Source organism: Coregonus clupeaformis, chromosome 20 (assembly GCF_020615455.1).
Source record: "Coregonus clupeaformis isolate EN_2021a chromosome 20, ASM2061545v1, whole genome shotgun sequence".
NCBI lineage: Eukaryota > Metazoa > Chordata > Actinopteri > Salmoniformes > Salmonidae > Coregonus > Coregonus clupeaformis.
Window position 1 is genome coordinate 42828991 of NC_059211.1, and position 278449 is coordinate 43107439.

Sequence of the window (278449 nt, forward strand, 5' to 3'; positions counted from 1 at the left end):
TGGTCTTCCTCGGTCTACCGGCTCTTTTGACATAATTGAGTTCACCGGTTGTTTTTTTCTTGTTAATGATGAACCAAACTGTTGACTTGGGCATGGCCAGGGGTTTTTGCAATGTTCCTGATTGATTGATTTTCATTTCTGAGCCTTATGACGGCCAGCTTCATTTGCATCGACACTGCTGTCTTCCTCATGTTGTCACACCACAACAACAACCTCCAAAGGCAATAGCAAAGTCTAGAATCAATGCTATTCATCAACAGCTCTCCTGCATTCACTAACGACACAAATGAATACACCTGCCTAACGACACACATCTGTGAAGCCAATTTAACAAATACTTGTAGTACCTTAAAATGGGGGGACCATGTATAAAAGGTGCTATCATTTCTAAACAGTTCATCCGATATATATGAAAATACCCTCAAATTAAAGCTGACAGTCTGCACTTCACCCTCATTGTCATTGTATCCTTTCAAACTCAAAGTGCTAGAGTACAGAACCAAAATAACAAAAAAATTGTCACTGTCCAATGAATTATGGAGCTCACTGTATCAGGAACCAAGCCACCTGCCCTGGCAACTGAGAACATAATAATAATAATAATAATATGCCATTTAGCAGACGCTTTTATCCAAAGCGACTTACAGTCACGCGTGCATACATTTTTGTGTATGGGTGGTCCCGGGGATCGAACCCACTACCTTGGCGTTTCAAGCGCCGTGCTCTACCAGCTGAGCTACAGAGGACCACATGTTCTGTATTGTTGCCGAAGATGGGAGGCAAGAAGTGATGCTTCTGAGAAGCATTATTCTCTTTCAGTATCTCTCTTACTATGACTCTCTATCACCCAATTTCTGGTGATTTCACTCTCGTCTCAGCATCCGTAATATAATGCTGAAACTAAATTACAATGGTCGTGTATTTGAACAGCAAGCCTGTGGAGGACCTTGTCCTGTGAAAGTAAATCAATATTTGTTGACCCTTTTGGAGTTCATTGTATGAACCAAATAAAAAATAACATACTGTGAAATGTAGAGCACCATTTGAAAAAAAGTATATTCTGATGACCTAATAAAAAGGTTCAGTGACATTAAACAACAAAAAACAGGCCATCACCACTGCACTGACACATTTGTTCCACAATGCAGTTCTACATGTATACCTGAGACACTATACACTAATTCAAGCCAACCCACATGTTGTATATGTGGATGTGGGCTCAAGTGAAGATGGGGTGTAGGTATATCCTTACAGGTGGAGTGTCAGGTGGCAGATGAGCATGTAAAGGAGCACACACAGGTTCAGCTCTAATGCACTTGTATACAGGTACTTGCGCAAAAAGTAGAATCCTTGTTACTCTCCATTTTTCAGGCTGGACCTACAAAAGAGATTCATTTAGTTACATGATTATTCTCTCAAAACGTCACATTATATTTAAAAACATATGTTGGCAGCTGTAATTCATAGAGAAACACTTCATTGGAAAAGAAGCAGGCCTAAAAGTTTGCATAGTCCAGGATGTGTAGACTAAAGGGTAAATAGCAAAACTCCTGGGAGAGGCCGCCCAATAAAAGAAGTAGCTAACCATGGGACGCCTCGGTTGTCAAGGAGTGTTGGAAACATTCCATGGAGCCCTCACAGCGTGGTGATACTTGTGTTGCAGGCAATTCATGACCTTTTGCTTTAACGTCTGAGATCGTCGACTCTATGATTTGGTTTTCTCTGCATGCTTGCTCTCAGAGGGACCAATATTCGATCATATTTGACATGTAATGTACTGGATTGAAGTAATTTATCCAACGTGTTCAGATCAACGTGTTCTTGGACGCAGCATTTCTACAAGAAAGCAACAAGAATGCAAGGATTATTTACAAACAGGCAGAATCTGTCGAGAACGCGCGACTATTTGTGAAAGATTAACAAGTGGGCTGTCCCTTCCATCGTTGTCAAAGCAACCTACACTGACTGACAGACAAACCACCCGAAGACAGACAGTTGAAGGATTTGTAAAAGTTTTTGTAAACTTATTTGGTCAGCTAATGTTTGTAATTGAATGAAAGCCTACTATTCCAGTGGGCTATTCCACAAAATAATACGCTCTGGGTATAATGGCGACTTCTACAGGCGCTGCACATGAGGCATCTGTCAGATGTGGAGTTTGGGCAGGTAGAGAACATTGGACTAACATTAAAGTTGGACGTGAAAAGAGAAATGGACCTGGGGTTCAGCAATGGTCTGACGGATCTAAATATGAAGGAGAATTTGTGAATGATTTGAAGCACGGCACAGGAGTCTTCACCTGGACAAATGGAGAGGTAGCTATTGTTGTTTGAATAGAATCATTTATTGACAGTCATGAAATAGCCCCGTGGGAGGGGGTCATACAATCCTGGCTGGCCAACATTAGGCTACTTTTGTTACAAGTCGCTGTTTATAGCACGTATTGTTACAAATGTCGCAAGTAGTTAAATTATTATTTTTGTAAGACATTTTCACTATTACAGGGTCCACAGCCTATGTCATAGAGTTATTTCTATCATTTTATTCTGTAGTTTTATGATGGCTCATTCTACAAAGATTATCGTCATGGAAATGGGACGTATTCCTGGCCAGCAGGCTTCAAATTTGTTGGAAAGTTTTATTTGAACCGAAAGGAGGGCTATGGCATTCAGACCTTCCCAGATGGCACCACTTTTCAGGTAAGACAGGAGTATGAGTGTCACCTGATGCCAATATCCTATGACATGTTCTGACCTTGAGGATCTGAGTAGCATTACCATACTTACACCTGACTTCTGATTTAACCTGACCCCTACAGGGGTTGTACCATGCAGACGAGCGCTTTGGGCCAGGTGTGGTGACATACCCAGATGGACGTCAGGACGTGGGTCTGTGGCACCGGGAGAGGCTGCTGAGGCTGTGCACTGCCCTGGAGGGGGGCTTCACTCTCCATGCATTCCCAGAACACATGGCTCGGATCAACTGCAAGAAGGAGCCTAAGACCCAGTCCCAGAGCTCAGCCAAGGGGCCAGAGACCAAGGCCAAGCCTGGCACCAGGAAGGTTGGCATGGACCCACTTCTCTCTCCTTACCATGAGCTACTGCAGGACGAACGCTTTATCCTGCCCCCAGACATGGACCGCTACTCCACAGACTCGGACCACCTGCCTGTGCCCTGGGGGCTGCGTAAGGAGCTGGACCTGCAATTCTTTGGCGAGCACTGTGACAACCCAGACACTAACCCTGATGTCTCTGCAGCTTTACCACTGCAGCAGCGCATGCAGGCTCACATCCATAGGCACAGGTGAACACAAACGCAGGCCAAATATATTATACAGATGGCTGAAAGCAAATAAGCTTCTTACAGGTAGACTCAAAACTGTTTATTTTGTGTCCTGCTTACCACAGTGGCCTGTCTGTTGTTGTCCCTTCATGCTGCAGGTTTGAGGTGGAGGCCCTGGATTGGGACGTGGAGGCTGTTCTGTCTGAGAACCGGGAGAGGTTTGGTCCTAAGGGATCTCTGGAGCTCAACTCAGAGGGCCTCATCCAGGAGGCCTCGCTGGGTGACCCGCAGAGTGTCTATCGTATCCTACGGGATGGTAAGATACACCCTGACGTTGGCGATGCCCGAGGACACACAGCACTCATTGCAGCTACGGTAAGGCACTGACATTGTATCACAAAGGCATGGGAGACTCCAACACAGATATGAATATGAATGGATAATATTGATGTTGTGTGCACAGGAATTACTTGTTTGGATTTCTTTACAGGTCAACTGCCATAATGATGTGATCCACCTGCTCCTGGACAGCGGAGCAGATGTGAATAATCTCAACTGTGAGGGCATGTCTGCTCTGGCTGTTTGTAATGTCCTGTACTACCCAATCCAGTCACTCCATGAGACAGTTGCAGAGAAGGTCCCACAAAAGACCCACCCAAAATCACAGGTCTGTGAGGCACCAAAACATTTGACATGACTTTCTTTGGACAGTTCTTTGCTCTAAAATGTCAGCTCTTTATTGTTTTTCTTCATTATATTTATTTGTCACTCTTATGTGAAACAGGCTGTCAAAGCCCGGTCCCCATCAGTGAACAGTCCTCAGAGCAGCATAGTGGAAGCCACCAAAAACAGAGCCCAGACCACCAAACAGGCTGACCAGCCCAACCAGGCTGACGACACTGCTCCAAAGGACCACACCAACCAGGCTGATAACGAGGCTACGGACCCTGCCCAGTGTAATGACAGTCAAGTGTCCCTTTACAATGGCCAGGGTTATTGTCAGGAAGAGGCTGACCAGGACGAGGATGAACAGTACCTCCAGGACTGCAGTGACCAGGCTGCCCTGGACCTAGACCGCATGGACATGACGGCGGTGAGGGAGAGGTGCTCCATCCAGGTGCTGGATGGGAACATCCCACTGGGCTCTGTCCCCTGGCATGAGAAGGGTGGCTCTGATGGTCTGACCCAGCAGCAGGAGGAGGGAGAGGCAGGATCAGAGGAGGACCGGAGGAGGGAGAGGAGAGGCAGCCTTATGGTTGACCCAGCATTTGACTCAACCCGCTCCCTGGCCAGCTTCCACATCCATGTCACAGAGGAGGTCATGCAGAAGACGGCCGAGGCCCTAAGCCGATCGGGCCTGGTACCACCTGCTGACACCCAGGAGACCGTCCGCAAGATGGCCCTCATGAAGACAGAGTGAGTCTGGAACAACCAGGGCTCTGTGCTCATAGGAAACATTGTGGGTTAATTTTAGAGAGGCCGTCCTTACTCACATAAATTTGAATTTATCTCATAGCATGTGCAACGTAAAAACTGCAAACCATGGAGAAAATACTTAAATGGAATCATCCTCTAAATAAAACCAAGGCAATACCACAACCAAATGGGATGTGCTGATTGACATAATGTTAGGGTGGAGGTGATTAACCCCCATCTCTTTGTGTAGGCACAGGGGAAGGTGGACCACCATAAAGCTGCTACTGGACAGGGGAGCAGACCCTAACGCCTCCAGTGTGCCCATGCCTGTCCTCTTCCTGGCCATCAAGGCAGGCCACATTCAGGCTGTCAGGCGTCTGCTGGAGTGTGGAGCACGCACTGATATGTGCCTGCCTTCAGAAGTGGGCTATCTCTCACCTTATTTTTTCTCTTTCTCACTCAGCCCCACTAACAAAACACATGGCTTTCTCCTAGCTGAGTGTAGTTTACTACACAGAGTTGATGTTTCAATATGACTGTGGTTGCTGAAATGGCTTAGTGATGACAGAAGGCGAGGGTGGTTGGTTGGTCTATTCCAGTGATTAGTTACAGTCATACAGTATATCTCCTCTCATCTCATATGTTCCAGCAAAAGGGTTTCTACCCCCTGCACATTGCTGCAGCTCTCCCCGGGGCAGAGGGCCCCAAGATCACTGAGCTGTTGCTGCATGCCGTGGCAGATCCCGACGTCACCGCCCAAGACGCCTACGAGGTGTTTAAGCTGGACAAGGTCAGCAGAGTAAGAGAGGGTTTTCTGTTGTTGCCTGAGACTTGCCTCATCTTCATGGTTCATAACTGACATGTTTCCTTTTTTATATTTTTTATATATACACACGAACAACACACACGCATGCACGTGCACACACACACATACCAACCACCCAGAATCCTGTGGAGCCCCAAGCTGGTTTTGGGAATAAGACTTCCACGTCGTCCGGCCCCCCGTCTCAGTTCTACATGGCCCCCAGTGTGCCCCCAGAAGAGGGGGGCAGGACTCCTCTGCACATGGCCTGCCAGAGAGACAAGGACTACACTGTGAGTATTGCCACTAGTCTTCAGAGTGTAAAGTTATGACTTCGTGTATGAGTATTGTGCATGTGTGTGATATTGTATGTGTGTGTATGCTGTGTGTGTATTTCAGAATGCTAGGGAGGTTGTGTCACTGCTCCTCTCCCACAAGGCAAGCACCAATCTCCTGTGGAGTGGCCACTCTCCCCTCTCTCTGGCTATCGCTAGCGGCAACGACTTGGTAAGGGCTTCAGTTCTCTCTTAGACAGGCCAAGACTGAAATACGACACCCTACGCATTCGCATTTGGCAAAACACACTTATTACTGTAAATACTTCTTAGAGGGAGTTTAAAATAAGTGTGTTACCACTCTACTCCTCCTCTCCACCTCCCCTAGTCCCCATATGGGGCGGCAGGTAGCTTAGTGGGTAAGAGCGTTGTGCCAGTAACCGAAAGGTCGCTGGTTCTAATCCCCGAGCCGACTAGGTGAAAAATCTGTCGATGTGCCCTTGAGCAAGGCACTTAACCCTAATTGCTCCTGTAAGTCGCTCTGGATAAGAGCGTCTGCTAAATGACATAAATAAAATAAAAATAAATAAAATAAAATATGTATTCATTCTGAACTTGGCCTAGGGTTTTCTTCCATCTCGCCATTACTGTTCAGTGAGCTTTCCTGCTGTGTTTTACACCCACCACTTAATGGAGAATGGCTCTATCATTATTTCCCGTGCATTTCACCTCTCCTCCCCTCTCCTTCCCCCCATCATCCCTCAGTAGCCATTGAGTACATGAATACCCTGTTATAATATGTGAGGAGTAAATCTTAACTAGCTCCTTTCATGGCACAATGTGAAATGTCTGCTCTGTTACATTCATTCTGTCCCTTCATTCGGTCACAGACCGAGGGGTTTTGAATCAGAAACACGTTTTTTCTCCAACAAAGGGAAACAGATTTTAATTTGCTGTATGAATGGCGTGCTAAACCTACAAGGATTATGGGAAGGAGGGAGGCTGCCTACTTAAGCTGGATGGGAGGGAGCACATCCTTAAGAGGAGTTGGAGGTGCTGCTGGGGACATGAAAGGCTTCTGGTGAAACACACAGTCAGGCTGAGATGATGATGGATGGGGGAGGGGGAGGGGTGGATGTGTGAGTCAACAGCAACCCAGATAGGCATTTAGTGGTGCAGGAGTCTTAACAATCCCATATACAGTCGTGGTCAAAAGTTTTGACAATGACACAAATATTAATTTTCACAAAGTCTGCTGTCTCAGTTTTTATGATGGAAATTTGCATATACTCCAGAATGTTATGAAGAGTGATCAGATGAATTGCAATTAATTGCAAAGTCCCTCTTTGCCATGAAAATGAACTTAATCCCCAAAAAATATTTCCACTGCATTTCAGACTTGCCACAAAAGGACCAGCTGACATCATGTCAGTGATTCTCTCGTTAACACAGGTGAGAGTGTTGACAAGGACAAGGCTGGAGATCACTCTGTCATGCTGATTGAGCTAGAATAACAGACTGGAAGCTTTAAAAGGAGGGTGGTGCTTGAAATCATTGTTCTTCCTCTGTTAACCATGGTTACCTGCAAGGAAACACGTGCCGTCATCATTGCTTTGCACAAAAAGGGCTTCACAGGCAAGGATATTGCTGCTAGTAAGATTGCACCTAAATCAACCATTTATCGGATCATCAAGAACTTCAAGGAGAGAGGTTCAATTGTTGTGAAGAAGGCTTCAGGGCGCCCAAGAAAGTCCAGCAAGCGCCAGGACCGTCTCCTAAAGTTGATTCAGCTGCGGGATCGGGGCACCACCAGTGCAGAGCTTGCTCAGGAATGGCAGCAGGCAGGTGTGAGTGCATCTGCACGCACAGTGAGGCGAAGACTTTTGGAGGATGGCCTGGTGTCAAGAAGGGCAGCGAGGAAGCCACTTCTTTCCAGGAAAAACATCAGGGACAGACTGATATTGTGCAAAAGGTACAGGGATTGGACTGCTGGGGACTGGGGTAAAGTCATTTTCTCTGATGAATCCCCTTTCCGATTGTTTGGGGCATCCGGAAAACACCTTGTCCGGAGGAGATAAGGTGAGCGCTACCATCAGTCCTGTGTCATGCCAACAGTAAAGCATCCTGAGACCATTCATGTGCGGGGTTGCTTCTCAGCCAAGGGAGTGGGCTCACTCACAATTTTGCCTAAGAACACAGCCATGAATAAAGAATGGTACCAACATATCCTCCGATAGCAACTACTCCCAACTATCCAAGAACAGTTTGGTGACGAACAATGCCCTTTCCAGCATGATGGAACACCTTGCCATAAGGCAAAAGTGATAACTAAGTGGCTCGGGGAACAAAACATCGACATTTTGGGTCCATGGCCAGGAAACTCCCCAGACCTTAATCCCATTGAGAACTTGTGGTCAATCCTCAAGAGGCGGGTGGACAAACAAAACCCCACATTTTTTGTTGTTTTGGCTCTGAACCCCAGCACTTTGGATTTGAAATGATACAATGACTACCCCCCAAGAGTTTAGTATTTGGTCCCATATTCCTAGCACGCAATGATTACTTCAAGCTTGTGACTCTACAAACTTGTTGGATGTATTTACTGTTTGTTTTGGTTGTGTTTCAGATTATTTTGTGCCCAATAGAAATTAATGGTAAATAATACTTTTGGTCCCCTAAAATGAAGGGACTATGTACAAAAAGTGCTGTAATTTCTAAACGGTTCACCAGATATGATTGAAAATACCCTCAAATTAAACAGTCTGCACTTTAACCTCATAGTCATTGTATCATTTCAAAGTGCTGAAGTACAGAGCCAAAACAACAAAAATCAGGTCACTGTCCCAATACTTTTGGAGCTCACTGTAACTGTACAGGACTGAAGCCTTGTCTTTCCCTCTTGCGTTGACCTCCTTTTTCTAATGAATGTCCCGTTAGGCTGTTGATGAGCTGCTGGCTGGGGGTGCTGACCCCAACCTCCCCCTGACCCGCCGGGTTGGCAGTGCCCTCTGTGCCATGACCAATATCAGCTACGACTGTGCGGCTCACCTCCGCAACAGAACCAAGCTGGTAAGCACATCCAGGAGGCTGCATCCATACACACTATACTGCTTCTTCTCCTCACTAAATGCAGCACATCAGGAATGTCTTTGTGTTGTTTTACTAGCTGGAGAAACTGATGAAGGCTGGTGCCAACATACTGATGCCAGTGGTGGTTGGCGAGGGCCGCAGGTGTGCTGTGGGCACCGCTGTGGACTACGCCCACTATGCATTTCACCAGGTTCAGTACCAACACAACTGTACAATACTTCAAACCTTATACTCAGAAACAGACATTCTGTAGACTTCAACTTCCATGCAAATCCTGCAGTAGTTACCTGGTGTTATTAAAGTAGAAGTGCTGGTGCCTCCCCTCATGCCCCAGGACTGGCGCATCGCCCACACCCCGTACCACGCCCTGAACCAGAGGGAGAGAGAGGCATACAATGCCCGCAGACAGATCCTCAGCGTGATGGGAGACCTACTGCGCCAGGCAGCCATCAGGATGGAGAGACAGCGTGGAGAGAGGGAGCAGGGCCTGGGCATCAGCAGTACGTGTGTGTTTGTGTTCATGTGTATGAGAGTGTGTCACTGTGAATGCGTATGTGTGAGTACATCTGTGATGTACATCTGTGATGTACTCACACATACGCACGCATACGCATTCACCGTGCATGTAATGTATGTGTGTCTGTGGCAGGTGTTAGTCCCACAGAGAAGTTTGTGTACACTGGAGCAGGATCCACTCCTCCCTGGAACAAGGCAGCCAGAGCGGTTCTCCCTGAGGAACAGGACAGCACAGAGTCCCTCCCTCAGCAGATAGAACAGCAGCAGAGGGCTGAGAAGAGGTACTAGCATCCCCAACTACAACACACACACACACACACACACACACACACTAACACACTGACACAGTTACTGTTACCATTCAAATTCAATTGACTAATTTCTTTTAAAAATTACTATCTTTCCTCTCATTCCAGACGGGGAAGTAAGGCAGTGATTGTCAGGTGAACTATACTTTCATTTATTCAACTGCTGTCTCAGACGTCTGCTAACACTTACCAGGGTTTCACACGTGTTCTAGTAAAGTAGGCTACTGTATGAGTTGAGACTAGGAAACGACACATTTAAAGCTATAAGAGTTTTAGTCACCAGATGGCAGCAAAGTCATTGTTATGGCATGTACATGAAACTCACAATGTGATATTTATACATGCATATCTATGTGGTGTTTTCAGGAAGCCCCTGTTTAAATACTGCTACCAGTGTGGCCGTTCTGTGGGTGTGGTCCTGATCGCCTGCAGCCGCTGCCACGAGGTGTTCTACTGTAGCAAGACGTGCAAGATGAAGGCTTGGAACGACCGCCACAAGGATGAGTGTGTCCGTGTGCCAGGTCGGAAGGAAAACACCACCTCCCCCAAACCCATCCCCAATCACCTTCTCACACAGCATGCCAACACCCTTAACTAACTGATCAATCCCTGTGTGTAATTTGTTAAACACAAGTTCATATGAAGTTATACCCCAACATCCAAACTTCAGCTTTTCCCTGTTTTGTAGCACATTTGATTAAACTAATCTGCATTCCTAATCCTCAAGTGATTGGTGAGTATGTCAAAGAGCCCATAGTCTGCTTAATAGACACATTGTTTCACAATATTCATGTAATATACAGTATACATTGAGTGTATAAAACATTAAGAACACCTGCTCTTTCCATGACAGACTGACCAGTGAAAGCTATGATCCCTTATTGATGTCACTTGTTAAATCCGCTTCAATTAATCAATCAATGAAGGGGAGGAGAGAGTTGAAGAAGGATTTTTAAGCCTTGAGACAATTCAGACATGGATTGTGTATGTGTGCCATTCAGAGGGTGAATGGGCAAAACAAAATATTTAAGTGCATTTTAACAGGGTATTTTAGTAGGTGCCAGGCTCGGGGCGCATCGATTTGTGTCAGGAACTGCAACGCTGCTGGGTTTTTCACGATCAACAGTTTCCCGTGTGTATCAAGAATGGTCCACCACCCAAAGGACATCCAGCCAACTTGACACAACTGTGGGAAGCATTGGAGTCAACCTGGACCAGCATCCCTGTGGAATGCTTTCGACACCTTGTAGAGTCCGTGCCCCGACAAATTGAGGCTGTTCTGAGGGCCAAACTCAATATTGGGAAGGTGTCCTTAATGTTTTGTACACTCAGTGTAATGGAAGTGCATGGTTTGGTCCTGCAGTCATTCACTTGCACATACTGTACTACAGTGGTTCTGAACCCATACGTTTCACAATTGTGTTGTAGCCCTGAACTAACTCACCGGATTACCTAGTCAAGGGTCACGTTCCCCTGCTCAGACGTTGCATGCATCAACTAATGGTTGCATGCCACATCATCAACTGTGTTATCGACTGACAGATTGCTAAAACACGATAAGCTGATACCTAAAATACCTATCCAGGCGTTGTAAGATCTGGCATGCATCAGCAACGCCTGGGCACAGGAATGCACCCAATGGCTTGATGATTAGTTGACAATTTGAATCAGGTGTGCTAGGTCTGGAATATATCAAATACATGGAACGGCTGGGGGTCCCCAAGGAGAGGTTTGACAACCCCTGCTGTACTGTACAGCAGGTTTCGCCATGCCTTTATTACTTATTGCCACTAGGTGGCACTGATACTACACAGATTGACTGAACCTGTTAACATGGCATTGATACTGAGAAGTGACTATTTGAGCTTAAAAATGAGAAATAAGACCTAGGCACAGATGGGTCATGCAGTGAGCTTGTGTCCTATGTGGATTCTTTATAGGAGTCACCCATAGTGAAAATACTCTACTAATTCAGGAGAGAAAAGGACAGCCAAGCACAGTCAAGAGTAAGGCCATGCAGTAAAACCGATATAAATATTTTTAAAAAATAATATATATAGCAAACAACAGTGTGAGTGATGAGTATGTATGAAGATGTTTGCTATATATCTTGGAGTGTGAAAAAACATTTGTGAGGGTGAAATTAGATGATCGATTTTTACTTCTGCTTTTAGGAATTCTATGTTGACACACTACACTATAGTTTAAGTGTATTAAAGACAGTGACCTAGTACAGAGTATGTGATGATGCTGCTGTTGCTGTGACACCAGTGTTTGCAGAATCCCAAAATAACCCCACCAAGGCATCGCTGATAGAGCAGATGAAGGTCCATCTGAAGCTTGACAGGTTAAAGGAGAAGCTGGCAAGAGGGTTACTACAGGGTAGGATTACAGTAAGATAAGGCACCATATTCACTACAGAACATTATCTCAAAGTACTGAATAGAAAAGTGAAAGTCTCTGATGTGATAAGGATATTGTCTGTCAGTCACGACCCATTAGATAGAGAGATTGGGACTAAGCATGGCTCTGTGTTTGTGTCCGCAGCTAAACCCAAAGACCCAAACAACTCTGTGAGGAAGGCCAAAAGCAACGAGGGCTCTCAGGATCCAGCCGCTCAGAGACGATATTTAGGAGCCGGGGCCAAAACCAAGATGGGCCAGCTCAACCTGGCCCAGAAGCTCTCAGAGAGCCAATATGAAAACCTGAAAGAGAACTACAGCTTCATCTGACAGCTACACATAGACAGATTCTGTTATATTAAAGTACTTTGGGAATGGAATATATTCTCTAGAAACATGAATGGAGGAGTGTGGTGAGTGGTAACTTGGTTTCATGTGAAACTGTGTGCCAGATGATTTGACAGACATGATAATGTGCAGTAAGATAAAATGATGACAGTCAAACAGCGTAATCATTGTATGGACAGCATCCCAGTACCTTTGACTCTGTTACCAGAAGAAGCAGTTAAAAAGAACAGTCAGTCTCAGTCGGCATCTTTAAAATGGCATCACGTTTATAATAGCTGACACAATTCATGGGGGAAAACAACGACAGCATGTTGACATATTTTCACCTCGGCATTGTTGCTCAATCACAAGAAAACCTCAAAGGGGGATTTTTTATTTATTTTTATCACCTAGGCACATTTTCAAATTGGAACATTTTACTTATGCCTCCCACTGTACTGTAGGACAATCAAGTGTGTCCACCAAATAGTTGGGGCCCCTGATTTTCTTTTCATCCCTGACACATAAAACCACATTCATACCACACACACACATTTGATGTAATCAACCAGCCTGTATCTGTATCCAAATCAATCAGCACTTCAACATGGCGCTTCTCTCCCATTGATTTTTCCATATGAGGATTCTTTGTGCGTTGAGAGAGGGCCTGCTCATCGATTTCTCAGCGTTCATTGGGCCCGGGAACTGAGCTGAGCAGTCCAGTGTTGGGTTTGTTAGCACAAATGTTTTAAATGAAGAGCTATAAGAACCTGCAGGTAACGGGGAATGGGCTTCTTATTCAGCTTCCCACCTCAATTAATGTAAGGGGGAAATTAAGAGCAAATTATCTCACCAAATCTGCAGGCTACTGTAAGTGCCAGGGTACCATATGAAAAGCAGGTGAAGGAAGAGACATGCAGCCTCATGGGCCTGGAAGTGTTGAAGGACAGACCAGGGGCAGTGCAAATTTAGGGAATGGTGATCAAGACTGGAAAGCAGCAATCATGCTCTGTCTTCTGTTTATGTTTCTTTTAGCTCGGTTTTCAGTGTTTCTCTCCTGGGAAATCAGAAGCTGGATTCACACAGTCTTAAAACATTCATTCTACATGCATCCATTCATGCTGTACCTCTATATGACGTCAGTCACACACACAGTTTTACACAAAGTCTAAGACAGGCACTCACACACTTACATACCGTACACCAATACATTGACATATACACTGTATCACCAGATCATCTCCATTCTAGCATCCACGTACTGTCTGGATGTCTCTCCCCCAACAATTTAACATTGAATCCCCATTGGCCATACATACACAATGTGCCACTACATCAGATTTATTCTCTGCTATGACAGACTGTAACTGTACACACACAGACACTTTGAAACGGTCCTCCTGTGTGTGACGGAGGGAACATGAGCCAGCTCCAACAACAATGCACTCACATTACTGACTGCACCTTCATTACAATGTCACTGTGCTCCCTGGAACATTCTAGCAATGTTTGGAGAACGTGTGACAGCGTTTTAGTCAAGGCATTCCCACTCCACATCCAGCTGTAGTCAACTGTGCATATGGTGGGTGGGGAAGGTTCAAACCCCTAAGTTTGGGTTAGTGATAATAGATTACATGATATCACAAGATAGGAAATATGTACAAAAAGGTGCACCTTTCCTTTTTTTGACAGGTCACTAGGATGTGTCGATATACTAACCAACGTCTATGCTTGAAATTCTTCTTGTGATTTGTATGTGGGCTTGTTTTGGAGTGTGTATATTCTATGAGTGTTGCTGGCTAAGTGAGCTGTGCGTCACCTGACTGCTAACAGAATGGTGGCTTTTAGAATTTTTAAGACCAGATTGATCAAATAAAATATTAGGCACAGAAAGACTTACAGGCCTAGTATGACGGAAGCGGCTTTCTACAGCCCTTCAATAGAGAAGGGGTAGATTGTTATACTGTACCACTTGCTTTCACAGACACTTCATATCTAGTATCTTATTTTGATCACTCTGTTATCACAGATAATTTCCCTGTGCAGCAGGAAATGCAAAACTTGTCATGTATTTGAGTTTTTAAAAGGCTTCTAAAGTTTGTAATTTCCACTTTAAAATGTCAGACTTGATTTGCCCTAACAAAAATATTCAACCCCTACAAAAATGTATATTAATTATAATACACATAACAATTCACATTTCCTGTTGCTGCAAGATTATTTTCCTTTTGTGAGAAGGTCAAATTAAGATATGACATAGATATGTCATTGCTGCAGTGTTAATTAATGTGCTATTGATGCAATGGTTTTACAATAAGCCATTATTTTTATGTAATAGATACTTGAGAGATCCACATTCCCTTGTCACTGTGATTGAGATTTTAAAAAAATGAATGTGTTGGATGAGCATACTGTAGATACGCACCAAACCGGCATTCACAGTGTTCTCACAACATCACTGTAAAGTTATTGGCATTGTTAGAACATTGCAACAAGGTCACATTGACTTTACATTAGAATGGCATATTCACTAAGAAGCTTGTGCCATCCAAACATCACATGTGAACCATCCTTGTTCACCACCCAAGCATAGAAACAATAAAAAGAAGCCAAAGACCAGCTCTACTTGCCATATTAAAAAATATATAAACAAGCAAATAAAACAAGGAATATTAATGTTCTTTGTTTTTTTCTCATCAAAATAAAAGGTAGTCCATTTATTCAATGACAATCCTTTCCTATTTGGCAAAGTTACCCACCCATCCCCCTTTTTCCGCTCTTCTGTTCCATCTCAGAGCCCTATCCAAACACAGTCTCAATTGGATGCACCACCTGTTCATTATCGCCTGAGCAGCAGTGTGGCCAATGAGAGCAGGGGGAGGAGGATGGAGGGGTGAGTCTGGGTTCCTGTGCCCTTCACCTTCTTGTTCTCAGGAGGATTGTAGTATCTGGTGCTGTCTGTTTTGGGCACAATGACACGAGGTCCGCTACTGGCACACGACTCGCCTGTACACATTCCACTTCCTGAACCACTGACATCATCACCTGGGGACAAGGGAAAGGCATTGGTTAATTGAAATGAGGATATCAGTGAGTCCAAGCTGTTCAAGATGTTTCTGCTACACTCCCAACTCTAACCTATACATCCAATCCCCCCCATCCCCAAACCCAATACCCCATACTCTCTAACCCTGTCTACTGCACTCTAAGCCCTTCCTCCTCCCCCGCCCGTCACTCACTGGCATCCTGGAAGTCCACGTCGTTGCCGTTGAGGGCGTTCCTCAGCCGGTTGGTCATGATCTTCAGCTGCATGATCTGCTGCCGGATAGTCATGTCTGGCTTGGTGATGTCGATTTCCACCTCTGGGTTATTGATCTGGCTGGCCAGGCCGTCACCCATCACCTCAGGAAGATACCTGGACACAGAACACATCAATACTTCACTTAGCAGGCAACACGGTTGGATTTCTATGGTACTACATTGCATTAGGATGACAAAGCTCTTGGACTAGGCCTTTATTTGAATGTGGCTTTGGACCATTAAGGAGATGTATGTCAAGTAGAATTTTGTGGGTGTAAGGTTTTATATTTATTTTCTTAGTTCACCTTGTGTTCTTGAACGTAGATCTGTTTCTTTGTGTTCTTGAACGTAGCCCTGTTTCTTTGTGTTCTTAAACGTAGCCCTGTCTTTCATTTTGGTTCATTTATTTCACCTGTGTTAGTTACTCACCAGGTCTCATCAGCTCCTTATTTAGTTCAGGTCATTCTGTTTGTGCCTTGTGAGGTATTGTTTGTTTTGACTCTACTAAGCTGTTTCCTAGCTCGTTTGTGAGACCCAGTTATAGCCTTCAGTCCTAGTTTTGTTTCACCTGCTTGTTTGCCTACCTGTGTATGACCATTGCCTGCCTGTGACCACAATTCCTGCCTTCTGCGAAGGTGAAATAAACACCTGCTGCGCTCTGCGCGTGAATCTACACCTTTTTCTCCCTGAGTATTCATTACAGTGGGTTATGTTTTTACGGCTGGACGAATCCATTTTCCTTCAGGGATTTAGTCTATCGATTTCACCAGTTATTGATTTGTCAACCTTTTTATGTGTATCTATCTCAGTCTCTCCTCATCTTCTCTATTGTATATTCATCTAGGGTCCCCTCTCTTCCACTGGACTATATTGCTGTGGTCACAGTATTGGGTGGGAAATCCTACACTCATACAGTATATACTGTATATATTCAGGTAACTGACAAAATAAAGGAAACACCAACATAAAGTGTCTTAATAGAGTGTTGGGCCACCACAAGCCAGAACAGCTTCAATGCACCTTGGCATAGATTCTACAAGTCTCTGGAACTCTGTTGGAGGGATGCGACACAATTCTTCCATGAGAAATGGCATCATTTGGTGTTTTGTTGATGGTGGTGGAGAACACTGTCCCAGGCACCGCTCCAGAATCTCCCATAAGTGTTAAATTGGGTTGAGATCTGGTGACTGAGACGGCCATGGTATATGGATTACATAGTTTTTATGCTCAATAAACCATTCAGTGACCACTCGTGCCATGTGGATGGGGGCATTGTCATCCTACGGGCATACAGTAGCTTTGGTAGCCAAAATAATGGCCTGCCTAGCGTGATGGGATGTTAATTGCTTAATTAACTCAGGAACCACACCTTTGTGGAAGCACCTGCTTTCAATATACTTTGTATCCCTCATTTACTCAAGTGTTTCCATTATTTTGGCAGTTGCCTGTAGCTTGAATAGCTATACTTGATGCCGGTTAACCTATCTGTAAATTACGCATATCACTTTCTGCTTACGGCTGAGCTAGCGATACAGCAAACTGAGCCCTACATGCATTATTAATGGCCCATTGCCTTGGAGTTGCATTTTTATGTCATGACCTGTCACAAATTTCAATATTTCAGCATCTCTAACTACGTTTCCATCAATGATTTACAGTGTCTTCATAGTATTCATACCTCTTGACTTATTCCACATTTTGTTGTTAAAGCCTGAATTCAAAATGTATTAAATATATTTTTTTTACGCACAATATCTACACAAAATACCCCATAATGACAAAGTGAAAACATGTTTTTAGAAATGTTTGCAAATTTATTGAAAATGAAATACAGTAATATCTCATTTACATAAGTATTCACAATCCTGAGTCAATACTTTGTTGAAGAACGTTTAGCGGCAATTACAGCTGTGAGTCTTTTTGGGTAACTCTCTAAGAGCTTTGCACACCTGGATTGTACAATATTTGCCCATTATTCTTTAAGAAATTCTTCAAGCTCTGTCAAGTTGATAGTTGATCATTGCTAGACAGACATTTTTAAGACTTGCCATAGATTTTCAAGCCGATTTAAGTCAAAACTGTAACTAGGCCACTCAGGACATTCAATGCCGTCTTGGTAAGCAACAGTGTAGATTTGGCCTTGTGTTTTACGTTATTATCCTGCTGAAAGTTGAATTCATCTCCCAGTGTCTGTTGAAAAGCAGACTGAAGCAGGTTTTCCTCTTGGATTTTTCCTGTGCTTATAGCTATATTCTGTTTTATCCAACAACAACAAAAATCCATAGTCCTTGCCGATGACAAGCATGCCCATAACATGATGCAGCCACCACAATGCTTGAAAACATGAAAAGTGGTACTCAGTGATGTGTGGATTTGCCCAAAAACATAATGCTTTGTATTCAGGACAAAAAGTTTGTTTCTTTGCCACATTTTTTGCAGTATTACTTAAGTGCCTTGTTGCAAACAGGATGCATATTTTGGGATATTTTTATTCGGTACAGTCTTCCTTCTTTTCACTCTGTCATTTAGGTTAGTATTGTGGAGTAACTACAATGTTGTTGACCCATCCTCAGTATTCTCATATCACACAACCATCAGTTGAAGAACAAGCAAATGTATAACCCCTGCAAAATTCAAAGATGGGCTGTACAGAGTATGTGTGCATATGCATATGGCAGGTGTTCTGCAGTGATGTCAAACATTTTTGCTGTACATTGATGTCTTGAAGATTTATAAGAAATTAGGACTTGTGTAAACCGCAGGGCTTTAATCGAGAATGTGGGCATACTATAGGCTATATGTATGGCGGGTGTTCTGCAGTGAAGACTAAAATGCTTTGAATTAATCAGCACCTTGGAGAACGCAGTCCATTTCACCACCATAGATATTAGGATACTTGGCTGTTTACTCTGTCTGCTGCGCTGCTACGTTGTTTGTCACTATTTTTCTCATGCGTTCCGGTACCACAAGAGCCCCCTGGATAACCCCCTCTCGTGCTCACTATGTGTTCCCGATGTACAAATTAAGCACTGCATACCGTATCACGACAGGTGTGATGGAAGCAGGACTTTGCTGTACAATTTGATAAATGCCTACAGATAATTTCTAAATTGTAATTTCTTCGTTCGACATGGTGGGTTATTTTTGTGTCAGTAAAATTTATTATGCGAGAAATGGCGTTGTGTCTTGTCAGATATTACTGCTCTGTTGGAGCTAGGTACACAAGCCTTTCTCTACACCTGGAGCTAGGTACACAAGCATTTCTCTACACCTGCAATAACATCTGCTAAATATGTGTATGCGACCAACACATTTTGATTTTATTTGAAATATTGATATAATAACCTTCATATAGAGGTAAACTTGGAGTTAAGCGATGACAGGGTGTGTGGTCCACCCGCTACAACTCGGGAAACCATGCAGTTTATTAGGCTACAGATGAAATAAGTTATGATGAACTTAACAGGGTGGTGAAATGGTCCTTTCCAATAAATATCGAGGGTCTTATTCTGGTGACATGAGGATCGATGCTTGGCTGCTGTTTGACAAATAAAAAATATTCTCACTGTTATCATCATGTAGACTAGCCTACCTGCACAGCCTACGAGCTGTTGGCTAGAGCGCACGTGCCAAGACCAGAGAAGGCACATTTGCTATTTAACGAAACCGCTTTTCTGAAAAAAACGATCGGTAGAGTTGAAAATATGATGGAAACATATTGAACATTATATTTTTTATTCGGTACATGAAAACTTAAGCGAAAAAGTACATTTTGTGTGCACTACGTCGTCACGCAATTATTTTTATCCACAACAAGTCAGTTTGGTGGAAACACACCGCTGGTGGGGAAAATGCACATATTTTCTTTATGTGGATTTTAGAATATTTGCATGAAAATCTGTTGCCAATTGGATGTAAACCTAGCTACACACACACACATTTATGCATACAAACTCATGCACACTCACACTTTTATATCAGCGTCCAATACTGCTTGAAACACTAACACAAACAGGCCATTAACCCACAAGTACATACATTTTTTATGACGTAGTCTGTCACATATTTCAGAGTCAATGGCCCACCATAAATCAAATTGCCCAATCTCAGTCCAATAAGGGAGGAGTTGTGGCACTGCAGAAAGGGAGGTAAATTGCTCAATAATCTATTTAGTTTAATAGCATGAAAGGGGGTGAGGGGAGGGGGGAGGCCATTTCTGAGTGAGATACAGAGGGTCTTGGAGGATTCACTAACGAGAGTGTTACATGACAATAGGCAGTGTTGTGTCTGTGCACTGTCTGCTGCTGTGTGAATGGTTAGCATGTTCATCCTGATTCTAAAGGGCATCTCAGGGTTACCTGAGCAATTCACATCCAACACAGTACAGATGTTCGCAGACAGGTGAGGAGGAATAGTATACTATGGTTAGGGGGTGATATTCTACAAATTACTGTTGACAATGTGTCAGTAACAGTCTGTCTCTGCCAGACAGCTAAAATAATGGACAGGTGCTCCTCATACCTGGCCTTGGTCATGCCATTCCAGCACTTGTCAACAGCTGCTCCTGCTGCCACTTTACTATTGCACAGAGCAGCTGGCAGTTGGACCCAGTACTGCTGCATCTCCCTCAGCTTACTGGACACATCAGATATCTAGGAGAGATAAGACATAGTTAGAATACTCAGCACACACACACACACACACAAGACAGAGAGGACATCCTGCAGTTCTAATGACACACACCTGCATCTCCAGTCGGACCCCTGCAGCGGGGCTGGGTTTGTACTCCATTGCGGTGCTGTCAGGGTTCACTCTGGTCTTTCTCTCCTCAGACCCTGAGCTCTGTGTGCCTGCCACCCTGGGGATCCCACAGGCCTGGAACACCTACCACCAAACACACAATGAAACCCACACCTTTAGACACAAATATAAGACTGAAGGGAATGGGTAATTAGTGGGAGTGAGAGTGAGAAGGTTTAGTCAGGGTTTGGTACTGGTTGAACTGACCTTGCTGGTGAAGACCTCTGTGTTCTCCTGCATGTAGAGGATGGCCTCTGAGATGCGGAGGGGGAGGGAGTAGATGACCACGTCCACACTGGGGTCAGCACTGAAGCTAGACGCCACCTGCAGCATGGTGTCTGGACAATAGAGACAGGGAAGAGAAACAAGGAGAAAGACTGTGAGAGTGTGTGCTTATTTGCAGTGTGTGTGTGTGTGTGTGTTGTGTGTGTGTGTGTGTGTGTTATGTGTGTGCGGGCGTCTGTGAGTGCACGTGTTTCTCTCACCGACGAGGCTCTGCCACTCTGTGTCCAGGTCGGCCTGGTTGGCGAGGCAGCCCTTCATGACGTTTCGGCAGTAGTTGGCACAGGGCTTGACGGAGGCCAAGCCTCTACAGTGGGGGCAGTACACAAGCTTCATCATGGCACGGATACACTCTGGGCTCAGAGGAACCTGGAGGGGCACACCCATCATCATCATCATCAGCAGCAGCTTTATCATCAATATCATCATCATCATCAAGGAGCTTTGCATCTTTTCAACTTTGAGGAGTAATGAGACACAGTGAGTTGCAATGGCAAGTTAGAACGATGTTGTAAAGAAATGCCTTTTCAAAATTCTGTTTTCACTCAGTCATGGTGGCTGGCACCAGAGTGGAGTAGACTAAAGAGTTGTTCCTTGCTACTGCTCAGGTGTCTGTGTCTATCAAGTCAACTGTGCATGGCTGTGCTCCAGCGATAGGGGCCGTTACACCTGTCAGTGCAGAGCCAGATGAAAAGCCCAGTAAAATTCACACACAGTGACATCTTCCCTCCCCTGATGCACTCACTAGTACCCTGCAGCACTGCCATTCTCTACACAGGTCTCTGAATGCATACACAATCTCCAATACAGAGACAGAATTTCACCTTGTTTCCCTCATTGCATGTACACTACATTACCAAAAGTATGTGGACACCTGCTCGTCGAACATCTCATTCCAAAATCATGGGCATTATTATGTTGGACCCCCCCCCCCCACACACACACACACACCCCTTTGCTGCTATAACAGCCTCCACTCTTCTGGGAAGGCTTTCCACTAGATGTTGGAACATTACTGCAGGGACTTTCTTCCATTCAGCCACAAGAGCATTAGTGAGGTCGGGCACTGATGTTGGACGATTAGGCCTGGCTCGCAATCGGCGTTCCAATTCATCACAAAGGTGTTCGATGGGGTTGAGGTCAGGGCTCTGTGAAGGCCAGTCAAGTTCTTCCACACCGATCTCAACAAACCATTTCTGTATGGACCTCGCTTTGTGCATGGGGGCATTGTCATGCTGAAACAGGAAAGGGCCTTTCCCAAACTGTTGCCACAAAGTTGGAAGCACAGAATTGTCTAGAATGTCATTGTATGCTGCAGTGTTAAGTTTACCCTTCACTGGAACTAAGGGGCCTAGCCCAAACCATGAAAAACAGCCCCAGACCATTATTCCTCCTCCACCAAACTTTACAGTTGGCACTATGCATTGGGGCAGGTAGCGTTCTCCTGGCGTCCGCCAAACCCAGATTTGTTCGTCGGACTGCCAGATGGTGAAGCGTGATTCATCACTCCAGAGAACGCGTTCCACTGCTCCAGAGTCCAATGGCGGCGAGCTTTACACCACTCCAGCCGACGCTTGGCATTGCGCATGTTGATCTTAGGCTTGTATGCGGCTGCTCGGCCATGGAAACCCATTTCATCCTCTGTAACTTTCTCACTCATCATTATTCACAATTCATTCAGGATTATCCGTAATCATGGTAGCATCCACATGAATGTAGAAGTGTTAAAAAATATATTATATTCTTATTTATAATAAAAGTGACTCCAAAATGACGCAATACATTGTTCACCATTTCTATTGGGTACAAAATAATCTGAAACACAACCAAAACTAACTGCAAATGCATCCAACACGTTTGTAGAGTCACAATCTTGATGTAGTCATTGCATGCTAAGAATATGAGACCAAATACTAAACTTTTGACTACTTTATTTTTAAGAATCTTTAGGGGTGTCAATAATTTTGACTCCTACCGTTTTGAGAAAAAAAAGATAACTTGTTAAACAAAATCCCTTTCTCTGAGCAATTCCATTAGTATAAAATAATTGTAACGATCCCGGCAGTCTGAGTCGGGTCCTGTCTGTGTACTAGTTTTTCCGCTCGTGATCTCCAGTTTCCCGAGGGTTCTGGAACGCTCCCTGCCTGGTTGCCGGGCAACGTTGCTAGGCGGGAGCTCTCTTGATTTCCGCACCTGCATCCCATCAGCAATCTGCACACCTGGTCCTGATCATCACCCTTCTTAGGCTCTGGCCTAACATCCATTCCCTGCCGGATCGTTAGCCATGAACAGTATGTTTATCAGCGGATCAGTCTTAGAGCTTAGAGCATTAGTTTTGTTGTTTTGCACCTTGGTTGCTTGTTGTATGCTTACCTCCGTTTTGTTCTCCCTGCAGTCACTCGTCCGGAACCTTCACCCAACCTCTGCCTGATGGTCGGCGGCTGCCGAGCCATCATTGGACCAACTACTGCACCCTCAACAACTCATCCACGCCGCCCGCTCTGTTCCCTGGATTATTCAGCAGCACTCGTGGATCAGTTAAATAAACACTCACCTTTGACACCACTTACCTTGTCCTGGTCTGCTTCTGGGTTCTGGCTTAGTAAACCGTGACAATAATATAATTTCAACAACAAAAAAATTAGCTCAGTATTTGAATTACTGGGTGTCAATAATTTCGGGCCCCACTGTATATGTGTGGTTATAATATGTATTATGATCATGATTATCATGTATTGATTATGATTATGTAGTGTGCATTGTGCAACATGAAACAGCAACAATACCATGCAGCTAATGCATAAGAGTGGTTCGGTAGGGGATAGATAAATGGATATGTAGGTGTAGATGTTTTCTAAAGGATGCTAACTGTTAGAAGAGTTGGCTATCATTTCCAATAATAATCACGCACTATTAAAGCATTCGGAGGAGGACCATGTAATTTTCCCAGAATGCAGCTTCAAATGTAGCTTCTTAAAAGGATAAGTGCGAGCTTATGCTGTCTAGAGTTTGAGACCATTAAGAACTTTACAAGGAGACTGATCAGATAACATGATTAAAGCGGCGTCATTACAACCGTTCCTTGTATTAACAGACTTCACAGGAACTCATCAACAGGGCTTAATGTAAACAGACAGACAGCTTCCTAATACGTCCGAATGTCACCGATTGATTGTGACATCCCACAGTGTGAGATCTCCTACAGTGTGACAACAGGAGGGGGAGTGGAGCAGAGCGGAGCGGCCAGTTAATGGTGCTGCTAAATTAAGATCAGTGACAGGACAGACGCCCATGATGCCATACTGTTACATCAGCCACTGTCACTGGCAGTAACAACAGTAATCAACCATAGCTCAAAGGGATTCTTCCATCCACATGCTCTCGCTCTTGCTCCCTCTTTCTCTCTCTCTCTTTCTTTCTCTCTCTCTCTCTCTCTCTCTCTCTCTCTCTCTCTCTCTCTCTCTCTCTCTCAGATTCTCTCTCTCAGATTCTCACACACACTCACTTTCATCTATCTCTCTATACCTCCTCTTCTCCACTTCTATCTCCCTCTCCCTGTGTTCTATTTAAAAGTGGTAAAGCTGGTGGTATCGTGCTGTAAATAAAGTCTGTATTTAAATGGGCCAGACTCCGGCCTCTTTGTGCCAACATAAAGAGCGGTTTGAAATGGTGGTTCTTTTTAGGAAGAAGGGAGCGAGAGCCCACTGGATTCCTGCACGTGGCTATTGCCCTCTCTGGTGTTTGTGTAAATAGCTTGTGTATGTTCGATAAGGAACGCACAAATACACATTGATCCACTAAAAGACACAACAGATTACACATTAGATATGTGTAGGCTTAAAGTACTTTCATAATAATGTTACATTTAAATTAACATAAAACCTAAACGTTTCTCAAAGGCTCTTTCCTCTCTCCAAGAGTGTGCCAGGAATCACCTTTTGTGATTCTCTATACCACTAAAAGCATCATAAAAGTTGGCATATTAAACAGGCACTGGGCTTGTTCCACTGCTACCATCCAAAGAGACAGAGACATGTCCCAGTGGTGCCTTACTTTCATCCATTAAAGGCTAAATGTAGACTGACCAAGTAATCAGCCAGTAGACAGTGGCTGTAGTACAGTGGTTGTTAAGCTAGCCTAGCTACATTTTTCATCTGCCCCTCAGACACCCTGTTGCTGGGGAAATGCACAGCAGCCCTTTACCCATCCCTACTGAGACAAGCCCCTACTGAGACACACCCCTACTGAGACACGCCCCTACTGAAACACACCTCTACTGAGGCACACCCCTACTGAGACACGCCCCTACTGAGACACACCTCTACTGAGGCACACCCCTACTGAAACACACCTCTACTGAGGCACACCCCTACTGAAACACACCTCTACTGAGGCACACCCCTACTGAGACACACCCCTACTGAGGCACACCCCTACTGAGACACGCCCCTACTGAGACACACCCTTAATGTGCTTTATATATGTACAGTATGCATATGTTTTCACCAGGGTAACCAAGGTTAAACACACTGTTGGGGGTGAAAATTACACAGTCTACCCAGGATATTTTCTTTCTGTGACAGATTTATGCAAGGAACTTACTCTGTGATTTACATAACAATCCCAATTTCAACTTGTTGAGAGCGTTATGGGTGTGTGCAGGGTGTTTAATGGTTAACGGTGTGGCAGATGTGAGGTGGTAATATCAGGTATAAAAAGCACAGCCATATTTATCAGAGGTAGCAACACGTGAAACAGCACATCTCTACTATAACAGTACCTGGGAGACTTTGCGGACCACCTCCCCACTGAAGGTCAGGCCCTGGACGAATGGCCGTGCCGCCACGAAGGCCCTGGTGACCTTGGGCTTGAGGTCACGGGGGACGTCCCCAAAAGGCCGCAGGGTCTCCGTCTGCTTGGCCACACACTCCAGGTAGTCGTCAGTGAGGGTGTACTGCGGGAGGACGGAGGCCTTGAACAGGCGCTCCAGCAGCCGTGCCCAGAACTCGTTGAGCGTCTCCTCCAGGTTGACAGCGGAACCGCGGTAGTAGCGACGCAGGTCAGCATACAGGTCCTGGAACACAGGGGTGTTCTTGGAGTAGAGGGAGCCCAGCGTGGCCAGGAAGGACTCTTGGAGGGAACGCTCTGAGCTGTTCAGGAGGTCTGTGAAGTACGCTGAGGAGAGAGGAGAGAGAGAGACGAGGAGTCAAATACAGGAATAGTCCGTTTTAACTATTGGACAGGTGCAGCACTTATCAATTCCTTTGCCACAGACCACTTAACACAGGGCCTGGGGAGCCTAGAGTGAGAGGAGAGACATTCCTTTACTTGCGCAAAAAACAAGAAGTGACTTTGGAACTTTGGAGGCGACCGACCAATCAAACACTGAGATGAGAAAAGAGATAGGTGATCAATAGCAGATAGATGGTTGACTGCTACAGCCCTCTGGTCTATTCTAAAGTGCCTAAAGGGTTCTCAGGCTCATTCACATTGATGGTTACCTGCATTCATAAACACTTCCCCCTCTTCCCCTCACTCTCTATCCCTAACTCACATTCTCTCCTTTCCTTTTTGTCTTTACCCCTCTTCCTCTCTTGCTCTCTTTTCATCGGTTTGGTTTCCAGCTGCCAGCTGCCAGCTGCAAGCCAAAACATAATTTGCTCCATCACCACCTGTCTGTCAGGAGAAACAGCACCTTCTGGGCCTCGGTACCTGTCTACTATCCCGCCCTGTGCCGCCCCTCTCCACCCACGTACCTCTCACTCTCATTCTCTCAAATAAAAAATGGAGACTGCAGTTAGTCAGTTCTACTGTACAGTATGTTGGCGATTCAAAGCATTGTGTGACATCCAACCCCAAAAACCAAGCTTAGCCTTCCCAGTGTTTGTTTCATCAGTGCTGCTGGCCTCTGCCTAAAACTCTATTGCCCACAGAGTGAACACAGGCTCAGAGGAAGTACAGCTAAATGGCCACTACTTGAAGTACAGTAGATCCCATAGAATGTGAGTATATCACCAACAAACACACAGATATACACTACCGGTCAAAAGTTTTAGAACACCTACTCATTCAAGGTTTTTTTTTATTTTTACTATTTTCTACATTGTAGAATAATAGTGAATACATCAAAACTATGAAATAACACATATGGAATCATGTAGTAACCCAAAAAGTGTTAAACAAAAAAATATACATTTGAGATTTGAGATTCTTCAAATAGCCACCCTTTGCCTTGATGACAGCTTTGTACACTTTTGGCATTCTCTCAACCAGCTTCATGAGTTAGTCACCTGGAATGCATTTCAATTAACAGGTGTGCCTTCTTAAAAGTTAATTTATGGGGGGTGTGGGGGGGTATACAGAAGATAGCCCTATTTGGTAAAAGACCAAGTCCATATTATGGCAAGAATAGCTCAAATAATAGAATTCAAGGCACACTTAACCAGCATGGCTACCACAGCATTCTCCAGCGATACGCCATCCCATCTGGTTTGGGCTTAGTGGGACTATCATTTGTTTTTCACACCTCCAGGCTGTGTAAGGGCTATTTTCCCAAGAAGGAGAGTGATGGAGTGCTGCATCAGATGACCTGGCCTCCACAATCCCGCGACCTCAACCAAATTGAGATGATTTGGGATGAGTCGGACCGCAGAGTGAAGGAAAAGCAGCTAACAAGTGCTCAGCATATGTGGGAACTCCTTCAAGACTGTTGGAAAAGCATTCCAGGTGAAGCTGGTTGAGAGAATGCCAAGAGTGTGCAAAGCTGTCATCAAGGTTCCATATGTGTTATTTCATAGTTTTGATGTCTTCACTATTATTCTACTATGTAGAAAATAGTAAAAATAAAGAAAAACCCTTGAATGAGTAGGGGTCCTAAAACTTTTGACCGGTAGTGTACAGTAGGTAGTACTGTAATATCAGCACCCAGAACCAAACCAGGCTGTCACGAGATTAGCTAGACTGTAAAGTACAGATCCAACTGTCCTCCCATTTGGCACCCAGACGCATGATTGATTTGTGTTCTCCAAAAACCAAACTCACTACCCACTGGGCAAAAACTGGTTGAATCAAAAGTTGTTTCCACGTCATTTCAACCAAAAAAATCAAAGTGATGGCGTTGAATCAACGTGGAAAACTGATTGGGTTTGCAAAAACTCATCAACGTAAGGGAATTTCTTCATTTTTTCCCTCCACTTTGATCCTAAATCCAATGACATGGTGAAATGTTTTGTTGATTTCAGGTTGAATTCATGTTAGTTGAGAACTCAACCAAATGTAAATCAAAACTAGATGTTGAAATTATGACTGTACCCAGTGGGTAAGCTCTTCGTGCTACGTAAATAAACAAATAAATGGGAGTGTGGGAATGAGCAGATCGATTTGGCCCAATGTGACATACAAGGAGGAGTGTTCTAGCATGCGTGACAAACTATAGACACTGTGAGAACCTGGGAACTCAACTGTAGAACTGTAGAGCACTGTCTCAACTGCAGTTCAGTTAACAGCACTTTGCGGGTAAAGTGAGAGGAAGAGAGAAAAACTAAAACAACAAGGGACTATGCCATTGTCCTATATACCTCCTTATTGAGCCTTGCAATAAAGCAGCGGATATTGAGAGTTACAGTGTCAGGGGGAATGTAATAAAACTCTGTCACCTCCCATTCTGCTGACACAATGACTGGGCTGCTGCCTGCTGCCTGCTGCCTGCTGCTGGAGCTGACCCCTGTAGCGAGAGGGTTAGGGAGGGCAGACTGCCTCTGACTCTCCCTCTAATCTGAGGTTTTGAATGCTGGAGACAGGGGGAGGGCCTGGGCCGGGGCCGGGCCTGTGAGTGCTGCTGCTGCTGTGGAGAAGCAGTAAAAACCTGCATTTAGCTGAGTGAGTCCAGGGCCCACGCCCGGCAACCCTAAACACAACCAGATGGCCATGCAGCTCTTACCACCACTCCTCTCTGCGTCCTTCTGTTCCTTCTGTTTCTACTGCTTCTACTGCTGCTCTGTTTCTACTGCTACTACTGCTGCTCTGTTTCTACTGCTACTACTGCTGCTCTGTTTCTACTGCTTCTACTGCTGCTCTGTTTCTACTGCTACTACTGCTGCTCTGTTTCTACTGCTTCTACTGCTGCTCTGTTTCTACTTCTACTACTGCTGCTCTGTTTCTACTGCTACTACTGCTGCTCTGTTTCTACTGCTTCTACTGCTGCTCTGTTTCTACTGCTCCTACTGCTGCTCTGTTTCTACTGCTACTACTGCTGCTCTGTTTCTACTGCTACTACTGCTACTACTGCTACCTACTGCTCCTGTACATCCTCTGTAGTCTACTGAAGACACAGCTGCAATCATACCAAATGGACTTGAAACAACACCTGCACACTTCCATTTCCTCCCCTCTCTATCGCTGCTTCATGAAGCTGTAGCTCTATGGTTCCTCTTTGATGGATTGCTTCATCTTCATCAACATCTGACTTCCCTCTGTCTCTGTGGCTGTAACCTCCTGATGTTGAGGGAGAGGAGGGGGCAGGGGTTGTGTATTCAGCTGGACTAGCTCTATACCAGCATTTCCCAAACTCGTTTCCCAAACTCGGTCCTCGGGACCCCAAGGGGTGCACGTTTTGGTTTTTGCCCTAGCACTACACAGCTGATTCAAATAATCAAAGCTTGATGATTAGTTGATTATTTGAATCAGCTGTGTAGTGCTAGGGCAAAAACCAAAACATGCACCCCTTGGGGTCCCGAGGACCGAGTTTAGAAAACCCTGTTCTGCCAGCCCAGCCCCAGCGTGCGATGGTGTCCATGTTGTTGTGTGGCCCACACCTTCCTCCTGTTGCTAAGCTAGACTAACTCTGCCAAGGTGTGTGTTACACATATCAGTCACACTGATTTCATCTCACTCCACAAATCAGAGCAGCCCAGCCGTCCAGGAAGTATAGAAAGCAGGAGAAAAAGGTACTGTCTAACTCATACCCCTCTCTTTCTTTCTTTCTCCATATCGCCCTCCACTAGATTTAGGTCATTTAGCAGACGCTCTTATCCAGAGCGACTTACAAGAGCAATTAGGGTTAAGTGCCTTGCTCAAGGGAACATCGACATATTTTTCACCTAGTCGGCTCGGGGATTAGAACCAGCGACCTTTCGGTTACTGGCACAACGCTCTTAACCACTAAGCTACCTGCCGCCCCAGTACCCACTACCTCTAATCAATCCATCATTCCCTTCTCTCCCTCTGTCTGTTTTTCTCTCTGTCCCTCTTTCTTCTCTCTCTTCCACTACTTACCCGCTTCACCCTCCTCTTTCTCTGCCCTTTTCTCCCTCTCTCTCTCATTACTCTGATGTGTGGTGATGTGACGCTTCTGGCAGCCACTCTCCTCATTGGGTCAAATGCTCATTAGCAGGGCCAGCATCCCGGCCTGTGGAGGTGGATGGAGTGGAGGAGGGGGCAGCTTATCACATTTCACCCCTCCCTCCTCCCCACATCCCCACCATGGTGTCTGCAAGGTTCCATGACTCATTACCACAGCCAATCATAAATCATAAGTCTCCCAGCGGCCCGCCTTCTCCTCTCCTTTCTGTGTCTACCTCTGTCTCTGCCACTCTGATGACAGCTAGGGCTCATCAAGACAGGAACTATGACTGCATGCCATCATCCCCTGTTTTAATCTTATGTTAATCAGACGGATGGATGGAGGTCCAGATTACTTTGTGGGAGATTTAATTTCCAGAGCAAACATCCATGTTTCAGGCATCATCAGCTGCTGTCATCGGGGTACAATATCCTCCAGCTCCATAATGTTACTGTAGCTGGAGCCTCAGGACTATATAAATAGAGTTTATTAGTGATGGGTCAAAGATTGCAGTAATGTCTTCAAAATTCTCAGAACAAGTCAAGGACACTATCAAGGTCATCCAGTTCTTGAAAAAATTGCACACAACTACAGACTTGATGCTGGTGTCAAGACAGGGAGCGCTTAAGAAATGTCAGGAGGTATCAGCATTTTGACAAAAACACACAATTCCCAATGTCTAGTGACCTCCTTTACCTTTCAGGCTGACAGCTCAGTGTGTCTTTCTGATGTGTGGACATTTATTTGGTTTGTTTATTTATCTGAGAGCACGTCAACACTTGCCCTATCCTCTCGTTAAACAACTGAATCACAAACAGAGTAGATGCCCATGTTCATTTTATGAGTGTTTGTGTGTATTGTGTGTATTGTGTATTGTGTGTATTGTGTGCATTGTGTGTGTTGTGTGTGTTGTGTGTGTATTGTATGTATATTGTGTGTATTGTGTGTATTGTGTGTATTGTGTGTATTGTGTGTATTGTGTGTTGTGTGTATTGTGTGTGTTGTGTGTATTGTGTGTATTGTGTGTGTTCTGTGTATTGTGTGTATTGTGTGTGTTCTGTGTATTGTGTGTAAGTGGGTGCGTGCGTGCGTCTGTGCGTGTATTGTCAGTATAGATGAGAGTATGAGTTCTCTGTGGCTACTCACTGTCGAAGCTCCTGTAATGTGCGTTGAGGGAGGCCTGTAGCGAGCGTCCTGACTCTCTGACCAGCCCCTCAAACTCCCTGCGACTGAGGTTAAACAGGGTCTCCTCCATGGCACTGGTACAGCAGGTGTACCCCTGGGGACAGATCCGCAGGTGCTCACCTAGGGAGAAGACAGAGGAGAGGACATGTTTAGGGTTTTATTCACTTAATACCAAAGAGTCGATTTTAGTGAGGCTCTAAGAGCGTTAGGCCAGTAACCGAAAGGTTGCTGGTTGGAATCCACGAGCCGACTAGGTAAAAAATCTGTTGATGTGCCCTTGCGCAGGGCGCTTAACCCTAATTGTTCCTTTAAGTCGCTCTGGATAAGAGCGTCTGCTAAATGACTAACATGTAAATGTAATACAAACTATCTTTCCATACATTTATTTGGTTCTGTCTGTATTTTGTTTGTTCATTCAGCAACAGCACAAATATCTGATGAACTGAAAATGGTCCATAATGGATTGCTACTGGTCTCTGTAACCTGTGGAGTAATCAATCTCTTAATAACCTATGGAGTAATCAATCTCTTAAGGATCTAAAAATAGCTGTGCAGGCTCCTCTGCTTCCCCAGAACCCACAGTAATAAGAGCGAGAGGATGATATTTCATTGTTACCACCAATTGCACAGATCACTTTAGGGTAATTTGTTAACAGAATGTGTAATTTAGCCTATTAAAACACAAAAACAATGTTTCAAGTGAGAATTAGGCTGGTCTGATGCCGAAAAAGAAAGGACATTTTTGCCTACGCCTATATTTTATCTTATTTTTTGCAAAAGAAGTGGTGTGTAGTTCCAGTAGTTAGCTACACCACTACATGGCAAAAAAAGTAATTAACTACTGAAAACACTACCTAGATTTGAATTTAGTTCAACTATCACTTAGCTACTGCAATATGTAGTTAAATTACTAGTTGAACTATATGTAGTTCACTACTCCCCAACACTGGAAAACTACACTGGAGAATGGGTCATTCCAGACACATATAAACAACCAGATGACACATATAAAAAAACACATTAACCTAAATGAACACTGTTTGTTACAGATCTGCATAAAGATGCAAAACACACCGAAATCTTTGCGGTGCGGCATGTGAACATTGCTGGAAGTGATAGCACAGCAGTGGAACACACACACACACACATCCATATGGAAAATAGTTATGAAAATCAAATAAGAGTTTTTACATTTATATGTCAGTGGTGTATTTGTATATGTGTTAACTTATATGCCTTATATGACATACACAATTTCATTTCCTACAAAGACATGGTATGACATATTTCAGACAAAATATATGAATTATATGAGCCATCTATGAATATTATAAGAAAAGTGTATGTTCTGAGAATGTAACCTCTACAAATGAAATGCTTTCCTTATAGGTTTCACATTGTTTTTTATAAGTCAACATATAAAAAACATGACAATTACTATAAGAAAAATACAATATTTGTATATACATTTTAATTTCTGAGTTTCCATGGTTAAGGCTGGGAAGCGCCTCCTACTGGACAGTTGATTTACCTACAGCTACACCTTTGGTCTCCTATCCAGGGTTTTAGCCAAGTCAAGCCCTGCATAGCTTTGGTATTTGTCACTGACTACTACCAGTGGTGGAAAAAGTACCCCATTTTCATACTTAAGTAAAAGTAAAGATACCTTAATAGAAAATGACTCAAGTAAAAGTGAAAGTCACCCAGTAAAATACTACTTGAGTAAAAGTCTAAAGTATTTGGTTTTAAATATACTTAAGTATCAAAAGTAAATGTAATTGCTAAAATATACTTAAGTATCAAAAGTAAAAGTAAAAGTATAAATCATTTGAAATTCCTTATATTAAGCAAACCAGACGGCATCATTTTCTTGTATTTTATTTATGTACGGATAGCCAGGGGCACACTCCAACACTCAGACATAATTTACAAACGAAGCATGTGTTTAGTGAGTCCACCAGATAAGAGGCTGTAGGGATGACCAAGGATGTTCTTTTGATAATTGTGTGAATTAGACCATTTTATTGTCCTGCTAAACATTCAAAATGTAATGAGTACTTTTGGGTGTCAGGGAAAATGTATGGAGTAAAAAGTACATAATTTTCTTTACGAATGTAGTGAAGTAAAAGTAAAAGTTGTCAAAAATATAAATAGTAAAGTAAAGAACAGATACCCCAAAAAAATTACTTAAGTAGAACTTTCAAGTATTTTCACTTTACACCACTGACTACTACCAATGTGCTATTGCGAGATTGATTGATGAGAGATCTCCCCCTCCCCTCCTCCCCCTCCCCTCCTCCCCCTCTCCTCCTCCTGTCCTCCTCTTCTCTCCCCCTCCTCCTCCTCCCCTCCTGCTATTCCCCTCCCCTCCCCTCCTCCCCCTCTCCTCCTGTCCTCCTCCTCTCCTCCTCCCCCTCCACCCCCTCTCCTCCTCCTCCTCCTCCTACTCCTCCTCCTCCACTTCTCTCCTCCTCCTCCTCCTCTCCTCCTGTCCTCCTCCTCCTCCCCCCTCCTCCTCCTCCTCCTCCTCTCCTCCTCCTCTCCTCCTCCCCCTCCTCCACCCCCTCATCCTCCTCCACCTCCTCCCCTCCTCTTCTCTCCCCACCTCCTTCTTCTCCTCCCTCCCCCCTCCCCTCCTCCTCCTGTCCTCCTCCCCCTCTCCTCCTCATCTCCTCTTCCTCTTCTTCTCTCCTCTCCTCCTCCTCTCCCCCTCCTCCTCCTGTCCTCATCATCCCCCCTCCTCCTCCTCTCCTCCTCCTCCCCCTCTCCTCCTCCCCCTCTGCTTTCCCCCTTCCTTCGCCTACTCCCCCTGCTCCTCCTCATGGCAGACTTTGCTTCTTTTTTCAATAAGTGTCACATTGCATGCGTCAATGACGTCAGACAGTGGTTTGCAAGTGCTTTGAAATGTGTATGTCCCATGTACTGTATGTGAGACCTTAGAAGGCTTAGCTTACATGTCTCTTGTAAGTTTTTTATATAATACGTACAACATTTCTGTTATGTCTAAATGTTAACCACCCATATAAGTCAGATATTACAAGAATCTTCTATGAAGTGTATTTGCTGCCATATGTATTACTGACATGTTCCAGGTAGAACATATAACAATGTTGTTAAATTATTCTACTGTATATATTTTCACACACACACACACACACACACACACACACACACACACACACACACACACACACACACACACACGCAGAAGAGAGAAAGAGCCAGACAGTTTAGAATGCAGTCTGCAGTCCCAGTCCCCAAGCAGGCGGGGGTGAGCCTGAGGAGGGGGTTAGGCGTAGGGGGGATGGGGGTGAGTGGTCTACCTGCCTGCCGACGGCAGTGAGCCCCCCAGCCCTCTATGCCACTTCACAAACAGGTTCTCTGCTAAAGCCCTGCCTCTGCCTGGCCCTGGCTGTCTGTCCAGGGAACTGGAGCGAGAGATGCTATCGCATCCATGCATCTTTTATGAATCCTGACTACAGCAGGAGGGAAAAGTGCAGAGAAATTTCTATTCACTTTTTATTTATTTCCTCACATCTTTTATCTTAAAATTCAAGAGAAGGGAAATAGGATCTGTGTGCCAGGAAGCTCACTAGTTGTGTGGTAGTCAAGCAGTGGTCTGTCTGTTTTCCTGTAGTCTTTTGCACAGCATGTGGCATTGTGGCAGGAGTATTTCCAATGAGGAGTATTTGCAATCCTTTATATCAAATCAAACAACTTTGAGAGGACATGAAAAGGGATGATTGAGCCTGATCGTGAACATGCTGTATAAAGCGATGAGAAGGGTAGAACTCTGTTAATTTGACAGCCATTTTTACTGTGCATTCTCCTATCGTAAACTCCTTCCTCGTGCCTCTCTCATGTCTCAAAGTGTTAAAATCTCTTTACTTTGAAACAGCGCTTAGCTTCTGAAGCGAGACTTCAAACAGGTTGTGCTGAGGTGATTTGATATGCAGCGCAAAGTGTGAACCAATAAAAACACAATGGAGGGATACTAGTAGAAATTATATTGTGTGTCTCACTGGTAGGCCTAAAAAGGCTTAAATCCCATTAAACATCTCATCTTGTGGCCAGCTCCTGAGTGCTCGTCCATTTTAGTCAGAGAGCAGGGGGAAGGCGTGTGGCCTGCATTTCAATGACTGCTGACAGCGAACAAGGAGAGACAAGACTGATAAATCCGATTTGTGGTGTGCACACACATTCATACAAGCCAGGAACACAGACACACACACGCCTGAGCACCCAGACACACACACACACCTCCCTCCCTAATCCATAGACATGCAAAGACAGACACACAGAATAACAACTAGCAAGTCATCATCAGTATGCAGATATGATCACATCTCCCATTGGACAAGTAAGACAGCAAGGTCCCTGAGACCTACGCCTACATTATGTAGATCTCTTAGAATGCTATATATGTAACATTCAGCACTCCGTATATAGAAGCTCTATGCCTATCTATGTATTATCTGTGATGGGTATGATTGAAAATGGGCATGTAGTTCCTAGCTATAGTGGCTAGTGGGCTATTGTCCTGTTTGCTGCTCAGTGTTCGACAGACAGACAGACAGACAGACCTGGTCTGGCTCTGGCTGGCTGTGTGAGGGAGCAGGTGCGGGGAGAGAGTCCTGCCCACTTATAGCGTTTATTCAAGAGGCAGATTACTGCTGAGGGAGATGAGGGGTGGCCAAGCTTGCCCCCTGTGTCACACTAATCGAATCAAAGCCCATTCATAGCCAATTAGAGCTCTGCCAGCAACAGTCAAAGGCACAACACACACATAATACAGGCTAATACAATCTGCAAGACTTCCACAGAAAATGTACCTAGCAAATCTAGATTGGACAGCCGTTGAAAGAGAATGTTGACTTTGACTATTTGTCCATGAACCTGCACTCTCCATCCCATATCACATCTATCTCTATTGGCTGTCGTTTCTGCAACCAGAAATGAATGTCTGGACAGACGATTGTGGCCAGCCTACAAATGTCTGTTGGTGACAAACTACCTAAATGGAACCATGCAAAAGAGATTGAAAAGAAACCCATTCCAGATGCTTGGAAAGGGCAATAAAAGGCTTGAAAATACTTCCAGAATGTCTAACCTTAACTAACTGGAAACTTTGGTTAGAAGAGGCAAAAACATCCAAATGGAGGATTTGCCGTTCCACTTTAATATATTTAATTGTGTTTGGTTTAACCACTGATCTGTGGATGGAGGAAACACATTTCCACCACAGACAGAGATGTTTGTTGTCACTAGACTGTGAAGTATGTTTACTACAGTAAAGGGGCTTAACAACGTTCCAGCGTTGCTTCGTAATGGAAACTGGGTATCCTGCAGGAGCTATAAAGTTAATTCACTTACAGTGACAAACACATATACTGCAGCTATTAGGGGTGGATCACAGTCCCATATAGGCTGTTTGTTCCATATGGGTGCATTGGATGTACTGTTACAGTACATAATGACAATGAACACAATGATATAGGTTTCTCTGCACCCTATCATACTGTAGCAGGGATAATGAATGATGCTCAGTCACTCTGCATCTGTCTCTACCAGGCTGCTCCTTCTCTCTCTCCATCTACAGACACTACAGTGCCTTGCAAAAGTATTCATCCCCCTTGGCGTTTTTCCTACTTTGTTGCATTACAACCTGTAATTGAAATTGATTTTTATTTGGATTTCATGTAATGGACATACACAAAATAGTCCAAATTGGTGAAGTGAAATTAAAAAAATAACTTGTTTCAAAAGTGGTGCGTGCATATGTATTCACCCCCTTTGCTATGAAGCACCTAAATAAGATCTGGTGCAACCAATTACTGTCAAAAGTCACATAATTAGTTAAATAAAGTCCACCTGTGTGTCACATGATCTGTCACATGATCTCAGTATATATACACCTGTTCTGAAAGGCCCCAGAGTCTGCAACACCACTAATCAAGGGGCACCACCAAGCAAGCGGCACCATGAAGACCAAGGAGCTCTCCAAACAGGTCAGGGACAAAGTTGTGGAGAAGTACAGATCAGGGTTGGGTTATAAAAAAATATCAAAAACTTTGAACATCCCACGGAGCACCATTAAATCCATTATTAAAAAATTGAAAGAATATGGCACCACAACAAACCTGCCAAGAGAGGGCCGCCCACCAAAACTCACGGACCAGGCAAGGAGGGCATTAATCAGAGAGGCAAAAAAGAGACCAAAGATAACCCTGAAGGAGCTGCAAAGCTCCACAGCGGAGATTGAAGTATCTGTCCATAGGACCACTTTAAGCAGTACACTCCACAGAGCTGGGCTTTACAGAAGTGTGGCCAGAAAAAAAACATTGCTTGAAGAAAAAAATAAGCAAACACGTTTGGTGTTCGCCAAAAGGCATGTGGGAGACTCCCCAAACATATGGAAGAAGGTACTCTGGTCAGATGAGAGTAAAATTGAGCCATCAAGGAAAACGCTATGTCTGGCGCAAACCCAACACCTCTCATCACCCCGAGAACACCATCCCCACAGTGAAGCATGGTGGTGGCAGCATCATGCTGTGGGGATGTTTTTCATCGGCAGGGACTGGGAAACTGGTCAGAATTGAAGGAATGATGGATGGCGCTAAATACAGGGAAATTCTGGAGGGAAACCTGTTTCAGTCTTCCAGAGATTTGAGGTTCACCTTCCAGCAGGACAATGACCCTAAGCATACTGCTAAAGCAACACTTGAGTGGTTTAAGGGGAAACATTTAAATATCTTGGAATGGCCTAGTCAAAGCCAAGACCTCAATCCATTTGAGAATCTGTGGTATGACTTAAAGATTGCTGTACACCAGCGGAATCCATCCAACTTGAAGGAGCTGGAGCAGTTTTGCCTTGAAGAATGGGCAAGAATCCCAGTGGCTAGTAATGCATGCGCAAGTTTTCAGTTTTTTTGTCTTATTTCTTGTTTGTTTCACAATAACAAATATTTTGCATCTTGAAAGTGGTAGGCATTTTGTGTAAATCAAATGATACAAACCCCCAAAAAATCCATTTTAATTCCAGGTTATAAGGCAACAAAATAGGAAAAATGCCAAGGGGGGTGAATACTTTCGCAAGCCACTGTACCAATGTGTTTAAGTTGACTTATTCTTTCTCTGTTGTCCCCCATCTTTCTTTCCATCTATTGCTCTCTGTGCACCGCAGTGTAAAAGGATCCAGTTTACAACAATGCACCACTTTACATTCCATTAACATTATTCACAACTGTATTTGAAATCCATCTGAGAATAGCAGATCTAGACCCATATCCACCGGTACATGCAGCTCATTCTACAGCCCACACATAGAAATTAGATTGGCTCAAACACCGCATGAATGAATCCATTTAAACCACTGCATTTTCCAATCCATCTGATGTGACTCATTTCATAGATAATGTCAATGAGATTGTTGAGCATGTATCTGGGATGTGGGCCAGTGTTTTAACATGGCAGCCCCTCTTTCCCCTGCCTCCCCACATCTCCACCCACCAGCCACACCGTCACTCCAATTACTCCCTGCCTACAGTTTAATCTGCAAAAGGAAATGGGAGTCATTTCTAAATGCTGTATAATTTTACGGGCACCTTGGCTCTGGGAGGGGCCATTCAGTGACGGTGTGTCCATTTTGGAAAGTGTGACATCACCACCGGGGCCGGGGCGCAGTGCGCTGTGTCTGACGGTGGAGGGGAACATGACAGACTGAATGGAATGGGGGGGTGACACTGCTCCTCAGCCAAGTGTTGACAGGGTAGATGCCGGGGCCGACTCAGTGAAAGGTCGCCAGACACGCCCGGTGCACTAACGCCAGCCGTCTGTATTCAGAGAAAGGCTGAGCCGTCACCTGATATTAGACACCTTTCTCAGCCATGTGCACAGAGACACACAGACGCGTGAGCACGAAGATACACAGACACAGAACAGACACACACACACAGGAAGTTTACACACAGCCTGCAGGCCACCACCCAAGGGTATTAAAGGTTAGAGAATGCAAAGCAACTGGTAAGGAATTATTTATACGTTACATTTTACAGTACAGCACAGAGGAAGAGAGCACCTAATCACTAATCTAGTTTGGCATGGTAACTAAGGATCTATGGATCATATTATCAGGCAAATGGTGTTAGTGCTGAACAGGAGCTTGAGCTTTTGTTTCAGGGCATGATGAACATACACTCTTAGAAAGAAAGGTGCTATCTACATAGCCGCTGGAAGTAGGGGTGCTGAGGGTGCTGCAGCACCCTCTAACAAAATGTTTACAAATATCTTTGGCAAAAAAAGTACAGCACTCCCCACCCCCAAACTACTTCCCGAAAATAGTTCTTCATGGAATGTTGATGTCAACAACGCCACAATGTTGAGACAGAGAGGAGAGTTCATTTACACTGACAATGAATTATGGGATGAAATTGAGATAATATTTGTCTGAGATTAAATATGTAAAGTGTCTGATATGGTGTAAAAATAGTTTGCTAATTTTTAGAATTAAACATTGGTAGTCTCTGTTACAAGCTTCTCAGAAATTACATTCACCTTTTTTAACTTGTAATTCGCATCACCACAGCCAATAATTTCTGCACGGGGAAAAACATAATCAGTTGAGCAACTATCACTAGTAGTCAGACAGCCTAATCTCTGTGCTAAAACCATGGCCTTTGAGTGCTTAATCCCTCTCTGGTCGACCATACATGAAAAACTCATTTAGTTATGGTCCGGATTTTGCATGTTAAAGTGGGCCATTACACTATTATTACCAGTCTGCAGTGACTGACAATGAGGATTTGGGATAATCTGATACACAAATGTATTTTCCTCTGATTCCTCAATGATCTATATTCAATGTTATTTATACATAAATTATTCAACATCTTATCCAATTTCAATATATAAATGTTTATGTGGTATCTATCTATCCTACAGTGGCTTGCGAAAGTATTCACCCCCCTTGGCATTTTTCCTATTTTGTTGCCTTACAACCTGGAATTAAAATGGATTTTTTGGGGGTTTGTATCATTTGATTTACACAAAATGCCTACCACTTTCAAGATGCAAAATATTTGTTATTGTGAAACAAACAAGAAATAAGACAAAAAAACTGAAAACTTGCGCATGCATTACTATTCACCTCCCCAAAGTCAATACTTTGTAGAGCCACCTTTTGCAGCAATTACAGCTGCAAATCTCATGGGGTATGTCTCTATAAGCTTGGCACATCTAGCCACTGGGATTCTTGCCCATTCTTCAAGGCAAAACTGCTCCAGCTCCTTCAAGTTGGATGGATTCTGCTGGTGTACAGCAGTCTTTAAGTCATACCACAGATTCTCAATTGGATTGAGGTCTTGGCTTTGACTAGGCCATTCCAATACATTTAAATGTTTCCCCTTAAATCACTCGATTGTTGCTTTAGCAGTATGCTTAGGGTCATTGTCCTGCTGGAAGGTGAACCTCAAATTTCTGGAAGACTGAAACAGGTTTCCCTCCAGAATTTCCCTGTATTTAGCGCCATCCATCATTCCTTCAATTCTGACCAGTTTCCCAGTCCCTACCGATGAAAAACATCCCCACAGCATGATGCTGCCACCACCATGCTTCACTGTGGGGATGGTGTTCTCGGGGTGATGAGAGGTGTTGGGTTTGCGCCAGACATAGCGTTTTCCTTGATGGCTCAATTTTACTCTCATCTGACCAGAGTACCTTCTTCCATATGTTTGGGGAGTCTCCCACATGCCTTTTGGCGAACACCAAACGTGTTTGCTTATTTTTTTCTTTAAGCAATGGTTTTTTTCTGGCCACTCTTCCGTAAAGCCCAGCTCTGTGGAGTGTACGGCTTAAAGTGGTCCTATGGACAGATACTTCAATTTCCACTGTGGAGCTTTGCAGCTCCTTCAGGGTTATCTTTGGTCTCTTTGTTGCCTCTCTGATTAACGCCCTCCTTGCCTGGTCCGTGAGTTTTGGTGGGCGGCCCTCTCTTGGCAGGTTTGTTGTGGTGCCATATTCTTTCCATTTATTTATAATGGATTTAATGGTGCTCCGTGGGATGTTCAAAGTTTTTGATATTTTTTTATAACCCAACCCTGATCTGTACTTCTCCACAACTTTGTCCCTGACCTGTTTGGAGAGCTCCTTGGTCTTCATGGTGCCGCTTGCTTGGTGGTGCCCCTTGATTAGTGGTGTTGCAGACTCTGGGGCCTTTCAGAACAGGTGTATATATACTGAGATCATGTGACACACAGGTGGACTTTATTTAACTAATTATGTGACTTTTGAAGGTAATCGGTTGTACCAGATCTTATTTAGGGGCTTCATAGCAAAGGGGGTGAATACATATGCATGCACCACTTTTCCGTTATTTATTTTTTAGAATTCTTTGAAACAAGTTATTTTTTTAATTTCACTTCACCAATTTGGACTATTTTGTGTATGTCCATTACATGAAATCCAAATAAAAATCCATTTAAATTACAGGTTGTAATGCAACAAAATAGGAAAAACGCCAAGGGGGTGAAAACTTTTGCAAGGCACTGTATATCTCCATCTGAAATCATCAATCATCTCTATAGCCTTGTATATGGGGCTTCTAGGCTTTTTCATAACATTTACATTTACGTCATTTAGCAGATGCTCTTATCCAGAGCGACTTACAGTTAGTGAGTGCATACATTTTTTATTTTTTTATTTTTTTCATACTGGCCCCCCATGGGAATCGAACCCACAACCCTGGCGTTGCAAACGCCATGCTCTACCAACTACATAACACACCAATGTGTCAGACACTTGGCTGGTAAACCAAACTATTCTTCATGGTTCCCCAATTAAATCTGTCCTGTTTTGCCATGCCTTTCTCTAACATACAAGGTAATAATTATTACAGTTAGACAGAGTACACAAAATGGTTAACAGTAGCCTAACAATCAGACATATGTACCATGACACACACACACCACAGATCAGATACAGATCTCAGGGCCTCCATAAAGTAGGTAACTAAAAGAGAGAGATGTGCCTGCCCATGACCTTTGACCCTGTTCTCTCCCTAAGCCCTTGTCTGAGGAACACAAAGACAATTTCAACTGAAGTGGTTCCTCTTCTTCTCCACTTGCCTCTAGGCCACAGCATAAATTTAGACATCCCAAGGGCTAATACATATACATTTATCCAGGAGTTAACTTTGATAGGATTTGCTCCTTCAGGCGGCCACAGTTAGAGGCGAGCACTGCAGTGAGAAATAACCTAAATAAATGATAGAATGTTGAGAATAAGTAAATATAATTTGTGTCCTGCAGGCTTCTGGGTAAAACACAGCAATTTGTTGGCTCTGCTGATTGCTGTCAATGCTCATCTGTATTCAGTCCTAGCCAACATTCCGCATGTTTATGCCTCCGGTGGGCACAAACCCACCAGTCAGTGATTCACTAAATCCACACCTTAAAAATGAAAGACTGTGAGGTAGAGGTCTTTACGGATCCGGACGGGTCTAGGTCGGATCTGATATGATTGTCACGGGTCTCGGGTGTGTGTAATTTAAACTGACTTGTCTGGAAGGGCCCATACAGATCCGAACGCGACTGCTGCAGTAGAAAGAGAGAGAGTAATTTTATAATATATGCTGCTCTAGCTTTTCACCAGAGTGGAGTGTGTAGCTTGTTGTTGTTGATGGCCAATTATAAGTCATCAAAGTGGCAATAGGCTACAGTCATAGAGCCTCCGTGTGTGGCAGAAGTTAGGCAATATCTAATCAATGGAAGATGGAATTAAAATTACGGAATTCAATGTAAAAGGAGAAGGATAGGCTACAACGACCAAGAGCAAACAGGTAGGCTGCTATTTAATATTCTGAATGGATTTGTTGTTATTTGTAACTGTAGAATGAGAACGCGCTTGCACTACAGCCTCAATTAGCCTAGCTAGCTAACGTTTGCTAGCTTAACTAGTTTCTCCCGGTTTGATGCAGTCAAGACAGGTACTACATAATCATATTTGATTATAAATAACCTAGCTATGGAAGCTATTAGTCTACTATAGCGTGAGTCGGCTTGGTTGGTTGCTGTCTCTCGTCTCTCCCTCCCTCCTCCCTACTCCCTGTGTCACTTGCTCACAATATGGCCCCTCCCCCGCCTGCTAGAGCAGCACCTCTTTCTCCCTCCTCTCGCGCTTTATCAGCTCCGGTTAATAAAGTAGTTTAAAAAATATATGTTCTGCTGCTTCCCTCACTCAGATCGGGTCTGGATCCGACCCGGTCTATACAGAATGGGTCTAGTTGTCCTCGGGTCCATTCGGAACGGGTCTTTATATTTAACATTTTTATTTATGCATATCGGTTCCGGGTGGGAAAGCCCCAGGTCCATTCCCTCTGTTAACTAACCAACATTCCTTCTTCTCATTCCTCCCTGTATTCTTCAAAGCCCTCCGTGTATCCCTGGGGCTCGGACTAAATACCACAGCGAGCCTGAACACAGTTCGAACCTGAACAGGTGCGCGGGGCGTGGTCCAAAATCCCCCTTGGTATTGGCGGGAAAACCACATCGTTGTGCTAGCCCATCTCATTTTGTGAAAGAGAGGCATTCAGACACAGAGCCGGAAAAATGGCAGGCTGGAAAGTTGTTTGAGCTCTGTTCAGCCTCCAGCCAAGTCTTCAAAGATAAATGGATGCGTCTGACTGGCAGCCAAACAAGCTATATAAAGCTAAATACAAACAATAGAATGAAGTTAGACTGAGATAGAAGGTGAGATAGCCTATCTTACTGTAGATCCTATCAACTTAGTTCTTTAACTTGTGCCTAAACAGGCATAAATAGCCATTTGCACTCCAAAAGGCAAGAACTAAGGTGATAATACTGCAGGTTAAAGGCAGGGCATTCTGCAATGGCTGCAGTTGACCAAAGCGATGGGATTAATACTTGATGTAAGTAGGCTAGGCTATATCCACATATGGCCATTTGAAAAGCTAGTGTTGAAACACAGAAAATTACAGATGGGTGTCTCATGGTCATAATCACACGGAGATAAGCGCCTTCGTTAAGTCTGACCTTGTTTTCAGATTTGGGGTCACAGGGGATCTGAGCTTTACAGAAACAATTGGTCTCAATTAAGCGGATCAGTGCATTTAACAAACACAACACAGACATAATACCCATCAACCTTATGAGCCACAGCGGATGGACACGGAGGATAAGCCCACCCAGTGTCAATGAGGGGTGAGCAAGTGCATGCAATACAAAGACACACACACTACCATGTCAATGTAAAAGAAGGCAACATGTCAAAGTTCCTCATGTTGAAATCAGCTAGAAATCCTTTACCTCATTGGCATTACAGTATGTTTGAATTGAATACAGGAGTTTTACTGTAATGGCTTGCTTTCTCTATTCAGTCAATTCTGATCTCTCTACTGTCTCAACCTTATCCATTGTGTTGGGTAATTTGTCATTTTTGTGATGGTATTAATGGAAAGAGGCACACAAAAAATGTCCCAATTCAGAGCACTTTTCCTCACAGCATCTCTTCTCCTTCTTTTTCTCCTAATTTCCCAACCTCCACATCCCCTCTAACCTTTCCTCTATTTCTGCCCCTGTCCATTATCACCTTTTTCCCTCCATCTCTCCACTCCACCTCTTCTCCCTATTTGCCAGTTGTGACATCCGCCTCATGCCTCCAGGTTGGTTGCCCCCTGCAGAGTCTGCTGGAGTTGAAAGTAAGCCACAGGAAGTATTTTGAATCTGCAGCACCTCACCTTAATTTTAAGCGCTGGTGCTCTTTGACCTGTGGGCTCATAAAGCCGTCGCACTCGCACAATAAACGGGATTGACGGTCACCCTGTGGCTCGCCTCTTTGTGTGCCACAAGAGACGACATCAAAGCAGGTCTGGTGTGCTCTATAAAATGCCAAAAAGTGCCATTTAATTTATTTCTTCAGTAGTTTTATATTCCCCCTCTTCCTTTGTAAATGAGCATGTTAGTCAAGTAAAGGTTTTTTATATCATGCTTGTTACAGACGGCATAATGAGGGGTGGGGGGACTGTGTATGTGTATGTGAGTTTCCAGCTCTACGGAACACTCTGAGTTTCCAGCTCTGCGGAACACTCTCTACCCTGCTCTTAAAAAAGCACCTGTATCTGATTAAGTATGCACATGGCCAGCCTCCGAATATATTTTTATTACCTTAGGAGAAAGAGGAAAGAGGGAGGAAAGAACGATAAACCTGTAATGGAGGTGTCTAATGAGGCCTCATGATCCTATTAGGGCTGGAGAATCAGTGGCTGCAGACGTGAGTTGTTTTCCCCTCTAAATCACTTCACATTAAGTAAGGACTCCTGAGAGCCCTGTGGTTTTCTATCATGTCTTTTCAAGCCTCCCGAAATGGTCTCTCTGACTTTAATAAAAGAGAAGAAACAGAGAAAACTAAGGGCTTGTATAAATGGTTGAATTGACCTGTGAAGGTGAGGTTAAAGATTCAAATTCAATATTCAGTGTCACTGGCCACATTAGCATGATGACGTGACCGGTGAAACTTTGCTTCTTGAAAGTCCAATACCTTGAACACTTTTTGGGACGGTACCAACAGTGGACTAATGAAGAAAATACCTAAATATCGTTTTTGAGTGGAGTTTCCCTTTAAGTGGCCTCCTTCTATGTAATATAGAAATCAACAAAACATTTAATGGGAGAAATTGGAAAGAGGGAAAAACATCACTTTGGGTGAACATTCCTGTGTGTGTGTGTGTGTGTGTGTGAGTGTGCCTGTGTGCGTGCATGCGTGTGTGTGTGTGTGTGTGTGTGTGTATGTGTGTGTATGCGCGTGTCTGTGTACACAGCAAGTTGAGGGTATAATAATGTAATTCTATGTAATTGTATCAAGCACTTAAAGCCATTTCTTAAGCAAGCTAGTATTTTATTCCTCATCCATCTCAGAGGCTGTAAATATAAGCAATTTATGTCATGCTGTGTGGTAATGGGTGTCTTCTAAGAAGCATTTTTATATAATTCTTCTTCGGGGTGTTGTATTCAGTTGGTTTGTCAATGAGCAGTTACATACTGGTGGTAAGAATGTTTACCAGAAAGCAGAACGAGTTTGCCAAGGCTTTAGATTACCAAATAAAAACATTGTTTTTCCCAATGTTATAGGGGAGGCGACTTCATGCTATGAAACAGTTGACAGTTAACTTGGGTAAGAGAGATAGTGACTGTCACGCTCGTCTAAGGAGGAGGACCAATGCGCAGCGTTGAAGGTGAACATATTTATATTTATTAGAGTATGATCACACGATCAAAATAACGGACGAAAACGTGATGTCTACGGTTGAACACAAACCAAATAAGAACAAGAAACCACACACAATGAATGCCTAACGGCTACCTAAGATGACTCCCAATCAGAGACAACGAGCTACAGCCCTCTCTGATTGGGAGCCACCTGGCCAACATAGAAATACAACGACTAGAACATAAACAAATGAACACCCTGGCTCAACATACGAGAGTCCCCAGAGCCAGGGCGTGACAGTACCCCCAAAGGCGCGGACTCGACCGCGCCAACCAAACACAACAGGGGAGGGACCGGGTGGGCACTCCGCCTCGGCGGCGGATCCGGCTCCGGACATGACCCCCACTCCTTCTCTAAACCCCCAAAGTACCCCTGATCCGGTCTGGCCCTGCTGACCGGAGCTGGACTGCACACTGGTGGAGCGGATAGCTTCAGCTCCGTAGTGGAGCAGTTGACCGGGACCTTACCAGGCACCGGTGACCCAGGCACGGGTTGTGCTGGACTGACGACGCACACCGTAGGCTTGGTGCGTGGAGCAGGGACAGGCCGGACTGGGCTGACGAAGCACACCACTGACTTGGTGCGGGGAGCAGAAACGGGCCGAGCCGGGCTGACGAAGCGCACCACTGACTTGGTGCGGGGAGCAGGAACGGGCCGAGCCGGGCTGACAAAGCGCACCACTGACTTGGTGCGGGGAGCAGGAACGGGCCGCGCCGGGCTGACGAAACGCACCACTGACTTGGTGCGGGGAGCAGGAGCGAGCCGGACCGGGCTGACGAAGCGCACCACTGACTTTGTGCGGGGAGCAGGAACGGGCCGAGCTGGGCTGACGAAGCGCACCACTGACTTGGTGCGGGGAGCAGGAACGGGCCGTGCCGGGCTGACGAGGCGCACCACTGACTTGGTGCGAGTGGCAGGAACAGGCCGGACCGTACTGGGAACACACACCACTGGCCCCACGTGGGGATCAGGAACAGGCCGGACCGGACTGGCAACACACGCCAGTACCTCTCGCCGTGCCTCTACATCCTCCATCCCCTCTTCGACCAGTGGCCCCCGTAACCTGGCGGCCTCCTCTGGCAACCCGCTGGGCCGCTCTATCGCGGCCTCCTGCTGGTCCGACGTCGTGAGCCCCCCCCCTAAAAAATTTCTGGGAGTCTCTCTTCCCCGTGGGCCAGGCCTCGATAATTCTCGCCCAACTCTCGCTCTTCTGCTTCCAATCTCCGCCATTCAGCTCCTCATTCGGCTTGACCCAGTCGAAGCTCTTCCTCCACTGTTGCCAAGTCCACCCACTCTGCTCCTCACTAGGCTGCTTGGTCCAGTTCTGGTGGTTTCTTCTGTCACGCTCGTCTAAGGAGGAGGACCAATGCGCAGCGTTGAAGGTGAACATATTTATATTTATTAGAGTATGATCACACGATCAAAACAACAGACGAAAACGTGATGTCTACGGTTGAACACAAACCAAATAAGAACAAGAAACCACACACAATGAATGCCTAACGGCTACCTAAGTATGACTCCCAATCAGAGACAACGAGCTACAGCCCTCTCTGATTGGGAGCCACCCTGGCCAACATAGAAATACAACGACTAGAACATAAACAAATGAACACCCTGGCTCAACATACGAGAGTCCCCAGAGCCAGGGCGTGACAGTGACCCACTACACCAGAGATGAATACAGATGACCAGCTACAGTATACCGGTATAACCCAACTGTGTGGGTCGAAATGATAGGAGAGAAACGTAACACTTTATTTGGATCATCCCCTACAAATGATGCGTGGATGTTAAAACTGTTAGCAAACTATCAGTTTCACATGTACCTGACAGAATAGCGGCAGAAGGATGAGAGGCCAAGTTACTTTGAAAATGTTCCCTCTCTGATCACAAGATCAAGACGCTTATTTGAGGGCATCACAACTGCACAGCAGCCAAGCTATATATTATCTGGACGGAATGACAGCTGTACAAAGACGTTCATGACATGCATTTCACTGATGATCTGATGCATTGTACTGTTGTAGATACTGTATTTCCAAAGTCACTAGTCTCAATGCAGTCTATTATTGTCCATGATAATGTGCAGTTAATGTGACATGTCCGATTTATAGTGAGCAGAGAAGAAAACATATAAATGCATCATGTTTTCTCCATATAAATGCATCATGATTGATTAATAAAAACTGAGAGATTCTATAAACAAGTGGTGGGTTACATAAACTCTGTCACAACAAACACGTGGGCATCAGGGCATGGCTAAATATTGATGAATATAATACAGTACATTGCAGTGTGAATAATCTGGATTTAAATGTGTTTGTACTGTATGTGTGCATGCTTGAGAGACAACGAGAAAAAGATGGACTAAATCCCACACTCTCACAAGGTCATGGAGACGGTCTTAAATTGCCATGCTCAATGCTCTTAAACACTGGATTACAGTTTTGGGATGTCTTAAAGACATCCTAATCCCTCCATAATAAGGCAGAGGAGGAAAACCCTTGGCAGGCCCAAGTGTGACCCACTACTGGTTGGTTGAGGGCACATTTTAGAGAGAGAGAGAGAGAGAGAGAGAGAGAGAGAGAGAGAGAGAGAGAGAGAGAGAGAGAGAGAGAGAGAGAGAGAGAGAGAGAGAGAGAGAGAGAGAGAGAGAGAGATGAGCATGTGTGCTGTGCAGTGAGTTAACATGTGAGTGATGGAGAAGAGAGAGGAGAAGTGTATATGAGAAGAAGTATGAAGTTGAGTGAGTGAAAGTAGGAGGTATTTAATCCCATAACACAGACTGGCACATGCTCGTCACAGCAAAACAGCTCTCACTAAAGTGGCATGAACTAGCCGACCAGCCAATATAAACTCTGGAATAGCTAAGCTTTCTACTGAAACATGGGTAATTATAGGTCTCTCTCAGAATACATCTTTGAGTCCAAACCCCAAACATGTAAACGCGGACTTCCCTTCACCAGTTTAGACTCAGCTAGAACACTGCTTCGTTTTCAAGAAAGCATAGCAACGGATGCTTATGAGTTATGCGTGTTTGTCTCACTATGTGGAAGTTTGTTTACTGTAAATTATGTTGTTGATCTTGTTGAAGTTTGTATGTGTCTGTGGGAGGGGGATAGAGACACCCACACAAATAAGGTGTAGTTCCATACTCTAAACCCTGCTCCCAGTGTGGGTTTAAGGTACCACAGATACACATGAACAACAACAGGACTGAACATTTACCCCATGCCAGGTGCCACACATGGTGTGCAACGCACCTAAAAGAGTCAATGAGATTGGAAGACAGGGTTTGGACCAACCCAGGAGTGCCTGAGACCAGCTAATTCTTCCACTCTGAAGCCTGTAAAGGGCTTATCCAATCAAGTGTACGAAGAGGAAGCTCTCAGTTAAGCAGTTTCACTGATTACATCTGTGGCTCGTGACCTCATGGTGAGGACGAAGGCCATCCTGTAGCCTCTGTGAGGACACTGCATGCTACACTGAGCAATGCTACCTAGCTAACCTCTCCCTCAGGCTATTTGGACTATAGCCTGTACCTGTAGACATGCATAAAGAAGCTTATCCTGTTACACCCTATTGTACTATACATTACCTGTTGATATCTCAAGGGCATACTGAACTTGGATAACTGTGAACCTATGCAAAGACATAAAACATAATCATTCCAGATTGTCATCTATGATGAGTGTCAGCTGTAAAGGCATTATCATCCTACTGTATTAAAGGTGCAATATGCAGAAATCGCTCCGCCATTTCCTGGTTGCTAAAATTGTAATAGTTAGCCTAATTTCAGTTTATGTGACAAAACAAGCAAGTATAGTGTACAGAATCATTGTACCATCTGTGAAATATATTTTCCATAAGCAAAAAATATTGTCTTTTGTATAAAACTGAAAGTAAAAGACACAAAAACAAAACTTAAGAATGAAAAGCATAGAAATACTGCACATAGAACAGATCTACTGTTTCTTAGACTTGCGTTCAATGAGAATGACATATCTATAACTCACATTTCTATGTGAATTGCAGATGTAACTGTTATGATCCATAAATTACATTTATAGATCTTATATTTCTAAATATGTGATTTCTGAGCTGCACAGCGGAAAGCATGGAAGCTGCATGAAATTCTTTATTACATACTTTTATAGACCATTAGCTCCTTCAACATTTGCCAGCCACTCACCGCCTCTTCAATTCAACCGCAAAGGAAAGCATGTGTATTTTATTGAGTCCCTAGCATGAAGCACAGATCATGTGGCTTCATTAATAAAACAGACTAGCACCAATCAAGAGGACCACATCAAAAATCAGCAGATGAACTTATTTTAGCTTCATTTGGAGAGCAGATGGATCCCATTGTCTTTGGACATGCAGAGACAGCGAAAGAGGAAGCAACACAGACTAATAATAGCATCCAAAATTACAGATGAAGAGAGAGGTAGGATGGAACGCAGGAGCAAGAGGGGAGCATGAAACTGGGAAGCAAGATTAGAGGAGGAACAAAGGAGTTGGAGAGGAAGGGAAAAGATAACGAGAGGGTGAGAGTAGGAAGAACAAAGAGAGAGAGGGGCAAGAAGAAACACTACTGGCAACGAAGAGAGAGGAAGTGAGGAGGAGACAGGGATGGGATCCAAGAAGAAGAGGAATATGGAGGGTTGGATGAAAATGAGACAGAGTGCAAGCTGCAAAGGCTGTCAAGGAGAGATGGAGAGTGCCGTCCTCCGTCCTGCTACCTTTAAAGTCCATAGCAGCGTCTCCTCCCCCCGGAGGACTTCATGAAAAATTTACAGCCAAAGGCTTTTAACAAGCCTGCCCTAAGCCCCTACCAAATACACACACATACCTCAAACACACAACACAGCCACTCCCAGTCCCAAACACACACACAACAGCATGCTTAACCCACAAATACAATCTATAAAACAACCTTGGCACCAGAACTAAGAGAAAGACACAAAACCAAAACACTAACTAAACACAGTCACGTGAATACACCCATAACAAGCATACTAATTCAAAAACTGCACAGCCCAAGTAAAAAAAAAAAAACTTTGGCTGTACTGATACACTGAGGGGTGATTCCCCCCCCCCCCTTTTTTTGCCCTCAGAACAGCCTCAATTTGTTGGGGTATGGACTCTACAAGGTGTCGAAAGCATTCAACAGGGATGCTGGCCCATGTTAACTCCAATGCTTCCCACAGTTGTGTCAAGTTGGCTGGATGTCCTTTGGGTGGTGGACCATTCTTGATACATACGGGAGACTGTTGAGCGTGAAATACCCAGCAGCGTTGCAGTTCTTGACACACTCAAACTGGTGCGCCTGGCACCTACTACCATACCCCGTTCAAAGACACTTAAATATTTTATCTTGCCGATTCACCCTCTGAATGGCACACATACACAATCCATGTCTCAATTGTCTCAAGGCTTAAAAATCCTTCTTTAACCTGTCTCCTCCCCTTCATCTACACTGATTGAAGTGGATTTAACAGGTGACCTCAATAAGGGATCATAGCTTTCACCTGGATTCACCTGGTCAGTCTATGTCACGTGTCAAACTTTTTGTTGGTGCATTGTCTGAAAGCATTCAAAATACACTGAAAACATCGAAATGACATAATCTATACAGCTAAAAACCACAATGCGATGACAAAACAAGTTGACTTTGAGGTTAAAGAAAGTATGTTTATCAATTTACCAGATTTTTCTAACCATTATTTGCAATATTCTTGTAATGCTTTTTGTAAAAATTAATCATGATTAATTTCAGAAAATCCTGCGATAAACTTGTTTGACAGCCCTAGTTGACATTAACCTTTTACTGCAGTTGGCTAAATCAGGGTCACGAAGAGTGTTTCTTGGTAGTCTTAAGCGAATCTACTTTGAAACAAAAGTATACACCTCACACACATGGCTATTGGCTTACAAAAAAGAAGACACCTTACCATGTCACATATGTAATGTAACAGTTGAAATGTTTTCAAGTTTGAGTTTGCATCCCAATATTACACTTAATATACAGTGGGGGAAAAAAGTATTTAGTCAGCCACCAATTGTGCAAGTTCTCCCACTTAAAAAGATGAGAGAGGCCTGTAGTTTTCATCATAGGTACACGTCAACTATGACAGACAAAATCCAGAAAATCACATTGTAGGATTTTTAATGAATTTATTAGCAAATTATGGTGGAAAATAAGTATTTGGTCAATAACAAAAGTTTCTCAATACTTTGTTATATACCCTTTGTTGGCAATGACACAGGTCAAACGTTTTCTGTAAGTCTTCACAAGGTTTTCACACACTGTTGCTGGTATTTTGGCCCATTCCTCCATGCAGATCTCCTCTAGAGCAGTGATGTTTTGGGGCTGTCGCGTAGATTTTCTATGGGGTTGAGATCTGGAGACTGGCTAGGCCACTCCAGGACCTTGAAATGCTTCTTACGAAGCCACTCATTCGTTGCCCGGGCGGTGTGTTTGGGATCATTGTCATGCTGAAAGACCCAGCCACGTTTCATCTTCAATGCCCTTGCTGATGGAAGGAGGTTTTCACTCAAAATCTCACGATACATGGCCCCATTCATTCTTTCCTTTACACGGATCAGTCGTCCTGGTCCCTTTGCAGAAAAACAGCCCCAAAGCATGATGTTTCCACCCCCATGCTTCACAGTAGGTATGGTGTTCTTTGGATGCAACTCAGCATTCTTTGTCCTCCAAACACGACGAGTTGAGTTTTTACCAAAAAGTTCTATTTTGGTTTCATCTGACCATATGACATTCTCCCAATCCTCTTCTGGATCATCCAAATGCACTCTAGCAAACTTCAGATGCGCCTGGACATGTACTGGCACTGCAGGATTTGAGTCCCTGGCGGCGTAGTGTGTTACTGATGGTAGGCTTTGTTACTTTGGTCCCAGCTCTCTGCAGGTCATTCACTCACCCCGTGTGGTTCTGGGATTTTTGCTCACCATTCTTGAGATCATTTTGACCCCACGGGGTGAGATCTTGCGTGGAGCCCCAGATCGAGGGAGATTATCAGTGGTCTTGTATGTCTTCCATTTCCTAATAATTGCTCCCACAGTTGATTTCTTCAAACCAAGCTGCTTACCTATTGCAGATTCAGTCTTCCCAGCCTGGTGCAGGTTTACAATTTTGTTTCTGGTTTCCTTTGACAGCTCTTTGGTCTTGGCCATAGTGGAGTTTGGAGTGTGACTGTTTGAGGTTGTGGACAGGTGTCTTTTATACTGATAACAAGTTCAAACAGGTGCCATTAATACAGGTAACGAGTGGAGGACAGAGGAGCCTCTTAAAGAAGGAGTTACAGGTCTGTGAGAGCCAGAAATCTTGCTTGTTTGTAGGTGACCAAATACTTATTTTCCACCATAATTTGCAAATAAATTCATTAAAAATCCTACTATGTGATTTTCTGGATTTTTTTTCTCAATTTGTCTGTCATAGTTGACGTGTACCTATGATGAAAATTACAGGCCTCTCTCATCTTTTTAAGTGGGAGAACATGCACAATTGGTGGCTGACTAAATACTTTTTTTCCCCACTGTACATGACAGAAGACTGAAATATAACAAAACTGTTTGACATAGAAACACCAGATTTTCAGCAGGTTTTTCCAAATAATGTTTATGAATTATGAAAAATAATAATAACATTCCTTCCATGAGGTCACTAGGTCCTTTGACTGCAGGAAAGTGTTGCGGACATGAGTCAGTCATGGTTGCTCATGGTCATGAGGAAGCCCCACCTGTGACTTCAAAATTAGTGTTTGCCGTCTTTGTCGAATGGTCATGACGTTGGCTTCTCCTGTTGGAGACCTGGATTCTAATCCAACCAGTTACAAAAGCACACATGTGAAACGTATAATATCACATGTGAAATGTTGGGAAACCACACGTGTCTGAGTTATGTGAAACTTCAGATGCGTCCAAAAACCACGTGTCTGTTTTTTCCACATTACATTTTTCACAAGTGATTAGTTCACGTGAAAATTGTACATGCTTTTTCGTGATTTTTTCATGTGTTATTTTGTAAGGGAGAGAGTAAAGAGGAGACAAAAACTAAGTAAACCATTGGAGACATTATTATTTATTAGGTTCCACAGATGTCCTACTTATCACTGAAATATTATTTATTCAAGCTCTGTCTGGAGTAAGAGTGTGAAGCAGCTGAGGAACTCATGAGACACCACGGGTGTTGGAGGAGAATGGTTCATTTAGGGCTATAATTTGCCAAATGAAAGCCATTAACATTCAGTACAAGGTGTCCTGCTCTCTCATGTTTCTCACAGTGGATGTGAAGGCAGACAGCGGCTCTGGGAGCATTTCGATGACTAGAGGGTTGCCATCTTGGCACTGACAGAGTACGATTGTCGATCCCTGTCACTTCCCTCTTCAATTCACTTCCCAGGCTTCACTCTCAATGCTAAACTAATCTGCCCGCAAATCTGGTGAGGAGAGAAACTCAATTAATATTGACAGAGCCCAAACGACAGGACTGTGGCCAAGTTTTCCTGTAAATTATTCAAAAACGTTGAAATTTGCCCAATTTCAGTGCAGCAATTGACTGCGATAAACACACATGGGGTACAGCGAATACTGATACGCAGGCGAAAGAGCACAGCCAAACAAGAGTAACTGCCAAACTTCAACTTAACCAAGAAGCACAAACAGAACCAGGCCTGAAGCCAAGCCAGCACCACCTCATGAGCACTGACAACACAACACTCTCGCAATGTTTATTTAATGCTCTGTATATATTACATAAGAGTTGAGGACCAACTAAAGGGAACCACAGGTATTAGATGCTTATGTGTTTATGGCCAGTAGTTCTCAGTAGCAGTGAAAAGCAGAGCCAGTATATAGACTGGTTGGTTGTTTAGCAACAAAACTGACAAGTGCGCAACTATGGGGCAAAACAGATAGGTTTGGCTTAGATTGTTGGCAACATGTAAACTATATTTTATCTCCAAATATTTATTGAAAACATTAATCGATTTTCACAATGAGCACTTGTATAACATTTAGCAGACCCTCTTATCCAGAAACAATTAGGATTAAGTGCCTTGCTCGAGGGCACAGTGGCAGATTTTTCACCTAGTCGGCTCAGGAATTCAAACCAGCAACCTTTCGGTTACTGGCCCAACACTCTTAACCGCTATGCTACCTGCCACCCCACTTGTTGGATCTCAAATCATCATTACAGTTGTTGGTTAGCTAGCTAGCAAATTTTTTGCCATATTAGCATTGACATTAAATAAGTCTAAACACCTAGAAACAAGACATGGTATCAAGAACAAGATAAACTTGCTGAAACAAGCCACCCACGATTCCCCACATGGCAGCTTCTTGTCATTGTTGCTAGCTATCTGACTGTCCAGAATCATAACAAAGCACGGCTTTCGGCCCCATCGATGCGCCCGCATAATTTTCGTGACGTTGTTGCCAACCCATCTATTTCTATGTGACTGAGGTGAAAAGCAGCTTTCATAGTTCTTCGTAAGAGCTCAGGGGCCTAAGAAGCTCCTCTCTTTATCACACCAGTGATTAAGTCTATTGATTTTCTCAGGGAAAAGTAGCTGCTGGGAGTCAGGCCAGGCTACAAGGCTGATCAGGTTTGTGTAGCAGTTGGGGAAGAGGTAACAAGTAACTGTAACAAGAATAGCTTTCAGATGTCTTCCTCAGTGAATGCAACTGAAGTAGATGAAAGTAAACAATGTAAAGAAACATCTAAAAACGTGGAACTGTCCGACCTTTTCATTATAATATCAGGTCTGTATCTGGAGTCTGACTTCAATGGTCGTCTGATGATTCATCGTGGTCTTAGGGAGGGAGGCAGCAGTCTGAAGGCCAACGCTGGAACACTTCCATATTTTATGTAGTTTATCTTGTGTTATTCATGTTTTATGAGTTCGTTTTCACATCAATGGCACAACATACAATATGCCCCGACGCAGGTGTGGCATGGATAAATCAGGTCATGGAGTCATTAACCTGCTTCTGTACAATGCGATGTCTGTCATATGAGTGCATGAGTGTATCCACAGTAAATGAGACGGGGAACCCATGTTCATGAATAAAATGTCCTCCCTGGAAGAGGTGTTACCTTTCAGTACGCTTTAAAGAGCGACTGAAAGCACCAATTCCGCATCTGTTTCTCCGTTGCTCATTAAGAAAAATTTGATTTCAGTCTTGGAAATGTGGTTCGATGTGACAGTTACTGATGTTTGTCCCCCATGAGACGCCATAGGAACAAAGCCAGTATTACTTCCTCAAAATAGTCAGAATGAATCTAAGATACGCATAGATTGCATTTAGATTACTGATACAGTGTTATTTGGGTTGTTAACTGGATTCGTTCTGACATTTGCGATTTTTTGTTTCTAGTTTTTGATTATTATTTGTGTACCTGTTTGACATTTTTTGCTGCACTGTTAGGAGCTAGTAACACAGGCATTTCGCTGCACCCGCTATAACATCTGCTAAACTGTGTAAGCGACCAATAAACTTTGTTTGAGATAACTCAATAAATCTGTCATTCTTTTTTTTTGTTTTTGCCGAGGAGGTTTCAGCCACACAATTTTACATCTAGCTAAGGTCTTTGGTGTAGTATTTCTCAAGTTAAAAAAAATTGACGTGTTTTCTTATGTAATCAAAGTCTGATCCACTCCGCTGCTGGACAGGTCTGTCTCACTGTCTGTGTGTTCGGCCATACCATTGGATAGACCGCAATCACCACAGCTGTTTATACCCTGTTAGTGGGCAAGTGGACATTGTCTAAATCAAAACCCAAACCTCAGGTAAGTCATGATGAACTCTTGTACACAAATCTCACAAAATTCTGTTGTTTTTGCATTATGATCAAAATTAACCTACTTGCACTTTTTAGTCAATTTTGGCACTGGAATAAATGTTTCTGACTAATATCGATGTCACATATGCCGTTTTCAATGAGAGAAGTTGGTTCTCAAGTTCAGTTCTGTTTTAAATGCACACACGCACATAGGGCTGTGACGGTCATGGAATTTTGGATGACGGTAATTCACCAGCCAAGTGACCGCTGTCACCGTAATAACCGTTCAAATAGCAAAAAAATATACAGTAGCCTATATATATATATATATATGTTTGTTTCTTTCCTCACATTTCCTCCTCTCCTCTGCTCCTGCATGTGCTGGAATTTAAACGGGTATCCCCATTCAAATCAATGATGGCATAATGGGTGGACTGGTGGCCATTGCGAGTGTACCAAAAGGAGCAAAGCAGCACGTAAAATATGTGCTAAAATATGGATCGGTACCCTAAACCCTAACCTTAACCCTTACCCTTACCCTTACCCTAACTCTTTCCTAACACAAACCCTTACCTTAACCATTTAAAATGTAAACTTAAATGGGATAGGGACATCCCAAGGATTCTGGATAGCATGGACCCTAAAATACTGTATGTGCTGTGATTGTTGATTCAACTCAACTGACATTACAAAAAAAGACATGCCATTGCATGAGCCACATCAGTTAACATAATTTGAATGAACATTCTATATCACTATGGAAATTATTATATCACAATACCAGGCAGCCATTGTGAGTGTACCCATAAGTATACCAGTGAAATTGCCTGAGTTAGAGGTTCCACGCACATTCTATTAATTATATTTCTGTGTGCTGCTGCTGCATTGTGGGGGGCATTGCCTAGGCAACCGAAGAATGGTTTGCTTGTTTCAGCAATGAGCAACAAAAGCCCCTTTCCACTGGCACTTAAAATTAGGACCAAATTCGAGCTGGCTCTAATGGAATTCTCAAATTCGAGCTAGGTCGAGGGAAACCCAGTCCAGCGCAGCCCAGTTTCACAACTGGTGCCCAGTGTTGCCAACTTAGCTACTTTGTCGCTATATTTAGCGAGTATTCAGACCCCTCTAGCGACACATTTTTTAAAAATCGACTAGCGACAAATCTAGCGACTTTTTCTGGTGTTATTGGAGACTTTTGGAGACTCTGACGTGAAAGCACGTATCATTCTTACTGCCGTGGGCCCCACCCCCGTCCCAAAGCACTCACAGGCGGCCCAGTCCTCATGCAGCAGTCCCTCTCAGCTGTAGTCAGAGCAGGAGATGTTCACCCCTCCGCGTCCAGACTGCAAATGAATCGTGCATGCGGGAAGCCGCCGCTGGCTGATCAAGCCCTGGCTTACATTCAGGGCGGGATGTAAATGTAAAATGTTCTTTGTCTAAAATAAATCACTGCATTTGACTCACACAGCCTCAGTCACTTACTCACCTTGTCCACTGTGTGTGTGCCTCTCTGTGACATAAGCTAAACATCTAGCTGGCTAGCTCATCATGTCTCAGTCTAAACTGAGAATACAAACTCTAAAATACAGAAAGGGGTGGGAATCAAACCCTGAACTCAAAGGCTGGTTGAAGTCGTTTATTGGAGATGATACACGGGCATACTGCCTGTATTGTAAGGCTGATTTCTACGCCAAACTCAGTGATGTAAAAAAACACATGACAACTCAAAAACATTCTCAAAAGGCTAAGCCTTATAACAGTTCCACCCAAAACAAGCTGCCATTTATGGTTAAAAAAATTGACTCTGCAAAAAAGGCTGAGGCCACCATGGCATTAGCAATCGCTGAACACTGTTCCATGCTGGCATGTGATCACATTGGAGAAGCATGTAGATCTGCTTTCTCAGACTCCACTGCTGCTACCCACTTCAAAATGCACAGGACAAAGTGCACAGAAATGATTAATGATGTTCTAGCACCATACTTTCTGAAAAAGTTGGTCGCAGATGTGGGTGACCAGCGTTTCAGCCTCCTCCTCAATGAGTCCACCGATGTAAGTGTTTCTAAGTACCTGGGGGTTGTGATAAGGTACTTTAGTGACACCAAGCAGACAATTGTATCAACATTTCTGGGGCTTGTTGAGTTGGAGGGAGGAGATGCCAAATCTATAGCCCGTGCTGTTGTGGCTTTCCTTCGAGAAGTGTTGTCTTAAAAAATAGAAACTCCTGGGGATATCGACTGACAATGCCTCTGTTATGACGGGGATTAACAATGGGGTCCATAAAGTGCTGAAGGAGGAGTATGGCCTCAAAGATCTGGTTCTTATTCGCTGTGTGTGCCACTCTCTGCAGCTTGCTGTAAGTAATGATTCCAATGACACCATCCCCCGTAGTGTGGAGTACTTGGTACGAGATACTTATAACTGGTTTTCAGTGTCTCCAAAGCGCAGGGAGGCCTACAAGGCCATATATGAGACCATCAACTGTGGGGAGAAACCTTTACAGATAACCAAGGTGTGTGCCACACGTTGGCTCTCCATTGAACACGCGGTTTCACGCATTTTGGACCAGTGGGAGGAGCTGTGGCTGCATTTCGCAGTCACCAAGTCCAGTGAACACTGCTACATGGCTGAGGTTTTATACTCCATGTACAGTGATCCTCAAAACCTATTGTATCTGACATTTTTGAAGTCAGTGCTGGGTGAGGTACAGTTGGCCATCAAGGCTTTTGAGGGAGAGCAAGTAAATCCTTGTAAGCTACTTGACAGCTTGGTTAGCCTGATCAAGTCTGTGAGCAGCAGGGTGCTGAATCCACTGGCAAATGTTGATGTACTCAAAGGGCCAATAGATGGATACATCAGTCCCAAACCGTACCTTGGTTACCTTTTTGAGTCAAAGGCAGCTGAGCTCCACCTTGCGCCTGAGGATGAAAACAATGTCCGAAAGTGGTGTGTAGCCTTCACCATCTCCCTCACTAATGAGTTGAGGGTGAGACTGCCAGACAACATCGAAGCATTGCAGTACATGTCAGTTTTCAATGTGGAGGAAACTCTAAAGCACAATAAGAGCCCTGGAGAAATATAAAAAATAGCCAAGCTCCTTGGCTACTCCCCTGCAGAGATAGACAAGATTGTCCAGCAATGGCGTGCCATCCATCTTAGTAAATGGTATGAGACAAAAACCACACTGGGCTTCTGGAGTGAGATTTGGAAGTTCAGGGATGCAGCTGATATCAACCCGTTTCAAGAACTTGCCATGGCTGCTGTGTCTATGTTGTCCTTGCCACACTTGAATGCTGAAGTCGAGAGAGTATTCAGCAAGATGAGTGTGGTAAAAAGCAAACATAGAAATCGGATGTCCTTGCAGACCCTTAACTCCATCCTGTACATTCAATATGGACTGAAGCTGTCTGGTGAGGCTTTCTATGAGCACCAGCTGCCTGATAATGTTTTGCAGCTTTTTGGCACATCAGCTGCTTACTCATTTAAGTCAGCTCCCTCAGATGCTGAACCTGCCATAGAGAGCCTTGACCAAAATGACGATGACCCACTCTTTCTGTGAGCCAGCACAGCCTGTGTGTGTGTGGAGGGGGTTCTGAAAAAAAAAAACAATTAACCTGAATTAGGGCCAGACTAGTTACCATCATTTTCTCACATTGCCATTGACAGTTTTTTCTATTGTCTCTTTTAGGACATTTAGATTGTTAATGTAGATTGTATACAAAAAATTTTTTCAAATGTTATGGTTAAAAATGTTCATGTTTTACTAAACAATTATTTTTTTATATATATATAAAAACTAAAAGCGAAGTAACTCCGCCAGTGTCTCTTTTGGGTCACTTTTGCCAGTCCCAAGCCCGGATAAAGGAGGAGGGTTGGAATTGTGACATAAAAAAAAACAAGAATCGACAGAAGAAAGTTATTTGTAGTTCTAAACATATTTAGGGTGTTTTTTACTCACTTTTTGTCTCTCCCACGACGTTATTCCTCTCTCCTACAGCATCCATCACAATTACATGCACATGGCCAATTATGCAAATTATGTGATGACGTCATTTAGCGACTTCAAGCGACTTTTAGGACAGCCAATAGCTACTTTCCTTACTGAGGAGTTGGCAACACTGTGTGCCAGCTCGATTAGAATTCGGGATGGTGACGCCGTTACTATGTAACCACCAAGCTGATCACTGCTGACACAACGTTTAGCTAGCTTTTTAAAAATATATACAGTGAGGGAAAAAAGTATTTGATCCCCTGCTGATTTTGTATGTTTGCCCACTGACAAAGAAATGATCAGTCTATAATTGTAATGGTAGGTTTATTTGAACAGTGAGAGACAGAATAACAACAACAAAATCCAGAAAAACGCATGTCAAAAATGTTATAAATTGATTTGCATTTTAATGAGGGAAATAAGTATTTCACCCCCTCTCAATCAGAAAGATTTCTGGCTCCCAGGTGTCTTTTATACAGGTAATGAGCTGAGATTAGGAGCACACTCTTAAAGGGAGTGCTCCTAATCTCAGTTTGTTACCTGTATAAAAGACACCTGTCCACAGAAGCAATCAATCAATCAGATTCCAATCTCTCCACCATGGCCAAGACCAAAGATCTCTCCAAGGATGTCAGGGACAAGATTGTAGACCTACACAAGGCTGGAATGGGCTACAAGACCATCGCCAAGCAGCTTGGTGAGAAGGTGACAACAGTTGGTGCGCTTATTCGCAAATGGAAGAAACACAAAATAACTGTCAATCTCCCTCGGCCTGGGGCTCCATGCAAGATCTCACCTCGTGGAGTTGCAATGATCATGAGAATGGTGAGGAATCAGCCCAGAACTACACGGGAGGATATTGTCAATGATCTCAAGGCAGCTGGGACCATAGTCACCAAGAAAACAATTGGTAACACACTACGCCATGAAGGACTGAAATCCTGCAGCGCCCGCAAGGTCCCCCTGCTCAAGAAAGCACATATACATGCCCGTCTGAAGTTTGCCAATGAACATCTGAATGATTCAGAGGAGAACTGGGTGAAAGTGTTGTGGTCAGATGAGACCAAAATAGAGCTCTTTGGCATCAACTCAACTCGCCGTGTTTGGAGGAGGAGGATTGCTGCCTATGACCCCAAGAACACCATCCCCACCATCAAACATGGAGGTGGAAACATTATGCTTTGGGGGTGTTTTTCTGCTAAGGGGACAGGACAACTTCACTGCATCAAAGGGACGATGGACGGGGCCATGTACTGTCAAATCTTGGGTGAGAACCTCCTTCCCTCAGCCAGGGTATTGAAAATGGGTCGTGGATGGGTATTCCAGCATGACAATGACCCAAAACACACGGCCAAGGCAACAAAGGAGTGGCTCAAGAAGAAGCACATTAAGGTCCTGGAGTGGCCTAGCCTGTGGAGGGAGCTGAAGGTTTGAGTTGCCAAATGTCAGCCTCGAAACCTTAATGACTTGGAGAAGATTTGCAAAGAGGAGTGGGACAAAATCCCTCCTGAGATGTGTGCAAACCTGGTGGCCAATTACAAGAAACATCTGACCTCTGTGATTGCCAACAAGGGTTTTGCCACCAAGTACTAAGTCATGTTTTGCAGAGGGGTCAAATACTTATTTCCCTCATTAAAATGCAAATCAATTTATAAAAATTTTGACATGCATTTTACTGGATTTTTTTGTTGTCATTCTGTCTCTCACTGTTCAAATAAACCTACCATTAAAATTATAGACTGATCATTTCTTTGTCAGTGGGCAAACGTACAAAATCAGCAGGGGATCAAATACTTTTTTCCCTCACTGTATATATATAATAATTTTAATATATATATATATATAAATAAATAAAATGTTTAGCTAGCTCATCTGGGCTTGTTGCTGTTAGCGTGCACATGGACAAGCAGTAACGTACTGCAGTAGTCAGACATGACAAGAATTACCACCATAGCTGGATCCTTCATTCATTTTTACACTACACAATCAACTTTTATGAGAACAGTCAGCACTCAAATACTAGCTACCTAACGTTAGCTAGCAAATCAGAGTTGAAACAAGCTAGCTAATGTGAGCTAGCAGGAATTTTTGCTGGCCAGGTCGTATTGAAAGCTAGCTAGCTACATCATATCAAACCTGTCATCTGGTTTGCTTGGTTAGCTAGCTATCTACTGTAGCTAATAACTAACTCCAGGGCAAGCAAGGTAAGAATTAAGCTAGCTAGCCAGCCTGTTATGCTAACAATGACGCTAACCGTTTAGCTGGCTAGCTAACGTCAGTAAGCTAAATATATGGCTCTGTCTGGCTGGCACTGACAGGAGTATGGGGTAACGTTAGTTACAGCGTGGTGAGGATGAAATAAATTATTCAATATCTTGCTAATTAGCAACATTAGCGAAGCCAGCTGCAGTCAAATATTGGCTACCTAGCAACATGACATAATTTCTCATTTCTGGAGGCAGTGGAAATGCAATTTGAGCTAGCCCACCAAGGCCCAGCCCAACCTGGGTTGACTTTAAAGTGCCATTGGAAACGGGGCTATAGTTTCATCAAGTTGTTAAGAGTCAATGTGTTCGGCCGAAACAGACCCAACCACACAAATGTCCGGCTGTCCTGTCTTCAGTCAGCTGTTGGTTCCACACAAACAAATGGTTATGAAGGTTATTTTATTTTCATGATGGTCTTTATCCATAACCGTCGGTTACACGGTTATACGTTAATTGTGCCAGCCCTACACACACACTCATATAGCTTCCACCTGAATGGAGGAAATAAGATCCTTTCTTTGTTAAGGGCAACAGTGAACAATGAGGGATTCTTGTCTGCTGGGTGTTGCTACAATCATCTCAGATTTTATTAAGACTAAATACATAGATAAGGCAAAAGTACACACAGCAAACTTAATTTACATTTTTCAAAACATAGATCAGTATCTACAGAACATATTTCCTTTTAACTAGCCCACTGTCACATACAGGGAAGGTGTAAAACGATTTCATGTTTCAATCTGGGCCTCTTAACTGAATGATATAGAAGCCCCAGGGCATGATGCTGATGTGGTGTTAAAGGGAGAATGGGAGCAATTAATGGCAGATATAAAGAATCACATCTCCTGGATGTTATGAAAAACGACAATCTATATCCATTCCTGAGCTGCGTCCGCTACTTTGTTTTGCAGATAAATAAAAGATGACAGACCCTGAATGATTCTCACTGGGCATATTCAATGTTTTCCCCTTGCTTTCAAAATGTCATTGAGCCTGAATGAAGTGACCTTCAAATTCCCTGCAGAGCCCACTGGCAATCTCCCCTCTACTACTCTCTTAGCTCTGTGTACATAATACACAGCCAACAGGAGACTCAGAAACCTATTGCAACTCTGCAATAATTGCAAAGGTGCGTGTGTGCCTGTGTGCATACGTGCATGCTTGTGTGCCCACATGCATGTGTACGTGCGTGCTTATGCATGTGTGTGTATGAGTTATTAGTTATGGAGGATGGTACAACAAAGCATCTACTATAAAGGGTGACTGCTTCAGAGGCTGACATTGGCCACTAATCACTGTAATAGAACATGTTGCATTGCGTGATACTGGATGTGAAGACTGGCAGCCCACCTCTTACACTGTTCTTTTGATGCCTCTTCATCTGCATGTCTGTTTTTCTCAGTTATCCATATAAATCACTATATATTTTAAAGGAAAATTTGGTTATGCTCATCAAGCCATGACATCACACCAGAACACAGTCAATATGTGATGACACCATGTTTGCTGACGGACTAACGTTCAGATGAGGCAGTTTAGAGGGAGGCCTCTAATGGAGCGGAGCATTAGGGAGAGAAGTCCAAAGGTTAAACATGAGACACACAGAGAATCTCACTGCCGATAGGTACTTATCACAGTGGGAGGCCATTCCTTCTCTTGCTAGAACAAAAGCTGTACCTGCTGCATGCCGACCCGGTAGCGACGAGCCTACCGTTTCTACTTGTAGAATCACAATGCTTGTCAGTGGCCAACAACTTGACTTTGAGCCAATCAGAGAGCACGAACCCCCACGTGGGGGAGTCAACAAAAAGAAAACAAAAAAATAGGGCATTTTCTCCATACATCCACGGATGAGCCAGTCACACTTCATATGCAATGTAGGCTATGGGATGGTAGCTAGCTATGTGCACAGACGCAATGCACAACACTAAATACTTCCTCCAAGCTAGCTAACCACTGTAGCTAGTATTGACATAATTAAATCATAATGGATTAGCTAGTTTCCATGAAACATCTCCCTATGTTAGCTGCTGAGTTAGTGCAGTGCTTAGCTAGCTAGCTATGTTGTGCTAACTAGCGAATATGCTAACGTTGGCTAGCTAGCTTAACATTTGGCTATGGGCTGGCACTGGCAGTGTGGGTTTATGGAGAGTGAATTAAATTGTTTCTTCGTCATCTTGCTAGGTAGTTATCTAGCTGTGGTCATCTGGCTAGTATCAACACAGGCTTTCTTCACTCTTAGAAAAAAACTTTTCTGGATAGAGCCAAAAAGGATTATCTGCTGGCTTCACATATGGCACCCCTTAATGTTCTATTTAGAACCAAAATTGGTTCCATATAGAACCCTATATGTATATAGGTGCCATTATGAAGCATGCAATAGAACCCTTTTTGGTTTTATCCAGAACCTTTTTTTCTAAGAATGTTCAAAAAAGCTACATTAGTGCAGCTAGCTTGGAATCTAGACAATAAGCAACACACGGACATGCATTGTCAAACAACGCTACTGCCACCTTCTGGTTTGGAGTATTTTAAGAAGGCTGAGTGCTGAAGACTTCCAAGGTCTTTGCTGTGTGAACATAAAATAGATTAACTGTTGACTCTGTTCAGAGGTGCCTCTTGGTTATACCATGCTTTATTTTATCCACGTGACTGAAAACAAGGGATGCGCTCTCAGGTAGGCCTACAAAATTATAATGGATGATGATGCTGATGATGCTGGGTTTTTTCTGTTTAATTCTCTTTGTGTACCACATCTAAAAGTACTATATTGATGCCAGGCCCAGCTGTATGTGAAGACAGCAGAGCACTTTGAGAAGCTCTTTTCAGATGAAATGTGCAACTTCGGGGCTTTAGCTGCACATGGAGAGTGTGCTTGTAGAGGTAGATACAGTAGCCTATTATCAGACCGCTCACTACCTTATTTCCCACAATCGTGTCTTGTGCTCATTATTTAACATGTTTACACTGGAAGCAAAAATTATACAAAATTGTATACAATTATTTAATGAAATAGTTGCTTGAAAAAGGTAACATTATGGCTACAAAATGCGCCGTTACTTACCAGATATCTCTGTCTGTGGCACCCCGTTGAGGGTGAAGCCTTTCCCGCTGTAGAACTGTCGGACATCCGAACAGCTCCGGGCTTTACTGCTCGCATTGTCCGCCGACAACGGGACAGCGGATAGAAAAAAGAATAGAAGAGCCTGTAGGAAATCCATACTGACAACCAAACAGCAAGGTGTAGATCCAAGAGAACGAGTCGAGGCAATTAAAAGAAGTCCTACAAAGCCTCGTATGGCATCCAACCGGTAGATAAAGCCTCCCTTGGCCGTGTATCTCGCTTTGGCGCCGAGGATACAGCTGCAAACACCAGCTGAGCAATCTGTCAGCGCTCCGGGTAGTCCTGTGAGGACGTGCAGTACTGGTGCACACTGTGACTGTCAAGATCAGCCAGTCCTCGCAGTGGTGAGTCTACTAGGCAGAACCGCTCACAAAGAGATATCAAATTAATTACTGTAACACGTGTAAACCAAATCCACCAATAAAACGTAGAAATTAAAGGCTCTGCTATTGTCAGTGAATATTCACAATAATCTTGGATTAAAGTGAATGCAATGGATCAGGTGAACTCCTCTACAAATAACGGAGATCTGTCAGGGAGAAAAGCCGAGAATTGTGAGCTGAGCACGTAGCACAGCCTGTAGGATTGGAGCGGATTGGAGACGCGTTGGGATACTCCGGCTGGTTTTACTGCGGAGCAGCTGTTTAGGTCCTGCCCCGCAGAGAACAGAGGGTGACACCACCTGCTGGCCAGTGCGCCTCTACCTGCAAGTGCAGCCCTTTTATATTAGGCATCCCAGCAATCTTTATTCAATAGCCAATAATATGTATCATTCCAGAAAAATCTCTGGAGATTTCGCGTTATGGAGATAATAATATGTCATTTAGCAGACGCTTTTATCCAAAGCCACTTACAGTCATGTGTGCATACATTTTTACGTATGGGTGGTCCCGGGGATCGAACCCACTACCCTGGCGTTACAAGCGCCATGCTCTACCAATTTAGCTACTCAAATGCCTTTACTATTGGCTCTTGAAGTCCACATCACCTAGGCTACTGGATGGGATAACATGACGACAATAGGACAATACTCTGTGTTCACCTGTATGAGTGCTGTGCATAATCAATATTTTATGCACAAATGCACACAAGACACAATGACAAGACCATAGGATCTCTATGGACAAGACCACAGGAGGTTGGTGGCACCTTAATTGGGGAGGACGGGCTTGTGGTAATGGCTGGAGCAGAAATAGGTGGAATGGTATCCAATACATCAAACACATGGTTTCCATGTTTGATGCCATTCCATTTGTTCCGTTCCAGCCATTATTATGAACTGTCCTCCCCTCAGCAGCCTCCACTGGACAAGACTCATAATTGCCTTGAACGAAGCTCTTCATTCATTCTCTACACATATTCCTACTGACATAGGCCTACTGTACTGTATACACTAATTTCCAAGCATATAATCTGATTATTTGCAGGGCACAAAGGTAGTCTACAGAAGCCTGAGAGAGGGGAGGTTTATCCATCACAGTGGGTGGGAGGTCTGACCAGCCACTAAGCTGTAGAAAGGCCACTGGCATGTGTGAGGTGAGTGTAATTACATGTACAGGGGACAAATTTAGTCTCTCACTAACAACACTGTAATCCCTGGTAGTAGCAGTAACAGTGTAGCCTCCCAGGATCTGTACTGGATTAACATGGTGTTGTGGGTTGGGACACGGCCCTTTGTTTATGCTGCATAACACCAAAAGTTGACTTTAAACGGACTTGCTGCTGTGGTTTTGATGTGCCTAGGAGTGTCTTTCTCTGCTCTCAGCTTTTATAAAAAAATGTCTCATGAAGAAACAGATCCTTCGTCACAAGATGATAGTCCTACTCATACTGAAAGTCGTAGTGGTTAAGTGCATTTCCTAATTTAACAAGCACATTTCGAGCCAAAAGCAAACCAAACTAAAACTAATTTCACACATTCTGCTGTACATGGTGTTCTATGCTGTCAGGCTGGTTCTTGTGGTTGACCAATATTCTAATCTAACACATGCACATCTCACACATCATGTTCAATAAACCGTTTGTTGCCAAGGACAGTTTGCATGTCAAAGATTTTTTAAATATTTTTTATAGATTATTCACAACAAGATATTACAGATGATAATCCAGAGCTATCCATAATAAACAGTCTGCTTTTCCATTTGATGGCATTTATTTGTCAAGACAAGATCATGACGTGCTAGTGAGGACTGTTGAGGTAGGCTAATGACATTAGTCATGACTGATTGGTTTGGAAGCAGAATGGTGAGAATGTAAGAATCTACTCTAACCTGAAAACAATACAGTGCCACTTTACTACACAGCAAATCCTGTTACATGTTGTTTATTACATTTAGTGTGTTCATTCTGATTTCGCATGTCATGGTAATTCAATTGTGGCCAGTGAATCTGACGTGACATTTGAAACAGCTGGTCACAGAGAGAGCAAACAGCGGTATATCCTAGAGTAGTCTACCTCATTTGTACACCTGTTCTCGATGAGTTGTAGTCCTGACCGTCAGAACATGTAGACAGAGGGAGCTGAACTACCAGCCAGCACATTCCCTTCCTTCACAACATTCCTCTCCCTCTCAGTCAGGCCTTTATCGAGCTGGAAGGTTCCAGGTCAATGGTGAGAGCAGGGACCATATCCACAAAGCGTCTCAGATTAGAAAATTGGTTTTAAAATTTCAGAGCTGCAACCTGGTCTCAGAGCATTTCATATTATTCTGTACGTAAATCCAAGACACTCCATTTAGTATGGGAGAACCGGGACGAAAGTAATACTTTTGGGGGTTTTCCTAATTACTCAGAGATCCATAGAGCTAAAGACACCATATTCTATGACAAATAATTTATAGTATATACAGTACCAGTCAAAAGTTTGGACACACCTACTCATTCCAAGGTTTTTCTTTATTTTTACTATTTTCTACATTGTATAATAGTAGTGAAGACATCAAAACTATGAAATAACACATATGGAATCATGTAGTAACCAAAAAAGTGTTACACAAATCAAAATACATTTTATATTTGAGTTTCTTCAAAGTAGCCACCCTTTGCCTAGCCACCCTTTGCCTTGATGACAGCTTTGCACACTCTTGGCATTCTCTCAACCAGCTTGTGTGAAACCCCCTGGAATGCATTTCAATTAACAGGTGTGCCTTCTTAAAAGTTAATTTGTGGAATTTCTTTCCTTCTTAATGCGTTTGAGCCAATCAGTTGTGTTGTGACAAGCTAAGGGTGGTATACAGAAGAAAGCCCTATTTGGTAAAAGACCAAGTCCATATTATGGCAAGAACAGCTCAAATAAGCAAAGAGAAATTACAGTCCATCATTACTTTAAGACATGAAGGTCAGTCAATTTGGAAAATTTCAAGAACTTTGAAAGTTTCTTCAAGTGCAGTCACAAAAACCATCAAGCGCTATGATGTAACTGGTTCTCATGAGGACCGGCACAGGAAAGGAAGACCCAGAGTTACCTCTGCTGCAGAGGATAAGTTCATTCGATTTACCAGACTCAGAAATTGCAGCGCAAATAAATGTTTCACAGAGTTCAAGTAACAGACACATCTCAACATCAACTGTTCAGGGGAGACTGCGTGAATCAGGCCTTCATGGTCAAATTGCTGCAAAGAAACCACTACTAAAGGACACCAATAATAAGAAGAGACTTTCTTGGGCCAAGAAACACGAGCAATGGACATGAGACCGGTGGAAATCTGTCTTTGCTCTGGAGTCCAAATTGGAGATTTTTGGTTCCAACCGCCGTGTCTTTGTGAGACGCAGAGTAGGTGAACGGAGGATCTCCGCATGTGTAGTTCTCGCCGTGAAACATGGAGGAGGATGTGTGATGGTGTGGGGGTGCTTTGCTGGGGACACTGTTGACACTGTTGGTGATTTTCATACTTTGCAGTATGAAAATGTATGCACTCACTAACTGTAAGTCACTCATTTAGCGTCTGCTAAATGACTAAAATGTAAATGTAAATGTATTTACAATTCAAGGTACACTTAATCATCATGGCTACCACCAAGATAGTGATGATGCTCATTGACGTTGTTGCAAATGACTGGGAATAACCAACACGATGAGACTGTGTAAGGGCTATTTTACCAAGAATGAGAGTGATGGAGTGCTGCATCAGATGACCTGGTCTCCACAATCCCCCGACCTCAACCAAATTGAGATGGTTTGGGATGAGTTGGACCGCAAAGTGAAGGAAAAGCAGCCAACAAGTGCTCAGCATATGTGGGAACTCCTTCAAGACTGTTGGAAAAGCATTCCAGGTGAAGCTGGTTGAGAGAATGCCAAAAGTGTGCAAAGCAGTCGTCAAGGCAAATCAATCAATCAATCAAATGTTATGTATAGAGCCCTTTTTACATCAGCAGATGTCACAAAGTGCTATACAGAAACCCAGCCTAAAACCCCAAACAGCAAGCAATGCAGATGTAGAAACACTGTGGCTAGGAAACACTTCCTAGAAAGGCAGAAACCTAGGAAGAAACCTAGAGAGGAAACAGGCTCTGAGGGGTGGCCAGTCCCCTTCTGGCTGTGCCAGGTGGAGATTATAACAGTACATGGCCATTAAGGCCAGATTTTTCTCCAAGATGTTCAAACGTTCATAGATGACCAGCAGGGTCAAATAATAATCACAGTGGTTGTAGAGGTTGCAACAGGTCAGTACATCAGGAGTAAATATCACTTGGCTTTTCATAGCCGGGCATTTAGAGGTTGAAATAGCAGGTGCGGTAGAGACAGTGTTATTTCATAGTTTTGATGTCTTCAGTATTATTCTACAATGAATAGGCGTGTCCAAACTTTTTACTGGTACTGTATGTCCTCCATCAAACGCAACTGTAATTTAATTTCTAGGGTAAATTAGTTTAAATGAAATAGACCGAGAACAAAACTACCGCAATGTTACTTTTGTACATGTCGGCAGGGACGGAAGTAACAGTTGGCGAGAACTGCACAATATCGCTCTTATCTCCATGTTTCTGGTTTGTAATGCTTGTACTATCAACCATAATTTCATGTTTGTGTCTATTTGAATAATTAATGCTATAGGTTCAACATCCATGAAAATAAACCATGCGTCAAAAATCGCAATGGTGCGCAACCACAATATTTTGGCTTACAATAGTTTACATTGTGTTACTTTCGTCCCACCTGTCTCTTCTGTCATTTCTGCCAGGCTAACACCCAAGCCTAGCTAGCATGATACTTGAAACCTATGCTGTCATTTAGTCACTAGATGGGTTAAGAAAATGACATATGTTTGGAACCTTAAACAACTAAACACAACTCTACATCCGAAAAACACTTCTGGGTCAGTTTTTTTACTTACATCGCTCAAAACCACATATTTATTTTTGCAGGGAGGTGGTCCTCCACATTAGGAACTTCACTACCTCATTCTAGCTTATGAGTTATCTGAGAAAATGGGCTTGTTACTTTCGCCCCGTGTTACTTTCGTCCCAGCCCTCCCCTATTATATGTTACGTTTCGTATGGTATGTAATCATTTGTGGATGTCATCATCCATTTCGTATGATATGTTATGAATTAAAATTTGTATGATATGTTATACATTTGCAAAATGTACAATATTTTACGAATATGCTAAATGTACAATTTGCAGAATGTATGATGTTGTCACGACCTCCGCCGAGGCTGCCTCCCCTCCTTGTTCGGGCAGGTTTCGACGTTCGTCGTCACCGGCTTACTAGCTACTGCCGATCCCATTCTCATCACTCCACTAGTCATGTCTTGTCTTGTCAATCACACACACCTGGTGCTCATTCCCCTAATTAGTATGTGTATAAGTGTTCCCTCTGTTCCCCTTGTCTTTGTGAGTGATTGTTTATTGTGAGAGCGAGTAGCTCGGTTGAGCGACTCTTCTATTTGTACTTGCCAAGGTGGAATATTTTCCCTTGTTATAGTTTTGTTTTCACGCTGGGAGCGTTTGATTTATGTAAACGGAATAAATGCTGGACTTTGGGGGTTTTACCTCCTGCGCCTGACTCCTTTATTCACACCTCGCCACAGATGTGTTACGAATTCCAATTTGTTGTGGTTAACATTAGCTAGGTGGTTAATGTTAGCTAGGCTAGAGGTTAGGGTTAAGGTTAGGGTTAGGGGAAGGGTTAGCTAAAAAGGTTAAGGTTAGGGTTAGGGGAAGGGTTAGCTAACATGCTAAGTAGTTACAAAGTAGCTAAAAAGTAGTTGAACATTTGCTAAGTAGCTCAATTGTCCGTGATGAGATTCAAACCCGCAACCTTTGTGTTGCTAGTCATTCGCGTTATACACCTATCCAACCGCCCTTCTTTTGTTTTTGACTTAAGTAACCTTCTGTTTTATGTAACCATACCAAACATTAATGAATTTCAGTGTCCAGGATTTACTTTTACTATGTTATGTCTAGTCTATGAGACCGGGCTGCAACAATAAATACATTTTACTCCTATGCTTATGGGTAAAAATAAAAACTATGCATGAAGCCTCTTTAGTCATAGGAGTCCACTATAGTCGGCAGATACTGTTTTTAGGACACCTCATGAGCTGTCCTAACCAGTTAAACCTCCCGAGTGGCGCAGTGGTCTAAGGCACTGCGCCACTCGGATCCAGGCTCTGTCGTAGCCGGGAGCGGGAGACCCATGGTCTTCCAGGGTAGGGGAGGGAATGGCCGGCAGGGATGTAGCTCAGTTGGTAGAGCATGGCATTTGCAACGCCAGGGTTGTGGGTTCGATTCCCACGGGGGGGCAGTATGAAAAAAGAATGTATGCACTAACTGTAAGTCGCTCTGGATAAGAGCGTCTGCTAAATGACTAAAATGTCAAAATAACAGTCTATAGGGGCATCATCTTTAGGGGGGATCCCCTTGGAGCGCAACATCACGTTAAAAAAAATGCCTACATTGGGCATGCCTATAAATTGGGCAATTGAAGGCATCTAGGGCTTATGTTAACTTTGATTGTGTTCGATAAATGATAGGCCTTTCAAACGTTGTATGCAACATTATCGGCAAGTGACTTGATTGATACCTACTGTGCCAAAGCGATTTAGAGTTGTTAAACTAGGGAGCGACGAGTGTGTTAATATAATGGTAATATCGTCAAAATTCCGCTGTTCAACAACCATCAGATTATTATTATTTTTTAAAGGTTTTCCATGCCAACATATTAGGCACTAATTAATAGTAGGCAAAGTGATCGTGTCATGCGCAAATGATATCAAAACATTTTATTATTGCAACATTTGACATTCACCATGGTTGTGTGAAACATGCTGTTGAGTTCACAGCTGCCTATGCCTCATCGCGTTGGTTATTCCACATCATTTGCAACAATGTCAATGAGCGTCTTCACTATCATCACGTCTTTCCTTTGTGGTACCTCAAATGGGCGCAGGGGAATAGCATATTGGGCTAGTTTTTCTGAAATTAAACTTATAATGTTTTATTTGTTGTTGACTAATCCATAAGAATTAGGGTTTTAAACAGTACACTTTCAGCACCAACTTCACTCCTATTCTTGGTCTAATTCGATATGAACCAGATTTATCAAGGAGTTTTAGGCTTCAGGGTCAAGGCCCATATCCACAAAACATCTCAGAAAAGGTCTTAGGAATGCATTTAAAACCTGTTTTAAGACAACAACAAAATCCCAGTTAGGAATGCATTTAAAACCTGTTTTAAGACAACAACAAAATCCCAGCTCAGAGTAGGTTTTAGGATGTTAAGGGTCAAGACACTGCCCAGACAAACTCTGAGCCAGGAGTAAAATCAACTCATAAATGTTTATCTCAGCTGGTAATCATGACAGTTTGGTTGCAGTTTGAGGTACTCAAAGGAAAGATAGTGATGACGCTCATTGACGTTGTTGCAAATGACTGGGAATAACCAACGCGATGAGACATCGCCAGCTGTAAACTCTATAGCACGCTTCAGAAAACCACTCTGAATGTTGCAATAATAAAACGTTTTGATGTAATTTTTGCCGGACAGGATCACTTTGCCTACTCTTAATTATTGCCTAATATGTTGGCATGCATAAACATTTTTTAACCAATTCTGATGGTTGTTAAAAGCGGTATTGTGACAATATTACCGTGATATCAACACACTCATCACTCCCGCGTTTAACTCTATATCGCTTGGGCACAGTAGGTATCAATCAAGTCACTTGCCGATAATGTTGCATACAACGTTTGAAAAGGCCTATCATTTTCATCTAACACAATCAAAGTTACCATAAGCCCTAGATGCTTTCAATTCCCCAATTTATAGGCATGACCACCACATAGAAATATCCTGATGTAGACTACCATTCAAAAGTTTGGGGTCACTTAGAAATGTCATTGTTTTCGAAAGAAAATACTTTTTTGTCCATTAAAATCACATCAAATTGATCGATTTGATTGATTTGATTTGATCGATTTGATTTGATTTTGAGATTGGTCGTCTTTCGATTTTTCACGTCCTTCAGAGCCAGAACCAGTGAATCAACTAGCTACCTGTCTACCATGGCGAAGCTCAGCAAAGAGAGCAAAGAGACCAAGCAGCGGCTGCAGACGGTGTTCCAGGCCGGACAGTTCGTCATCCGCTGGGGTTTCATCCCCACCGTGCTCTACCTGGGTTTCGCCCAAGGGGGTGATCCTGGTATGCCGGAGCCCCACAACCCTGACCCGGCAAATCACCTCCTCCCACCATGGTCATGTGACTCCCAGCTGTCACCATGGAAATGGACGCCAACTTTCCCTCACCAATTTCTATTTGGCCCATATATTATAGGATGGTTGGAACTTTCTTTGTCACTACACTCAGTTTGAGTCGGAGACCTGAAGCTCTGAACGCCCTCTCACACTGAAACACCAAATGGCATGATGGACATCTTATTCTTAAACTGCACTATTACTGCTGTGTGATGGACCGTTTCGCTCTCATTTAGTTTCCTCTCAGTTTGAAAACATGTAAAACCTTGTTGTCTTGTCATTTGGTCATGGATCTGTGTTTGTCTGTTTACTTTAAATGATCCTGTATAAAATGTCTGCCTGTTGGTTGGAAGTGGACCTGAGTTTGTCTATAAATCACCTTTGAGTGCGAATTATACCATGGAACCTCCTGTACATTTTTATGGGCCTAATAGTAGCCTAAAGACAACTAAACTGTGTAAAAACAAAAATATTTACTTTTTAATTTCGCATGAACACAACCAGTCATGATGTTTTCATCTTATTAACCAGGTTTCCATCCAACCTTTTTATGCGAGTAAAGTACATGTCGGATAAAAAGTGTCATGACTGGCCTGATGGAAACAACATTAGTCGGTCAACTTTCCAAATGTCGACAAAACAAAATACACTAGACAAGGTGGGATCGTTTTGTCGGTCAAATTAACTGTAAGTCGCTCTGGATAAGAGGGTCTGCTAAATGACTAAAATGTAAATGTAAATGTAAAATGTAATTAGAAATACAGTGTAGACATTGTTAATGTTGTAAATTGATTTTTAATGGAATATCTACATAGGCGTACAGAGGCCCATTATCAGCAACCATCAGTCCTGTGTTCCAATGGCACGTTGTGTTTGCTAATCCAAGTTTATCATTTTAAAAGGCTAATTGATCATTAGAAAACCCTTTTGCAATTATGTTAGCACAGCTGAAAACTGTTGTGCTGATTAAAGAAGCAATAAAACTGGCCGTCTTGAGACTAGTTGAGTATCTGGAGCATCAGCAATTGTGGGTTCGATTACAGGCTCAAAATGGCCAGAAACAAATCACTTTCTTCTGAAACTCGTCAGCCTATTCTTGTTCTGAGAAATGAAGGCTATTCCATGCGAGAAATTGCCAAGAAACTGAAGATTTCGTACAACGCTGTGTTCTACCCCCTTCACAGAACAGCGCAAACTGGCTCTAACCAGAATAGAAAGAGGAGTGGGAGGCCCCGGTGCACAACTGAGCAAGAGGACAAACACATTAGAGTGTCTAGTTTGAGAAACAGACGCCTCACAGGTCCTCAACTGGCAGCTTAATTAAATAGTACCCGCAAAACACCAGTCTCAACGTCAACAGTGAAGAGGCAACTCCGGGATGCTGACGTTCTAGGCAGAGTTGCAAAGAAAAAGCCATATCTCAGACTGGCCAATAAAAAGAAAAGATTAAGATGGGCAAAAGAACACAGACACTGGACAGAGGAAGATTGGAAAAAAGTGTTATGGACAGACGAATAGAAGTTTGAGGTGTTCGGATCACAAAGAAGAACATTTTTGAGACGCAGACCAAATGAAAAGATGCTGGAGGAGTGCTTGATGCCATCTGTCAAGCATGGTGGAGGCAATGTGATGGTCTGAGGGTGCTTTGGTGGTGATAAAGTGGGAGATTTGTACAGGGTAAAAGGGATCTTGAAGAAGGAAGGCTTTCATTCTATTTTGCAAAGCCATGCCATACCCTGTGGTCGGCGCTTGATTGGAGCCAATTTCCTCCTACAACAGGACAATGACCCAAAACACAGCTCCAAAGTATGCAATAACTATTTAGGGAAGAAGCAGTCAGCTGGTATTCTGTCTATAATGGAGTGGCCAGCACAGTCACCGGATCTCAACCCTATTGAGCTGTTGTGGGAGCAGTAGTGTAGATAATAGTGTAGGTTTGAACAGTAGTGTAGATAATTAAATAATCGTACGAAAAACATGTTTATTTTTTAGCCTAGTGGTTATAAGTATTTAGCCAATTCATGTGAAATAAGCCTAGTGAAATAATTGTTAAAAGTGCAAGAGATAAGGCCTACTGTTGCATGTACAGTTCCAGTCAAAAGTTTGGACATCCTTACTCATTCCAGGGTTTTTCTTTATTTTTACTATTTTCTACATTGTAGAATAATAGTGAAGACGTCAAACTATGAAATAACACATGGAATCATGTAGTAACCAAAAAAGTGTTAAACAAATCAAAATATATTTTATATTTGAGATTCTTCAAAGTAGCCACCATATGCCTTGATGACAGCTTTGCACACTCTTGGCATTCTCTCAACCAGCTTCATGAGGTAGTCACCTGGAATGCTTTTCCAACAGTCTTGAAGGAGTTCTCACATATGCTGAGCACTTGTTGGCTGCTTTTCCTTCACTCTGCGGTCAAACTCATCCCAAACCATCTCAATTGGGTTGAGGTCGGGTGATTGTGGAGGCCAGGTCATCTGATGCAGCACTCCATCACTCTCCTTCTTGGTCAAATAGCCCTTACACAGCCTGGAGGTGTGTTTTGGGTCATTGTCCTGTTGAAAAACAAATGATAGTCCCACTAAGCGCAAACCAGATGTGATGGCGTATCACTGCAGAATGCTGTGGTAGCCATGCTGGTTAAGTGTGCCTTGAATTCTAAATAAATCACTGACAGTGTCACCAGCAAAGCACCTCCACACCATCACACCTCCTCCTCCATGCTTCACGGTGGGAACCACACATGCAGAGATCATCCGTTCACCTACTCTGCGTCTCACAAAGACACGATGGTTGGAACCAAAAATCTCAAATTTGGACGCATCAGACCAAAGGACAGATTTCCACCGGTCTAATGTCCATTGCTCGTGTTTCTTGGTCCAAGTAAGTCTCTTCTTATTATTGGTGTCCTTAAGTAGCGGTTTCTTTGCAGCAATTTGACCATGAAGGCCTGATTCATGCAGTCTCCTCTGAACAGTTGATGTTGAGATGTGTCTGTTACATGAACTCTGTGAAGCATTTATTTGGGCTGCAATCTGAGGTGCATATAATTGTCAATTTCTGAGGCTGGTAACTCTAATGAACAATTTTTGTATTTTTAAATATATGAGTATTTATTTTTTTTATATATTTTTTGCAAATATATATATACATATAAATACTCTAATGAACTTATCCTCTGCAGCAGAGGTAACTCTAGATCTTCCTTTCCTGTGGCGGTCCTTATGAGAGCCAGTTTCATCATAGCGCTTGATGGTTTTTGCGACTGCACTTGAAGAAACGTTCAAAGTTCTTTACATTTTCCGTATTGACTGATCTTCACGTCTTAAAGTAATGATGGCCTGTTGTTTCTCTTTGCTTATTTGAGCTGTTCTTGCCATAATATGGACTTGGTCTTTTACCAAATAGGGCTATCATCTGTATACCACCCCTACCTTGTCATAACACAACTGATTGGCTCAAATGCATTAAGAAGGAAATAAATTCCACAAATTAACTTTTAAGAAGGCACACCTGTTAATTGAAATGCATTCCAGGTGACTACCTCATGAAGCTGGTTGAGATAATGCCAAGAGTGTGCAAAGCTGTCATCAAGGCAAAGGGTCGCTACTTTGAAGAATCTCAAATATAAAATATATTTTGATTTGTTTAACACTTTTTTGGTTACTACGTGATTCCATATGTGTTATTTCATAGTTTTGATGTCTTTAGTATTATTCTACAGTGTAGAAAATAGTAAAAATAAAGAAAAACCCTGGAATGAGTAGGTGTGTCCAATATTTTGACTGGTACTGTAGGTCTAGATTATTTATGGGTTGATCCTATCAAAACAGAAATATCAAAACATTATTTTAACAACTACCAAGCAATTTCATGTGGCGCAGGAACCACTGACTCGCTACATAAAATAAAAAAATCAACACCTATTGGTAGCAGGTGGTAGGCAGGTAGCCAACGGATAAGAGAATTGGCCAGAAACTGAAAGGTCGCTGGTTCGAATCCCTGAGCAGTCTACGTTTAAAAAAAAGTAATAATTCTGTTGATATGACCAAATACCTAACCCTAATTGCTCCTGTAAGTCACTCTGGATAAGAGTGTCTGATAAATGACTAAAATTTTGTTGTTTTTTTATGCTGTTAACTCTTAACTGGTTAGAACAGCTCATGAGGTGTCCTAAATATCTGTTAACTATAGCGGACCTGGTATCAAGGCATTTTGTATGATTCTGTATGTAAATCCGAGACACTCCATTTAGTATGAAGTGTTAGGTTTCGTATGTATTCATTTGTGGATGTCCATCACCCATTTCGTATGATATGTTACGTATTACAATTCGTATTATATTTACAAATTTGCAAACATACAATATATTACAAATTTGCTAAACGTATGATATGTAACAAATTTGCAAAACATATGATATGGTACAAATTCTAGCTAGGTGGCTAATGTTAGCTAGCTCGCTAACGTTAGCTAGGCTAGGGGTTAGGGTTAAGTTTAATAGTTAGGTTAAAGAGTTAAGGTTAGGGTTAGGGAAAGGGTTAGCTAAAAGGGTTAAGGTTAGGGTTAGCTAACATGCTAAATAGTTGCAAAGTAGCTAAAAAGTAGTAAGTAGTTGAAAAGTTGCTAATTAGCTAAAATTGTCTGTGATAAGATTCGAACTCACAACCTTTGGGTTGCTAGACGTTCACATTATACGTCAACCCATCCACCCCGGCCGAGCACCCTACTTTCGTTTTTGCCTTAAGTAACCATCTGTCTTATGTAACCACACGAAACGTAACATATAACACTAAATTATGTATCGTGTATTTACGTACAGAATAATACGAAATGCTCTGAGACCAGGTTAGAATCCCAGTAGTCTAGGAGATCTCCACCAAAGCCCTGTGCCCTCCTTACCATTTCTCCATGACAGATGACCTATCATGCTCTATTATCCCCCAGGGCAGGCTGCTAACCTCAGTCCATCCACTTAGCCCCTCATTGCTAAGACACCGAATTAACAACACACATTTGATGGATGAGCACCAATTGAACTGAATGAACAGGTTAACTGTGAGGCTTAACCCACTATGTACACATGCACAAACCCACACACTTATCCCAGGTTTAAGACTCCACACTGATGAAAGAGGGGGAAATAGAACGAAAGGTAAAAATAGACGGGATCAACACATCTACATGTGCTGTTTTGGCTATGTGTTTATGTGTGTGTCTGTGGCTCTGTGTGTGGTGCATTCCTGCAGCGTGGTGATGACAGTCTTGGGGCTGGAGGACAGGGCTCAGGTCAGGGGTGGCTGGGCTCAGCTGAGGAGTAGAGGGGGCTGGGTGGTAGAGAGGGCTACAGATCTCTGGGTCTGGCTCTCCGGATGGAATGTGAGAGGTCCTGGAATAGCTCTGTGCTCTGCTCTGTGCTGCTGGCCTGGCAGAGAGAGGCAGCTGGTCCACTAGCTCCGCTGATCCCCACCTCTCCCTAACTGGAGGAATCCCTGATATTAATGGAACATTATTAGAAGGCACCATGGGACTATAGCAGCATTACAAAGTGTAACCCGTCATGGGCCAAGCTAAATCCTATTCAATCTTTGTGATAGAAAACTGAATTCAATAGTCTAATGAAGTTGAGCCAAAATTATGTGGCCTGGCCTGGACCGGACAGTTGGTGCTTTTGGCCAAGCTCAAGGTCCAGCCATGGTGTCACATATGCTCTGGCACTTTGTTAATCTACTGTATGTAGAAATCTGATGTTAGGTTAACCTCTTGAGATGAAGCATTGGCATAAATCAATTCACTTTTTTTCTGTCTTTGCGTGTTTTCTATCAAACCATTTGTATGTCGGATTGGATTTCACCTTTAAATTTGGTGAATTTGATCAACTTGGGTACCTTGTAGACTTGTCAGACCACATTCAGTTATACTTCGACATAGTGGAAGCTTGTGAAACCAGCTTTCTGTCTGTCTCGCCTTGTGGTTGTGGGTTCTGCCTCACAGGTTACTTGATATTCAGTGAGAGATGTATCTATTATCCAGCAGGGCCTGTAAGGCACTGGTGGTGATTGGCACCAGCTTGTGGGGCTTGGCAGCAGCCCTTGCCAATCCAATCACAGTAATCCGGTGAAGGGCTAGAGGGCAATGAGCAGCGGCAGCCAGCCCAGACTAGCCCTGCCTAGCCCTGCCCTGCCTAGCCCTGCCTAGCCCTGCCCTGCCCTGCCCTGCCTATCCCTGCCCTGCCTAGCCATGCCTAGCCCTGCCTAGCCTAGCCCAGCTTAGCTCAAGAGGCACAGAGTGGCAGAAACAACATGGACATGCACTGTTTGGCAAAGCCATGCAGAATCCCCAGCACAGATCTGGAAATATACTGTAGAAAATCCTAATTTGAGAAGCGAATTTCCCCCAATACAAGATTCAACTTCCTTTATTAGTATTCATATCAACACCGCAAGCACACTGTCTCATAGCGGATGAGAAAATAATGTTCACAGCTTGACGGTTTGGCTATGCATGACTGGACCTGAAATAAAACATGTCCTTACCACACTAACAGTTTTCTCAGGAACAGCTTGGCTAAGTGCCTCGACAAACACTTTGAACAGTTTGAGGAAAACAAATCAGACTCTTTCATGCAAACTCACACAATCTCAGTCAGAAAATGCAAAGAGAGAAATGAGGAAGGACACAGTGTGGCAGGCACATCATGGTCAGTTTGACTGTTATATGTTTATTAAAATGTAAATGCGTGTCTACAAAGTCTCCATCCGTTTCAGACAAAGGGCCAGTCTAATATATCAGTCCTGTCATCACTCACCTGGCTCTGAACATTTACGGCCTTTTAAAGGGGTTGCAAAGATTAGCCTCACAAGCCGTCTGGCTCGCGAGCTTACATGAATGGTTCGCTACCACGGAATCAGCACAGAGGTAATCAGACTGGTAATTACGAGGCTAAAGCAAGATCACATCATATCAAAATGTCTGATTGGCCAATTAACATTGACATTCAAAGGAGTGGAGCAGCAATGATGAGGTACATTATTGGACCTGGCATTCAGAACTAACAACAGGTGAGCCACAGGGTGCATGGCTATCCAGTATAGCAGAATATTGGACATGTCGCTCACTCATGGGGTCTTTATTGAGTGTTCATGGGGTCTTTACTGAGCGGAAGGCTCTTTTTATATGCAGCTATTGTTTCCTTGCTAGGTAAAACACTTGGTTATCGGTAAACCTGACATTTCATGCAGGACGGAGGTATTTGCAGCATCCCTTTAAAGATGGAATCCGCAGTAGGGGAAACAGCACCACTGACCGCCCCACGGCTGTTGTTGTCGTTTTTCTTTTGTTGACGAAGCGGAGGGGAGGAGCGTTGCATAACCTGGTAAAAAAATGTCCAGTACATATTCTGCTGCAATGATGGTTGAGGAAAAAAACAGTGTTCGTTGTTTGCAGTAACTTCTTTGTTGTTATCGCAAACAGACGTGCCAGTTTCACCATTTAGGATTCCAGCTTTAAAGTGAGCCATTTCTGTACTAAGAAAATGAAACATTTAAACCAAAGACTAACATTGTGTGTGACTTCAAATATATACATTTATACACTTGCCATTATAATGGAGGTGATCTTTGTTAACTAGGATGTCAGTGTGTGGGAACATATGTTGAGGGTTTGGCTTGGGCCCATCAAAACACACGGGCAAAATAATTTGGTGAAGTTTATATAAAGGTATCCAAAAACCTATTATTCCTCTATTTCCACAGCAACAACTCCAATCAAGCCCTTGTTATCCTATCCTTATACAGTACAAACTGTGTATTTACATAAATATGTGTATTTACATTTGTCCAATAGATCAGTTCTAATACTGTACAAGCCATTATTATAAGATGTTACTATTAAAGTAAATTATATGGTAAAGAAACACACATGTAGACGTAAGTATAGGTAAATAAACACACACAAACAAACAAATACACATTAATACACAATCTAAGTCCCACATGGGACCAAATAAACATATACAGTGTGCTTGGTGACTATTGACAGAAGGAATAATCAAACGCAAACTAAGTAACAAACAGAGAGAGCCCAGAGAACATGGCGGTTGACTTTGGGTGTGGACAGGTGAGGAGAGATGATGTCTGTGTTGGGCCTGATTACATTCTTAAGTTCAGCACTGTTTATGAACTGTACTGTTCATGACCTAAACCTAGGGACCACAGGAGAACCAAGAGAATCACCAAGAGAGTAGTGGGACATATAGCTGAACACATCTGATGGTCAACCAACCAGGCAGTCCAGAGAACCAGAGAGGAGGAGGCAGTGAGGACAAAGCAGAGGTAAAGGCAGCAAGGGAGAGATAGAGAGAGAGAGAGAGAGAGATACTGTCAAATAGAGAAGAATGCAGACACATCCTACATTGCACAAACACAGCCATGCAGTCCGGCTCCCGCCAACTAACAGGGAGCAGCTGGGGAAAAGCCGCAGGTTGGCTGGCGAGCACCTCCACTTGTCCTCCTTCTCATCCTCCTCTTCCTGCTTTTCCTTCTTGTGAATGCTCCCCACCTCTCTCAAGTGCTCAGTGGGCGTGATGAGCGGAGGGGAGGGGGGTCTCAGAGTTGGTGTCATGGTAACCCCAAGGCAGACAGGAGGGAGATTGTGAGGATGATGGTGATAGCTTGGTGGTGTGTCGGGGTGTGGCCCGCAGCTCTCACAGCTACCTGTGGAGGGGGTTGAACGGTGGGGACCTGGCGTGGGGGCTCCCTGACTCCTGGGCTCTTCCCCAGAGGAACACCAGCAGTGGCCACGTCCACTCTCTCATTCTCATCTGTGGAGGGAGATACCAGATAGAGCTTTTACTGTCATGTCAAAGAGGTAGAAGGAGAACGAAAGAGAGGAGTGAAAGATTAAGACAGAGGGAGTGGGGTATCCTAACACACAGACATGCATGCACATACACACACAAACCTGTTCCAGGAGATCTACAAAACCTTAGATAATTTGAAACTCGCTACTGACAGATAATACACTCACAAAACAAGGAGAAAAAAATGAATGTTTACAGTACATTTGTGAGAAAAACTCTGTCAAAGATTAACCCTACTTGGTTTCATGAGTTCCGTGGGTTTTTCACCCCAGTTAACTGAGAGCTGGGGAGACTCAGCTTTGAATCAAGAGTGAGCTGTGGTGAGTAAATCACTGAGACAGTAGGGGGACTGATAGAGGTATATAGTGAATGTAATGACAGGTAACAACATGAACCTGACGACAGTTACAGTTAATGCCAGTTAATGATCCACAGACATACAAGCTCCTGTGTGAATGTATGTATAGTATGCAAAATCACACACATACATACAATGTAGTTAGATATTCATTTGCATAGGCATAGGCCTACTGCTTTTAGTCAAATGGCCGTCCACCAATACACATACAGTCGTGGTCAAAAGTTTTGAGAATGACACAAATACTAATTTTCACAAAGTCTGCTGCCTCAGTTTTGATGATGGCAATTTGCATATACTCCAGAATGTCATGAAGAGTGATCAGATTAATTGCAATTAATTGCAAAGTCCCTCTTTGCCATGAAAATGAGCTTAATCCCCAAAAAACATTTCCACTGCATTTCAGCCCTGCCACAAAAGGACCAGCTGCCATCATGTCAGTGATTCTCTCGTTAACACAGGTGAGAGTGTTGACGAGAACTAGGCTGGAGATCACTCTGTCATCCTGATTGAGTTAGAATAACACACTGGAATCTTTAAAAGGAGGGTGGTGCTTGAAATCATTGTTCTTCCTCTGTTAACCATGGTTACCTGCAAGGAAACACGTGCCGTCATCATTGCTTTGCACATAAAGGGCTTCGTAGGCAAGGATATTGCTACTATTAAGATTGCACCTAAATCAACCATTTATCGGATCATCAAGAACTTCAAGGAGAGAGGTTCAGTTGTTGTAAAGAAGGCGTCAGGGCGCCCAAGAAAGTCCAGCAAGTGCCAGAACCGTCTCCTAAAGTTGATTCAGCCACGGGATCGGGGCACCACCAGTGCAGAGCTTGCTCAGGAATGGCAGCAGGCAGGTGTGAGTGCATCTGCACGCACAGTGAGGCGAAGACTTTTGGAGGATGGCCTGGTGTCAAGAAGGGCAGCAAAGAAGCCACTTCTCTCCAGGAAAAACATCAGGGACAGACTGATATTCTGCAAAAGGTACAGGGATTGGACTGCTGAGGACTGGGGTAAAGTCATTTTCTCTGATGAATCCCCTTTCCGATTGTTTGGGGCATCCGGAAAACACCTTGTCCGGAGAAGACAAGGTGAGCGCTACCATCAGTCCTGTGTCATGCCAACAGTAAAGCATCCTGAGACAATTCATGTTATTATATTATATTATTATAATTCATTTGTGGGGTTGCTTCTCAGCCAAGGGAGTGGGCTCACTCACAAGTTTGCTTAAGAATGGTACCAACACATCCTCAGAGAGCAACTTCTCCCAACCATCCAAGAACAGTTTGGTGACGACCAATGCCTTTTCCAGCATGATGGCGCACCTTGCCATAAGGCAAAAGTGATAACTAAGTGGCTCGGGGAACAAAACATCGACATTTTGGGTCCATGGCAAGGAAACTCCCCAGACCTTAATCCCATTGAGAACTTGTGGTTGATCCTCAAGAGGCGGGTGGACAAACAAAAACCCACCTTCTGACAAACTCCAAGCATTGATTATGCAAGTTTGGGCTGCCATCAGTCAGGTTGTGGCCCAGAAGTTAATTGACAGCATGCCAGGGCAGATTGCAGAGGTCTTGAAAAAGAAGGGTCAACACTGCAAATATTGACTATTTGCATAAACAATGTATTTGTCAATAAAAGCCTTTGACACTTATGGAATGCTTGTAATTATACTTCAGTATACCATAGCAACATCTGACAAAAATATCTCATAACACTGAAGCAGCGAACTTTGTGAAGACCAATACTTGTGTCATTCTCAAAACTTTTGACCACGACTGTACATAGACACACACACACACACACACACACACACACACACACACACACACACACACACACACACACACACACACAGGTGTGCGTGAGTGTGAGGTAAGTTTTAATCAGTGTGTAGGTCCAGTGTATCTCCCTGCCCAGGTGAGGTCCTTAGTAGAAGCTGGCTGGAGGCTTGGTTTGTCCTCAGAGAGAGTTGTTGTTCCAGCAGATACACAGCATATGTCTGGAGAACACACTCCAGGGGCCCCTCTTCTGCTCAACAGCACTATGTGTGTGTGTGTGTGTGTGTATGTGTGTGTGTGTGTGGTGATGTACTGGTGTCTGCTGGCACGCATTTCACTCCCTGTCAAAACCTCTTCCTGCTCCCAGGAGTGTTGGCTGAGTTAAATGAGTGGATTAAGACAGTAAAGGCATCACAGACAGCCGAGGGGAGAAACAGAGCACAACAGACACACCCTCTCACAATGGCCATTGTGCTCACACTACAACAGACAAAGGAGCTCTTTATCTCATTGCAATGAGGTGAGATGTTTATGCTCATTACAAAAAAAACTGATTCATATCGGAGATGAACAAACAGCCCCGATAGGCCTATTGACTTTAGCAATTGTATTGGCAGGATGTGCACATCCCAATGTGTTTGCCTGGATGTTTACAGACATCTTGGTGAATGTAAATCTGTGCATGAGAAAAATCAGTCCTCAACAGATGATTTAATAGTGCCAGAATGTTTACCGTCTCTCTGCATCTGTCCTGGATTTCATGCTCTCTCAGTCACTGGCTGTGAGGAAACTTCTATTCTCTGGAAAGTCAGGCACATTCTTATTCTATCTGGTGCACTGGGACTAGCAGCACAAACACACTATTGTGTGTGTGTGTGTGTGTGTGTGTGTGTGTGTGTGTGTGTGTGTGTGTATGTGTGTGTTTAGAGGTCAGGAGTAATTGAGACAGTTTAGGGAGGAGGACATGACAGAGGATAGTGGTAGAGCAGTAGAGCTGGTGGTAATGGGGCACTAAGCCTCGTGTCTACTCCGTCTACATGCCCTACAGCACCACTGTCTCCTAGCAACGCAGGTTGACGTTTATTGTCATGAGTCTTGCCCTGGAGGCAGAACTGAGCGGTTTCCGCTAGATGGGCCAGCTGCAAAGTACAGAATTGTCTATATCGTAAAAATACATGAAAACAACAATTTGCTTTTTGGTCCTAATTTAAGGTTAGGGATATGCATTACAGTTAGCAGTGTGGTTAAGGTTAGGGTTAAGGTTAAGGTTAGGTATAAAATCAGATTTTATGACTTGAGTTGACTAGTGTCCACTCTCCAGTACGAGTCATCTTAATAAAAGCCAACCTGCCCTAGCAACAGCCCCAGAACATGTCACTCACTGGGGATAGAGTGGAGACAGTGATGAGCAATGCCCAGAGTCCCCTTGCTAATGAGCCCATTTAACCTTTCCAAAGAAGAGGTTAATGTGTGAGTGTGTGATTGTGTTTGTGTGAGTGTGTGATTATGTGTGTGTGTGTGTGTGTGTGTGTGTGTGTGTGTGTGTGTGTGTGTGTGACGTTGACATTTCCAGAAATCTTCAGTGCCGAGCACCATAGGGATAATATCAGAAATTGCTCTAAAAACGTCTGCATACAGTATGTGCACACGTCTGTGTGTCACACCCTGGCTCTGGGACTCTATTTGTTGAGCCAGGGTGTGTTTATTATATGTGTTTATTTCTATGTTGGGGGTTCTAGTTTGTTGATTTCTATGTTTGCCTGAGTGACTCCCAATCAGAGGCAACGAGTGTCAGCTGTTGGCTGGTTGTCTCTGATTGGGAGCCATATTTAAACTGTCTGTTTTCCCTTTGTGTTTGTGGGTTTTTGTTCCGTGTTCGGTCATTGATACCGTTGGACGTCACGAGTCGTTTCTTGTTTTGTATTGTGTTTAAACTTTAACTAATTAAAGTATGTTTGTTCATCACGCTGCGCCTTGGTCTGTTCCATATGACGATCGTGACAGAAAAACCCACCATGCAACGACCAAGCAGCGTGTCCAGGTGCAGCTCTTGGGCTGGACATGGGAGGAAGCGCCGGGAGAAGAGACGGTGGAGGCGCGCCGTAGAGCAACGGCGTGATCAGGGTCGTCGTCGGGCGGTCGAGAGGCAACCCCAGACATTTTTTAGGGGGGGGCACACGGCATGGACGACGGGGCTGACGGAGGCAAAAAAGGGGCGGATTCTTGAGGCCACCAGGTTACGGATACACCGCCCTGTACGTCCTGTGCGGATGCCTCACACAGAGTGTGTGAGGGTAGGCATTCAGCCAGGACGGGTTGTGGCCGCTCTTCACTCCAGGGCTCCTATCCGTCTCCACAGCCCGGTTCGGCCTGTCCCTGCTCCACGCACCAAGCCTACGGTGTGCGTCGCCAACCCAGTCCGGCCAGTCCCTGCTCCACGCACCAAGCCTACGGTGTGCGTCGCCAGCCCGGTCCGGCCTGTCCCTGCTCCACGCACCAAGCCTACGGTGTGCGTCGCCAGCCCAGTCCGGCCAGTCCCTGCTCCACGCACCAAGCCTACGGTGTGCGTCGACAGCCCAGCCCGGCCTGTCCCTGCTCCACGCACCAAGCCTACGGTGTGCATCGCCAGCCCAGTCCGGCCTGTCCCTGCTCCACGCACCAAGTATACTGTGCGCGTCGCCAGCCCGGCCCGGCCTGTTCCTGCCACTCGCACCAAGTATACGGTGCGCGTCGCCAGCCCGGCCCGGCCTGTTCCTGCCACTCGCACCAAGTATACGGTGCGCGTCGCCAGCCCGGCACGGCCTGTTCCTGCCACTCGCACCAAGTATACGGTGCGCGTCGCCAGCCCGGCCCGGCCTGTTCCTGCCACTCGCACCAAGTCCACGGTGCGCGTCGCCAGCCCGGCCCGGCCTGTTCCTGCCACTCGCACTCAAGCCAGGGGTGCGAGTCGTCAGCCTGGTAAGGACCGTCCCTCCTCCACGCACCAAGCCAGGGGTGCGAGTCGTCAGCCTGGTAAGGCCCGTCCCTCCTCCACGCACCAAGCCAGGGGGTGCGTCGTCAGCCTGGTAAGGCCCGTTCCTCCTCCACGCACCAAGCCAGGGGTGCGCGTCGTCAGTCCAGCACAACCCGTGCCTGGGTCACCGGTGCCTGGTAAGGTACCGGTCAACTGCTCCACTATGGAGCTGAAGCTAACCGCTCCTGCTAAGTCCAGTTCGGCTCCAGCCGGCGGGGCCAGACTGGACCAGGGCGCTATGGGGGAGTGTATTGGAGGGTGGTGGTCAAGGCCGGAGCCAGAACCGCCGCCGAGGAGGTATGCCCGCCCAGCCCTCCCCTGTTTTGTTTAGTTGAGGCGCGGTCGCAGTCCGCGCCTTTAGGGGGGGGTACTGTCACACCCTGGCTCTGGGACTCATTATGTTGAGCCAGGGTGTGTTCATTCTATGTGTGTATTTCTATGTTGGTAATTCTGTTGTGTTTAATTCTGTTTGCCTGAGTGACTCCCAATCAGAGGCAACGAGTGTCAGCTGTTGGCTGGTTGTCTCTGATTGGGAGCCATATTTAAACTGTATGTTTTTCCCTTTGGGTTTGTGGGTTTTTGTTCCGTGTTCGGTCATTGATACCGTTGGACGTCACGAGTCGTTTCTTGTTTTGTATTGTGTTTAAACTTTAACTAATTAAAGTATGTTTGTTCATCACGCTGCGCCTTGGTCTGTTCCATATGACGATCGTGACACTGTGTCTATGTGCATTTTTTTATTTCACCTTTATTTAACCAGGTAAGCCAGTTGAGAAGAAGTTCTCATTTACAACTGCGATCTGGCCAAGATAAAGCAAAGCAGTGCGATAAAAACAACAACAACACAGAGTTACACATGGGATAAAACAAAACATACAGTCAATAACACAATAGAAAATCTATATACAGTGTGTGCAAATGTAGTAAGTTATGGAGGTAAGGCAATAAATAGGCCATAGTGCAAAATAATTACAATTTAGTATTAACACTGGAGTGATAGATGTGCAGAAGAAGATGTGCAAATAGAGATACTGGGGTGCAAATGAGCAAAATAAATAACAATATGGGGATGAGGTAGTTGGGTGGGCTAATTACAGATAGGCTGTGTACAGGTGCAGTGATCAGTAAGCTGCTCTGACAACTGTTGCTTAAAGTTAGTGAGGGAGATAAGAGTCTCCAGCTTCAGAGATCTTTGCAGTTTGTTCCAGTCATTAGCAGCAGAGAACTGGAAGGAATGGTGGCCAAAGGAGGTGTTGGCTTTGGGGATGACCAGTGAGATATACCTGCTGGAGCGCATACTACGGGTGGGTGTTGCTATGGTGACCAATGAGCTAAGATAAGGCGGGGATTTGCCTAGCAGTGATTTATAGATGATCTGGAGCCAGTGGGTTTGGCGACGAATATGTAGTGAGGGCCAGCCAACGAGAGCGTACAGGTCACAATGGTGGGTAGTATATGGGGCTATGGTGACAAAACGGATGGCACTGTGATAGACTACATCCAATTTGCTGTGTAGAGTGTTGGAGGCTATTTCGTAAATGACATCGCCGAAGTCAAGGATCGGTAGGATAGTCAGTTTTACGAGGGCATGTTTGGCAGCATGAGTGAAGGAGGCTTTGTTGCGAAATAGGAAGCAGATTCTAGATTTAACTTTGGATTGGAGATGCTTAATGTGAGTCTGGAAGGAGAGTTTACGGTCTAACCAGACACCTAGGTATTTGTAGTTGTCCACATATTCTAAGTCAGACCCGCCGAGAGTAGTGATTCTAGTCAGGCAGGTGGGTGCAAGCAGCGTTCGATTGAAGAGCATGCATTTAGTTTTACTAGCGTTTAAGAGCAGTTGGAGGCTACAGAAGGAGTGTTGTATGGCATTGAAGCTCATTTGGAGGTTTGTTAACACAGTGTCCAATGAAGGGCCAGATGTATACAAAATGGTGTATATATGTATACAGTGAGTATGAGATGTGGCTTTGTGTGAAGTGTAAATGAGTGTGTTCACATTATGCATACACTACCAGTCAAAAGTTTGGACACACCTACTCATTCAAGGGTTTTTCTTTATTTTTCATTATTTTTTTCATTTTAGAATAATAGTGAAGACATCAAAACTATAAAACAACACATATGGAATCATGTAGTAACCAAAAAAGTGTTAAACAAATCAAAATATATTTGAGATTTGAGATTCTTCCAATAGCCATCCTTTGCCTTGATGACAGCTTTGCACACTCTTGGCATTCTCTCAACCAGCTTCATGAGGTAGTCACCTGGAATGCATTTCAATTAACAGGTGTGCCTTGTTAAAAGTTAATTTGTGGAATTTATTTTCTTCTTAATGCGTTTGAGCCAATCAGTTGTGTTGTGACAAGGTAGGGAGGTATACAGAAGATAGCCCTATTTGGTAAAAGACCAAGTCCATATTATGGCAAGAACAGCTCAAATAAGCAAAGAGAAACAACAGTCCGTCATTAATTTAAGACATGAAGGTCAGTCAATACGGAACATTTCAAGAACTTTGAAAGTTTCTTCAAGTGCAGTCTCAAAAACCATCAAGCGCTATGAAGAAACTGGCTCTCATGAGGACCGCCACAGGAATGGAAGACCCAGAGTTACCTCTGCTGCAGAGGATAAGTTCATTAGAGTTACCAGACTCAGAAATTGCAGCCCAAATAAATGCTTCACAGAGTTCAAGTCACAGACACATCTCAACATCAACTGTTCAGAGGGGACTGTGTGAATCAGACCTTCATGTTTGAATTGCTGCAAAGAAACCACTACTATAGGACACCAATAATAAGAAGAGACTTGCTTGGGCCAAGAAACACAAGCAATGGACATTAGACCGGTGGAAATGTGTCCTTTTGTCTGGAGTCCAAATTGGAGACTTTTGGTTCCAACCGCCGTGTCTTTGTGAGACGCGGTGTGGGTGAACGGATGATCTCCGCATGTGTAATTCCCATCGTAAAGTATGGAGGAGGAGGTGTTATGGTGTGGGGGTGCTTTGCTGGTGACACTGTCTGTGATTTATTTAGAATTCAAGGCACACTTAACCAGCGTGGCTACCACAGCATTCTCCAGCGATACGCCATCCCATCTGGTTTGGGCTTAGTGGGACTATCATTTGTTTTTCAACAGGACAATGACCCAACACACCTCCAGGCTGTGTAAGGTCTATTTTACCAAGAAGGAGAGTGATGGAGTGCTGCATCAGATAACCTGGCCTCCACAATCCCCCAACTGCAACCCAATTGAGATGGTTTGGGATGAGTCAGACGGCAGAGTGAAGGAAAAGCAGCCAACAAGTGCTCAGCATATGTGGGAACTCCTTCAAGACTGTTGGAAAAGCATTCCAGGTGAAGCTGGTTGAGAGAATGCAACGCTGTCATCAAGGCAAAGGGTGGCTATTTGAAGAATCTCAAATCTCAAATATATTTAGATTTGTTTAACACTTTTTTGGTTACTACATGATTCCATGTGTTATTTCATAGTTTTTATGTCTTCACTATTATTCTACAGTGTAGACAATAGTAAAAATAAAGAAAAACCCTTGAATGAGTAGGTGTGTCCAAACTTTTGGCTGGTACTGTATGTGAATGTGACATGCTGGGTCGTTCCACCAATTCGGTGCCTTTTGAGATGTGTAATTTGGTAAAAAGAAAACGTTGATTTCAGCAAATTTTAACATTCTGTCATAAAGAGCACATGTTCAACTTAATAAAAAACACATATCCCATCTCAAGAGGTTAAATACAAAAAAATTACTATAGTAAAAGGGTTGAATGTAACAGGGTTGACAATTTCATCTTAAATTAGCCATAAATCCCCCTGTGACAGGGGGAATGGAAGCTTTTTGTGTGCAACAGGGAGTTGCAATTTAATGCAAGCTTCACAAATGTTGCTTTATTGTTAAAACATTCTAGCCTGTTTATCTATGGGTAACAGGATTGACGTGTTATATACTCGACCCGCTCAGTTGTCCACCACAAAACACCAAAATATGGGTGTACTGTATTGGAATGAGTATGTCCCACTTACTATGAAAGGCTGTTCCAACACAGTGTGAAGCGGTAGTAGTGAGACACAATCAGTGACACTGCCAGGTTTGATCTATGCATCCTGTATGGTGCCCAGACTACGTGTCTGATAGAGACGTCAGCTCCTACAGATCTGGGCTGAGGAAAGAGTCCCTCAGCTCTGCCTGCTTTCAGCTTGAGCGTCGTGGCAGTGCGGAGGTTGGCGTATGCAAGGGGTTTGCTACGGGCGACAGCAGAGGCCCTCGAGCATGGTGAGGGGAAATAAATCACCCAGCCGGGAGACATCGCCGTGACAACCCAGAGGAATTTGCTCAGCGAGCGGAGCCAGACAGGGTGAAATATGGAGGAGATCTCAGACCCAGCTGCAGATGCCTGCCTCCCTGCCTGCCTCTGCCTCTTTGCCTCTGCCTGGCCACCATAATAATATGCCATTTAGCAGACGCTTTTATCCAAAGCGACTTACAGTCATGCGTGCATACATTTTTTTTGTGTATGGGTGGTCCCGGGGATCGAACCCACTACCTTGGCGTTACAAGCGCCGTGCTCTACCAGCTGAGCTACAGAGGACCATGGCGGTCAGAACACAAGACAACTTCCCGTCTGTGGGTGGGACATTATTAAGAAGTGACATCAGAAATGGGGAATTGAGAACTGAAAAAGGGATATATAAGAAGTGACACAGTGTTTGGCCAATGGTCAGAGTAGCAAGCTGTAACAATGCAGAAAAGAGGACTTGAGAGAAAGAGGAAGTTAGGTGAAAGGGACAGAGAAGACAGACTGAACTGAACAGAGTTGAAGACGAGAGAAAGAGACAGAGAGAGAGAGCTGAAACCAGAGAAGCTGTTCAAATACCGAAACATGACTATTACAGTCCACACCCTCCTCCTCCCTCCACCTCCCTCCTCCTCCTCCCACCCTAATATCTGTCCTGTCACTCATCATAAACTGAGATAGGCGACGGGCAGAAAGGGAGGGGCTACACTACAGCTGTGCCACCATCCCCATCATCCATATCCCTAGTCCTCCGCATATGACCCCCCCCAAGGCCAGAGGCATCAGGTCAGTCAGTCATTAGCCTGCTCCAACCCAGGGGAGGGGCCATCAAACCCCACTGTCAACACCCACACCACCACAGGAGGAGGAGAGGGGAGGGGTGGAGGGGAGGGAGGACGCCCCATTTTCTCACCTTCAGTGACAGCTAGTGGGGGAATTCACTCAGAACTGAGCTGTGTGACTGTATGCAGGACAGGTATGTCTGGGAGATGCCCCGTGATAACAGAGGATGCCGCATGTCAGGGGCAGAACATAGGCAGGATTCAGACTGGCTGAGGTGAGGTCACCTTAATTATAGTTTACCATGCTGATGCAGTCTGGCGGCCCTTTATGTGGAAAACCAGGAAAACACTAGTCTTATAATTATCCATACAGTACATACACATACCAGGACATAAGATATGGTCTAGGGTTTCACTGTGTGACACATACAAACAGTGGTCTGAGCTTCTGCCAGAGACCTGTCTGGTACCGGTAAGGGAGCATCCTTTGTGCCGTGTCTGAGACTGCTGATGGATTGAGGTGTGGACTGTGAAGGGATGAAAGATACAGTGTGCGAGAAGCAAGGGGTTTTCCATAGACTTGTTAGACAGACATAACTTGTCAACCACTCAACACATGGAATATTCAGATATGGCATTCCTGAGATTCTTGGATGCGGTACTAACACTCAGATTGCACATAGTGTACAGTCCTAGAAATTATCTCATTACATCCGCTATTCCCATCTACATAGTTGAGGCTGTACCAGAGATACACATAGTAGAAAATAAAACACACACACACGCGTGCGCAAATACACACACACAGACACACACACTGACATTTACTCACTGATTTGATGTGACCTTGAGTGGGGCTGGAAGGGGGCAGGGGGTTAAAAGTATCCCTGTATTTCCAGCTGAATCAGTAATGAGCATTTCATTACCTTGGCCAATATCCCCTAGAGAGGACTGGCTACACACAAAAAGACCTGAGGCAGAGACTGTACTGATTGTACACAGTTGGAATAGACTGGCGGACACTACTCTCTCAGCCTTTCAGTCTCTTTCTCTCTCTATCTGAAACAGTATATCTCTCTAGTGATCACACGGCTCTCAGTTTCACCAGGAAAACTACCTTGGAGGAGTTCGGGTGGCCATTTAAGATGGAAAAAGATCATGCTAAAGCTTACTCTTGTGTGATAGCACATTGACTTGTTTGAGTGTTCATGTATACTGTAGATGACATAGGCTAAGTATGGGTTGCTGCTGGGAAAGTAGTCTGTGGCTGAGAAGCATCTCCACTGATCATAGAAAATCTTAAAACCTACAGTAATACAGTAGTGCTTTCCCTGGTAATGATGATGATGTTGATGATCCACAGACTGAGATGGAGAAATCCATATTATCCCACGACACTGGATAAACCTTGCAATTTAACTGCAACTGACACACATTTCTCTTCACAGTCCAGGTGTAGACACACACACACACACAATGCTGATGTAAAGACGGTGTGGCAGAATTAAATAATGTAATGTTTTGTAGAGGTACATGCAAATACACTATCACTGTGTTAAATGTAGAGGCAGACAGTACATTACCCATCTTCCCTGACTGTCCTGTCAGTAGGGTTATAAATATTGTCAGCAACAATGTGATGGAGATTTGGCACAGAGGCCGACCTCTAATACACCAATTAATATCAATTACATCCTCCATCACACCTTCACTTCTATACCTATAACCAGTGTGACGTCACGAGAGGCTACACAGCTTTCAGCGGGATTGCTCAAGTAGTGCAAGGAGACCAGGTTCAAACAAAACAAGGATTTTATTATAGGTCTTGGGAAATTAACGAAAATATAACAAAATTCTGTTCTCTTGTGGCTCTTTAAGGGTTAACAGTTCAGGGATGTCTCTTCCACATCCAAAATCATAATTCTCACTCGCTCAGATAACTTTTCCCCAGCCTTACTGTAGTCCACGTTGCAGCTAGTGGCCAACCCAGCAAAAAAGTCCTTCCAAATGTCTCTCACGTATTTCCACAGGTGCATATATCCAAAGGTGAGTATTTCCCAAAGGTAAGTATCTCCAAATCCTTATATTCCTCATGGAAGTGGACGTGCAGCACTCTTGTCCTCCAGAGAGCCCAGGTTGGAGACTGTGTCTCTTCACCCCCCACACACTCCCTCAGTGTGTCTCTTCCCTTCCCAAACCTTCAGCTCATCAGCCCCTCATTTGTTTCAGCTGCGTGGGAAGATTGGCCATAGAGGGGTGGAGTTCCCGACCATACCAGCAGATGGAGCCATAGCTGTCTGGGTTTGCAGCCACCTCAGGGGGATGTAACGTCCCTCCAGGACACAGCCTCTCGTGACATCACACATCCCCCTCCTCGGGACCGACGTCCTCGTCGGGGTAAAGGCAGCGAAGAAGGCATCACGCCGGGAGAGGGCGTCCGCATTGCCGTGGTGCTTGCCAGCCTGCTCTCTCTTCAACTCCTCCACCTCTAGGACCAGGGACTCAGCCTCCTGTTGTCTCTCCTTGAGTTTCTTACTGAACGCATCAGCCTTGGTTTTAGCAGAGTTTAGCTTCTGTTGAGCAGCTTTCAGTTCCTTCTCTCTCTCTGCCTCCGCATTCTTCATCTTGTTCTCCAACACCTTGTACTTCTCCTCTGCCTTCTTCTGGACCTCCTTACTACTGCGCAGGGTCTCCTCACACTCCTCGATGGTCCTGCGCAGCCTCTCCAGCTCCTCCTGTTGCTTATGGAAGGAGCTCTGTTGGAGTTTAGCCTGGAGGATATCTAACTCTTCTGTCTTCATGTCTAACTGTTGCTTTAACAAACGATACCTCTCAGCGGTCCCCTTCAGACCAGACAGTTCTTTGTCCAGATTCTGTAGCTCCGTCTCTGTGTCGGTCTGGGCACCTGCCCTCCCTATCAGAGCCCGGGCGGGAGTGAGTAATTCGGAGGATTGCACCGGAGCCTTCCCAGGATGAGTCTTGCCTCTCCGTTTCCGAGGTACTCGGGTTATCCTCTCCTGAGACTCTCTCCAGAGTGGGTAAAAGGCTGGGCAGTCTCGTCCAATTAGGACAGGGACGGGGAGGGAATCAACCACCCCGCCGTCGTGTGTATGGTTCCCCGTGTGCTGGTCATTGTAAGTTCAGTAATGGGGTATTCTCTGGTGTCCCCATGGACACAGGAAACTGGGAGGACTTTCCCCGGGGTCAGACACGTTGGGCCCACCAAATCCTTACGCACCAGGGTGGCCCGGCTACCAGAATCCAGTAAGGCCTCCACATCATGGTGATTCACAGTTACCGGGCAGGTGGGGGGTCGATCTGGGCCGCCATCTACGACTCCCAAGAGCGAGGCAAAACGGTGTGTGGGTGCTGAGCTGGAGGACTCCGCAGTGGGCATAGGTTCATCGGCTGGTTTCCCACACTGCCAGGAGATATGTCCCATCTCCCCACACCGGTAACACTGTCGAGTTTCCCCCTCCTGGTGTACTCTTCTTGGACCCGCCTGGTTTCTGGCTCCCCCTGGAGCCGGGATAAGTCCTGACGTGGCTGGGTTCGAGACCTTGGGGTCCTTTGGACGGGTTCTTCCCATTTGTGGTGGGGCCGCCCTCCTGGGGTCTTTTCGGGAAGCATTCAGCATCTCCGCTGTGGCCTGGTACTTTTCCACCGCTTCCACGGTCAGATCAGCCGTGGTCAAGGCCTGTTGACTGATGAACCGTTTTGCCTCATAAGGCAGGGCGCGTAGGTAACGATCCACCACAACGGCCTCCACCACCGCCGCTGCTGTATTCCTCTGCGGATCCAGCCATTTCCTTGCGATTCGGACAAGTTCATGCATCTGCGCCCGAGGAGGTTGGTCTGGTTGGAAGGTCCAGCTGTGAAAGCGCTGGGCCATACCAAACTTTGTGAGTCCATATCTGCTGAGGATCTCAGACTTCAGGGCATCATAGTCAGTAACCTGGTCAGGGCCCAGGTCCCGGACAGCATTCAGCGATTCCCCGGTTAGAAAGGGGGCTAACAGACCAACCCACTGTTGCTTGGGCCAGGCTTCCCTAGTGGCCGTGGCCTCAAATGCATGCAGGTATGCCTCAATGTCATCGGTAGCTCCCATCTTAGATATAAAGTCACTTGCCTTTATTGGGCGGGTATTTTGGACCACCCTCTGTCTCTGCAACTGCAATTCCTCTGCCTTCAGAAGGTTGGCTTTCTTTTGCTCCTCCAAGAGAGCCACGTTTGCTTGCATCTGGGCTTGCTGGCCAGCAACAAGGGCTTTCAATATGTCCTCCATTTCAGTCGGCGGGGAGCCTACGGCCAACTTGGAAAACTGGGTGATCAAACCTTCGGTATCCTCCTCTGACATGCACTATTAACGCTTGAGCGTGCCCGTATTCTCCACCATCTGTGACGTCACGAGAGGCTACACAGCTTTCAGCGGGATTGCTCAAGTAGTGCAAGGAGACCAGGTTCAAACAAAACAAGGATTTTATTATAGGTCTTGGGAAATTAACGAAAATATAACAAAATTCTGTTCTCTTGTGGCTCTTTAAGGGTTAACAGTTCAGGGATGTCTCTTCCACATCCAAAATCATAATTCTCACTCGCTCAGATAACTTTTCCCCAGCCTTACTGTAGTCCACGTTGCAGCTAGTGGCCAACCCAGCAAAAAGTCCTTCCAAATGTCTCTCACGTATTTCCACAGGTGCATATATCCAAAGGTGAGTATTTCCCAAAGGTAAGTATCTCCAAATCCTTATATTCCTCATGGAAGTGGACGTGCAGCACTCTTGTCCTCCAGAGAGCCCAGGTTGGAGACTGTGTCTCTTCACACCCCACACACTCCCTCAGTGTGTCTCTTCCCTTCCCAAACCTTCAGCTCATCAGCCCCTCATTTGTTTCAGCTGCGTGGGAAGATTGGCCATAGAGGGGTGGAGTTCCCGACCATACCAGCAGATGGAGCCATAGCTGTCTGGGTTTGCAGCCACCTCAGGGGGATGTAACGTCCCTCCAGGACACAGCCTCTCGTGACATCACACCAGAAAAACATCAATCAAAACCAGGCTGCCAAGTGAGGTGTGTGTGTGTGTATCCCCCCTCCCCACTAGGTGAACACAGAAAGGTGTTTGACCTTAAAATGAGCCACTTGCCCTTCCCATGTCTGCCTATGCTTAGCTGAAGTTTAATTGGCTGAATAACAATGAACATTCATTCACGCAGCCCAGCAATGAATAGAGCCACACAACAAAAAACAGACAAAGGAAAATTGAAGCCACGTAACCTACAACCCCACTCATCCATACATACTGTATGGACCCAAACGCACAGTGCACGGTCAGAATCAAACTGTTTCTCTCTCCATCTTTCTCTCACACCACATCTGGCACACGCACATACACACACGCACACACACTGGCAGGGAAGGGTTGTGTTACACTGAGCTGCAGATTTCACCCTCAGCAACTACTTATCAGGCTCCGGAGCTGAACAATCGCATAGAGTTACAGATTGAGTATGGAATCAGAGGAAGGAGCCAGGAGCAAGACTCATATAGGGCTTTTTATTCTAGCCTCTAACCACAGCATCTCTTTATCAAACAAATGATAATCATTTCTCTCCTGATGATTCACCTTCATCAAGGTGAAACACTGGCCACTGGCTTCATTTACACAATCCTCCACTAGCTGTTGTGTAAACACCTTCAGTGCTCTATTCACCATACATTAATGGAAAAACTGAACTACTACAGTATACAATTATGATCAGAAAAGGCTGATGGGAGGAGCTATAGGAGGACGGGCTCATTGTAATGACTGGAATGGAATCAATGGAACGGAGTCAAACATGCTGTTTCCGCCTCCCGAGTGGCGCAGCGGTCTAAGGCACTGCATCACAGTGCTTGAAGTGTCACTACAGACCCGTGACCGGGAGACCCATGAGGCAGCGCACAATTGGCCCAGCGTCGTCCGGGTTAGGGGAGGGTTTGGCCGGCCGGGATTTCCTTGTCCCATCGCGCTCTAGCGACTCCTCATGGCGGGCCGGGCGCCTGCAAGCTGACTTCAGTCGCCAGCTGGACGGTGTTTCCTCCGACACATTGGTGCGGCTGGCTTCCGGGTTAAGCGAGCAGTGTGTCAGGAAGCAGTGCGGCTTCGCAGGGTCGTGTTTCGGAGGACGCATGGCTCTCGACCTTCGCCTCTCCCGAGTCCGTACGGGAGTTGCAGCAATGGGACAAGACTGTATTTTTTTTTAAAATACAAAATATTGCTGTTTCAATATACTGTATGTTTGATGTGTTTGATACCGTTCCAATAATTCCATTCCAGTGTTTACAATGAGTCCATCCTACTATAGCGCCTTCCACCAGCCTCCTCTGATTAAGATAATTCCCAGTTAAGAAAGGCCATATTCACCCACTCTTGCATCTCTAAAAACATGAATCTCAGCTAAAATCCTCACCACCAACCAATCTTCCACTCATATGTTGCACAAACAAATGTGTACATCAATTGATACAAATCCTTTTGCAATGTCTGTGTCAGTGTGTCTGTATGTCATATGTATCTATTCAGTGTGTGTGGGTAGAAGGCTCCATTCTAGATGAGTAGTAACAGTGAGAGAGAGCACAGTGAATCTCTAATTATTTAATGAGGGTTATTTCCCTCCCCTGGGGTGCCATAGACGATACATTACTGATACTGCACTCAAATTATACACTACGCCTAGCACATTAAACACAGCGACAAGCTGTTTACCAACACACACACACTCCTTTTAATTACAATCTCATGAAATTAGTACTATCCAAAGGCTTGTGAAAAAGCATGATATTGTCAGTCATCCGTCAGAAAGAGATACTGTATATGGTATATTGCCATACTGTAGCATAACTACTACTATACAAGTTCTATTGTGATCTGTCACTTGTACATGACATGTGGAACGTTTTCACATGCTCAACATCAAGTAACTGCAAACAGTTTATCCGTTGGAACAAGGTTTGGGGTTTAGGCCTCACCCAGGGATGAAGGAAAGCTCCAAGCTCATCTACTGTAGCCTACGTCCTACGTACAGTGGGGAGAACAAGTATTTGATACACTGCCGATTTTGCAGGTTTTCCTACTTACAAAGCATGTAGAGGTCTGTAATTTTGATCATAGGTACACTTCAACTGTGAGAGACAGAATCTAAAACAGAAATCCAGAAAATCACATTGTATGATTTTTAAGTAATTAATTTGCATTTTATTGCATGACATAAGTATTTGATCACCTGCCAACCAGTAAGAATTCCGGCTCTCACAGCCCTGTTAGTTTTTCTTTAAGAAGCCCTACTGTTCTCCACTCATTACCTGTATTAACTGCACCTGTTTGAACTCGTTACCTGTATAAAAGACACCTGTCCACACACTCAATCAAACAGACTCCAACCTCTCCACAATGGCCAAGACCAGAGAGCTGTGTAAGGACATCAGGGATAAAATTGTACACCTGCACAATACTGGGATGGGCTACAGGACAATAGGCAAGCAGCTTGGTGAGAAGGCAACAACTGTTGGCGCAATTATTAGAAAATGGAAGAAGTTCAAGATGACGGTCAATCACCCTCGGTCTGGGGCTCCATGCAAGATCTCACCTCGTGGGGCATCAATGATCATGAGGAAGGTGAGGGATCAGCCCAGAACTACACGGCAGGACCTGGTCAATGACCTAAAGAGAGCTGGGACCACAGTCTCAAAGAAAACCATTAGTAACACACTACGCCGTCATGGATTAAAATCCTGCAGCGCACGCAAGGTCCCCCTGCTCAAGCCAGCACATGTCCAGGCCCGTCTGAAGTTTGCCAATGACCATCTCGATGATCCAGAGGAGGAATGGGAGAAGGTCATGTGGTCTGATGAGACAAAAATAGAGCTTTTTGGTCTAAACTCCACTCGCCATGTTTGGAGGAAGAAGAAGGATGAGTACAACCCCAAGAACACCATCCCAACCGTGAAGCATGGAGGTGGAAACATCATTCTTTGGGGATGCTTTTCTGCAAAGGGGACAGGACGACTGCACCGTATTGAGGGGAGGATGGATGGGGCCATGTATCGCGAGATCTTGGCCAACAACCTCCTTCCCTCAGTAAGAGCATTGAAGATGGGTCGTGGCTGGGTCTTCCAGCATGACAACGACCAGAAACACACAGCCAGGGCAACTAAGGGAGTGGCTCCGTAAGAAGCATCTCAAGGTCCTGGAGTGGCCTAGCCAGTCTCCAGACCTGAACCCAATAGAAAATCTTTGGAGGGAGCTGAAAGTCCGTATTGCCCAGCGACAGCCCCGAAACCTGAAGGATCTGGAGAAGGTCTGTATGGAGGAGTGGGCCAAAATCCCTGCTGCAGTGTGTGCAAACCTGGTCAAGACCTACAGGAAACGTATGATCTCTGTAATTGCAAACAAAGGTTTCTGTACCAAATATTAAGTTCTGCTTTTCTGATGTATCAAATACTTACAGTGGGGAAAAAAAGTATTTAGTCAGCCACCAATTATGCAAGTTCTCCCACTTAAAAAGATGAGAGAGGCCTGTAATTTTCATCATAGGTACACGTCAACTATGACAGACAAAATGAGGAAAAAAATCCAGAAAATCACATTGTAGGATTTTTTATGAATTTATTTGCAAATTATGGTGGAAAATAAGTATTTGGTCAATAACAAAAGTTTCTCAATACTTTGTTATATACCCTTTGTTGGCAATGACACAGGTCAAACGTTTTCTGTAAGTCTTCACAAGGTTTTCACACACTGTTGCTGGTATTTTGGCCCATTCCTCCATGCAGATCTCCTCTAGAGCAGTGATGTTTTGGGGCTGTCGCTGGGCAACACGGACTTTCAACTCCCTCCAAAGATTTTCTATGGGGTTGAGATCTGGAGACTGGCTAGGCCACTCCAGGACCTTGAAATGCTTCTTACGAAGCCACTCCTTCGTTGCCCGGGCGGTGTGTTTGGGATCATTGTCATGCTGAAAGACCCAGCCACGTTTCATCTTCAATGCCCTTGCTGATGGAAGGAGGTTTTCACTCAAAATCTCACGATACATGGCCCCATTCATTCTTTCCTTTACACGGATCAGTCGTCCTGGTCCCTTTGCAGAAAAACAGCCCCAAAGCATGATGTTTCCACCCCCATGCTTCACAGTAGGTATGGTGTTCTTTGGATGCAACTCAGCATTCTTTGTCCTCCAAACACGACGAGTTGAGTTTTTACCAAAAAGTTATATTTTGGTTTCATCTGACCATATGACATTCTCCCAATCCTCTTCTGGATCATCCAAATGCACTCTAGCAAACTTCAGACGGGCCTGGACATGTACTGGCTTAAGCAGGGGGACACGTCTGGCACTGCAGGATTTGAGTCCCTGGCGACGTAGTGTGTTACTGATGGTAGGCTTTGTTACTTTGGTCCCAGCTCTCTGCAGGTCATTCACTAGGTCCCCCCGTGTGGTTCTGGGATTTTTGCTCACCGTTCTTGTGATCATTTTGACCCACGGGGTGAGATCTTGCGTGGAGCCCCAGATCGAGGGAGATTATCAGTGGTCTTGTATGTCTTCCATTTCCTAATAATTGCTCCCACAGTTGATTTCTTCAAACCAAGCTGCTTACCTATTGCAGATTCAGTCTTCCCAGCCTGGTGCAGGTCTACAATTTTGTTTCTGGTGTCCTTTGACAGCTCTTTGGTCTTGGCCATAGTGGAGTTTGGAGTGTGACTGTTTGAGGTTGTGGACAGGTGTCTTTATACTGATAACAAGTTCAAACAGGTGCCATTAATACAGGTAACGAGTGGAGGACAGAGGAGCCTCTTAAAGAAGAAGTTACAGGTCTGTGAGAGCCAAAAATCTTGCTTGCTTGTAGGTGACCAAATACTTATTTTCCACCATAATTTGCAAATAAATTCATAAAAAATCCTACAATGTGATTTTCTGGATTTCTTTTCTTCTCAATTTGTCTGTCATAGTTGACGTGTACCTATGATGAAAATTACAGGCCTCTCTTGTCTTTTTAAGTGGGAGAACTTGCACAATTGGTGGCTGACTAAATACTTTTTTTTCCCACTGTATGTCATGCAATAAAATGCAAATTAATTACTTAAAAATCATACAATGTGATTTTCTGGATTTTTGTTTTAGATTCCGTCTCTCACAGTTGAAGTGTACCTCTACATGCTTTGTAAGTAGGAAAACCTGCAAAATCAGCAGTGTATCAAATACTTGTTCTCCCCACTGTATGTCAGGAGCGCCAGTGCCATAGTTACCGAGAGGTAAATATATACCAGGCGGTGTCAGAGGAAGGCCCTAAAAATCGTCAAAGACTCCAGCCACCCAAATCATAGATTGTTCTCTCTGCTACCTCTGGTACCGATGCACCAAGTCTGGAACCAACAGGACCCTGAACAGCTTCTACCCCCAAGCTATAAGACTGCTAAATAGGTAGTTAAATAGTTCACCAATAGCTACCCGGAATATCTGCATTGACCCTTTTTGCACTAACTCTTTTGACTCATCACATACGCTGCTGTTACTGTTTATTATTTATCCTGTTGCCTAGTCACTTTACCCCTACGTATATGTGCATATCTACCTCAATTACCTTTTACCCCTGCACATCGACTCAGTAGTGGTACCCCGTGTATATAGCCAACTTATCATTACTCATTGTGTATTTATTCCTTGTGTTATTATTTTTCTATTTATTCCTTGTGTTATTATTTTCATATTTATTCCTCGTGTTATTCTTTTTAAATGTACCATTTTTTCTACTATTTCTCTACTTTTTTTCTCTGCATTTCACTGTTAGTCTACACCTGTTGTTTACGAATCATGTGACAAATAAACATTTTATTTTATTTGTAACGAGATGGTGTAGGAATTGCATAGGGATCAATCTAATACAAGGAAATGCCCTGTTAAACGCGGTCCCTTAATTGCAATGATAACGGCCCAGCACGCAATCCCTCATCACAACCTGATCAGCACCGCGACAGGCAGTAATGGTTGTTCTGTCACCGTGCCACATAAACAATGATCAGCCCAAGGATGGATTGAAGACACATCATAGTGAATAGAGGTAGAGAGTAACTGGTTTAAGGAAGGACTGATTGAATTATACAACAGGCTTGTTCACAATACATACATATAATTCAATCCAATCACAGTGAAGCTTCAGGGGCGCTTAGATCACAGTAACAATCATATTATAAGTACTGTTCATAAACACTGAAATCCAATGCAGATTTCATTGGAAGACAACAGAACCAGAGCTGCAGCCACTGTCCGGTCAGTATATTTACTCTGTGTTAAAACAGGACTAAAGGAGCCAGAGGAACACTGGTGTTGGCAGTGACAAACAGACCCAGTGCCACTGGCCTGAATGTGAATAGTGAGCACACAGCACTGGGCCAGGGGTCTGCTATGTTCTGCTCTGCCCAGCTCAGCTGCTCTCCATCTCTCCCCTGGGGCCAACTGGCCGACACAGCCACGGATATTATCAGCCAAGCACTTTCATTTCCCCTGGCCTTCCCCTTTATCCATGGGATCTGCCTGGAAGACCAGAGGGAGGGAGAGGGAGCACAAAATGGCTGCTGCTGCGCTCCCTAGCAGATGTATGCATTGCAACACACTGAGAGAAAGAGAAACTGGCTTTCTAAACCAGAACAATGCAGTCCAAACACACCCTTCAGTTGGACATGAGATACTGTTACTGTTTATTCTAAACTACAATTGATTGATTGATCTGCTTTGCCAAACGTGCCATGTGCATACAGTGTGCTGCTCACCAGGGGCGATGTTATAGGGAACCTCAGCTCTATGTACTGCATTCATGAAGGGGTTCAAATATGTCAACGACCATGCTTTGCGAACACACAAGGTGAGGCTTATATCTGACTGCTCTGATGTGTTTAGTCAAGCAGAGTTCATATGTTCCTCCTCCCATTAAAAATAACCACAGTTACAGTATGTGTAGTTATATTGTCCCTCACAGTGTCACTGAGGTAAGCAATGTCCCTCTGTAAATGAAAGATGTTTTCTGAAACATAGCTGGTAAAGACATTGGTTCAGGTACTGAGAGTCGTGACTGTTTAAGAATGGTTGACTATTTGCTTCCGTTTGTGTGCTCTTTGTTGTGTTGTCCTTGAACGAGACCCCGGAGACCGCGGACCACCTTGTATCCATAGCAATAGAGATTGTACCCGGAAAAACCCAGATCATTCCTCTCCCGGAGCGGTGCATTTTGGGAATTCTGGAGGGGAGGAAATGTTCAATTTCTCTGGGATGGTCATAATTATAGATGGTGGATAAATGAATATGTCTCACTCAGGCTGTTTACCATTTAAACAAATTTGTCAGTTCCGGTCTGCTTAACGGGGTGGCTCTCCCATAGGCACCAAAGCATTAGCATCTGGGTCTGGTCTGCTTAGTTCATTGACTGTATATGAACCAGAATAAATTTGGGAGTGGGATGTTTCGCTTCCTCTTCCGTCTCTGGTCCTAATTACATTAGCGGTATTGACATCGCAAAGGGCGGATCTGTCTCAGCAAAGGAACTCTGTTTAGAATCCTAAAAGATTCCAGAAGAAAAAGAGAAAGATTTCATCCCAGCCTCGGAGTGAAAGCCTCGTCCAAACAGACCAGGGGCTGGCTATCCAGCTCGACTCCAATCATTTTCTAAGTAAAGAAAACATTTCTTTGATGTTGAGAAAGCAGCAGAGTGTTCCCACTCCGCCTCAGACGGATCTAGTTAATGCATTCGAGCAGAGCTCACCACCAAGCAGCCTGCATCTGCATGCAACAGCCTGCATCCTACATCACAGATCAAAGACGTCAGTGTCTCTGAGAGATTAACAGTGGCCAAAGCCCCACAGAATAATGGCCTTGCCTGCCCTTCTGCCCACAACTACACTAGCATTAAGCCAACAGCAGAGTGGAACCACATTGTCATCAAACAACAGCCAAACACCACTGCAGATTCACCACGACCAAGCAATAACTCATCGTAGCACAACTATCATGACATCATGGGAGGACCAGGCCAACCTGACACAGGGTATTATTGTAGGATTAGGAGAAAACTGTTAATCTTGCTCAGAAAATAAAGATAGATACACTGTAGATAGACACAGAGAAAGATGCGATAGAGAATGAGAGACAAGAGAGAGAGAGAGAGAGAGAGAGAGAGAGAGAGAGAGAGAGAGAGAGAGAGAGAGAGAGAGAGAGAGAGAGAGATCTGTGATTCAATACTATCTAACATCCTGACACAGCGGAGCGTAGCTTTTCTGCATATCTCTCTTTGGGAATCATGGAAAGTAACTCAGTGACATAGGCTGAGTCATGATGCAGCTTTACGTATACATACATACAGCACATACCTACAGTATGCTGGGGTCGAATTAGCTCAAAACAGGATGGACGCAAACCTCAGTCGAAACCCCTTCTCTCAGTCTACCCTTTGTATCCCCCAAACCACCATATTGGACTACCAGTCTAGTCCTACCTGTACATCTGTTTCTACCATATTACCCTGTTCTCTATCTGTCTAACCATCAGTCTCTACTCTAGCTGACATGTATAACCTCCCATCCCCAGCCACCCCCAGTGTTATCTCACAGTGCCTCTCCCCTGTTCTCCTGTTCAGCTTCCGTGTGATCCCACAGCACAATCTGCTTCCCACAGCAGACGGAGAGATGGCGAGAGAGAGGAGAGAGAGGAGAGGCAAATGGGTAAATCCTCCTGAGCTCTCTCAGGATGCCCCTTCCGGCTCCATTCTGTGTGTCTGTGTGTGTGTGTGTGTGAAATGAGAGCAGAGAGAGGATGGCCTACATTAAGCTTCTGTAAGTGAACTTTAGGAGTGCTGACAGTATGGGGAAGAATGGACCGATTCTATCAATGCAAAACTCCATAGAGTCCCGGTCTCACATGCGTACACACGTACACACACACACACACCTTTACATGCTCACACACACATTCAGTGTGACAACAATTTGTGGGAATCTGTCGACAGCACGTACCAGCTGTATCCAAATCTAACCTTTGGCTTTGATGGAGTGCAGCAGAGTAAAGTAGTGAAACACAAGGCTCTTGCTTTCCAGCAGTCACACTTCACTAAGATACAACTCATTATGAAAATCAGCTTCCAGGGACTTAGCTATGGGAAATAAGCGTGATCAGTGCTCGCTGTGTGTTGTATGAGTCACATTAAGCCACAAACCATACTCATGAATTCTCATTTAATTCTTATTTAACGGTCATCATCACAGTTCATCTAATTTAAAGGTGAAACCTTTACCCTGCTTGTTCACTGCTTTCCCTGTTGAAGGGATTTGTAACCACTTGCAGAGATAACTATGTTCACTCCTCAGTGCTCTCACTAGACGTGTAGCATGCTGCATCAAACTCCCTTATCCTTCAAATGACATTGAACAGATTTCTTCTTCACCAAAAGGTAACAGTCGTTATAATAGAATATTATACTTCATCTAGCAATATTCTAGCTTCTCTCTCTATCTTTCCTGCGCTGTCGCTCTCCTTGCACTTTAAATGCCCCCTGGTTGAGCTGTGTTGTGGAGGAAGTTTTTACCGTCCTCTTCTGAAGAGCTCAGGCAGACTGCTGAAGCACAGCAATTACCAGCAGACAGACAAGTGTCATTTACCTGCTCCACAGATCTTAGAGCCACTGTCTGAACCAGGGATCAGTGCTTATCTCTCCTCTCTTCTCTCTCACTCCCTCTCTTCTCTCTCGCTCTCCTTGTTCTCTCTCGCTCTCTTTCTAATGATCTGAATAGAAGAGACTGGCTGAACGAGCAATTTGCAATCAGCTTCAAACCTTTTCACCTTTTGACACCTCTATTCTGGTGAAGTTGCTTTCGCAAAGCCAGCTCTTACAAAGAGAAAGTCAGTGTGTTTATGAGTCTGTGTACACAACAATTCATCCTTTGTATTGCAGTAGTGCTGGTGTACAGCAATGAGCCAGTTCTACCACAGAGCATACAATAACAATTCAACTTTAAGTAATTGAAAACAAAATGACGTCCACAAATCAAATCAATCAGTATCCTACACTGAGGTTAAACCCACACTTTTTTGTTGATGTGTTATTGCACTGTCAGCGGTTGACAGCCTGTTCTTCTGACCATTTGCATATAGCAGAAAATAACATCACAAGGGGAAGGTATAGATATGGATCCATCTGAGAGAGAGGAAAAGGCTGCTGACGCAACCACAACATACTGTATTGTAGAAGACTTGTGACACAGACAGGTTTCAACATTAGTCTCTGACATAAGCAGCAGTCTCATCTACAAGGAGTCTGATTGGCTGAGGTAGGAGAGAGTATGAGGAGGGAGAGGATAATCGATAGGCAGATGAGGAAAAGGAGGGGAGAGAGGAATTCAAAAGGAATGAAAGAGGGGGGTTCTGACTCACCGGTAAAGTCTTCATCTCCAGATCCTTGACATCCATCCTCATCGTCACACTCTCCGCTGGCCTCTCCTCTCGTCCCACTGCCCGTCTCCACCCACGCCCCCCAGTCTGTCGCCCAGCCCATCTGACCCTGCATCTCCTGCAACACACACACAGGTCAGAGGTCAATTGGGGTAATCCTATCTGAAAATAAGCCACATCAAATTCTGCACTGTTCCACTGTTCAAAACAAAACATGATTTAATGGACAGATGAATGCTAGAGCACATAATACATATTAGTCTATTTACACTATTGTAAACCAGTTAATATTTACATAGGACACATGTGCATATACATCAGTAATAAAATAGCCCTGTGTCAGTGAGTGTAGTACACCCCCTTCCCCCCCAAACAATGATGCGAAATCAAGAGGAAAAACACCAATGATAACATATCATCACATTAGTAGACACTAGACAGATCCAAGATTTTAGCTTTGATGTTCTCCCCGTTCCAGCATTATTACATCTGACTACAGGCATGTGATGAGCCAGTCTTCCGCAACAGAACATTGTGCTTGTCTGCATAATGGGATCTTGAGAACAACGCATTTGACACAAATGAATAAAGTATTGAAAATACACTTGTCCTCTGGGAATGGGAAGATTCACTTTTGCACACAACACAGATCAAATTTACAAAAACAAATGAGGGGTTTCGTGTTGAACAAAATGTGACGATAAACAACTATAGCCTAGTGTGCATTGTTCCAAATGTTGGTTCATCTGACAAGTGGGTAACACTTTACTTGACACTCAGTGTAATAATATGTCATAAATATGTTTAAAAAGCATCTAGACATTAGATCACATTTCTTTTAGACTAACATTTCATTTTCAACAGCGGAGATTTGTATAAAACTTGCTGTCTGTCTCTCCGACATTTGCAATTTATTATTATTATATTATTATTTGCAACTTTGTTTCAATATTCAAATTCGATCTCCTGCTGTCCCATAGTATTGAACGTGTCGGGAGTCGGGACGAGACAGAAAGGCAGGCAGCGTTTCTCAGCCAGTCGAAATCATGAATCAGCTGGCATCATTTTTATGGATATATACAAAGAAATGTAAATAGAAAAAAGGTGCAGCTAGTTTGCAGTCTTTCCAGCTTCAGTTTGAAGTGATTGTGTTAGCTGTGTCGTTGGCTAGCTCCTTTGAACAACAGTGTCCTGATGAGTGAGCACATTTTCTATGCCAGGCGAAATCAAGCCTCATTAGCTCATTGTTATGGATGTATCCAAATAAAGGTCTCTAGAAAACAGCTTAAACAAATGCAAACGCAGCTACTTTGCTGTTATTAGCCATAGTTGGCTAGCTAGCAAGCAAGGGATAAGAACGTTGCCAGCCAGTATGGCAATGGAAGATTTAGAACGAACGACTGAACATAGATACAGAACAAAAAGACTGAACGACTGGGTCATGTCTCTAGCAACCGAACCGATAGAACGAACGAGCCGGCTTGGGTAGCAACCCTAGATTTGTGTCGGGATATATCTTGTGGAAGGATGAAATAGTATGAATAAATTAATCAAATAACGTTTTTAATGAAAAGATGTCAATCATTATTTGAATATGTTGGTAATGCCATTGCATAAAAGTGATAATGCCCTCAAAGCCGATGTTTGGAGGATATATTGGCTGAGGAGTATTTCTGTCAATAATAAAGCCCTTTTGTGGGGAAAACCTAATTCTGATAGGTTAGGCCTGGCTCCCCAGTGGGTGGGCCTGGCTGCCAAGTGGGTGGGCCTATGCCCTCCAAGGCCCACCCATTGCTGCACCCCTGCCCAGTCATGTGAAAGCCATAGATTAGGACCTAATGAATTTATTTAAATTGACTGATTTCCTTATAAATCGTATAAATTGTTGCGTGTTGCGTTTATATTTTTGTTCAGTATATATTCTATAGCAAAAAGGGCTCACTATTGATGTTGCTGCCTCTGGGGCTGTTATTATAGGAGAAGAGCAGATGGGGCGACGATACAACACTTTTGGGGAGACGATACATTTACATTTACATTTACGTCATTTAGCAGACGCTCTTATCCAGAGCGACTTACAAATTGGTACATTCACCTTATAGCCAGTGGAATAACCACTTTACAATATGTTTTTATAATTGTTTTTTGGGGGGGGTGGGGTAAGGGGGGGTAGAATGATTACTTTATCATATCCCAGGTATTCCTTAAAGAGGTGGGGTTTCAAGTGTCTCCGGAAGGTGGTGAGTGACTCCGCTGTCCTGGCGTCGTGAGGGAGCTTGTTCCACCATTGGGGTGCCAGAGCAGCGAACAGTTTTGACTGGGCTGAGCGGGAACTGTGCTTCCGCAGAGGTAGGGGGGCCAGCAGGCCAGAGGTGGATGAACGCAATGCCCTCGTTTGGGTGTAGGGACTGATCAGAGCCTGAAGGTACGGAGGTGCCGTTCCCCTCACAGCTCTGTAGGCAAGCACCATGGTCTTGTAGCAGATGCGAGCTTCAACTGGAAGCCAGTGGAGTGTGCGGAGGAGCGGGGTGACATGAGAGAACTTGGGAAGGTTGAACACCAGACGGGCTGCGGCATTCTGGATGAGTTGTAGGGGTTTAATGGCACAGGCAGGGAGCCCAGCCAACAGCGAGTTGCAGTAATCCAGACGGGAGATGACAAGTGCCTGGATTAGGACCTGTGCCGCTTCCTGTGTAAGGCAGGGTCATACTCTCCGAATGTTGTAGAGCAGGAACCTACAGGATCGGGTCACCGCCTTGATGTTAGCAGAGAACGACAGGGTGTTGTCCAGGGTCACGCCAAGGCTCTTCGCACTCTGGGAGGAGGACACAACGGAGTTGTCAACCGTGATGGCGAGATCATGGAACGGGCAGTCCTTCCCCGGGAGGAAGAGCAGCTCCGTCTTGCCGAGGTTCAGCTTGAGGTGGTGATCCGTCATCCACACTGATATGTCTGCCAGACATGCAGAGATGCGATTCACCAACATACGATACAACACTTTTGCACTGCCCAAATGTGACTCACAGACTGGGGACTCCAATTTGATATGTTTTAAAACTAATGCTGTTAGTTCATTAGAAATAATAATTTGGATTCACATACTGTACATTAGGCTGATTTCATAAGAGTGCTTTGCATTTCCCATTGAGAGGATGGAACTGACAATGGTATACAGTCCACTAACTCAGGGTTTCCCAAACTCGTTCCTGGGGCCCCCCCTTGGTGAACGTTTTGGTTTTTGCTCTAGCACTACACAGCTGATTCAAATAATCAAAGCTTGATGATGAGTTGGTTATTTGAATCAGCTGTGTAGTCCTTAGGTATAAACCAAAACGTGCACCCAGGGGTGGCCCCAGGACAGAGTTTGGGAAACCCTGCACTATCTTACTGATTGATGATTACATCACACAGGTTAAGTGATTAGGAGCCAATTCATGTATCTCAAAGTATTCAAGTAGATTTATTTGTTTATTATTATTTGTCCTTCATTGTACCTGTTACGAACCCCGTGGCTCTAAACGTCTAGGGTGGATGGGACATGAGACCCGTAACATAAATTCATGCAAATTATAAGTGTGGCATGGAATAGTGAGAACAAATAAGACACAACTACCATGAACTACCGTCAAACACAAAGTGTTTATTACTAAACACACGGTAAAGGTTTGGGAAAAAAGGGGGCTGAGCAGGACCCAAGAAATGAAACAATAATGTAAAACCCCTAAACTGATCTAGCCTGCCTGAAGAACCGCTAGGCTACTGCTAGTCATACAAAAATACAGTGGGTGGTCCGCTCAGGTCTAACTGGTGTTTATAGACAGATTTCTTCCCTACGGGTAATGTACGCCCAAGGGCAACTAGCTTAAACCCCCCTTTTCCCAAACAACACACAAAACTACTAAACAGGGTACTCAGCAATTTAGTGCGTACACAACACACAGGACACCACCGTGTCCATACTCACATATGGCAAAAAGTCTCTCTCTCTTGCAACAAACACAAGTCTGGTTTTATACAATGGGCTGTGTGATTCAACAAACGAGTAACAGGTGGTGCTATTCACAGGAATGTTCACTGATTGGTCCAATCAGCAGACACCTCAACGACCACCAATCAGGAACATACAGGACACCTGTGATTAGGGCAGAAAGAGTAGAAACACACAAAAACACAGGATACCTGTATCCGTAACACTCCCACCCTTAAAAGAGCAAACCAAAATGGTTTGCGACACACTGTACCATCACAACACCCAAAATTCAATAACCCTCCTGCCGGGATAACAAAAAAAAACCTAGATCATTACACACGAGACAAAGCATCTGCCAACACATTATCTAACCCCCTTTTTGTGGCGGATCTCCAAATTATAATTTTGCACGACAAGTGCCCAACGCATAAGGCGTTGGTTCTGGTTGTACATCCGGTGGAGAAAAACTAAGGGATTATGGTCAGTATACACTACCACTGGTAATGCACTGGAACCAACATAAACTTCAAAGTACTGCAGAGCTAACAACAAAGCTAGAGCTTCTTGTTCAATGGTGGAATAGTTTGTCTGACATTTGTTAAATTTCCGTGAAAAATAACAGACAGGATGGTCCACTCCACTCTGGTCTTGCTGCAGTAGAACAGCACCAGCACCTCTGGCACTTGCATCTACCTCCAGTTTAAACGGCCGCTCAAAATCTGGCGCAGCAAGAACAGGAGTACTACACAAGAGTGCTTTAGCAGTGTTGAAAGCAGTACAACAATCTTCAGACCATACAAATTTTCTCGCCGGACTGAGCAAATCCGTTAATGGAGCAACTACCGCAGAGAAATTTTTACAGAAACTACGGTAGTAGCCAACCATCCCTAAAAAAACGGCGTAGCTCTCTTCTGGTGGTAGGTGCGGGAAATGCGTTTATAGCTGAGACCTTGGCATCTACAGGGCGCACCTGACCATGGCCGACCTGTTTACCCAGATAAGTAACAGTGGCCTTCCCAAACTCGCACTTTGCTAAGTTCAGGGTTAGAGAAGCGGTTGCTAGACGTTCACACACTACCCTTAGAGTGTTAACATGATCAGACCACTCAGTTGAATAAATGACCAGATCATCAAGGTAAGCACTACAATTAGGAACTCCAGCCAATACTGTGTTAACCAGGCGTTGGAAAGTGGCTGGTGCGTTCGCATCCCAAATGCCATGACAGCATATTGTAGGAAGTGATCTGGGGTCACAAAGGCAGAGATGTCGGAGGCACGTGGGGTTAACGGCACCTGCCAGTAACCTTTTAGAAGATCTAGTTTGGTTACATAAGTAGCAGCACCAACCGTATCAATACAGTCATCCAGTCTGGGTAACGGGAACGAGTCGGGCACTGTGACAGCATTGACTTTCCGATAGTCCGTACATAATCTGGATGTCCCATCAGGTTTAGGAACCAGAATGCACGGAGAACTCCAAGGACTTGAACTTGGCATAGCCAGGTTATTCTCCAGCAAATAACCGACCTCACCCCTCATTATCTTTCTCTTAGCGACGTTGACACGATAAGGATGTTGCTTGATAGGTGCAGCGTTTCCAACATTAATGTCATGTTCTAACACATTTGTACATGTAGGAACATCATTAAAAAGACATGGAAAGCTGTGTAACAGTCTCACAATATCATCTGACTGTCTGTCCGTTAAATGAATCAGGCTTGCCGGGAGAGACAACAGCATCTCTGAATTGGGCAATCTAGCACACTGCTGCTGAGTATTGCGCAACTCCAAACCATCTCCGTCCACATCATTAACATTACCTCCCACTACAGCCGTAGCAGCAACAGAGACAGCCGACTCGGCCAGTTTCTCTGGACTGTCTACTTGAGTGACGGGTCTGTTGTGGTATGTCTTCAACATGTTAACGTGGCACACACGAGATTGGCGTTTTCTATCAGGAGTCTGTATCACATAGTCAGTTTCAGTTAGTTTCTTTTCAATGACATAAGGACCAGAGAAACGTGCTGACAATGACGCTCCTGGCACAGGCAACAACACAAGAACTCGGTCACCTGGCTGCAGTGAACGAGAAACAGCCTGTGTGTCATAGTGTCGTTTCATCCGTTTCTGTGAGGAAGACAGCGCTTCCTTTGCTAGAGCACAGGCAGCATGTAGGCGCTCACGAAAGCGACTAACGTAGTCCAACACATTTTCTTTCACACACAACTCTTGTGACAAAAACTGATCCTTAAGGACTTTCATAGGTCCTCTCATGGTGTGTCCAAACACCAGTTCAGCTGGGCTGAACCCTAGGGATTCCTGTACTGTCTCACGGACAGCAAACAATACTAGAGGAACTCCCTCATCCCAATCTTTCTCAGATTCCAAGCAATATTTACGGAGCATAGACTTCACGGTCTGATGCCAACGTTCAAGCGCACCCTGAGACTCTGGGTGATATGCGCTTGACACACGGTGTGTAACTGACAAGGATTTTAACACTTGTTTGAAAAGTTTAGAAAGGAAATTCGTACCCTGATCAGTTTGTATCACCTTAGGTAATCCAAAAGTTGAGAAGAATTTGATCAACGCTTTACTCACCACCGGAGCAGTAATCCTTCGCAGAGGAATGGCCTCTGGGTACCTGGTGGCCACACACATAATTGTCAACATAAACTGGTTACCAGATTTTGTTTTCGGTAATGGTCCAACACAATCAACCATCACATGTTCGAATGGTTCACCTATGGCGGTATGGGACAAAGAGGCGCGGGGGAAATAACCTGGTTCGGTTTCCCAACTACTTGACAGGTGTGGCAAGTCCGACAGAACTGAGCCACATCTTGTTTTAAGCCAGGCCAAAAGAAATGTCGCAAAACTTCGATCATAAGTCTTGGTGACTCCCAGATGTCCGGACCACTGGTGATCATGAGCGAGGATAAAACATTTTGTCGAAAGGCTGTAGGAATCACTATTTGGTAAACAGCATTCCAATCTCCGCCAGCGTCAACATGGGATGTCCATTTACGCATGAGGAGATTACCATCAATGAAGTATGCCATGTTTTTCTTCTTTAGCTCCTCCTCTGAGACAACACTAGAAAAACATTTAGCCAGGCTAATGTCAACCTGTTGGTTAGCGATCAGCTGCTCACGAGTAACTGGTAACTGTATTGCCTCAGCAACAAGTTCCATTTCCTTCTTCCTTTCTCTGGGCTGTTGGTCAGACTGCACCAGCTTACCAGAGGTAGCACCCGAACTATCCTCTGGGTCACACTCTCTGAATAGAATCGTGTCTGACAAATCTACCACTTCACCCACTTGTCGTGCTTGAGCACGTGTGACAGCACAAGCGGGGAACACATCTGGATAACCCTGTGCCAGCTCCTCGGAGAGAGACTGGTCACTTTTATCCAATACCTCCAATATGGGTATTACCTTTCCTCCGGCAATATCGTTGCCCATTATAAAGGTCACCCCTTTTACTGGCAACATCGGACGATCGCCAACTCTGAACAATCCACTGACTAACTCAGAGTGTACGTTCACAAAGTGCAATGGCACTGGGACAAAACCCATTTCAATTCCTTGTACTAACACACTGGAACCACAATATGTATTATTAGACAAGGGTAACACATCAGCTAGTATGAACGACTGCGCCGCACCAGTATCTCTGAGGATTCTAACTGGACGCTGAGACGCTTCATCATCTGATATAGAAACAAACCCCTCAAAAATGAACGGTTCATAACTGTGATCTGGGACAGGGACTTTCAAACCACATTCACTATGAGGCTTCTGTCTTGATTCCGGCCTTACAACCGTACGAATCAGCCCAACACCCGTTGGCGGCCTGGCGTGCTGAGGCATCCCCGGTTTGCGTTTTAGCAGAAAGCAATCATTAACTATATGTCCCACCTTATGACAATAGAAACAGTGACGCACATCTTTTGGGCGTGCTGGATGTACTGCTGGTCGACTAGGACTAGAAGTTAGCAACTCCGCAGCCCTGCTCTCCGTACGAGCCGAAAACACGCTCTTATGCGTCAACACAAACTCGTCTGCCAATACAGACGCTTCCGACAGTGAGGATACTTTCTGTTCGTTCAGATAAACTACAATGCGTTCCGGTAAACAATTTTTAAACTCTTCTAACAAGATTAACCCCGTAGAGAGTTAAAATCAGTTACCTTACTAGCACTGTGCCATTTGTCAAACAGATTTCCTTTGTCTCTAGCAAACTCCACATAAGTCTGAGTAGGAGACTTTTTATGAGACCTAAATCTCTGTCGATATGCCTCAGGAACAAGCTCATAGGCACGAAGAACAGTAGCTTTGACCATCTCATAATTCAAACTGTCTTCAAGAGGTAGCGCTGCCAGAACCTCTTGGGCTTTACCTGTTAGCTTACACTGAAGTAATAGGCACCATACCTCGTCGGGCCATTTCAATGCTACCGCTATACGTTCAAAAACACTGAAATAGGAATCAACCTCTGACTCCCTGAACACAGGTACCAAGGTGATCTGCCTACTAATATCAAACGTAGCAGATGACACAGCTGGTGAGGATGGCTCACTAGCAGGCATAGTATTAGCAGAGACTAACCTCGCTGTTTCTGCCTCTAGTTCCATTTTACGCATCGCCAGTTCTTGATCAAGCCTACGCGTCTCCAGTTCTTGATCAAGCCTACGCGTCTCCAGTTCTTGATCAAGCCTACGCGTCTCCAGTTCCATCTTACGCGTCTCCTGTTCTGCCTTACGCGTCTCCTGTTCTGCCTCTAGCTCCATTTTACGCATCTCCAGCTTGTCTTGCCTGATTTGTGCCCGCTCTTCCGCCTCCATTTGGAGCCGTGTCGAGCGGACATCGATCCTGGCATCACTGTCAGTCAGTGGGGAGAGTGGGTCATAACGGGGCAATGTGGCTGGAGCCTTAGCCTCGTCCTCAGACACTGATGGGCTTACAGGAACAGCAACCACATCCCCTACAGGAGCAGCAGACTCAGGCGGCGGTAACTCAAGCACTCGCTCGTTTAACAATATCGCTAGCACTACTTCCCTAACTTCTGCTTTCACTAAACCCCTCGGTATGGGTACAGAAAAGTGGTCAGCCAAAGCCTGTAGATCCACTCTACGACAATTCTCAAAAATCTCCCACGTAGGGTTTTCCAAAAATGCTTCCAAATCAAAAGTAGCCATCCTACTAACTACACGAGCCGTCGACTACTGAACACACACAAAAAAAAACAGGTAGTTACAGCTGCTAAGCTCAACACTGAACCAGCCACTTACTAATTTGCACGAGTAGCATGGGATAGATCCCAGACGAGCCCCCACTTTATGTTACGAACCCCGTGGCTCTAAACGTCTAGGGTGGATGGGACATGAGACCCGTAACATAAATTCATGCAAATTATAAGTGTGGCATGGAATAGTGAGAACAAATAAGACACAACTACCATGAACTACCAGTCAAACACAAAGTGTTTATTACTAAACACACGGTAAAGGTTTGGGAAAAAGGGGCTGAGCAGGACCCAAGAAATGAAACAATAATGTAAAACCCCTAAACTGATCTAGCCTGCCTGAAGAACCGCTAGGCTACTGCTAGTCATACAAAAATACAGTGGGTGGTCCGCTCAGGTCTAACTGGTGTTTATAGACAGATTTCTTCCTACGGGTAATGTACGCCCAAGGGCAACTAGCTTAAACCCCCCTTTTTCCCAAACAACACACAAAACTACTAAACAGGGTACTCAGCAATTTAGTGCGTACACAACACACAGGACACCACCGTGTCCATACTCACATATGGCAAAAAGTCTCTCTCTCTTGCAACAAACACAAGTCTGGTTTTATACAATGGGCTGTGTGATTCAACAAACGAGTAACAGGTGGTGCTATTCACAGGAATGTTCACTGATTGGTCCAATCAGCAGACACCTCAACGACCACCAATCAGGAACATACAGGACACCTGTGATTAGGGCAGAAAGAGTAGAAACACACAAAAACACAGGATACCTGTATCCGTAACAGTACCAAATGAAACCCTGCTCCTCCCTGCCCCCTCCTCTGCCCCCTCCTATGCCCCCCAGAGTCCCACTACATGGAGACCCTGTGAGGTGCTATAAGCACATTAACCTTGCGTAATATCATTACATTTCCACAAATGAAAAGTCTAATTTAATAGCCATATTCATGAGTTCACGGAGAAAAGCAATTGGCTGCAGTTCACGTTGTGTGGAGAAATAGCTAGCTTGCGGATCATAAGGGCAAGAAGTGAAGGAGTTGAAAAAAGACAATTAAATGTCCCCGGCTGTGTCGTTGGCCTAATCAACTCAGAGGGCTCTCCTATTATCAATGGCATTAAACCAATTAAATGTTGTGTAAGAGAGGAACCATGGCAATGCAGCTGCGACTGATTGTCATCTACCTATGTGGCTACATGCATATTTTCCACTGACTGACATGTTCCAGGTGATTGTCTTTTATGAACAGTGCTTTTAATTGCACTGCTCTGTTGGAAATCACTCAAAATCTAAATGTGAGCATATTGTACTTTCTTGTAGAGTCCTTGAAAGGGTCTTGGAAACACAAAAGACTTGGATTAATAGCAAGACGGGGAAAAAAACACTGGATCTCCTCGGGCAGTCTGAACATCTATTCAACGAGCCACACAGTACCCCAGAGACAATGAAAAACCACATATACCAGCACGGTGACAGCTCAGATATCACTGTTCAAATAGTAGGCCACATCAGATAATTGATTCATTCTATACTATATGACACCACCTCCCGAGAAACACTTGTTCCATTGCAATGGTAGAGGCCTACAAATTCCTTATCCAATCACACCTAGCTTTACCCATTTATTATTCACTTTTCTATGACATGTATATTTCTCTTTGTCCCTATATTCATATTTTTTTCTCCAACTCTACCATTCTCCAGATCCTCCTCTGGTTGTATTCTAATGTTTAATTTACATTTTAGTCATTTAGCAGACGCTCTTAGCCAGAGCGACTTACAGTTAGTGAGTGCGTACATTTTCATACTGGTCCCCCGTGGGAATCGAACCCACAACCCTGGCGTTGCAACTGAGCTACACAGGACTAATGTGTCTCCTCTCAGATTAATATTGAATTATGCTAACTGGGACAACTGGTACTAGAACTAGACCTTGTAATGCCACATGTAGGATTCCCTGCTTAATTCATAGAGCAGGCAGGCATCCAGCGGTGGCCATGTTTAAACCATGTCTCTTGCACTGTGCCGTGTTCACAGAATCACAGCCGCATCAAACTTTCTAATTGCATGACAGCATCCCAATCCCACTCTCCTTGCCCTTAATTGTGCCCGTTGTGTATGTGTCTGTGTCTATGTCTGTGTGTGTGTGGGCTTGTATTACTATCCTTGTGGGTACCGGAAACCCCCGAAAGTCCCTACAAGGATAGTAAAACAAGGAAAATTCTCCCTCATGGAGAAATGTCCTATGTCCCCACGAGGACAAAGGTTATTTTATTCTTAGGGGTTAGGTTTAGGATTAGTTGTTAGGGAAAGTGTGTGTGTGTGTGAGAGAGAGAGAGAGAGAGAGAGAGAGAGAGAGAGAGAGAGAGAGAGAGAGAGAGAGAGAGAGAGAGAGAGAGAGAGAGAGAGAGAGAGAGAGAGAGAGAGAGAGAGAGCCTGCATGTGGGATTATACACATCTATATATTTGTGTTAGGAGAACATTAAGCCTTTGCAGTGCCATTCATTGACTTCCTGTGTCTGTGATTGCTTCTTAATGAGCTTTTTTGTAGGATGGATGTTCTTCATAAAGAACAGTGTTAGCTAATTGAAACCTCTGCTAGTCTTTTCATGAAGAATGACAGAAAAAGCTCTCTCTACAACCATCCTAGAGGGAGTCAAGAAACCTAGTGGTGGGGGCTTTTCTTATACCTTAATGTATTTATGTGAGCGTGTGTGGTGGCTCACTCTCCTATGGTGCTATTCAAGGCTCATGGGTCTCATGGGTATTGAAGTAACATTTAAACAGGCAAAAAATGACATATTGTCATGCACAGAAATACATCTATCTTATAAATCTTAATAACATTACTAAAAGCTGATATATAAATCATTTATGAGAAACTCTACAGGGCACGGGGAGCATGCACATTACTTGATCGTAGAAGATCAATCTAATGCATAAATGATCATATTAAAAAAAGAGAACTGTGTAAACGCATTGAGCCTCAACCTCATTTTGCCGAGGATGCTTTTCCATGATGCTAATTCCACATTATTAATTGACCGAACAACTGGGATAAACAGTCAAGAACGGATTACAACTGCATATTGTTTTCTGCTGTTTTGCTAAGCTCTCTCCTCTTTCTTTCTTTCTTTCTTTCTTTCTTTCTTTCTTTCTTTCTTTCTTTCTTTCTTTCTTTCTTTCTTTCTTTCTTTCTTTCTTTCTTTCTTTCTTTCTTTCTTTCTTTCTTTCTTTCTTTCTTTCTTTCTTTCTCTCATCCTTTCTTTCTCTCATCCTTTCTTTCTCTCATCCTTTCTTTCTCTCTCTCTGTCTTTTTCTCTACATGTTGTTATGTCAGGATCTTACGCTGTACTGTGATAGACACATTACTAGGCCAACATAATATTTTAAGACAGGTGTTGCAATGTTATGAAAACCCATAGTGTATTTCCTGTATTAGTCACAACTTTCTGGTCCAGACTGGGTCAAAAGGAAACCAAAGAAACGTCAGCCAGATCAGGCCTCAACCTCAACCTCATCAGAGAAGATACCCCAAAAAAAATTTACGCACGCATGACTGTAAGTCGCTTTGGATAAAAGCGTCTGCTAAATGGCATATAAATATAAAAAAAGATATCGCAGCAAATAAAGCCAGGCTTTCTGAAATCCAGTGAGGATTTTCTATTATTTCACAGCGGAGGAAGTTTGAAATGAACTCCAAAAAGGAAGATTAATGCCCTCCTCAGGAAATCGAATGAAATGATTATTTGGGGTTGAAGATTGGTGCAAAATCACACACTGGGAAAATCTTATCTCTTACATGTGAGATGTTAGTTATAGAGGTGAGCAGGGTCCCAGTCAGGGTTAGAAAAAGAAGCACACTGACAATATGGCTGTGAACGTTGTGAATGTTCTCTCTCCCCTTAGGTAGAGTGGCCATAAAACCCATGTAATCCTGTAAATCCCTGTTCTTTCTCACATTGAGCATTTAGCCACCCCAAAGTGCTTACATTGACTCCTCAGGTTTCTACTCCCCTCCCCACCTCTCTGATAGACTTTCCCAGCCTCTGGCTGCTTTGAACCGACAGGCTGCTCTGTTCGGGCCAGGCCCACAGAAACTAACTCAGCCACGTCTGCTTTTAATGGAGTAATAAGAGACAGAAGTGAAATGGCTCCCAGAGGGCCAGATGAGCTGTGTGCCTCTCTTCTCTCTACCCAATCCCCTACCAGAAACAGCTGGAACAATGGGCTGGCCACCAAGAATCCCTTTTTTAGCACTCCCCGCTAACAGCCGATATGATCGCTTATCGCATCAGGCTGGGGTGATAACAGGGGAAATCCTTACTCTCACACCAAGCATGGGAGACAATCTGATCTGATGGCTTTACAGGGCATACTCTGCTTCAAACTGGCTACAGATAACTTAATTTATATAAACAATGGTCTCAACCAGAAAATTGTAATTTTAAGAGTGAATAAAGTTGGCTAAAGATTAAAATATTAATCTGTATAACACTGTGTGACCCATTTTAGATTAAGATAAGTTATTTTGGGCACACACTGTTAGGACACTTCTAACAAAGCAAGACAACATAATAACTCCGTGAGACAGACCAGACAACAGTTAAAGAGAGAAAGGAAAACTGACTCAGCACAACAGGACTCAGCGGGCCTAGTAGCCGTTCAGCTCCACAAAGGTCAGAACAGAGTTCCTGGCAGCCCAGTCTGCACATAGCCTCTCAGGAGAGTCTGAGGGGAAAATTAGCTTTGGCTTCTCATTGAGGGAACGTTCAGGTTAAACAAATTTACATGACAAAAGACTGACTTCAATGCATCTCCTCTGAATCTGCTGACCTGTTGAATTGCTCCACCATTCCTGAGGTTGAAGACCTCAAAAAATACTCACTGTTAGTCTGTAAGTGTGTCTACCGGGGATGTGTGGAATGAATGAGGCAGCAGATTGAAGGACCCACCTCCAGTTCTAAGCACACACCTGGCATCTTATCTTGGCCTAAAGTGCCAGTAGCTAGCTAAAACATCATTATTTGAACTTGTAGACTTGGAGGTGTAGGGAGTGACAGAAGGCGATGGCCTGAAAACATATTATGAAACCGACATACTGCAACTCCTAGGCAATGTCTGTCCTCCCGTTGCCAGGGGCCAGATTTCCCCAGCTGTGAAATCGCTGGCACTTCCGTGGGCACCCAGCCATTAAGAGCACTGGGTTCGCATCTATCAGAGGGACAGGGCTGTTTGCTCAAGGCCTCCAAGACACCACCAATTACCACAAACACATACATCAGGGGAGGGGCGAGGAGGAGAGGAGGCTGGGGCCAGACAGGATTAGAATAGAACTGCCAGGATAAAACATACAGTACATTGTGTGACCCCTCCTTCCTGCCTCGCTGACCCCGCAGGCTCCTCCTCCATGATGCTTTGCATTGAGCTCGTTTATCTATGATGCATTAGTGGGTTATTTTATTCCATTCTCATAGTGAATGTCCCAGTGAACGCCTGTGATGGGTCCACCAGGACAGTTTATTCAGATTTGTCTGGCATGTCCACATGTCTGTGAGCCAGCTGTCTGGCTGTTCCTCTCTCTCAGGCCTCCAGGGACCCACGTCTGAATCCACTCCAATGGCGTGATTTGTACCGAACGCCAAGCAATAAAAAAAGACACATATATATTTTTAATAACACACAAATCTAGGCCATTTCCCACAACTGTTGGGAACAGCATCTAAGTGGAAAGGATGTGTCAGAATGGTATGTGACTGACATGTTGGTGTCATCAGTGGTCATGTTTACAGTCAGATGTCAAAGTGAAGCAGAAACAGTGTTAGTGAGACGTACCTGTTTGAACTGTTCTAGTTTGTCTCTAGCTGCCACTAGGATGGGGTCGATGCTGCGGACCTTAATCTCTGGGTTGTTTTTCTGGGCCTGAAGGCCGTTCCCCACAACACGGCCCACATAACTGAGGAGGGAAGAGAGAGGAGAGAGAATGGAGAGTTTAATACAAACAGTTCTGTAGCACAATGACTTGGGAATATTAATATATTGTTGATTAAAGTAACACATTAAAGTATTTGTGTGAGAGAGTGTACAGGTAATGACAGAGTAAACCTTTTCAATTTCGTGTTTGAATAGCCTAGCTCCCTAGCCATTCAGAACAATGGCAAATATTTCTGCTCAGCACCGTGGTCTGCATGTCGTGAGATCCGTCCACCCACCCCTGAACTTGCCTACACAGACAGCCATTCCCCTAGCCCAGGGCTCTCCAACCCTGGTCCTGGAGAGCTACTGTCTTGTAGATTTTCACTCCAACCCTAATTTAGCACACCTGATTCGAATAATTAGCTGGTTGATAAAGTGAATCAGGATAGTTACAACTGGGGTTGGAGTGAAAACATACATGATGGTAGCTCTCCAGGAACAGGGTTGGAGAGCCCTGCCCTAGCCTGATATAAAGAAATTAACTATGCCCCTTTTTAACATAAAACGTTCTCTCATCATAAGAACTGCTGGGCATATGATTCAGCCTCAGAGCCCAGCTCTTCCTTGAAGCTGGCCTGGAGTGATGAGTTGTGCTGTCTGACCCAGCCAGGCCGCCACTGGGATCAATGGCGTTTAGACGGCCTTCCTCACTGACATAAATGATTCATTAGGAAGTCAAACAGCTGGAGCGGGTTGGTGAAAAGAGGAGGCATGACTGCAAATCCAGGTATTGAGCGACCTCACAGCCAGTGAGAGAGGAGAGGAAAGGGCGGATGGCTGTTTATCAGGAATAATGAGAGGAGAGGAGGATAGGAGGATAGGAGGAGACCAGTAGCCTCCTCATTAGAACCCAGTGTCAGGGTAAACACATCAGATGTGTCAGAGGCAGACACACCACAGGACTCGGTAATGATACATTTGCATTTTTGTTATTCCACTAATTACAACGAAGAGGGGGTGAGATGAGACACAACAAAGGACACAGTGTCAACCATAGTGATCGAAGAGCCTGGGATGCCTCTCTCCATCTCTCTTATCCATTTCTCTCCTTCATGTATATTTGTCGTGCCACCTCTTCATCTCAGTAGAGGAGGGTCAGTGGTTGAGGTAATCGGAGGGTATTGTGATCAGTAGTTACAGTAAAATCCTTTGTATCTGCTTGTCTCAGCAATTCAGTTGATCAATAGGTCAAGTTAAAGATGAAATGTTAAATTGGTTAAGATACTGAAATAGATTGACCCTAGATTACCTATTGGAGTCCTATTGAAGGCCATCTGGGGTCAATCTCAAAAATCTATTGAGAAGCTTAAACATACAGTGCCTTGCAAAAGAATTCATCCCCCTTGGCGTTTTTCCAATTTTGTTGAATACAATGTAATTTAAATGGATTTTTATTTGGATTTCATGTAATGGACATACACAAAATAGTCCAAATTGGTGAAGTGAAATGAAAAGAAATTACTTAATGGTGCATAAATAACGGAAAAGTGGTGCACGCATATGTATTTACCCCCTTTGCTATGAAGCCCCTAAATTAGATATGGTGCAACCAATTACCTTCAGAAGTCACATAATTAGTTAAATAAAGTCCACCTGTGTGCAATCTAAGTGTCACATGATCTCAGTAAAGGGCATTGAAGATGAAACGTGGCTGGGTCTTTCAGCATGACAATGATCCAAAACACACCGCCCGGGCAACGAAGGAGTGGCTTCGTAAGAAGCATTTCAAGGTCCTGGAGTGGCCTAGCCAGTCTCCAGATCTCAACCCCATAGAGAATCTTTGGAGGGAGTTGAAAGTCCGTGTTGCCCAGCGACAGCCCCAAAACATCACTGCTCTAGAGGAGATCTGCATGGAGGAATGGGCCAAAATACCAGCAACAGTGTGTGAAAACCTTGTGAAGACTTATTTTCCACCATCATTTGCAAATAAATTAATTAAAAATCCTACAATGTGATTTTCTGGATTTTTTTTCCTCATTTTTTGTCTCATCGTGTACCTATGATGAAAATTACAGGCCTCTCTCATCTTTTTAAGTGGGAGAACTTGCACAATTGGTGGCTGACTAAATACTTTTTTCCCCCACTGTACACCTGTTCTGAAAGGCCCCAGAGTCTGCAACACCAATAAGCAAGGGGCACCACCAAGCAAGCGGCACCATGAAGACCAAGGAGCTCTCCAAACAGGTCAGGGACAAAGTTGTGGAGAAGTACAGATCAGGGTTTGGTTATAAAAAAAATATCAGAAACTTTGAACATCCCACGGAGCACCATTAAATCCATTATTAAAAAATTGAAAGAATATGGCACCACAACAAACCTGCCAAGAGAGGGCCGCCCACCAAAATTCACGGACCAGGCAAAGAGGGCATTAATCAGAGAGGCAACAAAGAGACCAAAGATAACCCTGAAGGAGATTGGAGTATCTGTCCATAGGACCACTTTAAGCCATACACTCCACAGAGCTGGGCTTTACGGAAGAGTGGCCAGAAAAAAGCCATTGCTTAAAGAAAAAAATAAGCAAACACGTTTGGTGTTCGCCAAAAGGCATGTGGGAGACTCCCCAAACATATGGAAGAAGGGTCAGATGAGACTAAAATTGAGCTTTTTGGCCATCAAGGAAAATGCTATGTCTGGCGCAAACCCAACAACTCTCAACACCATCCCCACAGTGAAGCATGGTGGTGGCAGCATCATGCTATGGGGATATTTTTCATCGGCAGGGACTGGGAAACTGGTCAGAATAAATACAGGGAAATTCTTGAGGGAAACCTGTTTCAATCTACCAGAGATTTGAGACTGGTACAGAGGTTCACCTTCCAGCAGGACAATGACCCTAAGCATACTGCTAAAGCAACACCCGAGTGGTTTAAGGGGAAACATTTAAATGTCTTGGAATGGCCTAGTCAAAGCCCAGACCTCAATCCAATTGAGAATCTGGGGTATGACTTAAAGACTGCTGTACACCAGCGGAACCCATACAACTTGAAGGAGCTGGAGCAGTTTTGCCTTGAAGAATGGGCAAAAATCCCAGTGGCTAGATGTGTGAAGTTTATAGAGATACACCCAAGAGACTTGTAGCTGTAATTGCTGCAAAAGGTGGCTCTACAAAGTCTTGACTTTGGTTGGGTGAATAGTTATGCACACTCAAGTTTTCTGTTTTTTTTGTCTTATTTCTTGTTTGTTTCACAATATAAAATATATTCAAAGTGGTAGGCATGTTGTGTAAATCAAATGATACAAACCTCCCTAAAAATCAATTTTAATTACAGGTTGTAAGGCAACAAAATAGGAAAAATGCCAAGGGGTGTGAATACTTTCGCAAGCCACTGTAGCTTTCAAAACCACAAGATAGAAATACTGACAGAGAAAGACAGAGAGAGACAGTGAGAGGGAGAGGGAGAGATAGACTAACTGACTAAGGTCAGGGGCAGACTGTGAAGATCTGATGCACCACAGAACAGGCTTTTTCCACAGAACAAATTGGAGCCTCTGCAGAGAGAGAGGTGGGTGGATGGATGGATAAGTAGGGCGAAGCAGCTCTGACAGAGCAGACCCTGGTCCCTAACTCCCTGAGCTACCCCAGTAAGTCTGGAGGAGAACACAGTCATCACCACAATCTCCAATCCCATAATATATAACACATAATACACACATACACACACACAAAATACACTCATACACAATCATGCTGGTATACACCCACCCACGCATGCATGCATACATGCACACACATTGGAGAGAGAGAGAGCCTGGAGCCACACATGGGATTTCCTTACTGGAGAGAACTATGGGACTAGGGAGCGTTGAGGAGGTAACAGAGATTCCACCTGCAGCTGCAGCCCCCAGACCACAAAAATGATGTATAACATAACCCCTGAATCACCTTTGACATGATACAGACACATGAACGTTCCAGAGAGATGATCCATTGGATTGTTGATCATCAAATGTGAGTGTGTTACATGAGAACCACTATTGTGAGGTCAATTCACCTCAACCACTGTAGAAAACAAATCGATTGCAGGGTGAACATTACAAGTGTGTTGCCAGGAAAGTGAAGGCACATCTTTCAAAAATATGTATTTTTCAATCTTGAGGTTCAGTATATAAAATACTGCTGTCACAACAGTGTTATCGGTGGATGGGTCTGAAGATATGTGTATATACAGTGGGGAGAACAAGTATTTGATACACTGCCGATTTTGCAGGTTTTCCTACTTACAAAGCATGTAGAGGTCTGTAATTTTTATCATAAATATACTTCAACTGTGAGAGACGGAATCTAAAACAAAAATCCCGAAAATCACATTGTATGATTTTTAAGTAATTAATTTGCATTTTATTGCATGACATAAGTATTTGATCACCTACCAACCAGTAAGAATTCCGGCTCTCACAGACCTGTTAGTTTTTCTTTAAGAAGCCCTCCTGTTCTCCACTCATTACCTGTATTAACTGCACCTGTTTGAACTCGTTACCTGTATAAAAGACACCTGTCCACACACTCAATCAAACAGACTCCAACCTCTCCACAATGGCCAAACTGAGAGCTGTGTAAGGACATCAGGGATAACATTGTAGACCTGCACAAGGCTGGGATGGGCTACAGGACAATAGGCAAGCAGCTTGGTGAGAAGGCAACAACTGTTGGCGCAATTGTTAGAAAATGGAAGAAGTTCAAGATGACGGTCAATCACCCTCGGTCTGGGGCTCCATGCAAGATCTCACCTCGTGGGGCATCAATGATCATGAGGAAGGTGAGGGATCAGCCCAGAACTACTCGGCAGGACCTGGTCAATGACCTGAAGAGAGCTGGGACCACAGTCTCAAAGAAAACCATTAGTAACACACTACGCCGTCATGGATTAAAATCCTGCAGCGCACGCAATGTCCCCCTGCTCAAGCCAGCGCATGTCCAGGCCCGTCTGAAGTTTGCCAATGACCATCTCGATGAGCCAGAGGAGGAATGGGAGAAGGTCATGTGGTCTGATGAGACAAAAATAGAGCTTTTTGGTCTAAACTCCACTCGCCGTGTTTGGAGGAAGAAGAAGGATGAGTACAACCCCAAGAACACCATCCCAACCGTGAAGCATGGAGGTGGAAACATCATTCTTTGGGGATGCTTTTCTGCAAAGGGGACAGGATGACTGCACCGTATTGAGGGGAGGATGGATGGGGCCATGTATCGCGAGATCTTGGCCAACAACCTCCTTCCCTCCGTAAGAGCATTGAAGATGGGTCGTGGCTGGGTCTTCCAGCATGACAATGACCCAAAACACACAGCCAGGGCAACTAAGGAGTGGCTCCGTAAAAAGCATCTCAAGGTCCTGGAGTGGCCTAGCCAGTCTCCAGACCTGAACCCAATAGAAAATCTTTGGAGGGAGCTGAAAGTCCGTATTGCCCAGCGACAGCCCCGAAACCTGAAGGATCTGTATGGAGGAGTAGGCCAAAATCCCTGCTGCAGTGTGTGCAAACCTGGTCAAGACCTACAGGAAACGTATGATCTCTGTAATTGCAAACAAAGGTTTCTGTACCAAATATTAAGTTCTGCTTTTCTGATGTATCAAATACTTATGTCATGCAATAAAATGCATATTAATTACTTAAAAATCATACAATGTGATTTTCTGGATTTTTGTTTTAGATTCCGTCTCTCACAGTTGACGTGTACCTATGATAAAAATTACAGACCTCTACATGCTTTGTAAGTAGGAAAACCTGCAAAATTGGCAGTGTATCAAATACTTGTTCTCCCCACTGTATATCTGCTATCCCTCAGGGCATCCAGCCTAGCCTCAGAGAATGACAATGAGAGAAACACTGGCAAAGCACACTAACATCATCAGCAACTCCGCATTAACACTGTCCCTGTAACCAGTTTAATGGTGCATGTTTGTGTGAGGTGGATCAAACTGGGGTAATCAGAAAGCACCACAGGAGTGGTGTGCCACATGTGACTGAATACTAATCTGAGCCAGCCTCCACACAGAACTCTAACCCCTGGCTCACTGGGTCTATCTGCTTACCTACTGCTGGAGAAATCATCTACAGTAGGCCAATCTGCTGCTTCAATAACAAGCTAGTTACAGGCAGGCAGCCACAGATAGCAGGTAGCACCAGTGACGTGTATTCATGGTAGCCAAGGGAAGTCAAGGTTCCCCCCAAAAATACAGATAAAATCATTTTTATTTAGTCTCTCTGTTTTATAGTTTTCCTTCAATTTGCAAGAGGCTGAATGTATCTCGCCGGAGAAAGCATCCAAGCGAGCGAAACAGCGCCCCTCTGTCTCTGTATGTGTAGGCCATCTATCTGATGCTGTCTGGTCAAAAGGAGTATGACATTGTTGGCACCCGTAGTGTTGAATGCAAGGGAAGCCAGCGAGCATTTGGCCTCCCTTGATTAACAAAAAGTATAAAATAATAGCCAATCAGCATTGAGCTACACTGAGTGAGCTAAACTGTGAATGGTCCTGGCGCAAAAAAATTAATAAAAGTGTCAAGGGAAGTGTGACGACCTTCCTACTCTGTCTGCCAAATTCTTTTGTCTTTGCTCTTGTTTTCCTTAATAGGATGTCAGTGGGCGGAGCTGGGAAGGTCATCAGCTAAATGGCACACACATTTTACGTAGACGCTCTTATCCAGAGCGACTTACAGGAGCAATTAGGGTTAAGTGCCTTGCTCAAGGGCACATCGACAGATTTTTCACCTAGTCGGCTCAGGGATTAGAACCAGCGACCTTTCGGTTACTGGTACAACGCTCTTAACCACTAAACTACCTGCCGCCCCACACCTGGGCTCGGGTGTGTCCCGGGGATAAATACACCTTTCCCCCATACATCAAGGAGACTCTTTTTTTTGTGTGGCATTTTGGGGCGTCTTTGTGTGCATTTGTTTTGGCACCTCTCGGCACCTCTCAACACCCCTCAATATCACCATCTATGCACGCATCCACTCACTTAAACTACTGACTACACACACCATTGTTACTTGGATATAGTTTACTTTATTTAATAAATATTTGTCATTTCTTTATCTCCGCGTTGTCACCCTCTTTGTTACGGGCTACGAGCCGGTTCGTAACAGAAGCCAGTTTGGATTTGGCTTCACTCCAATCACAACACACGGAGAGCAATACGTCTTTGACAGAAATGGAAGTTCAATATGTAGCTAGCCAGGCCTAATCGCCCAACTTCAGAGCCCGACCTCACTAATGCTCTTGTGGCTGAATGGAATCAAGTCCCCGCAGCAATGTTCCAAAATCTAGTGGAAGCCTTCCCAGAAGAGTGGAGGCTGTTATAGCAGCAAAGGGTGGACCAACTCCATAATGATTTTGGAATGAGATGTTTGACGCACAGGTGTCCATATACTGTTGGCTATGTAGTGTAGGTAGTAATATGGCATTTTGGGGGGGGCTTGGCATCCCAAGTGATTTTTACCCATCCACCGCTACTGGGTAGGACTACCACTGTTCATTTTGTTTGGGGGCATAATTAATTATATATCCAAGGCAGTATGATGACACACACATACAGCAGCTAAACCATGCATCATAGCCTGACCCAGAACCCAGTTAATGATGATTTATTCCAGTCACTGCTCAACATGGCCACAATACTTACCATAATGTTTAACCATTACGCTGTCATCGTATTTTTCTCTAGTCTCTATTTATCTTTAAGGGGCTGTGAATATTCATAGTCATTATGAGGGATTCATCAAATGGTCAATCAACTACAAAGACGACCACAGAGGGCCTCCATTAACTAGTTTCCAAAGCCAGGGGGAGTTGACGGGAAGATGTTCTCTGTTGTGGTTGCTGTGGGTGGTTGGGTGCTGACAATGGATCCATAGGTCTGTGAACGGGTACCAACTACACTGGGGGCACATGTGACTTTAATCAGGCTCTCTGATTGGTTCAACTCTATTCCAACACATCCTACCAATTGTTCTCATGCACACCATAGTAATTTGTAGGATCTCTGTGTGATGCACACTCACTGAATCACATTGGGAGGATCCTGAATATGATGCATGTGCCTGGACATGTACTCATTAAAAACCAATGATATTGACTATACTGAAGTATTGACCCACTGCACTAAAATCCAATACCACACATGGAGCACAATGACTATGCTAAACACATATAGTATACTGTAGTGAAAATGAGAATACTGAACAAAGCTTAGAGAGAGAGGCTGCTTTCTCACAGTAATTAGTGACCGAGTCAATCAGCCAGGGTCTGTTTGCATCTGGGTTGTTAACCAATCAAATGAATCAGCCCATAAAGAGACACAGAGACATGTTTACCCTAAAAAGCCAAGAGCTCCCCAAGACCAGCTGAGGTTCCCACACATATCTTCTCTCTCCTCTGAAAACTACGCACATACATTCTCTATGGTATATGTCCATCTGCAATTTATAATAATACATTATTCTCTTCCTAGATTATACACTAGGCTATACTTACTGTTATTTTACATTTTACATTTTAGTCATTTAGCAGACGCTCTTATCCAGAGCGACTTAGTGTTAGTGAGTGCATACATTTTCATACTCACTAGGCAACCCTAGCTTTTGTTCAATGTCCAAATAACTTGATTCGACTGATTATGTCAACTCCTGAACTTCGGACAGAGACCAAATCAGTTCAGTCTAGATCAAACATATTAGATCAGGTGATACCTCCCTGTAGGGGATGGATAGGAAAAGAGAGTGACACTCTGACCACTTGGCTTTGTGTTACGAAGAGTCTAACTCCAGCCTCTCTCCTGTTGGGCAAGGCCTTAAACTCGGTGACCCTCCAGCTCATGTGAACCTCCAGGCTATGAAGTAGAGCAGAGCGCTTGCTCAGTGAGTCAGCCTGGGCAAGAGAGCGAGAGAGAGAGAGGGCTGTACGTCTGCTCTGCTGAGGAAACACATAACCTAATAGAGCCGTAATGGAGGACTGGGCAGACACAGACCACAAAAACTGAGGCTGTCATACTGTGGCAGTTCAAAACGACTCACACGCCCTAAAAAACAAGACATTATTGTTCAAAGCTATGCGGAGCAAAACCGTACGGCTAAGAAGGACTGGGTGGAAATGATTAGCCTATATACCACATAGCATATCAAATTATACCGTTGCACATTCTGGGGTGTATGTGACTCAGCACTCAGCGCTGGCCACACAGTTCTGCTCCAGCTCCATGGCCTGGAGCCTCCGCTCTGGTCTGGTCTGGTCCTGTAGCCCAGCTGATGTGGCCTGACCCTGGTCTGGCGCGGCGTTGTGGTCAGAAGTGGGCTGACAGATAGAGACTCAGCTTGTGCTCTTTAGGTACATTCCTCTGATGTGAAACGCATTTGAAATGCAAACCAGCAACCCCAAAACCAGAGTGTGCCCAGGACTATGGAAGTCCACTGTGTGCTAGCCCCAAACACAAACAAATAGACTGTGGCCACGGTAACGGGACACATCCCAAAAGCCCCTCCACCGCCGAGGATCATGGGAGCCAGAGAGGGAGGCTTGGCTGAGTGCAATGCTGTGATGTGTAACGGTCCACACCACTCTCCCTCCCTCCCCTATGACAACTACCAGTAGAAATGTAGTATGCCTTCTATCTGTTTTTAGGCCAGTCAAATTTGCAATAACATAAACAGTCACAGACAGCAACATTGGGTAATAATTCACAGATAATAATCTGAGGTGCAAAATGTAATATATCTGAAAGGTCTACGGACAGGTGTGTCTGAGAACTAAGTGGATTTTCTATGTTTTCCACTGAAGGCCACAAATCCACAGACCATATTACTTTTATCCTGTTTCATTATCTGCTCCAGGCTCTTAGTGATGACACACAAATACATTGTACTGAATCTCTATCAACCCAACAGACGATAATTATCTCCCAATTATTACAGACAGCAATCTGATTTTAAAAAATGCCTGCCAATGTGCAATTACGAGCCACGCCAGTCGCAGTCCTAAATCAAGCTGGAATCCAGCAGAGTAATTAACATACTTCTCTGTCTCACTCAGGAGGATTCTTTTCCCAAACATATGAGAGAACAACAAGAGTCCATAACAAGGGTGTGATCCCTAGGCAGCCAGTCTGCTACATTGAGCAGTAAAACCAAGCCAAAGATGGATAGGTTAAGAGCTGTTAACCTTTCAGAGGTTGTTATTTTCTGTCAAAACATGAAACATTTTATTTTAGAGCATCGCCCTCTGAGGGAGTTTGTGACAGGGAGTTTGTGGCAACGCAGGCATGATGCAGCATGGGAGAAAAAAGGAGATTGATTAACTAGTAAAACAGGACTCTGTGTTGTCTGTGTTGGCTCTGGCCTGTGAGGCTTTCTGTGTTGCTGTTGTTGCTGTGTTCATGAAGCGCTTTGGTTCAGTGTTTAGTCTTGTTTTTCAATAGCTTGCATCTCATAGCAATAGTGTCTGTAACCTCTGGCGCTCAGAGACTGCGGTCTGGTCTCCAGGGTCAAATCAGCTCTGTGCTGCTGAACTCCAGGATCCAGATTCCCCTTACAGGAATGAGCAGCAGAGACAGGGCATGGGGACTCCCGAGTGGCTCAGCGGTCTAAGGCACTGAGGCGTCACTACAGACCCGGGTTCGAGCACAGGCTGTGTCGCAGCCGGCCGCGACCAGGAGACCCATGAGGCGGCGCACAATTGGCCCAGCGTCGTCCGGGTTAGGGGAGGGTTTGGCCGGCCGGGATGTCTTTGTCCCATTGCGCTCTAGCGACTCCTTGTGGCGGGCCGGGCGCATGCACACTGACTTCGGTCGCCAGTTGCACAGTGTTTCCTCTGACACATTGGTGCAGCTGGCTGCCGGGTTAAGCAAGCAGTGTGTCAAGAAACAGTGCGGCTTGGCAAGGTCGTGTTTCGGAGGGCGCATGGCTCGCGACCTTCGCCTCTCCCGAGTCCGTACGGGAGTTGCAGTGATGGGACAAGACTGTAACTACCAATTGGATATCACGAAAAAGGGGTAAAAAGTACCTTTTTTATATATATATATGAGACAGGGCATGGCATGGCATGATGCTACATCACATACCCACTCACTTCACCTGGCTAGTGTCGCTAGTTGATGGAAATGATCTGTTCTGAGAAACATCATTCAGGACACCAGTGTGGTTTTTACTTCCACAGTGCTGGACTGGACAGCATCACAATAATTGTACCCGCCAGCCAACGATTTACCACTTAAAACCAGGGCCACGATGAATCTGGCAATAACCTAGGTCTAGACCTCAGGCCAGTGAGGCAGCCAGGCACATAGCACATGTGGCCAGCTGCAGCTTCTGATTGGCCATGTGACCGGCAGCTGCCAGGAAGTGTCCTGCCCCTTAACAAGAGATCCATCAGTGGAATGCACAGCATAGCACAGACACATTATATGCCACTAAGTACCTGATTGGAGTTGACAGATCCCTCCATGTAATCACTAACTATCTTAAAACGCTAAACTCCAAGAGCCTCTGAAGTTCCCCCTTTTTAATGCTACTCCTACTCTTTTTATGGTCAAAGAGGAGAGTTAGATGAAAAAGCCACCGCTGAATTAGTCCTGTGATTCCTGTTTTATGAGGTTGTTAGGTAACACAAGACTCTGCGGTGCCAGAGGTGCCTGGGGCCATGGGGGGGCTGGAGGGTCAGAGTTCACCCCTGTACCTGACATCCCTGATGACAGGCGGCAGGCAGGCAAGTGGAACACCTGCATGTGCAGTGGGGAGCGGGGAGGCCCTGGCATTTACCATGTTCAAAATGCACCAACTTGACTCTGTCCATCAATCAAGAAACTGCTTGTTCATGAGGGAGTGAATGTGTATGTGGGTGGTATGTATGTGAGTGGGTAGAAAGGGGGGTTAACACTTTCACTTTAGCTTCTCTGACTAATGGCGTTCTCTTTAATTTCACTCATCCTCAGATGTCCATAATGATCTGAGTGTCACAGCTCATTTTGGTCATTAGTACTGGATACCATTAGCATACTAAGAAAACATAATTGGCATTTATTTTCTCCACCGCAGGGAAATTAACGAAGGACAATTTTTTCCCTGATCCAAGGGAGCGTCAGGGCTAAGCCTCAGTCTGTGTGACTGACTGGGTGATCTAAATAGAACAGAGGAGGCTGCTGAGGGGAGGACAGTCTTAATAATGGCTGGAATGGAGTAAATGGATACCATGTGTTTGGTGTGTTGGATACCATTCCATTGCAGCCATTATTATGAGCCGTCCTCCCCTCAGCAGCCTCCTCTGAAATAGATATGTATCTTCTTATGGACTACAACGAAGAACAAGACCATGTGTGCCTTGACCTGTTTCACCGGACGTGCTACCTTGTCCCGGACCTGCTGTTTCAAAAAGCTCCGCTGTGTCAGGATGTTAGATAATATTGAATCACAGGTGACTACTTCTCTCTCTCTCTCTCTCTCTCTCTCTCTCTCTCTCTCTCTCTCTCTCTCTCTCTCTCTCTCTCTCTCTCTCTCTCTCTCTCTTTCTCTCTCTCTCTGGACCTGCTGTCTCGACCTCTGAATGCTCGGTTTTGAAATTGGACGTTTGAACGTCTTGAATAAAGATCTGGCCTTAATGACCATGTACTCTTAAAATCTCCACCCAGCCTAGCCAAAAGAGGACTGGCCACCCCTTGGAGCCCGGTTCCTCTCTAGGTTTCTTCCTAGGTTCCTGCCTTCCTAGGGAGTTTTTCCAAGCCACTTTGCTGGGTATCTGTAGAGCACTTTTTTTTAATATATATTTTTATTTATTTAACCTTTATTTAACCAGGTAAGCCAGTTGAGAACAAGTTCTCATTTACAACTGCGACCTGGCCAAGATAAAGCAAAGCAGTGCGATAAAAACAACAACAACACAGAGTTACATATGGAATAAACAAAAACGTACAGTCAATAACACAATAGAAAATAGAAAATCTATATACAGTGTGTACAAATGTAGTAAGTTATAGAGGTAACTCGAGTGGCGCAGTGGTCTAAGGCACTGCATCGCTGTGCCACTAGAGATCCTGGTTCGAATCCAGGCTCTGTCGTAGCCGGCCGCGACCGGGAGACCCATGGGGCGGCGCACAATTGGCCCAGCGTCGTCCAGGGTAAGGGAGGGAATGGCCGGCAGGGATGTAGCTCAGTTGGTAGAGCATGGCATTTGCAACGCCAGGGTTGTGGGTTCGATTCCAGTATGAAAAAATAAAAAATAAATAAACATGTATGCACTCACTAACTGTAAGTCGTTCTGGATAAGAGCGTCTGCAAAATGACTAAAATTAAATGTAAAAAAAAATTTACATTTAAATTAAATTAAATAAATAGGCCATAGTGCAAAATAATTACAAGTTAGTATTAACACTGGAGTGATAGATGTGCAGAAGATACTGGTGTGCAAATGAGCAAAATAAATAACAATGTAAATAACAATATGGGGATGAGTTAGTTGGGTGGGCTAATTACAGTGTACAGGTACAGTGATCGGTAAGCTGCTCTGACAACTGATGCTTAAAGTTAATGAGGGAGATAAGTGTCTCCAGCTTCAAAGATTTTTGTAGTTCATTCCAGTCATTTGCAGCAGAGAACTGGAAGGAATGGCGGCCAAAGGAGGTGTTGGCTTTGGGGATGACCAGTGAGATATACCTGCTGGAGCGCATACTACGGGTGGGTGTTGCTATGGTGACCAATGAGCTAAGATAAGGCTGGGATTTGCCTAGAAGTGATTTATAGATGACCTGGAGCCAGTGGGTTTGTGACAACTGCTGATGTAAAAAGGGATTTATAAAAATAAACGTGATTGATTGATTTCTACTTACAGTCGCTAGTGAAAGTCTACACACCCCTTGCACAGTCTTCACATTTTGCTGCTTTAAAATGAAATCTCAAAACTGAATAAATTATATTTATTCTCCTACCAATCTACACAACCTACTCCACATCTACAAACTGAAAGAAAAATTATAGACAATTTTCCACAAAAAAATGTATTGATCACGTAAGTCCAGTGGCAAGCATAACCATAACATGATGCTGCCACCACAATACTTGAAAATACAGAGGATTTCATGCTACAGTATGTTGTATTGTATTGGATTTGACACAAGCCTGTAGTATTTAATTTAGGCCAAAAAGTGAATTTGCTATGTTGTCTTGCAGTATTACTTAATGGCCTTGTTGCAAACAGAATTGCTGATTTGGAGTGGATTTCTTAACACAGGCTTCATTCTTCTCACTTTGTCATGCAGGCCAGTAATGTGGAGTGAATGCAATGTTGTTGATCCTCTGTATTTTCATGTATTGTGGCGGCAGCATCATGTTATGGGTATGCGTGTCACTGGCAGGGACTGGGGAGTTTGTCAGGATCAAAAGAAATAAGAATGGAGCAAAGCCTGGATAAAAAGTTAGAGGAAATCCTGGCTCAGTCTTCTGAACACCTAACCCTGGGATAGAGTTGTATTTTTCAGCAGGACAATTACACACATTTCTATGCCAAAGACACACCAGAAGGGCTTTTCTATAGGTGTTGAGTATTCCTGAATGGTCCAGTCTCAGTCCTGACTTAAATTTGCTTGAAAATCAAACACAAAGTTTGAATATTGCTGTCCATCAATGACTCCGAACCAAATTTACAGAGCTTGAGCAAGTTTGACAAAAACAATGGATAAATGTTGCCGTAAGAGTTGTGCAAAGTTGGTAGATTCTTATTCAAAATGATTCACAGCTGAAATGGCTGCCGAAGGTATTTCCACCAAGTCTTAACTGTTGGGTGTGAAGACATATGCAATCAAGACATCTTTGATTTTCATTTTGTATTCATTTGGAAAATGTTCTATAATATTTATTTCACTTTGGAAATGTGGAGTAGGTTGTGTACATCGGTAGGAAACAAATCCAATTTAATCCATTTTTAGACTTCATTTTAACGTCAGCAAAATGTGAAGACTGTGTAAGGGGGGTGTGTAGACTTTCACTTGGCACTGTAACAGCATACTCTCACATTTATGTCAGTTAAAACCAGTGTCGAACTGCAGACTAATTAATGCATGTGAGATGACTCTAACACTACATAGCATCATATGTCAAGAGGGTACAGAGAGGGGAAACGACGCTGAAACCTGAGACAGAGAACTGTCTTTTGTCAGGCTTTGGTGTCTGGGAGAACTTCTCATTCCATGGTGGCGTCACTAGGTTACTACTGTTTACCCTCTGTGTGTTCCCCAAGCCTCTGTTATTCCAGCTTTTCTGCTAGGGTGCTACTCTGTGGGCTGAATAAGGGAGAAGGAAACAGACAGGAAACTGATCCTGACATCCACATTTCATCCCCATGATCAAGGTCAAAGGTGACGGCCATGAACCTGATGAGAGTAAATACAGAAGGTGAGGGACAGGGTTTCAGTGGAAGTATAAGCATGTGAGCGCACAAACTATTTCACAATTACCACTAACCTGGAATCTGACCAATGACCTGTGTGGTCTAGAATTACGCATGTAAGAGACAATGTACAGCGCTATGAAGCTCTCAGTTGATAACGATTATGTCCCTCTATGTGCTTTCATCCCCCCCCAACCCAAACACACTAACACAGACACAAAATGCAAGAGGACTCAGCCATGAGGACCATGTGAATACCCTTTGATTAGAGTCAGCTGCCAGTGATGCAGCAAGGATGACATCATCAACAACAAAAACAACAACCACAGAGGCAGTGAGCAGTAAGTCACCTCAGCCCTGACTCTGTCAGGACCCACCCTGGCCCCAGCTTCCCTGTGGGAACACAACCAGTGGTGATTGAGGACTCAATTACTGTGGAATGTCTGCCACAGCACACAATATGACTACGGAGAGCCGGGAAGCAAATCATTCAATACATCCTCACAATAGCCACCTCATTTACTGGCCAAAGCTCGCTATTTCCTTTTGGGTTCATCAGACAACAGTTCCCTGTTAAACCCATACGGAGACACTTGACCCAATTGGGCATTCTTAACCCATTTTGGAGGTATCATCCTATCTGCCTGGCTGGCTGGGACAATAACATAGGACCCATTTAGCCTTGGCTGCTACAACAGTGCAATCTAGTGGTCCCTAAAGGAGTATGGATTATGGTAGTCACAGACTACTAGTCAGCTGTGTTCATTGCTGTTGAATGTAGAGTTGATCTAAATGCAGTATTAACAAAAATTATTACTAACACTGTTTATAATTTCACCCTATTCCATAGCAATGCAAATATACATTATTTAGACACCACATGTCAAAGTAAAGCAGGGAAGCGATGCCTCATCCTCAGGTAATATGTGAGGAAGACCTCTGTAGAGAAAATACCTGTGGATGGTTTTACATTGTTGCTGTGATTTTACAATGTTGCTATGGTTTTACAATGTTGCTATGGTTTTATAATGTTGCTATGGTTTTATCCATACTGCATAGCGCAACAGTGTAAAAATATGGGAAACTATGTTTGGAGTAATAGATGTTGTCACCTTTGGTGAACTGAAGGAATGTTTGGTATTTTTTCACGTGGATACAAGACACTTCCTCTAGGTGTCAGTGTTTATCAATAATGTGAGATGGTTAGCAGAGACAGCATTAGTACAGTATGAGGAGAGGTTCTTCATTTACATTTTAGTCATTTAGCAGACGCTCTTATCCAGAGCGACTTACAGTTAGTGAGTGCATACATTTTCATACTGGCCCCACGTGGGAAACGAACCCACAACCCTGGTATTGCAAGCGCCATGCTCTACCAACTGATCTACAGGGGACTTCACATGTGCAAACTCACTTATACCCTCTGCGTGAGGTGATATGTGATGCCTGTGTACCATTAGAGGGTTAACCCAACCTATATGAACAGCTAATACAGAGACATTAGCACTCACACAAGCTAAGGCATTTGTCAGTAAGTGAATTGGGTCAAACAGGGTCAGCAGAGTGGCTGTGCCCCAGTGTCTCGGTGCCCTCCTCTCCCCAGTGCTTGGCTGGGCTCCAGCCGCCAGGCTCCAGGCTGCAGTCCCAGAGGGCCAGAGAACAGACCCTTCTCTCAGTGGCCCCCAGGGGAGGGGGAGGGGGGGCAGCAGGTACAGTAGGAGGGAAGGAGGAGGCCCCCTCGGCTCTTCTGCACGGTTCACAGAACCTGAATGGCCACCAGGCCTGGGGCTTTTGATAGTGCCACACAGAGGGCCCAAAGGAGCCACAGTGAACCCCCTCCGTCTCTCCCTAGCCCACAACAAACAAGCACAGCAACACTCAGATGGACACATATTTTCTGGACGTGCATTTCTCATCTCTAATGACCCACTGTCATAGAAACATAAGCATCCTTTATTAATGGTTCTTCTGCCTCATGGACGTTGGTTCAGATAAGATCTACTGCTTTAATTCAACAGTCTATCAAAATATATCCCACATTCTATTCCACTATGAGCAAGAGCACATTCCATGTACATCCAATGAATGATTAACATGTCTCTTGATACAGTACTAGTTATAGACAACCACTAAACAAACTAATAAGCACACAAAATACTGGAGAGGATTGAATGCTTCTGTCTTACAAAACATGGTTTCCACGGTTCCTATTTAGGGGAGACTCCACCAACCCCCACCAGCACCCCAAGCCCAAAGCAATTCAAGCACACTCTCCACTGGGTCCAACACTCCTTCACGGCCAGTGAATTCAACTGGGATAGAACAAATCCCAGTTGAATTGTCTGGAAAAGGGGACAAAACAGAGGCATAAATGGGATAGTGGGGGAGCCCCAGCCCAGGAGTCCTAGGTGAATGGGGTCTCTCTGCCTACTGCACAGCAGAGGGGGGAAAGCTGTTCTGCACCAGGGCAAGAGGGGGGGGACCAGGCCAGAACACTCAGGAGCCACTGGAGAGAGAGCTGGTTAGAATGGGAGGTCAGATAAGTACACTTAACAGCAAGATGTTTACACAGAGGTCCATGCTGTATGGGCTTTCTGTCCCGCTCAACAGTAACCAGGACGACCAATGTTATTATAGGACAGAGTGGCAGGTTACGGGAGAGAGAGCGACAAATATTCTATGTGTGTGTGTTGCAACATGTGTCTTGTTATGAAAGTGTTTCTCTGAAGTTTCCAATGTCATTTGCATGAGAATGCACTCTAGAACTTCCTAACGAACCCGCTATCCTCTAAAGGTCCAGGTCCATGCTCCCAAAATCCATGGCAACCAAATGTCTACAGGAAAGTCCCCTGGTTTAAAAACATCTCCCTTTTAATGGGCAACAAGTCCTGTAAAGAGAACGTAACAAAAGTGTGATGGACACAGATGTAGAACAATAGAAAGAGTTCATTCCTACCTCTCCACCACATCCTCCCCACTCCAGCAGGTGAAGTCCTCCCCCACCATCTCACTCTCACACAGCATCTCCGGCAGGGCAGAGAAGAAGGACCTGTAGCGCTGAATATAGCCCATAAACTCTCTGAGGGAGAGTAGAGAGACAGGGAGAGAGAGAGAAACCGAGAGAGAGAGGGAGACAGAGAGAAAGAGAGAGGGTGTTGATCATAACCACAATATCATAGAACCTAAGTATATTTATATTTATTGAGGTGATTAAATAATGTGTCGCTAGTGGTCAACCCCTGTACTCCATCCCAGATGGACACAATAATGGGAGAGTGGGAGATGCTGGGCTCCATGCTTACCTAGAGATCTTTTTCAGACTTCTAGGCTTATCAATCTTGGATGGTTTCAGAGGTAAGGACCTGGGAGGACGTGATCCCGGTCAAGGAGAGAGGGAGGAACGAGAAGGAGAGAGGAGGAGATGGTGTGGGAATAGCAGGGGTGCAATGTAAATCAAACACAAGGCAAAGCGAAGGAGAGGGAAGAGAGAGCAAACTTCAAAAGGTAAATAAATAATAATGATAAAGAGAGATTGCTTGACAAAAAATATATATGGCAAAGGTGTGCTTATAAATAACTCATATTGCAACGTGTAAAGACATGTTGGGGGACAGTAGTGGAATACAGCATGCCAACCAGCTATAACACCAACCACTCTAAGGCAGTGGAACAACCACTATGGCCGCCTCTCTCTCTCACCTTCTGGTATGCGACAAGCGGCCCAGTGTGACCTCGGCTGGGGAGGGCGTTGAGGTCGGGGAGGTGGTCACGGAGGTCATGACCTCCAGGGTGGGACGTATGCTTGTCACTGACGGAGTGTCTGTGAGAGGCCCACATACTTTATCAACCTAAGAGCGAGGGATATGAGAGAGGGTGGAGAGAGACAGAGAGAGAGAGATAATAGAGAGGGGAGAGAGAGGGGGAGAAAGAGAGAGTACAGAGACAGAGACAGAGAGAGAGGTAGAGAGAGGTGGAGAGAGGGAGGGGTGTGTAGAGAAGGAAATTAGTCTGTGTGAAAAAAGAGGGTCCTCAGATCAAATCAAAATTTATTTGTCACATGTGCCGAATACAACAGGTATAGACCTTATTGTGAAATGCTTACTTGCAAGCCCTTAAATAACAATGCAGTTTTAAGAAAATAGAGTTAAGAAAATATTTACTAAATAAACTAAAGTAAAAAAAGAAAAAAGAAAAAGAAAGTAACAGAATAAATTAACAATAATGAGGTTATATACATGGGGTACCGATATCGAGTCAATGTGCGGGGGTACAGGGTAGTCGAGGTAATTTGTACATGTAGGTAGGGGTAAAGTGACTATGCATAGATAATAAACAGCGAGTAGCAGCAGTGTAAAAACATAGGGGGGGTCAATGCAAATAGTCTGGGTGGCCATTTGATTAATTGTTCAGCAGTCTTATGGCTTGGGGGTAGAAGCTGTTAAGGAGCCTTTTGGACCTAAACTTGGCGCTCCGGGTACTGCTTGTCGTACGGTAGCAGAGAGATCGGGTTCAAGTCCGAGCTCTGGCTGTGCCACTCAAGGACATTTAGAGACTTGTCCCGAAGCCACTCCTGCGTTGTCTTGGCTGTGTGCTTAGGGTCGTTGTCCTGTTGGAAGGTGAACCTTCGCCCCAGTATGAGGTCCTGAGCACTCTGGAGCAGGTTTTCATCAAGGATCTCTCTGTACTTTGCTCTGTTAATCTTTGCCTTGAACCTGACTAGTCTCCCTGTCCCTGCCGCTGAAAAACATCCCCACAGCATGATGCTGCCACCACCATGCTTCACAGTAGGGATGGTGCCAGGTTTCCTCCAGACGTGACGCTTGGCATTCAGGCCAAAGAGTTCAATCTTGGTTTCATCTTGTTTCTCATGGTCTGAGAGTCCTTTAGGTGCCTTTTGGCAAACTCCAAGCGGGCTGTCATGTGCATTTTACTACTACCCTTCCCCAGATCTGTGCCTCGACACAATCCTGTCTCGGAGCTCTACGGACAATTCCTTCGACCTCATGGCTTGGTTGTTGCTCTGACATGCATTGTCAACTGTGGGACCTTATATAGGCAGGTGTGTGCCTTTCCAAATCATGTCCAATCAATTGAATTTACCACAGGTGGACTCCAATCAAGTTGTAGAAACAGCTCAAGGATGATCAATGAAAACAGGATGCACCTGAGCTCAATTTCGAGTCTCATAGCAAAGGGTCTGAATACTTATGTAAATAAGGTATTTCTGTTTTTTATTAGTAATACATTTGCTAAAATTTCTCAAAACCTGTTTTCGCTTTGTCATTATGCATTATTTTGTGTAGATTGGTAAAATATATATATATATATATATATATATTTAATCCATTTTAGAATAAGACTGTAGCGTAACAAAATGTGAAAAAAAGTCAAAGGGTCTGAATATTTTCCGAAGGCACTGTATGGTCAGATTTACCAAATGGAGGGCGAGGGAGAGCTTTGTACGCGTCTCTGTGTGTGGAGTAAAGGTGGTCTAGAGTTTGTTTTCCTCTGGTTGCACATGTGACATGCTGGTAGAAATGAGGTAAAATGGATTTAAGTTTGCCTGCATTAAAGTCCCTGGCTAGTAGGAGCGCAGCTTCTGGATGAGCATTTTCTTGTTTGCTTATGGCCTTATACAGCTCGTTGAGTGCAGTCTTAGTGCCAGCATCGGTTTGTGGTGGTAAATAGACGGCTACGAAAAATATAGATGAAAACTCTCCTGGTAGATAGTGTGGTCTACAGCTTATCATGAGGTACTCTAGACATCGCGCACCAGTTGTTATTGACGTAGCTGTTCTGTCCTGCCGATGCACGGAAAACCCAGCCAACTGTATATTATCTGTGTCGTCGTTCAGCCACGACTCGGTTAAACGTAAGATATTACCGTTTTTAATGTCCCGTTGGTAAGATAGTCTCGAACGGCGCTCATCCAGTTTATTCTCCAGTGATTGCATGTTGGCCAATAGAACAGATGGTAGAGGCGAGTTACCCACTTACCAACAAATTCTCACAAGGCACCCTGATCTGCATCCCTTGTATTTCATGGCCCGGCCATTATTTTCTTCACGCGAATGACAGCGATTTGGGCCTTGTCAGGGAGCAGCATTATATCCGTCAAGTCAGAATCATTATAGAAAAAATCTTTGTCCAGTTCGATGTGAGTAATCGCTGTTCTGATATCCAGAAGCTCTTCTCGGTCATAAGAGACTGTAGCATCAATATTATGTACAAAATAAGTTACAAACAATGCGAAAAAACACACAAAATAGCACAATTGGATAGGTGCCCGTAAAACGGCAGCCTTCCCCTCCGGCGCCAATCTTCAGAGAATGCTCTACAGTTTGTGACAACACAATGATAAGTGACTTTTGCAGATGTGTTGCAGATGTGCAGGGCTTATGCTATGGAAATCATCAGGGACACAATGGAGATTATTATTGTCTAAAATCAGACAGACACAGAACTATGATACTGCACAGAGAGGAATGATCCACTCACTACACTCTTAGAAAAAAAAGGTGCTATCTAAAACCTAAAATGGTTATTCTGCTGTCCCCATAGGATAACCCTTTGAAGAACCCTATTTGGTTGCAGGTAGAACACTTTTGGTGCAGGGTAGAACCTTTTTGGGTTACATGTAAAACCCTTTCCGCTAGGGCCAGGACAATACCAGTATCACGATACTCGTTAGTATCGTGGCAAGGAAACAAAACACGAAGCGGATTTAACTTATTTAGGAAAACAACCCTAACGTTGGGAACAAACATCATTATGTTGTCATCCAGAGTCACATTTACTTATTTTCCAAGCTATATCACACAATATTTTACATACAGGAGGTTTTTAAACGACCAAAGAATTTGGCCTGCTTCATGTTTTCATTTTTGCCATGGAAAAAATATTGCGATACTGGTATCTTCCCGGCCCAGAGGGTTCTACATGGAACCCAAAAGAGTTGTACCTGAATCCAAAAAGGGTTCTCCTATAGGGACAGCCAAAGAACCCTTTTGGAACCCTTTTTTCTAAGAGTGTAGACAACTGATATCAACAGAGGGCCAGTGGATATGATATCAACAGACGGCCAGTGGATATGTGGATGCTGCTATGATGTTGCACTTCTCTTTCCTTTCCTCTTATGACTAATTGGACGGATGCTGGCGGGGGCGACGGAGAGAGAGAGAGAGAGAGAGAGAGAGGAGGAGTACAAGCCGAGGTTAAATACATCAGCAACCGGTGGCCTGCCCAAAACAAAAAGCTCAGATGATGTATTCTCTCTCTCCCTCCCTCCCTCTCTCTCTCTCTCATCCAGCTTTCGGTGGAGAGTACTGTAGCTGGGAGTGAGTTATAGGCCGGTGTGACAGGGATCCCATTTACCACTCCCACCCACACAGCTGTGGACAGGCTTTAAAGGCCCTCTAATGGAATTAGCTCAATTGGCTACTGGACAGTAAGTAGGGTGCTCTGAAACAGTGAAATTTGGAAGTTGCCAGAATGCTCTGCTACTGAGGCCTGTAATGCAGCAGGGCCACGTAAAGCTGGGACACTGAGACCAATAGAGACACAAACTGCATTCCCCAGAGATTAGACAGCATTCCAGCTCACTGACATTAAGAGTGTGTGTGTATTCATCTGTATCTCTTCTTTGCACATAAAGAAAATGGGTTTGTATACATCTGGGGAACCTCCTCTTTTTTATAAAAGGGAAGCCAAAGAGCGAGGGAATCTGCTTGCCACTGTCACCCCTATGTCACGCCCTGGCTCTGGGGACTCTTAAATGTTGAGCCAGGGTGTGTAGTTTCTATGTTGTGTTTTCTATGTTTAGTTTCTAGATTGTTTAGATCTATGTTGGCCAGGGTGGTTCCCAATCAGAGGCAGCTGTAGCTCGTTGTCTCTGATTGGGGACCATACTTAGGTAGCCTGTTGGCACTAGTGGGTAGTGGGATCTTGTTCCGTGTAAGGTATGTTTGTGTGTTACCTTGGACTTCACGTTTCGTTTGTTGTTTTGTCGTGTGTTTATTCGTGAAATAAATATGAATGCATATCACGCTGCGCCTTGGTCCTTCTCGTCCGTAAACGATCGTGACAGAAGATCCCACCAATCCTGGATCAAGCAGCGTGACGAGGAGAGAGGATGGACTTGGGAGGAGATGAGCGAGAGTCTGGCAAGAGGGATGGAGGCCATGATCACGGGGGGGAGACAATCCCCCAAAAAATTTAGGGGGGGGGCTCACGCCGTGGACGACGAGGCAGCAGGAGGCCGCGATAGAGCGGTTCCGCTGTTTAGCAGAGGAGGCCACCAGATTAGGGGGGTCATTGGTTCAGAGGGAGCAGAAGGAAAGTGTAGAGGCACGGCGAGAGGAGCTGGTTAGGCAGCAGAAGGAGCGGGGGTTAATGAAGGAACCCAGTCCCGCTCCTCGCACCAATCAAGTGGTGCGTGTCGCCGGTCAGGCCCGTTCCTGCTTCCCGCACTAAGCCAGTGGTGTGTGTTCCCAGTACGATTCGGCCCGTTCCTGCTCCTCGCATCAAGCCAGTGGTGCGCGTCGCCAGCCCGGTCCAGCCTGTTCCTGTCCCTCACATCAAGTCAGTGGTGCGCGTAGCCAGCCCGGCCCGGCCTGTTCCTGCCCCTCGCACCAAGCCAGTGGTGCGCGTTGCCAGCCCGGTCCGACCTGTTCCTGTCCCTCGCACCAAGTCAGTGGTGCGCGTCGCCAGCCCGGCCCGGCCTGTTCCTGCCCCTCGCACCAAGCCAGTGGTGCGCGTCGCCAGCCCGGTCCGACCTGTGCCTGTCCCTCGCACCAAGCCAGTGGTGCGCGTCGTCAGCCCGGCCCGGCCTGTTCCTGCTCCCCGCACCAGGCCAGTGGTGCGCGTCGTCAGCCCAGTCCGGCCCGTTCCTGCTCCCTGCACCAAGCCAGGGGTGCGCGTCATCAGCCAGGTTCGGCCCGTGCCTGTTCCACCGGTGCCTGATCCAGCTCCGGTCAGCGGCTCCACTCCGGAGCCAGAGCAGTTCGATCCACCGTCGTCGGGTCCAGCTCCAGTCAGCGGTTCCAGACCAGACCAGGGGCGCAACAGGGAGGCGGATAATAGATGGTGATCACGCCCGGAGCCGGATCCGCCTCCGAGGCGGAATGCCCACCAGGCCCCTACCCTGTTATGTTTAGGTTGCGCGGTCGGAGTCCGCTCCTTTGGAGGCAGGGTGTGTAGTTTCTATGTTGTGTTTTCTATGTTTAGTTTCTAGATCGTTTAGATCTATGTTGGCCAGGGTGGTTCCCAATCAGAGGCAGCTGTAGCTTGTTGTCACTGATTGGGGACCATACTTAGGTAGCCTGTTGGCACTAGTGGGTTGTGGGATCTTGTTCCGTGTAAGGTATGTTTGTGTGTTACCTTGGACTTCACGTTTCGTTTGTTGTTTTGTCGCGTGTTCATTCGTTAAATAAACATGTATGCTTATCACGCTGCGCCTTGGTACTTCTCGTTCGTAAACGATCGTGACACCCTATTAGGAACTGTTCTCTGAAAGCTAGAGGCTAGACCTACTCAAGTGTGTGTGTGTGTGTGTGGGTGTGTATGTGTGTGTGTGTGTGTGTGTGTGTGTGTGTGTGTGTGTGTGTGTGTGTGTGTGTGTGTTTATGCGTGCGTTCCTATAGAGGTTTTCTGTCCAGAGATTAGCCACAGAAACTTTCTCATCACTCTGTCCCAGGCCCTGCATTGCAAAGCATTGTGGGAAGGGGTTGCCCAGCCAGCGCGAGGAGTCTTTGTCCAGAGTTGGATTTGCATTCTGGAGGGCAGGCCGCGGTCTGCCTACAGACACTCTCTGAGGGGATTCACTGGGGCCATAGACGTCTGGACAGGACCAGAGGAAACCCACTGAATGGCTGGCAGATCCTTTAGGAAGCCTCAAAACAGCTCAATGCCAGACCAGAACACAAATACACAGTTTAAAACCCACAATTCTATGGGACAAAGAGTATGCTCATGCTAATAAAGTGGACTCTCACTCATCAAAAGACTGGTGGAGCTTGAGTGACATCACCAAAGTGCCCCTGCGTCCCGTCAATCAAGATCCCATCAGAGACTCTGCCACCCCGTGGCCCAGCCAAACTCTGGCTTAGCTCCTCCAAAGCTTTCAGTCTGGATTCTAAGGATTGATAAATCCTTTATACCTCGATAATATAATTAGCTGATGCAAATAAGCGTTTCTGAGCATTTTCACTTAAATCAACAGGATGTATTCATTAGGATTCTAGGATTCTTAATTACCACAGTATCTCCCACGCTACAGAAATACCTGGTGCAAGAGTTGAAAATAATGCTGACATGTAAGAGAATGTTAGGCAGTGTTTGTGTTGGGTGGGTTTTTCTGAAGTCTATCATCATTCCAGTCTCTCTCATCACTGAGTATTATGGACACCTCCTCTCCTCTCTACCTTGTGTTTTGGCAGATAGGGAGTGATTGGCAGGCTGTGGTGGGGGGGAGGAAGGGAGGGAGGGAGGAGGGAGGGAGGGAGGGAGGGAGGGAGGGAGGGAGGGAGGGAGGGAGGGAGGAAAGGTTGGTGTGTCTGTCTGCTCTGGCCTGCTGCTGTTTCTGCTGCGTCAGGCACCTGGCTACACTTAACTAGATAGGCTAATGGATAGTTTGTGTGGATGTGCTGAGGAGGCAACTCTCCCCATGCCCCTGGCCAACTGGAAACCTGGCCCAACAAACCACGTTACAGGAGTAAGACAAGGAAAGGAAACAGGAAAAGATAGAGGTAGTGAATGGAATATGGAGGGGAAAAGAGAGGGGCTCTGTAGCAGTAGTCAGAAAGGCGGAAGAGATTATGTTAATTTTCAACAAACACATTATTTACTGTAGCTACATACAGTGAGGGAAAAAAGTATTTGATCCCCTGCTGATTTTGTACGTTTGCCCACTGACAAAGAAATTATCAGTCTATAACTTTAATGGTAGGTTTATTTGAACAGTGAGAGACAGAATAACAACAACAAAATCCAGAAAAACGCATGTCAAAAATGTTATAAATTGATTTGCATTTTAATGAGGGAAATAAGAATTTGACCCCCTCTCAATCAGAAAGATTTCTGGCTCCCAGGTGTCTTTTATACAGGTAACGAGCTGAGATTAGGGAGCACACTCTTAAAGGGAGTGCTCCTAATCTCAGCTTGTTACCTGTATAAAAGACACCTGTCCACAGAAGCAATCAATCAATCAGATTCCAAACTCTCCACCATGGCCAAGACCAAAGAGCTCTCCAAGGATGTCAGGGACAAGATTGTAGACCTACACAAGGCTGGAATGGGCTACAAGACCATCGCCAAGCAGCTTGGTGAGAAGGTGACAACAGTTGGTGCGATTATTCGCAAATGGAAGAAACACAAAATAACTGTCAATCTCCCTCGGCCTGGGGCTCCACGTAAAATCTCACCTCGTGGAGTTGCAATGATCATGAGAACGGTGAGGAATCAGCCCAGAACTGCACGGGAGGATCTTGTCAATGATCTCAAGGCAGCTGGGACCATAGTCACCAAGAAAACAATTGGTAACACACTACGCCGTGAAGGACTGAAATCCTGCAGCGCATGCAAGGTCCCCCTGCTCAAGAAAGCACATATACAGGGCAATCTGAAGTTTGCCAATGAACATCTGAATGATTCAGAGAAGAACTGGGTGAAAGTGTTGTGGTCAGATGAGACAGAAATCGAGCTCTTTGGCATCAACTCAACTCGCCGTGTTTGGAGGATGAGGAATGCTGCCAAGAACACCATCCCCATCGTCAAACATGGAGGTGGAAACATTATGCTTTGGGGGTGTTTTTCTGCTAAGGGGACAGGACAACTTCACCGCATCAAAGGGACGATGGACAGGGCTATGTACCGTCAAATATTGGGTGAGAACCTCCTTCCCTCAGCCAGGGCATTGAAAATGGGTCGTGCGTGGGTATTCCAGCATGACAATGACCCAAAACACACAGCCAAGGCAACAAAGGAGTGGCTCAAGAAGAAGCACATTAAGGTCCTGGAGTGGCCTAGCCAGTCTCCAGACCTTAATCCCATAGAAAATCTGTGGTGGGAGCTGAAGGTTTGAGTTGCCAAACGTCAGCCTCGAAACCTTAATGACTTGGAGAAGATCTGCAAAGAGGAGTGGAACAAAATCCCTCCTGAGATGTGTGCAAACCTGGTGGCCAACTACAAGAAACGTCTGACCTCTGTGATTGCCAACAAGGGTTTTGTCACCAAGTACTAAGTCATGTTTTGCAGAGGGGTCAAATACTTATTTCCCTCATTAATATGCAAATCAATTTATAACATTTTTCTGGATTTTGTTGTTGTTATTCTGTCTCTCACTGTTCAAATAAACCTACCATTAAAATTATAGACTGATCATGTCTTTGTCAGTGGGCAAACGTACAAAATCAGCAGAGGATCAAATACTTTTTTTCCCTCACTGTAGGCCCACATCACCTCTGTCTCTGGTAGTTTGGTACATGTTTCTGTAGGAGGAGGTTTATCTCCACAGGAAAGACATGCCGCAGGACATCTAGAATGATAATCCCCCTACATTATAAAGGATTATAAACACACATACAAAATGTGCACACGAATCTGTGTGGGGATGGAAAGAAATGGAAAACAGTGGAAAAGGAGCAGGAGGAAGAGGAGGTGAAAAGGAAGAGGTGTGAAAGAGTGAATGTGCAGACGTTTGTGAAAGGTGACTGAATGAGTCATAAGAAAGAGGGGGAGAGAGAGAGAGAGAGAGTTGCCCTTCCCTCAAATGCCAGCCCAGAGGGTAACCAGCCATCCTAGCCATGCTGAACCAGTGAGTGAGCAACACTTGATCCTGAGGGTGGCAGGTAGACCGTAAAAACTCTACTACAATGACTGTGCCAGTAACAGAGAGTGGTGCTGATGGGATGGGGAGGGGTGCTGATGGCCCCCACAGACCCCCACTCCTGTCGCCCTAACACCTCTGTACAACATAAACAGGTATGTGTTATATAGTGTAATCCTTAATGTCTCATTACCATAAAGACAATTATAATCATATTCATAATCACAATCTAATCAGGCCCACAGGTGCAAACATTACCATAATCCTACTTATCATCGGAGCTAGAACTTAATATTCAAACTTGTTAAACTAAATCACTCAGCTAGAACACACATAGGTCTGTCTTTCTACACCACAGGTTCTCTTTAGTGTGAGCAAAGAGATCATGTCCTCTCTGTCTTTCTCTGTAAACAGTCTCTTGTTTGGCTCACTGGGATACATTCAGCTTTGGCGGAATTAGACAAATTCTCCCTTCTCTCTTCTCTTGTCCCCTGCTTTACGAGTACCAAGAAACCTGCCAGCCTCCCATCTCCCAGCCCCTTGAGTCCAAAGCCAAGAGAGGGTCCATGCCAGCCTCATGCCCCCCACTCCTACCAGGCAGCCAGGGAACCCCTTGCCGCCTCACTCAGCCACAGAAGCCAACCACGGAGTTACATATTAATAGAGAACCCAAATACATAAGAGAACAGGTTTTATATGACAGATGAGACCTACCATGATTTTCAGTGACATGTGTCCTGTGACGTAAATGAATGGTGTGAGGGGTGGTCATGTGCTCAAGATGTGTCATCATGGGCCTTGAGAGGTGTGTCATATCAGTACAGTCCTAAGACAGGTGAAGTGTGAGTGGTGGGCGAGGCGCTGACTCACGATGGCGCTGATGCGTGGCCCATGCAACTGTGCGTGCAGGATGGCGTCGTTGATGTGGTTCCTGATGCCCAGCAGGGCCAGCTCCAGGTCGTGGCCCCCGGCCAGGGCCCCCGTCAGCTCCTGCATCAGGGCCACATAGCGCCTCCAGGGCCCGTCTAGCTCCGAGAGCCCCACCAGGCAGCCCCGCATTACGTTAAGACACAGTCCTCCACACGGCCGGATCAGGGTCAGGCCCCTGCAGTGGGGGCAGTACTGCATCCTCACCAGAGCCCGCCCACACTCCCTGGCCAGCCCTGCCCGCTCTGTGGCGTTCAGTACTTCTGCCCCCATCACCAGCGCCCGGCTCAGTGCCCGCCCTGCGCTCAGAGCCCGGGTCAGCCCCTCGGCCAGGGCACGAGGGTGGGGCCCAAATGGGTTGACATCCTGGCGCGTCTTGCGCAGACACTCACTGTGCTCAGAGGAGGGTGGGGCCGAGGCGAGACCAGGGTTAACAAGGCGCCGGTACACCAGTGGGAAGAGGTCGTCATAGAATTGGTGCACGGAGCGCTCCATGGAGCTGTTACCGTCTCCTCCCAGGAAGAGAGAGAGGACGGAGAAGAGGTTTGCCACCAGGGGGCGAGCGTCCTGGGAGAGGGGCTCATAAGCACTGTCAAACAGAGCACTGGTCAGGTTCAGAGTGAACGACAGCAGAGACTGGAACGTGTCTGTACAACCAGAGAGAGAGAGAGAGAGAAAGAGAGAAAAAAATACAGAAAAATATGGAATGGTGAAAACACATTGTAAAAATTATCTTTCTAGTCTTTTATCTTACAATGGGTATAAGTGAGAGAAAGCTTTTCTTAATGTGTGCATGTGGCTGTGTGCGTGCATGCTCATGCGTGTGTGTACATTATATGACTGTAGAAGAGTGGGGGATTCTGGGTCCAGTGGGAACACCCCCCTCCTGTTCTGATGTCAGTCTGATGGCATTCTGACAGATGGAAGAGAGACAGCAACTGGGAAACTTCTACTGGACTAGACACACACACACACAACCCCTCTCATACAAGTCTACAAAATCCCATCATATACTTAGTGTATTCAAACCCCCCAACTCCCTCCCAACACAATCACACAGAGTTCTCCCTAATGTCCCAAAGGAGTAATATTACTCATCACAGCTGCTCAGATGCCTGCTATTGTTCCTGTCTTATTGTCGGGAAGACATTCTGTTTGTTGGAGGATGTGTGTTCAGTGTGCTGCGTGTCAGTGTTCACAGAGAATGAGAAGATGTTCATGTGAGTCTATGGTGTGTGTGTGTGTGTGTGTGTGTGTGTGTGTGTGTGTGTGTGTGTGTGTGTGTGTGTGTGTGTGTGTGTGTCTGTCTGTCTGTCTGTCTCTGTCTGTCTGTGTGTCTGTGTGTGTGTTAGCCAGACATATAGAGGGACTATCTACACACGGAGAGGTGAACACAGCAGTGAATGAGGACTTATAGCCCCCTACATACCGACCCATTAACCAGAGATCTTGCCATTGCTTAGTGATTATGGAAATACAGTACAGTACACTGTCTAGCACAGGCTCTCCAGTCAATACCGACTGAGATGTTTTAACTGGAGCCTACATTAATACTGTCATTCATACTTACAGTGCCTTGCAAAAGTATTCATTCCCCTTGGTGTTTTTCCTATTTTGTTGCATTACAACCTGTAATTTAAATTGATTTTTATTTGGATTTCATGTACTGGACATACACAAAATAGTCCAAATTGGTGAAGTGAAATGAAAAAAATTGCTTGTTTCAAAAAATTATACAAAATAAGTAACGGAAAAGTGGTGCTTGCATATGTATTCACCCCCTTTGCTATGAAGCCCCTAAATAAGATCTGGTGCAACCAATTACCTTCAGAAGTCACATAATTAGTTAAATAAAGTCCACCTGTGTGCAATCTAAGTGTCACATGATCTCAGTATATATACACCTGTTCTGAAAGGCCCCAGAGTCTGTAACACCACTAAGCAAGGGGCACCACCAAGCAAGTGGCACCATGAAGACCAATGAGCTCTCCAAATAGGTCAGAGACAAAGTTGTGGAGAAGTACAGCTCAGGGTTGGGTTATAAAAAAATATCTGAAACTCTGAACATCCCACGGAGCACTGTTAAATCCATTATAAAAAAATTGAAAGAATATGGCACCACAACAAACCTGCCAAGAGAGGGCCGCCCACCAAAACTCACGGACCAGGCAAGGAGGGCATTAATCAGAGAGGCAACAAAGAGACCAAAGATAACCCTGAAGGAGCTGCAAAGCTCCACATCGGAGATTGGAGTATCTGTCCATAGGACCACTTTAAGCCATACACTCCACAGAGCTGGGCTTTATGGAAGAGTGGCCAGAAAAAAGCCATTGCTTAAAGAAAAAAATAAGCTAACACGTTTGGTGTTCGCCAAAAGGCATTTGGGAGACTCCCCAAACATATGGAAGAAAGTACTCTGGTCAGATGAGAGTAAAATTGAGCTTTTTGGCCATCAAGGAAAACGCTATGTCTAGTGCAAACCCAACACCTCTCATCACCCCGAGAACACCATCCCCACAGTGAAGCATGGTGGCGGCAGCATCATGCTGTGGGGATGTTTTTCATTGGCAGGGACTTGGAAACTGGTCAGAGTTGAAGGAATGATGGATGGCGCTAAATACAGGGAAACCTGTTTCAGTCTTCCAGAGATTTGAGACTGGGACGGAGGTTCACCTTCCAGCAGGACAATGACCCTAAGCATACAGCTAAAGCAACACTTGAGTGGTTTAAGGGGAAACATTTAAATGTATTGGAATGGCCTAGTCAAAGCCCAGACCTCAATCCAATTGAGAATCTGTGGTATGACTTAAAGATTGCTGTACACCAGCGGAACCCATACAACTTGAAGGAGCTGGAGCGGTTTTGCCTTGAAGAATGGGCAAAAATCCCAGTGGCTAGATGTGCCAAGCTTATAGAGACATACCTCAACAGACTTGCAGCTGTAATTGCTGCAAAAGGTGTCTCTACAAAGTATTGACTTTGGGGGGGGTGAATAGTTATGCACGCTCAAGTTTTCTGTTTTTTTGTCTTATTTCTTGTTTGTTTCACAATAAAAAATATTTTGCATCTTCAGTGGTTGGCATGTTGTATAAATTAAATGATACAAATCCCCCAAAAATCCATTTTAATTCCAGGTTGTAAGGCAAAAAAATAGGAAAAATGCCAAGGGGGGTGAATACTTTTGCAAGCCACTGTAGGCTTATTCAGTAGTTACATGCTCGAAGTGCTCAAACAGAAATAGACATAGCCTACACATATACATTTGGTTTTTAAACATGGAGAAACAAATCAAGCTAGGATATCGTAAAAGCACTTGATCGTTAAAACGACATTATGTTACTACAGTAGGTGAGTCAGCAGAAGGCCAGTCCACTTCTTCAATCACTGCAGTCTGGCAGACTTTATAGCTTTAATCTGAAACAGACCCAGAAATGAGAGAATTTCACAATTAACTAAATTAACTAAATTAAATGGAATCATTATTAGGGCTGAATAAGGAGATTGTGATTGATTTCTGTGCTTAGGTAAACACCATATACAGTGGGGCAAAAAAGTATTTAGTCAGCCACCAATTGTGCAAGTTCTCCCACTTAAAAAGATGAGAGAGGCCTGTAATTTTCATCATAGGTACACGTCATCTATGACAGACAAATTGTGAAAAGAAATTCCAGAAAATCACATTGTAGGATTTTTTATGAATTTATTTGCAAATTATGGTGGAAAATAAGTATTTGGTCACCTACAAACAAGCAAGATTTCTGGCTCTCACAGACCTGTAACTTCTTCTTTAAGAGGCTCCTCTGTCCTCCACTCGTTACCTGTATTAATGGCACCTGTTTGAACTTGTTATCAGCATAAAAGACACCTGTCCACAACCTCAAACAGTCACACTCCAAACTCCACTATGGCCAAGACCAAAGAGCTGTCAAAGGACACCAGAAACAAAATTGTAGACCTGCACCAGGCTGGGAAGACTGAATCTGCAACAGGTAAGCAGCTTGGTTTGAAGAAATCAACTGTGGGAGCAATTATTAGGAAATGGAAGACATACAAGACCACTGATAATCTCCCTTGATCTGGGGCTCCACGCAAGATCTCACCCCGTGGGGTCAAAATGATCACAAGAACGGTGAGCAAAAAATCCCAGAACCACACGGGGGAACCTAGTGAATGACCTGCAGAGAGCTGGGACCAAAGTAACAAAGCCTACCATCAGTAACACACTACGCCGCCATGGGACTAAAATCCTGCAGTGCCAGACGTGTCCCCCTGCTTAAGCCAGTACATGTCCAGGCCCGTCTGAAGTTTGCTAGAGTGCATTTGGATGATCCAGAAGAGGATTGGGAGAATGTCATATGGTCAGATGAAACCAAAATATAACTTTTTTGGTAAAAAACTCAACTCGTCGTGTTTGGAGGACAAAGAATGCTGAGTTGCATCCAAAGAACACCATACCTACTGTGAAGCATGGGGGTGGAAACATCATGCTTTGGGGCTGTTTTTCTGCAAAGGGACCAGGACGACTAATCCGTGTAAAGGAAAGAATGAATGGGGCCATGTATCGTGAGATTTTGAGTTAAAACCTCCTTCCATCAGCAAGGGCATTGAAGATGAAACATGGCTGGGTCTTTCAGCATGACAATGATCCCAAACACACTGCCCGGGCAACGATGGAGTGGCTTCGTAAGAAGCATTTCAAGGTCCTGGAGTGGCCTAGCCAGTCTCCAGATCTCAACCCCCATAGAAAATCTTTGGAGGGAGTTGAAAGTCTGTGTTGCCCAGCGACAGCCCCAAAACATCACTGCTCTAGAGGAGATCTGCATGGAGGAATGGGCCAAAATACCAGCAACAGTGTGTGAAAACCTTGTGAAGACTTACAGAAAATGTTTGACCTGTGTCATTGTCAACAAAGGGTATATAACAAAGTATTGAGAAACTTTTGTTATTGACCAAATACTTATTTTCCACCATAATTTGCATATAAATTCATTAAAAATCCTACAATGTGATTTTCTGGATTTTTTTTCCTCATTTTGTCTGTCATAGTTGACGTGTACCTATGATGAAAATTACAGGCCTCTCTCATCTTTTTAAGTGGGAGAACTTGCTCAATTGGTGGCTGACTAAATACTTTTTTTCCCCACTGTACCTCCACAGCTTAGAAGGAACCATCCCGGTCCAACGGCAGGCAGGCACGCAGCCCACAGCTGAAACAGAAACCTACTGACTGACTGGGTATTCTTGGCTGGAGGATCTGTCGGGGTTAAATTGAGAAACCCTGGGACTATTCCTGCACCCCATGCTGAGCAATAGGTGTCCGTAATAACGCTCTGTCACGCCTTACTTGAACCATGGGTCATAGGTGTGTAATACGTTTATAAAGATGGCACAACCCAGTTTTGAAAAATGTGGTTAAGGTGTTGGTAATTCATAACAACTGACCAATGTCCTTGAGGACAATCTGTCCCTGTCCTCTCTCTCTCTCTCTCTCTCTCTCTCTCTTGCTGGCCAGTTTGACATGGGATCAGGAGACCAGTGGAACCAGACTCCAGAGCTCTTAACCTCTTAAGGATCGGACACTTTCTTTCAATTTTCGCCTAAAATGACATAACCAAATCTAACTGCCTGTAGCTCAGGACCTGAAGCAAGGATATGTATATTCTTGATACCATTTGAAAGGAAACACTTTGAAGTTTGTGGAAATGTGAAATTAATGTAGAAGAATATAACACATTAGATCTGGTAATAAAAAAAAGAAGTGTTTTCTATCATTTTTGAAATGCAAGAGAAAGGCCAAAATATAATATTGCAGTTTAGGCGCAATTTAGATTATGGCCACTAGATGGCAGCAGTGTGTGTACAAAGTTTCAGATTGATCCAGTGAAGCATTTCAATACTAGACTATTTTGTATCAAATCTGCCCAAATGTGTCGAATTGGTCAATTGATACATTTTCAAGTACATAACTATAGAGAACATACAAAAATCGTATGGTAATACAAAATGTAAGTTTACACACTCCCAGGAATGTCATACATGATGGATCATTAGCTTATACACTAACTTTCACACATCTAGATGGCCGGGCGGTGTGGGTGTGGAGCCAGAGACAGCAGGGGTTCAAACTGTAGAACCCAGTTCCTACATTTGAATATAAAAATTGATTTTATCAAACAAAACTATGCTACATTTTATCTCTGGGACCCTTAGGATGACAAATCAGAGCAAGATTACTGAATGTAAGTACATTATTTATCTTCAGAGGGTGAATGTATCAAACCAGTTGCCGTGATAAGTTTGTTGTTGTTGTGCACTCTCCTCAAACAATAGCATGGTCTTTTTTTCACTGTAATAGCTTCTGTAAATTGGACAGTGCAGTTAGATTAACAAGACTTTAAGCTTTCTGCCCATATAAAACATGTCTATGTCCTCGAAAGTTTGCTGTTACTTACAACAGTCATGCTAATCACGCACGTTAGCTCAACCGTCCTGTATACGGGACACCGATTCCGTAGAGGTTAATTCCTGTGTTCATCAGTGAAGCCTGAGGTTCCCAGGCCATGTATTCCGTTACAGAGACATGATCACAGATTATACAACCTTTTTAATGACCAGAGAGGACATACCATCTCCACCCCAAAGCCCCTCAGCACCCACTACCTCTAATCAGGCCATCGGTCATTACAGTTTCATAACCTTTTAATTCCCTCTGATTTCTGAAAGTCTGACAAGACTGATCAAAATGTAGAACGTCTGGCTGCATATGTTCCTATCAGTCATACTGAAGCCCATTTTACATTTCCTACATTTCACCAAGTAACATTCTCACTTTTACTGGCTTGACTGCAAACTCAACAGCAGCACCCAAACAAACCATTCCAGCACTGTGAAAAGGGTAACCTTCTCCTGTGAAGCATTTGACCCCAAACCCCTAATCCAGCTTCCCAGGATTTGGGGTTTAGTAAAGGGGAGGGTGGAGGGGATGAGGGGGTTGAAGAGGGAGACCAACAGGTGGAGCTGCAAGAAGTGGGGGGGAGGGGGCTTACGGAGAATGAGTACTTGTCTGAATTAAAAGATTATACTGACATGATGCCTAGGACATTTAGATTTACACACATAAGAATGTTTGTTTGGTGTCATTATCAGCACAATTATTTAACTACTTAGAATGCACAAGTGTGTACTCCAAGTACTCAAGTTCAACAAATTAAATTAAATAGATGAAGTACATGCAATACAATGCAATACATGACTACTAATGGAGTTAGTAAAACTGGCTTGTCGGGAACAGGATGACCACATCGAAAGCTGCTATGATGCTTCGTTTGCCAGATATTTCCCATCGAGTAACAAGCAATTGGAATGCAGATGGGAAGCCAGGGGAAATGGTTTCTAATGTTCAAAAGCCCCACAGAGAGAACTACATTCACTGATTGACTTTCACCCTCCCACACACATATTCATAGGAGAGAATGACACATTATACATACTCAGACATTAGGCACCTACACATCTCACACACTTATAGACATTTACAGTATGTGTCCCATTTATTAAACAAAGACACATCCACACACGCACACACATACATACATACACACATGTTTGTTTTACTATTTTTGTGGGGACCAAACAATTGATTCCCATTCAAAATCCTATTTTTCCTCCCACATACAAAAAGATGGCGCCGATGTGCTTCAGGACCATGCGGACGCCTCAGAGCGGTCAGGTAGGCTGTTTGGTGGTTTCAGCCGGCTGGATTTAGGACCGCGCGGACACCACAGAGTGTGCAAACAGAGGCAGCTGTTGTCTGTGTGTGTTGTGCTTTTTCTCTGAATTGTAAAAGCAAGCAGAGCAGAAACTGGCTACTCTTTATTTGACTGATGTAGCTGGCAAGGTAACTGCTGTTTGACTTTATTCCCAGTGCTGAGCTAGTAGTGTAACTAACATGTAACGTTATATAATGTTTCATCCCCTCTTGACTGAAATTCTGTCTGAAGTGAATGAACTTGCTAGCTAGCTGGCTAGTAGCTCCCACAGCCAGTTCAGCTCTAGCCTCTAGCTATCTGTCAGGTAGCAGTATCTAACAGCTGTTTTGTGTATGGAAATGTTTTGTAGCCTTTGTTTTGTCCCATATCACCATAAGTAAATTAACTTGGTTCGTTTTTTGCAAGTTGAGCTAGCCAAAAGTTGGCTAATGTTAGATATTATTTTTGCCCCAATCACAGTCAGTATAGCAATGTAACATTATTGATCTGTCAGTTTCCCTAGCTAATTCCCTACTTTTCACACTGACATGGTATAAACATCTCTGCAGGCTTCACTGTTGTGGTGCACAGTCAGTACACAACACTATGCTCATCATGTCTTAGCAGGATCAGATGGTGACAGGTGTCCCAGCAGAGTCAGACAGCCAGGGAAGACCAGTCTACGGAGCTCAGGTGAATTTTGCAGTATATTATAACAATCAGTGAATGGATACAAAGTTCCATCTTGATTTGATGAGTAGGCTACAGTCTGGGATCTGGGAATATTATTGAACCATTGATTCTGTTCTTGTACAAATGTACACCAAGGTAATTCTTTGTCATACCTCATCTGAGCAGGATCAGACGGTGACAGGGGTCTCAGAAGGGTCAGGGAAGTAGGGAAGATCAGTCTGTGACGGCGCTGAGGTGAACTTTTGCAGATGCAACACTTTATTCTCTCTGTACAGCAAACACTGGACAAGCCAGAAGCTTCAAAGATTTAAACTATTTTAAGGTAGTCTGACAAACCTCTAAAGTTGATTTCCAAACTGTATCAAGGGTTGGTAGAGGCTTTAACCGATAACACAAAACATGTAAAACAAAAATGTGAGGAAGACCTGGGAGACACTACTGATGATGATGAATGGATACAGATACACTACATGACCAAAGGTATGTGGACACCTGCTCGTTGAACATATCATTCCAAAATCATGGACATTAATATAGAGTTGGTCCCCCCTTTAATACTATAACAGTCTCCACTCGTCTGGGAAGGATTTCCACTAGATCTTGGAACATTGCTGTGGGGACTTGCTTCCATTCAGCCACAAGAGCATTAGTGAGGTCGGGCACTGATGTTGGGCGATTAGGCCTGGCCCGCAGTCGGCGTTCCAACTCATCCCAAAGGTGTTCAATGGGGTTGAGGTCGGGGCTCTGTGTAAGTCAGTCAAGTTCTTCCACACCGATCTCGACAAACCATTTCTGTTTGGATCTCGCTTTGTGCACGGAGGCATTGTCATGCTGAAACAGGAAAGGGCCTTCCCCAAACTGTTGCTACAAAGTTGGAAGCACATAATTGTCTAGAATGTAATTGTACGATGTAGTGTTAAGATTTCCCTTCACTGTAACTAAGGGGCCTAGCCCGAACCATGAAAAACAGCCCCAGACCATTATTCCTCCTCCACCAAACTTTACAGTTGGCACTATGCATTCGGGCAGGTAGTGTTCTCCTGACATCGACAGTCCCGGTCTGGGAGCTTGTGTGGCCTACCACTTCGCGGCTGAGCCATTGTTGCTTCTAGACGTTTCCACTTCACAATAACAGCACTTACAGTTGACTGGGGCAGCTCTAGCAGGGCAAAAATTTGACGAACTGACTTGTTGGAAAGGTGGCATCCTAGGACTGTACCATATTGAAATTCACTGAGCTCTTCAGTAAGGCCATTCTACTGCCATTGTTTGTCTATAGAGATTGCATGGCGGTGTGCTCGATTTTATACACCTGTCAGCAACGGGTGTGGCTGAAATAGCCAAATTCAATAATTTGAAGGGGTGTCCACATACTGTTCTATATATAGTGTATGTTTGAATGCCCAGTCATGTTCATATAATCTCAGACATACATTACTGCAGTTTAAGACCATCCATAGAACGTACTATATGCCAGTGAAACTGAATATCATGCACTCAGGAATGTATTTCCTCTTCTGGAGGTATAAAACACCAAAGGCAACATATTTCAATATGTTATTCTCTTGTGAAGGCTGGCTGAATTCTGGAAAAGTGTACAGTATGTTATTTTATCTCAGCATGTCTGCAGATTCTCCCTTCTCCCTGTTTTTGTTTGCTTGGAAATGTTGATACTGGAGACTGTTATCAGAAGAAACTGTGTAACCTAGCATTTATAGCGGCTAAGAAATGCATTACCATTAATTGGAAGGTTGGTTATCCTCCCACAATATCACAATGGATGGCAGAAATGTCAAGTTAGGTATCACTAGATTTGATATATTACAAGATTAAGGGTATACTGTGCAATTTTCATAAGGTCTGGATGCCTTATATGGAATACTGTACAACAAAAGGAGTCTATATTGAAAACATGCCCACTTTCAGGGGAGATACCTATTTAGGCAATCCCTAGCTGCTGGGCTGCTCAGTCCTGGTCCTGGGGGTCTGCTGTACTGTTGGTAGTCACTCTGGCCTCGGCCTAACACACCTGAAACCAATAATGAATGTTTCACTAAGATGCCAAAGCTGAGTGGGGTGTGTTGGGTTGGGGTGCTGCAGGGCGGTGGACCCCTAGGGGCAGGAAGGGGCGATCCAGCTACAGTTGAAGTCGGAAGTTTACATACACCTTAGCCAAATAGATTTAAACTCAGTTTTTCACAATTCCTGACATTTAATCCTAGTAAAAATTCCCTGTCTTAGGTCAGTTAGGATTACCACTTTATTTTAAGAATGTGAAATGTCAGAATAATAGTAGAGAGAATTATTTATTTAAGCTTTTATTTCTTTCATCACATTCCCAGTGGATCAGAAGTTTACATACACTCAATTAGTATTTGGTAGCATTGCCTTTAAATTGTTTAACTTGGGTCAAATGTTTCGGGTAGCCTTCCACAAGCTTCCCACAATAAATTGGGTGAATTTTGGCCCATTCCTCCTGACAGAGCTGGTGTAACTGAGTTAGGTTTGTAGGCCTCCTTGCTCGCACACGCTTTTTCAGTTCGGCCCACACATTTTCTATAGGATTGAGGTCAGGGCTTTGTGATGGCCACTCCAATACCTTGACTTTGTTGTCCTTAAGCCATTTTGCCACAACTTTGGAAGTATGCTTGGGGTCATTGTCCATTTGGAAGACCCATTTGCGACCAAGTTGAGATGTTGCTTCAAATTATCCACATAATTTTCCTTCCTCATGATGACATCTATTTTGTGAAGTGCACCAGTCCCTCCTGCAGCAAAGCACCCCCACAGCATGATGCTACCACCCCCGTGCTTCACGGTTGGGATGGTGTTCTTCGGCTTGCAAGCTCCCCCTTTTTCCTCCAAACATAACGATGGTCATTATGGCCAAACAGTTCTATTTTTGTTTCATCAGACCAGAGGACATTTCTCCAAAAAGTACGATCTTTGTCCCCATGTGCAGTTGCAAACCGTAGTCTGGCCTTTTTTATGGCGGTTTTGGAGCAATGGCTTCTTCCTTGCTGAGCAGCCTTTCAGGTTATGTCGATATAGGACTTGTTTTACTGTGGTTATAGATACTTTTGTACCTGTTTCCTCCAGCATCTTCACAAGGTTCTTTGCTGTTGTTCTGGGATTGATTTGCACTTTTCACACCAAAGTACGTTCATCTCTAGGAGACAGAACGCGTCTCCTTCCTCAGCGGTATGACGGCTGTGTGGTCCCATGGTGTTTATACTTGCATACTATTGTTTGTACAGATGAACGTGGTACCTTCAGGCGTTTGGAAATTGCTCCCAAAGATGAACCAGACTTGTGGAGGTCTATCATTTTTTTTCTGAGGTCTTGGCTGATTTCTTTTGATTTTCCCATGATGTCAAGCAAAGAGGCACTGAGTTTGAAAGTAGGCCTTGAAATACATCCACAGGTACACCTCCAATTGACTCAAATGATGTCAATTAGCCTATCAGAAGCTTCTAAAGCCATGACATCATTTTCTGGAATTTCCCAAGCTGTTTAAAGGCACAGTCAACTTAGTGTATGTAAACTTCTGACCCACTGGAATTGTGATACAGTGAATTATAAGTGAAATAATCTGTCTGCAAACAATTGTTGGAAAAATTACTTGTGTCATGCACAAAGTAGATGTCCTAACCGACTTGCCAAAACTATAGTTTGTTAACAAGACATTTGTGGAGTGGTTGAAAAACGAGTTTTAATGACTCCAACCGAAGTGTATGTAAACTTCCAACTTCAACTGTATATTGTTTGCAAGTAAAAAGAGCTCTACAATACTATTAGGCCGATGATATGAATTACAGTGCCCTCTGTAATTATTGGGACAATGACATTTTTTTTCTTTTTTTGGCTCTATATTACAAAAGTTTGGATTTGAAATCAAACAGTGACTATGAAATTAAAGTGCAGACTGTTAGCTTTTATTTGAGGGTATTTTCATCCATATCGGGTGAAGCGTTCATCTGCATCTGAGTCTTCAATGACAGAACAGTGCCAATACCTCCTTCCTTAATGATGCACACAACAAGACAGTTGAGTGAGCAACACTAAGGAGTATCATGTCATGGGTTGGAAAACATACAATACTGGAGTTCTGTGGAATCTCATTTTCTACTGTCAATAAAACCAACTTGAGAAGACTTGCACCACCCTCCTACAATGTATAGGCAAATCCTTCATGCACACAGCCAGCCACTGTGAGAGAATGTCCCACTCATGACCAGAATGGTCACAGTCCATGAGCATAGCCCAGGTTTAGTGGGCTGTGATGTTTCCCAGGTTGATAGGAGGTATTTGCTCAAACTGTGGGAAAAGGAAGAGGTGGAGAGCAGCTGCAGGCTGAGGACTGAGAGGAGACCCTAATGAAAACATCCTGTACATACAGAGGGAGACCAGTAGGGACACTAATTAGCCTTGACCAGTAGGGACACTAATGTTTGTGAATTTGATGTTGTTGTTTTTTTATCATTTCCAACATCTCAACAACCCAGCTTTGGATAAGCCTAAAACTGAAATGGAGGTTCTGGAACATGGTTCCAGGGTGTAGCAGGGGCACTGTCCTGTGCCCGGTGAGCCAGTCAAGCTGCTCTGGAGTGCCTCTCTCTCTAATATGTCTACTGCTGGCTCATGTAACCTAGGAGCTGACTGGAATCAAAGGGACCCAGCAGGAAACAGATGACTGGCAGACTGTCTACAGTTTCTAGGGCCAAATGTATCCCTGTGTGACCAGCTTGGACTCACAGCCACGGGTATACCCCATACTCTGACACCAGGGCACCTGGATATGTAGCAAACTGGAGACTGAGATGGAGACAGAGGTAGGATCAGAGGTGCTACTCACATCATCCTAACTTCAAGAAACAATTCACTGATCATCACAGACATATGAAAGTTTAAAGGTTGTGAAATTGTGGTTATGTTTATTTCCTAATTTACAGACACTCAAAAACAGTATTTGAATCATTTTACCATGATCTATCTGCATTCTTGAGTGTTTCCAACAAGAGGGCTGGTTCAGACATTCCCGTGTGTGGGACACAGACCATTTCCATGGGGAGCCTCTGGGTGCCCTTTACACAGACAGACGACAACCTACAACTGTAGTCTCATGTCAGGACGGACTCGTCCTCAGCCTTCTCAGTTTCACACACATGCGTTTTCAATTATGTGTGCAAATCAGTTCCACAAGAGCCTGTCATGAAGGTTAAGCCACGCTGCAACTACCAATATAGAGTTACAGAGACAGAGTGACGGGCTTCCAATGACACACCAACGCAGGAACATACATACACTGTACATTCACACACACACACAGCGCAGCACATAGGGTGTGGGAACGACCGAGGTGGTGGGGGGCAGAGGTGAGGGGTGACGGGAAGTGATGTGATCCATGAGTCTCACTTTTCAAAACCAGGTGCACTGAATCGGGGCTCTCCACTTATTTTCCCTTATGTGGACGTATCCTAGCAACGGCGTCCCAAACACAGGGGCATCGAGTGACAGGGCAGGGATTACTCAGGTATCATGTGATGAGCCCATGCTCATCTGTGATAGGGTCAGACCAGCAGCCTGGACAGGAGGGCATGCGGGTCATCAAGAACCATAACTGACTACTGACTCCCAAGACTGCTATCCTGACTCCTGTCCCGGCCATGTCGTCCAGTCATGCTACAGGCTCCTTAATGGGACAGATTTAAGGGGACATCTGAGGTCTCTGCAGTGCTGACCCCATATGCCCTGCCTGGACCCCATTCCCACCCCCAACACCCACATTGGGCCGTGGGCCAAGACACACCCTGGTCATAGGTTTGAGCTTGGCAGGTTCTAAATGGCAAGATCAGTGTCATGTCTCTGCACCGCCTGGCAGGGTTATGTCAGTCAGTCTGTCCAATCTACTCTAACCTCTGAGGGTTTCAACAAGTAGTGCTTATGTACTTGGGTAAATGTGTAGTCTTTAGTGGTGGGCATGGGGTGGAGGGATGTAGACCTGTATAGGCCCTGCAAAAGCCTAAAGCCTAAAGTAACTCAAGCTTATTCAGGCTGCTGAATGGACATTGGGTGTCACAGCTCATTCTGAGCCTGGTAAAAATGAGGTTCAGATGTAACTCATGATTCTCATTTGTAACCATTAGTGTCCATCACATATTTCTTACAAGTGGATGACAGGACCTTAGATCTTTTCCCAGAGACCAATCTGTAAGAGGCTTCAGAGGAGAGATGAAATGAAGCAGATGTCTGAGGGACCAGAGGGTAGCGTTCAAAGAAGTACTCAGTAGAGAGGGATCACAGCGGTAAACAAAATGCTGCCAACATTGTATACACATTAAGAAGGACAGCAAAATGCTACTGATCACATCTGAAAGTGCTGCAGAATGACAACTGCAAAAGATTTGAGGCACTTAAACACATTGTACACACAGCATACATCCACAGACACGAAGCACAAATAAATGTAAACACATATAAACACATAAACACATAAATGTAAACTGTTATGATAATGCTTTGAGTGAAATGTTTGTTGTATTGAGATTCCTTATTCTAGAAGCCAATTAGATCAGGTTACCTCAGCAAACCCTCTGCTGAAAGCCCAGTGAGCAATGACCCGGCTGGCATCCTTAGAGGACACTGCCCACATTACTCACTGACATCATCTGTCTTTCAGCAGGGATAAAGGCCCAGAAAGACTTCCTTTCTGAGAAGCCAGGGACCAGCCACCCAGCTTGCCTGACGACTCAAACTGAATTATTCTGCTGCTCTATCATTCGCTACATACTTCAGTCTGAGACTGCAATTATTGAAGTCGTTTGTGTTGACGTCAAAATGAGGGGTATGTACAAAACAAAGTCATCAGCGATTGGATCTCTAACCAATCAAAGTATCAAAGCCAATGACGTCTGGCCCAACCCATCGGTTTCTGGGACCAATCAAACGGTCTAGAACGCATTTCCATTCTAGAAATAGTAGGGGAGGTACTCAGATCCAGACTCATTGCGGAGAAGAAACTAACGTCCGTGGGCGGGCGTAGAGTTTGGCCGGAGCAAGGAGTTTGGGTAGCCAGGCAACCGCCCAGCAGCCCTCTCTGTGAAAAGCAGAGCAGGACAACCCCACTATTCTTCCCTCCCATTCAGGACACCTCGTTAGAGAGACAGATTGATTCAAATGTTAACACATCTCCAGGGATACTCAGTGAATGTAAACATTTTTCACTCCCTTTCTTTCATTGGTTCAGAACAAGACCTGCTGTGTATTCTCTACTCTACGTGGCTGAATAGAGAGAGAGAGAGAGAGAGAGAGAGAGAGAGAGAGAGAGAGAGAGAGAGAGAGAGAGAGAGAGAGAGAGAGAGAGAGAGAGAGAGAGAGAGAGAGACAGAGACAGAGACAGAGAGAGAGACAGAGACAGAGACAGATGCAGACATCAATAAAGACAGACAGAGAGCTATAGACAGAGAGACAGAGAGCAGTAGTCAAGTTATTATTTTCTCAATGTGAGGCCTGGCAAAATATTTGCTTTAAAAGCCAATATTGAACAGTACAAAGCCAATATCAAATGCCACTGAAGTGGTTCTCAGTGAATCTGTTCTATCATCATCCCATGCCCCTCTCCTCGCTCTGTCCCACAGACACCCCCTCTCCTTACCCTGGAAGGCAGAGGAATGGCCCACAATTAGGTACTTGAGCTCAAAGCTGTAGGAACGGATGTTCTGGAGTGTCTCTCTGCGCACTGCTGCCTGGTAACTCTCCTCCATCTTGCGTGTGCAACATGACGGGCCTGGGTGCTTGCAGATCTGCAGCTCACCATCTGGGAAAGAAGAGGAAACATATTACAACAACAAACCTGAGCATGACTAGAGAGGAAGAGGCGAAGCGAGAGGATTTACTCCGCCCAACATCTGTCCATAAAAACAAGCCCATGTAGTGAGGAATTTCTGTATAGAGGTCTATGAGAAAGTGTCAAATTTGTTCAACAAAAAATGTAATTGCTATAGAAGTTTCGTATTGGTTAGGTTGTTACGAATTCACGTGGCATTTCGGCAACTTTGAAAAAAATAATAGTTTATATCGGAGTTGTGTCTGTTGTCATAGAGATAGCATGGACATTGCAATGAAGGTCTTTCACCATTTTAAAGTAGTTAACTGGGTGGGGATTCCTATGAGTTGGGAGCAATCAGCCAATGAAGAAGAAGAAAATCGACTACTTTAAAATGGAGATAACCTCAATTGTGCTGCCCATGCTGTCACAGACACTATAATGGCACAGCTACAAAGATGAGTCCTCTTTCTATCTCTATGGCCTGTTGGTCACACGCATATCTGCCCTCTCATTGGCTAGAATGGTCTCACCTGATCTCGTCTCCTCCCGCCTGCCTCTCATCTATGAGGAAATGTATTTCCATTGTTAGAGTGGTCACTTGACTATCTTGTCATTATAATAGGCAATCTTTGACATGACACACACCTCAACTGAGGTGTGAATGTGAAATACATAGTTCAAGTGTGGTAGAAGCTTTGACCAAATGTGATTAATAATACTTACTCAAATAGTTGAATAAATAAATAGTGAATAAATGGTTATTATTTCTCTACACTTACTGTATTTCTCATGGGCATCTACAATGAGTATACAAAACATTAGGAACACCTACTCTTTCCATGACATAGACTAACCAGTTGAATCCATGTGAAAGCTATGATCCCTTATTGATGTCACTTGTTAAATCCGCTTAAATCAGTTTAGATGAAGGGGAGGAGAAAGATTAAAGAAGGATTTTTAACCCTTGAGACAATTGAGACATGGATTGTTTATGTGTGCCATTCAGAGGGGGAATGGGCAAGACAAAAGTTTTAAGTGCCTTTGAATGGGGTATGGTAGATAGTAGGTGCCAGGCGCACCAGTTTGAGTTTGTCACAAATTTCAACGCTGCTGGGTTTTTCACGCTCAACAGTTTCCCGTGTGTATTAAGAATGGTCCATCACCCAAAGGACACCCAACCAACTTGACACAACTGTTGGAAGCATTGGAGTCAACATGGGCCAGCATCCCTGTGGAACGCTTTCGACACCTTGTAGAGTCCATGCCCCGACGAATTGAGGCTCTTTGAGGGCAAAAGGGGGTGCAACTCAATGTTAGGAAGGTGTTCCTAATGTTTTGTACACTCAGTGTATACTGTATACCCACTGTATTCAAGTTCCCTTTGAGTTAGCAAAGATTCCCCTAATACAATCTCATTTGGATGAGGTCCAGGGTGACCCTGGCACCCCTTAGCCCCTCTAGCCAATGTCCTCGTTCACCTCCCCACTCCCTTCCATCTCCCCCGAGCTGGCTCACCATCAGCTTTATCTCCCATATGAAACTAATACACCAGCATGTGAAAGTGGAGCCAGGAACGAGAGAGAGAGAAAGAGCTTCAGAAATAGACTGGCTATCTGGCCGGACCTTGCTGAATTAAAGTCCAGATACAAGAGCTCCAAGGGTGCAGAGAGAGGAAGATGCAGAGAGAAACGGAGCGATGCAGCTGAGTTTGAACTCACCAGAGTTAACTTGCTTACAAACTCAACCAGGCCTAAATCATTGGACATGTCAATCATGACAGCATTGTGTGAACAAATCAATCATGTGACTGATGACAGGTGACATAGACTTACGTGCACTGGATGTTCCGTTGTTCAAGTATCAAAATGTTATCACAGTTGTGTGAAATAGCAATGTCTGTCTGGCCCTCGCAAGTATGGCTTTTCTCAGGCTCTGAAGCCCCCAATACAACCACTGCATGTTTCATATTACTTAAAAGTAAGTCTTAAACATTAAACAGTACATCTCACATATCTTTCAATCCTACTTATGAGGACAGAAATGGAGGTGAGCTGAGCGATGAGGAGGACTGGACACAGTCATACACATTCACAACAAGCTCCTGAGAGGGGGTTGAGAGGCAGTGAAAGCGTGAGGACTCATGATTACCGTACTCCTCTCCTGTGTGAGGAATCTGACATTGACAAGCTACTGTAAGCCAAGCTGAAGAACAGCTGATTGGGATCACGAGACGAGGAAAAGCAGGCCCCTTCCCAATCCCCACCACCACCACAACATGCCCTACACTACTGTGCATCAGCAGCACAGTGGTGAGTAACATCTTCCACAACCCACCCACCCATCCACCCCTCAATGTGATCAACCTCTAAATGAATACGACCATCTCATTCTATTTTCTGTGCTTCCTCTACCTGCTAAACTTTCTACCCAACTTATGCAAACAATGTGTGTGACCTTTCAAAAGGCAGAGGGCAGACAGCAGTGAAAGGAAAGGGGCTCTGGGTGCTAACAGACAAAGCCCAGTGTCTCCTCAGCTGTTGGGGTCAGCCCTCCTTTGTCCCAGAATGCATTGCTGTGGCTGGATTCAGTGTCTGTGACACTTTCCCCCAAGGACAAGTTGTTATGCATGCACTGTACATTAAAATACCACAGCACAAGTGATGGACACTGCAGAGGGACACAGGAACAGGGGGCTTATTAAGACTGAAATAAATCAGTTAAAACACTGGGGTACTTTCCAAAATTCACAGTGATCATACAATACCACACATGAATATACAGTGCATACAGTGGGGGAAAAAAGTATTTAGTCAGCCACCAATTGTGCAAGTTCTCCCACTTAAAAAGATGAGAGAGGCCTGTAATTTTCATCATAGGTACACGTCAACTATGACAGACAAAATGAGAAAAAGATATCCAGAAAATCACATTGTAGGATTTTCTATGAATTTATTAGCAAATTATGGTGGAAAATAAGTATTTGGTCAATAACAAAAGTTTCTCAATACTTTGTTATATACCCTTTGTTGGCAATGACACAGGTCAAACGTTTTCTGTAAGTCTTCACAAGGTTTTCACACACTGTTGCTGGTATTTTGGCCCATTCCTCCATGCAGATCTCCTCTAGAGCAGTGACGTTTTGGGGCTGTCGCTGGGCAACACAGACTTTCAACTCCCTCCAAAGATTTTCTATGGGGTTGAGATCTGGAGACTGGCTAGCACTCCAGGACCTTGAAATGCTTCTTACGAAGCCACTCCTTCGTTGCCCGGGTGGTGTGTTTGGGATCATTGTCATGCTGAAAGACCCAGCCACGTTTCATCTTCATTGCCCTTGCTGATGGAAGGAGGTTTTCACTCAAAATCTCACGATACATGGCCCCATTCATTCTTTCCTTTACACGGATCAGTCGTCCTGGTCCCTTTGCAGAAAAACAACCCCAAAGCATGATGTTTCCACCCCCATGCTTCACAGTAGGTATGGTGTTCTTTGGATGCAACTCAGCATTCTTTGTCCTCCAAACACGACGAGTTGAGTTTTTACCAAAAAGTTCTATTTTGGATTCATCTGACCATATGACATTCTCCCAATCCTCTTCTGGATCATCCAAATGCACTCTAGCAAACTTCAGACGGGCCTGGACATGTACTGGCTTAAGCAGGGGGACACGTCTGGCACTGCAGGATTTGAGTCCCTGGCGGCGTAGTGTGTTACTGAGGGTAGGCTTTGTTACTTTGGTCCCAGCTCTCTGCAGGTCATTCACTAGGTCCCCCCGTGTGGTTCTGGGATTTTTGCTCACCGTTCTTGTGATCATTTTGACCCACGGGGTGAGATCTTGCGTGGAGCCCCAGATCGAGGGAGATTATCAGTGGTCTTGTATGTCTTCCATTTCCTAATAATTGCTCCCACAGTTGATTTCTTCAAACCAAGCTGCTTACCTATTGCAGATTCAGTCTTCCCAGCCTGGTGCAGGTCTACAATTTTGTTTCTGGTGTCCTTTGACAGCTCTTTGGTCTTGGCCATAGTGGAGTTTGGAGTGTGACTGTTTGAGGTTGTGGACAGGTGTCTTTTATACTGATAACAAGTTCAAACAGGTGCCATTAATACAGGTAACGAGTGGAGGACAGAGGAGCCTCTTAAAGAAGAAGTTACAGGTCTGTGAGAGCCAGATATCTTGCTTGTTTGTAGGTGACCAAATACTTATTTTCCACCATAATTTGCAAATAAATTCATTAAAAATCCTACAATGTGATTTTCTGGATTTTTTTTCTTCTCAATTTGTCTGTCATAGTTGACGTGTACCTATGATGAAAATTACAGACCTCTCTCATCTTTTTAAGTGGGAGAACATGCACAATTGGTGGCTGACTAAATACTTTTTTCCCCACTGTATATAAAGTCTACAACCCCCCTAGGATTTCTTTGCATTTTATTGTGTTCATTGTATGTCAATGATCTAGACAAAATACTATGTAAGTAGAAGAAAAATTTATGAAAAATAAAACACAAATATACCTTGATTAGATAAGTATTCACCCTCCTGAGTCAATACATGCTAGAAACATCTTTGGTAGCGATTACAGCTGTGAGTCTTCTTGGGTAAGTCTTATAAGAGCTTTGCACATCTGTGTTGTGCGATATTAGCTTATTATTATTTTCAAAATTCTTCAACCTCTGCTAAATTGTTGGAGGTCATGGCTAGACAGCCATTTTCAAGTCTTGCCATAGATTTTCAAGCATATTTAAGTCAAAACTGTAACTTGGCCACTCAGGAACACTCTTCTTGGTAAGCAACTCCAGTGTAGATTTGGCTTTGTGTTGTAGGTTATTGTCCTGCTGAAAGGTGAATTCCTATCCAGTCTCTGGTGTAAAGCAGACTGAAGCAGGTTTTCCTCTAGGATTTTGCCTGTGCTTAGCACCATCCCGTTTCTTTTCATCCTGAAAAACTCCCTATGCTTGAAAATAAGGAGGCAGTTACTCAGTGATATGTTGTGTTGGATTTGCCCCAAACATAAGGCTTTGCATTTAGACCAAAAAGTGTATTCCTTTGCCTTGTTTTTTTTTGCAGTATTACTTTAGTGCCTTGCACTTATTCTGTATGTTTGTATTCTTCTTTTCACTTTCTCATTTAGGCCATTGAACTATGTAGCTGTTTTAAAATCACCAATGGCCTCATGATGACATCCCTAAGTAGTTTCCTTCTTGTCCTCCAGCTCAGTTCAGAAGGACGACTGCATCTTTTTTGTGTCTGAGTGGTTTAATACATCATCCACAATATAATTATTAACTTGACCATGCTTAAAGATATATTCAATGTCTGATTTGTTATTGTTACCCATCTACCAATCACTGCCCTTCTTTATGAGGCTTTCGAAAAGCTCCCTGGTTTTTGTAGTTGAATCTGTGCTTGAAATTCAATACTTGACTGAGGGACCTTACAGATGTTGTATGTATGGGGGACAGAGGAAGGGGTAGTCATTAAAAAATAATGTAAACCGCTATTATTTCACACATCCATATAACTTATTATGTGATTTGTTAAGCCAAATTTGACTTCTGAACTCATTTAGGCATGCCTAAACAAAGGGGGTGAATACTTGTGCAACGACTATATTTTTGTTATTAAATTTTTATGACTTTGTAAAAATGTGTAGAATTTTCTTTTCACTTTGACATTATGGAATATTTTGTGTAGATCAATGACAAAACATTACAATTAAATCTATTTCAATCCCACTTTGTAACGCAACAAAAAATGTAAAAAGTTGAAGGAGGTGTAGACTTTCTATCAGTGGTAGAAAAGTACCCAATTGTCATACTTGAGTAAAAGTAAAGATACCTTAACAGAAAAGGACTCAAGTAAAAGTGAAAGTCACCCAGTAAAATACTAAAAGGAAAAGTCTAAAAGTATTTGGTTTTAAATATACTTAAGTATCAAAAGTAAATATAATTGCTAAAATATACTTAAGTATCAAAAGTAAAAGTATAAATTATTTCAAATTCCTTATATTAAGCAAACCAGAGGGCACAATTTTCTTGTTTTTATTTTATTTACGTGTGCCATTGAGACAACAATTTTGTACCCCATAAAAGGCGAAGTATAAAGCATAGCCATGATGTTCGAGCAGGACAAGCAGTCCATTAAAACTAATTGTAACGATCCCGGCAGTCTGAGTCGGGTCCTGTCTGGTGACTAGTTTTTCTGTTCGTGATCTCCAGTTTCCCGAGGGTTCGGGAACGCTCCGGGGAGCTCTCTTGATTTCCGCACCTGCATCCCATCAGCAATCTGCACACCTGGTCCTGATCATCACCCTTCTTAGGCTCTGGCCTAACATCCATTCCCTGCCGGATCGTTAGCCATGAACAGTAGGTTTACCAGAGTATCAGTCTTAGAGCCTAGCGTTAGTTTTGTTGTTTTTGCACCTTGTTGGTTTGTTGCTTACTTACCCCGCTTTTGTTCCATCTGCAGTCACCCGTCCGGAACCTTCATCCAACCTCTGCCTGGTGGTCGGCGGCTGCCGACCCAGGATGGGATCAACCACTGCACCCCCCAACAACTAATCAACGCCGCCCGCTCTGTTCCCTGGATTATTCAGCATCACTCTTGAATTTGTAATAAACACTCACCTTCGTTTCAACTTACCTTGTCCTGGTCTGCTTCTGGGTTCTGGCTTAGCAACTCGTGACAGAACGATCCGGCCAGTAATGAACCCAGCGGACCTGGACTCTGTTCGCCATGCCATTACCCAGCAGGAGAAGATGTTGGGCCATCATAGCACGGTACTACAGGAGATCGCGTTGTCAGTTCGGAACCTTTCTACGGTCTGACGGAGGTCCAGAACCAACGCAAGTGTCCGGTGGAGGATCCACTACCGGTTTCACCCATCTCGCCTGCCGCTTCTGAAGCTGTGTCCTTCCGTGAGCCCAAGGTTCCGACGCCGGATAAATATGAGGGGGAGCTGGGAAGATGCCGTTCCTTCCTTATGCAGTGTGGATTAGTGTTCGATCTACAGCCCTACTCTTATGCCACAGACAAGGCTAGGATAGCCTTTGTGATTGAGTTGCTGCGTGGTCGAGCGCTGGAGTGGGCTTCAGCCGTTTGGGAACGACAGGATCCCTGCATGGCTTCATACCAGGGGTTCACGGCCGAGATGAGGAAGCTCTTCGACCATTCCGTCCGAGGGAGGGACGCAGCTAGGCGCCTGTTTTCGCTCGCCAAGGAACTCGCAGCGTGGCCGACTTCGTGATCGAGTTCAAGACGTTGGCTGTGGAGAGTGGGTGGAATGAGGAGGCTCTGCAAGCGGCCTTTTACCAGGGTCTGTCGGAGCAGCTCAAGGATGAGTTGATCTCCTATCCGGAGCCTAGTGACCTGGACAGCTTGGTAGCCTTGTCTATTCGGGTGGATAATCGAGTCCGAGAGCGAAGGAGGGAGAAGCAATGGGTTCCGTCCAACCGATCAGCTTCTCAGGTTCCAGTCGGGTCGTCAAACTGCGCGGCTCGCTAAAGTTGGGAGGACTTTTAGCGAGCCAGTTTCGACCTCTCAATACCTCTGTCAGACCCCGTTTCCGGCTACCCTTATGAACAGGAATCAGAGCTTAGCGATTAACGCTTTTATCGATTCAGGTGCCGATGGAAGCTTTCTAGATGCCGAGTTGGTGGAACAGCTGGGGCTTTCCAAGGAGCAATTGCCGGAAGCCATTGAAGCTACCACTCTGAACGGCAGTAGTCTGGCACGTATCACGATGAGGACTGAACCGGTTAAGATGCGGTTGTCGGGGAATCATTCTGAGATGATTTCATTCTTCATTCTGCCGTCTTCCCATGTTCCTCTGGTCCTTGGATACCCCTGGCTGAAGGAACACAATCCCACGTTCGATTGGGTGACGGGCAAGGTAACGAGTTGGAGCCTTGATTGTCATGCTAACTGTCTCAAGACTGCCTGCCCCCATTCGGTTCCCAGTCAGGTGATTGAGGCTAAACCCCCAGATTTGTCCCTGGTTCCCGAGACATATCACGATTTGGGGGAAGTGTTCAGTAAGCAGAAGGCTCTGTCACTCCCTTCCCACCGACCATATGATTGTGCCATCAACCTGTTCCCTGGAGCTGTCTACCCCAAGGGAAGGTTATACAGTATCTCCCGACCTGAACGTGAGGCTTTGGAGACCTACATCAAGGAGTCCCTAGCTGCTGGTCTCGTTCGTCCCTCGTCATCACCCCTGGGGGCAGGATTCTTCTTTGTGGGTAAGAAGGATGGCTCTCTTCGACCGTGTATTGATTATCGGGGGTTGAATGACATCACGGTCAAGAACAAGTATCCCCTGCCCTTGATGAGTTCTGCCTTCGACTCCTTACAGGGTGCTACGGTGTTCACCAAGCTAGACCTACGCAATGCGTATCACATGGTCCGGATCAGAGAGGGGGACGAGTGGTTGACGGGTTTCAATACACCGATGGGTCACTTCGAGTATCAGGTGATGCCGTTTGGACTGACCAATGCTCCAGCGGTATTCCAGAGTATGGTGAACGACGTCCTGAGAGATATGATCGGTCTCTTTGTGTTTGTTTACCTGGATGACATTCTGATCTTCTCGAAGGAACCTTCCGACCACGTCCAGCATGTCCGGCAGGTTCTGCAGCGATTGTTGGAGAATCGCCTGTTCGTGAAGGCCGAGAAGTGCGAGTTTCACGCCCACACGACATCCTTTCTCGGGTACATCATCTCCAGGGGAGAGATTAGGATGGACCAGGAGAAGGTTAGAGCGGTTCTGGAATGGGCCCAGCCCGGTACGAGATTGCAGCTCCAGAGATTTTTGGGGTTTGCGAATTTCTACCGCAGATTCATCCGGGATTACAGCCGTGTGGCCGCTCCGTTAACTGCCTTGACTTCCAGTATCAGGACCTTCAAGTGGAATCCGGAGGCGGATCGAGCGTTTCTGGATTTGAAGAGGCGATTTACCAACGCACCGATTCTCTCTCAACCGGACACGGCCCGTCAGTTCGTCGTTGAAGTGGACGCGTCTGATGTGGGAGTTGGCGCCATCCTGTCGCAGCGATGCTCCACGGACAGTAAACTCCATCCCTGCGCCTACTACTCTCGTCGCCTTTCGCCTGCGGAGAGGAATTACGATGTGGGTAACCGGGAGCTTCTCGCGGTGAAACTTGCCTTGGAGGAGTGGCGCCACTGGTTGGAGGGGCGGAGCAACCGTTTATTGTCTGGACTGACCACAAGAATCTTGCTTACGTGCAATCGGCTAAACGTCTCAACTCCCGTCAGGCCAGGTGGGCGTTGTTTTCGGACGATTCAAGTTTTCCCTGACGTTCCGACCTGGATCTAAGAACGGCAAGGCGGATGCCTTGTCCCGGATGTTCTCCAAGACGGAGGAGAGTGGGTCCAAGACCGAGACAATTCTCCCCCGGAACTGCGTCGTGGGAGCAGTTATGTGGAAGATTGAGGAGGAGGTGCTGGCGGCCCTTCGGACTCAGCCCGGTCCCGGTAACGGTCCACCCGGTCGGTTGTTTGTGCCTGAGTCGGTTCGTCCTGCTGTCCTCAAATGGTCCCACGCCAGCAAGATGGCTTGTCACCCTGGCGTGGCTCGGACAATGGCGTTTCTTCGCAGACGTTTTTGGTGGCCTGCCATGGCCGAGGATACTCGGGGTTTTGTTGCTGCCTGTCCAGTGTGTGCGCAGAATAAGAGTACCAATCGGCCCAGCTCTGGACTACTTCACCCCCTTCCTATTCCCCCGGCGACCATGGTCGCATCTGGCCCTGGACTTCGTCACTGGGTTGCCCGCTTCTGAGGGGAACACGGTCGTTCTGACTATCGTGGACAGATTCAGCAAGTTCGCCCACTTTGTGCCAATTGCCAAGCTTCCCTCTGCCTCGGAGACGTCCGAGATCCTGGTTAGGGAGGTTTTCAGGGTCCACGGTTTGCCCAGTGATATCGTTTCCGACCGTGGCCCTCAGTTTACCTCTGCTGTCTGGAAGTCCTTCTGTTTGGCCATTGGAGCTACAGTCAGTCTCACATCTGGTTTTCACCCCCAATCCAATGGTCAGGCGGAGAGAGCCAACCAGAAGATGGAATCCACGCTACGCTGCCTGGTCTCTTCCAACCCCACCTCCTGGGTCTCTCAGTTGCCTTGGGTTGAGTATGCCCACAATACTCTCCCTACATCTGCCACTGGGATGTCTCCCTTCCAGTGCCTGTATGGCTACCAACCTCCCCTGTTCCCTTCTCAGGAGAAGGAGCTCTCAGTGCCTTCTGTTCAGGCCCATATTCGTCGTTGCCACCGGACCTGGCATCGGGCCAGAAAGGCACTCCTTAGAGTTTCGGACCGGTATCAGCTCCAGGCGAATCGTCGCCGGATCCCCGCTCCCACCTATTCCATCGGAGATAGGGTCTGGTTGGCCACACGGGATCTTCCGTTACGGACTGAGTCTAGGAAGTTGTTACCGAAGTTCATTGGTCCGTTTGTGGTGGAGAAGGTGATCAATCCGGTGGCAGTTCGACTCAAACTCCCGAGGACGCTCAGAGTCCATCCCACCTTTCATGTCTCCTGCCTCAAGCCTGTTTTCCTCAGTCCTCTGTTGCCTCCTCCGCCTCCTCCTCCTCCTCCTCGGATGATCGGAGGTGGTCCTGCCTACACGGTGCGTCGCATCATGGATTCCAGACGGCGGGGCCGGGGTTTCCAGTATCTCGTGGACTGGGAGGGGTATGGTCCTGAAGAGAGGAGTTGGATTCCGCGGCGACAGGTCCTAGATGCTGACCTCATCAGTGACTTCTACCGCCTCCATCCTGGCGCTCCGGGGAGTCCGCCCGGTGGCGTTCGTCGGAGGGGGGGTACTGTAACGATCCCGGCAGTCTGAGTCGGGTCCTGTCTGGTGACTAGTTTTTCTGTTCGTGATCTCCAGTTTCCCGAGGGTTCGGGAACGCTCCGGGGAGCTCTCTTGATTTCCGCACCTGCATCCCATCAGCAATCTGCACACCTGGTCCTGATCATCACCCTTCTTAGGCTCTGGCCTAACATCCATTCCCTGCCGGATCGTTAGCCATGAACAGTAGGTTTACCAGAGTATCAGTCTTAGAGCCTAGCGTTAGTTTTGTTGTTTTTGCACCTTGTTGGTTTGTTGCTTACTTACCCCCGTTTTGTTCCATCTGCAGTCACCCGTCCGGAACCTTCATCCAACCTCTGCCTGGTGGTCGGCGGCTGCCGACCCAGGATGGGATCAACCACTGCACCCCCAACAACTAATCAACGCCGCCCGCTCTGTTCCCTGGATTATTCAGCATCACTCTTGAATTTGTAATAAACACTCACCTTCGTTTCAACTTACCTTGTCCTGGTCTGCTTCTGGGTTCTGGCTTAGCAACTCGTGACACTAATGACCTGTATATGTACTGTAGATGATCATACACAACGCGCAGCTCAGTTATTGTGGCCCCTGGGGCTCAGGTCACTTGACCTGACCAATACAGATGAGGAGAGAGAGAATATTTGTGTGCATCTGTGTAGTAAAAATGATTTATTTGGTTTTAATGTGATATTTGATTATGAGACTATCTCCAAACTAAATTGCAAAATGGTTTTTGGTCACACTTCATGTTAAGGTATACTTAAACATATTTATGAACGGGCTTCTAACTTATAAGTTGTTTGTAATCTGTTCAGTTAGTGTTTAGTTTATACACCCTTTATAAAAAATCATTGAACATTGGTTGAAATTGTGTGAATGCTTTTTTGGTGTTTGCCAAATTATGAGCTGATGTAACTGCAATGTTATTGATTATGACTGTTATGGCCAGTGCATCCATATAATAAGTTCAGTATTTGAAAAGCACAAAAATAAGTGATGGCCTCCCTTGGGACTCACTCCAGTTCTTGGAATCATGGTCTTTACACAAAGATAAAGCATTAACTATTAGGCCTACTTGCTAGGCAGTTTTGCTTGAATCTTTCTTTAGTGTAGCCTATGTCACAGTTTTTGCTCATTTTGCCATCCATCACCTAATCTATAAAATGTTCATTGGCATATCTCTGTCTGATGAAGCCGAAAAATAGATTTCAATCAGGTGGATGACATGCACTAACGTGGAAAGGAAATTTAATTTCAGTATCAGACAGAAAACTTGAGTAAGCTTGCAATGTATTTGTGCGAGTTTTGACAATGTGAACAATCCTAAGAGCACATTACTGCTGTCACTACCAATGAAGATAGCCTATACATCATTGTTCACTATGTGTATTTGTCCCATTCACAGCACAGGGCACCATATGTAAGCTTTTACATGAGTAGGAACTTCCTTTTTAATCTAAAATAAACAGGCTAAATTACACTTAACAATAATGTAAACAATTTGTACATTTCTATGATTTTGATTGATCAATACCTTATGGAAAAGAAACAGGTGCACAAGCGGCGGGAATCTGGCTCCTGGACACTCTGCAGAGAGATTGTGTTAGGACCTGCTAGATCAAGTGCGCACTAACCTGTTCCAGGTGCCTCGGGGACCCATTTCAACGAGCCGATCTGGCGCAATTGGAAAGCTGTTTTAACCTCATGGCAACTGTGCGTTCCTGCACCTGAAGCTCCAAATAGTACAACTGTTACCCAAATCAACCAAAAGTCAACGCGTTGGAGTATCCTTCGGAACATTGCACCATTTCAATCAGATAGACTATGAAGGTATCCTGGCAGTGGTATGGCCGTTTGTAAAAGTAGCCTAATAGGTTATGAAAGTAGCCAAATACAATCCCCAAACAAATTAGCTGTCCTTATCAACGGCATCAATCTGTTAGAATTTCATATTCTTGGGTCTGTTCAATAGAGCGCATGATATTCCCCCTCTCAGTAGGCTATCCACTTAAAAGCCATGCGCTTCAGAAAGTGCAACACCGTTCTTTGGTAGGTTACAGCTGCGCACTCTCTCTCTCTCTCCCTCTCTCTCTCTCTCTCGCTCTCTCTGTATATATATATATATATATATATATATATATATATATATATCACACACGCACACATACACACCGTGCAAACCAACCTACACTATTGAAATTCTCGGTCTGAAACATCACACACAAGACAGCTAATAAAAAAACATTCCTGACCTTGATGATATAGTGTTTTCAGAAAGTATTCACACCCCTTGACTTTTCCCACTTTTTGTTGTGTTACAGCCTGAATTTAAAATTTATAAAATTTTGATTTTGTGTCACTGATCTACACACAATACCTCATAATGTCAAAGTGGAATTATGTTTTTAGAAATTGTTACAAATGAATAACAAATGAAAAGCTGAAATCTCTTGAGTCAATAAGTATTCAACACCTTTGTTATGGCAAGCCTAAATAAGGTCAGGAGTAAAAATATGCTTACAAGGCACATAATAAATTGCACTCTGTGTGCAATAATGGTGTTTAACATGATTGTTGAATGACTACCCCATCTCTTTACCCCACACATACAATTATCTGCAAGGTCTCTCAGTCGAGCAGTGAATTTCAAGCACAGATTCAACGACAAAGACTAGGGAGGTTTTCCAAAGCCTCGAAAATAAGTGCACCTATTGGTAAGCAGACATTGAATATCCCTTTGAGTATGGTGAAGTTATTAATTACACTTTGGATGATACACCCAGTCACTACAAAGATACAAGCGTTCTTCCTAACTCAGTTAACAGAGAGGAAGGAAACCGCTCAGGGATTTCACCATGAGGCCAATGGTGATTTTAAAACAGTTACAGAGTTAAATGGCTGTGATAGGAGAAAACTGAGGATGCATCAACAACATTGTAGTTACTCCACATTACTAACCTAAAAGACAGACTGAAAAGAAGGAAGCCTGTACAGAATAAAAATATTCAAAAACATGCATCCTGTTTGCAATAAGGCACTAAAGTAATACTGCAAAAAAAATTGGCAAATAAATAAACTTTTTGTCCTAAATACAAAGCATTATGTTTGAGACAAATCCAACACAACACATCACTGAGTATCACGCTACATATTTTCAAGCATGCTGGTGGCTGCATCATGTTATGGGTATGCTTGTCATCGGCAAGGACTAGGGAGTTTTTTAGGATAAAAATAAAAGGAATAGAGCAAAGTCCTAGAGAAAAACCTGGATCAGTCTGCTGTCCAACAGACACTGGGAGACAAATCCAACTTTCAGCAGGACAGTAACCTAAAACGCGATGCCAAATATACACTGGAGTTACCTACCAAGACCACATTGAACGTTCCTGAGTGGCCTAGTTACAGTTTTGACTTAAATCGGCTTGACAATCTATGGCAAGACTTGAAAATGGCTGACTAGCAATGATCAACAACCAACTTGACAGAGCTTGAAGAATTTTGAAAATAATAATGGGCAAATATTGTACAATCCAGGTTTGCAAAGCTTTTAGAGATTTACCCAGAAAGACTCACAGCTGTAATCACTGCCAAAGGTGATTCTAACATGTAGTGACTCAGGGGTTTGAATAATGATCTAATTAAAATATACTAGTGTTTTATTTTCAATTAAATGTTTAAAGAAATTGTTGACAAAAAATTACAATTAATTCCATTTTAAACCCACTTTGTAACACGACAAAACGTGGAAAAAGTAAAGGGGTGTGAATACTTTCTGAAGGCACTGTAGGCCTATTGGGTTCTTTGTTCGTAGGTTTTGGCGAATCATTGTGCGATCATTTAAAACAATTACACAACAATTGGAGTTATAATAACTAGTTTTTCTAATTACACAATTTATAGTCATAATGATTGACATACTGAACAAAAATATAAACGCAACGTGCAACAATTTCAACAATTTTAGTGAGTTACAGTTCATATAAGGAAATCAGTCAATTTAAATAAATTCATTAGGCCCTAATCTATGGATTTCACATGACTGGGCAGGGACGCAGCCATGGGTGGGGCTGGGAGGGCATAGGCCCACCCACTGGGCAGCCAGGCCCAGCCAATCAGAATGAGTTTTCCCCCACAAAAGGTCTTTATTACAGACAGAAATACTCCTCGGTTTCATCAGCTGTCCGGGTGGCTGGTCTCAGACGATACCGCAGGTGAAGAAGCCAGATGTGGAGGTCCTGGGCTGGCATGGATACACATGATCTGCAGTTGTGAAGCCAGTTAGATGTACTGCCAAATTCTCTAAAACGACGTTGGAGACGGCTTATGATATAGAAATGAACATTAAATTATCTGGCAACAGCTCTGGTGCACATTACTGCAGTCAGCGTGCCAATAGCACACTCCCTAAAAACGTGAGAATTCTGTGGCATTGTGTTGTGTGACAAAATTACGCATTTTAGAGCAGCCTTTTATTGTCCCTAGCAAAAGGTGCACCTGTGTAATGATCATGCTGTTTAATCAGCTTCTTGATATGCCACACCTGTCAGGTGGATGGATTATCTTGGAAAAGGAGATGGTCACTAACAGGGATGTAAACAAATGTGTGAACAAGATTTGACAGAAATACGTATTTCTAGCATTTGGAAAATTTCTGGGATCATTTCAGCTCATGAAACATGGGACCAACACAGTGCTTCCGGAAAGTATTCAGACCCCTGGTCTTTTTCCACATTTTGTTACATTACAGCCTTATTCTAAAATGGATTCAATTGTTTCCCCCCTCATCAATCTACACACGATAGACATTTTAACAAAGTTATAAATAAAATGAAAACTGAAATATGACATTTACATAAGTATTCAAACCCTTTACTCAGTACTTTGTTGAAGCACCTTTGGCAGCGATTACAGCCTCGAGTCTTCTTGGGTATGACGCTACAAACTTGGCACACCTATATTTGGGGAGTTTCTCCCATTCATCTCTGCAGATCCTCTCAAGATCTGTCAGGTTGGACGGGGAGCGTTGCTGCACAGCTATTTTCAGGTCTCTCCAGAGATGTTCGATAGGGTTAAAGTCTGGGGTCTGGCTGTGCCACTCAAGGACATTCAGAGACTTGTCCCCGAAGCCACTCCTGCGTTGTCTTGGCTGTGTGCTTAGGGTTTGTTGTCCTGTTCGAAGGTGAACCATCAACCCAGTCTGAGGTCCTGAGCGCCCTGGAGCAGGTTTTCATCAAGGATCTCTCTGTACTTTGCTTCGTTCATCTTTGCCTCAAACCTGACTAGTCTCCCAGTCCCTGCCACTGCAAAACATCCCTACAGCATGATGCTACCACCACCATTCTTCACCGTAGGGATGGTTCCAGGTTTCCTCCAGACGTGACGCTTGGCATTCAGGCCAAAGAGTTCAATCTTGGCTTCATCAGACCAGAGAATCTTGTTTCTCATGATCTGAGAGTCTTTTAGGTGCCTTTTGGCAAACTACAAGTGGGCTTTCATGTACTGAGGAGTGGCTTCCGTCTGGCCACTCTACCATAAAGGCCTGATTGGTGGAGTGCTGCAGAGATGGTTGTCCTTCTGGAAGGTTCTCCCATCTCCACAGAAGAACTCTGGAGCTCTGTCAGAGTGACCATTGGGTTCTTGATCACCTCCCTGACGAAGGCCCTTCTTCCCCGATTGCTCAGTTTGGCCGAGCGGACAGCTTTTGGAAGAGTCTTGGTGGTTCCAAACTTCTTCCATTTAAGAATGATGGAGGCCACTGTGTTCTTGGGGACCTTCAATGCTGCAGACATTTTTTGGTACCCTTTCCCAAATCTGTGCCTCGACACAATCCTGTCTCTGAGCTCTACGGACAATTCCATCGACCTCATGGCTTGGTTTTTGCTCTGACATGCACTGTCAACTGTGGGACCTTATATAGACAGGTGTGTGCCTTTCCAAATCATGTCCAATCAATTGAATTTACCACAGGTGTACTCCAATCAAGTTGTAGAAACAGCTCAAGGATGATAAATGGAAACAGCATGCACCTGAGTTCAATTTCGAGTCTCATAGCAAAGGGTCTGAATACTTGTGTAAATAAGGTATTTCTGTTATTTTATTATATTTTTGCAAAAATGTCTAAAAACCTGTTTTTGCTTTGTCGTTATGTGTGTAGAGTGATGATGATTTTTATTTATTTAATCAATTTTAGAATAAGGCTGTAACGTAACAAAATGCGGAAACATTTAAGGGGTCTGAATGCTTTCCGAATGCACTGTATATATGCATGTCTAGCCTGCAGCGGTTTATCTAAAATGGAACACTAAGCCCACCGTGTGGTCTTAAGTGGAATTAAAGTTGTAAAAACAGTTCTGCCATGCCGTAACCTCAAGGATTGATATCATATTTATCGATGTATTAACTTGTGCTCGCATTCATAGGTGAAATAATAAATTAAGATCTCAATAAAGCCAGACCATAGCTATGCAAAGCATCTGCCCCGTGTGAGGCTCGAACTCACGACATTCAGAATATGAGACTGACGAGCTGCCTACTGCGGCAACGACGCTCCAACCGGCAGATGTACTCCCCCTTTAAAAAGATGGAATGGTCTGAACCAGTAACACGTCCAAATTGTTCTGACAATTTAATTATACAAGAAGGGGGGCAACAAGTGTCTATGAATAAGTCAGCCACTTTGGTTACACGCCTTAACATTACGGTCAGTGCTATCCGGGATCCTTGGGAGGTCCCTAACCTTAACCATAACACTAACCTTAACCATTTTACATTTAAACTTCAATGGGTACTGTAGGGACTTCCCAAGGTTCCCAGCAGTGGTGTAAAGTACTTAAGTAAAAATACTTGAAAGTACTACTTAAGTAGTTTTTTGGGGTATCTCTACTTTACTATTTATATTTTTGACAACTTTTACTTCACTACATTCCTAAAGAAAATAATGTACTTTTTACACCATACATTTTCCCTGACACCCAAAAGTACTCGTTACATTTTGACAGGAAAATGGTCTAATTCACACACTTATCAAGAGAACATCTGTGGTCATCCCTACTGCCTCTGATCTGGCGGACTCACTAAACACAAATGCTTCGTTTGCAAATTATGTCTGAGTGTTGGAGTGTGCCCCTGGCTAATCGAAAATTTAAAAAACAAGAAAACTGTGCCATCTGTTTTACTTACAGTTTTTCTCGATTGCTAAGACACATTTCTTGAAAGCTGCTCTCCTTTTCTCTTAACTGTGAACACAAAACCCAATTTTCAAGCTACATTCACAAAACCTCAGACTCTTCTTGCAAAACCAAACTTTCACCTCAAAACAGTTCAATCTGTGCTCAAAACTGAACTATGTTGTCAAATCGTGCCCCGAGTCAATCAAAATAAAAAACACTTCTGAACAGTCACTAAACACTACGTAGAAAAATAGAAAACACAATGCTCAGGACATGAAGCTGGAGAAATAAATGTTTATTGTTCACTGTAGGCTAAATGCATGTTGCAAAAAAAAAAAAACTGTGCATTTAGCACTTGTACAAAAAGACAAAACAGAAATCTTGTGCATTTACATGTAGCACTTGTAAAAACAAACAGAAATCTTATGCGTTTTCCACTTGTGTACAGTAAGCCCATGTAAAAATAAAGTACAAAAATATACAAATAAGTGCATTACTCAGCCACAGCATCATGTCTCCGTACTGGGTCAGGCCACAGGACTTCATCCACATCACAGGCCACATTTTGTCTGGCCAGGCAACGGGGGAAAAACCCTGGCATGCCGTATCCAGGCTTGGCATGCCTCCACACCTATGTCACCACAGGCAAGTCCCATGGCTTGCAGGAGATTTACCCTGGTGTAAGGTTGGCGTTCATATACCTTCCACCGCCATGAGGAGAATAATTCCTCAATGGGGTTTAGGAAAGGGGAGTACGGTGGAAGGCAAAGATTGATAAAACCTTGGTTCATATTGTACCACTCTCTAACCTGGAGGGCTCTGTGAAAACTCACATTGTCCCAAACAACAACATAGATGGGATGCTCATCCTGCTGCCCTAACAAAGCATCTCGCATGTGATTGAGGAAAATGAGGAGCTGGTGAGTGTTGTAGGGCCCCAGGTTGGCATGATGGTGGACAACCCCATGATTGCTGATGGCAGCACATAATGTGACATTGCCACCACGCTGCCCAGGAACACCAACAATGGCCCGATGGCCAATCACATTACGGCCTCTCCTTCTGGTGAGATTAAACCCAGCTTCATCCATGTAGATGTATTGATGAGGTCTTTCCATTGCATCCAGTTGAAAAACCCTCTGTAGAAATAGATATAGTTTTGTAAGTGATACGGAAAAAGTGATTTAGGCCACTACAGTAAATCACTACTTAGAGTAATTTACTTTTACTTAGTATCTTTACTTTTACTCAAGTGTGAAAATTTAGTACTTTTTCCACCACTGGGTCCCGGATAGCACGGACCTTAAAGGTGCCCTTATATTACAATGCAATTATTCCTGTAAGTACAGGGTTAGATAAGGGTTAAGGAGGATTAGGCTGAAGAGAATGAAAAAGTATGAAAATGTATGCACTCCCTATATTGTAAGTCGCTCTGGATAAGAGTGTCTGCATTGGTCTGCTAAATGACTAAAATGTCAAATGAACATAGATTGACATATGGCAGAATAAATATAATAAGTAGCTAAATAAATAAGAATCACATGAAATAGCTAAGAAGCCAATTTCATGTGAGAATGGTCCAAGAAAATAAGCTTACTGATACTGTACAGTCATCAGTCAACCAATACACAGTCTCTACTAAACATCCGGATTGCCTCCCACAATGTTTCAATGTTCCGATTTAGTTGCCTAGGGTCTGGGCCTGAGACTAATACACATAGGTAAGAAGAGGAGAGAAACTGAATCACAGTAAGGTATATTCTTTAGTGGGATCAGACCAGGTAATATTACTTTTTTTCTTGGTGTCAATAAACTATATATTTGGTTTAAGTTACAGTAGTCCATTGCCCTTATCAATGGGGCAAAGCCACTTCCCTGACCTTGAAAAGGGAAGTGTGTATTTTGGCAGGTGGTGTGAGATGAAAAGCTGGTGTTTCTGTGATAAGAAAAACGCTTCTCCAAATGCCACGTTGTCACAATCACACAGACAGCAAGCTGAGCAACAAGTTATACATTGTGTGAGCAGAACCAGCAAGGTGTAGTAGCATATGTAAACCTAACTATGTCTGGACTCAATGTCTCCCTTGGTTACTTTCTCGCTGTTGTGGCGTTTGGTGGAGCTTTTACAGTATTTTTCAGAAAATGGCCTCGTTTGAGCGTTGCAGCAGAGTTTCCGGCCTCATTTGTGCTGGTGGCATGCAGGCTGGAGGTGCAGACCATTATAGAGGTGGGCGAGTGGGCAGGAGGACTGGGTCCGGATGTGACTCTAACCATACTGTTTTTGGTGCTGCTGACTCATGGTGTGATCTGTGCTGGAGCCACTGGAAACCCCTCCCTGACTCTGATGAATTTCCTGCTGCTGGAGACCCATACTCTGCCCACTCTGCTGGCTCTGGCTGCTCAGTTCCTGGGGGCACACCTGGCCCTGCTTGCGGCTGGCTACTACTGGGCCCTGGAGCTCAATGACATGCACATGATTAAGAACCTGATGTCAAGGGAGTGCAGCACAGCCCTGCGTGTCTCCCTAGTGCAGGGGGTCTTTTCTGAGTGTGTGTGTGCATTCATCTTTTATCTGATATACATCAGCCTGAAATGTCGCTCTGCGCTGATTCGGGTTCCTCTCGTTGCAGCTGTGCTCACCTTCTTCTCTCATGCAGGCAAGTAGCCCATGATGACAATCATCATGCGTCTAACCTAGAGATTTCAGTAAAGAGATCATCATTAAAGTTGCATAGGCCTATATGCTGTTTTCTTTGTGCTATATCTGTGCATCAGAGAAAAACCTGTTTTGCAGACGATTGCTGCATTAAGTTCATGATCGGAGAACTCATCTTTCTTTGTATTTCAGCCAGTGATTATACCTCGGCTTTCCTGAACCCCTCCCTGGCCTATGGCCTTACCTTCTACTGTCCTGGGTTCACCTTTACGGAGTACTCAGTGGTCTACTGGCTTGGGCCCATTATTGGTAAGTAAAAAAATAAACTGTTACATACAAACCCCTGATAAAAAAGGCTTTATGCTTGACAATGAAGCATAACTGCTTATCAAGCTGGTAATACAGATATCCTCTCTTCAGGAATGACCCTTGCCCTTCTCCTGTACATGGGCCACATCCCCAGGATTTTTACCAAGAACCTGCTGTATTCCCAGAAGACCCGCTTCCGGTTGCCAAAGGGGGAGGGAGATAAAAAAAAAAAGTGAATACACTGCTCAATTTCGTTCTTATTGGGATATTTCATTATGCACATAGCATTATATTCAACAGCCAATTATGATACAATCTATCTCTCATGTACAACCTGTGTTCTTTCAGAAGTAATACATCAATTGAAAATAACTATTTTAAATAAACATGTTTATTTAAAAAAAATGTAAACATTGGTTGTCGTTTCTGAACTTACTGTACATTGTGAACAAGTTGAGGTATACACAAAACTCAATCCATCCATTTTTTGCATTTTTACCAACCTCAACCATTACAATCATAATCCGTTACAGAAATACCACTGATGTAATGCTAATAGGTTGTCACCATCAAAAAATAAAAAATAAAAATATGCTCATAATAAAAGAAATCTGGAATTGTTGAAAATATGTGTCAATGCCACCCACACAAGAAGCTATGTCCAGTTGTGAATAGGCTACATAGGCCACAGGGCTCAGGTTTTGGGCTTGGATGGAGACACCTGGTGCTGGGTAGAGGAAGGCCCTGTAGAGGATTTCTGAGATACGGGTCCATCAGCTTTCTCCTTCTGCAACTCTTTACTGGAGTGACCTTGTTCTGCAAAACAAAAGTTAAACAGCATGGCCTCCCTCTGAGATGGATGAAAAATGGCATAAAGAAACAGCTAACTTTTGAGAGGAAAATTTAACAAATGTGAAGCTGAATTTTAATACACCTGCGTCGGAAATAACAGCCCAAGCTCCCGACTCCTGAGTCTTTCTCCACATAGCCAACATGCAATCTATACCGGTGCCATGCGTACAAGACTATTCAGGGGGATTTGAGAAGGCATCCGACACGCGGTCAGACTATTAAAAACTCTAATTCACATATGAATGACAGTACTTAATTGTCCCGCATCCCCCCAATATGAACCATAACTACAATGTAGTTGAGTTATCCCAGGGTAACCTCACCTGGCTGTGATTGGTTCTCCAGCTGGGCCTCAGGCTGATCCACCCACAGGCGATGCTCCGGATTGTTAAGGAACCTCTTGCTCTGCCCACAGCTTAGACATTGCAGCACTGTCATGCGGTTTCTGTGCTTAGTCCCTTAAGAGAATAAAGCATGGGTTAGATGTAATGACATTGGACTTCCACTCAGTACTTTCAAAATCTCATCCTGAGAGGAGGATGATACGAATGTTTCCAACTGCTAGATACAACCATAACTCTGTTTTCATCTGTGTTTGTATTGAAAAGGACTAGAATGACAAATAAATAGCCAGCAACAATGTGTTGGCTTTGATTAGGTGGCTGATTAGCCTTCTATTTAGTTATATACTTACTTCTCTGTCTGGCTGTGGCAGTTAATCCTGGAACCAGCAAAGAGCAGCACTTCTTACATAATGTTCTTTTCACTGAGGGGTCTCTATAAAGATGTCAGTAACATTCTAGTCATGCCCTAGTTATCATTTTAGCAGACGTTTCAAACTGATCATTTCTGTCATGTATTCTTGACATGACATGAAAGTTGAAACCTTCATTGATGCAAATGTAAGAGCATATTTTTTCTTAGAAGAGTTCCTATGATATTGTTATAGTCTACTCACTGTCTCAGCACCAAACGTTTAGCGATGGTCTTCTGAGTGAAGCAGTAAAAACGAGCTAATTCCACATTCTCAGGGGTTTGAGACAAAACACAGTGTGCAGCCTGCAAGAAATCAATATCACATGAAACCACTATCTGAGCAAATCAGTTAGCTAACGATAAAATACTAGAAATCAATAAAACGTACCTGATACAGAAAGTTCAGTCTTTGATAAGCTTCTTTGTCTTTCAAGTTTCCTGCCATTACGTGGATGTGGATTGCTATGATAAGTTAGGTAGCTATGCTAGCTAGTTAGTTAGTTAGTTATATGTATCACCAGAATGCTAAGTAGCTACCTAACAAACAATGTTCTGCACAGGCAAAATAAAAATATGTGGCCTCAAATTCAGCTAGCTTCACTACCTTCTAGTTAGTTAGCTAGCTAGCTAGCTAGCTAAATCCTCCTGATTTGCAGTGTTGCCAACTCCTCAGTAAGGAAAGTAGCTATTGGCTGTCCTAACAGTCGCTAGAAGTCGCTAAATGACGCCATCACCTAATTTGCATAATTGGCCATGTGTATGTAATTGTGATGGACGCTGTAGGAGAGAGGAATAACGTCGTGGGAGAGACAAAAAGTGAGTAAAAAACACCCTAAATATGTTTAGAACTACAAATGAACTTTCTTCTGTCGATTCTTGTTTTTTAAAATGTTTTACATTTACTTTCCGACCTGAATGTAAGACAGGGCGGGATCAGCCAGCGGCGGCTTCCCGCATGCGCGATTCATTTGCAGTCTGGACGCGGAGGGGTGAACATCTCCTGCTCTGACTGCAGCTGGGAGGGACTGCTGCGCGAGGACTGGGCCGCCTGTGTGTGCTTTGGGACGGTGGTGGAGCCCACGGCAGCACACGCTGGTCGTTGAGAAGAGTAAGAACGATACGTCGCTAATTTGGCAACACTGCTGATTTGATCAGCCTCTGAATCAAGGGGGCCAGGGTGCTTTTTCTGTCTTGTGGATTTTATATGGCGGTTGACAACCAACTTTAAGGTGCATTACCGCCACCAACTGGACTGGAGTGTGCACCAGAGACAGGGAAGGACTAAATCCTACCTAATATTCTCATCTCCCTAAGGAAACAAAATACATAATTAAATACTACATCCCCTGAAGACTTCCCCAGCAGTTCACTTAATCTTGGCTCTTCAACCCCATTACACTTTAAATGTAATAATCTCTCCCTTTCCCTCCCATATTGCTGGCACTGAAATAGAGCGCGTTCCACTGTTTCCATCTCCTCCTGACAATGATCACACCTCCCAGTAGGATGTTTTCCTACCAATTTCAATGTATTATGGAGTCTTGTGTGTCCCACTTTCCTCCCTTCTCTCTCGGCCTGAGGACCTCCCTGCTCCCACCTTTTCCTGAATCTTATACAGGTGTCTTCCCTTTACCTCCCTTTTCCACAACTCTTTTCATTTGTTTTTAAACACTTGTTTTTATCAACCCCTTGGCTTCTGCTTTACTGATTGACAATTCCATCTCAACATTAGGATGTTTAAAAGCCTGCTTGGAGAGAACATCCACCTCCTCATTCCCCTCTACTCCCACATGAACAGGTACCCATAAGAACATCACAAATACATAACATTTACGTCATTTAGCAGACGCTTTTATCCAGAGCGACTTACAAATTGGTGCATTCACCTTATAGCCAGTGGGATAACCACTTTACAATTATTATTATTATTATTTTTTTTTGGGGGGGTAAGGGGGGGGTTAGAAGGATTACTTTATCCTATCCCAGGTGTTCCTTAAAGAGGTGGGGTTTCAAATGTCTCCGGAAGGTGGTGAGTGACTCCGCTGTCCTGGCGTCGTGAGGGAGCTTGTTCCACCATTGGGGTGCCAGAGCAGCGAACAGTTTTGACTGGGCTGAGCGGGAACTATGCTTCCGCAGAGGTAGGGGAGCCAACAGGCCAGAGGTGGATGAACGCAATGCCCTCGTTTGGGTGTAGGGACTGATCAGAGCCTGAAGGTACGGAGGTGCCGTTCCCCTCACAGCTCCGTAGGCAAGCACCATGGTCTTGTAGCAGATGCGAGCTTCAACTGGAAGCCAGTGTAGTGTGCGGAGGAGCTGGGTGACGTGAGAGAACTTGGGAAGGTTGAACACCAGATGGGCTGCGACATTCTGGATGAGTTGTAGGGGTTTAATGGCACAGGCAGGGAGCCCAGCCAACAGCGAGTTGCAGTAATCCAGACGGGAGATGACAAGTGCCTGGATTAGGACCTGTGCCGCTTCCTGTGTAAGGCAGGGTCGTACTCTCTGAATGTTGTAGAGCATGAACCTACAGGATCGGGTCACCGCCTTGATGTTAGCGGAGAACGACAGGGTGTTGTCCAGGGTCACGCCAAGGCTCTTCGCACTCTGGGAGGAGGACACAACGGAGTTGTCAACCGTGATGGCGAGATCATGGAACGGGCAGTCCTTCCCCGGGAGGAAGAGCAGCTCCGTCTTGCCAAGGTTCAGCTTGAGGTGGTGATCCGTCATGCATACTGATATGTCTGCCAGACATGCAGAGATGTGATTCGCCACCTGGTTATCAGAAGGGGGAAAGGAGAAGATTAGTTGTGTGTCGTCTGCGTAGCAATGATAGGAGAGGCCATGTGAGGATATGACAGAGCCAAGTGACTTGGTGTATAGCGAGAATAGGAGAGGGCCTAGAACTGAGCCCTGGGGGACACCAGTGGTGAGAGCATGTGGTGCGGAGACAGCTTCTCGCCACGCCACTTGGTAGGAGCGACCGGTCAGGTAGGACGCAATCCAAGAGTGAGCTGCGCCGGAGATGCCCAGCTCGGAGAGGGTGGAGTGGAGGATCTGATGGTTCACAGTATCAAAGGCAGCAGACAGGTCTAGAAGGACAAGAGCAGAGGAGAGAGAGTTAGCTTTAGCAGTGCGGAGAGCCTCCGTGACACAGAGAAGAGCAGTCTCAGTTGAATGACCAGTCTTGAAACCTGACTGGTTTGGATCAAGAAGGTCATTCTGAGAGAGATAGCAAGAGAGTTGGCTAAAGACGGCACGCTCAATAGTTTTGGAGAGAAAAGAAAGAAGGGATACTGGTCTGTAGTTGTTGACAGAGGGATCGAGTGTTGGTTTTTTGAGAAGGGGTGCAACTCTCGCTCTCTTGAAGACGGAAGGGACATAGCCAGCGGTCAAGGATGAGTTGATCAGCGAGGTGAGTTAAGGGAGAAGGTCACCGGAGATGGTCTGGAGAAGAGAGGAGGGGATAGGGTCAAGCGGGCAGGTTATTGGGCGGCCGGCCGTCACAAGTCGCAAGATTTTATCTGGAGAGAGAGGGGAGAAAGAAGTCAAAGCATAGGGTAGGGCAGTGTGAGCAGGACCAGCAGTGTCATTTGACTTAACAAACGAGGATCGGATGTCGTCAACCTTCTTTTCAAAATGGTTGACGAAGTCATCCACAGAGAGGGAGGAGGGGGGAGGGGGAGGAGGATTCAGCAGGGAGGAGAAGGTGGCAAAGAGCTTCCTAGGGTTAGAGGCAGATGCTTGGAATTTAGAGTGGTAGAAAGTGGCCTTAGCAGCAGAAACAGATGAAGAAAATGTAGAGAGGAGGGAGTGAAAAGATGCCAGGTCCGCAGGGAGTCTAGTTTTCCTCCATTTCCGCTCGGCTGCCCGGAGCCCTGTTCTGTGAGCTCGCAATGAGTCATCAAGCCACGGAGCTGGAGGGGAGGACCGAGCCGGCCGGGAGGATAGGAGACATAGAGAGTCAAAGGATGCAGAAAGGGAGGAGAGGAGGGTTGAGGAGGCAGAATCAGGAGATTGGAGGGAGAAGGATTGAGCAGAGGGAAGAGATGATAGTATGGAAGAGGAGAGAGTAGCGGGAGAGAGAGAGCGAAGGTTGCGACGGCGCATTACCATCTGAGTAGGAGCAGAGTGAGTAGTGTTGGAGGAGAGCGAGAGAGAAAAGGATACAAAGTAGTGGTCGGAGACATGGAGGGGAGTTGCAGTGAGATTAGTAGAAGAACAGCATCTAGTAAAGATGAGGTCAAGCATATTGCCTGCCTTGTGAGTAGGGGGGGATGGTGAGAGGGTGAGGTCAAAAGAGGAGATGAGTGGAAAGAAGGAGGCAGAGAGAAATGAGTCAAAGGTAGACGTAGGGAGGTTGAAGTCCCCCAGAACTGTGAGGGGTGAGCCATCCTCAGGAAAGGAACTTATCAAGGCGTCAAGCTCATTGATGAACTCTCCAAGGGAACCTGGAGGGCGATAGATGACAAGGATATTAAGCTTAAATGGGCTAGTGACTGTGACAGCATGGAATTCAAATGAGGAGATAGACAGATGGGTCAGGGGAAAAATAGAGAATGTCCATTTGGGAGAGATGAGGATTCCTGTGCCACCACCCCGCTGACCAGATGCTCTCGGGGTATGCGAGAACACATGGTCAGACGAGGAGAGAGCAGTAGGAGTAGCAGTGTTTTCAGTGGTAATCCATGTTTCCATCAGCGCCAAGAAGTCGAGGGACTGGAGGGTAGCATAGGCTGAGATGAACTCTGCCTTGTTGGCAGCAGAACGGCAGTTCCAGAGGCTGCCTGAGACCTGGAACTCCACGTGGGTGGAGGGACCACCAGGTTAGAGAGGCAGCAGCCACGCGGTGTGAGGCGTTTGTATAGCCTGTGCGGAGAGGAGAGAACAGGGATAGACAGAGGCATAGTTGACAGGCTGCAGAAAATGGCTACAATAATGCAAAGGAGATCGGAATTAAATGAACTAAACATCTGGGAAAGGAGAGAGCGGGGCCTCCCTCACCACAACACCCAAATATAACTCTCCCAACTTCCACCTCAGAAACTATAATTGTTGTAAACTACAGCGGTTCAATGTTTTCTAGGAATAGACTAACTTAGTTTATTCAGCTAGCTAACTAGGTACAGTATTCTGTCTCACCCTATACAAGCACTCTGCTTCGAGACACAAATTAATTTAAGCTCATCAGTGCTGCACAGGAGTCAGAGCAGATAACTACCCTGTCTGGCCTCATCTCCTCCACCCACTCTGCAGCCAAGAGTATGGCCAGCAACTCCATTGTGTAAACAGATACATTTTTGTCACTGCCACCTTAAACGCAGGAACACTAAAAGCTGCACCTGTCCTCGCTGTTTTAGGGTCCTTAGATCCATCAGTGAATATATTCAAGAAAGCATAGTACTGTGTTCTTAAATGTTCACTTACAACTGAATCTACTCCTTCCTCAACAGTTTTTACCCTCTCAAGCATCCCTAGATCTTTCACCGGCTGAGGGAGCAACCAAGGTGGGATAGCAGGAAGAACCACAAAGGGGCTAAACTCCCTCCCAAACAACCCCATCTCTCTCGCCATGCCATTGCCTATCCACCCAAAACGTGTATTCAGATTTCGTTCATGTTCTCAGGACTCTTGGACAGTGGAGGCTCCTCAGAGGAGGAAGGGGAGGACCATCCTCCTCAGTAATTAAAATAAATAATAAAAATTGTGAAACATTAAAAGTTATCATTTTTAGATAAGACTATACTAAATATATTCACGTCACCAAATAATTGATTAAAACACACTTTTGCAATGAAGGTCTACAATAGCCTCAACAGCACTCTGTAATGGTGTAGCTGGAGGACAGCTAGTTTCCTTCCTCCTCTGGGTACATTGACTTCAATACAAAACCTAGGAGGCTTCCAGAGGACGTCCTCCAACCTATCAGACCTATCAGAGCTCTTGCAGCATGAACTGACATGTTGTCCACCCAATCAAAGGATCAGAGAATGAATCTAGTACTGAAAGCATAAGCTACAGCTAGCTAGCACTGCAGTTCATAAAATATGGTGAGTAGTTGACTCAAAGAAAGAGAAAGACAATAGTTGAATTTTTTTAAACAAGTTCAGAAGAAGCGAGAGAGAGCAAGAGAGAGAGCTAGCTATATTTAGTATTTTTTGTTCACTTTCACTTAGCTAAGGAATGCAACTAGATAGTTTAGCCTACTCAAACACCCGGCTTAAACAGAGGAATGCTATGTTAGCTAGCTGGTTATGGCTATCCAACACTGAAACTCTTCCAAGTCAAGGTTTTGGTTTTATTAATTTATTGCCACCGGAACCCGCCAGTGTATCTGCTTAGCTACCTACACTGTACTGCATGTTTGTAGCGGGTTTACTAATGTGTTAGTTCTAGTAGCTACGACGATGTAGGTAGGCTGCGTGTAGTAGTTAGCGATTATGATATGAAGGTTTGCCTGGTCACATACAGCTGATGTGTTGTGCACTGAAGGGAAAAGATGAGAGGAGGAGAGCACGTAGATGCGAGAAGGAATTCTACAACAAGAAAAATTATCATGTTTGTACAGTGGGGGAAAAAAGTATTTAGTCAGCCACCAATTGTGCAAGTTCTCCCACTTAAAAAGATGAGAGAGGCCTGTAATTTTCATCATAGGTACACGTCAACTATGACAGACAAATTGAGAAAAAAAATCCAGAAAATCACATTGTAGGATTTGTAATGAATTTATTTGCAAATTATGGTGGAAAATAAGTATTTGGTCAATAACAAAAGTTTCTCAATACTTTGTTATATACCCTTTGTTGGCAATGACACAGGTCAAACGTTTTCTGTAAGTCTTCACAAGGTTTTCACACACTGTTGCTGGTATTTTGGCCCATTCCTCCATGCAGATCTCCTCTAGAGCAGTGATGTTCCCCCCCATGCCCCCGGACGCGCGGCTCCTGCTGCAGGACGTCACCAACCAGAAGGACAACCCCGAGGATGAGGAGCGGGCCGGTCAGGGCGGCGACGGTGGAAGTCCCGAATTAGGCTGGGGGACGGCATCCGCCAGAGGACCAGGAACCACCGGCCTGAGGAGAGACACGGTAGTGAGGGGGAAGGAGCAGCCGGTACGATACCTAATTTATCCGCCAGAGGACCTTAAACGGACCCACAAACCGGGGGCTCAGTTTCTTGCAGGGCAGGCGGAGAGGGAGGTTTTTAGTGGACAGCCAGACATGATCACCAGGCTGGAATACGGGGGCCTCACTGTGGTGGCGGTCGGCTTGGTCCTTCTGCCGACAAATGGCCCTCTGGAGATGGACATGGGCGGCATCCCAGAGCTGTCCGGCCCTGGGGAACCATTCGTCGACAGTGGGCACATTGGTCTGGCTGGGTGTCCAAGGAGCCAGGGCCGGCTGGTACCCCTGGACGCACTGGGAGTGAGCCCCGTGGAGGAGTGAACGAGGGAGTTCTGGGCATATTCTACCGAGGGAAGAAACCTCGCCCACTCACCCTGCCGGTCCTGAATGTGGCAACGAAGAAACCTCCCCAGCTCCTGGTTCATGCGCTCCACCTGCTCATTAGACTGAGGCCTATACCCGGAAGTGAGGCTGGCCGTGGCACCGATCTTCTCCAGGAAAGCCTTCCACACTTGGGAGGTGAATTGGGGGCCACGGTCTGAGACGATGTCCTCCGGAAGTCCATAATGCCGGAAGACCTGTTGGACCTCCAGGACCTCAGCAACCTGGAGAGCAGAAGGAAGACCAGTTAGTGTAAAAAAAAAAACTGCATGATTTGGAGAACCGATCTACGACCCCCAGGACTGTGGTGAAGCCGTCAGAACGTGGGAGGTCGGTGACAAAGTCTATGGACAGGTGTGACCAAGGTCGCTGAGGCACTGGGAGAGGAACTAGTTTGCCTGCTGGGGCGTTCCAAGGTGTCTTCGTTTGGGCACATACGGAACAGGAGTTGATATAGCAGGAGACATCAGTAGCCAAGGTGGGCCACCAGTATTTTTTTAATACATTCCTCCATGCAGATCTCCTCTAGAGCAGTGACGTTTTGGGGCTGTCGCTGGGCAACACAGACTTTCAACTCCCTCCAAAGATTTTCTATGGGGTTGAGATCTGGAGACTGGCTAGGCCACTCCAGGACCTTGAAATGCTTCTTACGAAGCCACTCCTTCGTTGCCCGGGCGGTGTGTTTGGGATCATTGTCATGCTGAAAGACCCAGCCACATTTCATCTTCAATGCCCTTGCTGATGGAAGGAGGTTTTCACTCAAAATCTCACAATACATGGCCCCATTCATTCTTTCCTTTACACGGATCAGTCGTCCTGGTCCCTTTGCAGAAAAACAGCCCCAAAGCATGATGTTTCCACCCCCATGCTTCACAGTAGGTATGGTGTTCTTTGGATGCAACTCAGCATTCTTTGTCCTCCAAACACGACAAGTTGAGTTTTTACCAAAAGTTATATTTTGGTTTCATCTGACCATATGACATTCTCCCAATCCTCTTCTGGATCATCCAAATGCACTCTAGCAAACTTCAGACGGGCCTGGACATGTACTGGCTTAAGCAGGGGGACACGTCTTGCACTGCAGGATTTGAGTCCCTGGCGGCGTAGTGTGTTACTGATGGTAGGCTTTGTTACTTTGGTCCCAGCTCTCTGCAGGTCATTCACTAGGTCCCCCCGTGTGGTTCTGGGATTTTTGCTCACCGTTCTTGTGATCATTTTGACCCCACGGGGTGAGATCTTGCGTGGAGCCCCAGATCGAGGGAGATTATCAGTGGTCTTGTATGTCTTCCATTTCCTAATAATCGCTCCCACAGTTGATTTCTTCAAACCAAGCTGCTTACCTATTGCAGATTCAGTCTTCCCAGCCTGGTGCAGGTCTACAATTTTGTTTCTGGTGTCCTTTGACAGCTCTTTGGTCTTGGCCATAGTGGAGTTTGGAGTGTGACTGTTTGAGGTTGTGGACAGGTGTCTTTTATACTGATAACAAGTTCAAACAGGTGCTATTAATACAGGTAACGAGTGGAGGACAGAGGAGCCTCTTAAAGAAGAAGTTACAGGTCTGTGAGAGCCAGAAATCTTGCTTGTTTGTAGGTGACCAAATACTTATTTTCCACCATAATTTGCAAATAAATTCATTACAAATCCTACAATGTGATTTTCTGGGGAAAAAAATCTCAATTTGTCTGTCATAGTTGACGTGTACCTATGATGAAAATTACAGGCCTCTCTCATCTTTTTAAGTGGGAGAACTTACACAATTGGTGGCTGACTAAATACTTTTTTTCCCCACTGTATATCACTATCATCGTCCATTGGGATTGTCTTGCCAGATTCAGGTCTACTAATTTTACTCCCCATATTTATATATTAATTCATGCAATGTTAGTAATTAAATATTTGACTCAAATCCCCACCTTGATTTTTTTTTTTCATTCCTCTATTTAGTCATTGGTGCCATGATTCAATATGATCATTTTGGTAATTCACAAAGGACTTATTCTCTCTTCACCAAGGTAGTCAAACCTAAACAACTTTATGATGATTCTACACACCAAAATATTTATTGTATGATGATACCAAACATCAAAGGCCCATAACCTATCTTTTTATAATATCTCTACACTAAGGGATACCTGCGGCCAATCTTTTTATAATGTACTTTAAACATTAAGGGACTACAGCCCCCTCACTCTTTATAATGCCTTACACATTAAGGGAAGTCCTGCGCCCACTCGTTTATCCTCTATTGTTTTTACTCATTACTCTGAACACACCCTGTTTTGAATCATAGCACCATGTCACTTGTCTAATTTATTAATTGTCTAATTATTATTATTAATTTAATATGTATCCTTACATATGTTTACATACTTGAAAACCACTCATCTATTCCCCTCAAAAAATTATTGAATTTTAAACGTTCGTTACAGCTCAGCTTTACCACAGATAAGCAGAATTTGACATAATCAAAAAAATGGAGAGTTGGTACAAAGTATTTAATATTACAGTACCGGATTCACATGACAAGGGGTACGTGAGTAGCCTATTGTCATTTGAATGAAAGGCATACAAAATATCTCTGTTTATATACTGCTTTGCAAGCTAATTCCATCCAATAGTTGCCAACCATTATTGAGTGTCACTCTTAACCACAATAGCATCACCCTATATGGTATCGTGTTGCACTCTAGTCAGTATATTCCATCACGTACTCCTTCTAAGATTAGCACCAGTGGTCTCCCATCCTTCCTGGCCCGCATACCTTCTGGCACCCACCAGTGACAGAAATAAATACATGGAATGTCCTCATCCTCCAAATCCCATGCAGCTCACAATATCAAAGACATTAACAAATCCTGTATAAAAAGAAGTCATATCAAATACCTCCCTGCACGTTCTCACTGCAAAAAGCTGCAGATTAGGAGCAGCTCGCAGAGGGGTGGGTGTGTCTGTGTGCGTCTGTGTGTCCTCAATTTGCAGCGGACAGCCAGGTTTGCTGTCACTCAGTCAGAATGCGCATTAGCGTTTTAAACAAACATCCTCGCCGTGTGATTTATCATAGTAGCATCAGCAGCAATCTTAATGATCAGACCAAAAACATGCAAGGAAAAGTGATCTGGTGAAATTATGAAGCAAGTGGACTGAGAAATACAGCTTTACTCTATCCAATCAGAGCAGCAGGATTAACGTACAGCCCGGCCTTCTCTTTACACACAGGCATACTAGCCAGTTGAGTTATTTAGACAACGTACATGACTGACTCAAAGACAGTAAAGTATGGTTTTAAAACTCTGCGACTGACACATGAGAAACATGCTTCCTGGCACCCGAAAAAAACGTTTTTTCCAATCACAGATAATTACTTACATTTTAGTCATTTAGCGGACACTCTTATCCAGAGCGACTTACAGGAGTAATTAGGGTTAAGTGCCCTGCTTAAGGGCACATCAACAGATTTTTCACCTAGTCGGCTCAGGGATTAGAACCAGCGACCTTTCGGTTACTGGCACAACGCTCTTACCCACTAAGCTTGGTTCATAATCGTATCCAGAAAATTGCCCATATCCGTTACAATACTTGTGTTGTCCGACTACTCGGCACACCCCTAGTGTCTGGGTAAGCATAATCCAATAATTGGAAAATATTTATACAATATTTTTATCTGGACGACACTTTCTATTTTTGATATTGCTACTATGCAAATATGCAAGTAACCATTTCACTGTACCGTTTACACCTTCTGTATCCTGTGCATGTGACAAATAAACTTAGATTTTATTTGATATAGTGTGTGTTTACCAGAGACGGTAATGTGAAGAACAACATGGCCTGCACCAAAGTCAGATTAGGATATAGGCGAAGGACTAGATAAAGTATATTTTTACCTTGAATTTTTCCTTATTGTAGGCTACTACTTTCACTACTTTTAGTCTTGCAATCTTTGTTTGTTTACTATACTACCTTACTCACTTTAGCACATGGCCTCACATGTCAAACCTTAAAGAGATGGGGGGCTAAGGCTTAAGAGGGTGTGAACAATGCTGCATAGATGTAGACAAAGAAGAGCTCTCCAGTAGGTGTACCAAAACCTTCAAGGGCCATTTTCTCAAAAGTGGGGTTACAAGTTTATCAACTTTCAAAGCATAATTACTTTCCCGTTGTTCCTCAACTGCAGTGTAGGATATACCATGTTGTAGCCCTGAGTCTCTACTTTTATCCAATATAAAAAACACCATATCAAATGTTACAACATAAGACCAAATGGACACATTTCGTTTTTTTTGTAGAATTCTCGCAGTGTCCATTGTTTGTTGTGTCACCTAACAACCTACCAACCGAAATTGTATTTAGATTCTATCATTTTGAATTTCTATTATAAGATATTGATTTTGAAGCGTCACTTGCACAGGGTATTCAGATTCAAAACCAGAGACAACATCCTGGTACTTTGCCAGCCAGGAAGGTAGAAGCGAACGGACAGAAACAAACGCTCTCTGTGGTAAACAGAAGCTATCGGTACCAACTGAGTGGTTTCTGAAGCCAATGTGGCATGTTTAATTTAATTTCTTCTTATGAATTTGGCTTTAGCATTTGAACCGTTTTGGCTATACGCTTTTATGACCCCATTCTGAAAGTTAAGACTCCGGAGCATGTTCGTCCCTTCTGTATATGGTAACATTAACCATCAACGTTAGCTAGCAAAGTTCGTAAAAAATACCTAGCAATGCTAACGTTAGCAAGAATATTGTGCTCTCCACTCAATCGTAGCTAGCTGGCTGACGTTATACTGCAGTTGAAGTCTTATCTGACGACATCACAATGATGACAAAAGGTTTTCATACAATTTTTTTGCCTCCTTTAGAATTGTCATTGTATTTCCAAGCCACTATAATGCACTTTTAACTAAATGTTCATCAGCCAATTGACAAAGCAAAAGAATGTTAGAAAATGTACAGCCCATGATTACTGTAGACATTGGCCATAGCCTACGCTTCTATTGACTTTTTGAAAATGTGTTTCCGCCCGGTCTCGAACCGGGGACCTTTCGCGTGTTAGGCGAACGTGATAACCACTACACTACGGAAACTGAAGAGTACAGGCAGCCTACGGGTTTGATGTTGGTTGAAATTCTGTTAGAGGGTCCTGTCCATATTTGACTGTTCACCTTTGATATTTCGGTGGCTCTTCCTCTGAGTGCAGATACTCCAATCCCTTCAGAATTTCCCCCAGTATGGTGTCAATATAGATATATTCTAGAGACCCAGGGCGTAGTTGAGGAGAGAGATTGTGGGATGGGACGGAAAGAGAGAAAGCAAAGATTAAGAAAAAATAAAGAGAAAAATGAAAAAAATTACAATACATCAGAGTTTTAAAAATATATATGCACCCCCCCTCCCCAACGTTAAAAATATTTTCAAACAAATATGCACCAGACCTCCCCAACGTTCAAAATATTTTCACATGACCCTCCCCTTGTACTGTAAAATTAATTGAACACCCTCCCCCTCATAGAATTAACTCAAAATAATGTTTACGCCCACAAATAACAATAACCCTTTGTTTATCAACGTGGATATCGACTTTGCCACTTCAGCATACTTTTGTTGTGCAGTCGATGCAATTCAGGGCTACGGGCCAGAAGGTTAGGGTTCGCGGACCACCACTCACCCTGTCTGTTTCATTACTTCAAGATCAGAGCCGGATGAAGACACCTAGGGGGAATCAGATTTTCGACATTTTGATGCAATATTTATAAATTATATAAAGTAAATGCAACACATTTTCCACCAACAGGTTTCTGTGCCAATGCACCACACAACCAACAAACAAAACATACCGATTTCGGGCACTTCAATATCATGGTTTGCGTTTTCAACACCACAATAAATAGACTATGTCAATCTGGATTTACAGAAAACACATCCCTCCCTACCTAAATGTACCCAGTATTGAAGGCTTGGCTTGACAATCTCCGAATATCATTTAACTTTTTGGTGTTTTGAATCAGATGTCTCTTTCCATTCATCGAATTGCTGCTGTACAGTTTGGATTGATTTATTGATTTATTTTGTTTGATTTTTATTGATTTATTGATTTTATATACACAAATAATGTTAAAAGTGACCGGGATTGCACAGTAAAGTCAAGGACTTGTTTCCATTGTGGTCCCTACATTTGCTACAGCATATGCTACAGTAATATAAGGACTAAATGCGCTGTCTAATTGACACATCCCCATCTGGCTTTCGAGGGTCACCTTATTTTTTAATTGTAAAGATTATTTTTGTTTAATTATTTCAGCTATAGAGTTTTAAAACAGCATATCACTTGAATATTGTTGCTTTAAATCAGTGTGCACGCGAGCATGTTGTCAGTCTTTCTCTCTCTCCATCAATTCCATTCAAATTGCATCCAAAATAGACAAATATAAATATACACTGAGTGTACAAAACATAAAGGACACCTGCTCTTTCCATGACAGAGACTGACCAGGTGAAAGCAATGATCCCTTATTGATGGCACATGTAAAATCCACTTCAATCAGTGTAGATGAAGGGGAGGAGACAGGTTTTTAAGCCTTGAGACAATTCAGACATGGATTGTTTATGTGTGCCATTCAGAGAGTGAATGGGCTTACATTTACATTTACATTTTAGTAATTTAGCAGACGCTCTTATCCAGAGCGACTTACAGTTAGTGAATACATATTGTTTTATACTGGCCCCCCGTGGGAATCAAACCCACAACCCTGGCGTTGCAAACGCCATGCTCTATCAACTGAGCTACATCCCTGCCGGCCAGTCCCTCCCCTACCCTGGACAACACTGGGCCAATTGTGTGCCGCCCATGAGTCTCCCGGTCGCGGCCGGGACACAAGATTTAAGTGCCTTTGGATGAGGTATGGTAGTAGGTGCCAGGCGCACCGGTTTGTGTAAACAAATGCAACGCTGCTGGGTTTTTCACATTCAACAGTTTCCCATGTGTATCTGTCATGTGAATTTCTATCTCTAATTCAACCTAAGCTTGAATCATTACCAGAGGTTGTAAGGCTCTGGTTTTAACATCAATGATTCAAGGTCCACAACCCACAAGTATTATCTGTATATTTATTCATGGAGAGCTCTGGCACCAAAAACACATACATACTGTTTTTATACCTCTTGACAAACAAAGGCACTATGATCCTCCCACCTTTAGGTGGCTTTCTTAAACAGTTTCCGCCTTCCCCTTCACCCTTGAATGTTTAGTACCGCCCCCTCTGTTAGTGGGTTGACACTACATGATAATTCTAACATTTATACTGTATTTGGGGTGAAATCCTTTAGTCATTATTCTTAAAATCCAAATTAATCTAACAATAAGAATGGTCCACCACCCAAACGACATCCAGCCAACTTGACACAACTGTGGGAAGCATTGAAGTCAACATGGGCCAGCATCCCTGTGTAATGCTTTTGACACCTTGTAGAGTTAATGCCCCGACGAATTGAGGCTGTTCTGAGGGCAAAAGGGGTGGGTGCAACTCAATATTAGGAAGGTGTCCTTAATGTTTTGTACACTCAGTGTATGTATGTATGTATGTATGTATGTATGTATGTATGTACAGTGGGGGAAAAAAGTATTTAGTCAGCCACCAATTGTGCAAGTTCTCCAACTTAAAAAGATGAGTGAGGCCTGTAATTTTCATCATAGGTACACGTCAACTATGACAGACAGAATGAGAAAAAAATTTCCAGAAAATCACATTGTAGGATTTTTAATGAATTTATTTGCAAAATATGGTGGAAAATAAGTATTTGGTCAATAACAAAAGTTTCTCAATACTTTGTTATATACCCTTTGTTGGCAATGACACAGGTCAAACGTTTTCTGTAAGTCTTCACAAGGTTTTCACCCACTGTTGCTGGTATTTTGGCCCATTCCTCCATGCAGATCTCCTCTAGAGCAGTGATGTTTTGGGGCTGTCGCTGGGCAACACAGACTTTCAACTCCCTCCAAAGATTTTCTATGAGGTTGAGATCTGGAGACTGGCTAGGCCACTCCAGGACCTTCAAATGCTTCTTACGAAGCCACTCCTTCGTTGCCCGGGCGGTGTGTTTGGGATCATTGTCATGCTGAAAGACCCAGCCACGTTTCATCTTCAATGCCCTTGCTGATGGAAGGAGGTTTTCACTCAAAATCTCACGATACATGGCCCCATTCATTCTTTCCTTTACACGGATCAGTCGTCCTGGTCCCTTTGCAGAAAAACAGCCCCAAAGCATGATGTTTCCACCCCCATGCTTCACAGTAGGTATGGTGTTCTTTGGATGCAACTCAGCATTCTTTGTCCTCCAAACACGACGAGTTGAGTTTTTACCAAAAAGTTATATTTTGGTTTCATCTGACCATATGACATTCTCCCAATCCTCTTCTGAATCATCCAAATGCACTCTAGCAAACTTCAAACGGGCCTGGACATGTACTGGCTTAAGCAGGGGGACACGTCTGGCACTGCAGGATTTGAGTCCCTGGCGGCGTAGTGTGTTACTGATGGTAGGCTTTGTTACTTTGGTCCCAGCTCTCTGCAGGTCATTCACTAGGTCCCCCCGTGTGGTTCTGGGATTTTTGCTCACCGTTCTTGTGATCATTTTGATCCCACGAGGTGAGATCTTGCGTGGAGCCCCAGATCGAGGGAGATTATCAGTGGTCTTGTATGTCTTCCATTTCCTAATAATTGCTCCCACAGTTGATTTCTTCAAACCAAGCTGCTTACCTATTGCAGATTCAGTCTTCCCAGCCTGGTGCAGGTCTACAATTTTGTTTCTGGTGTCCTTTGACAGCTCTTTGGTCTTGGCCATAGTGGAGTTTGGAGTGTGACTGTTTGAGGTTGTGGACAGGTGTCTTTTATACTGATAACAAGTTCAAACAGGTGCCATTAATACAGGTAACGAGTGGAGGACAGAGGAGCCTCTTAAAGAAGAAGTTACAGGTCTGTGAGAGACAGAAATCTTGCTTGTTTGTAGGTGACCAAATACTTATTTTCCACCATATTTTGCAAATAAATTCATTAAAAATCCTACAATGTGATTTTCTGGATTTTTTTTCCTCAATTTGTCTGTCATAGTTGACGTGTACCTATGATGAAAATTACAGGTCTCTCTCATCTTTTTAAGTGGGAGAACTTGCACAATTGGTGGCTGACTAAATACTTTTTTTCCCCACTGTATGTATATATACACTGAACAAAAATATAAACACAACATGCAACAATTTCTAAGATTTTACTGAGTTACAGTTCAAATGAGGAAATCAGTCAATTGAAATAAATAAATGAGGCCCTAATCTATGGATTTCACATGACAGGGATGGACGTACTGCCAAATTCTCTAAAACAACGTTGGAGGCTGCTTATGGTAGAGAAATGAACATTCAATTCTCTGACAATAGCTCTGGTGGACATTCCTGAAGTTCCAATTGCAACTTGAGACATATGTGACATTGTATTGTGTGACAAAACTGCACATTTTAGAGTGGCCTTTTATGTCCCCAGCACAAGGTGTACCTGTGTAATGATAATGTTGTTTAATACGCCACACCTGTCAGGTGGATGGATTATCTTGGCAAAGGAGAAATGCTCACTAACAGGGATGTAAACAAATTTGTGCACAAAATTAGAGAGAAATAAGCTTTTAGTGCAAATGGAACATTTCTGGGATCTTTTATTTCAGCTCATGAAACATGTGACCAACACTTTACATGTGTTTATATTTTTGTTATATATACAGTACCAGTCAAAAGTTTTAGAACACCTACTCATTCAAGGGTTTTTCTTTATTTTTACAATTTTTTATATTGTAGAATAATAGTGAAGACATCAAAACTATGAAATAACACATATGGAATCATGTAGTAACCAAAAAATGGTTTGAGATTCTTCAAATAACCACCCTTTGCCTTGATGACAGCTTTGCAGACTCTTGGCATTCTCTCAACCAGCTTCATGAGGTAGTCACCTGAAATGCATTTCAATTAACAGGTGTGCCTTCTTAAAATAATGTATTTCCTTCTTAATGCATTTCAGCCAATCAGTTGTGTTGTGAAGGTGTGTGTGTGTGTGGGGGGGTATACAGAAGATAGCCCTATTTGGTAAAAGACCAAGTCCATATTATGGCAAGAACAGCTCAAATAAGCAAAGAGAAACGACAGTCCATCATTACTTTAAGACATGAAAGTAAGTCAATAAGGAAAATGTCAAGAACTTTTAACGTTTCTTCAAGTGCAGTCGCAAAAAACATCAAGAGCTATGATGAAACTGGCTCTCATGAGGACCGCCACAGGAATGGAAGACCCAGAGTTACCTCTGCTGCAGAGGATAAGTTCATTAGAGTTACCAGCCTCAGAAATTGCAGCCCAAATAAATGCTTCACAGAGTTCAAGTAACAGACACATCTCAACATCAACTGTACAGAGCAGACTGTGTGAATCTGCAAAGAAACCACTACTAAAGGACACAAATAAGAAGAAGAGACTTGCTTGGAACAAAAGAAACACAAGCAATGGACATTAGACCGGTGGAAATGTGTCCTTTGGTCTGGAGTCCAAATTGGAGATTTTTGGTTCCAACCGCCGTGTCTTTGTGAGACGCGTGTGGGTGAATGGATGATCTCCGCATGTGTATTTCCCACTGTAAAGCATGGAGGAGGAGGAGGTGTTATGGTGTGGGGATGCTTTGCTGGTGACACTGTCTGTGATTTATTTAGAATTCAAGGCACACTTAACCAGCATGGCTACTACAGCATTCTGCAGCGACATGCCATCCCATCTGGTTTGGGCTTAGTGGGACTATCATTTGCTTTTCAACAGGACAATGACCCAACGCACCTACAGGCTGTGTAAGGGCTATTTTACCAAGAAGGAGAGTGATGGAGTGCTGCATCAGATGACCTGGCCTCCACAATCCCCCGACCTCAAACAAATTGAGATGGTTTGGGATGAGTCGGACCGCAGAGTGAAGGAAAAGCAGCCAACAAGTGCTCAGCATATGTGGGAACTCCTTCAAGACTATTGGAAAAGCATTCCAGGTGAAGCTGGTTGAGAGAATGCCAAGAGTGTGCAAATCTGTCATCAAGGCAATTGTTGGCTATTTGAAGAATCTCAAATATAAAATATATTTTGATTTGTTTAACACTTTTTGGTTACTACATGATTCCATATGTGTTATTTCATAGTTTTGATGTCTTCACTATTATTATACAATGTAGAAAATATTAAAAATAAAGAAAAACCTTTGAATGAGTAGGTGTTCTAAAACTTTTGACCGGTAGTGTATGCACACCTAAAACTCATCAGTATTGACAATCAGATATGTGCTTTCATGGATATAAACAATGATTTTGGGGGTTCTTATCAACATTTCAGAAAAAAGCCTGTTTAATTAAATTAAATGGTATGTAGTAGCCTCTTAAATTCCACTAGATTGCAGTAATGAGCAGCAATTAACCCTGGAGTCTTTGAACCCGGTTGGTATTTAGAGCTTTGAAATGGCAGATGATAAGTAGGAGTGACACACAGACACTGCATTAAAATGTGAGGCAATCAGACTTTTGTATTACTTTGCTTTTTAAAATAGTTATATTGCATTTTACCCACCCACCCACTTGCCGTCAAATCCTTGCTTCCTCATTACTTGTTTCCTCCATTCCTCGCCTCTTTCAAAGCACATCAGTGGAGGCGGCCCGAGGGGAGGAACCTTCAATCCTCTCCTCTTCCCTAATGTGCTTTGAGAGAGAGATGAGGAATGAAGGAAACAAGGACGCAAGGATTTGACAGCATTTTTAGAGTGAGTGAGTAGCCATGATACCCAGGCCCTGTTCAGACACAACCCTTAGCCCCTACCCCATAGACACTTGTGGAGATCTGAGAAGATTGGACAGGAGTAAGCAATACCACCACAATTCCACCAAGCCTATCAGAGGGTAAAGGTGGAGCTCTCACCATTTCACCACCCATCAATCCCTCTCAGGCTAAGGTTGTGTCTGGACAAGGCCTGGGTATCACGGCTACCCACCCACTCAGGCACTGTCTAAAAATATTACTAGATGTCAAATCCTTGCTTCCTCTGTCCTTGTTTCCTTCATTCCTCACCTCCCAGTCAAAGCAAATTGGGGGAGAGGTTTGAAGGTTTCTCCCCTCGGGCTTCCTCCTTCGATGTGCTTTGAAAGAGAGGCGAGGAATGGAGGAAACACTCGGAGGAAGCAAGGATATGACGCCTAGTGGGTGGGTCAATAAACACTTTCATTTTTTATCTTAAATCTAAAAATAGAAATTGAGAAATATAATTTTATCTTGGCATTAATATATGAATTAATAATAGCTTTTAATAGATTACTTAATAGATTGTAGATTAATAGAATAAAGTTAGAAGGGTGAACTCCTTTTTTGAAAGGACAGGAAGTGTTGGATGTGCATTGGGCCAATGACAGGCATTCCACATTTAACCCCACCCACTTGTGAAAATCGAAATATCAAGTGTTACTTTTTGTTCATATGCAAAGAAAAAGCGAACAAAAAAATCTAGCAATTTTTATTTTCCGTAAAAGAAATACAATAAAATAAACAGCTGTTTTCATGTTGCTGATTTTTCAGTTTTAAATCGGACAACAATTGGCCAAAAAGTACACAGCCCTACACACAGTGGCAAGTTTTTTAGGTACACCACCCTGTTCATGAAAATGGTTCACTCCTACAGACAGTGGCTTGCTATATAAAGCAGGCAGACAGGCATCGAGGCATTCAGTTACTGTTCGATTGAACGTTAGAATGGGCAAAACGAGTGACCTAAGCGACTGAGTGTGGTATAATCATCGGTGCCAGGCGTGCCAGTTCCAGTATCTGAGAAACGGCCGGCCTCCTGGGCTTTTCACACACAAGTTTTTAGGGTTTACCGAAAATGGTGTGACAAACAAAAAACATCCAGTCAGCTGCAGTCCTGTGGGCGAAAACAGGTCGTTGAAGAGAGGTCGAAGGAGAAAGGAAAGAATCGTGCAAGCTAACAGGCGAGCCACAAACAGACAAATAACGGTGCAGTACAACAGTGGTGTGGAGAATGACATCTCGGAACGCAAAACTCGTCTGTCCTTGTCAAGGATGGGCTATTGCAGCAGACAACCACACCAGGTTCCACTTCTTTCAGCTAAAAACAAGAAGAAGTGGCTCCAGTGGGCATGCGATCCCCAACACTGCACAATTTAGGAGTGGAAAAACATTGCCTGGTCCGACAAATACCAATTACTGTTGCGTCATGCTGATCGCAGAGTCAGGATTTGGCGTAAGAGGCATGAGTCCATGGACCCATCCTGCCTGTTGTCAACAGTACAGGCTGGTGGCGGTGGTGTAATGGTGTGGGGAATGTTTTCCTGGCACACGTTAGGTCCCTTGATACCAATTGAGCAATGTGTCCAAGCCCTGAAGAATTCAGGCTGTTCTGGAGGCAAATGGGGGTCCGACCTGATACTAGATGGGTGTACCTAAAAAACTGGCCACTGAGTGTATATTGTTTCAATATGGTAGATATTGTAGTCATTGTCTGTGTATCAAGTTTTCAAACTATAATTTCAAGTTTACCAAAGTTTCATACATTCAACTTCTCAGATGCATTCAGATTAGGTTTTCAAATTCAGTTCTCTAAATACGGTATGAAAGTGACACTTCCTCGTTTTGTAGGCTAAGAACGAACCTCAAATTGGCATCATCAATGTCATGTAAACGCGGTCATTTAAGATATACACTGAATAAAAATATAAACGCAACATGTAAAGTGTAAGTCCCATGTTTCATGAGCTGAAATAAAAGATCCTCACAATACTCACAAAAAGCGTATTTCTCTACCATAACCCACCTTCAACATTGTTTTAGAGAATTTGGCAGTACGTCCAACCGGCCTCACAACCGCAGACCACGTGTAACCACGCCAGCCCAGGACCTCCACATCCGGATTTCTTCACCTGCAGGGTAGTAATGTTATGAGTTGGGATTATGGTTCATTATTTAGCTAGCTAGCTAGCTAGCTACATGTCTAAACCATTTCCCTGTACCGTTTACACCTTCTGTATCCTGTGCATGTGACAAATAAAATGTGAAGAACAACATGCCCAGCACCAAAGTCAAATTAGGATATAACGTTAGGCCAACGAGACAGTGTCCAAGTTGTAAAATTCTCCAGTTGAATGACCTGCTTTTATTTCGTCACACTCACAACCGTAAGCTATTTTCTGTAATTAGCTCTCCATTAACTTGTAAATGATGATCTTGTTGTGAGTTTATTTTCCTGTTATGATTAATACAAATTAAGACGTTGTCAGCTATATGATATGGTCATTATTTGAACTGGCTTAACTTAATGTTAGCTAGCTAACAAGCTAGAAACTAACCAAAACATTGTTTAGAAAGTTGCTTTTAGTTGCCTGGTTTGCTAGACTGACATACACTAAATTCATTTTTAAATGGATGGGTTTATTGGTGTTAAAATACACCAGTTATGCTATTTTGGACCACCAGGCTGCTGATTTTGTTTATACTTTTTCATAACGACAACAACAATTTTGATGTCGGATGACAATAGAATGTTCATGATGTCACTGCGACAACTATATACAGACATGTCGATAGACTTAGTATAAACCAGCCTTTAGTCTTGAAATCTTTGGTTGTTTAGTACACTACCATACTCACTGTTTAGCACATGGCCTCACATGTGAATCCTTAAAGAGATGGGTAGGGCTAAGGTTTAAGTGGGTGTGAACAATGTTGAATGGGTGTAGACAAAGAAGAGCTCTCCAGTAGATGTACCAAAACATTCAAGGGGCCATTTTCTCAAAAGTGGGATTACAAGTTTATCAACTTTCAAAGCAGAATTACTTTCCCATTGTTCCTCAACTGTAGTGTATGATATACCATTTTCTACCTCTGAGTCTCTACTTTTAGCCAATGTAAAAAACACAATTTCAAATTTTCTACATAAGACTGAATTGAGCAGGTTGGTCACATTTGAAGAACCAGGGAGTACCAGTACCAGATGAATGTGCAGAGGTACGAGGTATTTAAGGTAGATATGTAGGGTAAAGTGACTAGGCATACATAATATAGGTAGATAATAATAAAAAACAGAGTAGCAGCAGCAAATGATGAGTGTAAAAGTGTGTCTGTGTGCGTGTGTAATGTCTATGCATGTGTACTTGTTTGTGTTGTGTCGGTATGGGTGTGTTATGTGTGTGGGTGGCTATGTATTGTATGTGAATGTGTGGGTTTTGTGTGGAAGTGTCAATGTATTGTGTGTGAGTGAGTGTGTATATGGTGTGTATCACAGGAGGTTGGTGGCACCTTAATTGGGGAGGACGGGGGGCAGTATGAAAATGTATGCACTAACTGTAATTCGCTCTGGATAAGAGCCTCTGCTAAATGACTCAAATGTAAAAAATGTGCTGTCCTCGTCATTGACCTGGCAATGGCTTTCGATACTGTTTATCACTTATTGCTAATTCAGAGGCTATCCTCAATTTGCCTAGACAAGGCTGCATGTAACTGGTTTAAAAATTACTCGACAGATAGAACTCAATGTGTATGGCGTTAAATCCGTTTTCCTGGATATTACGGAAGGTGTCCCGCAGGAGCCGATTCTGGGTTGTTTACATTAACAATATCGACGTAACAATATTCTGCACTTTGTATGCAGATGATACTGTTGTGTATGCTATTTCCCCCACGGTTGACCAGGCTCTATCTGCCTTCATTGTATTACAGAAGAACTTGATTGACCTGAAATTAGTATTGAATGCAGGTTAAACTAAGTAAGTATATGATAAATAAAAACATTTAAATTACTTTTTGACAAATAGACGAAATCTTCATCAGCCCCATTGGAGGATGCATTGAGTAGAAGAACAGAGTTTTAAACCCAAAGTGCCAAACGGGCCAATACTTCCGGGAACGCCTATTTGAAAAGCAGTTTCTAGGCATCTTCATACTAAACAATCTTCGGTAGAACTTTCAGTCATACACTAGTCCTCAAGAGAACCTTCATAACAATATTGTGATACAATGTGCAACCCATGAATAGTGGCCTGGAAATACAATGACATTGTTAAAGTATGCAAATAATTAGTAGGAAACAACTTTGCCATCATTATGATGTCGTCAAATTTACTGTGGACAGATGGCAATGTTACCAATACCTAGCAAAGTTCGTAAAAAATACCTAGCAATGCTAACGTTAGCTAGCTAAAATCCGATGATCTTCCCTCAATTTGAGCTAGCTGGCTAACGTAATACTGCATGTTCAAGTCAATCTGACGACATCACGATGACAAAAGGTTTTCCTACCTATTATTTTTGCCTCCTTTAGAAATGTAATTGAATTTCCAAGCTACTATAATGCACTTTTGACTAAATCTTAATCAACGCCAATTGACAGACAATGCATTGAGTATAACGTTCAGTCGGGAATCAGTGTCCTAAAGATTGTTCAAAACATTATTTTTACGAATTGTGCAAAACATGAATACAGAATTTATTTGTTTGTTTATTTTTAGACATTGGCCATAGCCTAACACTACAATTTACTTTTAGAAAATGTGTTTCCGCCCGGTCTCGAACCGGGGACCTTTCGCGTGTTAGGCGAACGTGATAACCACTACACTACGGAAACTGAACATATTCAGCAGAAGTATTGTAAATAAACAACCTGTGTAAGTACCTTAACCTACAGAATACAGTAGCTTCTATACAGCAAGTTCTCATTTACATATAGGTTATTTGAAGAAATGCTGAAGACCGTTATATATAAAACAGGGATTCACCATTGAGACCAGGTTTCACTTTCGCAAGGGAGCCCTGCACATACAATTCATAGACGAAATCAAATCAAATACAAACAAAAATACAGCACAACAATCAAGAAAAACAGTCACATTCCTCAGCAAATAGTTCCCCAATCAATATTAAAAAATTGCCCAAGCAGCATCAGAGCGTCCAATTGCAGTGTATTTTGCAGTTGGTTCCAGCAATGAGGTGCATTAAAACTAAAAGCTGATTTACCTAATTCATGTTTCTTTACACTTTAACAACGAAGTTAGGTAAGTTGGAAGCTGGTGAAGTATATAATGTATATATAATTTTATTTTTATTTTTTATTTTATTTAACCTTTATTTAACTAGGCAAGTCAGTTAAGAACAACTTCTTATTTACAATGAAGGCCTACCAAAAGGCAAAAGGCCTCCTGCGGGGACAGAGATTGTCACGGTTTACTAAGCCAGAACCCAGAAGCAGACCAGGACAAGGTGAGTTGAAACGAAGGTGAGTATTTATTTAACAGCTTCAAAAAATGATGTAGAATAATCCAGGGGACAGAGCGGACGGTGGAGATGAGTTGGTGGAGGTGCAGTGGTAGATCCAAGAATGGCTCGGCAGCCGCCGACAACCAGGCAGGGGTTGGGTGAAGGTTCCGGGAGATTGACTGCAGATAGAAACAAAACGGAGGTAAGTACACGGCAAGCCAACCAGGTGCAAAACAACAAAACTAATGCTAGAAACTCCAAGGCTGATACACTGACAAACATACTGTTCATGGCTAACGATCCGGCAGGGAATGGATGTTAGGCCAGAGCCTAAGAAGGGTGATGATCAGGACCAGGTGTGCAGATTGCTGATGGGATGCAGGTGCGGAAATCAAGAGAGCTCCCCGGAGCGTTCCAGAACCCTCGGGAAACTGGAGATCACGAGCAGAAAAACTAGTCCACAGACAGGACCCGACTCAGACTGCCGGGATCGTTACAGTACCCCCCTCCGGCGAACGCCACCGGGCGGACTCCCGGAGCGCCAGGATGGAGGCGGTAGAAGTCACTGATGAGGTCAGCATCTAGGATCTGTCGCCGCGGAATCCAACTCCTCTCTTCAGGACCATACCCCTCCCAGTCCACGAGATACTGGAAACCCCGGCCCCGCCGTCTGGAATCCATGATGCGTCGCACCGTGTAGGCAGGACCACCTCCGATCATCCGAGGAGGAGGAGGAGGAGGCGGAGGAGGCAACAGAGGACTGAGGAAAACAGGCTTGAGGCAGGAGACATGAAAGGTGGGATGGACTCTGAGCGTCCTCGGGAGTTTGAGTCGAACTGCCACCGGATTGATCACCTTCTCCACCACAAACGGACCAATGAACTTCGGTAACAACTTCCCTAGACTCAGTCCGTAAAGGAAGATCCCGTGTGGCCAACCAGACCCTATCTCCGATGATGTAGGTGGGAGCGGGGATCCGGCGACGATTCGCCTGGAGCTGATACCGGTCCGAAACTCTAAGGAGTGCCTTTCTGGCCCGATGCCAGGTCCGGTGGCAACGGCGAATATGGGCCTGAACAGAAGGCACTGAGAGCTCCTTCTCCTGAGAAGGGAACAAGGGAGGTTGGTAGCCATACAGGCACTGGAAGGGAGACATCCCAGTGGCAGATGTAGGGAGAGTATTGTGGGCATACTCAACCCAAGGCAACTGAGAGACCCAGGAGGTGGGGTTGGAAGAGGCCAGGCAGCGTAGCGTGGATTCCATCTTCTGGTTGGCTCTCTCCGCCTGACCATTAGATTGGGGGTGAAAACCAGATGTGAGACTGACTGTAGCTCCAATGGCCAAACAGAAGGACTTCCAGACAGCAGAGGTAAACTGAGGGCCACGGTCGGAAACGATATCACTGGGCAACCCGTGGACCCTGAAAACCTCCCTAACCAGGATCTCGGACGTCTCCGAGGCAGAGGGAAGCTTGGCAATTGGCACAAAGTGGGCGAACTTGCTGAATCTGTCCACGATAGTCAGAACGACCGTGTTCCCCTCAGAAGCGGGCAACCCAGTGACAAAGTCCAGGGCCAGATGCGACCATGGTCGCGGGGAATAGGAAGGGGGTGAAGTAGTCCAGAGCTGGGCCGATTGGTACTCTTATTCTGCGCACACACTGGACAGGCAGCAACATAACCCCGAGTATCCTCGGCCATGGCAGGCCACCAAAAAGCGTCTGCGAAGAAACGCCATCGTCCGAGCCACGCCAGGGTGACAAGCCATCTTGCTGGCGTGGGACCATTTGAGGACCGCAGGACGAACCGACTCAGGCACAAACAACCGACCGGGTGGACCGTTACCGGGACCGGGCTGCGTCCGAAGAGCCGCCATCACCTCCTCCTCAATCTTCCACCTAACAGCTCCCACGACGCAGTTCCGGGGAAGAATTGTCTCGGTCTTGGACCCACTCTCCTCCGTCTTGGAGAACATCCGAGACAAGGCGTCCCGCCTTGCCGTTCTTAGATCCAGGTCGGAACGTCAGGGAAAAATTGAATCGTCCGAAAAACAACGACCACCTGGCCTGACGGGAGTTGAGACGTCTAGCCGATTGCACGTAAGCAAGATTCTTGTGGTCAGTCCAGACAATAAACGGCTGCTCCGCCCCCTCCAACCAGTGGCGCCACTCCTCCAAGGCAAGTTTCACCGCGAGAAGCTCCCGGTTACCCACATCGTAATTCCTCTCCGCAGGCGAAAGGCGACGGAGTAGTAGGCGCAGGGATGGAGTTTACTGTCCGTGGAGCATCGCTGCGACAGGATGGCGCCAACTCCCACATCGGACGCGTCCACTTCAACGACGAACTGACGGGCCGTGTCCGGTTGAGAGAGAATCGGTGCGTTGGTGAATCGCCTCTTCAAATCCAGAAACGCTCGATCCGCCTCCGGATTCCACTTGAAGCTCCTGATACTGGAAGTCAAGGCCGTTAACGGAGCGGCCACACGGCTGTAATCCCGGATGAATCTGCGGTAGAAATTCGCAAACCCCAAAAATCTCTGGAGCTGCAATCTCGTACCGGGCTGGGCCCATTCCAGAACCGCTCTAACCTTCTCCTGGTCCATCCTAATCTCTCCCCTGGAGATGATGTACCCGAGAAAGGATGTCGTGTGGGCGTGAAACTCGCACTTCTCGGCCTTCACGAACAGGCGATTCTCCAACAATCGCTGCAGAACCTGCCGGACATGCTGGACGTGGTCGGAAGGTTCCTTCGAGAAGATCAGAATGTCATCCAGGTAAACAAACACAAAGAGACCGATCATATCTCTCAGGGACGTCGTTCACCATACTCTGGAATACCGCTGGAGCATTGGTCAGTCCAAACGGCATCACCTGATACTCGAAGTGACCCATCGGTGTATTGAAACCCGTCAACCACTCGTCTCCCTCTCTGATCCGGACCATGTGATACGCATTGCGTAGGTCTAGCTTGGTGAACACCGTAGCACCCTGTAAGGAGTCGAAGGCAGAACTCATCAAGGGCAGGGGATACTTGTTCTTGACCGTGATGTCATTCAACCCCCGATAATCAATACACGGTCGAAGAGAGCCATCCTTCTTACCCACAAAGAAGAATCCTGCCCCCAGGGGGTGATGACGAGGGACGAACGAGACCAGCAGCTAGGGACTCCTTGATGTAGGTCTCCAAAGCCTCACGTTCAGGGCGGGAGATACTGTATAACCTTCCCTTGGGGTAGACAGCTCCAGGGAACAGGTTGATGGCACAATCATATGGTCGGTGGGGGAGGGAGTGACAGAGCCTTCTGCTTACTGAACACTTCCCCAAATCGTGATATGTCTCGGGAACCAGGGACAAATCTGGGGGTTTAGCCTCAATCACCTGACTGGGAACCGAATGGGGACAGGCAGTCTTGAGACAGTTAGCATGACAATCAAGGCTCCAACTCGTTACCTTGCCCGTCACCCAATCGAACGTGGGATTGTGTTCCTTCAGCCAGGGGTATCCAAGGACCAGAGGAACATGGGAAGACGGCAGAATGAAGAATGAAATCATCTCCGAATGATTCCCCGACAACAGCATCTTAACCGGTTCAGTCCTCATCGTGATACGTGCCAGACTACTGCCGTTCAGAGTGGTCGCTTCAATGGCTTCCGGCAATTGCTCCTTGGAAAGCCCCAGCTGTTCCACCAACTCGGCATCAAGAAAGCTTCCATCGGCACCTGAATCGATAAAAGCGTTAATCGCTAAGCTCTGATTCCTGTTCACAAGGGTAGCCGGGAAACGGGGTCTGACAGAGGTATTGAGAGGTCGAAACTGGCTCGCTAAAAGTCCTCCCAACTTTAGCGAGCCGCGCAGTTTGACGACCGCCGGGAACAGGTGGCGAGGTAATGTCCCGAACCACCACAGTAGAGGCAACAGTTAGTCCCTACGTCTGAGTTGGCGTTCCTCCTTGGTTAACCCGTGCCGCCCTACTTGCATTGGTTCAGAATCGGGAGACAGGACCTCTCCACTAATCCTGTGTGGTGGACGATGATCGACGTATTCTGGTCCAATCCCGACCCGACTGGAACCTGAGAAGCTGATCGATTGGACGGACCCCATTGCTTCTCCCTCCTTCGCTCTCGGACTCGATTATCCACCCGGATAGACAAGGCTACCAAGCTGTCCAGGTCACTAGGCTCCGGATAGGAGATCAACTCATCCTTGAGCTGCTCCGACAGACCCTGGTAAAAGGCCGCTTGCAGAGACTCCTCATTCCACCCACTCTCCACAGCCAACGTCTTGAACTCGATCACGAAGTCGGCCACGCTGCGAGTTCCTTGGTGAAGCGAAAACAGGCGCCTAGCTGCGTCCCTCCCTCGGACGGAATGGTCGAAGAGCTTCCTCATCTCGGCCGTGAACCCCGGGTATGAAGCCATGCAGGGGTCTTGTCGTTCCCAAACGGCTGAAGCCCACTCCAGCGCTCGACCACGCAGCAACTCAATCACAAAGGCTATCCTAGCCTTGTCTGTGGCATAAGAGTAGGGCTGTAGATCGAACACTAACCCACACTGCATGAGGAAAGAACGGCATCTTCCCAGCTCCCCCTCATATTTATCCGGCGTCGGAACCTTGGGCTCACGGAAGGACACCGCCCAGACGCGGCAGGCGGGATGGGTGAAACCGGTAGTGGATCCTCCACCGGAAACTTGCGCTGGTTCTGGACCTCCGTCAGACCGGTAGAAAGGTTCCGAACTGCCAACGCGATCTCCTGTAGCTCCGTGCTATGATGGCCCAACATCTTCTCCTGATGGGTAATGGCATGGCGAACAGAGTCCAGGTCCGCTGGGTTCATACTGGCCGGATCGTTCTGTCACGGTTTACTAAGCCAGAACCCAGAAGCAGACCAGGACAAGGTGAGTTGAAACGAAGGTGAGTATTTATTTAACAGCTTCAAAAAATGATGTAGAATAATCCAGGGGACAGAGCGGACGGTGGAGATGAGTTGGTGGAGGTGCAGTGGTAGATCCAAGAATGGCTCGGCAGCCGCCGACAACCAGGCAGGGGTTGGGTGAAGGTTCCGGGAGATTGACTGCAGATAGAAACAAAACGGAGGTAAGTACACGGCAAGCCAACCAGGTGCAAAACAACAAAACTAATGCTAGAAACTCCAAGGCTGATACACTGACAAACATACTGTTCATGGCTAACGATCCGGCAGGGAATGGATGTTAGGCCAGAGCCTAAGAAGGGTGATGATCAGGACCAGGTGTGCAGATTGCTGATGGGATGCAGGTGCGGAAATCAAGAGAGCTCCCCGGAGCGTTCCAGAACCCTCGGGAAACTGGAGATCACGAGCAGAAAAACTAGTCCACAGACAGGACCCGACTCAGACTGCCGGGATCGTTACAGAGATAAAAAATATATATAGTACCAGTCAAAAGTTTGGACACACCTACTCATTCAAGGGTTTTTCTTTCGTTTTTACTATTCTCTACATTGTAGAATAATAGTGAAGACATCAAAAATATGAAATAACACATATGGAATAATATAGTAACCAAAAAAGTGTTAAACAAATCAAAATATATTTTATATTTGAGATTCTTCAAATAGCCACCCTTTGCCTTGATGACAGCTCTGCACGCTCTTGGCATTCTCTCAACCAGCTTCATGAGGTAGTCACCTGGAATGCATTTCAATTAACAGGTGTGCCTTCTTAAAAGTTAATTTGTGGAATTTCTTAATGCGTTTGAGCCAATCAGTTGTGTTGTGACAAGGTATACAGAAGATAGCCCTATTTGGTAAAAGACCATGTCCATATTATGGCAAGAACAGCTCAAATAAGCAAAGAGAAACAACAGTCCATGATTACTTTAAGACATGAAGGTCAGTCAATACAGAAAATGTCAAGAACTTTGAAAGTTTCTTCAAGTGCAGTCGCAAAAACCATCAAGCGCTATGATGAAACTGGCTAAAGGACACCCATAATAAGAAGAGAAAATGCAAATAGTCCAGATAGCCATGATTAGCTGTTCAGGAGTCTTATGGCTTGGGGGTAGAAGCTGTTAAGAAGCCTTTTGGACCTAGACTTGGTGCTCCGGTACCGCCTGCTGTGCGCTAGCAGAGAGAACAGTCCTTGACTAGGGTGGCTACCAGCAGGTCTTGCGACGGGTATACAGAGATGACCAGTTTACAGAGGAGTATAGAGTGCAGTGATGTGTCCTATAAGGAGCATTGGTGGCAAATCTGATGGCCTTTAGGGTTCAGGCCGGTGCTGATGGTGGAAGATAACATTAGATGGCAACATTATCATATTGTACAGCAATTTCATCAGGTAACATGAATACAAAACCGGCGAGAGGTGGTTAGAACAGGGTGGGAGGCCAAGAGTCTGTGTAACCAATAGAGAGTCAGAGTCCCGAGTGTGGAAACAAACATAGTCTGTCCCACGGTTGGGTAAACAAGCAAGTTCATAGTCAACAAAGCACGCAGGAGTCATGAGGCAAATAGCATAGAGCACAAGAAAAAAATATAACGACTTGGGCTAGCCATTGTAAATTGAGAGTCACTCGCTCCGACAGTGCATGTGTGCTGGAGGGCTGTGGAACTTTCCTGCCATTGTTAGGCTCAAGAGTGTTCAAACCGCTCACTTCACACTTCCGTGCTAATTGAAGTTGCAGCCAGTACAGGTCAGTTCTGTCCTAGCAGTTTGGTAGTTTAGTAGCCTTATTTATTAAGCTTTATATAACAAAATTACCTAGAGATTATTGTATTTTACTATTTGGCTTCAGAAGTAGGTTCAGACTGAACATTACTCTCTCAGTTTTGTGTTGGATGGTATTTCCACGTTCCGCAGTAATTTCTCTGCAGGTTTTGGTTATGTATACTGTTCTCCTTACAGCCAATCATTATGTTTAATGATCATATTCTACATTTTATCTTGCCCATGATATCGAATTACTGATACGCATAACGTAGACAAATGTCCATCCAAGTAAAATTGTGATGTTTCAGGTATATCGATTACAAATCAACATTGAAAGGGTTTAAAACAAAAAGAATTCCCTCCCCGTCGGGGAATTGAACCCCGGTCTCCCGCGTGACAGGCGGGGATACTGACCACTATACTAACGAGGAATAAATGTTCATCCACACAATGCTTTTTATAAAACTGACAACTTAATGATCGTTTTTACGTGTGATGGGTTGTAATTATACACCGAGGTACAGTGCCTTCAGAAAGTATTCACAGCGCTGATTACAGAAATGATTGCAGTTCAATTGTAGCCATTGTCGATGGTAAAAGATGTCGGCTTCAATACCCTTATGGCATATATAGAACCAGACTTGTTGGACGTCTATGAACACGCTGTCATACATCACTGCAAAGAGCCATCACATTGATGAGAAGTGGGACATGAAGTACGTACTGACAACATGGAGGAGAGGTACACAACAGATAACTTAAAACGGTATTAATACCATCGTTGCTTAGTGGGTGGGGGCCAGCAGTAAGGTGAGCGCCAAGTGGTAGGTTTTCCACTAGTTACCACAGCAACAAAACCCAAATTGGCTATATCGGTAGATTGAACTGCATTGCCACCTAGTGGTCATATGCAGAACCACATCTGAATTGTGAAAAAATTGCAGTTTAAACGTTGACAAATTGTACATTTGTCACATCCCTAGTGTGAATACTTATGTAAATGTGGTCTGTATTTCATTAGCAATACATTTGCTAAAATGCCGAAAAACATGTTTTCACTTTGTCATTATGGGGTATTGTGTGTAGATGGGTGAGAAAAAAAATCGATTTAATCCATTCTGAATTCAGGCTGTAACAACAAAATGTGGATTAAGTCAAGGGGTTTGAATACTTTCTGAAGGCACTGTAGCTAGCTAACATTTGTCGTTTGGCACAATCTGAACATTTTAGCAGAGACATTACGAACTGCGACCTGGCCAAGATAAAGCAAAGCAGTGCGATAAAAACAACAAACACAGAGTTACATATGGAATAAACAAAACGTACAGTCAATAACACAATAGAAAATCTATATACAGTGTGTGCAAATATAGTAAGTTATGGAGGTATGGCAATAAATAGGCCATAGTGCAAAATAATTACAATTTAGTATTAACACTGGAGTGATAGATGTGCAGAAGATGATGTGCAAATAGAGATACTGGGGTACAAATTAGCAAAATAAATAACAATGTAAATAACAATATGGGGATGAGGTAGTTGGGTGGGCTAATTACAGATGGGCTGTGTACAGGTGCAGTGATCGGTAAGCTGCTCTAACAACTGATGCTTAAAGATAGTGAGGGAGATAAGTGTCTCCAGCTTCAGAGATTTTTGACTTTCATCCAGTCATTTGCAGCAGAGAACTGGAAGGAATGGCGGCCAAAGGATCAAATCAAATCAAATCAAATTTTATTGGTCACATGCGCCGAATACAACAGGTGCAGACATTACAGTGAAATGCTTACTTACAGCCCTTAACCAACAGTGCATTTATTTTAAACAAAAAAGTAAGAATAAAACAACAACAAAAAAGTGTTGAGAAAAAAAGAGCAGAAGTAAAATAAAGTGACAGTAGGGAGGCTATATATACAATAAAATAAAGTGACAGTAGGGAGGCTATATATACAGGGGGTACCGTTGCATAGTCAATGTGCGGGGGCACCGGCTAGTTGAGGTAGTTGAGGTAATATGTACATGTGGGTAGAGTTAAAGTGACTATGCATAAATACTTAACAGAGTAGCAGCAGCGTAAAAAGGATGGGGTGGGGGGGCAGTGCAAATAGTCCGGGTAGCCATGATTAGCTGTTCAGGAGTCTTATGGCTTGGGGGTAGAAGCTGTTGAGAAGTCTTTTGGACCTAGACTTGGCACTCCGGTACCGCTTGCCGTGCGGTAGCAGAGAGAACAGTCTATGACTAGGGTGACTGGAGTCTTTGACAATTTTGAGGGCCTTCCTCTGACACCGCCTGGTATAGAGGTCCTGGATGGCAGGGGAGCTTTGCCCCAGTGATGTACTGGGCCGTACGCACTACCCTCTGTAGTGCCTTGCGGTCAGAGGCCAAGCAGTTGCCATACCAGGCGGTGATGCAACCAGTCAGGATGCTCTCGATGGTGCAGCTGTAGAATTTTTTGAGGATCTGAGGACCCATGCCAAATCTTTTTAGTCTCCTGAGGGGGAATAGGCTTTGTCGTGCCCTCTTCACGACTGTCTTGGTGTGTTTGGACCATGATAGTTCGTTGGTGATGTGGACACCAAGGAACTTGAAGCTCTCAACCTGTTCCACTACAGCCCCGTCGATGAGAATGGGGGCGTGCTCAGTCCTCTTTTTTTTCCTGTAGTCCACAATCATCTCCTTTGTCTTGGTCACGTTGAGGGAGAGGTTGTTGTCCTGGCACCACACGGCCAGATCTCTGACCTCCTCCCTATAGGCTGTCTCATCGTTGTCGGTGATCAGGCCTACCACTGTTGTGTCGTCGGCAAACTTAATGATGGTGTTGGAGTCGTGCCTGGCCATGCAGTCATGGGTGAACAGAGAGTACAGGAGGGGGACTGAGCACGCACCCCTGAGGGGGCCCCCGTGTTGAGGATCAGTGTGGCAGATGTGTTGTTACCTACCCTTACCACCTGGGGGCGGCCCGTCAGGAAGTCCAGGATCCAGTTGCAGAGGGAGGTGTTTAGTCCCAGGATCCTTAGCTTAGTGATGAGCTTAGAGGGCACTATGGTGTTGAATGCTGAGCTGTAGTCAATGAATAGCATTCTCACGTAGGTGTTCCTCTTGTCCAGGTGGGAAAGGGCAGTGTGGAGTGCGATAGAGATTGCATCATCTGTGGATCTGTTGGGGCGGTATGCAAATTGGAGTGGGTCTAGGGTTTCTGGGATTATGCTGTTGATGTGAGCCATGACCAGTCTTTCAAAGCACTTCATGGCTACAGACGTCAGTGCTACGGGTCGGTAGTCATTTAGGCAGGTTATCTTAGAGTTCTTGGGCACGGGGACTATGGTGGTCTGCTTGAAACATGTTGGTATTACAGACTCAGTCAGGGACATGTTGAAAATGTCAGTGAAGACACTTGCCAGTTGGTCAGCACATGCTCGGAGTACACGTCCTGGTAATCCGTCTGGCCCTGCGGCCTTGTGAATGTTGACCTGCTTAAAAGTCTTACTCACATCGGCTACGGAGAGCGTGATCACATAGTCGTCCGGAACAGCTGGTGCTCTCATGCATGCTTCAGTGTTGCTTGCCTCGAAGCGAGCATAGAAGTGGTTTAGCCTGCGTCTGGTAGGCTTGTGTCACTGGGCAGCTCGCGGCTGTGCTTCCCTTTGTAGTCTGTAATAGTTTTCAAGCCCTGCCACATCCGACGAGCGTCAGAGCCAGTGTAGTATGATTCAATCTTAGACCTGTATTGACTCTTTGCCTGTTTGATGGTTCGTCGGAGGTCATAGCGGGATTTCTTATAAGCGTCCGGGTTAGAGTCCCGTTCCTTGAAAGCGGCAGCTCTACCCTTTAGCTCAGTGCGGATGTTTCCTGTAATCCATGGCTTCTGGTTGGGGTATGTACGTCACGGTCACTGTGGGGGACGACATCATCGATGCACTTATTGATGAAGCCAGTGACTGATGTGGTGTACTCCTCAATGCTGTCTGAAGAATCCCGGAACATGTTCCAGTCTGTGCTAGCAAAACAGTCCTGTAGCTTAGCATCTGCGTCATCTGACCACTTTTTTATTAGCCGAATCACTGGTGCTTCCTGCTTCAGTTTTTGCTTATAAGCAGGAATCAGGAGGATAGAGTTATGGTCAGATTTGCCAAATGGAGGGCGAGGGAGAGCTTTGTATGCGTCTCTGTGTGTGGAGTAAAGGTGGTCTAGAGTTTTTTCCCCTCTGGTTGCACATTTAACATGCTGGTAGAAATGAGGTAGAACGGATTTAAGGAGGTGTTGACATGTTGAAAGCACCGAGCTGTCTGTTTAAACGACTAGCACACAGCTCAGACACCCATGCATACCCCACAAGACATACCCCACCAGTGTCTCTTCACAGTCCCCATGTCCAGAAAAGACTATGGGAGGCGCACAGTACTTCATAGAGCCATGACTACATGGAACTCTATTCCACATCAGGTAACTGATGCAAGCAGTAGAATCAGATTTTTTTTTAAACAGATAAAAATACACCGTATGGAACAGCAGGGACTGTGAAGCAACACAAACATAGGCAGAGACACATGCATACACACATGATAACATGGATTTTGTGTTGTAAATATATGGTAGTGGAGTAGGGGCCTGAGGGCACACACTTAGTGTGTTGTGAAATCTGTTATGAATGTATTGTCATGTTTTTAAAATTGTATAACTGCCTTGGCAGCAGCTAATGGGGATTGTGACGTCACGAGAGGCTACACAGCTTTCAGCGGGATTGCTCAAGTAGTGCAAGGAGACAAGGTTCAAACAAAACAAGGATTTTATTATAGGTCTTGGGAAATTAACGAAAATATAACAAAATTCTGTTCTCTTGTGGCTCTTTAAGGGTTAACAGTTCAGGGATGTCTCTTCCACATCCAAAATCATAATTCTCACTCGCTCAGATAACTTTTCCCCAGCCTTACTGTAGTCCACGTTGCAGCTAGTGGCCAACCCAGCAAAAGTCCTTCCAAATGTCTCTCACGTATTTCCACAGGTGCATATATCCAAAGGTGAGTATTTCCCAAAGGTAAGTATCTCCAAATCCTTATATTCCTCATGGAAGTGGACGTGCAGCACTCTTGTCCTCCAGAGAGCCCAGGTTGGAGACTGTGTCTCTTCCCTTCCCAAACCTTCAGCTCATCAGCCCCTCATTTGTTTCAGCTGCGTGGGAAGATTGGCCATAGAGGGGTGGAGTTCCCGACCATACCAGCAGATGGAGCCATAGCTGTCTGGGTTTGCAGCCACCTCAGGGGGATGTAACGTCCCTCCAGGACACAGCCTCTCGTGACATCACACATCCCCCTCCTCGGGACCGACGTCCTCGTCGGGGTAAAGGCAGCGAAGAAGGCATCACGCCGGGAGAGGGCGTCCGCATTGCCGTGGTGCTTGCCAGACTGCTCTCTCTTCAACTCCTCCAACTCTAGGACCAGGGACTCAGCCTCCTGTTGTCTCTCCTTGAGTTTCTTACTGAACGCATCCGCCTTGGTTTTAGCAGAGTTTTGCTTCTGTTGAGCAGCTTTCAGTTCCTTCTCTCTCTCTGCCTCCGCATTCTTCATCTTGTTCTCCAACACCTTGTACTTCTCCTCTGCCTTCTTCTGGACCTCCTTACTACTGCGCAGGGTCTCCTCACACTCCTCGATGGTCCTGCGCAGCCTCTCCAGCTCCTCCTGTTGCTTAGGGAAGGAGCTCTGTTGGAGTTTAGCCTGGAGGATATCTAACTCTTCTGTCTTCATGTCTAACTGTTGCTTTAACAAACGATACCTCTCAGCGGTCCCCTTCAGACCAGACAGTTCTTTGTCCAGATTCTGTAGCTCCGTCTCTGTGTCGGTCTGGGCACCTGCCATCCCTATCAGAGCCCGGGCGGGAGTGAGTAACTCGGAGGATTGCACCGGAGCCTTCCCAGGATGAGTCTTGCCTCTCCGTTTCCGAGGTACTCGGGTTATCCTCTCCTGAGACTCTCTCCAGAGTGGGTAAAAGGCTGGGCAGTCTCGTCCAATTAGGACAGGGACGGGGAGGGAATCAACCACCCCGCCGTCGTGTGTATGGTTCCCTGTGTGCTGGTCATTGTAAGTTCAGTAATGGGGTATTCTCTGGTGTCCCCATGGACACAGGAAACTGGGAGGACTTTCCCGGGGTCAGACACGTTGGGCCCACCAAATCCTTACGCACCAGGGTGGCCCGGCTACCAGAATCCAGTAAGGCCTCCACATCATGGTGATTCACAGTTACCGGGCAGGTGGGGGGGTCGATCTGGGCCGCCATCTACGACTCCCAAGAGCGAGGCAAAACGGTGTGTGGGTGCTGAGCTGGAGGACTCCGCAGTGGGCATAGGTTCATCGGCTGGTTTCCCACACTGCCAGGAGATATGTCCCATCTCCCCACACCGGTAACACTGTCGAGTTTCCCCCTCCTGGTGTACTCTTCTTGGACCCGCCTGGTTTCTGGCTCCCCCTGGAGCCGGGATAAGTCCTGACGTGGCTGGGTTCGAGACCTTGGGGTCCCTTTGGACGGGTTCTTCCCATTTGTGGTGGGGCCGCCCTCCTGGGGTCTTTTCGGGAAGCATTCAGCATCTCCGCTGTGGCCTGGTACTTTTCCACAGCTTCCACGGTCAGATCAGCCGTGGTCAAGGCCTGTTGACTGATGAACCGTTTTGCCTCATAAGGCAGGGCGCGTAGGTAACGATCCACCACAACGGCCTCCACCACCGCCGCTGCTGTATTCCTCTGCGGATCCAGCCATTTCCTTGCGATTCGGACAAGTTCATGTATCTGCGCCCGAGGAGGTTGGTCTGGTTGGAAGGTCCAGCTGTGAAAGCGCTGGGCCATACCAAACTTTGTGAGTCCATATCTGCTGAGGATCTCAGACTTCAGGGCATCATAGTCAGTAACCTGGTCAGGGCCCAGGTCCCGGACAGCATTCAGCGATTCCCCGGTTAGAAAGGGGGGCTAACAGACCAACCCACTGTTGCTTGGGCCAGGCTTCCCTAGTGGCCGTGGCCTCAAATGCATGCAGGTATGCCTCAATGTCATCGGTAGCTCCCATCTTAGATATAAAGTCACTTGCCTTTATTGGGCGGGTATTTTGGACAACCCTCTGTCTCTGCAACTGCAATTCCTCTGCCTTCAGAAGGTTGGCTTTCTTTTGCTCCTCCAAGAGAGCCACGTTTGCTTGCATCTGGGCTTGCTGGCCAGCAACAAGGGCTTTCAATATGTCCTCCATTTCAGTCGGCGGGGAGCCTACGGCCAACTTGGAAAACTGGGTGATCAAACCTTCGGTATCCTCCTCTGACATGCACTATTAACGCTTGAGCGTGCCCGTATTCTCCACCATCTGTGACGTCACAGAGGCTACACAGCTTTCAGCGGGATTGCTCAAGTAGTGCAAGGAGACAAGGTTCAAACAAAACAAGGATTTTATTATAGGTCTTGGGAAATTAACGAAAATATAACAAAATTCTGTTCTCTTGTGGCTCTTTAAGGGTTAACAGTTCAGGGATGTCTCTTCCACATCCAAAATCATAATTCTCACTCGCTCAGATAACTTTTCCCCAGCCTTACTGTAGTCCACGTTGCAGCTAGTGGCCAACCCAGCAAAAGTCCTTCCAAATGTCTCTCACGTATTTCCACAGGTGCATATATCCAAAGGTGAGTATTTCCCAAAGGTAAGTATCTCCAAATCCTTATATTCCTCATGGAAGTGGACGTGCAGCACTCTTGTCCTCCAGAGAGCCCAGGTTGGAGACTGTGTCTCTTCCCTTCCCAAACCTTCAGCTCATCAGCCCCTCATTTGTTTCAGCTGCGTGGGAAGATTGGCCATAGAGGGGTGGAGTTCCCGACCATACCAGCAGATGGAGCCATAGCTGTCTGGGTTTGCAGCCACCTCAGGGGGATGTAACGTCCCTCCAGGACACAGCCTCTCGTGACATCACAGGATCCATAATAAATACAAATAAGTTAACCACAGGGATCGAAGCAGGTAAACATACTACAAGAAGTGTTAGAGGGAAGAACGGATAACAACAAAATAGATGGATTAGCTGACAACGTCACGAAAACGATGCGCACGCTTCAATGGGGCAGAAGTCAGTATGTTGTTGTGATTCTGGATGGCCAGATAACTAGCAACAATGACAAAAAGCTGCCATGTAGGGAATCGTAGCTGGCTCGTTTCAACTAGTTTTATCTTGTTCTTGATACCATGTCTTGTTTTGAGGTGTTTTGACTGATGTCACCTCTATGCTAATATTGCTCAAATTCACTAGCTAGCTAACCAACAACTTTAACAATATATTTGAGAGACAACAAGTGCTCATTGTGCAAATGTATTTATGTTTTCAATAAACATTGGAGGCGAAATATTGTTTACATGTCAACAATGTAAGCCAATCTTGTCTGTTTTGCCCCATAGTTGCGCACGTGTCGGTTTTGTTGCTCAACAACCAACCCTTCTATAAACAAAAATAACATGGGTGACCGAAACAAAACATACGGTTGCATTGGCCGGGAATCGAACCCGGGCCTCCCGCGTGGCAGGCGAGAATTCTACCACTGAACCACCAATGCTTATCTCTACATAAAAACATACGTCTATAAATAGTTTTATACAACAGTCATTTATGCATGGGAGTAGATATTTTTGGTAAGAATACATGTAATACGGCACTCATCATTTGCATCTCAATTGGACAGATGTAAACGTCATGAGAAAGATTAGAATTCAATAAATACAAAAATACATCAATAGTATGACCACTAGGTGTCGCTCTGGATAAGAGCGTATGCTAAATGACAAAAATGTAAAAATGAGAAATAGCCTAAACTTGGGAGGCCAAAATAACTTCTCCACAAAACTATTGTCACTGCATCCATGACCAGCAGACTGCGCTATAGAAAATAATGTAGCTTTCTAATCATGCAATTTCTACTAAATGTTCAATCATAAAATGCTCAACCCAAACAAAACAACAGATAGATACATTTGCGACTAGCCCCAGTCACTTTGTATCCAATGGTTTTTTATCAAACTGACCACCTAATTATTTTGCATGTGATGAGTTGTAATTATACGCTGAGGTACAGTGCCTTCAGAAAGTATTCACACCCCATTTACTTTTCTACATTCTGTTGTGTTACAGCCAGGGGTGGAAGTAAGCTCCTACGGTTCAGTACAGTGTCCCGCAAAATAAATAGTGGGGGTATGCCGTACCGGTAAAACATGAGCCTATCACAATAATTAAAACTAAATGTCAAGAAATCTGTTGGCTATTACACCACTTTTTATCATTACCGCATGTCAGAGGCATGAAAAGTGAGCGAATGGACTTGAAAACGGGTGGTACCTACGCTCCAAAATGCGATGTGGTTAGACGAAAACACTGACAGTTTGCCAACACAGAGACACGCGGGTACAACAGTGGCCTAATCATTACACGTTTTGGTGTTTTGTGTAACAGATGTCTCTTTCCATTCACCACTGTTTGGAGGCTGGAAATACTGTATGTTGTGAGTGGATGAACATGCACGGGTAGCCTAGTAAAGGAGTCCTTTGAAGTGATTGACAATCTGATGATAACATCATGACTGGTTGTGTTGATGCCACAATAAAAAGGTAATACATTTTAAAAGTTCAATAACAAATCTTTACAACTAGGCCCAGAGAGATCCTATTGAATAAATAGGGATTCTATGTCATTCTATGATTAGCGATGATCTAGCGATGATCAACAACCAACTTGATGGAGCTTGAAGAATTTTTTAAAGAATAATGCAAATATTGTACAATCCAGGTGTGCAAAGCTCTTAGAGACTTCCCCAGAAATACTCACAGCTGTAATCGCTGCCAGAGGTGATTCTAACATGTATTGACTCAGGGGTGTGAATTAGGGGTGTGAACATTTAAACATTGAAAAAAATCTCTAACAGAAAAACGTTTTTAAATGTATTTTACAAAATTTAAATTACAATGCAGTTATCAAAAAACTACCACTAACAGGCCCCGATCATCATCCTAAATGGAAAATGTTTAATTAAACAAATACCTAATGCAACAATGCTGTTAAGTAAGAGATCTGCATCTTTGAAATTATTTGCCACGGATATAAAGTGCTCCGCACGTCATCATCGTTAACAGTTGGGAAAATGGCAGAGTGAGAAAGGGAAGCGACAGCAGCGAATTTCTGTATGACAATAGGCTACTTTGAGAAGTTAAATGAGAAGGTGATGAAATGTAAACTTTGCAAGGTGGAATTGAGCTACATTGGCAGTACAGGTGCACCCATTGCTGGCATCGGTGTGATAAGGGACAGAGTGAGAAAATCACAGTGCTGATTACAGAAATGATTGCAGTTGATTTGCAGCCATTGTCAATGGTAAAATATGTTTCGTTTTTGCGTATTTTACTTTCGGTTTTGTACACCAGCTTTAAAACAGCTGAAAATACAATATGTTTGCTTATGGAAAATATGTTTCACAGCGGTTTAGATGGTACACTGATTCTCTAAACTACACTTGCTTGTTTTGTCACATAAACTGAAATGAGGGGAACTATTCGAATTTTAGCAACCAGGAAATGGCAGAGCGATTTCTGCATAGTGTATCTTTAAATCATGATGTAGCTACCTAAAAAATAATATATGAAAACGCAACGTGACTTCCTGATTGACCAAGTCTGTCCATAATAAAGCGCTGCTCTACCTTCTTAACAGCACTATCAACAAGGCAGGTCCTACAGGCTCTAGTTTTGTCGCACCTGGACTACTGTTCAGTCGTGTGGTCAGGTGCCACAAAGAGGGAAAATTGCAATTGGCTCAGAACAGGGCAGCACGGCTGGCGCTTGGATGTACACAGAGAGCAAACATGAATAATATGCATATCAATTTCTCCTGGCTCAAAGTGGAGGAGAGATTGACTTCATCACTACTTGTATTTGTGAGACATGTTAAAAGCACAGAGCTGTCTGTTTAAACAACTAGCACACAGCTCAGACACATTTTAGTCATTTAGCAGACGCTCTTATCCAGAGCGACTTACTGTTAGTGAGTGCATACATTTTCATACTGGCCCCCGTGGGAAACGAACTCACAACCCTGGCGTTGCAAGCGCCATGCTCTACCAACTGAGCTACAGACACCCATGCATACCCCACAAGACATGCCACCAGAGGTCTCTTCACAGTCCCCAAGTCCAGAAAATACTATGGGAGGCGCACAGTACTACATAGAGCCATGGCTACATGGAACTCTATTCCCCATCAGGTAACTGATGCAAGCAGTAGAATCAGATTTTAAAAAACAGATAAAAATACACCTTATGGAACAGCAGGGACTGTGAAGCAACACAAACATAGGCACAGACACATCAAATGTATTGGTCACATACACATGGTTAGCAGTTGTTAGTGTAGCAACATGCTTGTGTTTCTAGTTCCGACAGTGCAGCAATATCTAGCAAGTAATATCTAACAGTTCCACAACAAAAACCTAATACACACAAATCTAAGTAAAGGAATGGAATAAGAATATATAAATATATGGATGAGCAATGTCATTATCAGAGTGGCATAGGCTAAGATGCAATAGATAGTAAAGAATACAGTATATACATATGAGATGGGTAATGCAAAATATGTAAACATAATTAAAGTGGCATTATTAAAGTGACTAGTGTTCCATTTATTAAAGTGGCCAGGGATTTTCAAGTCTGTATGTAGGCAGTATCCTCTCTGTGCTAGTGATGGCTGTTTAACAGTCTGATGGCCTTGAGATAGAAGCTGTTTTTCAGTCTCGGTCCCAGCTTTGATGCACCTGTACTGACTTCGCCTTCTGGATGATAGCGGGGTGAACAGGCAGTGGCTCGGGTGGTAGTTGTCCTTGATGATCTTTTTGGCCTTCCTGTGACATCGGGTGCTGTAGGAGTCCTGGAGGGCAGGTAGTTTGCCCCCGGTGATGCGATGTGCAGACCGCACCACCCTCTGAAGAGCCCCGCGGTTGTGGGCGATGCAGTTGCCGTACCAGGCGGTGATACTGCCCGACAGGATGCTCTCAATTGTGCATCTGTAAACGTTTTTGAGGGTTTTAGGTGACAGACCACATGTATTCAGCCTCCTGCGGTTGAAGAGATGCTGTTGCGCCTTCTTCACGACACTGTCTGTGTGGGTGGACCATTTTAGTTTGTCAGTGATATGTACGCAGAGGAACTTAAAACTTGCCACCTTCTCCACTGCTGTCCCGTCGATGTGGATAGGGGGCTACTCCCTCTGCTGTTTCCTGAAGTCCACGATCATTTCCTTGTTTGTTTTTTACGTTCAGTGAGAGGTTATTTTCCTAACACCACACTCCGAGAGCCCTCATCTCCTCCCTGTTGGCTGTCTCATTGTTGTTGGTACAACACACACATGATAACATACGCACTATACACACATGTACACATGGATTTTGTGTTGTAAGTAGGGGCCTGAGGGCACACACTTAGTGTGTTGTGAAATCTGTTATGAATGTATTGTTATGTTTTTAAAATTTTATAAGGAACCTAATGGAGATCCATAATAAATGCAAATAAGTCAACCACAGGGATCGGAGCAGGTAAACATACTACAAGAAGTGTTAGAGGGAAGAACGGATAACAACAAAATAGATGGATTAGCTGACAACGTCACGAAAACGATGCGCACGCTTCAATGGGGCAGAAGTCCTTGTGTTGTTGTGATTCTGGATGGCCAGATAACTAGCAACAATGACAAGAAGCTGCCATGTGGGGAATCATAGGTGGCTCGTTTCAGCTAGTTTTATCTTGTTCTTGATACCATGTCTTGTTTTGAGGTGTTTTGACTGATATCACGTCTATGCTAATATGGCTCAAATTCACTAGCTAGCTAACCAACAACTGTAACAATATATTTGAGAGACAACAAGTGCTCATTGTCAAATCAAATCACATTTTATTTGCCACATGCGCCGAATACAACAGGTGTAGACATTACCGTGAAATGCTTACTTACAGCCCTTAACCAACAATGCATTTATTTTTTAATAAAAAAGTAAAATAAAACAACAACAAAAAAGTGTTGAGAAAAAAAGAGCAGAAAAAAAAAAAAAATAACAGTAGGGAGGCTATATACAGGGGGGTACCGGTGCAGAGTCAATGTGCGGGGGCACCGGCTAATTGAGGTAGTTGAGGTAATATGTACATGTGGGTAGAGTTAAAGTGACTATGCATAAATAATTAACAGAGTAGCAGCAGTGTAAAAATATGGGGTGGGGGTGGGGGGGCAGTGCAAATAGTCCGGGTAGCCATGATTAGCTGTTCAGGAGTCTTATGGCTTGGGGGTAGAAGCTGTTGAGAAGCCTTTTGGACCTAGACATGGTGCTCCGCTAGCGCTTGCCGTGCGGTAGCAGAGAGAACAGTCTATGACTAGGGTGGATGGAGTCTTTGACAATTTTGAGGGCCTTCCTCTGACACCGCTGGTATAGAGGTCCTGGATGGCAGGAAGCTTGGCCCCAGTGATGTACTGGGCCGTACGCACTACCCTCTGTAGTGCCTTGCGGTCGGAGGCCGAGCAGTTGCCATACCAGGCGGTGATGCAACCAGTCAGGATGCTCTCGATGGTGTAGCTGTAGAACATTTTGAGGATCCATGCCAAATCTTTTCAGTCTCCTGAGGGGAAATAGGCTTTGTCATGCCCTCTTCACGACTGTCTTGGTGTGTTTGGACCATGATAGTTTGTTGGTGATGTGGACACCAAGGAACTTGAAGCTCTCAACCTGTTCCACTACAGCCCGTCGATGAGAATGGGGGCGTGCTCAGTCCTCTTTTTTTTCCTGTAGTCCACAATCATCTCCTTTGTCTTGGTCACGTTGAGGGAGAGGTTGTTATCCTGGCACCACATGGCCAGGTCTCTGACCTCCTCCCTATAGGCTGTCTCATCGTTGTTGGTGATCAGGCCTACCACTGTTGTGTCGTCGGCAAACTTAATGATGGTGTTGGAGTCGTGCCTGGCCATGCAGTCATGGGTGAACAGGGAGTACAGGAGGGGACTGAGCACGCACCCCTGAGGGGCCCCCGTGTTGAGGATCAGCGTGGCAGATGTGTTGTTACCTACCCTTACCACCTGGGGGCGGCCCGTCAGGAAGTCCAGGATCCAGTTGCAGAGGGAGGTGTTTAGTCCCATGATCCTTAGCTTAGTGATGAGCTTTGAGGGCACTATGGTGTTGAACGCTGAGCTGTAGTCAATGAATAGCATTCTCACGTAGGTGTTCCTCTTGTCCAGGTGGGAAAGGGCAGTGTGGAGTGCAATAGAGATTGCATCATCTGTGGATCTGTTGGGGCGGTATGCAAATTGGAGTGGGTCTAGGGTTTCTGGGATAATGGTGTTGATGTGACCCATGACCATCCTTTCAAAGCACTTCATGGCTACAGACGTCAGTGCTACGGGTCGGTAGTCATTTAGGCAGGTTATCTTAGTGTCCTTGGGCACGGGGACTATGGTGGTCTGCTTGAAACATATTGGTATTACAGACTCAGTCAGGGACATGTTGAAAATGTCAGTGAAGACACTTGCCAGTTGGTCAGCACATGCTCGGAGTACACGTCCTGGTAATCCTGGTAATCTGTCTGGCCCTGCGGCCTTGTGAATGTTGACCTGCTTAAAAGTTTTACTCACATCGGCTACAGAGAGCATGATACATTGTGCAAATGTATTTATGTTTTCAATAAACATTGGAGGCGGAATATAGTTTACATGTCAACAATCTAAGCCAACCTTGTCTGTTTTGCCCCATAGTTGCGCACGTGTCGGTTTTGTTGCTCAACAACCAACCCTTCTATAAACAAAAATAACATCGGTGACCGAAGCAAAACATGTTAATGCATTGGCCGGGAATCGAACCCGGGCCTCCCGCGTGGCAGGCGAGAATTCTACCACTGAACCACCAATGCTTATCGCCATATAAAAACATAGGTCTATAAATCGTTTCATACAACAGTCATTTATGCATGACAGCATACATGTAATACTGCACTCATCATTTGCATCTCAATTGGACAGCTGTAAACGTCATGAGAAAGATTAGAATTCAATAAATACAAAAATATATCAATAGTATGACCAACAGGTGGCACTCTAGCACGGAGAAATAGCCTAAACTTGGGAGGCCAAAATAACTTCTCCACAAAACTGTTGCCACCGCATCCATGACCTGCAGACTACGCTGGAGAGAATAATGTAGCTTTCTAATCATGCAATTTCTACAAAACTTTAATCATAAAATGCTCAGTCCAAACAAAACAACAGATGGATACAAAGTGACTGGAGCAAATCGCAAGTGTATCTATTCAGTGTCACTGTCAAAAGCGATTGTTGATTTTAACAATGGTGAGGCCAAGTTGTTTCCTCACACGCCACACAATGACTGATGTTTTAGTCTCGATAAGATTACTGATGTTTTAGTCTCGATATGATTTACACAATCTTTAGTCCAGTTTGCATTGGGAACTTTTGTGTAGGCGGTCATTATTCATGTTCATTTGATATGCAAAATCAATTCTAATCCTAGAATCAACTCTGCACATGTTGGCCTGTGCCCTAGGGCGAGGTTCACAAGGTTCACATTCGGATTAAAATAATTTAAAGTTCAAATTATAATAGGCCTTCATCTTTTGATATCTAACTAGTTGACTAATCCTCATTATCCTAGTCCAATTTCTCAAAATAACTGTTGCCACCCAACATGTGCAGACTCGCTGCAGAGAATAGACTTAGCAGAGAACAGACTTTGCATTGAGAAACCTTGTGTAGGCAGTCATTATTCATGTTTATTTCTAGTTTTATTTGATATGCAAGATAGATTCTAATGCTAGAATCACATCTGCACGTGTTGGCCTTCTATGTGCATGTGAGGCTGAGCACCAGGCCTTCTATGCACAGGTGAGGCTGAGCGCCTGCAGTGCAGGCTCACATTTTGACTAAAATAATTAATAGTTCAAATGATAAGTTATTCATCCAATGATATAATTGACCTCATCCATTATTCGAGACCAAGTGTAAATCGTTATAAAGTACTCATAAGAGTCATGAATCAATGTGTCTATCTAGCTCAGGGCTAGGCAAGCATGCACATGGCCACACTAGGCCTCTGAACATCAGGCAAGTCCACAGTCAATTATGGACATTTTCAAAAACCAACCTTTGCAAATCTTACATGGACTATGCTTGGAGTAAAGTGGTCATTCTTGTATCAATTATAGATTTTGTATCAACTATAGATTTAATGTATTTCCAGCTCACCAAGGGTCAAATGATGACAAGCCATATTTCTGGTGAAGGTGCATGTGCCCCTTCTTGATAATGCTCCTGAAAATAGCGCATGGCGCAGAAATCAATTAATTGCCTAAATCTTTTTGTTCTAGTTATTTACAAAAACTAATTTCCATGCATTATTTTAAAGAGTCATGTTCACCAACAGCTCCTCGACGACGAAATGTTGGCAAGACAATTTTGGTGAGTATCTGACCGACTGTCTATGACACGCTTCTGATTGGATAATTGGATATTGCATTGGCAAGAAAAATAGTAGCGTGTGGCGCATTTCCTTCTCAAATCGTAGATCTTTCTCTGTATGTACCTGGTAAGGTCAGGACATTGTTATGAGTAAGTATAGATCAAGAGTGTGTGTGTGTGTGTGTGTGTCAGGTTCTGGCAGACCTTACCCTCTCAGTCCAGGCGCTGTACCGGTGCCACGTTCCTGCGGGTAGAATGGTTCTGCCTGGACATACTCCCATCTACAGTAGTGGGAGTTACCCAGGATATCTACACACACACACTAATTCATTCTATAAGATTTTCAATTAATGAAATAACCCTTGACTGAACAATCTGACTTATTATACATGCATACATACACAAGATAAGACAACCAAAAACATGACATCTTTGTTTTTCTTGGGCTACTTTAACAAAATGTAATGGCTCCCAATCTTGTTTTAGAATAATGCTCTCGTGGAATGTCATTCCATGAGCCCACTCTGATGGTATCTTACAAAGTGTGGCTTTCACACGTCTCCATTCAAGTTAGAATCCTAGTATACAGAAAGAAGAATTCTTGAAATCAAGAATAAGGACAAAAACAGCTGCATTTATTTGAATTTGCATACAATTGTCAGATTGTTAGTCATCCAAATAGAAAAAATTAAACAGTAAATATACATTGCCTTCTCTAGCCTATAAAAAAGGTACCCGGGCCTGATATCCACTGTTTTCCGTCTAGTTAGGTACACAATATACACATGAACAAGCACATTTCTAAGCTACAGTCCTAAATTACACAAAAAGTGTACAATATAGATTAAAAAAATTATAAGAACAAAGAACATTTGCACAAGCAAGAACTTCCCTGTCATTCTACCATTGAATTTGCCCATAAGGTGCACATCTACTACCAAGGGACTAATGATACAGGAGGGAAAACACTCGTAGCACTGCCAAATGAGGCAACCCTATATCGTCATCAATATCACCATATTCACTGTAATCATGGGAATGTTTTGAAATGTCTGTCCTATAACAAATGAGAAAAGACCAAAGATTAAATGTGGCACCAGGTGGGATAAACAGTTTTCATTAAATGAGAGGCCCATAACATGATCACAGTGGGGACACAAATGAAATTCAAGTATCAAAATGCCTAAGAGGACACTAACAAGCTAGAAAGTAAAAACGACAAGGAACAAAATATATATGGGAAAAGAAACATAATCTGATACAATCAACAATACATTAGGCAATGTTTTACATTTGTTTAAGGCAGTAATATTTCTTCCAAAAAGTAAGAACTAGATATCTTCATTCCATGTTAAATACAAATCTAGCCCCAACGTGCCCCCCACAAAATAAATGTTTTCTTGTACAAAATAACGAAGCCTGGCTTTGAACATAAGCACTTTCATTTGAGTGGTCTTCAAACATTTGAGTGAGAATCAAAGAGTTCATATGGCCAGCTCTGGATGTTTTTGGTCTTCTTCACAGTGCGGTTTGTAAGGGCTTATCAGGCTGGAGCATATAGAGTGGGCGTGTCACTCAGTCTATTGTCTGGCACAAAACCTAAAATCTGGCACAGTATGGGAAGGCATGGTTGTTTGTTCGGTTAACGGTTGCCTTTCATGGCCTCCTTAGCAGCCAAGATGAGAGGTGTAAGACTGGAGAGGGGCTTTGCCAGCTTCAGGAAGGGATGCTAGACAAACAGGAAAGCGAGTATGGTTAACATTGGAGCTCATCTCTATTGTAGTACACAAGAGTAGAAGAGCAAATCACAAAGGAAGCCATAGATAAAATGGGGCATCACCTGCAGCAGCTCTTTGCCCCCGCCTCTCTTCTCCACATCCATTTCCAGGCAGCGGTTAAGGAAGTCTCTGAAGATGGGGGACAGCTTTTCTGGGTTCTGCAGCTCTGGAGTGCCATTGGTAGCAATCAGGTACAGTGCCTGTGGGGAGGAGAGGAGAGAGGGCAGAGGGGAAGACTAGAACTGTGAGATACCTTACAAATGTGCTGGAAAAGTCTCCCTGTTACATCCATGTCAGTCTTGTATCACTATGGAACTAGCTTTTGATGCACTATGATATAGTAAAACAAAGAAATCGCATTTTAGGAGGGTGCTACTCTTCGATTCACTTACTCTTAGCGGGTTCTCATTGAGGTATGGAGGCTCCCCCTCAACCATCTCAATGGCCATGATGCCCAGGGACCAGATATCAACCTTTGGCCCATAGGCCTTCCGGGTCACCACCTCAGGTGCCATCCAGTAAGGCGTACCCACCATGGTGCTGCGCTTGCTCTGCTCTGGAGTGATCTGGGCGCAGAAACCAAAATCGGCTGCACAAAGAAATGGGAGGTGGGAGAACTCAAAGAGAGATGGAGACTGAATAGTAGCACTACAAACAGCAGCACTAGCTTATAATAGTCATTTGTTAACTATCCTTGCCAAAATGGTACTTCTCTTTCATAGAATGTAGATTAGTGGTGCGCGGATCAGCTGCCCACAAATGCTAATAACCCATCCGCAACCGCCCGACTATATGTGATAAAGTGGAAATCTGAGGCCCACACCATACCCTAACCCACAAATATAGAAAACGTGCTATAGGCTACAGTCAAATAACAATTTTTTTTGACAGGGGGTGGAGTTTGTTGTTGTTGTTGTTGCCCGATTTAGATATGTTTATGGTAATAATTTCCGACATTTTGATAGGCTATTTGTTAATCAATGTTTGTGAAAGATTTGTTGAAGTGATAAAAGAGGATGATAGCAGTGCTGGCTATGTTAGGCCTATGTGTGATGATTGTGAGGCGCTATACAAATTCGACAATCACAAGACCAGGACTTCAAATAGGCTTATGGCACATCAAGGGAACTGTAGCCTACTGTTCAGATGGGTTAAATGGAAACTGAAATCTGGACACTGACTGTAGGTCTATAACCTTTCACATAGGCTTAATTTAACTACTGCAGAATTAAGCATTTCTTGCAGTAAAATGATACACCAAATGTAGGCAACATTTTGACTTGGGAAAAGGAGTGGAGAAATATTATTTATTTATTTCAGAATCTTGAGAGAATGCGCAGTTAGATACCATCTGTAGATGTGCTATCTTTATCAGCATCATAAAAGCTGATAGTATTTCAACCACATAAAACATGCATCCAAGCCAAACTGAAATCTTATCAGAAACACGTTGGGTCGTTTTCACAGATCTTTTTTTCCACACAACCGATCAAATTGATGTCATTTGGACATTTTCCACAGACAACCTTTCCGTTTATTAATTTATTTGTTATTGCATTTTTTCCCCAGGTCCCTAAACGTCTTTGCTCCGCAAAATAAGCAGATATGACAGAGAAAACTTTACAGATGTCAACTAGATTGAAGCATTAATTCTATTCATTTATGACATCCTGGTGAGCAAGGGTTTATTTAGTCTTCTAGGACAACCTATAATGACAGAAGAGAAGCTTGACTAACAAATAGCCTACCAAAATGTCAGATATTATAAGCAGAAACATATCTAAATCAGGCAAAACAAATCCTGCACCCCCTGTCAAAAAAATCGTTCTGCGGTCTCTGACTATAGGTAGTGTACAGTGCATTTTCTAAATTAGCGAGTTAGGGTCGGGTGCGGCCCTCAGATTTTCACTTTATCATATACAGTGGGGAGAACAAGTATTTGATACACTGCCAATTTTGCAGGTTTTCCTACTTACAAAGCATGTAGAGGTCTGTCATTTTTATCATAGGTGGTCCTCTGTAGCTCAGCTGGTAGAGCACGGCGCTTGTAACGCCAAGGTAGTGGGTTCGATCCCCGGGACCACCCATACACAAAAAAAAATAATGTATGCACCCATGACTGTAAGTCGCTTTGGATAAAAGCGTCTGCTAAATGGCTTATTATTATTTATTATTAGGTACACTTCAACTGTGAGAGACGGAATCTAAAACAAAAATCCAGAAAATCACATTGTATGATTTTTAAGTAATTAATTTGCATTTTATTGCATGACATAAGTATTTGATCACCTACCAACCAGTAAGAATTCCGGCTCTCACAGACCTGTTAGTTTTTCTTTAAGAAGCCCTCCTGTTCTCCACTCATTACCTGTATTAACTGCACCTGTTTGAACTCGTTACCTGTATAAAAGACACCTGTCCACACACTCAATCAAACAGACTCCAACCTCTCCACAATGGCCAAGACTAGAGAGCTGTGTAAGGACATCAGGGATACAATTGTAGACCTGCACAAGGCTGGGATGGGCTACAGGACAATAGGAAAGCAGCTTGGTGAGAAAGCAACAACTGTTGGCGCAATTATTAGAAAATGGAAGAAGTTCAAGATGACGGTCAATCACCCTCGGTCTGGGGCTCCATGCAAGAACTCACGTCGTGGGGCATCAATGATCATGAGGAAGGTGAGGGATCAGCTCAGAACTACACGGCAGGACCTGGTCAATGACCTGAAGAGAGCTGGGATCACAGTCTAAAGAAAACCATTAGTAACACACTACGCCGTCATGGATTAAAATCCTGCAGCGCACGCAAGGTCCCCCTGCTCAAGCCAGCGCATGTCCAGGCCCGTCTGAAGTTTGCCAATGACCATCTGGATGATCCAGAGGAGGAATGGGAGAAGGTCATGTGGTCTGATGAGACAAAAATATAGCTTTTTGGTCTAAACTCCACTCGCCGTGTTTGGAGGAAGAAGAAGGATGAGTACAACCCCAAGAACACCATCCCAACCGTGAAACATGGAGGTGGAAACATCATTCTTTGGGGATGCTTTTCTGCAAAGGGGACAGGACGACTGCACCGTATTGAGGGGAGGATGGATGGGGCCATGTATCGCGAGATCTTGGCCAACAACCTCCTTCCCTCAGTAAGAGCATTGAAGATGGGTCGTGGCTGGGTCTTCCAGCATGACAACGACCCGAAACACACAGCCAGGGCAACTAATGAGTGGCTCCGTAAGAAGCATCTCAAGGTCCTGGAGTGGCCTAGCCAGTCTCCAGACCTGAACCCAATAGAAAATCTTTGGAGGGAGCTGAAAGTCCGTATTGCCCAGCGACAGCCCCGAAACCTGAAGGATCTGGAGAAGGTCTGTATGGAGGAGTGGGCCAAAATCCCTGCTGCAGTGTGTGCAAACCTGGTCAAGACCTACAGGAAACGTATGATCTCTGTAATTGCAAACAAAGGGTTCTGTACCAAATATTAAAGTCTTCTTTTCTGATGTATCAAATACTTATGTCATGCAATAAAATGCAGATTAATTACTTAAAAATCATACAATGTGATTTTCTGGATTTTTGTTTTAGATTCCGTCTCTCACAGTTGAAGTGCATCTATGATAAACATTACAGACCTCTACATGCTTTGTAAGTAGGAAAACCTGCAAAATCGTCAGTGTATCAAATATTTGTTCTCCCCACTGTATAGTCAGGCGGTTGAGGATGGGTTATTAGCCATTGTGGGCGGGTGCTGGTGAACAAACAGCTGACTCGTGCACCACTACCACAGACGGTCAACAAGTTAAATATCTACCCCCAACTATTAGTGCTGTTACTTCCTCTACAACTCTACATAGACCATGACCAGCCTGGGGTTGTTTAGGGGGTAGCGGGAGACTCACTGAGCTTGACAGAGCCATCCATCCCCAGTAGCACGTTGTCACTCTTGATGTCACGATGGATGACCTGGTTCGCATGAAGGAACTCCAGTGCTTGTAAACACTTCAGATGGGGAAACCAATAAGAGACAGAGAGAGGGATGGTTATGAAGGAAAAAAGTCAATATTTCCATATAAAATAAAGGCTCTACATGTGAACAAACACACACAAGTTTCTCACCCAGCCAGTGTTAAAGGGTAAACATGTAAAGGTTAACGCTGTGTGCCGTATAAGAGCTGGTCACCTCTCTGCAGACAGCAGCTATCTGAGCCTCATCCATGCAGGTCTCTGTCACCACATCAGTCAGCGAGCCACCAGCCAAGTACTCCATCACCACACAGAGCTCCTCTCCCACCAGGAAACTGACAAACACACAGACACCAAAGCCAGAGAGGTCGTTAGGGTATATTGTATTGTACAATATTGTACACCCAATGTGTTCCAGGACCTCTAGAGTCTCACCATCACCAGGAGGTGAGGTTTGGTACATCTAACTTACACCAAAGTTAGTGCTGTTAAGGTTAATTATATATATTTTACCATTCTATTACCTGTCTACGAAGTTGACAATATTCGGGTTCTTTAACTCTTTCATCACCATAATTTCATTTATGATCAGCTCCTTCTTGGGCTGCTTCTGTAGGTTGATCTGTTTAATGGCCACCTGTGAGAAACACCCAGAAAGAAGGAAAGGTTCAAAATGATCCTCTAAAATGGGAGAGTGATTAGTTATCTTGCAATCTCACATCTGCTGCCAGGCTAACAGTTTTCAAACTCTTTCCCCATTTCTGTCTCTCTGTATCTAGTCTCTGCCCCCCCCTTACATGTCATTCCTCAACTGTCTTTCAATGTCTCCTTCCTTTCACTTATTCTCCTCTATCCATCCCCGGTCAGTCAACCAATGACAACCCTTAATTCCCCTTTACCTCCTGTCCTGTGGCGACATCAATGGCTGTGTACACTGTCCCCGAAGCCCTGTGTGTGGACAATGTTTACGTTTTTTGAATAACTCGGACACACACGTCTGTCACACACACCCTCTCTTCCCATGCACAAATAAGGCCCCATACACAGTGCACTCAAATACACCCCAATTACCACTTTTAAATAAACGTACACTTACCCCTGTCCAATTTTTTCATATCTCGTGTACTTCTTTTTGGGATCTCCAATGCTGACTATAGTTCCTGTGAGCAAATATATGATTATACAGACCAGACCAATACTGATTTCCCCTGACAAAAGGGTCTTACTACCTGTAACATTGCTATTGTAAGAAATGTTGTTTTTTTACTCAGTTTGTCCATGATCTCCTCGTCTGACATCTTTCCCTTCTTCTTCTGTCTGTCTACAGCCTTGGAGGCCGAGTCTCCATCTGGACATGCGGCTGGAGCGGGGATGGGGTCAATGACGGAGCGAGTGTACACCTGCAGGACAAACACACATGCACACACACACACAATAAATAAGCATGAGAGAATAAGGGAGAAAGTGAGCAAGAGCGAAAGAGAAGTTGAGGTTGTGAACCGTCAAAATTACTCACACTCTTAGTGTATTCCGGACGTGGTGCCACAATGGGTGGGGGAGCTTCATCATCATCATCATTATCAATGTCCTTGATATTGGTCGATGAGGGTTCCGTGACATTTTTGACCGGCTAATGCAGAATATAAGATATAATACACATTTCATACATAGCCCACACATATTTTGTTCACATATTTTCTGGGCTGCCATGAGTGAGGTCAAGGAACAAGAAATCGCAGCACCATATTATTCAGGTAGCTAGTAAGTCATCACTAGGACAAATGTAGTACTTACAGACTGGGGTCCTGCGGGGAAACAATCCTTTTCTAAAAATGAAAGGGAAACAATTGCAATCTTTAAAAAGTCTGTAACAAACAGAAAACAGTAAAGTCTCATCCATGTGAAAGTTCACCAGAGGAGGAGAAACTGAGGTATTTCTGGCGGCCGTTGCCCGTAGAGTCATAGAATTTGAGCACGTCGAGAACAGCCTGTGGGTTCTTCTTCTGCTCGGACTTGGTGATGTTTGACGTCTGGAGAAGTCGTGCCCATTGCTCTGGCATGCCCTATCAGCAAGGAGGATACGGGGGGGGTCAGGGGTCGATCAACTAACTCCGGTAGGAAAGAAAACTAGCAGTACTACAGCCCTCCAGGCTGGGATTTGAGTATACCTGGAGTAAGAGATGAAGAGTCGGAGGAAAGTGTGGCTACTCACAGTGAACTCCCCAGTGACAGCATCAAAGCCAACGTGGATGGTGTGTTCAAAGTCTGAAGGCGGAGAGATCTCTGGTCGTTCTTTGTCCCGGTCTTTCTTTCTACCACCTGAAAGTCATCAAATAAACCATCATTACATTCTCTGTTAATAAATGGGCTGAAACGTAAATCAGATCCAACAACAGACTGAAATTGGCCCTAAAAATTGTAAAAGACTCCAGCCACCCTAGTCATAGACTGTTCTCTCTGCTACCGCACGGCAAGCAGTAGCGGAGTGCCAAGTCTAAGTCCAAAAGGCTTCTTAACAGCTTCTACCCCCAAGCCATAAGACTCCTGAACATCTAATCAAATGGCTACCCAGACTATTTGCATTGCCCCCCCACACCCACCCCCCTCTTTTACGCTGCTGCTACTCTGTTTATTATTTATGCATAGTCACTTTAACTCTACCAACATGTACATATTACCTCAATTACCTTGACTAGCCGCACATTGACTCTGTACCGGTACACCCCTGTATATAGCCTCCCTACTGTTATTTTATTGCTGCTCTTTAGTTATTTGCTTTTATTTTTTACTGAACACTTTTTTTTTTTTTTTACTGCATTGTTGGTTAAGGGCTTGTAAGTAAGCATTTCACTGTAATGTCTACACCTGTTGTATTCGGCGCATGTGACAAATAACATTTGATTTGACATACAGAAATTCAACCTCTACTGCCACTAGATGTAATGTACCTTTAACACCAGAACCGCTAAAGCAGTCATTTGGACTGCTTATTCATGTAATCTTTTTTATTACTGTGCCATTTTTAAAGTCATGCCCCTTTCTGTCCTTTACTTTTCCTAAATAAGTCTATATAACATACTGTTGTTGTTAGAATCCTTCTTGACATTTTGATTAAGAGGGAGGGGGTGGCTTTAGCACGGACCAATACAGGAAGCCGACGAACAGGAAGTCCCTGTTACGCGGAGACAGCTTCCACACTACAGCGCATTCGGAAAGTATTTAGACCTCTTGACTTATTCCACATTTTGTAACGTTACAGCCTTATTCTAAACTTGATTAAATATCAAATGTTCCTCATCAATCTACACACAATACCCCATAATGATACAGTGAAAATTTTACCAAATGTACAGTGAGAGAATAAAGTATTTGATCCCCTGCTGATTTTGTACGTTTGCCCACTGACAAAGAAATTATTAGTCTATAATTTTAATGGTAGGTTTATTTGAACATTGAGAGACAGAATAACAACAACAAAAATCAGGAAAAACACATGTCAAAAATGTTAGAATTTGATTTGCATTTTAATGAGGGAAATAAATATTTGACCCCCTCTCAATCAGAAAGATTTCTGGCTCCCAGGTGTCTTTTATACAGGTAACGAGCTGAGATTAGGAGCACACTCTTAAAGGGAGTGCTCATAATCTCAGCTTGTTACCTGTATAAAAGACACCTGTCCACAGAAGCAATCAATCAATCAGATTCCAAACTCTCCACCATGGCCAAGACCAAAGAGCTCTCCAAGGATGTCAGGGACAAGATTGTAGACCTAAACAAGGCTGGAATGGTCTACAAGACCATCGCCAAGCAGCTTGGTGAGAAAGTGACAACAGTTGGTGCGATTATTCGCAAATGGAAGAAACACAAAAGAACTGTCAATCTCCCTCGGCCTGGGGCTCCATGCAAGATCTCACCTCGTGGAGTTGCAATGATCATGAGAACGGTGAGGAATCAACCCAGAACTACACGGGAGGATCTTGTCAATGATCTCAAGGCAGCTGGGACCATAGTCACCAAGAAAACAATTGGTAACACACTATGCCGTGAAGGACTGAAATCCTGCAGTGCCCGCAAGGTCCCCCTGCTCAAGAAAGCACATATACAGGCCCGTCTGAAGTTTGCCAATGAACATCTGAATGATTCAGAGGAGAACTGGGTGAAAGTGTTGAGGTCAGATGAGACCAAAATCGACCTCTTTGGCATCAACTCAACTCGCCGTGTTTGGAGGAGAAGGAATGCTGCCTATGACCCCAAGAACACCATCCCCACCGTCAAACATGGAGGTGGAAACATTATGCTTTGGGGGTGTTTTTCTGCTAAGGGGACAGGACAACTTCACCACATCAAAGGGACGATGGACGGGGCCATGTACCGTCAAATCTTGGGTAAGAACCTCCTTCCCTCAGCCAGGGCATTGAAAATGGGTCGTGGATGGGTATTCCAGCATGACAATGACCCAAAACACACAGCCAAGGCAACAAAGGAGTGGCTCAAGAAGAAGCACATTAAGGTCCTGGAGTGGCCTAGCCAGTCTCCAGACCTTAATCCCATAGAAAATCTGTGGAAGGAGCTGAAGGTTCGAGTTGCCAAACGTCAGCCTCGAAACCTTAATGACTTGGAGAAGATCTGCAAAGAGGAGTGGGATAAAATCCCTCCTGAGATGTGTGCAAACCTGGTGGCCAACTACAAGAAACGTCTGACCTCTGTGATTGCCAACAAGGGTTTTGCCACCAAGTACTAAGTCATGTTTTTCAGAGGGGTCAAGTACTTATTTCCCTCATTAAAATGCAAATTAATTTATAACATTTTGACATGCATTTTTCTGGATTTTTTTGTTGTTATTCTGTCTCTCACTGTTCAAATAAACCTACCATTAAAATTATAGACTGATCATGTCTTTTTCAGTGGGCAAACGTACAAAATCAGCAGGGGATCAAATACTTTTTTCCCTCACTGTATTAAAAATAAAAAACAGAAATACCTTATTTACATAAGTATTCAGACCCTTTGCTATGAGACTCGAAATTAAGCTCAGGTGCACCCTGAAACACTTCATTGATTGGAGTCCACCTGTGGTAAATTCAATTGATTGGACATGATTTGGAAAGACCCGCACCTGTCTATATAAAGGTCCCATAGTTGACAGTGCATGTCAGAGCAAAAACCAAGCCATGCGGTCGAAGGAATTGTCCGTATAGCTCCAAGACAGGATTGTGTCGAGGCACAGATCTGGGGAAGGGTACCAAAAAATGTCTGCAGCATTGAAGTTCCCCAAGAACACAATGGCCTCCATCATTCTTAAATGGAAGAAGTGTGGAACCGCCAAGACTCTTTCTAGAGCTGGCCGCACGGCCAAACTGAGCAATCGGGGGAGAACGGCCTTGATCAGGGAGGTGATCAAGAACCCGATGGTCACTCTGACAGAGCTCCAGAGGTCCTCTGTGAAGATGGGAGAACCTTCCAGAAGGACAACCATCTCTGCAGCACTCCACCAATCAGGCCTTTATGGTAGAGTGACCAGATGGAAGCCACTCCTCAGTAAAAGCCACATGACAGCCTGCTTGGAGTTTGCCAAAAGGCACCTAAAGGACTCTCAGACCATGAGAAACAAGATTCTCTGGTCTGATGAAACCAAGATTGTACTCTTTGGTCTGAATACCAAGCGTCACGTCTGGAGATCCATGGGGTGGCGCACAATTGGCCCAGCGTCGTCCAGGGTAGGGGAGGGAATGGCCGGCAGGGATGTAGCTCAGTTGGTAGAGCATGGCATTTGCAACGCCAGGGTTGTGGGTTCGATTCCCACGGGGGGCCAGTATGAAAAATAAAATAAAAATGTATGCACTCACTAACTGTAAGTCGCTCTGGATAAGAGCGTCTGCTAAATGACTAAAATGTAAAAAATGGAGGAAACCTGGCACCATCCCTACGGTGAAGCATGGTGATGGCAGCATCATGCTGTGGGGATGTTTTTCAGCGGCAGGGACTGGGAGGGGATCTGCAGAGAAGAATGGGAGAAACTCCCCAAATACAGGTGTGCCAAGCTTGTAGTGTCATACCCAAGAAGACTCTAGGCTGTAATCGCTGCCAAATGTGCTTCAACACCTGAGTAAAGGGTCTGAATACTTATGTAAATGTAATGTTGTTGTTTTTTAATACATTTGCAAAAATTTCTAAAAATCTGATTTTGCTTTGTCATTATGGGGTATTGTGTGTAGATTGATGGGGGGGGGGGGAAACAATTTAATCAATTTTAGAATAAGGCTGTAACGTAACAAAATGTGGAAAAAGTCAAGGGGTCTGAATACTTTCCGAATGCACTGTACACCCCTAAAAAAAGAGCCTCCCCATCAGCTAATACAGTCGCATATGCAGGATTTGTAGTACACAGAGTGACTATGACAAACAAGCCAACTATCTGGATGAGCATTTCAGACAGCGGGATTACCCAGAGGAATGGCTGCATGACGCAAGTGATCATTATAAAAAATATGACCCAGGATGACAGCCTCACGCCCAAACCACCCCGCCCTCCTGACCAACGCGTTCAGTGCTTCCTTCAGTACTCCCCACTTGGTAAACAGTTCGACCACATCATTAAAAAAACACTGGCACATCTTGAGCACTGATCTACAACTGGAAAATAAGTTTAAAGAACCCCCGCGGGTAGTCTTCAGACACGCCCCCAACATCAGTCAAATGGTGGTGATGTCGGATCTTCCACCAGTGCCACATAGTACCTTCCTAGACAATGTGCCGGACGGTAATTATAGATGTGGCCGATATACCCAGTGTAACTTTAGCAAATGCACAATGTTCAATCACCCCATTACGGGCAAGGCTATTAAGATTAAGGGCATCATTACGTGTTCCTGTTACATGGCTGAGAATGAGACTAACTTCACACATCAACAAATTAAATAAATGAAGTAACGTATGATGGGGGAGAAAGGGGGAGTTGATTACAGAGGGGAAGCTGACAATGCATAATTATGTAAATCACCAATTGTGAATGAAGAACAGGGCAGGCCATTCTATTGTATTGATCTATTCTAATCTCAAAATGGAATGTACCCTATATCAGTCTATTGAATCCAAGCAGTCTTATCAGTCTACTCTGGCCTACTTGGAGTACACAGTGAAAGTGTGCGTAATTTACAATGGCAAGAAGACCAAGATGAATGGATGCACATGCTGCGTCAGCATTACTACAAAATCTGAATGCAAACAACTCAGATGGTGGGGAAGAAATGAATCAATGCATCTCTGATGATGATTCTTATTCTCCAGAACCTACACCTGAGGCCTAAAAAAAATGAGCAGATGCCCGCGCCACCACCAAATGGAACGGTGAGACAGGAGAGAGGAAGGGACGGCACCGTTCGGATAGACCATACTGGTTACAATGCTACGGGCCGATTATCAGCACTGAGAGAGCAGACCCTACACATCAAGCAAAAAACATCAGCAACGCACTCAGCAGCTTTCGTTGTTTATGTGACATGCTCCAACTGATGCCGTTGCGTTTAGACGCACACCATGTAAGCACAAGCTGATAATATTTGACTGCTGTCAGACATTGATTATAATGCTATTATTGCTTTTGTGATGATTTCCACTAATGATTTCAAGCACACGTGGCGCTTATTAGGCTACTGATGTTTTCACCATTTGACACGCATCTTGGTGGTTGGGGTATTTTTTTGTTATAAAAATAAGCTGTTACCACGTTCCAATACATAGCCTATGCTTTCTGTTTCATAGTTGTCACAAAAGCACTCCACTAATAAAATGTATTGAACACTTGAATGTGTTTTTTAGTTTTTACATATAGCCTACAGGAACAGAAACTAATGAAAATGCTAGTGTGTTATTTTATTTTATTTTCTATGTTCTAATGTTATCTAAGTCCTTCATAAACACAACCAACTAATATATATAGCTAGGTTTCCATCCAATTGGCGACACATTTTTGAATGCGAACATCACCTTGCACTTTCACAACCCTGTGAAATTCATCATAACTTATTTCATCTGTAGCCTAAAAAACTGCATGCTTTCCCAATGAGCCGTAGTGGGAGGACCACACGTCATCGCGTGACTCTAAGTCTACTTCGATATGATGCTTATTATATGAATATTTGCACATAAGTGTTTCCACCAATATTTCTTGCATAATTCATTTTACGACATAAAAAGATCTCACCTTGTCTAGCGTATTTTGTTTTGTCAACATTTTTTTATTTTTTTTATTTTTATTTCACCTTTATTTAACCAGGTAAGCCAGTTGAGAACAGGTTCTCATTTACAACTGCGACCTGGCCAAGATAAAGCAAAGTAGTGCAATAAAAAACAACACAGAGTTACATATGGGGTAAAAAACATAAAGTCAGAATACAACAGAAAATATATATACAGTGTGTGCAAATGAAGCAAGTTATGGAGGTAAGGCAATAAATAGGCTATAGTGCAGAATAATTACAATAGTATTAACACTGGAATGCTAGATGTGCAAGAGATTATGTGCAAATAGAGATACTGGGGTGCAAAAGAGCAAAATAAATAACAATATAGGGATGAGGTAGTTGGGTGGGCTAATTTCAGATGGGCTGTGTACAGGTGCAGTGATCGGTAAGGTGCTCTGACAACTGATGCTTAAAGTTATTGAGGGAGATAAGAGTCTCCAGCTTCAGAGATTTTTGCAATTCGTTCCAGTCATTGGCAGCAGAGAACTGGAAGGAATGGCGGCCAAAGGAGGTGTTGGCTTTGGGAATGACCAGTGAGATATACCTGCTGGAGCGCAGACTACGGGTGGGTGCTGCTATGGTGACCAATGAGCTAAGATAAGGCGGGGATTTGCCTAGCAGTGATTTATAGATGGCCTGGAGCCAGTGGGTTTGACGACGAACATGTAGTGAGGACCAGCCAACAAGAGCGTACAGGTCACAGTGGTGGGTAGTGTATGGGGCTTTGGAGACAAAACGGATGGCACTGTGATAGACTACATCCAATTTGCTGAGTAGAGTGTTGGAGGCTATTTTGTAAATGACATCGCCGAAGTCAAGGATCGGTAGGATAGTCAGTTTTACGAGGGCATGTTTGGCAGCATGAGTGAAGGAGGCTTTGTTGCGAAATAGGAAGCCGATTCTAGATTTAACTTTGGATTGGAGATTCTTTATGTGAGTCTGGAAGTTGAGTTTACAGTCTAACCAGACACCTAGGTATTTGTAGTTGTCCACATACTCTAGGTCAGACCCGTCGAGAGTGGTGATTCTAGTCGGGTGGGCGGGTGCTAGCAGCGTTCGATTGAAAAGCATGCATTTAGTTTTACTAGTGTTTAAGAGCAGTTGGAGGCTACTGAAGGATTGTTGTATGGCATTGAAGCTCGTTTGGAGGTTTGTTAACACAGTGTCCAATGAAGGGCCAGATGTATACAAAATGGTGTCGTCTGCGTAGAGGTGGATCTGAGAGTCACCAGCAGCAAGAGCGACATCATTGATATACACGGAGAAAAGTGTCGGCCCAAGAATTGAACCCTGTGGCACCCCCATAGAGACTGCCATAGGTCCAGACAACAGGCCCTCCGATTTGACACACTGAACTCTATCTGAGAAGTAGTTGGTGAACCAGGCGAGGCAGTCATTTGAGAAACCAAGGCTATTTAGTCTGCCAATAAGAATGCGGTGGTTGACAGAGTCGAAAGCCTTGGCCAGGTCGATGAAGACGGCTGCACAGTACTGTCTATTATCAATCGCGGTTATAATATCGTTTAGGACCTTGAGCGTGGCTGAAGTGCACCCGTGACCAGCTCGGAAACCGGATTGCATAGCGGAGAAGGTACGGTGGTATTCGAAATGGTCGATGATCTGTTTGTTAACTTGGCTTTCGAATATTTTCGAAAGGCAGGGCAGGATGGATATAGGTCTGTAGCAATTTGGATCTAGAGTGTCACCCCCTTTGAAGAGGGGGGATGACCGCGGCAGCTTTCCAATCTCTGGGGATCTCAGACGTTATGAAAGAGAGGTTGAACAGACTAGTAATAGGGGTAGCGACAATTTCGGCGGCTAGTTTTAGAAAGAAAGGGTCCAGATTGTCTAGCCCAGCTGATTTGTAGGGGTCCAGATTTTGCAGCGCTTTCAAAACATCAGCTGTCTGAATTTGTGTGAAGGAGAAGCGGGGGGGGCATGGGCAAGTTGCAGCAGAGGGTGCAGAGTTGGTGGCCGGGTTAGTGGTAGCCAGATGGAAAGCATGGCCAGCTGTAGCAAAATGCTTGTTGAAATTCTCGATTATTGTAGATTTATCGGTGGTGATAGTGTTTCCTAGCCTCAGTGCAGTGGGCAGCTTCTCCATGGACTTTACAGTGTCCCACTGTGTTAAGTTTCCCGACAAATGTTTCATTCAGGCCTGTCATAAAAATAAAAAAATACGTACTTCACTCGCATAAAAAGGTTGGATGGAAACCTGGTTTATGAAATGTATTAATTACACTGTTAGAATGTTGCAGCCATAATGACTGCTCAATAGCTTGGGGGGGCTCGAAGCCCAGTGGTTCTCTAGTGTTAAAAAAATGAAATGGGACAGCTGACCCACGCTTTAGAGCCCCTCCCAGTGCCCCACCTCTATGGACTCGTCTGACCTTTCTCTGCGCCTGAGAAAATGGAGATGATCTTTTTGCGGGGTTTCCTCTCCTCTGGAACCGAGGGCAGGGGCTTAGAGCTGTGATTGGCTGAGAGCAGGTCCTTGCTGGAGCCTGTGCTGAAGACGGTGCTGCTCATCCTGACCGGGGGGGCAGGGGGCTTGTCCTCGGGATCACCATTATCACACATGGCCACAGGGAGGGGGAGGACAGAGAGGGTAACAGAAAGAGACAGACAGGGAGCGAGAGTGCGCAGAATAGACAGAGGTGTGTGCAGAGAGATCAGGAATGGGAATCAGAATAGAAGGAGAGTGCGGAGTGATATCTGCAAGACAAACAGAGACATAATCAGCTTCAGCACACAAATGACAGGTGAACAAGAGCACATGCACATCGCATAACAGATTAGGTGGTTTTGCTTTTGGAGGCCAGTTCAGCTGTGTGGTTGTAAACCTGTGAATTTTGATCTTGAGGTGACACATAGATATGTATAGATATCGCAAAGTTGTATCTGTCCCATTACGGAGTCTGTGCGAGCAGGGGCAGCGCAATTGAGGTCATCTCCATGTTGAAGTCGTACATTTTCTTCTTCTACTACTTCTATGAGTATTGTTTGAACAGGTATAAAGCCATGGTTGGCAATTTACTGCCACCTGCACTTATGGAATTTGTGTTCATAAGTATAATTCATTGGCTGATCCCTCCTGATGACCTGGATGAAATTGTGATCCTTCCCACCCAGTTGATTACTTCAAAAATTGTGAAAGTCTTAAATGGCACTGCCCATGCTAAAATGGGCTTTTGGGCACTAGAGGCCTCTATACATCGCTGTGGGTGACACTGACTTTACACAGCTGAGAAGCACCTTTATGTAGACAGGAAGATCTGTCCTGCAGAGGTCATTTTCTCCCTGGCATGTTTTCAGCATTCCACTGAGATTATGGAGAGATTTGAGCATAGACCATATTTCCTCTATTATCATAGCACACAGTCATTCACACTCTAAACATAACTGTCTATATGGAAGGAGGGAGTGGGGTACAAGAACAACACTGGATAGGGTGTGGTGTAGAGGTGATATGTAGGGACTGGATAAGATGATCAGTAGGGTCTAGAATAGATGATATGCAGCAATCACGGTCATTTATCAGAAAGATGAGTGATACAGAGCTAAGGAAAGCACTGCGAGTGCAGACTGTGGTGGGTTTTTAGAGGGTTAATAATTTCTGTAGTAGAGGGAATACCTTGAGTAAAGAAGCAGCATCACAAAAAGCAGCCACATTACCAGTGTGGCACTGTCTCCCTTTCATTTGTATCCTTTGCTATCTCCTTCATCTAATGATGTGAGAGAAGTGGCCAGGGGAAAGCCAATTAATTGGAGGACATCTTATTCCACTATTGCTCTCACACCTATCCATCTTCTCAGATCAGACGAAAGAGAGTAAATGTAGAGAGGAAGCCATGTCAAGACTATCGTGAAACACATGAAATGGACTGGTATGATGACCATTATAATCAACTTTCAATATCAGCAACGTTATCTAGTTAGGAAGGAGAGAAGTAGAGGCATACATATCAATTCTCTCACTCACTCCCCACATTCAATACCATTTACCTAACATTAGTCCAAGGTTTCTGAAATGTGCAACATAGTAACGTCAGCTAGCTAATTCTACATTCCAGATCACCCCAAGTTCCAAAAGTGTCTTTGCAAGATGGAAAATTATTCTAGAAGTCACAGTTAAAGATCAGATGTATGATGAAAGATCAGATGCTCTGTCGTCTTGCAGGCTAAATAGTTAGGCATGATTCCACGATTATATTAGTGCCAGTTAGCTCATTATTTTAGCTATTCAACTAAGATAGCTAACGCAGGTTAGTTAGGCTAAGTTAGCCCAGTTCAGTTAGCCAGCAATCTAATTGCACATAGCTAACTAACGTTAGCTAGCACTGTTAAGAAAAGCGTGCATGAGAGTGAATTACCTAGCTATGCTAGCGCTACACTGGCAAGCTAGTTCTCCAACTAGTACAGTAGCACGAAAGCCCGACAATAACGAACCCTGTTTGATAATACACATGTACATTTGGTAAGCAACAAATGCATTGATTAGCTAGATCGTGCGTGTCCTCGGTACCGGCAATCGCTAAAACGGTCTTTACTATCTTTGCTAATGACGTTGTTATGCGACTCGCAACTTACCAGAAAGACTCCACAGAAAACTTGGAATATAACTTGGGTCCAATCCCTAGACGCTATGAAAACGTTTGTACATACGTAAAACAAAAGTTACGCTATTATGTAGCGCTTGCATGAATTACACAGAGTAATCCATTGTATGTTTTCAACAGTTCCCTATATAACTTTTTCTTCAATCTTTTCAGCCCGGGAATAATTCCACAAATATGACTATGGCGAAGGGAAGCAGAACTACCGCCCTGGCGTGTAGTGTAACAATTATATTAAGGGTACCAACTATATATTTATAAGATCTGGCTGGTGATTGATTTGATCGAAAATCAAAACACATTTATTTCTGTGTGTACATGCCCGGTGATAAAAAATATAACTTGTCTGCAGTACAGTTTAGTTCGAACAGCATTTTGGGTGATGTAGTTCAACTCTACATTTCTATAGGCCTACAGTACTTTATAGTATAGAGCCCTCAAACTCAACTCTGGACCTCGAAGCCAGTTTCACTGCATTTTTTCATCATTCCCCTCTAATCAGGGACTGATATAGACCTGGGACACCAGGTGTGTGCAACTAATTATCAGGTAGAAGAGAAAAAAAGCAGGCTCCAGACCTCGTAGGGTAAGAGTTGAGTACCCCTGGTCTAGAGTCTATGTATGGTACATTACTGTCAAGGATCCAATCAACTGTTCTTTGATAACACAGAAACATATGGAAGCAGTGTGCCAATTATTTTATAAAGAGATGTTAAAAAGTCATTGGTCCATCAACTTATAGAAAAAAAACTAAACAGTCCGTTGCAAATGAATCCCTGGGGATTTCTTACTGTACTTTCTTATTTCTGTGCAGTACATCAGTAAGTTAGTATTACATTGTCTAAAAAACGCCATGCCTCCAGATACTTCTTGAAAGGATAACGCAGCACAGCAGCGTAACAAGCAGAGTTCCAGCACACACAGGCTCCACCAGAGACCCATCACCAAGTGGTATCTCCAAACTCACAGGATCCTGCTCCTAAAAGGAAAGAAACATTGGGGTAAGGGGATTCAAGTCTTTTTCATATTCACCGTTTGTTGTTACATTTTGAAACATTGTTTTAGAAAATAAATAAAGGAGTTACTAAGTATGATAGTAATTATACATTCAACACTATGTTAATCTAAATGTGGACTCCAAACCTTATCACATTTACTGTAACTACACACACAAAAGTATGTGGACAGCCCTTCAAATGAGTGGATTCGGCTATTTCAGTCACACCCGTTGCTGACAGGTGTATAAAATTGAGCACACAGCCATGCAATCTCCATAGAAAAAACATTTGTCAGTAGAGTGGCCTTACTGAAGAGCTCACTAACTTTCAATGTGGCACCGTCATAGGATGCAAACTTTCCAACAAGTCAGTTCGTAAAATGCATGCCCTGCTAGAGCTTCCCCGGTCAACTGTAAGTGCTGTTATTGTGAAGTGGAGACGTCTAGGAGCAACAACGGCTCAGCCGCGAAGTGGTAGGCCACACAAGCTCACAGAACAGGACCGCCGAGTGATGAAGCACTTGGGGCGTAAAAATTGTCTGTCCTTGTTTGCAACACTCACTACCGAGTAACAAACTGCCTCTGGAAGCAACGTCAGCACAAGAACTGTTCGTCGGGAGCTTCATGAAATGGGTTTCCATGGCCAAGCAGCCACACACAAGCCTAAGATCACCATGTGCAATGCCAAGTGTTGGCTGGATTGGTGTAATGCTTGCCGCCATTGGACTCTGGAGCAATGGAAACGCGTTCTCTGGAGTAATGAATCACGCTTCGCCATCTGGCTGTCCGGACAAACTAATCTGGGTTTGGCGGATGCCAGGAGAATGCTACCTACCCGAATGCATCATGCCAACTGTAAAGTTTGGTGGAGGAGGAATAATGGTCTGGGGTGGTGTTTCATGGTTCGGGCTAGGCCCCTTAGTTCCAGTGAAGGGAAATCCTACCGCTACAGCATACAATTACATTCTAGACGATTCTGTGCTTCCAACTTTGTGGCAACAGTTTGGGGAAGGCCCTTTGCTGTTTCAGCATGACAATGCCCCCGTGCACAAAGCGAGGGCCATACAGATCGGTGTGGTAGAACTTGACTGGCCTGCACAGAGCCCTGACCTCAACGAACACCTTTGGGATGAATTGGAACGCTGACTGCGAGCCAGGCCTAATCGCCCAACATCAGTGCCCGTCCTCACTAATGCTTGTGGCTGAACGGAAGCAAGTCCCCGCAGCAATGTTCCAACATCTAGTGGAAAGCCTTCCCAGAAGAGTGGAGGCTGTTATAGCAGCAAAGGGGGGACCAACTCCATATTAACGCCCATGATTTTGGAATGAGATGTTCGACGAGCAGTTGTCCACATACTTCTGGTCATGTAGTGTATGTGACTGTCATTGGCTGATTGATTTACCTGTAGATGTTGGATCTCAAGCCATTGGCACATGCTTAAGTTGTGGACAGTGCAGGGTGCATCCACAATTTTGTAAGGAGGGAAGGAAATGAGCTGTGTACCTTCAAACAAAAAAATACTAGTTATAATGGTAAAAACAAGCATATTTGCCATAAAATAAGTTGGTCCACTTCCAATAACCAAAGGTTAATGTTATTTACAGACACAGCAGAATCTCTGAAGGAAATTGGAAGTATGGTCATGCGTAAAGGGTATAAACACAATAACTCACATGTATCAGTCCTGAGTATTAGCTTTGGAAGTTCAATTTCGACAAGTTCAAATCTCTTTCCTGCAAGAGAGGGCTTGTGATAACGGCCATGGATAGGGAGTGTTGCTTTGAGACTTCCTTGGTCCACAGCAGGATACACAAGAACAATTAATTCCTCAGATATGTGTGCTGGAGCCTCCAAGTCAACCTCTGAACCCAAAAGCACCTAACAGAAAAATATGTTCAAATTTGTTACTTAGCATAGCATGTATACGTTTTGACCTAACATGGCTTTCAGAATTTGCAGATGGAGTTGGGTATATTGTGCAAAATAATATTTTATCCTGTGCTTTTCATTACTGTGGTTGTATAACGCTACGGCCATTGTCATTTCTTTACCTGTAAACCAGTGTCCTCTTTCAGAGACGCAAGTTGGTATTGATCAATGTAGATCCCACTGGGTAGTCTGTGAACCAGCAGAGCCTCGAGGCCATCTGGAAAACCAGGACCGAAGTCAACTGTGGTGACCAGCTCTCTAAAACACAGAGGGGCCATACTTGCAACCTTAGAAACAGTTAAAATGTCAACAGTTTCTCTGTCTCAAAATGTGCGTCATTCAATTAAAATTGTCGATTTAATTGCATGTGATAGGACCAGCAACATTGTAACTGGTCCTATCAGATAACCTGGCATTCGTTAGCCCTATGCTAACCTCACCAGATAACTGATTATTCTGCGTCAGCCTATCAAAGATAGACTTTATATCCACCAACGGCATTTCTTAAAATAGGTTAAACCTGGCCACCAGAGAGAGATTTTAAACCTACAAATTCCGGTTTACTTTTGTTCCATTGGTCTGTGACAAAATGTTGGTGATAATATTGCATTGATGCATCCTTGAATAGGCTACTAGCACTAACAGACAACATTTATGACAAAATCCCAGGCTTTTGCCTATCTGTTTCACACACGTTCGTGTGCTTTCACAGCAATACAGATTCCGGAGGAATCTGAAAACCGCCGCGAGCTGCCCAGTGATGAGAGCCTTGCAGACGGGCTAAATGCCTTTTATGCTCGCGTCGAGGCAAGCAACACTGAAGCATGCATGAGAGCACCAGCTGTTCCGGATGACTGTAATCACGCTCTCCGTAGCAGATGTGAGTAAGACCTTTAAACAGTCAACATTCAAAAGGCTGCGGGGCCAGACGGATTACCAGGACGTGTACACAGAGCATGCGCGTACCAACTTGCAAGTGTCTTCATTGACATTTTCAACCTCTCCCTGACTGAGTCTGTAATACCTACATGTTTCAAGCAGACCACCATAGTCCCTGTGTGCAAGAACACCAAGGTAACCTGCCTAAATGACTAACGCCCCGTAGCACTCACGTCTGTAGCCATGAAGTGCTTTGAAAGGCTGGTCATGGCTCACATCAACGCCATCATCCCGGAAACCCTAGACACTCCAATTCGAATGCCACCCCAACAGATCCACAGATGACGCAATCGCAATTGCACACTGCCCTTTCCCACCTGGACAAAAGGAACACCAATGTGAGAATGCTGTTCATTGACTTCAGCTCAGCGTTCAACACCATAGTGCCCACAAAGCTCATCACTAAGCTAAGGACCCTGGGACTAAACACCTCCCTCTGCAACTGGAGCCTAGATTTACACACACCCATTTACATCGACAGGGCTGTAGTGGAGAGGGTCGAGACCGTCGAGTTATTTGGCGTCCACGTCACCAACAAATCTATCATGGTCCAAACACACCAAGACAGTCGTGAAGAGGGCACGACAACGCCCATTCCCCCCTCATGAGACTGAAAAGATTTGGGATGGGTCCCCAGATCCTCAAAAAGTTATACAGCTGCACCAGAGAGCATCCTGACCGGTTGCATTGCCGCCTGGTATGGCAACTGCTCAGCATCCGACCGTAAGGCGCTACAGAGGATAGTGCGTACGGCCCAGTACATCACTGGGGCCATGCTTCCTGCCATCCAGGACCTCTATACTAGGCGGTGTCAGAGGAAGGCCCAAAGAAATTCAAAGACTCCAGCCACCCAAATCATACTGTTCTCTCTGCTACCGCATGGCAAGCGGTACTGGAGCCCCAAGTCTAGGTCCAAGAGGCTCCTTAACGGCTTCTACCCACAAGCCATAAGACTGCTGAACAATTAATCAAATGGCTACCTGGACTATTTACATTGACCCCCCCTTATTTTTTTACACTGCTGCTACTCGCTGTTTTATCTATGCATAGTCACTTTACCCCTACCTACATGTACATATTACCTAAACTAACCTGTCCCCCCACACATTGACTTGGTACCGGTACCCCCTGTATATAGCCTCGTTATTGTGTTACTTGTTTTACTTTAGTTTATTTAGTAAATATTTTCTAAACTCTTATCTTAAAACGGCATTGTTGGTTAAGGGCTTGTAAGTAAGCATTTCACGGTAAGGTCTCCACCTGTTGTATTCGGCACGTGACGAATAAAATGTGATTATACAACATAAAAAAAAGGTTGAAGACGCTCATGGTCTTGTCAAATAGCTGTAATTTACCCTGCTATCATTAAAGCCTTATTCACACTGCAGATCTTAATGCTCAAATTCGTTTTGGATTACTGACTGTCCAAACAGCAAGTTGCAAGTGTCCAAATCAGATGTGTTCAGACAGCAGTCATTTGCAGACATGGCTACGCTAGTTGTCATAGTAACGAAGGGTGTGTGCACAGTGGTGTAGGCTGATTGGTGGTGCTTCCTATCACTCAGATGTTATGTAGCAACTAGCAAGCTAAGGTGACAATGCCTGCCATGGACATTTCCCAGTTGCTTTGAATGTTCATAAAATCAGTGTATGAACACTTTTAAAGCCTCAAAGGATAAGATCCAACTTTAAAAACATGTCCTTTTTGGCTAGCCACAGCAGTCAACTAGCTAGCTGTTAAGCTTTCTAGCGCATCCACAAGTTTGTTTGTAAACAATTAACAAGCTAGTTAGCTACCATATGTTCTTGTCAAAATAAGAGTATGCCAAATAAGTCTAAAAACCACTTGAGGGCAAATAAATCAGATTTGACCGCATGGCCAGGAATCAGACGTGGTTTGAAAAGGTGGCTTGGAATATCCGATTCCATGTGCTTTTTGGCTGTTCAGAATGCAGGAAAAATAAGGATGAGTCACTTCAAACTGCCAGTGTGAATAAGGCTTAAATTGGTGGTGTGATCCACTAAGGCGGTAAGCCCAGAGACCGCAAGGTACGACAGCCTCAAGTTTGCAAGGTTTTTATTTGAGAAAAATAAAAATAAAATGCTCCACTGTTGGTCCTTCAGTCAAATAATGTGACAAAGTAGAGGATTATAAAAATGCATATAAAAAGTTATGCATTTAAGTGTAGCCTACACGTTTAGTAGTGACACTTATTTATGTAGCAGTGCCAAGAAAGCACATATACATGCCCGTCTGAAGTTTGCCAATGAACATCTGAATGATTCAGAGGAGAACTGGGTGAAAGTGTTGTGGTCAGATGAGACCAAAATCGAGCTCTTTGGCATCAACTCAACTCGCCGTGTTTAGAGGAGGAGGAATGCTGCCTATGACCCCAAGAACACCATCCCCACCGTCAAACATGGAGGTGGAAACATTATGCTTTGGGGGTGTTTTTCTGCTAAGGGGACAGGACAACTTCACAGCATCAAAGGAACGATGGACGGGGCCATGTACCGTCAAATCTTGGGTGAGAACCTCCTTCCTTCAGCCAGGGCATTGAAAATGGGTCGTGGATGGGTATTCCAGCATGACAATGACCCAAAACACACAGCCAAGGCAACAAAGGAGTGGCTCAAGAAGAAGCACATTAAGGTCCTGGATTGGCCTAGCCAGTCTCCAGACCTTAATCCCATAGAAAATCTGTGGAGGGAGCTGAAGGTTCGAGTTGCCAAACGGCAGGTAGCTTAGTGGGTAAGAGCGTTGTGCCAGTAACCGAAAGGTCGCTGGTTCTAATCCCCGAGCCGACTAGGTGAAAAATCTGTTGATGTGCCCTTAAGCAAGGCACTTAACCCTAATTGCTCCTGTAAGTCGCTCTGGATAAGAGCGTCTGCTAAATGACTCAAATGTAAATGTAAATGTTAATGACTTGGAGAAGATCTGCAAAGAGGAGTGGGACAAAATCCCTCCTGAGATGTGTGCAAACCTGGAGGCCAACTACAAGAAACGTCTGACCTCTGTGATCGCCAACAAGGGTTTTGCCACCAAGTACTAAGTCATGTTTTGCAGAGGGTCAAATACTCATTTCCCTCATTAAAATGCAAATCAATTTATAACATTTTTGACATGTGTTTTTCTGGATTTTTTTGTTGTTATTCTGTCTCTCACTGTTCAAATAAACCTACCATTAAAATTATAGACTGATCATTTCTTTGTCAGTGGGAAAACGTACAAAATCAGCAGAGGATCAAATACTTTCTTCCCCTCACTGTAGATTAGGCCCTAATTCATTTTATTTCAATTGACTGATTTCCTTATATGAACTGTAACTCAGTAAAATCTTTGAAATTGTTGTGCTTATATTTTTGTTCAGTGTAGTTGCACAGGACAGACAGAGACAGTGAAAAAATATCCAAAAGGAATTAACCATTTGAAAAATGTAAATCACTTGAGCAACGAGGCAAGCAATGACACACTGTGTGCTCTCGTTCTCCGTGGCCGACGTGAGTAAGTCATTTAAGCGGGTTAACTATTGCAAGGCTGCTGGCCCAGACGACATCCCAAGCCGCGTCCTCAGGGCACGTGCAGACTGGCTGGAGTGTTTACGGACATTAAATCTCTCCATATGCCAGTCTGTTATCCCCACTTGCTTCAAGATGTCCATCATTGTTCCTGTACCCAAGAAAGCGAAGACATCTGAACTAAATGACTATCGCCCTGTAGCACTCACATCTGTCAACTATGAAGTGCTTTGAGATTTCATACTGAAAAAGAAGAAAAAAAACACAATTTCAAAGATTGTACTGAGTTAGTTCATTTGAAATCAAATGAATTAGGCCCTAATCTATGGATTTCACATGACTGGAATGGGTGCAGCCACTGGGGAGCCAGTTCTTTAAAATAACTAAAACAATTTCTGCAATACTGCAATCTGTAGGATGATAATGTTCTTATGGAAAAGTGTCAGTTCAAGTCAATCTACGTTAACATTTGTAATTGGCTGATGCACAACTTGATCCAGGAAAGAATCACTGTCATCTGTTGAGGTCAGCCAAAGATTATGGATATACTGACAAGACACGTCTTTCCGCCCTAGCAATGGGAGTCGTTGTCCACAAAGCGGTACGGCGGGCTGTATATCTACCACCTATCCTTTCTTTGGATTGGTGGATACATCTCATCATTGTAACCCTTTTTTGAATATTCGATGAGGGTTGTTGACGTCAACCGCCTGTATTCGATGGAGAGGGATGCTATGCTACTAGCCTCATGCCATGAATATAAATAGCCATCTCGAGACAACGCCGATATAAAGTGTCCTACTTATCAGTACACTCATAACAACTTAAGCATTACAAAACGTATATTCGATCAAATAAATCTTACGTAGCAAATAAGCCATTCATTTTTTTTTGGTGACCAAAATCGACACTCATTGACCTCCATACAAAAACTCCTTGCTTGGTGGGCGAAACGCAGAAATAATACAGGACTAGTAAAGGCCCAATGCACTACCTCTGTGAAGAAAGAATAACATATTTTTTAATTAATATAATTGTTTTATTCCGACTTTTCAGGGGGAGCTGCAGCACCCTCAGCACCCCTATTTCCCGCGGCTTTGGTTAGCATAGAGGTCTAACGTGTGCCAGGTTATCCAATCGGACCAGCTACAATGTCGACAATTTGAATTGGCTGATGCGCATTGAGACGGAGAAACTGTTTAAATTTAAACTCTTTCTAATGTTCGCAAGTATGGCCCCAGAGTAACCAAAGATTAGGATTAGGCGTCATAAAAATAAAAAAAATCAGGTTGTCAACATCTTTCAATTGCATTTATTAGCTATGCCCCCTTCCTCTTGATAACCTTGCAGAGGTCTATTCCCCGGACGATCATCTTACAGTTAGTTACCTGTGAAAACCACTTTTGCTGACATCCATCGTTACTGATACAGTCTCCAGCCATGTACTGGACAAACCACAGCTGTTCTCTTCTGCAAAAAAAAAGGTCACAGAGGCTTTGTACATCACATGAAAAACTAGCTGCCATCTAAAAGCATAGGGTCAGTGACTGTGGACATTGTTGGTTGACAATGACAACCCAGTGTGGGTCTGCTGTTTGCACATAACTTCCTACATTGAAGATAAATAATCGATTCATGCCCATCACTTAGCTACTGTGCATAGCTACCTGCGGAAAGTCAAAAGACCGTGGTTTAACGAATGGCATGACACATTTGACATGTAACGTTAGCTAACTAGCTGGGAAACACTCCACGCCACTTCAATACCTCATTTACTTTTTTTGTAGCAGGTTAGGATTATTAACGTACCAGTTTAGGAGACTGAGGTTAAGAAAGGGGTTAGGGAAAATTCTATCCTAAATTACCTGCTACGAAAATCACTTGTATCTTAGTGGCGCGCGCTAGCTATTTAACGTAACGTTAGCAATCACCCTTCACTCCCCCAGCCACAATAAACATTGCCGGATTTATTCAAAATTACTTTCTTTGATGTGTTATCATTTACCTGCTTGCGTTGATCCAAAAAGAACCAAGTAAACAGTACATGTGCTGAAAAATACAAACATGAGTAAATTGCTTTCCAAAAACGCTGGGCAACGCCAGAAATTTCAGCCAGCTACGTCATGTGTTTACGGATAAACTTAAATGAAGGACCCATTCCATTCCATATGCGGTTCATTATAAAGCCAGACAACAATACATTATTTTAATATTCAAATGAATTACGATAACTATATAGAACATTTTTAAACGGTGAAGACATTTTATTTACCTACTGTGAACAAAAGTAGAAGCTATGTTTATTACCACATAACTAACTGGGTATACACGCCAAAGCGCACAGGCAATTAGAGACTGTACCCCAGGATTTGGACGAGGAGATTTGTGAGAAACTAGCTGAGTCGATTCTTTTGAATTTTTAGCGTGCATGGCTTGCTGTATTTTGTTTATTTTCAAAACTCAAGATTGTATGCATGTCAAACATGTTTGCTAGCTAATTCCCTAGCGAGCTACTTTGAGAATCTCTACATAAAACGTTCGTATAAATTGAATAAAATAATCTTCAACAATGCCTTTTGTGGCTAAACGATGCGGGGTGCAATTCAGCCCACCTTCAATCGTTTTAATTTATGAAAGTAACGTTAAGGATACAAACAAGATGCGTAAAAGAATCATACCTGTGAGGAACTTCTCGAAATGTTCAGGTAGGAAAACTCGACAGGACATTGCTTATCACAGGAAAGATGGGCATCCCCTAGTCCAGCATTTCCCAAACTCGGACCTGGGGACCCCAAGGGGTGTTTGGTTTTTACCCTAGCACTACACAGCTGATTCAAATAATCAAAGCTTGATGATTAGTTTATTAATTGAATCAGCTGTGTAGTGCTAGGGCAATAACCAGGACCGAGTTTGGGAAACGCTGCCCTGGTCTCTCTTGTTATGGAGTATTCAGATGGCATAGTGATCTCTGAAGTTATTTTAGTGTCAGATCAATACACATGGCAACACATTGCTATACTTAACTTGTCCAATGCAACTGATAAATTCTACATGGCCAACCCACAAGGCAGATAGATCATAGGATATGCTTTCCAAACTAGTATTTGAGAGCTGCACGGTGTGCAGTTTTTTTTACAAGCCCAGCACTAAAAACATGGGAAGAGGGAACGCCTGCACTCTTCTTGAGAATTTATGGTTGGTGACCACCACTACGGTTTTACCCATATACTTAAAACATTAGGTAATCTAGTTATATTTCACCCACTATCCACCTTTCATCCACAGACTGCTGCATGGCTGCGGAGAGAATGAAGCACCATATTCGGCACAGGGCATACCTGGAGAGTGTTTCATTGGGGCAACTGGAGAGGCTTCATATAGTGTTGCGGGATCACATGCAGGGCCACAGCCTGGAGCACACTCTAGCCTCCCTCCGCCTGGACCCTGAGGAGGACCTAAACAAGCTGGATGATGAGGAGCTTGCGCGCAAGAAGGCCCAAATGGACAAACTCTTTGAACGCAACCGAAGGCGGAAAGATGACCCTGACTTTGTCTATGACCTGGAGGTGGAATTTAAAGGGGAGGTTGCTCGGGAACCCTGCAGCTGGGATGAAGAGGAGTCTGATGATGGGTTTTAAAAGAACACATAGATCAGACTTGGAGTGTTTCAGTTGTCAGCAAAGCACCCTGCCTGACCTTCCGTGATTGAACAATACTCATTCCTTTGCATAGGGCAGTTGTTATTCTGGCCCTTTGCTCAATTAAGCCATCATCGACAACCATATCCAACTGGACATGGATTTTAAAAAACTAATAATATCCTTACAGATGCTATTGAATAGTTGTACATGTTTATTGATATGAAACTGACATTTACAAAATACAAATACTTTGGCTCCTTAACCCTCTGTTTCAACAGCATTATACTTGTACAAGATTGATATATTCACAGTTCAATAAAGACACGTTTATGCTAAACCCCTAAGAATCCCGAACAATTAATTAACTAAAGTAACAATCTTTGGAAAGGAATATTCTTGTGGTTGTCACATGTTGTTGTCAACATTGTAGCCTATATCAAGGACAATAGTATTTTGTGTAAGGTTAGAATAAAAAGTGGCACATGCAACAACTATCAAATATCATCTGAAATTCTAAACATTTTAAATTTTAGGTCAACAAAATATTCAAAAGCAATAGCAGTGGTCTTTTACAGTGGATAATTGCTCAATCATTAACGTTTCATTTTTTTTCAATCTCTTAAAATAACCAGGTTTCTATCCAACCATTTCATGCAGATGAATTACCTGATGCATAAAAACAAAAAAAACTCACGACAGGCCTTATGGAAACGGTACATTTGCCAATGTTGCCAAAACAAAATACGCAAGACAAGGTGATCTTTTTTTTGTCGGTGAAAAAGATTGCGACAATTGCGGTGGAAACGTTTTTATGCGCAAATATTGACATATAAAAACCATATCGCAGTACACTTGAAGTCATGCGATGATATGTTTCGTTGTACTACTAACACGACGTGAAAAAGCATGCAGAGTTTATCGACAGATAAGTTATGACGAACTTTATAACTTATTTCATAAACGTCATAATTTATGGTGGTTAAGTGGGCGGCAGGTAGCCTAGCGGTTAAGAGCGTTGGGCCAGTAACCAAAAAAAATCCCAGAGCCGAAAAATCTGTTGACGTGCCCTTGAGCAAGGCACTTAACCCGAATTGCTCCTGTAAGTCACTCTGGATAAGAGTGTCTGCTGAATGACTAAAATCAAAATCTAAAATCCAAGTGTATGGTGATGAACTTCATGCAAATTTCCACTAAAGGCTATAATTTGAATGATGCTGGTGACATGATGATCAGTGCTTGGCTGCTAATTATCAATTTAAAAGTAATCTGGCTTTTATCCATATCTCATCATATAACCTACCCTGTCCGAACTGTCTATAGATCATGCGCCAAAACCAGATTGGGCAAGTTTGCTATATTATTGCAACAGTTTTTGTGACAAAACCATCGGTAGAGTTTAAAATGCAATGGAAACCCATTTTAAAATGTAGATTTTTTAATTCGTTACATGGGAACTTAACCGCAAAAGTGTTTTTTATGTGAACTACATCATCACGCACAGCTTTTTATCCATAACCAGTTAGTTTGATGGAAACACCCCTCTGGAGGGGAAAATGCAGTTTTTATGCAGATTTTAGAATATTCGCCAATTGGATGGAAACCTAGCTACTGCTTGTCTTTCTTTCGTACTTTACAGCAGCTTGAATACGATATCTTTGGAACGCCATTCCCCACAATTATTATTTTTTAAATCTAGGCACTGTTAAATTGTTTAGCATTATAGTGGTGAACAGCTGATTTTCATACAAAGTGCTTTAATGCTTGCTGGTTATGTTGGCAAAGAGATACCAGTAGCTTCCTACATTCAAGAGTGGGCAAATGCTTTTGACAGTCGATATTAAAAAAATATAGTACACCTTTTACCAGATAGCTTATTAGTCCAAGACTGGACAGAGTGAACGTTTTTCTTTGCTTGGTTTAACATTTTTAGGCAGGATTCAAGATTGCAGTATACATCATTTCTGCATGTGTGTGCTTGAACCGAGAGGTAGCTAGGTAACTAAAATGCTGACACAAATGAGATCCTAACACTGGCCCTATTTGAGTGAGGACAGAATAAAAAAATAAAACTTAACCATGGAGAAAATTACAACAGCAGTTGAATTTGTTTGTCAAATACTAAAACTTTTACATATTTCAAGTACTTTGAATAAAAGCTTTGTATTTAGACCATCATATTTATGCACAGCCATAAAAGAAAGAGAAATATTTGTAAATATATTACACTATTTTACTACATAGACAAAGAACACATTTAGAGAAAAATACTTTTAAGAAATATCATTTTTTCTTCTTATCCTGGGTGCATCTTGGACAAAACCTGAAAGAGATAAGACTAAATACAAGATGTACAAAAAGGTAATGCGTGTAATCACCAACATTCCCAAATTCATCCGCTTTAATTAACATATATAATATACTTTTATCAATCTTTGTAAAAGATTCACCTACCATTTTCCTTTTGGCTTTGTAGCAAGATCAACACAAGCAAAGTGAAACCACTCAATTGGGCACTGTTTGAAAAGTGAAAACATTGGTAAGAAGACATTCACATTACAGTAATCTTTCAATTAACTTCTTGGATCTATATAAAAATTCCACTAATTTCAAAGCATTCTTTGGAATAACAAGACAACCAATAAAAACTTACATCAGGGTTATCACATCCAATCATCTCTCCATACGACACTTGATGGCACAAGCAGTATGTTGGCTCATTTGGATCAACTGGCATGTCCAAAACATCTGACGGTTGCATTGGCAGGAGAGCGTCACTCAATTCTGGGCTACAGATATTAACGGGTTAAATGATATTGAGTTGGAGTGAAAACCAGGCAGACACACATAAATAGTACTTTGTTTGTACAACCTTTTCTGTACCTGTTTTTAAGCTTTTTCTTCCTGGGAGAATCCTCATCTGATGATTTCCTGCCTCTCCCCTTGGGTCCACGCTTCTCCCTCAGTCCCCGACCTTCACCCTCTGAAGCAGATATTCACAGATGTGCACATGGAAGTTAGTTACCTGTCGTAAATGTGCTGTAGAAGTATTTCCCCCCCGACAGTCTCCCTGCTTACTCTTTAACCCTCTTCCTTCTGGACTGTCATAGCTGCTCACTTCCAACTTCTCCTTCAGCTCATTCTCAAATCGAGCCAGGTCTGCATCCAGCCTGCGGATATGCTTGTCCACCTATGACATGCAAACAATTAGATAGATCAATAGATAATGCTAAACCAATAGTGACAGTATGACACACATTTGTACTCATATGACAGGTTTAGAGCACTATACAACCAATAGTGAAAGTATTGACGTCTTTATGTACTCATATGACAGTGTTGGAGCACTGACCATTTCATATGTCTGCATGGCAAGCTGCACTTTGTCATCGCTGAACTCTTTGCACTTGCTGTAAGCACACTGGATCTTCTGCAGGTGCTCAACCCTCTGTTCCGAAGCCAAGTTCCTTACACTTGAGATGTACTCCTCCGCCAGCTTGTCGATCTCTCCTTTTTTCTCTACACAATTGTAGGAACATTTAAATACTGGAAAAGGAAATATGCTGAACAATATAATAGTGATGGACATGAAACCATGTAGTAAATCTGGTGATCAAAACTAATAAAATGTGTAATATATTTATTGTGTGGTTTAACTGATGTCAATCTCATGTATTGTACCTTCAGTTCTATTGTCCAGGTCCCGCATCAGTGAAAAGTTCCTCTGTAGTTCACAGGGCAGATTCTCAATACCTGGAGGAATATGTCATGATATGTTAAACGCAGTCATATACACGATCTACAATATTTCATCAAACAAGATAGGATTTGATGGTAACACACAGCTGACAGCTCATGGTTCCTGTGCAATTTTCTACAATGAATACACTGCAGTCTGATGACCGTTACTAGATAACAGGTGGCCACATCCAAAATAGATAATGTTAGCAAGGTAGCTGGATCACGACTGCTGTTCTACCAAAATAACTTAAACCTAAACGTTTCCCCCCCTGGTAAACAAGGTTATCACTAGTACCCACAGCCACAAAATCGGCTACATCGTAAAAATTCATGAAAACAAATTAGCTTTTTGGTCTTCATTTAAGGTTAGGATTAGGCATAAGGTTAGCAGTGTGGTTAAGGTCACATTTAAAATCAGTAGAGAAATTGTAGAAATATGTGGGGTTTAGCAGTGATTATTATGACTGTGGTAACTAGTGACGACCGGAAAACAATATTATTTAGGCGGAAGTGAAACTGGAATTTGGGTATACGTTGTGCTTGTGACGCACTTTGAAATCAAACATCCCGCCCTGTGTACGCTTGACTCCGGGAAGAAAACGAGGTTGCGCCGCTGTAGTCCCCCGCTTGCTTGCTAAAGTTGTATTGAGGAAAGTGCTCTCTGCTCAGGAAAGTTGTCAATCATTATTCGGAACGTAGCTATAGCAAACTAGCTAGTGCTATCAACGACATTTTATGATCCTGGCATGCCCCACTGAGATGAATGTACAGGTTGCTGTTTAGCTAACTAACTAGCTAGAACATCACCTGTTGCTGGTTTACTGTTACAAGCCAAGAGAAAGCTGAAAAATAGCCCCTCCTTAGTTCGCTAGCTAACGTTAGTGCACTAGATAAAATCATCAATTTATATCATTTCATCTAACGTACAACTTCAATGACATAGTTACTAGAAAACTAACAAAAATTATAATAGTAAATTAACTAGCTAGTTAGTAATGCCGAAAACTTGTAATCTCGCTAACGACACAACATGTGTGGCTTGCTTGCTAGCTCGCCAAGCTATCGTTAGCTTTAGAAGTTCGAGACTGAAAAACAAACACGATTGGAAATGTATTTAGCCAATTTACACAACGGATCACATTAAGTTAGCTAGATACTCACTGTCAAGGTAATGTTCCAGGTATATTGCCGTCGCCATCTTTTCAATTGTATTTTACAGGACTAGCTAGTAAACATTTAGCCGTTTTTTTTTTAACTACAGCTATCTAGCCGAACGCTAGGGACATTAATTATTCATGACGTCCTCAATTTTCATTGGTTTAAAAGACACAGGTTTGAATATGTTATTCTGGTTGGATAACTTTAAGGTGTGGCTCCTTCATATTTTAAAACGCTTCAAAAAGTAAAGAATATACACACATTATTATTGTAACATTACGAATAACTACTACTATGACTATTTGTTTTAGAAAAATGTACTTTTGCTTTTCACAAGCTCAGAAATAACGCCATTAGGTCGCATAGGCAGAGTTCCTGTACATTTTGTAAATATTTAATAACTTGTTAGCGTTTTTTTGTGAAATGTTTTAAACAACTTTTTGATCACATAAATATGGTGGTCTTCAATGTCAAAGTTACAAGACTTTCCCATGTCCGCAGTTACTTTGAAAACGATGACACGGATGAAAATGTATTGGGCTACTTTTATGTTGCACCGCGGCCGCCATGGCATTTCTCTTAAAAATATATACAGTACCAGTCAAAAGTGTGGACACACCTACTCATTCAAGGGTTTTAATTTATTTTTACTATTTTCTACATTGTAGAATAATAGTGAAGACATCAAAACTATGAAATATCACATATGGAATCATGTAGTAACCAAAAAAGTGTTAAACAAATCAAAATATATTTTATATTTGAGATTCTTCAAATAGCCAACATTTGACTTTATGACAGCTTTGCACACTCTTGGCATTCTTTCAACCAGCTTCACCTGGAAGGCTTTTCCAACAGTCTTGAAGGAGTTCCCACATATGCTGAGCTTGTTGGCTGCTTTTCCTTTACTCTGCCATCCAACTCATCCCAAACCATCTCAATTGGGTTGAGGTAGGGGGATTGTGGGGGCCAGGTCATCTGATGCAGCACTCCATCGCTCTCCTTCTTGGTAAAATAGCCCTTACATAGCCTGGAGGTGTGTTGGGTCATTGTCCTGTTGAAAAACAAATGATAGTCCCACTAAACCCAAACCAGATGGGATGGCGTATCGCTGCAGAATGCTGTGGTAGCCCTGCTGGTTAAATGTGCTTGAATTCTAAATAAATGACAGACAATGTCACCAGCAAAGCACCATAACATCACCTCCTCCATGCTTTACGGTGGGAACTACACATGCGGAGATCATCCGTTCACCCATACCGCGTCTCACAAAGAAACGGCAGTTGGAACCAAAAATCTCCAATTTGGACTCTAGACCAAAGGACACATTTCCACTGGTCTAATGTCCATTGCTCGTGTTTCTTGGCCCAAGCAAGTCTCTTCTTCTTATTGGTGTCCTTTAATAGTGGTTTCTTTGCAGCAATTCGACCATGAAGGCCTGATTCACACAGTCCCCTCTGAACAGTTGAAGTTGAGATGTATATAATATGTATAATACAATATGCCATTTAGCAGACGCTTTTATCCAAAGCGACCTACAGTCATGTGTGCATATATTTTTAAGTATGGGTGGTCCCGGGGATCGAACCCACTACCCTGGCGTTACAAGCGCCATGCTCTACCAATTGAGCTACAGAGGACCACATCTGTGACTTGAACTCTGTGAAGCATTTATTTGGGCTGCAATTTCGGAGGCTGGTAACTCTAATGAACTTATCCTCTGCAGCAGAGGTAACTCTGGGTCTTCCATTCCCGTGGTGGTCCTCATGAGAGCCAGTTTCATCATAGCGCTTGATGGTTTTTGTGACTGCACTTGAAGAAACTTTAAAAGTTATTGAAATGTTCCGTATTGACTGACCTTCATGTCTTAAAGTAATGATGGACTGTCGTTTGATGGACTGTCGTTTCTCTTTGCTTATTTGAGCTGTTCTTGCCATAATATGGACTTGGTCTTTTACCAAATAGGGCTATCTTCCCCCCCCTTTGTCACAACACAAAAAATGTACAGGAGCTCTCTGCCTATGCGACCTAACAGCATTATTTCTGAGCTTGTGAAAAGCAAAAGTCAGTATGGCTTGAGTGGAGGGCGCATCGATTGTACAGTACAGCCAGGGCGCATCGATTGTACAGTACAAGCCAGGGGCTCTTCATCAGGAATCATCACTTTGTCTGACGTTCCCAGTTCTTCCATAGTAGCCACTCCTTTGTAGTTAGCTGATCCCCCATGGCCGACAGCGTAGCACCCACCTGGGTGATTCTTCGGCTGAGGTAAAGCACCAGCCAGATAATCAACCACACAACAGCAGTGGTCAGGAACAGTCCCTCTGCCTCTCTGATACCGCAGTCTCCACCTTCCAACTGGCAGGTGAAACAAAAAAGCCTGAGGGGTCCCCATGTTGAGGATCAGCGTGGCAAATGTGTTGTTGCCTACCCTCACCACCTGGGAGCGGCCCGTCAGGAAATCCAGGATCCAGTTGCAGAGGGAGGTGTTTAGTCCCAGGGTCCATAGCTTAGTGATGAGCTTTGTGGGCAATATGGTGTTGACCGCTGAGCTGTAGTCAATGAACAACTCTCTTGGTAGATAGTGTGGTCTACAGCTTATCATGAGGTACTACCTCAGGTGAGCAATACCTCGAGACTACCTTAATATTAGACATCACGCACCAGCTGTTATTGACAAATAGACACACACCCCCACC

The 278449-nt window shown here is 44.2% G+C and overlaps 9 protein-coding genes, 1 long non-coding RNA gene and 5 other non-coding genes across 20 annotated transcripts; 4 read left to right on the plus strand and 11 right to left on the minus strand.

Moving 5' to 3' along the window:
• The first annotated feature begins 1604 nt into the window (after positions 1–1604).
• Positions 1605–12595, plus strand: ankmy1 (ankyrin repeat and MYND domain containing 1). 4 transcript variants are annotated; one of them, XM_041839372.2, is made up of 19 exons: positions 1605–2315; positions 2553–2699; positions 2819–3303; positions 3441–3657; positions 3773–3949; positions 4067–4698; positions 4949–5120; positions 5348–5497; positions 5644–5793; positions 5900–6007; positions 8713–8844; positions 8942–9055; positions 9200–9365; positions 9515–9662; positions 9798–9824; positions 10056–10210; positions 11630–11695; positions 11961–12071; positions 12237–12595. In XM_041839372.2, exons 1-19 carry the CDS (start codon positions 2109–2111, stop codon positions 12419–12421), a joined length of 3549 nt encoding a protein of 1182 aa, XP_041695306.1. In that variant the 5' UTR covers positions 1605–2108; the 3' UTR covers positions 12422–12595. The 4 variants fall into 4 exon arrangements, with proteins under 4 accessions (XP_041695306.1, XP_041695307.1, XP_041695308.1 ...); XM_041839373.2 differs by having other exon boundaries at positions 5348–5488; XM_041839374.2 differs by lacking the exon at positions 11630–11695.
• Positions 12596–14557: 1962 nt separating this feature from the next.
• On the minus strand, positions 14558–67378 carry gpc1a (glypican 1a). Its single transcript, XM_041839376.2, has 9 exons — positions 66737–67378; positions 31287–31445; positions 25581–25975; positions 21004–21169; positions 20726–20856; positions 20462–20602; positions 20240–20370; positions 15658–15833; positions 14558–15463 (listed from the first exon to the last, which is right to left on the minus strand). Exons 1-9 carry the CDS (start codon positions 66891–66893, stop codon positions 15258–15260), a joined length of 1662 nt encoding a protein of 553 aa, XP_041695310.1. The 5' UTR covers positions 66894–67378; the 3' UTR covers positions 14558–15257.
• Positions 66207–75837, plus strand: LOC121533436. Its single transcript, XR_005994463.1, has 3 exons — positions 66207–66349; positions 68224–68332; positions 75268–75837. It is a non-coding gene; the product is annotated as an uncharacterized LOC121533436 (long non-coding RNA).
• A 6363-nt stretch (positions 75838–82200) lies between these two features.
• gpc5b (glypican 5b) lies at positions 82201–183562 on the minus strand. Its single transcript, XM_041839377.1, has 9 exons — positions 183128–183562; positions 170470–170631; positions 154318–155021; positions 144324–144472; positions 143927–143986; positions 143581–143703; positions 125124–125244; positions 110048–110183; positions 82201–84320 (listed from the first exon to the last, which is right to left on the minus strand). The coding sequence occupies exons 1-9, from the start codon at positions 183291–183293 to the stop codon at positions 84118–84120; spliced, it is 1824 nt and encodes a 607-aa protein (XP_041695311.1). The 5' UTR covers positions 183294–183562; the 3' UTR covers positions 82201–84117.
• A 7057-nt stretch (positions 183563–190619) lies between these two features.
• aqp12 (aquaporin 12) lies at positions 190620–192190 on the plus strand. Its single transcript, XM_041839378.2, has 3 exons — positions 190620–191319; positions 191511–191627; positions 191739–192190. Exons 1-3 carry the CDS (start codon positions 190725–190727, stop codon positions 191861–191863), a joined length of 837 nt encoding a protein of 278 aa, XP_041695312.2. The 5' UTR covers positions 190620–190724; the 3' UTR covers positions 191864–192190.
• Positions 192191–192238: 48 nt separating this feature from the next.
• rpp21 (ribonuclease P 21 subunit) lies at positions 192239–193900 on the minus strand. Its single transcript, XM_041839379.1, has 5 exons — positions 193624–193900; positions 193438–193538; positions 193174–193256; positions 192803–192937; positions 192239–192443 (listed from the first exon to the last, which is right to left on the minus strand). The coding sequence occupies exons 1-5, from the start codon at positions 193678–193680 to the stop codon at positions 192322–192324; spliced, it is 498 nt and encodes a 165-aa protein (XP_041695313.1). The 5' UTR covers positions 193681–193900; the 3' UTR covers positions 192239–192321.
• An 11850-nt stretch (positions 193901–205750) lies between these two features.
• trnav-aac lies at positions 205751–205823 on the minus strand. Its single transcript has one exon. It is a non-coding gene; the product is annotated as a tRNA-Val (tRNA).
• Positions 205824–217348: 11525 nt separating this feature from the next.
• Positions 217349–217421, minus strand: trnav-aac. The gene has a single exon. It is a non-coding gene; the product is annotated as a tRNA-Val (tRNA).
• A 7676-nt stretch (positions 217422–225097) lies between these two features.
• Positions 225098–225169, minus strand: trnad-guc. Its single transcript has one exon. It is a non-coding gene; the product is annotated as a tRNA-Asp (tRNA).
• An 8065-nt stretch (positions 225170–233234) lies between these two features.
• trnag-gcc lies at positions 233235–233305 on the minus strand. The gene has a single exon. It is a non-coding gene; the product is annotated as a tRNA-Gly (tRNA).
• Positions 233306–239603: 6298 nt separating this feature from the next.
• Positions 239604–239674, minus strand: trnag-gcc. The gene has a single exon. It is a non-coding gene; the product is annotated as a tRNA-Gly (tRNA).
• Positions 239675–241849: 2175 nt separating this feature from the next.
• LOC121533441 (serine/threonine-protein kinase PAK 2) lies at positions 241850–260094 on the minus strand. 2 transcript variants are annotated; one of them, XM_041839380.1, is made up of 15 exons: positions 259803–260094; positions 257603–257927; positions 249182–249288; positions 248882–249032; positions 248764–248795; positions 248486–248599; positions 248237–248369; positions 248066–248129; positions 247869–247917; positions 247494–247606; positions 247187–247304; positions 246906–247005; positions 243406–243602; positions 243076–243213; positions 241850–242964 (listed from the first exon to the last, which is right to left on the minus strand). In XM_041839380.1, the coding sequence occupies exons 2-15, from the start codon at positions 257790–257792 to the stop codon at positions 242878–242880; spliced, it is 1593 nt and encodes a 530-aa protein (XP_041695314.1). In that variant the 5' UTR covers positions 257793–257927; positions 259803–260094; the 3' UTR covers positions 241850–242877. The 2 variants fall into 2 exon arrangements, with proteins under 2 accessions (XP_041695314.1, XP_041695315.1); XM_041839381.2 differs by lacking the exon at positions 259803–260094 and having other exon boundaries at positions 257584–257721.
• Positions 260095–260511: 417 nt separating this feature from the next.
• pigx (phosphatidylinositol glycan anchor biosynthesis, class X) lies at positions 260512–269996 on the minus strand. 2 transcript variants are annotated; one of them, XM_041839385.1, is made up of 6 exons: positions 269892–269996; positions 268602–268683; positions 262878–263013; positions 262500–262704; positions 262229–262329; positions 260512–260807 (listed from the first exon to the last, which is right to left on the minus strand). In XM_041839385.1, exons 1-6 carry the CDS (start codon positions 269938–269940, stop codon positions 260670–260672), a joined length of 711 nt encoding a protein of 236 aa, XP_041695319.1. In that variant the 5' UTR covers positions 269941–269996; the 3' UTR covers positions 260512–260669. The 2 variants fall into 2 exon arrangements, with proteins under 2 accessions (XP_041695319.1, XP_041695318.1); XM_041839384.1 differs by lacking the exon at positions 269892–269996 and adding an exon at positions 269219–269361.
• Positions 269558–270949, plus strand: cep19 (centrosomal protein 19). Its single transcript, XM_041839386.2, has 2 exons — positions 269558–269918; positions 270499–270949. The coding sequence occupies exons 1-2, from the start codon at positions 269783–269785 to the stop codon at positions 270849–270851; spliced, it is 489 nt and encodes a 162-aa protein (XP_041695320.1). The 5' UTR covers positions 269558–269782; the 3' UTR covers positions 270852–270949.
• A 96-nt stretch (positions 270950–271045) lies between these two features.
• On the minus strand, positions 271046–275877 carry ing5a (inhibitor of growth family, member 5a). Its single transcript, XM_041839382.2, has 8 exons — positions 275754–275877; positions 274533–274604; positions 274204–274370; positions 273930–274041; positions 273735–273834; positions 273505–273640; positions 273306–273367; positions 271046–273174 (listed from the first exon to the last, which is right to left on the minus strand). Exons 1-8 carry the CDS (start codon positions 275788–275790, stop codon positions 273135–273137), a joined length of 726 nt encoding a protein of 241 aa, XP_041695316.1. The 5' UTR covers positions 275791–275877; the 3' UTR covers positions 271046–273134.
• Positions 275878–278449: the final 2572 nt, after the last annotated feature.

Bases quoted from the DNA above. Each gene is read 5' to 3' on its own strand.
- ankmy1 (XM_041839372.2), top strand. From the start codon at position 2,109: ATGGCGACTTCTACAGGCGCTGCACATGAGGCATCTGTCAGATGTGGA. The intron at 3,950-4,066 runs GTCTGTGAGGCA...TATGTGAAACAG, and splicing joins AGACCCACCCAAAATCACAG to GCTGTCAAAGCCCGGTCCCC. The intron at 6,008-8,712 runs GTAAGGGCTTCA...ATGTCCCGTTAG, and splicing joins TCGCTAGCGGCAACGACTTG to GCTGTTGATGAGCTGCTGGC.
- gpc1a (XM_041839376.2), bottom strand. From the start codon at position 66,893: ATGGATTTCCTACAGGCTCTTCTATTCTTTTTTCTATCCGCTGTCCCG. The intron at 25,976-31,286 runs GTGAGTAGCCAC...CTCTCTCCTCAG, and splicing joins ACATTACAGGAGCTTCGACA to CGTACTTCACAGACCTCCTG. The intron at 20,857-21,003 runs GTGAGAGAAACA...TCTATTGTCCAG, and splicing joins AGAGTGGCAGAGCCTCGTCG to ACACCATGCTGCAGGTGGCG.
- gpc5b (XM_041839377.1), bottom strand. From the start codon at position 183,293: ATGTTCCGAAGGATACTCCAACGCGTTGACTTTTGGTTGATTTGGGTA. The intron at 155,022-170,469 runs GTAAGGAGAGGG...CTGGTTGTACAG, and splicing joins CCATTCCTCTGCCTTCCAGG to ACACGTTCCAGTCTCTGCTG. The intron at 143,704-143,926 runs GTAAGCATGGAG...ACTCTCCCTCAG, and splicing joins AGTCTGAAAAAGATCTCTAG to AGAGTTTATGGGCTATATTC.
- aqp12 (XM_041839378.2), top strand. From the start codon at position 190,725: ATGTCTGGACTCAATGTCTCCCTTGGTTACTTTCTCGCTGTTGTGGCG. The intron at 191,320-191,510 runs GCAAGTAGCCCA...TTTGTATTTCAG, and splicing joins CACCTTCTTCTCTCATGCAG to CCAGTGATTATACCTCGGCT. The intron at 191,628-191,738 runs GTAAGTAAAAAA...TCCTCTCTTCAG, and splicing joins CTGGCTTGGGCCCATTATTG to GAATGACCCTTGCCCTTCTC.
- rpp21 (XM_041839379.1), bottom strand. From the start codon at position 193,680: ATGGCAGGAAACTTGAAAGACAAAGAAGCTTATCAAAGACTGAACTTT. The intron at 193,257-193,437 runs GTGAGTAGACTA...ACATCTTTATAG, and splicing joins AAACGTTTGGTGCTGAGACA to AGACCCCTCAGTGAAAAGAA. The intron at 192,444-192,802 runs GTGAGGTTACCC...TTTGTTTTGCAG, and splicing joins GGAGAACCAATCACAGCCAG to AACAAGGTCACTCCAGTAAA.
- LOC121533441 (XM_041839380.1), bottom strand. From the start codon at position 257,792: ATGTGTGATAATGGTGATCCCGAGGACAAGCCCCCTGCCCCCCCGGTC. The intron at 248,600-248,763 runs GTAAGTACTACA...ATTCTGCATTAG, and splicing joins TCCCCGCAGGACCCCAGTCT to CCGGTCAAAAATGTCACGGA. The intron at 247,918-248,065 runs GTAAGTGTACGT...GTCCACACACAG, and splicing joins TATGAAAAAATTGGACAGGG to GGCTTCGGGGACAGTGTACA.
- pigx (XM_041839384.1), bottom strand. From the start codon at position 269,279: ATGTTTGTATTTTTCAGCACATGTACTGTTTACTTGGTTCTTTTTGGA. The intron at 263,014-268,601 runs GTAACTAACTGT...TCTGTGTTTTAG, and splicing joins AGCAAAAGTGGTTTTCACAG to AGAGCTGGTCACCACAGTTG. The intron at 262,705-262,877 runs GTAAAGAAATGA...TTTTTCTGTTAG, and splicing joins AAGAGGACACTGGTTTACAG to GTGCTTTTGGGTTCAGAGGT.
- cep19 (XM_041839386.2), top strand. From the start codon at position 269,783: ATGCCTTTTGTGGCTAAACGATGCGGGGTGCAATTCAGCCCACCTTCA. The intron at 269,919-270,498 runs GTAGGAAAACTC...TTTCATCCACAG, and splicing joins GAACTTCTCGAAATGTTCAG to ACTGCTGCATGGCTGCGGAG.
- ing5a (XM_041839382.2), bottom strand. From the start codon at position 275,790: ATGGCGACGGCAATATACCTGGAACATTACCTTGACA. The intron at 274,042-274,203 runs GTCAGTGCTCCA...TGCATGTCATAG, and splicing joins CCATGCAGACATATGAAATG to GTGGACAAGCATATCCGCAG. The intron at 273,368-273,504 runs GTAAGTTTTTAT...CTTTTCAAACAG, and splicing joins TTGGATGTGATAACCCTGAT to TGCCCAATTGAGTGGTTTCA.